Here is a 266,888-nt window from a genome sequence, read left to right on the forward strand (position 1 = left end):
TCGTGTCGCTATTTACACATAATCTAACTAATTTAACATCATTTTGTCATTTCATTTTCCCCTTCGTCGTGATATGTTTAAGGGAAATTTGCACAAAATTGACTTATTTATTTGCCACCCAGACCCAGCCTCCCTCCCTCGAGGAAGATGACGCGAAGGGAACCCATTTATAATGTATTGACTTCAAATTCTTTTCAACATTCACACGTTTTTTTTCTCTTCTACGCACATTTTACTTTTTAAACCATAGCAAAAATGGATTTGGATAACACCATCGAAATTCTTATAATAAAAAAATACTTGAAAGTCCCCAAGTAAAGAATACAAAACCTAGAAAGCGTTTAACATGAAAAGACCGAATAATACGAGCAGTTATACACACTGTTCAACCACTTAACAACTTTCCTGAATTTCATCTCTTTTAAGAAAATCATACTAAAAAAATCTCAGCAGCAGTCAGTTCAGTGTCGGTTAAATAAATAAATAATAAAAGGAAGTGAAGACGGAAAAACTGTGCAATTCTTTAAAAGAATTGCAAAGTGTGCATTTTTTTGTATGCATGTAAGTATACTTATGTATGTACATATGTAAAGTAAAATGGGTCTGAATTTGAGTCGAGATGAGATACTGCTGACCCAAATAGGAAATCTTTTAGTTAGTTTGTTAACGTGCTTTAAAATATGTAAAGGCTTTGCTTTGCTAACTATTTGCATTGCATTGCATTGGTGGCATTGGTGCCCATTTAGTTATTTATTTATTTGTTATAGGGTGCAATTGAAGGGTAGGGTTCGAAGCATGTGTTTTTTTGGATAATTTTGTGCTTGAATTTTTTTGGTGGAATTAAGACAATTCGTAGGAAGAAGATTGCGTTGGGGATTTGGTGCAAGAAAATAGATAATCAAAATTTGTAGATTTACATGGCTTAGTTTTTGCATAATTCTTCGCAATGTCATAATTTCATATGATTTGCATGAATTTTCAATCCCCTGCTTAGGATTAGTCTTGTCGACTTATTGGTTGTGAAGCTACATATGACCGGGTTTTGGCAATGCTTTTTTTGTTCCCCATTCTAATTCGATTTGGCAGGAGTTGGAAAATTTTGGCATGATATACGTTTACGCAATTGCACTTAATCTGCTCATTTTAATCTTTATTGCAAAAAACAGGGTGTAAAAATGGCGAATTTCTAACATTTTATTTATGAACCCTGTAAAATCTCTCTTGATTCTTTGTCATGTCACTCACTCATTCAATGCCACTAATTGAACACTTGTACACAACGTTTTCTGTATTTCGAAAAGGGTGATGTGTGCGTAAATAGTGAGGATTTCGTTCGTGTTGCGGGTACGTATGTACTAATTGACAGCTTATTTTACAAATTGGAATTACCCTTCAAATCGACAACATCCTAATTTTGAAATTGTAGATTTTTTTTTTCTCACAGTGGAGATTTTTCTAACTCGAGTTGCTGCAAATGTATGTACATTGTACATTGTTCTTTCTATCTTTCTTTCTTCTTTCATGGCTAATTGTTCATATTCAGGCGAAGGGATTGTTAAATAAATAGACGGCCATTTTTGAATCAAGAGTGAGAATTGTTAGAGTAAATAAATGATGTTTAACTTTGAGAGAAATGGAATGCGATGAGGAGCTTGACTAACGATGATGACAGGACCATGCAATTAGCCGGATTTTTGCAAGATGCGCCTATTATTATTTGTACGTATTTATTTGTTTCAGAGGGCGATGCCGCCAATCGAACGCCGAAAAATTGGCGCCGCCGAAAAATTGGTCGGTGTCGATCTTTAATTTGTTGTAAATATTGTCCTTGAACTTGCATCACGTGCTATCTCAATTAACTTTGTTTGCGTCTTTGTTCTTCAATAAATAGCAAGGATCGGATGAAATAAGATAGCACATAATGCATTCTAAACAACTCGAAAAAATTGAATATTTTTTTTACTCATGCTTATTACGGAAATTTATGCAAGTAATAATTTTCATAGATTTCAAATTTTCCTTAAAAGTTTTACAATTTTATTTCATACTTTTTTCTATAATTACTTTATTTTATTAGAGCTCACAAGGTTTCGTCGGAGATTTGTATAAAAGTAATTTCTGTAATGATTTCTTAAAAATTAGACACATTTTTGTCATATTGCTCTTTATTTCATGTCTGACGTGTTTATGTATGTAGATACTTCACCCTTTGGTAGCTTGCGCCATAGCTAAACTTCTTGACATAACATGGGCGCAAGTTGGGAAGGAGTCAAGTATGTACTTCTGCCTGGGTTTGTTTTTGGTATACGTGACAATATACGTAAATGTCTTGAAGTTTATAAATGTGTAAAAAAAAAAGTATTAAAAATCCTAGTTTTTTGCCTCTTAGAAAAAATATGAAACTTGGAGAAGTTTGCTTTCTTGATAATAAATTACTAAAAGTTGGCATTACAATAATAACTATGCTGCATTTGGATTGTTCTACATACGTAATTATTTAATTAAGTATACTTATGTAAATTGGGTTTTTAGAGCATCATAAAATAAATATGTATGTTAACCAGTTATTTTTGAGCAACGGATCTATATACGAAAATATAAGATAGATTTATGCTAAAAAATATATATAGTGTATATAAAAATCGAGACAATCTTGATACAATTTTGCAGAAAATTTGCAAACTTGCTCGTTATTAAAGTTTCTTTTCTACGTAAAACATAGAGCATTACATATCTTAACGAAAGTGACAACAATTAGAATTTCGTACGTATTTAAGGTAATATTTTACTATTTAAGATGAGGTGGTCTGCGTAATATTATTAGTTTATTCTAATTATGCACACGCTAAAACAAAATTTGCAATGTTTTTTGCCATACTTATTATTACACACGCGGTCATAACTTTTAGGACGAAGTGAAATGGACACGACTACTTTAAAACAAGTAGAAATTATACAAAATATATAAAAATTTATGTAAATTTACGTAACTCTAAAATAATTACTTATCCACTAATCAGTACAAGATTTTCGAAATGCTGCAGTTCCTCGCCGAAACCAACTTTCACAGATTATGCACATATTTTAAACATTAAATTCAGATTAGTTTGAGGATTTTACCCTAAATTCCACAAAATAATGATTTAAAATTTCATAAAATTTCCTAAAATCCTTTCCTCCCCCTGCTCGGCCTCTTTTTAATGACAATAACTGCAGAAATTATACACGCTACGAGTAACAAGCCTATCAGCAGGGTAATCATGGCTGCAAAACCGAACGTCGACATGCAAACTAATTCTCCACTTGCGCCAATGCCGCTTTCCACCAAGGGCACGCCACCACTGCTGCTGCTGCCTCCCTCCTCGTTGCTACTGCTCCTCTCAGAATCCTGCGCCGAGTCTCCGCCGAAATCCAGATCGTCCGGACTGACCACCGTGATGACCCTGTTGAGTCCGACGTCCTCCTTAAAATCGGCCTTGAATGTGGTCTGATATTCGAAAATTTCTGGCTCTTCCGTCTCGTTGGCGGCGCGTCTTCTACGTCTGCGGGCAGCGTCGTCGTCATCATCGCGATCTCCGGGGGCGGGTAGGCCAGATTTTCCTACGGGTCCTCCAGCTCCGGATTGGCTGCATTGTTCGGGACATTGGTGGCGACAGATTTGAATGGTGCATTGGAAGTGGACTTCCATACTATCGGGGAATTTGAAGGCTTGGAAGTGTGCGTAGCTTAGGACGGTGGCGGATGCCCCGAAATTTTTGATCTTGGTGAAGGGTGACATTAATTTGGGTCGGGTGATGCAGCCCCATTGGTCGACGAGTTGGATGGGGGCACGTTGACCGTCGTGAGCGAGACAGTTTCGAACCATCATGTCGAACTTGTTGTCGTCGTCTTTAATGGCGAGGACCATGGTCATGGTTTGGCCGATTTTGACAAGGCCGGACACTTCGGAGGCCCAGGGTCCTTTTCCAACCTGAGGGAAGAAGGTAAGAAAATGGGTTAATTTTTTACGAAGTGGGGTAAAAAGTATCTGCAAATTTGTGAGAAGGTTGATTTTTGGGGTATTTTTTTAAGAACCCGTTTTGAAGTTTTAAATATGGAAATTTCGAATTTAAGTTGGATTTTTTAAAGAAAAATCTGGAGTTTTTACTTGAATTTGCATCCAGCATCCGACATTATCTCCGGCGAAGTCAGCCCTGACGACGTCCAACATATCAACTGGAAAGGGTCGGAAGGTGACGGATTTTTCGTACTGGTCATGCCACGTGCCTGTAGAATAAAATAAGAATGGTCAGATTTTCAGAAATTTTCAGAAATTGTGCGGTATTAAAAAATTACATCTTAGTTTTCGAGCTTGATCCCAAACTTCTTGCACTTGAGAGTCGTATTGAATAACTATCGTGTTCTCAAAGTAGGATCCCGACCCGGATTGAACGCCATAACCGTAAAGACCGTTCTCCGTATTGCCTCCAGTTCCACATGAGTCAATACTACAAAGAAATTAATAACTTGGATGAGACTGATTGTTATTAAAAATGGCCAATTTTAGGGCAAATACCTGATATCGAAATTGGCAGAGGTATGGCCTAAACCGGCAGGAAGGTGGATGCAGGCAACGTTGTGGTAGTGACCCTGATAAAACATTAGATATTTTTTAGTAGATTTAAACATAAATACACTTTTTTATTTTGAGGAAAAACAAAATTCGCAAAATCATGTCCCATTTTTCAGGGAAAAATATTCACATTTTTGCGATAGAAGGATTGCAGTTAAATGTTTGAAAATATTTAGCTCAGCTCTTTCTGTAGAAATATTGGCAAAAGTTATCTCTAAACCCAAAATACTTGCAAACTTTGTCAAAGATTTACATATTGGCAAAAAATCATCAATTTTTTTTCACCCACCTTAGAAAAGATTACCCCAAAAAATGGTTTATCAAAAGCGACAAAAACCCGCATCACATTCTTTTCACACTTGACTTCGAGTGAGACGATTTTTGGGGTATCGCCATCCGGTCCTGCTGGCCAAGAGGGGTCACCTCCTCCACCTCCGTTGGAGGGAGGACCAACACCATATTGCACGGGCAACCCGAGGTCACCACCTTCCGCGTGAAGGTCGTTGGTTGAGAGGGCGGCCTCTTTTCCGGAAGTGAACAAACCTCCACCCGCGATCCGTTGTGGGACTGGATTGTTCAAAACTTTAGGTTGAGATTGTCCAGGACCGAAAAATCCTCCATTTGGGCGACCATCTTTCATTCCTGGAATAAAGTTTTGGGAGTTTTAATTTCCAGCAGAAAATGTCAAATTGTAAAATTATTATAAAATTGAAATAATTTTACATAAAATATTTTAAATATAAAAATAAAATTTTAATGAATAGAAATTTTAGGAAAATACGCACGTAAAAGTTTATACGGCTGTTTTTTGCAAAATTAATTATTTTGGACACCAAACTCTTACGCTAAACGCTTCTAAACGCTTAAAAAATTAGTAAAAATGTCCAAAAACCTTTAGGAAACTTTTCCCAAAATATTCTACCTGGCGGTTTTCTATCGAAAAGTTCCCTTATAATGTTTTTCGTAATTTCTGCCGACGACATGCCCGGAGCGCGGTGTTGTGGTTGCAATTGTTGGTTTTGTTGTTGCACATATCTTGCTTGTTGTTGCTGCTGTTGTTGTGCTTGTGGGTGTGGCAGCGGGGGCACCAATCCGCTTGGATGATGCTGTCGGAAATGTTCGGCAGAACTTTGTTGTCGAGTTCCAGAGGAGATACTGATTTCCGTCGCTTTCTGAATCACTGCATCTCCCGACGGTGTGGAGACGATGATTGGCTGCGGAGTTACGTGGCGTGGCTGTTGGGGGTGAAATTGTGGGTGTGGTGGTTGTTGTTGTTGGAAGGTGTTTTGCTGCTGGAGGAATTGTGGCTGGGGTCCGGATCCGCTTTGTTGTTGCTGTTGAGGGTGGAAGACGATTTGACCTTGTTTGCCTGAAGGGAAGAGAAATAGAGGTCATTTGTTAAGAGACGGTTTAAAATTTAGGAAAATTTTGTAACAATTTGGGGAAAATTTTGAAATTTTAGGATAGGATTGTTTTTCTAGAGAGAAGAGAAAAAAGAGTGGATTTGAAATTGAGGGGAATTTTAAAACTTTTTAAGCATGTTTTTAAGAAATTTTGAACTTGATATGTGTGGGTGTGGTTGGAGACCTTGTTGGAATTGGTGGTGTGGTGGTGGTGCTCGCATTTGTGGGTGAGGAATAGCAAAATTGTTTTGGCCGGGCTGATTTTGATTTTGCTGCGGCATGGGAAGGATTATCGTTCCGGGAACGGTTCTGATCGGATAGGGGACGGGAATCTGTGGCAAAAAATTCAATTATTACCGAAAATTTATTATCGTTCAAAATTTTATGTTATACTAATTTATTAATTACTTGTCCATTATGTCCACTTTCGACGGCGACTTGATCTCTGACATCGGAAGTTTCGACCGCCATTTGGTCAGGAGCGACTTGGCTTTCCATGGCGAGCTGGTCTTCGCCATCTTCAATTGTGAAACCCTGACGCTTTTCAAATGTCGAATCCCCAACGGCACGACCTTCATCCCCACGCTCGCTTAATGAAGACTCCACTTTCTCTGCGACTTTCGTTCCATCAGCTTTCACCGTCTGCAAAAAGAAAGAAAGGCAATTTAGTAATCATGAATTTATGCGTAATAATTTGCAATAATTTTTGCATATATTGAATTTCGTTAAAATTAAATAGAGTCAGAGACTTTTGAGCATTGTCCCAATTTTATTTTATATTTTCATGTTGATTTATTGTATCTCAAAAAAAAATCTGACGATTTTTCCCTATAACTTACGTAAATTTAAGAAAAATCCAAATTATCTAATTTTGGAAAACTTCATTTAATCGTAATTTTTTTTATATTTCAAGAACTTTAGATGAATAATATAATTTCATAGTATGCCAATCCCTTCCTCCATTCCTTGCCCTTCTGCCGGCATTATTTGATCTCTTACAGTGATAAATTCGTACAAATCACGATCCTCATCCTCATATTGATTCAGCATCTATTTTCAGCCTCTCGATCTTGGTCATACATATTCTTCTTCATTACAACGACGAATCCTCCTCCCCATCATGGTTCTCACATCAACAAACAATCGATAATAAATACCACCCGGATGAAATGAAAAATCAATTCAATCCTACAAAATTGATCTCTGTGTCAGATTGCAGATTGCAAATTGAGATATTTAATCAAGTCTTGCAATGAAATATTTAAATCCAATCCAACCCGAATAATAATACTTTAGAATAATTGTTACCTCAATAAATATGAAATTTTGAAACGAAAATGTATGTTATCCATCTTGTTTAGCTAACGATGTACCATTATCGAAATTTTTATGAGCGATGATGCCACGTGAAATTCGCATCTGTTAAAAAAAGCGTCCCATTGTTTTATTCAAATCCAATCAGCCAGTTATTTAATGAGTAACCGGTTGTTGTGCATGTGTCATTTTTGTCATTGGAAAATTAAAGATGTCACCATTTAATTTTTAAATTTAGTTCCGTGCTGAGTCACTCTGTGATGTATCGATTTTCTAATTGCTAAAATCAATCAATAATTAATATAGTGATGATTAATTACGTACGTACGTGCGTATTTATTTTTTAAATGATGTCAATTCCACTTAAGGGAAATGCGACATAGTTAATTTAATTATTGAGAGGATTTAGTAGGCAAGTTAATTATTTTAGTGATAATTAAATAGTGCTAAAAGCTGTGAAGAGGAATTTGTCACCAATTTGACGACAAATTTATGACTCTGAATATGTTGCAAAAATTGAACTTTTGAAAAATATTTATTTTGAAAAAATGCGTAGATTCGACGTCAGATGTTATAAAAATCAATTATTATTTTGGTTTAAAAACTATAAAAAGGTGAGAGTATTTCGACTTTGAAGGTTTTGGTATAAATTTTTTTGTCCAAACTTTATGTAGATTTTAACCCTAGACATATTTTTATGGTAAAAAATTTAAATTGTAGGATTTTTGTAATGTTATAAATAATTTGTGTCGTGTAGTTGGATCGATAATTCATTCTTAACCTCTTATCTTCTAAGTGAATAATTCACTTAGCAACGGATTATCTTTAACAATTATTGTTAAAGATAATCCTTTGCTGACTAATTATGCATTAGCTTAAAATATATTTGTCACTAAGATACTTTAGGATGCTTTAAATTGGAGACGAATACTAAAATTAGAGGCATGCCCTTGCCTTCTGGGTTAATTATAATGAAACAAACCCGAAAACCGGAATTTTTAACCGATCGAATTTTATGGGTTTATTTAGAATTTGACCATAATTACCATAATTTGTAGTTAAAAACCTTAAAATCATCATGCATTCTCAAAAATATAGATACTAAAAACTTCATGAAAAACATGAAAACGCTCTAAAATATCACAAATCATTTCTTATGGAATTTTTCGAAACAAGTTATTTTGCCTTTTAGACAACCACACCTTACAGTCATCACAAAAATATTTTGTTGCTTTTCTTTGCTTATTCTGCGTGCATAGCTTGCAATTTGACCTTTTATTCTTCCCATTGACATCTGGAAGAGTTTGAGGATAATGTGGAGTCGATTTGGCTTTTTGAGCGTTGGAGCACTTTGGGCGACGTCCTTTTGTACTTCGTTCAAGTTGATTCTCGTCCAGCATATTGTTCACCAAACTGAGAAGATATGCCTTGTAACCATTCTTCGTTAGTTGAGAATTGAAGTGGCCAGCAATTACAAAGGAGTTGTAGATGCAAATATCCAGAAGATGAAATGCATATTTTCGATACCATTTCTTGGTCTTCCTCAGGGTCTGATATGGTCGAATGATTTTTTGAATTTTTGAATTTTCTAGTCCTCCGGACAGTGTCTAATACGAATACACGCTTCCTAACTAAAACTTTTGCCAAAGTAGGGGACTGAAAATAATTGTCAAGGACAAGGCGATGATTTTTTCCAAAGTATCCTTTTTGTAGGAAAGTCAGAGCGATGGCACCTCCAAAGCCATATTTTGCAATCCAAGACCGATCATGAATTGTAGTGGTCTTCCCTTGATATGGAATAATGTCCAACACATAGCGATGTTGTGAATCCATGAGAAAAAATGATTCGATGCCAAACCTCCCTCTTTTCTTTGAATTGTACTGCCGGATGCTCAATCTCCCTTTGTATGGCATCAACTCTTCATCCAGTGTTAAAAATTCTCCAGGATTCACAAAATTTTTAAAATTGGCCAAAATTCTTGACAAAATTGATCCAAGCTTGTGAAACCTGTCTGTCTGATTCAATTCAGGGTCTTCCAGATTCACAAAATGAAGGGCACGCAAAATTTGTAAAAACCTATTCATTTTCAAGATTAACACTTGAGCACAACTGTAGCAGTATTTTAAGTATGCACCTATCTCTACTCATGGAGTCGCCAAACGAATACGTTGCAATCAACGAGTTAGTGCTCCAATAATCCTGAAGCGTTGGTTTTCGAACGACTCCCATTAGAATATTAAGTGCGAAAAAAACCCAGAACTCCGGAACTGATAAATTTGTCCACTTGGGAATATTTGTCTGCCTGGCATAGAGGTTGGTTTGATAAATTATTTCTTGAATTATTTCTTCTGTTAAAAATCTGCGAAGTATAAAATATGGCGATGATGCATCGTTGACCTCCGGGTCTCGCACAATAACGCTCTCTTGAAAATCTTCCGCCTCTGGGAAGAAATATTCGTGATCGCCATCCCATTCAATTCCATCCTAAAAATTAAAAAATTAGCAAAATCGGTGGAACGCATACGTACGTTAAGTACAACGTACTGTTTCAATCAGGGGCTCCTCATCCTCTTCATCCACCGCTTCGAACTCCAAAATGGCTTCGTCGTCGATATTTTCCTCGCCCATCTCATATTGTGTCTCCAAATAAGTTTCTTCGACCCATGAAGGAGTATGCAATTGAGGATGTTCATCCACAATCTCGTCAGATTGTGTGAAGATAATTTGGGACATTTTCAAGCAATAGCACCAAAAATATGCGAAATTAAATTGCGAAATTCTCGAATTTGGAAAAAAATATGACTTCGCATTTATGTGTATTTCGAGGTCAACGGAAAATTCAATTATTACACAAATGTGTGTATTTAGTCGTCAACGGAAAATTCAATTATTACACAAATATGTGTATTTCGTCGTCAACGGAAAATAAAATACTACACAAATGTGTGTATTTCGTCGTCAGCGGAAAATTAAATACTACACAAATGTGTTTACTTCGCCGTGAACGGTAAATATAATACTACACACATGTGTGTACTTCGTCGTCAAGAGGTTAATTTTCTGTAAAGTTCATAACTTTACAAAAGACTGCAGATGAATGCATACTTATCATACTTATCTAAAATGGGAAATAGATTATCTAAAATATTATTTGTTAGTTAAATTTCTCCATAATTTCTACACGGAGTACAAGTATGACAATATTCAGAAATGATGCTAAAAAATTGAAATGGTAGGATTTTTTAAATACTCTATAAATAATTTGCAAGCCGTGTCGTGTAGTTAGATTGATAGCTATTTTTTGTATTTTTTGTAAAGTTCGTAATTTTATAAAAGATTAGAAATGATACTAATTGCGCAAATTCCTATCTTTACTATTATTAGGTTGGGCAAATTTCTTCAAAATTTCTATTCGGAGTAAAAGCATTACAAAATTTGATGAAAATTGAAATTTTACGACAAAATTAGGAAATTGTGTGATTTTTTTTAATGCTACAAATAATTTTGTAATCGTGTCGTATAGCTGGATGGTTTTTCTATTTGTAATTTTTTTCATAAAGTGCGTAATTTTGTAAAACATTTGCCAAGCTTAATATTTCATGCAAAATAATCAATTTATACATATTATTTATACATACTAATTTGCATTACAGCACATGCAGCTTTAAAAATGCAGCGTCTTTTTTGAATATCCCATTCTAAATAAAAAATGTTACTTAAAAATATATTTAAATAACATCCGCCGCAGCAGTTCTTAATCTCGCTCTGTTTATAAAAATGTATGAAAGATTTATTATTATTTAGCTTGCGAAATACATAATGCACCCAAGAGAAAATTGCATGCATGCATTCATGTACCTGACAAATGGGAAAAGCGGACAAGGAATTATAATAATTCAAACCACGGGAGCATGCGAAAGACACGACCCCAATGCACTTTGACATTAGGCGGAATACACCCATTTCTTAATGAATCCCAAATCTAAAACCAATTCAGAACAGTAGAGAAGTAGGATTGGGTAGGTTTCCGAAATTCGAAATTAGCTAAAATTTCTAGAATTTTTATAAAATTTTACTCAGGGCTTATGTGGTCGTCATGTCTGTCTGTCTGTCTGTTCGTCTGAAAAACTTAATGGAATACAGAATTGGAGAGAGCATAAATTTCTAAATCAGGCACAAATTTTAAGGATTTTGCGGATTCAATTTGATTTGTATGACTAATTTTTTATAAATTATGTGAATCATAAGTTTTGGAGCCATCATGTCTGTCCGTCCCCCTGATTTCCTAACTAACCAACCAACTAACTAACCTGCATCATAATTTACATAAGTACACATTAGCGTAGCCCTGACCGTGGTCTGGTCGGAGATTAAGGTCGCCTTTCCATTCTCATCATCCCCGTCTTAATTTTACTCTTGCATGCATATCCCGTCGAAATAAGTAGTATTATTCTGTATTATTACACTTTTCAATCCCTCCGTCTCGTTGGTTATAGATCGTCGCTCGTCGTAATTTAATTTAATTTATGTGACTTTGCCTTGCATGTAAATGAAACCCCAAGTTTAATTTATTTTCATTTATTTGTCCTCCATGTCATCGAAGAAGAAGATTTCAAGAAATTTACGAACCGTGAACGACGACTTACTTTCGTTTGCTTGCTTAAATTAAATATATTTTGCACGAGAGACGTGAACTTCAATTCCGACTAATGCACAACAATAAGAAGTTCGTTTGTTAAGAAGAGGATGACGACAAACAATGCAAATTCTCTCTCCTCAATGAAATAAACAATAGAATCGAGAGTAAAAATAGAATTGTTTAAAAATCTGCAAGAGTTACTTGGAGTTAATTTTTAAGTATAATTCAAAATTTTGATTGATTTAATTTACATTTTTTGAAAAGTTGTCATTTAGGGCGAAGACTCAGCGACCTTTTCAATTTATGGATTTATTAATTATTTATATAAATTAAACATTTTCGGATTTTTAGTTCCACAAGTTTTCCACAAATTTAAAGGAAAACTTCAAATTACTTTTTTTAAGAAATGAAAATATTGAATGGCAGCAAAAATCTAGGGGAATTATAGTGTTTTAGATAGTTAAAATTATCCTAAGGACTGGGCAGATTTAGTTAAGTAGAACATTTCTACTTGTACTTTGATCATTTATTATTTGCGGATTATTGCTCATTATTCGCAATTTGCGAATCGCAAATGTTACCAATATTCGTACACTGACATTACAATAATATTACTATTTTTAGTCATTCCTTAAATAATTTGAGGGTTGATTTGATTTGCGATCCTTTCATTTCACAAATCTATTATGTGAAGGTGAATAATCGAAATGCAAATTGGACGGAAAAAGTGGTGGACTGGTGTTAATGGGTATGTATGATAATTCATCAATTCATAAGTAAGTACAGATAATAAATTATACATAAGAACCGAATCCCAGCCACCAAACTAGCGCACGAGGGGTTTGCAAGCAGGATGCGATAGGTTTCATGGGTCACAAAAACTCATGAACTTGTTGCCATTTTCCCTATCCTACCTACAAATCTAATTACGTGCAATAGCGTACTTAATCTTGCAAATTTTCGACTTTTGGCAAATTGACTTGACAAAAGTCTAAAATTCGAGTATGATTTTCATGAAATTTTATTTTCGCAAAATTTTATTTTCGCAAAATTTTATCTGTAACAATTTTGCCCAAGTTTGATACAATTCCCATTAATTTTATGAGTTCAAGTTCACTAGTTGCATGTGCGAAAATAAATTATCAATATTTAAGATCTAATCGGCCCTAAAATTTTAAATATTTAGTACATCTTCTCATGTGATATTGCAATTTTGCCAATTTATTTTAGCAATGTATGCGACATAGTCATTACATTATGACACAGTTTGGTCATTATGAGCCGTGTGTGTTTGTGATGTTTGGTTTAATTTGTCAAGTCAGGAGGAGAATGAGATGGATGGATGCGAATGAATGCGAAAAGTATAAAAGAGTGCAAATTGTGAATGGCGAACGACCGACTGCTTTGCTTTCCATCTCATCAAAATAAAATCTAACAACACGAGAAGAAATGTCATTATTTGAAATTAATTTAGTTTACGATGCGTTATTATTAAAGTGAGCGGACGCGGATTGTGTGTGACGGGCGAATTTTGTAGTCCACACACATAAAATTAATACTTGAGGTGAAAGGTTTTGATGAGATTGCTCCAATTCGGGTCAAGAAAATGAAGAAGAAGATTGCTACGATTTGAGAGAGACAGAGGGAAAGCATAACTTGGACTTTAATTGGATTAAAATTTGTAATTAGTTTAATTGGGACGGTTGATTAGGTGAATGAGATTGGGGTGGACGTGGATGTGGGCGTGACCAGTGTGTGGATCAGGTTTTGGTAAATAGTTCAAAATGGGTGATAAGTGGCTTATCAGAGATTTGTAAAACGAGGATAAGTTTTACAGGGTGATTTGTCAGGTTTATAAATTTAAAAAAAGAGCAGGTAAAAAGTAATAGTTCATGTGTATTTAAGGTAAGATAAGTCGCTTATGTAGAGCAAAGGGTTATAAACGGGGTAAAATTTGGAGAATTGTCAAGTTTACACAGATTTTGTAGACAGAAAAGCTACAATTCCTACATTTTTTGCAAAATCGTACTCCCGTTAAACCTGAATTTGCACAATTTACACAGTTTTTCGGGTAAAATATACTTTGGCGTAAAACTCTATGCAAATCTGTAATTTAACAACCTTTAATGCAGTGAAAGTCAGATTTTGTATATTTTGGATTTTTTAAAAATTCTCCAAATTTTCCAACCTTCATTCCCGTGTAAATCTTGAACTTATTTACGAAGTATTTAAAACTAGTATGTCAACCATACATACATAAGTTGGAATTCATGTCAGTGAAAAAGAAGGTTACGAGGTAGCCGTCGTATGTATGCACATGCCGCATTTAATCTGTCTTCTCTGTGTGTATGTCGAAATTAAGAGTTAATAATTGTCACCTGGCCAGCAAATAAGCTGACGACGCCGTTTATCACGTCTCTCATTTTCCACCACCACTTATTAATAAGGATTCCTTTGTTTGTACTATTTAAATATTTGCATAAACACCGTGTCATGCAAACCATTGCGAGCTCAATACTATTTAAATAATAGAGATCCCGTTAACACTGGCAAAATGGGAGGTAGCTAAATCTGATCCAATCCCGGGACACAATATGCAGATTTAGCATTACGTTACTAAACCGAATTTAAATAGGTATATAATGATTAGCAATTATTAAATTGTAGAAACGGGTTGAATTTTATTATGCAGGGTAGATTTGCATAGTGGTGACAAGATTCCTTCGGAATTTCATGAAAATTTCCCAAAATCTTGGAAAGTTTTCAACTATTGTAAAATTTCAAAAAGTCATTTTTGACACGTGAATAACTTTATTAATTTCCTTCATTAAATTAATGCAGAGTTATTTTTAATCTGATAATTCATATTTTTGTCTTACTGTCTAAATAAACTATGTATGACTTTTAAATCATGCAAAATTTTGAATTAAAATATTCAAAATATTTGCAACTTGTCGAAAGAAAATGCATAAAATTTCGTCTTAATCATCATCCTATCGATGTCATGCTGCTAAAAAAAAGCCAAAATATTTACACGTGTGTGTGCGTGCCAGCCTTCTTAATGTACGCCTTCTGTAAATATTTAGCTTTTTATCTGGTAAGGTGACCATTCACTCATTTATTAGCCCTGTCTCGAAAATTAGCAGGGTTATGATGATTATTTTGCCAATTTGAATACGCCGTTTTTTGTCAGGAGGGGATGACGGGATGTTAAGAAAGTGACATGTAAATAACATTTTGCGTAGACGTTTAGAAACTGGGGTATCTGCAACAGGTGCAACAATGAGCTCCTCACTCACTCAATTGTTAGTAAGTAATAAGTAACACAATTAAATAAGTTATTGTATTGTATTGTCACTACTCGACTGCACACACATCGCTCAGTCTACTCTGAAACAGTCTTTATGATGCCATTTTATTTCTGCAAATTCATTCAGGACGCTTTTCTAATAGGCGCATACTTAATTTAAAACCTGCGTAAAGCGTGTAAATATGTGTATGCATCGATTTGAGATGGTTAAATAGCAGCGTGGTATATACATTTTGAATGCCAATTCTGTCGGTGAGTGCATTTTTTCGAGAAAAAACTTTAATGTAACAAGATTCCAGTCGTCCTGCTGCGTGAGGAGAGGAAAAAAAGGATTGAAAATATCCATACAGTCAGAAATAAGGACAGAAAAATGTAGTAAAATGTCCCGTGATGATTTAAAAAAGAGCAAAAAATGCAATACAAATTTAGAAAATGGACAAAAGTGACAAAATATGCAACACAAATTCCAAATTGTGTACAAAAAAGCGGTCCAATTTTTTGACCAAATAGTTATCTGTAAACGTGTCAAATTGAATTTTAGGAAATTTTAGCATCTTTCGATGTGATCAACTTTTAGACAATTTTGATCTCTCAAAATATCCCTTTAGCTTACATACATTATGTATTTTTTAATTCCCCATAAAATTTTACAATTTGATCCATCTGTCTCTATCCAAAGACGAATATAGCAATTGCATTATTATTGTGAAAGGAATGTTGTCAGTGTGTCGGTCCGTCTTAGCAGTCGGTCAGGTCGCTACATAATTTTCCACCACAATGGAACTTCCATGTAAGGAGTGCAGTTGTTGTGGGGTTAAAAATAAAAGTAAGCCAGCCAAGAAGACGCACAGTTTGTATGGTAATCAGAAGAATTCTTGCCAAGGAATCCGGCTCCCTTTGTGCCCAAGAAGAAGAAGATTATCATGCAAGTCGTGGTCGTAATGAGTGTTGATTTGAGAACATGATGATGACCAGACAGTAGCCCTTGCAGGCATCATTTTCTCAAGTCCACCCCGCTCTAAAATTAGTATGCAGTGTATGTAAGTAGGAAATATTTCTGATCCCTGGGCAGCCAGGGGTGGATGCTGATGTGAATAAAGGACCCTGCATAAAGCGTGGCATCGATGGGGTTTAAGGGTCAAAATCCACCGAAAATCGGGCTCTGAATGAGCAAATCATCTCAAATGAATTGTGAGATGTGAAATATTTAAAAATTTCTGATTTGACGTTCTAATCTGGAAATTTTGGAATAAAAAAATAAACTCAACATTTTGAAAATGTTGCAGTGAAATGAAAATGAAACCAAGTTAGTGATCCGATTTTTTGCGTAAATTCATGCCTGAATTATTAGCGGATGGATTGTACACCCTTTAAAAGAGTGTGTTTGATAAAAAGAATAACAAGTAAAAATTAGCCGCATGAATTTCAAACGGAGAGAGAAAGTTATTGAATTGGACTTTAATGGAGCAATTATTCCTTATGGAGGAAGAAGAAAACCAATCTACATCATAAGTTATGGATTTAGGAGGAGATAATTAATGACAAAATGCAGGTGTGGTTGGTTTTGTACACGAGAAATTAAAATGTGTACAGGAGAGACGTTAATTAATTATGCTGCTGGTGGTTTGGTTTTGGTAGGTAGTTAAATAAAAGGTAGGTGCGCATCTAATCAATAAATGAATAAGAAATGCATAATATCCGCTATTCATGCCCGTTAGGAAAAAAACGGTGCAGACTTATTTAGCCCGAGTCAGGTTGTGCGAATAATTGAGATGGATATAAATTTTTGTATTTTTTTTGCTCATTTTCGAACTTCCGATTTTTGCATATTCTACATGTATGCATAATTGCAAGTCGATTGGATAAGTTTTGGGGGCTTAATCGATAGACAGACAGACGGACAGCCACCCATATGACGCGTGCATAAGCCCATAACTTTTTTAATTTTACGAAACATTTTGCTCATCTTAGAACTTATTTAATTTCTAATTTTGCATATTCTATGCACGTGTGTGCAAAATTTCAATTCGATTAGATAAGTTTTGCCGACAGACATACGGACAGAGAACCATGACGCGTTCATAAGGCTTTATTCGGGCAAAAAACTAGACTAAAATATTAATTCTTAATTCAAAACTGGTTCAATGGTAGGATTTCATTCATTGATTTCTTTCCCAGTTGGTGGTAAATATTTTAGGACCTTGTGATCTATGTAAAAGTCAAAATAAACTCTTTCTTTCTTTCCGAGAGAAAAAAGGTGTAATATTTTCTAGAAGAAAATGAAACTTGTTCTAAAGAAAAATATTATGTTTTTTACTCACCGCGTCAGGATTTGTGTAAGCTTTTGTACAAATGAAATCATGGAATGAAAATGGAAACTGCTGTAAAATAATGATGATGACGGGTGAAAAATTGACCATATTGCACCCTTTTTTCGTAGGAAAGTTACATTGTGAGAATGAAACTGAAAACTGGACCACAAATTTTTACTGCGACTGCGACAGACAGAAGGGTAGTTTTTTTAGAAGGGATGCCAAAGAAAGTTAAGGTGGGCTAGTTTTTGGGAAAGAAAGAGATGACGATATCCTTAGAGGAGGATAGAAATTTGTGAGCAGGTGAAAAGGGTAGTCATTTTTTTGCCGGTAATTAGTTATTATTAGGTACAACCAAAGTTTACCTTTTTGGGATAAAAAGTAAAAAAAAATCCTGGGCCGGATGGATATTAAATTTATACCTTTTATAGTTAGTTAGTTACGTAATAATTTCAATTTCCGGTGTGGTGAAGATAAAAATCAAAGACGAAGAAAGAGATGAAAATCGTATGTATTTTTAAATTTCGATCGACTTCAGACTAATTGAGAACAGAACGACGATCTATATTTGTTATCGTCGTTATTAAATCTGCACCAATTTCCATTCCGGTTTTTTACTTTGACAAAATTATATTCGGAAAGTTTCTTGACCTTGACTGGTTACAAATTTTAGCCAAATATGCCATAGTTTTAAGTTATGGCGTAAGTAGTTTCTTCTCAATAATATTTAAAACCGTGAACCATGAATCGTCCACCGAATATGTAAAAAATTCGTCGCATTCTTCGTCTAGCCGAAGGTATTTAAAATCCTCTTATTTAATCCCAGGCATATTTATAGCTTGAATCTTGTCTTATCCCCCGTCATGATTTTTTCCTTCTTCTTTGTCACCACAATAGCGACATAATTACTGGGCCTCATTTACATAGAATGATTCTAAATTAAATCCCCAAATCCTCACGTATACAGAAATATACTTAACCAAATCTTTGGTAAAAGCAGCTTCAGAAATTTAAATTTGTCCGTAGAAAAGGGTCAAATTAATTACGTAAGAAATTTTTACAGGTCGGGCAACTACTATCAATTTAGAATTAGTTACTCCTCTTTCCCATGATTTCTGACCACGTGCAACATTTTAACGGCTCCTTTTTGCCCCCAAATATAAATATTATTTATGAATGGTGTCACGTATTTACACATATTTCATGTCGTCGTAACGCCATAAATAAAAGAGAATAAGTCAAAATTAGATTCTTCCCGTGAAACGAAACCCTTTTTAATTGTCTCCATTTTCATTAAGAAGAAGTCGTCGCCGCCGTTCAAACTAACGGAACGAGCCATTCAATTCAATCGTCGTTGGTGAATTTCCAGGTAGTAATGACACCAACTAAATTATGAAAGGATGACACAATTTATGTCGAAAAATTCCATAAGAATCACGTGATTGTGACCCATTTTAAGTAAATAAGAACTTGGAACGGAAATAAATTCTGCGTCCTTGTTCGTGACAATGGGAAATTGAGAGGGAAGTAGTAGTAAATTTGTGGTTGGTTTAGGGGAGGGGACGCCTTGAAGGGTCGTCGCCCAAGGATTAGGATTATACATAAAAGGTTAATATTTGTGTGTCAGGCAGGTGCATTTGAATATAATTATCGTTGTCACCCCATTTGTCACAAGATTGAAAAGAACGAAAGTGTTGTAAGTAACTGGACTTGAGATTAAGGGCGAATTTTAAGGGCGAGACTTTTGTATTTGTCTGGACTGGACTGGAGATGGAATTTGGGCCGAGTTTATTACCGTAATAATGGAATTCACACCGTGTCTGTATGTAAATTTATTACATGGAAAATTCTAAAAATATTCTTAAGGGTGACACGAATTTTCCAATTATTTTTAAACGCCACACTTTTAAAATTGAGGTGAGTAGCGAAGTGAATAACACAAATTTTTCTTGACTTGTTACTCGTTGATTAAGTTGACTATGAAATGCAAAAAATAGGGAATTATTGGCACTGATTTTTGGCGATGATGCCATATTTGTAATAATTTTAATTCAACCCGATGCACTCCCTGCAGCAGCAAAAACTTGTTTACTGTTACGTACATTATCTCGTTTTGTTCTTGTCCTACTGCACACAAATTCTGGTTTCAATTCACCAACCAAACCACCCTTTGATCAGTGTAATACTGACCGGGTGCACCTGTTCTTTTAGTAAATTTATGTCATACAATTATGTATGTGGATACGAATTTCTTGGCGTTATGAGGGGAAAAATGTAGGATTTTAATACGTATGTATGAAAAGAAATATCATTCATGACACCAAATTTATCGGAGGGTTGGTGGATATGGGTAAATTGAATTAATTATGTATGAAGAATAAAAGGCGATGAATAAAATTATCATTTGTGCAAAAAAAAAATTGCAAAATCACGCTGATAACGTGAGTAACCTTCTCTTCGGGATTATTCAATTAAATACGGATTTGTAAAGAAATCAGAACGTAGGGGAAAAAGATGGTTGTTTTTTTCGTGTAAATTTCGGGTGTGATGACTTTTTGATGATGATCACGTTATGTACATACAAAAAATCTTTCTCGGGGTAGAATTTTTTGTGTTGAAAATCTTATTAGAAAATTCTTTTGTTTGTGTAATAATTCAAATCAAACGAGCCTGAAATATGCCATTTATCGTAATTTATTCTCCTTTAAAACTGAAACTGCACCCCCAGAAATACTCACATTTTTGTCTCTGTAATGTAATGAAATGAAATGTTATCTGCTAAGAAAAAAAGCGGTCTGACCAGCCCAAGATATGAGACCACCAACCATTCCCTTGCATGGGCGTCTGATCGACACATCTCATCTCATTCAAGTTCGAATTTATCTCTCCTACATGTTTTTCTTCCTTTGCCAAGAATGAAATAACACTGGTTATCAGCAGATTGGGGGAGGTCGTGCAGATGAGATGTGGATAGATTTCGACACGTTTTACTTCAAGGAGTGACGACGGCGTGCTTTCTGCTGGGCGAACCACCCGGTTTATTTCATTTCATAGATAGATAAAAGAAGAAGCAGAAGAAGAAGAAGGGATGATGAATTAACGATTGACCTAGATTTTTATAGATACCCAAGAAGTCTAATCCCTCCATATTCTGAGCCGAGGAACAGATAGCTACCTGCCTACACCTCACTTGGCAAGATATAGCGTCAGATATTGGAGGAAAAAGACACCTTGGTCAAGTTTTTTAAAAGATAAAGCTCGTCTTCTTCGAGACCGTGCGGAAGGAATGTGATCCGTTTTTGAGGGTCAAGAAATACCAAAAGGTCGAAATTTTGGGAGGAAATTTTCAAAAAAATTGATCACATCCTTCCTGTACCGATAATTCTCTTAAATCCGACCATACTTTGTTAATTATTTACGAAAGTAATTGAAATTGCGTGACAAATTTCCAAATTTTATGACATGTGACACCCACGTGTTTGGTTTAAGGATCTCCTAAATTTTTGACCAACAAGTAAGTATCTGTCCCACTTTTCTTGTTTACAAATCTGGGCAGGATTTTACGCAGAAAAAGCAAAAGTGATGGATTTATTGACTTTTATTGAAGAAAGAAAGAAACATCGTTACAGTTATCACGCTACATTATTTGTAACCCATATATTTTTCTAAGCCCTAAGATTTACAATGAAAAGTCTGCGTGGTTCTAGGTGGGTGAAAAAAAAGATCCAAAAATTAAATAAAGTCGTTCGTCCCCCAACTAACTAACGACACAGTCACGACGACATGAAATGCAACTACATTTCATTTAATATTATTAAATACGAGAAAAAAACTAGGGAGAAAAAAAGTGCAACAAAATTTTACAAAAATTGCATCCCAGATCTTGAAATGAAAACTAATCCATTCATTTTCCTTGTACAAAACCTGCCTGCAATTAATCTTTAGTTGTAAATATGTTTTCTTTCTTTTTTCTTGCAACTCATCCTTGTCCCCGGTATTAATTAGCATCTTGTGTATTTGCAAATTCGTTTTTTTTGCAAGGTACATATTTGCATATTATTATTTAGAAGGATTTAAATAGTTAATCAAACCGAGACATCTGGGTCCATCTTCATCCCACTTAAAATTTATTTGTTATTGGCTCGATCTCATTTTCGAAGTGACGCGATGAATGACAATTGAGATGAATCGTAGGAAAAGGAAATTCAATAATTTGCAAATCTTTGTACTTATTTTTTTTTGCAAATGTAAATAAACTGTTAACTCATCTTCATTTCGCTATGTTAAAGAGGAGGAGAAGAAAGTGTTAAGAATCAATTTTATCAGGGTATAGTACATGTTATGAATAATTTCAATTTCGATTATTATAACCGAAAGGATTTCTGACCAATTTGTAATTTGGCATGGTTTTCACTCGCAAAGAAAAGAATTTATGGAAGCCAATACCGCATTTTTTGCACGTTATTTATTATTAAGAAGGGAGCAATTTGTGGGTAAAAAAGTGACGGATGGGCATTTTTTTAAGGTGGTGATGACGATACATAATGGTATCGCGTTGTGAGTGACCATTTTTTCAGGCTTGATTTCATCCATCCCCAGAATTACACGGTGTTTCCATTTTTACGTAAATTTAAGCAACTTCCTTTGGTCAAATTGGTTTGAATAAATTCATAATTTTTGTACGCATGCAAAATGACAAAACCAAAAAGAGTTTCGTAAGAATGCGAATATGGTGGAGTAAAGTGACCGCTATAGAAATCTGTAAATAAGTACTGGCCTCCGTCGTGGGCAGGAAAATAAGAGTCGTGCAAATTTGGGTAAGCAATTTTGCGAATAAATGCAAATTTACGGCTAACCACGTGACGCGACAGCATGTTTCTTTGTGGCAATTTAGTCCTGGCTTTTATTAGCAATGGAGTGTGACTTCTTAAGATTTTGAATCACAAATTCAGTCCCATTTTTGTCCATACAAGTATTTTTTACACAAGAATTTTAGATTTAATCCTATAAGCTTGTTTTTCCTGCGTTATTTATACTTGCGCCATAGTTAAACAAGCCACAACACTGGCGCAAGTTACTAACGAGTCAAATATTTATTTATGAAGTCATACACTAAGGATTTTCGATGAGAGGGATGAACCTCTCTGTACGTCGAATATTTGTAATGGATGACTTCTTTTTTATCTTCCCCTGGAGCTAAAAGAGTCTCATTCTGTTCTCTATTTTACTTCCAAGCATGACTTGAATAAAAGTATGACGACGATGGATGAAGATGATGACCCAGTGTCTGTCTGCATCTGCATGTATCTCTGTACTCGTGTAAAAGGATGCGATGCAGTGCATGGCTCACCTTAATTTGTTGCATTGTTACTTTTATGAAGGCCTGAAGGTAGAAATAGACATGCATTTACAGGGCCTGGCCGGCTTAATAACTTTTTGGTGGTAATATAATAAGCAGGGAGACAGAAGGTACATAGGAAGGAAGGGTCCAGGAAATGCGTCCCTTATGTAAGGAAAGCTGCATACTTATCTACGACTACCACCACGACTGGCTGGCTTGACTATGGGGTCTGGTAATAGGACAGGAAATTAGTACGTGTACAAATGCCGTGGTGGAGATGAGGCTGAAAATGGAGGATGAACTGAACGGTAAAAGTGGAAATCTATTCTGGGAAAGGATTACATAATAAAATGCTATTATGCGTAAGTAATGTTGTCTCTGGAGAAGGGTCAAGTTATTTTAGTTTAAAGTGATGGTACAAAAATATTTAAGTTTTTGATATGTGTCCAAGTTTTTATGACCACTTCAAATTTCAGAAATATCCTAAAAATTTATTTCTACGTTGAAAAATACTTATAAAATATACCAATCATATTTTTGTATGCAATTTTTAAATTTATGAATTTTTTTGTATGGATGTGACTCCGTTTTAAAGATTTTTCCTATTTCAATTTCCGACAGATCTTGAATTGCCTTATTGTTCGTAGCTTCATATGTCACAATAAAAGAATATCAAGTATGCAGTTTTACTACTAAATTTACAACTAAATACTAAATTTTTGGTGGTGTTTAGATTAGTCTGAATAAATTTTTTACCTGTGTGAAAGTCGCCGTGATTACGAGGACGCAGCATAGCAAGAGATTCCTTAAGTGAAACATGTTGTATGACTTGTCCAACCTGGAAAGATAAATAAAAAAGAAATTTAATTTTATCACAGACATCATCATCAATACGAAAATAATAAATCACATTGTAAATAGGAAATGAAATCATCCCTTTTATAGGAATAAATAATTCTTCCCTTTATTCAACCCTTTTTTTGGTGCGAAATTACAATTTGCAAAATTATTTGAACAAATATGCCATTATATTTTTCCACGTAGAAAAGAAATCTGACAAATGTGTATTTATTACTTTCTGAGAGAGAGAAAGTAATACATACATATTTGCAAAACCATAATGAATAATGAAGGAGGGGAAGGTATATGACCTCTGACCTGACATGTGCACGCACACGTCTATCAAAAACGTTACTAGTTAATTTCTTCTTCCCAACAATACGTATATTGGCAAATTGGGACAACAAGTGATTAGTTTGTGTGGTTATATTCCATTGTTTGCCATTTTTTGCAATTATAAATTATACTTTAGTAGAATTTTGTAGTCAGAAGGAGGAGGAAAAAAGTGAATCTTTTGCTAAATTGTGCTCATCAAAAAAACTCACATTTTGACAATGTATGTTAAACGACATTTTAGACGAGTAGTTAATTTCAGTGTCAATGTCGCCAATAAAAATAAAACATGAAAAGTGAATATCTCCTAAATTGTGCTCATCAAAAAAGTCACAATGTATGTATGTTAAATGACATTTTAGAATAGTAGTTAATTTCAGTGTCAATGTCATGTCGTCAATAAAAAAGAACGAGTAAAAACAAGACACACCGACATTTTAATCTCGGTTATAAAAGTAATTGCGATTTCAATCTCGCTCTCTGGGAATTATGAAAGTTGTTGAAATGTTTAAAAATTGCGAGACATTGCTGTTTAGGATGCCAAATGGAATAGGATTAATGGGTGCCGTGCCGGGTCGAGGGAAGGTCACGACTCGCATATTTAAATATTTTTTCTTTGCCATGAATTATTCATCTGGGACAATCCCCAATTTGCGACCGGGTCGAATTATTTACAAAGTTTTTAATGTGATGCGTATGCAATTTGTAGCATTTATCTAAATGCGGATCTACACATACGTTGTACGTACGCTTTCTTTTAATCGTTTTCTTAGTCATATGTGAAACGAAACTCTGTGGGGAATTTTTTAAAGGTGGATTAATAAATAAATTAAATCACGACGTATTTAAATTGTTAATCATCGTCATCGTCTTCCCGTAACAGGCGAGTCATCAAGATGGTAAAGATTATTGGTCAAGTTGGTTACACATACCGTCAAATTTTCTATTGTTTCCTGTAATAATTTTCATGTAGGAAAAAAGCACAAGTAAATAAAATGTGGTTGAGGAATTTGCAAACTTTTTTTAAATCATAGATTAAAATCTATTTATCTTGTGAGCTACTGTGAAATTACGCAAAATGTGCAAATTTTTACGGCAAGGATTCTTTTTTTTAAAAAACGTGCCGATTACAGGAGACGATGTCATAACGAAGAAGAACTTTAATTAGTCCACTGCTAATTATTTGTTGAAATCTAAACTATGTAAATTTACGTGGATAATCTCCTCTTGTAAAGAAAAGAAGAGAATAAGATTCGTGTTTACAAAATTGGGACATAAAATTCTGTCGTAATTTTTGTCCAATTTGAATTTCACGCTTTTTTCTAGGTACAACAATTTAGTGAGGATTGATTTTTGGGAGACAGACAAGTGTGTAATTAAGAATTGTTTGTGTGAGCAGGCTTTGTGTGCAAATTAATTGTGTGCGAATTGACTTTTACTCTGAGACGGGGACAATTGAGCAGTGTGATGGATGGAATTATCCCCTTTTTTTCCTTTCCTTGCACACTTTCCATTTCCATTTTAGCCGAAAGAAGAAGAAGAAGAATTAAAAGTGACAACCTTTTATCACCTTCTCGAAATGAGAGCTGTCCTGCTCGCACTGCACGACGTCTCTAACAAATTGAGACGATATGGTCACCATTGTTGTCACCTGATCTGATAATCTCGTCACCCTGATGTACTTGGTAGGTACATACACAGGCAGGTAGTGGTGAGGAGACTGTGCAGATGGGATGGGATTTTGGCAGTGATACGAAGAAGGAATGGATTTTTATGCAAATTCAAATAAATTTAAGTAGCACATTTTACCCGGATTTTTAATGCAATTCACAATTTTTTACGAAATTTTTATGAGAATCTATTAAATCGGGAATTTTGGCTGGATTTTTACTTGCATATCCAAAATGGCGAATTTTCGATGGATTTTGCATATTTGTAGACCTCCTAAATGACGAATTTTAACTGAATTTTTTACATGTATGCAAATCTCTTCAATCGCGAATTTTTACCTGGATCTATTCAAAGTGTGGTACGCATAAATAATCTAAAATGACCATGCTTGTCCAATTCCGGTTAAAAATGAATCAAAAATTCATGATTTAACAGATTTCAATTTACACTTGTTTGCAGTTCAAAATCATTTCAAGAGTCGAGACCCTTGTAAAATTCGCGAACTATTTATGAACGACATCTTTTTCGCACAACCCTCACTCCCTCCGTGTAGTCGGTGTAGTTGACACTTTTGTATTTAGCTGTTGATTTAAAAATGACGACGATCAATTTACTGCTCATCCTTCTTCCTCACGTGGCGTACCATATATTTGGCTCGAGATGAAATCTCCCTTCTTGCCGAAATCTTCCCGTCATGCGTGCCCCGCAATAAACGTCTTCATTACTAAATTGGATGTGTAAATTGTCTCGTGTGTGAAATTGATACGTATTTTTTAAATCGTCAATTGATTAAAGCGTGTCGATGGGGTGATCATGATGGGAAAATGGACCATTTAAGCGAGCAAACAAAGAAAGGTACACACATATTTGCAAAAGAAACTCAAAATGAGATGAAGTCATCATCACAAGCACGATTTTAAATAATTGGACGTCATGCGCTTTACTTTCTTTATGCAGACCAGATTTGAATATGTGCTATTTGCATAAACTTATTATTGTATTAATAAAAGTGCCAATGCATGTAATCATGATTCCTGATTTGGTTCGGTTTTCCAATTTCACACCTTGATTAGGGACCGTGCAGGAGGAATGTGACCAGTTTTTTGAGGAGGAGGAGGTCAGTTTGGTGTCATTCCTTGGTGACAAAATAATTGGCCACATAATTTCTGCACGGATGAAAAAATTGATGTTTCTAAAATGTCATCAGACTCTCGTTACCTTTTTTGAAACATATTGCAAAAAAAAGATTGATTGGAAAATGAGTCAGGTGTCAAAATTTTGTCAATAATTTGTAAAAATTGTCTCAAATTTTCCAAAAAATTTTCACTTTCTCTGTCTGCGATTAGTGCCTCTCAAAATAATGCAGGTGGACTTTACCACGCTACAAAATTACAGCAAAATGTTACCAAAATCTCGTCATTATTTTTCGATAAATCCCAAAAAAATAAGAAGATTGATCAGAAAATGACCCAAGTGTTAAAATTTTATAAATACTTGTGTAAAATTTGGCCCTAACAGAATCTCATCTCATCTCATCCACTTTCTCTGCTTACGATTAATACGTCTCAAAATAATAATGCACGTGGACTTTTTTCCCTCAAATTATAGCAATCTATCCCAAACCCTGTCTCATTTTAAGTCTTACACATAATTGTCGAAATTCTATCCAATTGTGACTCCTGCTTAAAGAGTAAAAGTGATTTCGCACAGAATTACTTAGGCATTTCATTTATTTTCAACACGATGAAATCGAGACTTTACTTTACTTTGCGTTTCGTTATCATCATCGCCACGAGGTGTGCATCTCAAGTATTTATTTGTCTACATACCTCAACAAACCATTTATTTATCTATCTATCCGCCTCCTATTAACCATACACACATTTAGAGGCAAAGTTCGTTAAAGTAAACATTTTAAGAGAGAGATTGCAAATAAGAGAGGAGAGGAATTAAATGAAATAAAATTCAACAGACCGGGAAATCTGGGTGAATTTCTGAAGAACAAACTAACCATTTTAGCTTCTTTTTTTCTCAAGAGAGAATTTTAAGTAAGCAGCGGACTGTTTTGTTGTTGTGCTTATTGTTACGAAGTCAATAGTTGGGAAAAAGTGAAGATTTTGGTAAAACGCTTACATACAAAAGGTGATGATGATGACAATTCGCATCATGAGCCCACCTGAGCATGGCATGCCGAGTGAGATGCGTACATAGACAACTCTCTCAGTATTAAATAAGATGGTAGTGCACATGCCAAAATAAAAATAGTTTTTTTTCAATGTCAGTCAGTCATCGTTTCTTATAAATATTTGTGAGTAACGGCTTGACCAAAAAATAGTGCAGGAATTTGGCGAAGGAGAACGGAATGAAAAGTGCAAGTGCATTTTATGATTTGATTTGATTTGATTTATGAGATTTTTTTATGATGCAGGTATTTTTTGTTTTTTACAAGAAAATGTGTGATAAGAATGAAAATGATTTTATTACGGAATGATAAAAGTGTTGATTAGGAGAGTTAATTGGTCTTGTTTTTGTTTTGTGGAGGGGTGGACTTGAAATTTGGACGGATTTGTGTAAATTTAAAGTTGGATTTCTTAAATGAAAATTTCGCAAATTGCGAATTTTGGTAGGACAGTTGGAACCATGATTTTCGAATTTCCAATCGAAAATTCATGATTAATGATTTTTTAGTCTTGTTGGGAATGAGTGAACTTGAAATTTACAGAAATTGTTCCTTTAATAACTTGCCCTTTCAATGTGCAATTCTTGTAAATCGCGAGTTTTTGGGAATGTTTTCACCGAAAATTAACAATTTATGAGACGCACGTCAAAATTAATCCTTTTCTTACGAGACAAAATTATAGGGTTGTCATTGTTAAAAGGATTGGATGTAGATTGAATTTGTAAAAAAAGAACTCGTTGAATTTAAAATGTCACGTGTTAAATGGGAAATGGGTAGTTTTTCCTGTACATTTTCTTTTATCGCCGTCGTAAAACAAAATAGTTCCCACGTTCTTGAAAAAGAGGAAGAAAATGAAATGTGAACAAAGTATGAAGACGACGCCTTAGAAAAAACTGAGCCTGCACAACACGTCTCGTTCCCCCGCCCCCCACAGACAACCAACAATGTCATCATGTCTCCTAATGAAATTGCACCCCGTGTAAATATACATAAATTGGAGGAAAATGCATAATTATTAAATAGAAAACAGGCTTGATTTCCTTTATGAATTAAGAGACGGGAATTTTTTTGCTTGGCGGAGTATGTGTCTACGTGCCTCGCATTGTTTGTCGTTTTTGAAACGAAATTGGAGGTATCAAATTGGACACATTTTATGAAAAATATTGATTCGTTGCATGAAATATTTCCGGTTGAGAGAGAAGGACATTTTTGTAGAGAAAATTAGGGACAAATCAGAACAAGGGCGACAACTTAAAATTTCCTGCTAGCTTAAAATCGTTGTAAATGATAAGTTTTGAAAAAAATACTTTATAAAACTTACTGGTTTTTAAGGGAAATGATTTTCTGAGAATTTTCAAAAAGTTAAATTTTTTCGAAATAATTTTTGTCTGATTTTAGCGTCAAAATTTAATATTTTCAACATTTCACCCTCAATATAATTATTTTAGGTTATGCTTCAAAAGATCTATAATTTGAATTAATTACTTTAACATACCTTTTGCAAATATGAGATCCTTCCGAAATCCGAAAAATGCGTCCACCCACTCAAAAACTTGACCCAGATCACAAAACTGTCTCTCGTTCTTTATCCAGTAAAATATAACCACAAAGATTCACACAAAATTTTCCTCCAAATTTCCCAACGTTTCCAAACGAATTATTTTCCTTCTCGTTCTCACATCCGGCACTTTGCCTTATGCGTAACTTCGAATCTTGGTCAGAGAGAGGTGCGCAAATCTTGGTCAAATGTGTAATGGTGCCGCTCGTTGTTTGGTTCGTAAATATTTTACGAATTTTGAATCCGACTTGGAAAAAGTGAGAAATCAGGTTTTTTATTTAGTGAGTCCTACAAACATGTGTATCACCACTGATGAGGATGAGTGACCCAGTGAATTGTTGTTGTAAATGTGTGTCTGTGGTGCGAGGAAGAAGTGACCCAACAAGTATTTGTCCTCGCTGATCTCACTAACCAAACTATTTTCTGTACACACTAATTCATTCAGAAGATAACGGTTTTATCGTATAAATTAATATGCTCACTATATTCACTAAATTCCGGTTTTTTGCAAATTACTTAAATTCTTGGGGTGATGATGTAGTCTTTTAATTTGCGAGAGGTGATAACGATAATACTAAATAATGCGATTACGTCAAGCATGCATTTAGAAAAAAAGTGGAGCAGGTAATTCAAGAATCTCAAAAAGTAAATTTCTCAAAAAGTGAATTTTAGAAAAGGAAGTTGAGACAGTATTTTTGCGTAGAATTTTACGGTGAGGAAGTTGCGACAAAAAAGAATCTCAGGCTGTCGTCGTTCTTCTCATCTCGACTTTTGACGAGGGACTGTGTGCGTATGACTTGAAGGCAGCGTTGGAATGAAAGTTTTATTAGTTGACGAAGGAGGAATTGAATAGGAAGAGAGGGTTGCATGCAAGTAAGTAACAGCTTGCATATATGCACCAGAGGACTGTGTAAAAGTGCAGTAGAAATGTGTATGTAATGTGGCTACCTGACGCAGGTAAAACTGTGGCAAGTCGTGTATGTATTTTATTAGTACGGCAAACAGAAGTACCTGCTGCAGGAATATCCGTGAGACGAGACCAGGATGCGATGCAATGTAACTCGCGTTAATTGTATCTCGCTACCCCTTCATTCCCCTGGAAAATGGACAAGTTTTAGATTTTAGGGGTGTTGTGTAAGGGACTTAAGTCATCTGTTATACGGGATCGTTAAGGGGTTTATAAATAGAGGTTTGGAAGAATTGACCCAGTTTTTCCCCGTTTTTTGGGAGCTACATAAATGTATGAGATGTTTTGTAAACTGGAGGAAATTTTGGTAATTTATAACAAAATATGGGGAACTTATATTTCGAAATGCGTGTACTAGTTTTTAGTCAATTAATGTTGATAAATTATACAAAATGGCGTAATTACTGGGAACAAATTCTAACTAACTAGTAACTAATTATCGAACTAATTATCACGTTGATTTATGGCGTGGTTAGTTTTTCTTTAAATTGTCAATGCAAAAACGAAATTATTATTATTTTCAATTTGTTCGGTTGAACGCCGTTTTGTAAAATTTAGCAAAATTTATATGTGTAACTTTGATTAAATCAGGTAAAGCGGAGATCCAATTATTTGACGGAATTAAGAAATTCACTTGAAAAAACGAACTTTTTCTCTTTTTTTTACTTTTTTTACGTAGAAATAGACGTTTACGTTTTTCTTCTTCTTCTTTGAACGTTGAGAGATGAACTGGTCAAAAAATGTGACAAGTTTTTGATCCCTTATGAAAAGGTGGTCAATTTTTTTCTTCTCACTTATTTTTTTAAAGACATCCGTTCATTTACTATTTCCATTTTCAATTTGTTATTAATATTTATTTTTGCCCGTCGTCATAAAAGTGAAGAGTGTACATTTCAGACAGCTGCATGTGGTCGTAAACCCACATTTTTTAAGTCAGTAAGTCAGTCAGTCAGTACATATTTGTTACGCATGTCGAAAAAAGGTCCTTTAAGAATTCGAAACTATGTATTTGTCCCCTGTAGTTTAGCATTTTTGAAATGAAAATGAATTTGGGTGACGTCTTAAGCTGCTGCAGATTTAGTATTTGCATCTGTGAAATTGGGTATTTCACACCTTGTTGTGGTCAGTTTGCCTGCTCGTGGGCGTGAAAATGGATTCATTTCGCACGAGATTGATATAAGGAATTTGCATGATTTTTTTGATACGTCCAGTCAAAGTTTGATCCTGCGTTTAGTGAGATAAGTAATTTCGATGCAAAATAAGATTTTGATTAATTTTATGCAAAGTTTTGGAAAATTTGGGAAAAAAGAATGCGGTCAAAGTCAATATTTTTCAGGGTTTATATGATTTTGTTTGGCAGTATTTTGCAGAATTTTATTGACACGGTGTAATTTTTGATGCAGCGAGAAATACTTGTACGACTTTGAATTACTATTATTAAGCTGAAGAAATTTGGGTAAAAGTTGCGTAATATTTTGTTAGTTATGATGCTGTTTTTTATATTGGAAATGACCGGATATGCGAGAAGGACGATGATATAAATGCCGTGTTGAGATTGATTTTTTGCATTTGTTAAGTAATAGAACCACTTTATGTTGATGCTCTGTTCGTCCGTCCGTCTGTCTGCATATGTTCTAAAGCTCTCAGATATGATAGAGCCATTTGGTTTTCGCCATTTGAAGATATTTGAAATGAAATTCAACAATTTTGAATTTCCAGGTCATAGAAAGGTCAAAATGATCACATTATAGCACGTGGTGTGTTATAACTAGCGATATGGAATTAAATGCTACTAATAAAAGAAACAATATTTTGGTTTTAGCCACGTTTTTAGATTTTTTACAAGGGTTTCCTTTGATAAGAAATTCTTTACGATGAAGAGAGATCACCTAAAATCAAATATTTTTTATTCACTACTAATTTAATTATTTAAACTGGCGTTAAACTCGACTGTTTAAAAAAAATTGAAAGGATTAAAATTATGAGTTTGATTGATCTAAACAAAAATATGTTATAGATCTTGACTTGAATATCATGTCGTCGAAATTCGAAGAATCTGAAAATTTTACACTGGTTTCCGTATTCAAAATTTAAAGACCCAGTTTCTGTACCTTTATAACATTTAAATCGAATTATCATTATCTGAACTTATTTGATATGGCATTAATCTCTAACATTTTTAGTTTTTTAAATCAAAATACGAAAATCTTAACTCGATCAGGATAAAATTAATGGGCACAAAAATTAGTGAAACAATTTCGTCAAAAATTCATGCACATTCTGCCTTCGGAGCAGCTACCATGCGATAGTAGCCACAGGGATGTCGTCTCTTCGCAAGGACACCTTCCGACCCTGAGTTTAATTTTCAAAAAATAAATAATTTGAAAATTTAGGAAATTTTGTAATTTTTTTACCCAGACGATCCTCAGTCTCTTCCTCCTCGTCGTCTTCGTGACAATGAACCCACTCGTTCTTCCAGCAGGATTCATCATCCCGCAAGTATGTCGAACGATCGGGAGTAGCGTTGCTTGATGAGCCGACGACAATTTGTTTACCGTCTGGATTCAATTTTGTTAGATTTTCGGTCGACGGACTTGGTTTACTTGCTGCTGCGCAGAGGGTCGCCATTTCTTTAGCGGAGATGTCCCACTCGCCGGGATGGTATTCCGGATTTTGGGCCAATGTACAGCCTGGATTTTGGGAAAATAATTTGCATTTAGTGGGCAATTATGTTTAGAAATTGATGATAAATTGTTACCGAATTCTGTTACCGCAATATTTATTTATATGATATTGAAACTAATGATTTATTGAATACCTGGAAATGGTCCAAGTGACGCCACCACGATCCACCCTAGCAAGACAACTTGAGACGGGAATATTGACATCTCAATATTTCCTGAATTTCTCTTCAGTCAAACCAGCACTTTTTTTAATGTACTGAATTGTGGACTTTTCAACATAAGAATGCAAATATGTAGACCTTTTTTGTGTGTAAATAATATATTGGCAACAATTGTGCAATATTTTACTCAACATGTCGCAATTTGTTTAATCAAAACAATGACGATGACAATGAATTTCCTTAATTGGTTGTTCGCTGTTAAAATAAATTTGGTTATAATGACTTTTCTCGTTAGGAATTAAAAAAAAATATAAATTGTAGAATTTTGTAAAAGAGTTTGGAATGAAACTATGATTTTTCTGAAATGGTTACCAAAAACATTAGATATGAAGAAAATGATGAAATTTGGATCTTAAGTCATTGTTGAAATGTTCAAATAAAAAGGTTTTACTAATCGGAGTTGAAGTCAAACCTGGAAAAATTTAATATTTATACTTCATCACAGAAAATGCTTAAAAATAAACAATAATTTCCGTCAAATTTTCAAAACTATTGAAAATAAAAATTCTAAAATTTAGCAAAGTAAAATTCTCAGAGTAATCGTAATTTGTAAAGAAATTATTGAAACGGACCTTCATTTTTAGTGCATACATTTTTATGCATTATCTAAAAATTTGTCATTGAATAACGTAAAATTAAGAAGTTTTTAATCGGAGTTGAACTCGCCGTACAATTTATAGTTCATCCCAGAATGAATATAAAGTAAACTTTGACCCAATTATTTCAGAAACATGTGTACCAACTTCATGCTCAATTATGGAAATTATGCATTTTCACAAAAATTAGCAACAAGCTTCCAATAAATTTCTTGATAATTACAATTATGATAATTATTTATTAATGCATATAATTTGGAGATTTGCAAATTTTAGTGAAATAAGTAGGTAGATCATCTTGAAAGGATTTTTTTGCGTCATTGTCGAGAGATTGGTCGATATTTTTTTACTAGCAGTTTTCTTCTGGAATTTCTTCCATGTTGTACCACCCACAAGGTTTGGATTTCTTCAGGTCGGATGCAGCTGTGGGGTCAAAGATCAAAGTAATTCAATTCTCATTCCAAATTTCGCAATCATCTCGATTTTGCGAAATTGACAAAAAAATCTCTATGATAAATTACTGCAAGGATTCCAGCGATTCCTCCAGCATTTGTGGTCCTCTGGTCGAAGATATGAATCCGTCGAGAATGACGCGTCTGGTGGATTTAGAACGATGTTTGGCTGTTCTCCACCCCGTCTGTACTCCTCCATCAGGGAACAAAGGTAGCCCGTGTCACGTGCAGAAATGTCGTAATATCCGTCGTACTCCGCCTCCCCCGCATCATTCTCCGCCACATATTCGTCTTGGGAGATGGCAAAATCTGCAAATTTCGCAAATTCAAGTTTGCATGCTTAAATTTCTGAGAAATATGTACCGACCAAACTGCCCGACAAGTAGGACGAGTACGATGGCGACGGTGTGCCCACGACGTAAATATGAGTTCATCATAGTTTTAAGATGTTGCTCTCGATCAGCTCGATAAATAAATGGGATCGATTGGGCCAGTTAGTTTTTGGTCCGTTAAATAAGCTAAATTTGGATGGGATGCACCTAAACTCGATAAAATTCAAACTGCGTCGTTCCAAACAATAAAAGGTTGCCACCTTGACCTTCTCTCGGACGGAGTTGTGCACAAATAATTGATAAAAATTGTTGTAAGGTTTTATTGAAATTAATTACGAATTGTGACAAAACTCAGGGGCAAAGCAAAGGGCAAATACCTACTTTCTGATTTTTTATGTGAATAAGTATTATAAATAACTCGAATTTATGGCACGTAGATTCAGAACCTAAGGAAAGAGCCTACCGAAAACTCTAGGTGGTCATGTTTTCGAATTCCATCAAATTTTGTGAATCAAATTGTCAAAAATTTTCAGATTTTTCTAATTACTTTTATACCACGAGGTTGTAGATTGTGAAATAAATTGGGAAACCGGTATTATGGTTTTTATTTATACAAAATTTTATGCAATCTAGAAAATTAGCAAATTTTCTGATACTGTGAATGCAAAATAAAACTCTAAGAATATTTGTAAATTGTGCAAATATTCGAATGAAGGTTTTATAAAAAAATAAAATTCATTTATGGCGTCCCATAAAGCAGAGATGAAAATCATAAAATCTAATTATACAATTTCTAGCAAAATTTTGTTCATACACATATTTTTACATATTTTATTACGAAACAGATATGACATTTATAAATTCACAAAATTCAGAAATTCTTGATTTACTCGTCGCCAAACAAGTCGAAGACCGTGAGACCGAAATTTTTATGATCTTCCACGTTGAGAAGGGCAGAAGATACGTCTCGTTTGTACTTCTGCTTCCTGACCGACTTGCCACCTTTTCTGACTTTCTTGCCACTCTTCATCATCCCCCTGCCCTTCGTCCTGTTCATCTTCACCCCGAAAGCTCTCCCACCTTGACCAGGTTTTACTGAAATTTTCAAAAAAATTCATACATAAATATACAATGAGTTTATTTTTTTGCAAAAAATTTGCACTCACTCTTCTTATACTTTTCCGGCATGACTTTTATCGGATCGGGGAACATTCCAGTCTCCATGTACGAGGTGAGTTGGTCGCAAAGCAGGAAAACCAAGCGGTCCCGGACGAGGACCTCTTTTTCTCCGGTGGTGAATTCTGTGCAAAAAAATTCGCACATTTAGTACGAATTGAAATGTGGGTGTAATTTAATTAGTAATTTATTAATTACCCAAATTGGACATGAGAATAGTTACAGTTCCCAAAATTGGGAGGAGGAGGGATAATTGCCCCATGATTGATTCAAATCTGTTCCAAGAGCGGTGTCCTGTTTACTAAATCTGGAAGTTGCCAAGCGTTAAGAAGGTTGACGTGAGGGTGCCCTTCTGTGCTTAAGAATGAATTGTGGTGTGCTCTTTTATGGCCAATTTTGGAATCCAGTCGAGCCCATGTGAAGGATGGCGAGTACAAGTACGCGTGGAAAATTAATTGACAATGGAACAATGGTCGTTTTCAAAATAAAGGGTGGAAAATGCGACGTCAGAAATTAACCTTATCGCCGGTTTTATGTTGCATTAGGGATGAGGCATTTGTTCAAAATTAAGCACCAGTTAGGGACAAGAGTTGGCCATGGGTAAGAATTTTTTTTATTTTGAGGTGAACCCCACTGCCTAAAACCGCGTTAGGCAACCCTAATCTTGAGCCTAATCGGGTTTGCTTTTTAAATTAATTTCCAATATGTTCGAATTTTGATTTCCAAATTACAAAATTTGGAAATCAATGTCATTATGGTACCAAAATTTTCATTTCTGAATTATGAATCAATTGCGTTTTTTGAAGTCAAAATTGGAGAGTAAAATTGTTTAACTGCAACGTCAGAAATTGTTTAAACAACGAGTTATAACAATTATATATATAATTTAGATGTCATGAACCTCAGGGTTTTGGTAAAAAGTTGGATTTTATGAAAATCGAAATTTTTTTCAAAAAATTGTACGCACCAAAACCTAATTAACCTTCAAAAAAGAACTTGCCAAAAATGTACACTTTTCTTTCATATTTTTTATTGCACAAAAAACATCCATGTTTCCAACTTGATAAATAATAATCTAATCTCTTGTCTACCAAGACGCCCGTGTACATCAATATTTAATTAATTAACCTACTGATTAATTAAAAATCTATTTCGACATCTTTTCCCATCCACAACAAACTACTGACTCATCGCTTTTCTTCTTTTCTTTCTTACACGAAAAACCTTGCTAGTTACATAAATATTTAAAAACTAGTATCCAAATCGGGTCGAATAATTAAATCCTTAGGCTAAGTTACATATCATTATTACAAATCTATACCGTTATCATCACCTCATCTTAAATACTACATACTTACCCAGAAAATTGAGACAGTTTTTCATGCGATACTTATAAATTAAACAACATCACAATATTTAACGAGAGATTTCCCCTCCTGCCTCGCATAAATTTAAATTTGCACAACAATTTTTTTAAAGATATTTACTTATCATAATTATATATCTAGTGGACATCGAATTAACAAGAAAACAAAAAATATATATATCAAAAAATCAACAAGTAGAAATAAATATCACAAAAAATGTAGCAAAAACAATTAAATTACGACAACATTAATAATAAATAATCATCGAGCGGTAAATATGTATAGTTAGTTTTACATCTATTTTTTGAGGGAAAAAAGTATAAAATTCTGAGATAACGAGTAAAGGTTTTGGTCGGGTTAAATTTTTAGATAGATTTTTTCCTCCTTCTTCTTATCGGATAAAGCAGCTCTCAATGTTTAGCATTTTCTTGACCTTGTCGTCATACTGGATGAGGGTGAGTAGGTCGGAGGACGAGTTGAGGTTGAACTTTTCTCCGAGCAAGTGGCAGCAGTGGGCTTCTTCGAGAAAGTCGTTAGAATTTAGTTCCACGGTCTCGGCGGATGGGTGGGATTTTAAAAACTTGTCCCGCCCCATGCCCAAGTAGGACAGGACGTCGTTCAGGAGGACGAAGTAGGGCGTCTTCTCCTGTAAATTAAGGGTTAAAAAGTCATTAGCTTAAGGTTATCTTTTAGGGTAATCAGGTGCATGAAAAATTCGGGTTTTTGGACCTCTGAATTTTTAAAACGCTTAAAAAGTAACTGTTTCCATTATTTTGTAAGGCTAGAAAGTCATTATTTTGCTAATTTAGTGGTTTTCTGGGATTTAGCTGACCTTTAATTTGTACAATGGTGGCAATGGCTGCTCCGTCGCTTCGAATTCGAAACCATCCGAGTCGTCGATATCTGTTGGGGCGATGGCGGGAGGAGCGTCGGCTGTGGCGTCGTAACCGAGTTCGTGCTGGTCTTCGGACCAGGGGCCGGATCCGCGAAATTCCCAGGGTCGCTCGGTCGCACCAATGACGTCGTTGATATGCTGGTCGAGAAGGAGGCGGACGGGGGCGTGGTGCTCGGCCAGCTCGAGGGGAGATTGACCCGCGTATGTGGTTAGAGTCGGGTCAGCCCCGTACGAGATGAGCAGTCTGACTAGTTCCACGTGACCGTTTTCACAGGCTAGAAAATTAATTTTAAACATCAAATCGGCCATTTTAATTTATTTGTAAATTTTTGAAATATTTTAAAATTGAAATCCTCCTGAAAATGAAGTCGTAAGGCAATGTGGTATTTTTTTACCTTCGTGGAGTGGCCTGGAACAAAAAAAATGAATAAATTAGATACGGAATTCGCAAGATTTTAAATATAGCAATATACTGAAAAAATTGGAAATACTAACCGAATTCCTCCAGGGGCGGAGGGCGCGGGATCTGCGCCGTACCTTAAAAGTACCCTGGCGACTTCGAGATTCCCTTTGATACAGGTTTCATGTAGTCTGGAAAAAGATTTAATAATAATTAAACAACTTCCTCTCTTTTTAGTTTTATAAATAATTAACTTACGGCGTAAATCCAGCGTTATCTTTGCAGTTGGCGTGGCACAGGTCGTTCTCGAGACAGTACGCCGCCACGTCGGGGTAACCCAGTCGTGCGGCGCGATGAAGGGCCTGCCAGAAAAATTTTAAAGTTGGATTAGCTCAAAATTTCCTAGGATTAAGATTTTGCCGTAAATTATTTACCGTCTCTCCATGACCCTTGTTCAACACCCAACCACGAATCTCGCTCCCAACATCTTCAACCGTTACGTTCTTCTCGATCGGAATCTAGTAAACAACGGTAAAAAAATCAGATTTTTCGCCACAGCCATCACAAAATCATACTCACATCATCATCCATCCACACCAGTGATTTATAACTTACTACATACATAATTTGTACCCACAAATCACCACCAAAGCAAGAAATATGCTAATTATTTTGCGCATGCGAAACGCCCACTATTTTTAAACCCCCACTACTATTTTAACATGCATATTAAGCAAAGTAAAGCAATGAATTTGCACCACCAACCACGACCAGACCACCCACCACTCAAACCAGACGACAAGTTGATCTCAAAATCAGATAACTTACTCGACGTCGCGTAGTACACACGGATTGACAAATGACAATTCCATTTCCGGTGGAGGGAGGACGAGTAAAATTGCGGAGAGGAGGAGATGAGAAGCGGGCATAAAAAAGTATCAAATTTTGTAAATATTTTTAGCACATTCAGGACACATTCTCAAAAAATAAGCACGACTTTAGCATTCATCCACCCCCTCGATAAGCTACTATTATCTTTTACCTTAACTTTCTTCGGCGTCGCGGCCATCGGTGAGCCGTCCGCGTTGGTCACAACCTTCTTCTTTTTGCGAATGTAGTCAAACCCGCTTTTAAATTTGTTTCGCCGAATTCCCTTTTTCGCCACTTTTTCCACGACCTTCTCCACCGGCGTGGTCACAGCGGTCTCCTCCTCATCATTCGGAAGGATGGTCATCTGTGGGGAGAGAACGGGGAGTTCATCCAACGAGGAGGAATTCTTCCCTTTCGACTTCTTGGCCGGAAGTGAAGTCGCCTTCGACAAGACAGGTTTCTTCTTTTCTTTGGTACTGCTATTCTTCTTATTTTGCGCCGCGCTGCTATTCTTCTGCGCCAACTTGGCGTTTGCCGTCACCGTGGCGGCCTTCATTTGCTCGACGGCACGCTCTATCGTTGGTTCGTCCAAGGGTGGAGATTCCGATTCTGGCGATGGCGCAGAAGAGACCGTCTGAGGAGGAGGAAGCTTCCCCTTCCGCCCTAACTTTTTCGTCGGCGTGGAATCCTTCGAGGAGGGGGGACGTCCCTTCCCCTTCTTTACGGGAGTAACAGGAGTAATTTGCACCGTCACACTACTTGCCTCCTTACTCGGCGTTGTTGCATTCTTCTTTCCTGGGACTTTGTTCTCTTTGGCAGCAGTTTTTCCCGTCGTGTCGACCGCGACGATGGGCGCGAGAACGGGTGGTAGTGGTGGAGGTGGGAGCGGAGTCTTGACCCCGGTCAGGGACCCTGCCGGAGAGGAGGACATCGTCAACGAGGCAGGTTTCGAGACTTGAATAAGTTTCTGTGGCATTCTCAACTTCCTCTTGAAGTCGATGAGTTCTTCCTCCCATCCTGGCCGTTTGAAGTCGGAACCGTCGCCGAAGACGATTTTACGCTTCTTTTTAGTAAGGTCGCCACGCATGATCCATTCCTCGCCGGAGGAGCCGCCTTCACCTTCCACACCGCCTGCGGAGGGACGACGACAAGAAATTAGGACAAACATTTAAAGAGAGAGAGAGAGAGGAAAATTGAGAGTATTTTCTGATGTGATCGATGGATCTGCACACAATGAAATCATGAGGATGCATGAGACTGACACGAAAATGTTCATCTGCTGCCTATCGTACCGACCGACCACAATATTTGCTTTTGCCATCCCCACAAAACTGCAGAGACAGAGATAAATATGTTGAGATGAGAATATGCAGCAGCAGATAGCATCAGCACAATAATAATGTGAATCACCTCGCCTGCCCCCTAAACTAACTAAGTAATGCCATACATAACAGATACCATAACTAAATTAGTTACATATTTAACGTGACACGTAGTTAGTTAGCCCGTCTAAATAAATAGCTATGAACGGATAGGATTACGTCGAATTATTTTATTTTTTCCTGCCTGGAGAGCAGTTACACGCGATTACGAATTTTACGCGATAACCACACCACGATGCTGATTGTAAAACTACACGTTATATTTATGCCGTGTAGTCGTAACATAACATAAGTTGTGAATATGTAACATAACGTGCATGACGACCCCAAAGTGCAGATATGTATAGATACATATCTGGCTTTAACTTGTACCCAAACGAGTCATAAAGTGAGATTGGAGACGAGATTTACTTGTGATAATTGGGTCTCAAAGTCAACAATTATGCTTCCTTTTCCAGTTAACGAACGATTAGTTTAAAATCCTTCCTTCCTTCTACTTCGGACGGAACTAATGCTTAATGAGTTTGTTTAAGTGGGATGGACAATATGTCGCATTTACTTAGCTGAATTTTTATGTAATGAAGAGAGGTCAGGGAATTTTTCTGGAGTCCCACAAAAAAAGGGAAACCTGTCCAGTCAGCATTTTTATCTTACTTACTGCGACGAGGTTAGTTTATGTATGCACTTGAGAGAGATGAATAATTAACAAGGATTACGACGTTGTGAAGTGGATAAAGTAAAATGGAATGAATTACTGCGTGCATAATGTAGCGAGTACGAACTAGACTGAGATAACGCCACCTCGACCCCGCAAAGTGGATTTAGATGTGGAAAAATGTGTCCAATTGTACTCCAACCAGACGTTTTTTTTGTAGAATAAAATTAGCCCAGAATATATACTAGGTATCTACCTTCTCCCGGTTTACCACCACGACCTCCTCCTCCTCCGACGAAGTAACCGTCAATCTCTAAAATCCCGTCCAATTCGATAATTATGATAAGGATGCAACCAACCACGGGATATGTATGAATATTTACTTGATAACTAGCGAGAAACCCAGTAGTGCGATAGTAAATATGCAAATCGACCAGTTGAGCGACAGCGACTTGCTTTCACCTCGCCGAGCAACAAATATGCAAGGAGGGAGGAGGAGAAATAAATACAAAAACTGGGCCATATTTCATCGCTACTAATACATCGTAAAGTCGGAGAGGTGAAAGCGGGCGGTATGTTGAAGGAGAAAGAGATACATAAATCAATAAGTGGAGAGTTTTAGGTTATGCGTGATGGGCAAAATTGGTGGTCTTATCGTGGAGCTACTATTTCTGGTGGACGTAAATATTTATATATACGAAAAATTACTCCATCCTGAAAAGGGGATGGACATGTTAGATGTCACTTTGATAAGGGGGATGGGCTTTAAATAGCTCAATCAGGGGTCATAGTTCAGTCCCCCCACAAACATGTGCTTATCGTCCATTCTGTCACTTATCTTTGATAACCTTCACATATTTGTGTACACCTAAAAATAATAGGATGACTTCGATATCGCATAAGGGTCAAGGTTGACCCCACTTTTTACGTATGCTCCCTAAAAACACGTGCCTATCCACGAGACAAAATTTGCTATACTGTCAACAACCATCCCATACTTTCCACCCCTCGAAAATCCACTCCAATTAAAGAAATAAACTTTTTATTCGTCCATGCATACGTATAATTGCTCAAAACTCTTACACAATTGGCAACAATGAATTTTCAACCGGATCCGTTTCGCACTTTTGCTCCGAGTCTGCATACTTTTCGGGCAGCTCGAACGCAACCACATTTTTGGATGCATTTTATTTTACATTGTAAAAAAATGTCTTATTATTTTCTTTTAATTTATATTTCTTTAAATTTTTGGCTGAATTTTAAACCACATTTTCAGATGCATTTTACACAGTAATAAAATATTTTTTAAGTAACTTGTTATTTGGCTTATCTTAAAATTTTTGTAATAAATTTTGGCACCACGTAATTAATTTGACACTGTAAATTCTCTCGTACTTAAAAATACTGCTTCTCCTCCTAGCGAAATTTGATATTTGAATAAATAGCTACATTTTTATGATGGATTGTTCTCCACACACAAAAACTTTCCAGGAGTCGATATAAGTATTTTTCATTCATACACATTCTGCAGGTTTCTCTCATTGCATAAATACAAAAAAAATATCGGCATGAATGCCAATGCTACAATTTCACTGTGCTCTACGTAACGTAACTACTTAACTAATCACAATGAAGAGTAAATATTTATTTAATGCTGATACATGCATATCATACTTTCCATGCAATGCACCCACCACCAACCCGGTCTCGTCGTGCTAAAAATATACGTATATCAAGTCGGCAACTACTTATTTTACCAACAAGTTAATAAGTTAGTTATCTCTGCTATGTTTTTTATCCACATTTTCAAAATTATGTACCCAATCCAACTTCATGTAATCACGTTCACACAATTTACCTATTCATCTGGCCTAAAATACTTATTATTCATTGAGCAGTTAAATTTTTAGTAAGCAATGCCAAACTTATTGTTCAACTTTGAACACTAAACTAATAAACTCGTAACTTATAATTGACTGACTAGGATGGATAATTCTCATGCCTCGAGAGAATCATATTTCACACACGGAACTCGAACTCGAACTGATGCTGCAAGCAGACTGAGAAGCATTATTTATTATGAGCACTATTTTAGTTCTTGGGGGGAAGCAGCAGCATTTTGACATTATTATTGTTGTTGCCATTAACTGGGAGTAGTGAGTGAGTGAGAGAGGAAAAAAAGAGAGTTTTATCAGCATCACGGTATCCAATGGGTTAATATTTGGTCGATATTTCCCTCATCCATCCGTAACTTGGATGGATGGATAACCAGGGCAACAAAGCCGCACAAGTGGACACAACCACGACCACGACTGCTCAAATGAAAATGAAAATAATAACGCTAGCTAAAACCCTGGAGGATTTGGGGCTTCCTTGATGCTGTTTAGTTCACACGGGTGGGAACTAACTCATGGTGGAATACACTGTAAATACTTTGTGAAATCCAACAGCAAACAGGGATTATTAAATTGCGAAAGTTCTAATGTACAGGTAAATAGGATTCAATTTTGGTAAAACTCCATGTCAAACAATTGCCACATTTTAGATGGGCTCTGGTCAAAGCTTGAGAGGGGGGAGCACTTTAGGGAAAATTCAATCTGTCACGTGTCAAATTATTGGTAGAGATACATTTTTGGGATTAGTTTTAGGGGGAATTCAATTTTATCTGAAGTATTATATTGTGAAATAGACATTTTGAGTTAAAATAATTGCGGTGTTGTAATCACACAATTTTATAAAATTTTGTGAAATTTTGGATTTTCTGGAAGCCCTGATAAATTATGAAGACAAGTGGCAATTAAATTAGCTTTTAGGGAACAGGTTTTCACTATAGATAGGAAATTTCATACGTATTTTGACATTTCCTACCTGAAATTTGAGTAGAGATAAAATTGTGGTTGTATGACGCCACAATTTTATCAGGTGTAAAATTTTATGAAATTCGAGATTTTCCCTAGAAGCCCTGATAAATAGTGGAGATGAATGGACAATTAAATTAGCTTTCTGGCAATGAGATTTTAACTACAAAACATTATTACATATTTGGCAACTTTTGAAGTCGGGAACCAATTTTATGAAATTTTGGATTTCCTGGAAGCCCCAATAGATTATAGAGACAAATGTTAACTTAATTTTTTGGGGTTAAGTAAATTAGCTTGTCTGGATAGAATGTCACTAAAATTGAAAATTTCATACCTATTATTTCGCAACTTTTCTACCTTTGAAGTTTAGCTGATAAAACAAAATCAGCTAAAATTTCAAGTCTCTTTCCTCTCTATTAATTAAGGTAAATATGATTTCGTGAACAGTAATAAAATTACGTGAGGATTTGACGAACCAACGGAAATGGACCGAGATCAAAGTAACGAAACCCTTTCAGATTTAATTGTCACGCACAAGGCAAAACTAAATCGAGTAAATAAAGTGCGAAAAGCTTTCTGGAAATTTATCTCCCCTTTTCCCCTAAAAAGTGGATGTCCGACAGGATAGGAGATCCCATAGCAAATATGTGTATGATCCGATTCAATTAAGTCCATGTCACACTTCACAATTTGCACAACCACTCACAATGTCTCGCATGGATCAGTTTTATTATTTACTTAATTTAACCTTTCAACGAGAAGGGGAGAAGAGATGGAAGAGATGGCAAAAACGATGGAATTGTGGAAATTTTAGGATTATTTTACGCCTAGGATTATCTTATTACGCTTCGAGATGACGCCTATAAACGTGAAATATGAATTTTGATCACGATATCTGCAAATTGTAAAAATGTACAGATTTTCACGAGGAATAATGCTGACGTTAAAATCACTCAAATTTTAATGATTTATCGTGGTGATCGGAGATGCGTCTGCATAATTTTTGGCTTGCTAGAATGCAAAAAATTGGCTACATAGATACGTATATCCATAAGTCTTTTCTTCTAAAATAATTTCATTTCACCGTTTTTTGCCTCAAAGAGTTTAATCTGATCGATTGCAAAAAAGAATATGAATTTCGAAAAAATACTAATTCGGCTGTGAACACATCCAAATTGTGTACCTTTCCATTAACAAAAACGTACATTCTAAATTCCTAAAGATGCTAAGACCTAACCTGACCTTATCGATTCATACACCCAACCATACCCCACAATTTCCTGAAATTTTATATATTTTTGATAATGTTGTATAGGATACGTACAAAGTAACTCACTTTCTCCCGAGATGTCCTTCAGCTTGCCGTGTCCTGGAACAGGGGCGCAATTCCGTTTCGGTAAACTCCTCTTCCTTCCCCCTTTCCCACCCAGTTTCATATTTCGGACCCCCCTCGGCTCAAAATTCTCATCGTCATCGTCATCATCATCGTCACCTCCACTGCCGCCACCTTTCTTCGTCTTCTTGCCGTGGTGACGACCACCATTATTCCGATTGTTGTTCCTGCCTCGTTTATTATTGTTGGACGTGATGGAGGACGATTTCTTGTTCTTCTTCGTTTTCTTGCCACTTTTTCTGGTGGAGGTCACATTATCGTCACTCGAAGAGCCGAGTGACCGTCCGCGACGAGTCATTCTTTTTGATGACGGCTTATTTCTCAGTCTTGTCTTCTTGTTCTTGGTGTCGGAATCGTCATCAGAGTCGTCAGAGTCGTCGTCATCATCGGAAGAATTATTCTCAGAATCGGAAGAATTAGAATTACTGGAGAAACCGTAGCTTTCCACGGAACCGGAATCGTCACTCGTGGCGGAATCGTCGTCGTCATCGCCAAGATCGAGATCGTCATTTTTATCGCGGAAACCAGTGCCACGATTTTTACGGACAGAACGACGTTTCGCGGCACCTTTACCACGTCCGCGTCCGCGAGATTCGTCGTCGTCATCCTCGGAAGAAGAATTGTGTCCTTTCTTTCCTCGTCCACCTTTTTTCGAACCGGAAGTGACTTTCTTCTTGTTTTTGGTTGGAGTAGAGTTAGCAAGACTTCGTTTCTTCTTATTCTTGGAGGAAAGTTTCTCATCATCATCGTCACTGTGACCATCGTCATCGTCAGAATCATCAGAATCTATGATTCTTCTCCTCTTACTAGATTCAGGTTTATCCGCTCCAGCGATACTGCTCGTTTCGGAGGATTCTTGCTCTTGTTCTTCACGTTTCCGTTTCCTCGCCGCGGACAAGATTCCTTTCTTGAGTTCCGACATGGAGGAAGATTCGGCATCTTCTTCATCACTATCTTCGTCATCATCGTCTTCTTCCTCTTCTTCAGACTTGTCCTCCTTGTCCGACACGTGGAAATCAGAGTCTTCCTCGCTCGAATTTTTCCGGATGCGAGCCCCCCTCCCGCCAATGGGTGTGGAAGAGATCTTTTTCACAATGGGGGAAGAAGAAGCCGCCACGCCGGCGGCGGCGGAAGAGGCAGGATCCGCGGAGGACGTAGCGATAGCGGCGGCGGCGGTGGAGGAAGAAGAATCCCCCGGTTTCGCATTACTAGTACTATTTTTCGCCTTGATTTGCTGCCAAATACCGCCCCTCCGAGACGTAATACTGTTTGGATTGGATTGCAAATCGTCGAGAAAAGAGTCACACGCAGACCAGAATTCATCCCCGGCATCAAAGGGTTTCTTATTACTTGCAGCCATGACCTTGTCGTCCTCAGTCTTCTTCTCTAGCTGGTCGAGGAGTGGGGTGGGTGGGAAAAGCTTGGGTGGCGCAGTCTTCTTGATGCTCGCCCTTCTCCCACCGCCACTTCCTTCCGAGAGCTTCTTGGGAGAACGGGCCCCCTTTTTCGTGGGAGAATTAGACCCACTTCCGGGCAGTGGAGGGATTGGAATCTTGATCGCGTTACCACCACTGCCGCCAAAGTCGTCGTCGTCATTAAAGTCGAAAACTGAGGTGGGTCCTCTCCCTCCTCCTCCGCCGCCACTCCGACCAGAATTGTTCTCTTGCTCAATCTGGCTGAGCAAGTTGGGGAATAATTGCTTCTTCTCGGCCTTGGTGCGAATTCTTTGCAGTGCGGCGGCCGGGTCTTCAATATTCGAATTGGTCAAATTATTAACGGGCAGCATGGTACCTACGCCCGCCGCCATCATAGCCAATCCTGCAGCAGCGTCGTATTTAGCTCCTCGAGACGAGGTGGCAGGCGTCGTGAGAGACGAGGAGGACGACGAAGCTGTCGAAGAGGAGAATGGGGACGAATTTTGCGTTCCTGTACTACCACCACCACCACTACCCGCAGTGGTCGCCATGTTTGGGGGAGGATGACCCTGATAGGCGTGCAGTTGTGTGTACTGGGTGGGTTGGAGGTTCTGGAGATTGCTCAAGTTGGGCAGTGATGTGTTGAACTTGCGCCCGTGGAAATTCCACGTTTGGTGCGGACTAAACTGGAACTTTTCCTTTTCTTGTTTCTCATGCATCCGACTCTCGACAGAATTCCGGAGCATGTTGAGTACACTTTTTCGCGACCCTTTCGGCTGACGACCTCCGCTCCCGTTGCTCGATGTTGTGGGGGCTGTTGAGCCCGGTGGTTTCATAGAGGTGGAAGTAGACGTAGGATTGGGAGGAGCAGAAGGTCGTGCCGCTTGTGGTAGCGGTGGTGGCGGTACGCTAGGTTCTTTCGGATAGGGAGCAGCATACGTAGGCGTCGTTAATGGGGGTGGTGGACCGGTCGGCGTCGTGGGACGAAGACCAGGGTGTGGTTGGAAAGAAGACGTAGACGTGGGAGGAGGAGGAACGTACGGGGATGCACCGCTACTTGGTGGTGGTTGCTGCTGCTGCTGCTGCGCATTTCTTTGCGCTGCAGGGAGATAGGTCGGGTAGGAGATGTGTTGCGAGTAGTGGGTGTAACTGGGTGGCACGGCGGAAGAGTAGGTTGGATATGTCATGTGTTGTTGTGGAGGTGGCTGTCTCTGTTGTTGTTGTTGTTGCTGCTGCTGTTGAGGGTGTGGCTGTTGTTGAGCCTGCTGTGGGATTCCGTAGTAATGTTGTTGCTGTTGCTGCTGTTGCTGATGGAGATGTTGTTGAATTTGGTGTTGGTGATGTTGATAGTAAATGGGTGCGTGTTGTTGTTGCTGCTGCGGGGGGTACGAGGGGGGATGACTTGGTTTGGCGGTGGGAGGAGGAGCCTGTTGTGCTGGGGCGTAACTCGCCGTGGGCGGTGGGGCCGTTGATGAAGTAGGAGCAGCAGCAGCACCGCTTCCTCCCGGTTTACTACTTGGTATCGTTGGCTGCATTTGTTGCTGATAATTGAGATAGTACTGCTGGCCAGGTGGTGGTTGTTGTGATGGTTGTGGTGGCTGGACTTGCTGTTGCTGCTGCTGAGGAAAATGTGGGTGGTACTGAGGATACCCTGCAGAAGAGGAAGTTTGGTGATGATACGTTGCGCTAGGTTGATGATACGCCGTAGCAGCGGTGACTTGATGATGCGGGTTATACGGCGGAATGACACTCCCAGGTCGAGACGGTGGCGTCGTTGTAGGCGCACCAGCCCCCGCACCAGCAGCAGTCGGGTAAAGAGGGTGATGATAAGTTTGTTGTGGTGGCGTCGCCACTGGAGGTGTCGTCAGTCTCGGGGATACTTGTGGATACAAGAGGTGATGCCCTGACGTCGTGGCAGGAGGAGGAGGGACCACACCCCCACTTGCCGTCCTCGGAGGGGGCGTCTGATTAGGAAACACTCTCTGATGCAGAGGCGGTGGTAGGGTTAACGTCGACGAGGACGGTGACTGTTGGCGACTCTGTTGTGGCGACGGGTATCTAGGAACTGCTTCCTTTTCTCTACTCCTCCCTCGACTTTTGCCACTAATTTGGTGATGGTGGTGGACATTATTATCTAAATTGTTGACACTTGGTGGTGTCGTGGTTGAATTTGCCAACGCGGTGGCACCTTCTTTTCCTAAGCCGAGACCCATTATTGGTGATGGTCCAGCAGATCCGTTACTAACGCCCATAAACAGTATGCTCCCAGCCTCTGTCGTGGAGGAATCTGCCGACACGCGGACAGTTTTGACGGATAAGTCGAGCGGTGATTCTCTCCGTATCGTCGTCCCACCCACGACCATGGAAGGAGCAGGCTGCTTCACGTCGGGCGAAGGTTTCGAATTAGTCGCTTGACCACTGCTCACTACACCGTTGTTCTTGACACTATTGTTCAATTTGTTGCTGGTGGTGCTGCCCTGTGGACTTTGTCGTGGCGATTTGACGACGAGCAAACCGGGTGAGGAATTAGGCAGGGGCGTCGTCGTCGTCGTGCTGCTGGTAATACTGCTAGACGAGTGGAACCTTTCTAACATGAGGAGCGGGGTGGTATTGCCGGAAGGAGGAGGAACTTGTCCTCGTGTCGGGAGTGATGTGGACGAGGTGGCCGCAGTGCTGATTGTGGACGAGTAACTACTTTGGTGATGCTGATGGTGATGAATTGAGGACGATCCGCCGCCACCGTACATTTGACTCATCAACGTTGCGCCGAGACCTTCCGCAAATTTGGAGCGGATCACGGCCTCGCCGTCCTGGAAAACAATTAAGAGAACTTTAGTGATTTTGTCGACAATATTTTATAAATTGTTATCGCGACACGACATCCCCCTTTCGCCACCACAAACCGACCTGCTGCTGCTGATCAATCGACTCCAAATCCAGATGTAATAATTCAAAGAAATTCATCATTTTACCTCAAAAACGTAACAATTCCCTCAATTATGTAACTAAAGCCTAAACCTAATAATAACCTAATAATTTTTACACAATATATCTCTAAAAATAAAAATTCGTCATCTTGACTTAAAAAACTTAATAATTCTCTCAATTTACTAACTATTAGAACTTAATATTGCCCATATTTTTATCCTAAAAATAACTAAAACTCGACCTCCTCCGTCCCATGGTAAAAAGCGATTGAGACAGAATGAGACTGTAGAAGACCCAGATTTTTAAGAGACCAACCTGTACCCACCATATCATCACCACCAGAAATAAAGGTAAAGGTCGCCCAGTCGTAAGGGTACATAAGTCCACCACCACCACACCAAGTATCTTTTTACTGCCTGCCTGCCTTCCTTCACTTGTTTCTTGTTCACTTCTCCAGCAGATCTCCACAAAATCTATCTACCTAAACTACTACATAAATGCAGTGTCCGTATAGGCAGGTTCTGAATGCATCGTATGCTTCCTCTTTACAGGGTACTCACTATCCTACATATTACGAGGAAAAAAGGACCTGACTCTTCTAATTCCATTTCCAACGCGGACTGCTCCTTTCTTTTTTAAAGATTCGATATCTCCTGCGGTTACAAATCCCTGCGTCCCTACGTAACACCAAACTGCCCAGCACAATGTATCCAAATCTCTCTTTCTTATTCTTCTTCTTTTGGGGGGGAATTAGTCCAACAAAAGGAGGCCTTCTTGTTCGCGAAATATTATTATTACACTGGCAAAAAAAACGTAACATTTTTTTTCACACGGGGAATTAGTTAGCTACACGGAATCGTACAAAAACCCTCCTAATACATACATAAATTCGCGAATACGATAACATTCCTAAACACCAGCAAAAAAATTCATAACAATTTTTCCCCACATTTTTTATCTAGCAGGATACATACATACATAGTAATAATGATCACCCAGTATTATTATATAACTCGATCCGACGTGAAGAGAGATAAAAAAGGAACGGGCCAGCAGTAGACTTTTCTTTCTTGAGCTAAATCCAATCACCAACCAACCAGCCAAACCACGCTTTATACTTTACGGCACGACCAAAAAAAATCACCCTTCACAAAATAAGAGCAATCGCTCCAACACTATTCTATCTATCCTCTTCTCTTCTCTTCTCCTCCGTAGTCCAGTCGGGTCCTATTTACGGTAGAGATTCATCTCCCCACATTATTTTATTCCCTCCAGTCACAAAATTTCTAAAACACCCGTCTTTTTCTCTCTCAAATAAGCAGCTGCCTGTACTAACAAAATTGAAAAATAGGACTGGAAACGCATCACGTTATTATTTGCATAATCCCATCCATGCTTATCATCATGGTCCCGATAAGGATAGAGAGAGAGACGACCGATACGCATAAAAATTTCTCACCTGAAACAGAAAAAAAGACAATACTGGTTAGTTGGACACCACTTGAGATTGGTGAAAGATTGAGATAAATGAAATGAAATTCACCTGAGGGAGTGCTAAGGGGAGACGACCAGCCGCCCCACCGAGGGCGTGGTGCATGGGGAGGTGTAAAAGACTAGAGGATGATGACCCACCACTATTATTGGTCAATGGGGATGACGACGACCTTGACCCTTGACCCCCAATGTATTGCAAATAAGGGTGTGGCGGCGCTTCCTTATTGTTATTATTATTATTATTAATGGTATTGTTAGCGAGTGGCGGTTGTATATTATTAACGGCGCTGACGTTCTTGCTGAAGGCGGAGGGGGAGTAGCGGTTGTGATTATTATGAGTCTGGTTCTGCAAATGGGGCTGGGTTAGTGGGGGCGACGATGGGTGTGGTGGAACTTGTGATGCCGGTTGCGACTGAGCGGGGAGAGGAAGACCTTGAAAAAAGGGGCGTGTCCCTTCCAGTATATTTTTGTAATCCATTTTTCACCAGGGCTGCAAAATATGGAAAAAAATTAGTTTTACATTATGCAAATAAGATTATAAATACAATTTTGCGAATAATTTGGCCACTCTGCGAAAATAAGATTTCGCAGAGTCATTAGCATATTAATTTAAATTGACAGTTACAGAAATATTTCTGTATTCCATGAATTTCTCCAGAGACGCAGTTATGTTATTTATAGACTGTAATTGCGGACCCTGCGTAAAGGATTTGCCAAATTTTTGATATTTTTAACATTGGGAACCCTACTCAAATCCTTTCCGCACGACCCCCTCCTTGATATCATTACATTACTTATCATCTCATTTTTCTCATCATAATTCTCTCCCCGTCTCCAATTCCATAATATTTAGTGTCCAATTCGCATTCCTGCCACCAACCACTTGCCGTTGCCCCACATATTATTCATATTTGTCATCATCACGACAAATGTGTGTCATTTACTGAATACTTGATCATCTTACATGCTACCTTTTACCCGAAAACAGTCAAAAAATCCCCGTATTTTTTCATTTCCTCACTTCACCCAAAAAAATTAAGCCTTAACAAGCTTATAATTCTTTTCTATACCTGAGAGAAGAGCACACCTCACTCACTCACCCAACCAACTCTGCACAATTTTATGTACATACATGCAATCCAAAGCAAAGGTAAGTAAAAACCTGCCTGCAATCCAATCTACCTACCTGAGCTGCCGAGCCACGCTACAAATATATACGCCGTAGTCTGTGTAACTCAACAATTCAAGGTGAATGAACCAAACCTTGCTGCTTTAGCTTTAACCAAAATGTATCCCACCACATCGCAGCAAGGAACAACTCTCCTCTCCTCCTAAAGCATATAGCCGGTGGTGGTTTGGTTTGGTCGTATGATGATGATGATAATAATGTAGTTGCACGCAGGTATTAGAAAAAATTGTCTTAAAAAAATCACAAATGATTATGTATGGCGAAAAGTCCAGTAAAAAAAGGACGAGATAAAATGTATGTTAGCATCACGACGATCTTCATCATGATCTCGCTGTGAATGAAATTCTGATCTGATGACCGACCAGTATAAAACCGAGCTATGTATTACGTAATGCAGGCAGATTGGCCCCGGGTGCAAAAATAATGGCAAAAATCATCCTCACAAAGAGGGAAATCAATAATTGCGACGTGGTCTCCTCAGTGACACTGACCGTGGCGTGGCGTGGCTTTGTGGTTTGGTTTGGTTGGTAACTAACATAATATTTTGTGGGCTGACTTCTTTTCTTTTCCCAGAACACAAATTGGATTTTGCCAGCCAGGCCAGCGGAGAAAATGGGAGAGAGAGAGGGAATTAAAGTAATGCGATGTAAAGTAAAGGAAAAGGGGTCCCAGAGAGAAATAATAATATCCGAGGAGAGGAGGACGACTACTATGTACTACTTACTACCCGGGTAGGCAGATGAACCGGGTAGCAGAGAAAGCACCAACCGTTAGCACAAGCCATCTCTCTCTCCAGTTTTTGAAAGTCTGAACTTGCAGTCTGGATTGGAATGGAGGAATCAATAAATAACTAAACTGCTCCTCTACGCCACATACATCCACGCCTGCAACGTTCTTACTTAAAATAGCCACTGCCTACACATTCTCGTCACATTTTTGAAAAAAAATTGGTAGAAAATTGGTGCACAGGAAGAAAAAGAGGTATTTACGAAACAAAGTTGTGCTGCAAGTTTTATGCGAGGATGGACATGTGTGTGCCTTTGTAAGTGCCACCTCGGGACCCTAACCGAAAAATCCAACCTGGACTGGACCCCTTCGTTTCTTTGCTTCCTTCCCTTTTACGCAATTTACGGCACGATCACATATGTCACACATTTATGCACGTAGACATGTCATCCGGGGAACACCCGGCCTAAAATAATCCTCTCTCTCACTCACATAAATACTCACTTGGTTATGTAATAATTCTAGCCAAATAAATGCGCAGGGAGCGACAGATCAAGGATAAACCCTTCCCGATTTATTTACTCGACAATGTTACGAAAAGTATCTCAAAATTCTAGATTATTTTATTTATATTCCATTCATTCACTCACTCACTTTCGCTTCTAATGAATGAATATAATCGATAAGAGATCGATAATTACTCGAATAGATAATTTAATTAATCAATCAATTCTCTCTCTTGTAGCATAAAATAATTGAATAAAAAACTACTCCAGGAGTAGATAGATACATAAGCAATTCTCCAGGTTCAGGAAGGAATTGGGGCAAAAAGTGCTGTTTACTGGAGGAGAGCTGGTGAAAAGTTAACTTAGTTTGTGGCTTGGGTTACATTTTGCACCTCAAAATTCTGTCACATTGATCTACACCAAATGTATGTATGTGACTATTTACAGGTTGTGGTTTTGGTTTGGCTTCATCATAACAAGTAAATTATGGGCAGAAGCCGTGTAGATGTGTGCTGTATGCATAGCGGTAGTTGGTTATTATTTGGTAGTTACTTAATAGCCTTGGCTTACTTTACTTTCATCTCTCTCTCTCTCTCAACTAAAATCATGAATCTCATACCAACCACAACTACTATGTGCTCACCTCAGCTCCCTATTAAAACAAATACGAACCAAATATCGTCATTAACAATACGGATGACAAGTGGATATTTTATGCTGGAAAATCTCCTACTTTTCCATCACGTAAATGTGATTCCTTTGAACAACCATCTCGGAGGAGGAGACAAACAAACACTCGAAATCTGGACAGAAATCCAATTCCCACTCGAATCCAACAACGCCATAATATGTACAGTTAGAAACAAATAGGAAATAAGAAAATCATGTCGAAATCAGGATTCTCTTAGATCCTCTTGAATTCTTCTATTATGAGGAGACGCGTCGTTTCTTGGTGACGAGGACAGATCTGGATCTGGAAATCCAGGTGGGTTGCGGTTGCCACGAGATGATGAATACATAGCATTGAGATCAATTTCTCTTTCTCGTCCTCCTATTCATTTCTCATCCCAATAGCGACGTAATTTCTACCCGAGAACATCATGTAATGACTTCGATAAGAAGCTCACAACCCACTCGAAGAAAAGTCAAGCCGACCAAATGATTAGCTTCTGCTGTACCAAAATCAAAACCCACTCGTCCAAATAATTAAGCCAACCCGAGCTAGCTAAGCCACTCATTCAAACGGAAACTCGAGGAGGAAAAGTGCTTAAAAAAGACGGAGAAAAAAAGTAAAAAGTAAAAGCTGGATAATTGGGAAGAAGCAGAACAAGAAAAACAAAACCAAGGACGACGGACGACAAATCAAAAGTGGGAGGCGTGCAGAAAGGATGCCCACGGAGAAACCTATACATTTACGTCACCAAAAAATAGCAGCCATGTTTGAATCCTAAAAAAGGTATCAGATTCGCATTTTTCGCATGTTTGCCGAATTTTGCCGAGTTTTTAGCAATACTGGGAATTTATGGGCAGGCCTTCTTTTTTTGTGACAATAAATCCCCGGAACATAACATTTTCCAAAATTCCCCGCATTTACTTTCCTCGTTGTAAAGACGACTCTAATTACGACTCATCAAGACAGAGAAAGTAGAGGAAGAGAAAGAAAGTAGAAACGAAATCAGATCGCATCCGTCGCATGGCGTCACTTGCATCCCCACGAGACTCGCCTTTGACAAGGAGGTGAAGCAACATGAAACCTTTATATTTTGAGATCACCACCACAGCAAACCACCACCTGCGTGTCCTTCCTTCCTGCCTAATGGACTCGATTGAAATCCTTGTCAAAATAAAATCAAAAACTTTCTCCTTTCTTTCTTTCGTCTCCTTCTTCAGATTTCCAGACGCAGACCACTTTTTGTCAAAGAATTGCATTAGTAATGTCATCCGATATTATTTCATCGCTCCTTTTACCATCGTCTGATGACGCACGTAATTCTTTATTTATCGTAGAAAAATCGTATCATAAATGTTATGCTAGCGGATGCATGTAACGCAAAAACAAAATCGTAGCGAGCGACTGCATCATTAAAAAATTGGCTGACAACAACAAGTGTGAGAGACAGGAGGAAAATCTCAACGAAAATTACGTAAAGAAAGGTACGGGGGTCTGACATAAAGGATACCATTGATTACAAGGCTTATCATTCTCATGGGTGAAAATTCCGCAAAAATCCATCCCCATCCTTCCTGTGCAGGGTAACCTAAACCAGACAAACTTTCACTTTGATCTGTGCCACTACTTTCTCTCACCTTTCACTCATTCGCCTACACAGTTCTCCCTGTCATAACAAAACTGTTTGGGAAAACTGGCAACTTTTCCTCTCCTCTCTCGCTCCCTCCGACTGGATCTAGAATTTCTGCAGTGAATTCCGAATTACGTGAGCCTGCTACCAGCCAAAACAACAGAAAGAGACGCAGGGAAAGTCCAACTTTCTCTCCATTTCGCAAACCATTTCAACTTTAGGAGAGAGAGAACAAGGAGACGAGACTATTATTATTTCTAAAGCGTAGCGTTGATCGTTGTTGAGGGCTGTTCAAACATTGAGCAAGTTATTTGGGGTCACCTCAGCAGTACGGAAAAGCATCCTCGTTCATTTTCGTCCCACGCGTGTGGACGATCCGAGAACCAGGTCGGTACAGAAAAGCAGATTGGAGACGGATGGGTAAAAGTGAAACGGAGGCAGGATTTCATTTCATAAGTTGCCGAGCAGAGCCCAACTTTTCCTCAGAGCTGGGGCAGCCCCCGAACGAGAAGGAGGGACGACAGAAAGTTGCTGCGTCCGTTTTCGACGAAAACGACGAGGAAGAAGCAGCAGGGAAGAAATGAAAACTCTTTTTCCATGATATTTTCCTAACTTGACTGACATGGGGCGCTCCCCCCTCGCTCCTTTTGCTCTCTCTTCCGTACTGCTCGCCTAACTCCCGGGCATCATTTCCTCAATATTTCCACCAACCACCACTACTGCCCGGCTCTCCGTCTTTCTCATCTCTCTTGTGAGGAGGGGGACCAAACCAAGTAGTAAAAAGCAGGGTCACTGGGAGCATGCACTAATTCCACTCTTGTAGGAAATGACCACAATTTACGCCACAGATAAGTGTCGACATGCACAAGGGCGACCAATTCAACGAAACGACGCACTTTCTTCCTAATCAATTTGTTTCTTTTTCTTACTTTCTTTCAACCACACGCGGAGAAAATTGTTTTTCTTTTTTAACGAGACGACACGATTCAATCTCTGGAAGGAAGGAACGTGTCAACTCTCAGGGAAACTTATTGTTTACCGATGGATTTGAAAGTTTTTATTTTTTATTTGGAAGAATCCGAAATCTCTCGGAAAGGGAGAGAGAGAGAATCGACAGACACGCAACACTTTGTTTCTTCGTTCCCTATGCGTCTTTCTAGGATAAGTATCTGGTCGACATTAGCGCCCCCATAAAATACGTATTACACAGAGAAAGCAGAGGAGAGAATGACACGGGAAAAAGGAAAGAAATAATTTGTCTCTCTCGGGTTTCGAGTTGCTTTCTTAACGCGTGGGCGGATATGAAATAGTTGTGCAAATATTTAAAGGCTCAGTCAGACTGTGTAATTAAAGGAGAGGAGATTGATTAGTAAATAAATACAATTTTGGGGAGAAAAATATCAGCAAATATTTCGAAATCTTGGCAGAATGGGAGGATTATTTTGAAATATTGGAAATAGAAATTTCGAAATGTCAGAAGTGGAAATTTTGAAATGTCAGACAGAAATTTTGAAATTTTAGACAGAAATTTTGAAACGAGGGGGGCATTACCCTTGCAATGTTATTAAGACCCTCCCCCTTCCCAATCTTGCAATGTTATACCAAATTCCCCCTCACTTCCGTCGTCGCCTCTGGATCTCTTTACACAACTTTCTCTCTCTCTCTCTCTCTCTCTCCTGTGAAAACTTTCTTTCTTTCCCGTCTCGTCTGGAATTCGTCTCTCTTTGGGTTTATAAAAAACCGGGTTCAAAAGAATTATAAGGATTTCCTTCTTCACAAAACTCTTAATTCCTTCCTCATATTTGCATTCCGGTAAGATAGGAAATTGCGTAAAGGAAATAAATCTGCGAGGGATTTTAGTCTACAGAACAGAAATGCGACGTGTATCATTTTTCCCTTTACATAATTTCTTTATCCACATTTTTGTTGTTGTTGTGCTCTTTGATCATAAGATTAGTGTGCATCCAACTAAATCCTTATTGATTGAGGTGCATAAATAAGTACCTGCACTTTTACCTAATTTGCCCCATAGTTAAATTATATGTGTAAGATTGGCGTAAATTAGTAGTAACGAAAACGCAGCTCATGTTATTATTATTTGTGAAGGAAAAAAGAAGTCGAAAATAATCAACAAGAGCATAAAATTGCTGTTTTACTGCATATTATATTTGTTGTACATATTAAGCCAACAACTAGTCACCAGACAGACGACGACATAAAAGAAGCAGTCAGAAATCAATGACACCGACGAGTGAGACGTGTTATTAGAGAGCAAATCGAAGACAACAACAGTGCCATTATCTCGATAAAGTACAACTTTAATTGCTATATTACGTTACAGAGACAGGAATCGTCGTTACCATTTTATTATTATTTATAGCGGAAATTAAAGTATATATGCAAATTTATTGCACATTTTCGCAAAGTAAAATGAATTAGCAAGTTTTGTATTGTGTAAATAGTTCATAATTTAACAGGACATGACTTAAATATGTAGTTATTTGTCAAATAAATTTATAATCGGGCTAAAATCTACTCAATTCTACATTTGCGAATATATCGTCGTCCTGTGCAAATACTAATTTTGCACAGTCGAGTGAGTGATGTGACTCTCACTCTATCGGGGGTTATATTACTTACTCATTTGCATATTTGTACTCTTGCTTGCAAAAACACAATCATAATCCTCGCTAATCATAAACCTAACAGTAGACTAAACAGAGAGCTGTTTGAGTGCTGGATTGTTTATATTAAATAATTGTGTGCTTGCTCAATGTCATGATTTGCTAGTTATTAAGGTTTTGCATGTTGACTTAATTTTGCACAAATCATTTTCGACGCTAATTCAATTAATTGAATTAAATTGGCGACACTAATTCAATAAATAGGGGAATGAATGGCACACAATGTTTGAATGAGGTATTATATTACTGACCTAATTTATGTATGGTATGTGTGAGAAATTTAGTATTATATATTTTCGCCTGGAATGGCCCCGGATTTGGGATAATTGTAGGAAACTTAACTATTTAACGAGGTCGTTTTAGATCAATTAGTAATTTGCATATTATTTACATAGCTTAGGTTATTTATGTCTTGTCTAATTTGCATATTACTTAAGACAACCAGAAAATAATATGTATTGAGAGGGTTTGGAACTTCAAGGGGCAATCATCTGTGAGAATTGAAAAAATATCAAAAGTTGCACATATTTGATAACGGTGGCGCCGTATAACTTCATTTTTGCAGTATAGTTATTCGCAATGTCATAATTTCCCCAGGTTTTTAACCAGATTAACTTATCTACATGTCATAATATCGCCAGGAATGACCTTATTTTTAGTGACATCATTGATGGACCAGCCCTTCCGACGAGTATTTGTTTACGAGTTTGAAATAAGCTACGAGTGACAATAACTGATTCACATTTGCACGTATTGTTCTATTATGTCCCGAGTTGAGCTAGTTCTATGTTCTGTTGTGGATGAATATGGAACAATGCGTCGTGTTGTCCCAGAGGGAAAGCCTGACACAAACAGAATATAACAGAACTAAAATTATACGAGTATACTAGTAGTGTGACCGTCCTCATTTCATGGCATCGTTGTTTTATTACCGGAGAGAAATCCAAAATTAGTAAAACTTTCGGAAATGAAATGTAATCAGAATTATGAAATTTGTAATCAAAGTTAAATATTTTGTTTGTAATTAAATTATCTTGACGTCAAATGACGAGTTATTTATAATGAATGAGACGTAATTCATAATATTATTGATTTATGACTTGAAGAAGATGATTAACAAAACCAAGGCCAGTCATCTCTCGTCTTCAATTCAGTATAACTTTTGTGCAGGATTTCGTCAACATATTAAAGTTAACTAACTTTTGTCAGTAAAAGTGGTACGTATTATTAACCAGCCAAGTATTCACTTTCAGTCAGTTTCACACCAGGTTTAAATATAGGAAAGTACAAACTTTTAGTCGGTTTGGTTTTGATTCAGAAATATGAAAATGAGAACCAAACCACAAATATGAAAGTTTTTAATAACTTTGTAAAACTTTCTGGACCGGACAAAACACAATTTTCCTTTCAAAAGTAAAGTTGAAGTTTTTTTTTCAAATTGAAACTTATCGAAGAAGAAATGATGGTTTAAACAATGATTTAAATATTTACCCACCTTGTCCTTGATTGATGTGAATAATATCAATTGATGATGATAACTCTGACTCCTCGTTTATTTTTACGTTTGAAGGAAGGGAATCAAAAAAATAATAATGAAATGAAAACTGAAAAGGAAAAATGAACACTTTTTCGGTGGCCTTCATTCGTGTTTTTGTTTATCCCCAGAGTTTCTTATGACCACCACATTCTGACATGACAATTTTAGAACACAATAAGTTGTAATTAATTATGTACTTTTTAAGGGTCAAATCGTGTCAATTTATTAAAACTTTGCCACATCGTTCCCCTCATTAACTGTTAATTTCTTGGCGTCGACACGTCTTTTAGAGGAGGGGGTCGATGTCACGCCAGGTGTGGCGGTGGCGGCGGCGGTCTCGGAGTCGGATGACGCGCACATATTATTACAAGTTTAATGAGGAATTTTTGTATTGTTATTGGTCAGCAGACAGACGGCGCTTAACTTGTGACGACGCCACGTAACCACATTATTATGTCAGCCCTTTCTTATCTTTCTATTTTTTCTTGGGGTAAATTTACACATCTTTTTCCGAGTATTATTTACGACGGATTTCCACGGAGGATCGCTCACGAGTCACCTCACCACCACTATTTAGTCAGTCACAGTCACTGATCATCACACACTAATAATTACTAAATTAAAAAATAAGAAACTTGTTATTCCCTCTCGTCGTCCTCTTTGATAACTGTTCAAATATCGGGCGTATCTATACGACAATGATGATAAGCCCATACAGACAGTCACACCTTTGAATCCTGTAATTTAATGATCTCTCCTATTATTACCCAGCCTCCGCTTCATCAGCCTGTCCAAGAAAAGAAATAAAAGAACAATTAAAAACATGAGGAAAAAGAGGATGTTCTTGACCTCCACCATCCCTCCTCCTCTTTTCTTTCTAAAGTCATCAAAAGCGTTAGTTTGTTAGTTTGTCGACGACGGCGATGGCGACGACGACGGAAAACTATCTCGTCCTCATTTGTTAAACTAAATGTACGGATTTTATTTATTTACAATTTCACCAACTCACCTTTTAAATTATTTCTCGTGCTATCGCAGTTTCTCCTGATTTTGTGGGGGTTCTGGTAAAAATAGAGTTTTTTGGAGATTTATATTTTTCCAATTTTTTTTGGGAATCATCGTCGACTGGTTGGAGAGATAGATGTTAGTGTGGTGGAGGCGAGGAGCCAACTGAAGGCAACCCAGAGACTGGGGGACTAATAAGAGAAGTTGGCTTTTAGCATCGCTTTTTAGTCCGTGGTAGTATATCTCTGTGTAATGTAAATGCCAGCTATATCATCATCGCCACGAAATGCAGTAGAGAGAGAGGAAAGTATAATATTCACGAGAATTCAGCTCTCTGAAAACGCAAAAAGCTATTGCTGCGAGCGAATGAGCGCTTTTTACTTTAGAAAACTACAGGATTTCTTGTAAGTGTGACATGAATTGAAATCTGGTTGAGGAGGTGGAAGAAGAAGAAGAGGAAGAGGCGAATTTTAAATTTAAGAGGGTAAATAAAAGTAGAAAGGATTTTGGAGAAAGATGGGAAAATTTGGAGTATTTTACTTCCGGGGACTTCCGGTTTAGTTGCGTACGATGATGATTAAACCGGGTATGAAAGGGGAAGGATAAATAATTCATAAATTAGCAATGTTTTCAAAATTTTTTAGTATGGGTGGTTTCTTTTGCTTGTATAAATTGAATTTTGGGCGAAATAATGTGGGGGTGGCACATGAAGGGAACCGTGTCGACGTCTTGGCGTCATGGCGTCATGTTTTTATGAGACGAAGCAAATGGGGCGGACGGAGACGGGTTGTCAGCAAGCGGAATCTTGAATTCGAGTTGAGTCACCCCAAAACATACACCAAATTGCAATTCATCCTCTTTCTCACTTCTCACTTACACAACACGGCGAGTTTTTTTTTATTGTTGCAAAAATATAATAAGTTTGCCAAAAATTTCAAAAACTAAGTAGTAAAAGTTAAGTTAATCAGCTCCTTATCTTAATTACGACGAGGGTGGGATAAGGGGAAAATATTGAAAAGTGTCGAAGGATCGGAAAATATAAACGTTTCAACAGTTTTTAAAAGTTTTAAATTTCAAGAAACAGGATGACATCCGTTCTTACGTCGGCAGGTGAGTATAAAATGATTTTATTAATTTGTTTGCCTGGCATTATAGCATAATTAATTAGTCAGGTCAGGCAATATAGCATAATATTTTAGAGGAGGAGGATTTTTTTGGTTATGTAAAATTGAACCAAGTTAATTCCTCTGTAAAAAAATAACGATTATGGTTAACTAGGTTCTAGTTACTAATTTAATTGTTATTGATAAATCATATTAGTACAAGTTTTGGTTTTATACATCTTTGATTTTAACGGGGATAACTTTCCAAGTTGAATATGCGATTTGCCCAAAAGTTGGAACGTTGCACAAACATTTCATCTTTTGAGCCTCATTTCTTATGTAATAAGAGTAAACTACATATTTATTTACACTTGTAACTAGTTGTAACGCTACTAAAATTACTTGTCGTCACAATTTGTCGCCATTTATTCCACCGGCTGGGTTTTATGATTTTATCTACTTGAGAAAGCTGGGTAATTTCTACAACTTAATTGTAATTCGATAACCTTGCGAAGTGGGTGTGTCGCTAGATGGTCGCTTTATCATCATCATAAATTTGTCGCCATTTGATTCGATTTTCGCCATCGCATTTTGTCGAAAATACCGTTTCATCTTCTCCGTCTCACTAAATCTCGTTCCACCCCGGCGGCGGATTTGACATGCTCTGCGCTCAACTTTTTCTTCGTCACACGAGCTCTGACTTTGCAAGTTTTTCTTGTGCAAAAAAAACTGAAAATTCGCCGGTTTCTTTTCGTAATCTCGTCACGACTTGGTCACCTCGTCGACATCGTCAGCCTCCTGATTTATTGTGATCTGTTTCGTCAACGACCGTGGTGGTATTTGGTTTATCCAGCGAATCCTAAAGTTTGACCTTTGTCTCGTGGATTTCGTCATCATCTTTTCCTGGTCACACCCCTTCTCGTCTCGATTCGTCATGGGTGGCGTATCGTCCCGCGAGGAAGAAATGATTGACCGGATGTGGGGTCGTCCAACGCGATCGCGTTCTCCATCCCCCGGTCCGAGTGGAGACTCTTCATCATCTTTAACCAAAAAATCTCCCTCCTCCAATCAAGAAGATGACAGCATCGTTCATGAGACTGACGCCGAATTAGGCGACGAAGAGGAAGGCGTTGAACTCGAACCGTTCAACCCGGATGACTACGACGCCAAAAAGTACGGGCCCATCTTACCCAACGGCGAGATCAATTGGGAGTGTCCGTGCCTTGGGGGAGCAGCCCATGGACCGTGCGCTACAGAATTTCGTGCCGCTTTTTCATGCTTTCACTATAGGTATGAAAACTAATTATTTATTAATTTAGTAGCAAAAGTAGTAATTAACTTGAATAAATTTACAGTAAAGATGAGCCGAAAGGATCAGAATGCTTCCCCTCTTTTAAAGATATGCACATTTGCTTCTCCAAATATCCTGAGCTGTATAAATCTCCCGATGATGATGGCGACGGAGACGAACTTGGCGAGGATGACGAAGACGACATCGATGCAGAAGAAGGTGCCGAGGATGGGATTCAATTTGATGAAGAGGAACTCAAAGTATTCGGCGAAGAGGAGGAAAGAAAACATAGCAAAGACAAGAATCAGAAGGAAGAAGAAAAATCACCAGCGCCGCCACCACCACAGAAGAAAACGTCGTCACCATCTCCGTCGCCAGAACACAAACCACTGATACCTCCTGCGCCAGGAAGGCCTGCCATGATTTGAATTCATCGGCTTGAAAAAATTTATTTGCTTGAAAAGTTGTCAATTTTATTGTTTAATTTTGTGAAAGAAATATTTAAGAGAGATGAATGAATACTTAATTAGTTCATAAGTAGAGAGAAAGTAAACGGGCCAATAAGTCAGGTCATAGGTCAACCAGTAGAGTCAGGTTAATTAATGATATGAGCTCCTCATGGTACTAATTTATCAAAACTTTGTTGTTGTTGAATTTGATTGATAAAGAAAGATGGTAAAAAAATAATGAGAAGCGTGTGAAATCTACGTTGTTATTCATTTATTGGGAAATTTTGCACCACCATCACTCTGATGATAAAATGCATAATGTGCATTTTGTGGACCGTACCGTAACTAATCATTATTGCCTACTTAATTCTTCCACAGCCGGCATCATCGCCCTGCTCGACGAGCAACAACACGAGCTCAAGTCCTACGCCTTGAAGAAATTGGACCAGGTCGTCAACGAATTCTGGCCCGAGATTGCCGATTACATTACGAAAATGTAAAGACTCAAAAATAATTCAAATTATTTAATTTGCTGTGCAAAAATTTATAATTGATATAATTTCTTCTATTTAGCGAGATTTTGCAAGAAGCAGAGTCTCCCCTGCCTCAACGCGACCGTCAACTCGCGTCCCTCATCCTGTCTAAGGTCTACTATCACCTCGGCTCTTTTGGAGAAGCGCTCGAGTTTGCCCTTGCAGCCGGCCCGCTTTTCGACCTATCTCAACGGAACGAGTACATTGAAACCATCCTAGCAAAATGTCTTGACCGCTATATTCACCTCCGCCTCGACAAAACGACCGAAAACAGTATCGACCCTCGTCTCGGGACCATAGTTGACCGCATGTTCGAACAGTGTTTCAAGGACAAGCAGTACAAACAAGCTCTCGGCGTGGCCCTCGAAACCAGACGGATGGACATGTTCGGCTCTGCCATCATGAATTCGGGCAACGAGACGGAAATGTTGGCATACGCGTTTCGCGTTGCAATGACCCTGATTGGCGAGAGGGGTTGGAGGGACGAGATTTTAAAGAGTTTGATCGGGATTTATGCAGGATTACCGAGTCCGGACTATGTCTCGATGTGAGGATAATTATTGTTAAGATGCGTAGTTAATTTTATTAGTAATTAACTAATTAATTAATTGCCCAACTTTCTCAGGTGTCAGTGTTTAATCTACCTCGACAATCCAGAAGAAGCGGCCCTCGTGATTGAGAAACTATCCTCTCGCGGTGCCGAGAGTCAACTGATGGCTTACCAGATTGGTTTCGACTTGTATGAAAGCGCCACCCAGAATTTTCTCGCGCGTGTGCTCGCTATTTTGAAACGGAATCAGGCCGCTTTCCTCCCTCAACCTGTTGCAGCCGTCGTGGCGACACCGGCGGCTCCAACTGAAGCTGAAGGGGCTGACCAACCCATGCCACCAGCAGCAACGGACGACATTTCTACTGCGGAGACACAGGTCATCGCCCCGGAAGGGGAGGCTACTACAACTGCTACTCCAACGCCACCAGCAGTCGTCGCAGCTACGGCTGCGCCTCCAAAAGTCGCGGTATCCGACGAAATGAAGAAACATTGGGAGCAGATGATCAAAATTTTGGGGGGCGAGGTCACCATCGCGTTGCAGTTGCAATTCCTCGTCCGTTCAAACAAGTCGGACCTCATGATTCTCAAGCAGACGAAGGATTCCGTCCGTGTCTCGATCTGTCACACGGCCACCGTCATTGCCAACTCCTTCATGCACTCGGGCACCACGTCCGACCAATTTCTCCGCGAGAATCTCGACTGGTTGGCGAGGGCGACGAATTGGGCGAAATTTACTGCGACCGGAAGTCTGGGTGTGATTCATCGAGGACACGAGACCGAGGCGAGGAGTTTAATGCAATCGTACCTCCCGAGGGATGGGGGCGCTGCGACGTCCGGATATTCGGAGGGAGGAGCGCTGTATGCATTGGGAATTATTCATGCGAATCATGGTGGAGGCATTATTGATTATTTGTTGACACAGTTGAAGGTATGTCGCTAATTTTTTTATGCAAATTGTATTCAAAAATGATACAAAATCTGGTTTGTAGGACGCTCCGAACGAGATGATCCGTCACGGAGGGTGTCTCGGTCTTGGATTGGCAGCGATGGGGCTGGGAACAGTGCGTCAAGATGTGTACGAGATTCTGAAGAACAATTTGTATCAGGATGACGCTGTGACGGGTGAAGCGGCCGGGATCGCTATGGGGTTGACGATGCTGGGGTCGATGAACGAGACGGCAGTGACGGATATGATTGCCTACGCGAGAGAGACGCAGCATGAGAAGATTCTGAGAGGACTTGCGCTGGGTATTTCGTTCCTCTGCTTTGGGAAGTTGGAGGGAGCCGATGCTCTCATCACGACCCTTCTTTCAGACAAGGTGGGAACATTTTTACACTAACATCTTTCTAAATTTGCGCAGAAAATTAGCTGGAAACTAATATTGATTTATTTTCTCCGTAGGATTCCCTACTCCGACGTGCTGGTGTTTTCTGCGTGGCGATGGCCTATTGCGGGACTGCCGCCAACTCTGCGATCCAGACGTTGTTGAAGGTAGCCGTTTCCGATGTCAATGACGACGTGCGACGCGCCGCCGTAATTGGGCTGGGATTCCTCCTCTTCCGAACGCCGGAGCAGTGTCCTTCCGTCGTCTCGCTGTTGACCGAGTCGTACAATCCGCACGTCCGATATGGGGCCGCGATGGCGATCGGAATCGCGTGTGCGGGGACGGGCAGCAAGGTAATTATTTTACAAATTTAATTTCTCAATAACATTTTGAAGATTAGTATGAAATTTGTTTGTAGAGCTTTTAGAATTTTTCTATTACTCAAAATTTTATAACTTGTCTAAATGTGAATGATTTGTACTTACTCTAAATTAATTGTATTTATTTTGTTCAGGATGCCATCTCCCTGATCGAGCCTCTAACACAGGACTCTGTGAATTACGTGAGACAAGGCGCCCTGCTAGCATCGGCCATGGTCCTCATCCAACAAACTGAAGTGACCTGCCCCAAAGTGAAGGAGTTCCGCGCTCTCTACACCAAAGTGCTGAATGACAAGCATGACGACGTAATGGCGAAATTTGGCGCAATTCTGGCTCAAGGAATCATCGATGGTGGCGGTAGGAACGTGACGGTCTCACTGAGTTCAAGGACGGGACACGTGTGGCTCCAGGGGGCCGTAGGCATGCTTCTCTTCACGCACTACTGGTACTGGTTCCCCATGTCCCTCTCACTCGGACTAGCCTTCGCGCCCACGTGCATCGTCGCGGTCAATAAGTCGCTCGAGGTAAAAGAAAAGTTGGGACTTTTAAAAAACGAAATTTTCTACAAATAATCCTTTCGTTGTTTATCAAATGAAACAAATTGCATGTCTAAAATATTCAAGAAATTTTCAACTTGAAACTAGAAGCTTGCCTTGAGTTTTGAAAAAATAGCTACAATTAACTCATGTTTTGCACAACTTTCTCCCCAAATCAACCCAATCTCGCTGAAAAGAATGTCACAATTCACAGGGAAATTTCTACCAAAATTTACATATATTTTGTAACACAAATTTTGAAAAAACGGCGATTAAAATTAATTATTTATTTTCTACGCAGATGCCCGTCTTGGAGTACAAGTCGAACATTAAGCCATCCACCTTCGCGTACCCACCACCACTCGAGGTGGCCAAGAAGGAAGAAAAGGAGCGCGTCGCTACCGCAATCCTCTCCGTGACGGCAAAGGCGAAACGACGCGAGGCGGAGAAAGATTCTACCCCGGCAACAAAGCTGTCCACCTCGGCGAAAGAGGAACCCATGGAAGTGGACGTCGCCCCGGTCGAAACAGCCAAAGAAAAAAAGAAGGAGGACAAGAAGGAAGGCGAGGACGTCGTCAAGACCGAATCTGCTGAAAAAATCGTGATCGAAGTAAAAAAGGAGGAACCAACATTTGAATTGTTAAAGAATCCGGCCAGAGTAATGAAGCAGCAGGTGCGTTGGGTTATCTATCATCGCTAAAAATTTGAAAATTCATCATATTTAACATTTTGCAGTTGCGTTTCATGGAAATGACTGGGAAGCGATTCAAAGCTATTAAGGATATCACCTCTGGAGGAATCATTCTCGTGAAGGATAGCAACCCAACCGACCCGGTGGAATTGGTGCAACCTGTGGCAGGTTTGTAGAAGAGCTTATCTTCAGGGTATTCTAATCCCAATCCCTGGTTTTGCTGGATTGTAAATTACTTGAACGCGATGCTTTTACTCGGGTTTTTATTTGTCTGCGTTTTCATGAAATAAGTCAAGCAAACCAATTTGCCAAAACTTATTCAATCAGAATTAAGTTCTCTGAGAAAATCTGAGAAATATTTTAAATTTGTAGATTTTATGACGAGTAAAGTTAGCGTTTATCATTTCATCTCACAAACATTGCGTAAAACACAGTAAAACCCGGGATTTTTGCCTTACCCTGTTTATCTTACTATTGGTTAACATCACGTAGTGTTGGCACTTTAATAATTAATTATGACACTAATCCGTTCTTCGTTTTCTGCAGCATGTGGTCCGAAAAAGGAGGAGGAAGAGGACGAACCTTCGCCCCCGGAACCCTTCGAGTATAACGATATCGAAGACTGAAGCTATCCTCTTCAAACCATGAAATTTAATGTAAAAAATGAAAAATTATTGTGTAATTATTCGCCCAATTTTCTATCTACAAGATGATGATTACTTGGAGGAATATTTATGTTTACAATTAGTAATTAATAACAATAATAATAATAAGCCACAATTTCACTCCCACGATCATCATGTCTTTAATAAGTAAGTAATTTTATTATTATCATTAAAAATCAAATTAATTCAATAATTTGATAATAAAAATTAAGTATTTATAAAAATAAACCCCACATAAATAAATGGAACAATAATACATAATATTTAAGAACAAATACAGGACACAACGAGTACAGAAATTCACATTTCACTTATTTAAAAGTACAACAATAATGAGAATCGCTGATTTTTTTGATTATCGTGACCACGTGGTTTTGACACTGCAACAACATCACTTACATTTTTTTACTAGAATGGAAATCAACGGGTTTACAAATTGGCTTGTCATATCATATCATATCATATTTATCATGGGTAATACTTGCCTTATCCCTTAAAAATTACACCGTCACCTCTTATCCATTAATTAATTAACTAATTACTCTGTTTTGGAGAGATAAATAATTAAGTTAGTTTCACAGGTTAGTACAAAAGATATAAAATACAAATAGTTGTATCCCCATCACGAAAAATCACGTGTCAAGAATTAAGTATTTTTAAGGGCTCCTTCTGAATTTCCAGTTTTTTAGTTTTTCCACTAATTACTGAGCTAATTAATTAATTATCTTATCTTAACATGATCTTTTTCCCTTTGGTGTGCACATTGCTCAGATCAGTGAAGAGAGATTGGTTTCATTTCATATTTGTTAAAGTGTTAAGTTAAGGATGAATTTAGTTAAGTGTTGATGACTCTTCCAGTTTGGATTTATTGGTTAATTAATTAATACACGTGTCCGTTTTGGAGAAATTAATTATTCACGTGTCCATATCTTCCTCGCTTCTTTGGCTGCTAAAGTAAGAGACTAAACCGCCAAACTCGCTCTCGGAAGAGGGGACGACGACGGCATCGTCTTTCGAGGAGGGGGCGGCGTGGTGGTGAATAATTGGGGGCGAAGAACCACCGGGGCGTGTCGATGGCGCGTTGGTGGTGGGGGTAGGACGTGGTGGAGGAGGGGAGGGATGGTCATCTTTGAACGTATCACTTCCCGCCGGTCTGCAAAAATGGGGGTCAAAAATTATAAATTTTGATTGTTTGAGAGTAAGAAATTTTAGGATGCATTGTTTAAAACACTTGTTTGAAGAAATTCTTGTGAAGAAAATTTGTCAAAAATAAACAACCTCAAATTGGAAACATTTGAGTGAGTGAGAATTTTGTTTACCTGAAGGGATCAAACGGTGTGGGGCCAAAGAAGCCCTGCTGCCCTTGCGGAGGTAACATCCCGTACCCGTATGGCGACGGGTGACCGCCGAAGAAACGTTCCGGTGAGTTTTGAAAGCCAGCCAGCAGTCCGGGTGGAAGAGAGCCGGGTGGCGATGGGCGATACATTCCACCCCCACCGCCGCTGGTGGGAGGAGGTCCACCCCCACCTTCGCGACGTTGGTGTTGTTGTTGAAAGTGTTGAAACGCTTGTTGCAGCGCGTTAGGGTTGTTGGATGGGTTCGGAATTCGGAGAGGTGGACCGGATGGGGGATAACTCGGCCCTCTGGAAAATGGGGTAAAAAATTACACATTTTAGGTCTAATATCAATTTAAAAACTTGCAAAGGCCTCTTAGAAAATTAAGATACTTCAAAAAATTAATCTATACAATATAATCAATATCAAAATTTTCGCTATTTTTTCAATTTGACGTTAAATCGTGACAAACTTTTAATTTAATTTGATCAATTTAAAGAGCAATTTTTTTTAAATTTTTATCAAAATTATCTTAATAAAATTATATCTCTGAATACTTATCGAAACCCCACCTGGCCTGTGAGGGATGTTGTTGCATGAAAGGTGAGTTATTCAATGGGGGTGGTTTCCCTATCGATCCCGGTGGACCATAGCCGGGCGGTGGCGGACCCGGATTTCTCCCCCACATCGGATGAAATGACCTACACAAAAACCAATTCAAAATAAAAATCGTGTCAAAAATTCAAATTTTCTGAGCCTCACCTCATCATATCTCTCGGATTGGGTGGTCCTCCCGGAAATAGTCCAGGATTCGGTACCCTTGTAATATCCAGTGGCATCCCCATTCCTCCACCGCCTGCCTGACTACTCCCCACCGGCACTGGTCCCGAGGCGTGTTGGATCGTCACATTGATCGCGGATGGTGCAGATGTTGGAGACGAAGACGATCCGCGATGATGTGACGACGATTTCTTCCCAGTAATGACCTGATCTTCGATGAGGATCATTTTCTTATCTTTGTGATCCTCGCTGCTGGATTTCTTCTTACTTTTACTGCTCCCACGGCCCAATGCTTTGATGAGAAGGGGTGGCAATGGTGGAGCGGGGACGGGTTTCGACATGGCTAACTCCATTTCAAGAGTGGATGGTGCAGGTGGTGGAGGGGTGGAGGTAACAGGGGTCGACATCATGCTTGCGATGGGCAGTGAAAGTACCGGGATTGGTGGGAGGGGAGGGATGAGGAGTGGCTGCGGAGCTACTACCGGTTTTGGGGGGTCGATTGGATGACTTTCTTGCTCGGTTTTTACCCCGCCGTTCTTTCCCTTGCTGGCCATGATGTCTTTATTCTCCTCCAGGATCAAAGGTGGTGGTGCTGGTTGTTGTAGTTGTGGTGGTGGTGGGAGGAGAATTTTGGGCTTGATATCATCCGCATTTTCTGCAATGGTCACATTTTCTCCGAGAGGAGGAGGGGTCGACTCTTCTACGCTAGCAGCAGCGCTGGATTGAGCTCGTTGTTCCTTTTGGCGTGCTGCATACATGGCCGCTTCACGCTGATTGGCTGCCTTGATTTTTTCTGCGAGACGACGTGAAGCTTCCGCTTCGTCTTCGTCCTCTCCGCTGGACAATCGTCTGAAAGGGGAAAAAATTAGATTTTGCATGGTGGTGGCAAAAAAATTATGTAATTATTTATATTCAGTTACCTTCTCTTTGGATGAACGATACCTTCATCGTCCGACTCTCCAGAGTCGAGGATGTCTTTAAAGTTGATTTTTCGCCCCCGCGTGCGCCGCTCGACTTTCTCCTCAGCTGCGGAACGTTTCGCTTTACTGCCTTGCGACTAGAAAGAAAGAAAACAAAATTAAATTAATTGGTCATGAAATCGGGAAGTCTGACAACATTATAAATTAGGGAATTAAATAGTCAATTTTTGTCAAAACTGATTCAAAATTAGTCATTAAATTCGAGATTTTGACAAAATTTTGATGGAAATGCTTACACTGCTCCAAGCTCGATCGACCTCTTCGTCATCGACGCGCTTTTTCTTCTTTTTAGCGCCACCGGACGCGCCACCCGATTTTTTCCTCCCCTTACTACCAGAACCCTGCTTCTTCGAGGATGAGGAACTAGCACCCAGAAGGAATCTCGGCGTCGAGCCAGCCTTGGAGCGAGGCGGAGCCTTCTTACGCCTCGATTTTCCATACGTTTCGTCATCCGACTCGGACGGTGTCTCTTCCTCTTCCTCCTCTTCGGACTCGGCTGAATTCCACTTGTCGCCTGCATCCTCGTCGTCATCGTCATCTTCGTCACTCTCGTCATCTGCAAAAAATCATAATCATAGTAAATATATATCGAAATAGGTCATTAAAAATTAAACGATTTTGAAAACCGGTTGTTAATTTTGATACATGTTCGTAAAAACTGGAAAAATTGTCCCACAAAATTTAGGGCAAAGTTACATATTCCAAAATAATTAATTCATAAGTATAAAAAACAAATAGTAGCTCTGAAATAATTTTAAAAAAATAGAAAACAGGTTTTCCGAACAGGGTTTTTACGAAAATTTTGAACAGCTGGTTTTCCGTAAAATAGGTTTTACATGTGACTTAATCGAGAGAAAAGATTAACAACTCACAAGAAATCCGTGCCTTCCTCTTCGACCTGGTTGACCTTCTAACAGCGCCGACCTCCAAGTACTCATCTTTCCTGCCGTATTTCCCTCCTTTCCTCTTATTCTTAGCTTCGGCCGCGATGGAGTCGTCCGAATCATCCTCTCTGTCTCCAGACCAGTCCGATTCCTCCTCTCCTTCCACAACGTCGTCCCCTTCTTCATCCTCCTCGTCGACATCAGACCCACGGAAATCCTCGTCCGACGCGTCCTCATCAGAATAAGCATCCAAATCACGGAAACTCCTCTTCTTCCGCTTATTTCCGGCCGCCTTTTTCAATTCTTTTCGTCTCTTTTTCTCCTTCTCGGTCAAACCAGGAGCGTCGTCATCGTCATCTTCGTCCTCCTCCGTATCGTCGTGAGTAACTCGCGATGGCGGTGGTGCGGAGGACGACGATGCAGCAGGAGGTTCTTCTCCTACAACTTCCGGTTTTGCAAGTCCCGCCGTTTTTGCCGCCTTTTCTTCCTCCGCTTCCTTCAAGTGTTGTTCGTACGCTTCGTTTTTTCCTCCACCACCGCCACGGGAAATGTCTTCTTCCTCCTCTTCTTCGACTTCTTCTTCCTCTTCGTCACCCAATTCTTTGCCACCGTTAACTTTGCCTTCGTCAGCGCCGCCAAGTTCGGCGTATTCGTCCTCGTCGCTTGCCCGACAGGCGGAATTGATCATGTCGTCGTATTCCTTGTAGTCGAATTTTTTCGCGCTTCGTCGTGCTCTTAAGCGATAAATTGGACCGTTTGAGTCTTCGTCAGAGTCGAAGTTGTGGTGAGATTTTTCTTCGTCTGAAGAGTTGTCGTCCGAGGCGATGAAATTGTCGGAGATTTCTTCGTCAGACAGGATTATGCGGCGACGACCGCCACCAGAGCGAGATTTACGGTGGTCACGGTCCCGATTTTTGGAGTGGCGTCGTCCCGGAGAAGGTGATTTGGATTTGGGCCGACCGGAAGTGAGATCGGAGGAGGGAGGGAGCACGTTTTCAAGTGAGATGCCAACAAAGGAGAGACGTTTCTTTTTTAGAATATCGTTTTCTCGACGTTTTAATAGTTTGTCGTACTCGATGAGATTCTCGTTGAGTTTGGAGACGAGTGAGCTCTAAAAAGAGGAAAAAATATGGCGTTAATTACTTTGAAAATTTGAAGAAATCAAAATCACCATTTGTATTTTAAAAATCTTCATTTTAAAAAGAAGTAAGTTCCAAAATGCAATGGGAACTTACAATACGAATGGAATGACTTTTTTTACTTACAAAAACTAGACGAGGTGAAAATACGATAATACATGTAATTTCATTTTTAAAGGGATAATTTTGAGGGGAGATAAACACTTGGTGATAAACACTTAATAATTGACTAAAAATTGATGATCGTTTTTAAAAAGTTGGAAGAAATGTTAAAAATAAAATAAATTTCAAATCTCCACAAATGACAAATGCGTATCAAAATGAGGAAAAACTGTTCAAAAGTGGCTCACGTGTTGACACGGTGGACAAAACCACTCCCCTTCCGGAATAACCCACAACTGTGGTTTAAGACATGACGCATGCCAACCATGGTCACACTTGTCACAGAGCAAAATCCACTCGGGATGGTCGCCCTTGCCGCATTTTTTGCATCCCGTCTCCTCCTCTGCGGCAACTTCACCTACAAGAAAATATGGAAAATTAGCATAATTCTCGCCAAAATTTAACTATCTTTTACCTCTCTTGGCTGTCCTGGCGTGTCGATAGGGTCGCGCTTCGTCGTCCTCGCCAAGATCGCTCTCAGGACTAAACTCATGGTCACTACCATCGTCAAAGTGCAGATGGTCGGGATCATGGGGTTCTTCCACGTCATAGTGATACTCTTCCTCCTCCTCGACAGCTTCGTCATCATCCGAACTATCTGTCGCCCAGGGACGCCCTGGTTTTCCATTTTTGACCTTGACGCCCTGACCTCTTCTACCCCGTTTCCCCTTCTTCTTCCCCTTTTTACCTTTCCCTGGATGGATGGCGAAATCGTCAATGTCATCAGAGTGATCTCCTCCCGACGACGAGGAAGACTCGTCCCCCTCAGCGGGAAGGTATGTCGCCCCACCAGTGTCATCGACAGCCGAATTTTCAGCCGACTTTTTCTGCTGTTTTCGTAAAAGCGCGGCCGCTTTGAGCTGAGCGAGTTGTTCTTCTTCAATTTTGCGGCGTTCTTCTTCCTCTTTGAGGCGGATTTGTGCAATTCGTCGCGAAGCGCGGACAGGGCGCTCGTTGGATTCGTTGGTGCCACCATTGACTTCCAGAGCGTCGAGGGGAACGCCGAGTTGTTCGAGTTCACGATGTTTCCGGCCACGTGGAGTGGGTTGTTTTTTGGGTGGAGTCGAGGAAGAATTTTCCTCCGTTTCGGGTGCTTTTTTTGGTGTCACGGATTTCCGAACAGGGCGACCCCTACCGCGTTTCTTGACTGGGGAGACGGCGGGGTTGTTGGTGTCATCGTCGTCTTGTGGGGCCGTCGAGGTTTCGGCGACGTTTTCTTTCTGATTGTTTTCGTCAGGATCCGGAACGTTCCCGCCGAGGCAAGGAGCGCCTGAGCCGAGACCGGTCACTAGAAGGGCGGGTTCTTCAACGGCTTCGCCAACGATGGGATTTTCTGGTGGTGGGGGTGGTGAAACTTTGGGAAGTTTAGCGGGTTGAAGGTCTTGCGCGATGGTGGAGGAGGGAGAGGAGTCGTCAGCTGCCTTTCTCTTGTTATTCGATTGAGGACTTTTTGGAGGAGGGTCAACAGAGTGGTCTTCGTCATCATCAGAATCGGAGGATGCTCCATACGAGACGAGAGAGCCGAATGGATTAGGTTTGACCGGCGGAGGAGTAGATTTATTAGTGATATGATCAATTTCTTGAGAAGGTGGTGGCTGTTGAGGAACAACAACGAGAGGTTTGGCTTCTTCTTTTGGAGGAGGAGGAACATTTTCTTCCGATTGTGGGGTGGACTCTGCTACGGGTTGTGGGGTGGATTCTACTTCCGGTTGTGGGGTGGACTCTGCTATCGTTTGTGGGGTGGGCTCTGCTACCGGTTGTGGGGTGGACTCTGCTACCGGTTGTGGGGTGGACTCTGCTACCGGTTGTGGGGTGGACTCTACTACCGGTTGTGGGGTGGGCTCTACTACCAATTGTGGAGTGGACTCTACTTTCGGTTGTGACGTAGATTCCACTTCGGGAACACGAAGATGATCAATTTTTGACAGGTTTGTTTCCTCGGTTTTATCTTGGCTAGGTTTTTCATCTTCGCGAAGGACGACTTGGGAAGGAAGAGTTGATTCTGGGGGTTTATTTTCTAACTCTACGGTAGGAAGAACTTGTTCCTGTTCTTGAACTGGTAATGTTGGTGGTTCCTCTACTTTTACGTCCTTCTCGACGGGAGGAGGTTCAGATAATGACGCCGTTTCCGGTTTTATTTCTTCCAGGTTTTCTTCTGCAACTGATGGTAATACTGATTTTTCCTCAGTAACGGGGACTTCTTCAGGTATAGGGACGATGGAGGTGATGGTCACTCCTTCTCCCTCTTTGACTACTTCTGGTGTAATTGCTGCCTTCGTTTCGCCACAGATCCATGTCTCCTGTTTGACGCAGACTGGTTCCTCCACCTCTTTCGGCATCGTGATTTCCTCCACCTTCTCGACAACGGGGGGAACAGTTTCAACATTTTGTGGCACCGAATCTACTGTGCATTCTTCCGATGGAGGTGGTGGTAGTGGTGCAGAGTTGGGAATTGGTGGCGTTGTGACGGGGTCTTCTTTCTCAATGGCAAGATTCTTCTCCTCCTCAGCCAATGGGAGAGATAATTTCTCTCCGAAGTTATTGTCGTTACTGTTTCCCGTTTCATTTTCCTCGTCTTCTGTACATTTCACGTTTTCCTCTTCTCTCTTGTCCTCACTTATTATCTGTTCGGTGGACAGAACAGTGGTCGTCTCCATCTTTTCGTCGACATCTTGTTCGTCTTTAACGACGGGGGATTCAATTTTAGTGGCGACGATGTTACTTTTAACGGCGACGATGTCACTTTCATTTGTAATGGCGACGATGTCACTTTTAATGGCGACGATGTCACTTTCATTTTTAATGAGGACTTTGTCTGTTTCACTTTTAACGGCGACAACGACACTTTCTTTGAGTTGTTCTTTCTCCACCTCATTAATTACTTTGTTACTTATTTCTTGCCCTTCTTCTTGTCCCGCAGATTCAGATGTAATACTAATATTTACTTCACTCTTAGTGGCAATCACTTGTTCTCCCACTTCTACCACGTGACCATTTTCAGTTTTGGTTTCCACTAACTTTTTATTATTACTGTCGCGACTTGTTTCTTCTTCTTCCTCGTCGTCGTCATCTTCGTCATCATCGTCATCTTCTTCCTCCTCAAATTTGCCAGTGTCTAACAAAATTTCTTTGACGACTTCCTTCATTTCAAGAGAATTGGAGTCCTCGTCTTCATCCAGGCCGACGTCGCCACCACCTTCTCCGCTGCCTGCCGGTGGCCGCTTTTTTGCTACGTCGCCCAATTCTAATTTCGCGATCAGCTCGCAGAGACCTTTCCTCGTGCAGGCGACAACTTCCCAAGTTTCGTCGTCAACATCTTCCCGATACACGCGGAGGTTGGCGTCATTGTCGACTTGATACCAGTACAGTTGACCTTGGCAGTCTTGGCCTGAGTGGGAAATATCAAAAAGTTAGAGAAATTTCATAAACGTAGATAAGCCTTTAACATGTTTCATTACTTTATGAGTTTACTAAGATTTTTTGAATATTAATCCATAATTGGGATTATTTCAAAATTAAAATTAAAATTCTGTAGCTCACCCGGTTTAAAAATTATTGAAGATCAAAGTTTAATTGAGATGGTATAAAATAAAATTGGGAAACTTTTAATTTTGAAATACTGCCAATATTTTTTTAACCAAAAAATCTGGACAATTGGACATGTATTTCGCAAGATTTTTGGACCGATTGCACAATTAATTATAGTCGTGGTTATCAATTGATAATGATTTCTTACCGAGTGGAACAAGCCGCAAATCGCCTGCCTCCAACTTATTCACTTCCGCTTTGAACTTGACATTGAAGTCGAACTGGGCTTCGAGGAGGTGCTTGAGCAGGCGGAGTTTTGTTTGCAATTTGGCATTTTTGTAACCAAAACGTTCAATTTCCCAGCCGTCTTGGGCGGAGTAAAAGTGGCAGAATTTCGCCACTGAGCGCTCCCACTTGTAAACAAATAAATTGATAAGTAAATTTTGCTTTAATTGAGAGAATAACAATTTCTAACCTTGTCGGCCGCGACGGATTTGAACACGCGGCGGAGAAGGACGATGTGTAGTTTTAGAAGTGTCTCGTGAACTGTGAAATAAAAATTTGTGAGTTTTGTTGAATTAATTATAAATGACTGGCAGGTAAAATCTCACAAAATGACACTCACCTAACGTCGTGCTTTCCAACATGGCCTGTAAATCGTCATACGGAACGACGTCGAGGCGTAAAAGAGGCCCAAATTTGTCCATGAAGGAACAAATCGTGGCAAAATGGGGGTCATCTAAGCACTCGGAGGACGACTCAGGCTCGTCATCGTCCCCTTCATCGCCATTATTTTCTTCATCATCACCATTTTGATGAGATGTGTCTCCTCCCACTTTGTCCAGCGGAGGAGGTCCCACCGGGGAAAGTATGGGAGCCTTGTCATCATCATTTTCTTCTACTTTTGTCAAACTTGCCGTCATCACTTCTGGGGGTTCGACACTTATCTCCATTTTATCTTCATCATCCGCCGTCGTCGCGGGGAGAGAGGAGGAAACCGACGACGACGTCTCCATCATTTATTGTCGTCGTGACTAATATTAATCTGCAAAAGTGGCAAGTACAAAGTTGAGAAAACTGTGAAGAGAGGGAAAAACAGTACGTTTATTTATTTCAATCCTTACCTTGACCTTATCTCGCCAATTTTTGCAACCACCCGGTGTGCACCATGTACCCTAACTTTTCTTGAATTGCTTAAACTTCATTTTTTGCAAACTTTTCTATGTTGTTATGATGTGATATGGTCGGTAGTTTGGATTTGTGTGTGTAGTTGGTTGGTGGCTGGAGCCGAGCGAAAAGCCCAGCAAAAATTACTCACTGCTAGGATACCGACCGAGAGACAGAGGGGCATCCAGACAGGATGTCAGATAAGCCAGGACGGAGATGATAAGGTAAGTCGGAGGAGGGGGTGTGGTCACGTAAAAAATTGAGTCACAGATAACACCGACGCGATTAATTGTGGTCAGTTAGCTTTATAGTTTGTTCGCATCCTGGCGGTAGTTTTATTTCAGGGGAGGAAACAGGGCAAAGTGAGAATGTGAGACTGTCAAATGCAAATTGAGATTACGAAGAGAAATGATAAGCTACTTACTTATCTTAATTTATTGATAAGCTAGTATTTTTATAAAAGGGATTTAATAAACTTTAAATAATGATTAATTACTGAATTGAAATAGTTAAATTAAGACGATTAATAAATAAAATCTCAAATTCCTCGGGAAAATAGAAATTGAGAATAAAAATGCGAGATTTTGGGTCTCAATTTGCCTCCAAATCGTGTCATTTTATTATCGTGTAAATTTTATAGGGTTACAATTTCTTGCTAAATTTATAAACGCGTCGTATCCGGTTGAAAATTAACAACATTTGATTATTCTGTAATTTCATCAATATTTAAATTGTGCAGTGAGGATATAATAGGAAAAGTGAAAGGATAAGGGCTCACTTTTAGTACTTTTAAGGGTGCAGATTAGGCCTTTTGTCGGACGGTTTTGACAAAAAATGCCTCTCTAAGTACTAAAAGTGAGCCCGTCCTTTCACTTTTCCTATAATTTGATCAAGTCAACCTGGAAATCTGTTTACACTTCTAGATAAAATTATCGTAAAAATTCATAATTGGCTTTAAGCTAAACGTTTGTATTTAATTAAATTGAAGTACTTTGTGAATTGAATTTACACATTTTGAAGTGGCGATTTGTTATAATAAAATTGCAAATTTATCGCAAATTTTAAATAAAAAGTGAGATTTTTGTCTCAATTTTCCTCCCTAATCTCATCTCTCATCATGTTTTTAGATGATTGCACATTATCAAATATCCTGGATTTTTATTTTTATTGGTATTTCATTAACTGCACATTTTTACGCACATTTTTACTAATAGTCCGATAACCCTCGTTATATCCATATGCTTATCATCACTTACTTTACTTATGTAAGCACACTCACCTTATCAACTTGAAATGATTACTACATAAATAAACTACTTTCGTCGAAACTAAAGTAAAATCAGTGATGAAATCCGTGTTAAAATATAGACATGTTGACATCATGATGATAACCACTCTTTAAAACAATGCAATTTTCCAAGGAATTTAACACGGCTAATTCTGTGCTTATCATCATCATCCTTCATTCCATTCCATGGGTTTAAAGTGGTAAGCACGAGATTCTCGTCACAAATTTACGTACCCATCTCGACCTGACCCACCTAAAAAACAGGGGAATTTTAGAAAACTCGAAAATTCGAAGGTAAAAATTTATAAAAATTCACGAATTAGCAAAATCGAAGAATTCATAAATTCATAAAAATCAGGAAATAATGGGTCGGCCCGTAATCGCGATTGTGGGGTCGTTTGGCTACGTGGGATCCTTTCTGACGCCGGCTTTCCTTGACGCCCTGATTTCCGGGAGGGTCAGAGAGGTCAGGATCCTGGCGTCGAGTAAGGCGGTGGTAGAAGGCGAGAAAGGCGTGGCCTTAAAAGATGTGGGTGCAACCGTGGTGGTGGTGAACTTTGCGAGGAAGGAAACCCTCGTGGCTGCCTTGAAAGGGGTGGATGTCGTCATTTGTGCGATGGGGACAGGACCTGGGAGCGTGGAAGCGAGGAGGCTGCTGCTTGAAGCGATGGTATCATAATTTACTTTTTAGTAGGAGGGATTTTTGGCTGGGAATTTTGGGAATTTTACGATGAATTTAAATTTTTAAGGTCATGACCGGCGTCGATGTCTACTTTCCGTCAGAATGGGGGACGAATCATTACGATACGAAAAGGTGAGTGAGGGCAAGACGCTAAATGCGTGTGCAATCGTCGGGTGCATTACTCAAATCTGTAATTTTGAGAAATTTCTGTTTTTGTTGGTATGTATGCACATAAATGTAGATGGGAATTGGATGAGTTTCATGAATTTACGCGATTTTCTGCTAAATAAATCTGTAATATGTTTGGCAGGATGGGAGGTCTTGACCACACCGTATTTGCTGAGAAGAAGGAGCACTGGGTTGAGGTTGGATTGAAGACGGGCTTAAAACGTGTTCGTTTTCACTGCGGGATGATTATGGAATCCACTTTTGGCACTTGGGCGGGCCTGGATTGCAAAAAAGGGGTGTGGCGAGTACCCGGAAATGGCGAGACACCAATCGCCTTCACAGCTGCAAAGTAATTAAATCACTGAGACAAATAAGACCAAAGGCATCGTGACCTAGAGAATCTAACATTTTACCCTCTGACTCCAAATTGACATTTATTTAATATTAAATTCGCACATTTTACAAGATTTTGTGTTGCAGGGACATTGGTCGTTTTGCTTTGGAGGCGGCTCTGCTGGCTTTCTCGGAGCCGAACAAGATTCCTGAGGCGTTGGAAGTTGTGGGGGACACGGCGTCGCTGAAGGACTGCGCCACCCTGATGGACGCCGTTTCCGGCAAGAAGACGAAGTTACACTTGCTCTCATTTCAGGACGCACTCACCAAGCAATCACAGTCAAAAGATTTCCTCGCAATATTCCCATTACTCTTTCAAGGTAGGCTTTTTTAACCCCAAGGTTTTTATGATTATAAACTGTGGAAAATTTTGAAAATTTTGCTATAACACGTGAATTTTATAAACGTGTAAATTTTGTGTAATATGCAAAGTTTGCAACCATTAATTTTATACTAAAATTTGTTAAACTACTATAGTTTGATACAAAAGTCTCGCCAAGTCAAACTTTTAATTTTCATCGAAGATTTTTTTGTCAAATAATTTTGTAAACTTTTCAAATTTTAAAAACTTGGTTTTTTTACGACATTTAGATATTTATCCAAACGTGATGTTCCATCTGGTTACATTTTAACAACGACAATTAACATGTAAATTCGTAATTGGCGTTAAACTTTGCAAACTTTTGCATTTCAACTTTCAACAAATTTAAAGAAATTTTTAGGAATTAAAAATAAATAAAAACTTTAAAATAGCATTTTTTGATTTACTTATAGCTGGGGCGCTGAACTTGAAAAGGGAGGAAGCCAATGGGAACGCAATCCTTAATCCGAACGAGGAAATTTGGCAGCTCGTCAAATTGACCGATTTCGCCCAACAAACCGGTGGCATTCCGTAAATGCAAAATTTACAAGAGTTATTAATTTGCCAAAAAATCAATTTCAGTTCCGCAATTTTACTCACCAAAATTCTCCAAAAATAAGTGAAACTAAATCTTGTATTATCCAAGATAAATTATAAGATTACAAGGTTATTCATTAATAAAAAAAATATAATAATTGTATAAATTCAGCACCAATTATGAAATTAATTAGAAATTATCAACATCTAATAAATACCAGATATGGTCTATCCACTTGACCAACTTGTAACATTGTGCAAAATTTCATGCAAAAAACTCAAAAACTCAAATTTTTTTCAGGTACTCATATAACTTCAATCTTTTATTCACAAACTGAAAAAGAAAATCATAACAAAATTTTGAAATTAAAAAAAAACAATTTTATCTTTATTCCAACAAAGCTTTACACACTTTCTTTGTTCCGAAACACGTGACCCTTCAAACCCCTCCCCCTCCTACCTCGGCCCACTTCCGCTTTCATTTCCGCACATTTCCACCCACACAACCAAACATTCTTATTTATTATTATAGGAATACATCGAGTAAAAAAGTGAGGTCGGTCTGGCCGCTGGGATTTTAAATTGGAAATTTTTCTGCAGCATTTTGCTCACCGGGGGTGGCGGGGGTGGTTGGTAGGGTCAGATGGTAGGCAGATGGTCGAAAGACGATCTCAACATACCCCCACCATTTCCATTGTTATTATACTTATTATTCGCCATAGTTGTCGCCGTGGCGGTGGACATTTCCGGCGGCGTGGCTCCTCCCCCTCCTCCGCCCGTCGGCAGGGAGGGAAAGAGACTCGAACTGGTCGCCGTGGAGCGCCTGATGCGCTCAAAGTCTTCCATGTCGGAGGTCGGGAGGCGGAAAGAGAAGCCGGCGAAATATGCGTGGCGTAAGAGTTGGTCGCAAGTTTGTCGTTTGGCGGGATCCTTGTCGAGACAGCGGGTGAGGAAGTCGAGCTGGTCCTTAAACGTGGCGGCGCTGGAGGACGTCGGGGAGGAGGATTTGGGGAGCAGTTTGGCCTCCAAGGGTTCCCGAGTGTCCGGCATGGGGAGCGTGACGCCGGCGAAGAACTCGTTCGTGCGGAATATCTGCATGTGGCGGTGGATCAAGTCGCCAACGGTGCGGCGGATGACTGAAATTAGATGGAGAGAGATTAAAGGGGGAATAAATTGAGGGGGAAGTTAGTGGTGCTTACGATAGAGCTGGTCCACGTCGGATTTTCCAGGCCAGAGGGCCTCGCCTTTTATCAGCTCGGCGAATACGCACCCTGTAAGAAAGAGATCATTAAAGAGATGTCAACGTGTCAATTTCACATGACTCAAACTGTCACATTCATGACGATTCATGCAAATTCGAATACAATCTCATTCGCAAAAATCCTATTGTACTTTCATCCTGGAATTTTTTGCGATAAATTGCAAGATAGGTAATCTAATCTCAAATAGACCGAAATTTCATAACAAAGGTCACGTCAAGTGAGACCAAGTCCACCTCGTATCAAATTGCCTCAAACTACAGCATTCCTGCCGAATCATGTAAAATATTGTGCAATAAAATGTATGCACAAGCTTTGCATAATTCGACTGAATTCGCCACACCCAAAAAGAGAAGCCGTCCGCCACGTGTTTCATGCCTATTTTGTCTCCTCACTGACTCGTGCAAATACAAAATCCATTATTTTTTCGTGTACGAAACACTTCTTTCTAGTGAATCCATTAACAATTCATGAGTCTTGACGTGACGGAACGGAAATCCTGATAAAATCAACCGCTTCACAAAACCCACTCGAAAATCCGATGTCAGTCAGTCACTCGGCTTTCACTACACACGATTATATCGATTAATGGGATGGAGGGAAAAATTCCGATACTTACATATGTACGTACCCATCAACCATTTTGGCATAATAATCAATTTGCAAAAAACTTATTTGCACAATGAAAAATGAGAGAGTCACTCAAAGACAAAAAAGTTTACTGAATTGGCTAAAAGACGGGGGCGAAAAATGTTGCGTGACTTTATCTGAGGGATGATCGTGAGGACATGTCACGTGAAAAAAGAGATAACAAAATGACAGGGACAAATATAGCTGCAAATTTTGTAAACAAAAATAAGTATTCTTTTCGGAACCTCTTCCAATTAAAATAATTGTTTTTTTTAAATTTCATAACCTTTTTCGGGAAATTTGATATGAAAAATTCGTATGAAAATTTCCATGAAATTTTTGAATATGGAAAAGATGACAAACAAGTCTTAATTTTTGGAGGAGTAAAAAGTCATTAAGAAAATATTTGAAGTACAATTAAACAAATACTTAAGTAGGTGTCGGTCTTGACTGGGTTTAAATAGTTCATTAAATCTTGCATGCGTATTATTGCTGGGAAAAAAGTCGTCTGCTTTCACCTCTGCTAAAAATAATTGTATCCAAATGTGGCTATTTTTTAACTACGAATTTCACAAATTTTTAAAGGAGGTTTTTATACGAAAAATTCATAAAAATTTCAATAAAATGGGTGCAATACTTTATGCAAAAGATGACAAACAAGTCAAACCTTGTAATTCTTGTTGAGTAAAAAGTCAATAAGTAAAAATTTCTGTTTCGAATTAAATAATACAAGTCAATAGGTCCGTTTGTCGCGTCAAAAAAATAAAAACTTGTTTATTATGTCATTATGAAACTAATTTTATGTATGTGTTTTTCCAATTTTTTGCACTCATACTATGCAAAGAATTCATTAAATCCTCTTGGACGTACATTGTTCCTGGGAAGAAAGTCGTGTTTTCTTTTTTAATTTCACAAATTTTTACAGTGAATCCTGACATGACAAATTGTCAATTTTGAAAATTTGAATGGAATATATGCAATATTTTTATGGAAAAAATAATAAACAAGTCAAACATGTAATTTTTGGAGGTGTAAAAAGTCAATACGAAATTATTTTAAGTTTACAACTGGATAAATTCATTTTAATAGGTTTGGGTATTGTCAAATGGAAAAATGTGTAAAAAAAACTGAAAAGTAGTTTATCAAGTTATTACTTGAAACTGATTGTTATACATTTTTTATACATTTTTTGTACACTTTGTAATAACTTGACAAGCCACTTTTCATTTTTTTGCACACTTTGCAAATCCACAATAACCAAAACTATTAATCTATCTATCTACTAGTACTTGTTATCTTGAACATTTTCTCATTGGCTTTTTACTCCACCAAAAATTAAAATGTTTAAAGTGTTTGTCATTTTTTCCATAAAAATAGATATTGTACAAATTTCGTGGAAATCTCACACGAATTTTTCATATCATAAAAATTATAAAATGAAATTAAAAAAAACTTATCCAACTAATTTTTCCACGTGGGTATTTTTAACTTCTAGTTTCACAAATTTTAAAAAGAATTTTGACACAAAAATTTGATATGAAAATTTGCATGCAATGTCTGCAATATTTTTATATAAAACACAGAAACGGCTTATTCGCTGCCAATTGACAATTATGGTAAATTAGTTTTCGCATGTATTCCGTACAAAAAAAGAAGATAAATCATACACGTGCATTGTCTTTTATTGACAAAAAGTCTCTTTGTTTTCATCTCTGCTAAAAATAATTGTGTGCAAATTGGGTCTCCATCCATCCATCCACACATCCAACTTTCCCCACTTTCTCCACCACCACGACAACCATAATTTATCCAGAATTTGCTCTCCGTCAGCATTAAGAAGTAAGGTGACTCGTCCTTTTATCGACAAAATCATCACCATCCAACCCGCACTGACTTTCTCTCAATGCAAAATTGGGAAAAAGCTGCGGATCGATTATTTTTCGTTGACAAATTGACGACAAGAAGACAACGAAATTATCATCTGTCGACGATTTCACGACATGATAAAAGCTAAATGTCATGAGAGGAATAAATCGATGTGCGAAATAAATTGGCATGTTTTTTGCACTGCAAATAATAGGGTGGCAAAATTGCCAGGGAGCGATACACTCCTACGTATACTTACCACGATGAGGACGTTTTGCCAAATTGTGATCATAATGTCAAGAAAATTTAAATATGTATGAGAAACTTTGCCAGAAAATTGCCAGAAAAAAATTGGAATTTCATATCCACTTCTGTCCACGTATTATTTAATGAGATTGTAGACATATCTAATTACAGTAAATATCGATACGAAATAAATTGGCAAGTTTTTGCACTGCAAATACTAATCTAGTGAGCTATAAATATATGAAAATTAAAAATTTATGAGAAATTTATGCCAGAAAATTACATTTCATACCCAAATCTACCCCCATATTATTTAACGTGTATGCAGAATTTAATGGAGTGAATAAATCGATATTCTAGGAAATTTGTCAACTTTACTACTCATCGTCGGGTCGTGATCGCATGTTAATTTCACTTTGGCGTGGTGTATAGTGACGTTGATGGTGGTTTTGTCACGCGAATGGTGGCAAGGATTTCAAGTTTTTTTACCCACTTTTTGTTGGTGTCAAAGGTCACATTTTTCATGCTAGGTTGCCATTTTTCATGTGGATTATATGCATAAATATGGACTCACCGACAGCCCAGACGTCGACCGGAGTGCCGTACGAGGTGTCGCCAACGAGCAGTTCTGGGGCGCGGTACCACCGCGTGGCGACATAATCGGTATAATTCTCCCCAGGACTCATGAGACGGGCGAAACCAAAATCGCTGGAAAAAAAACATGGATAAAAATTAGTAACGCCATTTTTATTACCAACCGGTAACAATTTTACTACCGGACTTACCACAATTTGACAACGCCATCCTTCGTGAGAAGAATATTTTCCGGTTTGACGTCTCTGTGTATCGTATTTTTATGATGGACGTACGCCAAGGCTTGTAACGTTTGCCAAATAATTTTCTTAATGCCAGGTTCAGGAACGCCACGTGGGTATTTTTCCAGCTCGTTGAGCACGGTGTGGTCGCAGTATTCGAAAACGAGGTGCAGCCTCTTTTTCCGGCGAAAAACTTCGATCAGATTTATGAGGTTGGGGTGCTTCAGATTTTTTAGCATGCGGATTTCACGCATCGCAATTTTCCTGATGAGGGGATCCTCCTCGGATTCGACGAACTTCTTGATGGCGACTAAACTTCCGGTTTCGCGATTGCGACACTTGAACACCACCCCGTACGAGCCCTCCCCTATTGAATAAGACTTATTCATTAAATACGGCTAAAACGAGGCTCATTTACATGTTAAATTAATTAATCTTGAATAAATTAGTATTGGTTAACGTAAATTAATGATAAGTTAATGATTATTACCTATTTTTGCGAGGCGCTCGTACCGCTCCATCGTTTTGGAGGAGCCTCGGCTGAAAAGTGAAAATATGTAAAGTTTGATTCTTTAAAAGGTTGAAAAATTGGGGAAAGTTTTTGCAATTTTTTTCGTGAATTTGTTAATTTTAGGAAAAAATGGCGAACTTTCACATAAAATAATTTCTAATTCTTTTTAGTGATCTTTGTTTTGAAGATGAAATACTAAAATTTCTAAAAATCTAGAGTGGAAAATGTGTATAGATTTTTTCATTTCTTAGGAAAACTTTCACCTAAAAAGTCAAAAGTAACGGATTCCGCTAATTGTTCTTTTCAGTAGAATATCTCTGGAAAAGTTAAAATTTGAAAATTGGAAGCGTCAGAAATTTTCTCAGAAAAGTTATTTTTGAGAAATTCAATTTATTTAGAGAACTTTCACTTCCTAATAAAAAAAATACTTTTTAACGATACAATTTGCACTGGAGGATGATTATAGAAGAGGTGAAACTTGTGTATTGGCCGTGCGAATAAATATTTTACAAAATTATGTCATGTGTCAAGTACCTTCCCACGTTACCGTTACTATTTAGGAACGTAATATTGAAGCCGTTAAATTGATCCTCCGTTAATAAAATTTTCCGAATTGCGAATATATTTTAAAATGTAGGTAGGTTTTGAGGGATGTATAGAGTAAAAAGTAAAAAAAAAAAAAGAATCCTATACGATATCAATTCTACCACGTTACAGATGAAAGTTGAAGTAATTTTTTTCAAAATCTTTCTAACTATTGTCTCTATTTTATTCCCTCAATAATTCCACCCTCACATTTTTCAGCCAATTTCTAAATATTATATATGCACCTTAGCTAACTATTTTCTTAATTGCCAAAAAAATTGCTTTCTCTTTGCCACAAATTATCTCCCACTCGTCGCAGGTTAAAGTAGAATAGTGAAATTTCTACCTAGACAAATTTCCTTCCCGACTTTCTCCTTGAGTCGAAATTAGTCTCAAGGTGGACAAAAAGAAAGTAGTCCACCAAACCAACCACAACCTGCAGAACCGACTAATTCAGTAATAATATAATACGCTACGTTGCTTAATTCCTTCCCCTGCCACCAGAATAAGAAGACACCAGCCGAACCATCCAAAGGTCTGGCAATATTGCCAATGTTACCCGGTTTTCCCCCACCCGAAAGCTTTCTTAACCCGACTTTCACCACGTAAACTAACGCCAGCGGAACAACGCCTGACAAAGAAGGCGAAGAATCGAGTCAAGTTTGCGTGTTACCTTAGTTTACTTTTTGGATATAAAATAATAACGCTAGGACTGCTGGACTGGAATATTGGAATATCGGATCGATAAGCTGCCTGCTTCGTTGTTTGGTTGGTTCTTGGACTAACTGTACATTCCCAGCTAAAACTATTCAATCAATTTTTGCACAGTTTGAATTTATTATTCTGCAACTTGCGGTTCGTTTCGGGAATAAATGAAGGTCGCAAGTTTTGAATGGACTCCTGCATGTAGAACTACACGATAAATATCTGTCACGAAAAGCACGTCACAAAATATGAGCTATGTACAAAATGTGTACCTTTTGCCTAAAAATATGGTAAAAGGCGAGTAAAATTTCCTAAGCTAATAAAGCCCCCGATTATTTACTGAAGGGAATTGTATATGATGCCTTCCTTCCTTTTTTAATGGTATCTTTCTGCGGGGGAGGGTATAAAAATAACCAAAAAATGATGACGGTATGAATTTTCGGGAACTGAAAATCCCAGAGAAAGCGATTTTTTATATGTGTAGATTTTTATTCGAAGGGACGCTGTTCGCGTGTTTATTTTTTTGCGGGGGCAGCGGGGCTGGTCTCTTGTTTGGTGAGGCGTGCCCGCTATTATTATGTTTTGAGGGTGATCGTGGCGGTGGTTTTCCCCCCTTGACGAGGGCCCTCCAAGGTCTGTAGAATCTGTTAAATTGGATGTGAACCCTCCTCCGCCACCAATTCGCAGGGACGACTTCGCTTCGATAAGTGACTGCCAAGAGTTGGAGGTTATTTTCGTCTTGAACTACGACCCTAATCATGACCTCACTCGACCTACTGATGGGAAAGGAATTTTGTAGGGGCGATTTTAAAGAGATTTTTTTAGGATTTCTACTGGAATGAAATGTAATTGATTTTTTATATGGTGAAAGTCAAAAGAATTATTGTAATTGTATGATGGGGGTTTCGACTAGGTCAGGAATTTTGATATGAGAAAAACTTGAGATTTTTTAAAATTTTTTGGGAATTTTCGACTTTTCTAAGACTTTACAGCTTCGAGTTCAGAATAAAATTGAACATAAATGGCGAAAGTTAACTATTAGTGACTTTGTGCTTATCTAAAGCTAGTTGATTTTTTTGGGTGAAGGTTATATATATTTTAGACTAGGTTGGGAATTTTTGCACAAATTTGATACTCAACAGAGCCAAGGTTGAAACGGAATTGAATTTAAATTTTCAAAGTCAAACTTATTTTATCTCTAGTTGATTTATGGCTATATTTTATTACAGTTTTTGGAGGTTAATATTCAACTCGACTTATTTAGTTTATTTTACCTCAGAAAATAAAAGCAAATAAGGGGAAAGCAAGGGAAGGAATTTAATACAGTCATTTATTTATTTATGGACCCAGAAAATATGGGTAAATTGGATTTGTCGCGTTGCGAAATATGTGAGCAAATAAAGTTCCATATAATCCGATGGGAGGGATCTATTTAATCAGCAAATCCGCAATAAATTCAGCCATTTAAAGGCACCTTGCACAAAAGATGGGGTAAATTTTGACCCTAAATTTCCCTAACAAAAGGAATCCCACACTTTCTGCACGGACCTTTCCTTTCTCCTCATGGAGGAAAAGTATGGATTATTATTTTGCACAGTTTTCGAATTTAAAACGACATTTTGCGAAATAATAAAATATTTAAAGAGATACACATTTACAAACTTTCACCGAGACAAACTCGGGGAGAAAGTCGCATAATTTGGAAAAGGCGTGCATTCATAATAAGAATTATTATGCACATTATTTATTTAGCCTTGGGTTTGACACGGTTTATGTAAATTTCGGGATAAAATATTTAATTATTTGCGGTTTAGATTTAATGAGACGACATAACTTAAAATTGCAACGGCTCATTATGTAGATAACATTTGCGTGGAGTTTAATGCTCTTTGTCCACCAATAATTATTATCGCAAGTAATTAACCCTAATTTCTGGGGGTGAAGGATAGATATACATAATTAATTCTAGGTCAAATTAGGTGACCTCAGACGGTCAAAAAAATCCCGGATTTTTACGTGCAAAATGCAGATTTTTGCAAAATGTATATTTTTATCAAATGCATGATTTGCATAATTTTTATATGCAAATGAACCTACGTACCTTTGCAACGAGAAGAGCGTCTCCTCCTTAAAAATTCTCACGGATTGGTGTAATTCTAACCGGAGGATTTTAAAACTGATCCCACCCACGGTGGACATGGCGAAAAAAAAGTGTCAAACTTTTCATGAGGGCGATACTTTAAGAAATTCGGAAACTATATAAATTTCTGAATTTTTTTAACGTATCGTCCCACTTGACACTTGAGTTAGACTAACCTCATGCCGTACTTGAAATGAAATAAAGATAGAAATTCCTAGTAAAATATTGCCCACCTGACAATTTTGTTAGTCAGGAAAACTATGATCGATTGCTTTCACTCACGGGTACGTTTTACGTGGTCTGTCGCCTGAGTTATTAATCAGGTACAAAGTTTTACCTGCTGTATAGATTCGAGAACGATGGGACAATGAAATGAAAGGTATGTATGCCGCAGCAAATTATGTATGCATACGACTACGGCCAAAAATATTATTGTTTTCCCGACATAATTGCCCACGCGAGCGAGGATAGGTACATACATACATTCGCAAAATTTTGCCCATAATCACGACCAATTATGGGTTTTGTCGGATTCATGAATAATAACTGGTGGTCGGGGGAATGGGGAAATTTGGGGGGGATATTGAATTACGAATGGTAAGAAGAAGCATGATGAAGGAGTGGGTGCAGAGAAATTACATGCTTAATTGGATTTATTGACAACTTTCGCGAACTTCATTATGCAAATTATGCCGAGAGTGTAGACAGGAAATACGAGAGATGAAGATTAATTAGGGTCTCGGTCATATTGTAAATTTTTGGCAATTTTAGGGGAAAATAATTTTGTACAGTTTTCTCAATAACCTGGGGACGATTCTTTTTCTTGTATGATTTGAACGACGACATACAGTATGTAACTAAATTGTAGATGCAACGACATATTTTTTATTTCGATATGATCCAACAATTTCTAAAATTCCGAACTTCGGGAACAAATGTCAAAAGTATCAACGGACAATTTCCGCGTCGTCGATTTTTAATGTCACACACAGGTCAAAGGTCAGCATTTTTTTAAAGATTCAAAATGAGAGGCCAAAAATAAAACTCTGTGGATAATTTTTTTCGACTTTCCAATATTTTTATTGGATGCGGCAAAGCCTCACGAAAAAAATGAGCTATCGTATGACCGTGTACGATTTTTTTGACGCCCACAGGAATTTTTCGCCCAGGACAGTTTGGAGGTCTAAAATCGTGACCGTGGCGAAATTCAAACAATTGAAATATACAAAGGCATGTATTCGATGTCATATATGGTTTTGTATATTTCAATTGTTTGAATTTCGCCACGGTCACGATTTTAGACCTCCAAACTGTCCTGGGCGAAAAATTCCTGTGGGCGTCAAAAAAATCGTACACGGTCATACGATAGCTCATTTTTTTCGTGAGGCTTTGCCGCATCCAATAAAAATATTGGAAAGTCGAAAAAAATTATCCACAGAGTTTTATTTTTGGCCTCTCATTTTGAATCTTTAAAAAAATGCTGACCTTTGACCTGTGTGTGACATTAAAAATCGACGACGCGGAAATTGTCCGTTGATACCTTTGACATTTGTTCCCGAAGTTCGGAATTTTAGAAATTGTGGGATCATATCGAAATAAAAAATATGTCGTTGCATCTACAATTTAGTTACATACTGTATGTATGTAAGATTAACTATATTCGAATTTAAATACTTTTTAGGTTCATGGTCGGGTTATTACAATTAAATTTTGAATTGTAAGTTTTAAGTTTAAACAAATTTTAAATTTTAAAAATAAAAATAAAATTGACATGATTTTTAGTGGTCTGATAAAGTCTCACCTTTTCCCAGACTTATCTAGGAACAAGCCGATAAGGAAGTTGACAGGGGTCGAAATTGTGACTGACTGCACCTTTACTACTTTCACTGGAAGAAGGCTCACCAAATATTGGCTTGTTTTGCACTCAATTGTAAAGATGGAAAATTGTACATAGTATTTTTCATTAAGTTTTGGTAAAAAATGGTTACACGTTATTTTGGTGATTTTTTTTTATTTTTCACAATTTGTTCAATTTGAAAAGCCGAAAATTAGAGAACATTCTTTTGGTGTGAAAACTTTAATTTTGATCCTTTCATGAAAAATGGAACAATTTTGTATCTCCTTTTTATCAATTTGGTTGTAATTTTGGTATAAAATTGGAGAAAGTCGGTGTACTTCGATGTTGTCACCAGGTTTAATCAAATTTGAGACGGGTTTCTTCTCATGAGTGTAGATATTTAGCGACTGGTTGATTCAGTGTAAATGGAAATTATTCGCACGACGGGGAGAGAAATTGCATGCATGCCCATTCCATACTCATGTAAATGTACATGGAAAATGGTGTACCTGCACGATTGACGGTGCATCTATGTATATTAAGCTATGTATATGTACATACATATGTACATAATGGCGTCAATGTTACGACGGGGTGGTCATTATGGGAATAATAATGCATATAATAGTACCCACTTACTAACTGGCACTATGTACACTCGTATAATAAAATAAAGTGTATGATTACAACGCATGTAACCAGAGAGTGAAATTTTTTATGCTAAAATGATTATGTATTAGAGTTGAAAGTCTGTTAAAATTGACATTCATTCGACTTTCGAGAGGTCACAAATGTCGAAATTTGTGACCTTTCTCCTCGTTCACGTGGGGGTATCGCTGGTCAAAATAAACTATCCAGTTGAACACCTCTTTAAAAAAGTATAGCTTTTAGTCGTGGTTTTATTTTAATCTAAGAAAATCATGACCTTTGACCTGGAACTGTGACCTACATCACACTTTTTCTTATTATACCTGTCCCTAAATTAGCTAGGTTTCAAGTCTGTTTGTCCGACAGACGGACTGACATAACAGATCTTATAAAAGGGTTTTAAACCACTCTGACAGTGGTTTTACTGTGAGGACAGTGCTGCTGCTGCTAAATGCCACATGGACAAGGTTTTCCTGCATGTGAAAGGATTATTAGTGGAGAAAGTTAGTTTTTCTCCGTAATTCCCCATTGTATGCATACATAGCATATAGTTAGTTACATTTACAGCGGGGAAAAAGTTCACGTTAAGTTGGATAAAAATTACCTGTCCGATAAACTTTGTAAAATTTAGGGAATAAGGCGTTGAAAAGTTTGTCAATTTGGTAAGAAATGAATTTATTATTCAGGGAAATTTTTATGTATGTAAGCATATTTTTGGGAAATGTTATACGAGATGTTATAAGTAAGTAAATGTAGTTACTTAATTTAAGTTCAGGCACAAGAATTATTTTGCGAATCTCACAAATTGAGTGGACAGTGAAGTGGAAAAATAAAATACTTAATAAATAAGCTTGAAAGCTTTTTATTTTGCAAATTTTGCTAAATATGTATAAGACGGCATTACATGTATTTTGTTAGTTAAATTGGGAAACAGGAAGACAGGTACTTAAGTTTGTGGTTGTATTTTTGGCATGGATGACTTTCTCCACATTTTGGTGGTGAGTGAATGTAATTTGTGGTGTTGTGTTTTCCCGAGACTTTCTCCTGGCAACGTGCTCCCATCCATTTTATGGGAGATGGAAAGATTGTACGCTGTGACAGGATTTATTGTAGCTTTTGTTAGAGTAGGATTATTAGTATTTTACTGCCAACCATGGCCCAATTATATGTCAAGGAATGGAGTGGCTGATTTTTTGCATGTATATTTTGCATACATTTTTGCATACGTATTTATTTATGCATATAATTCCTCCTCCATGTTCACTCTAAAAACTTAAGTGTTCCCGTGTCGGGAGCGATTTATTTTACAAAATATGGTAAATTTCCGAAAGTATGTGAAATCTTCAGAAATTTATTCCAGAAACTTGAGTTTCCGACGCAATTTTTGTCCCCTAGGTCGATAAGGAATGAATCGTTACCAAGCCGGTAGTGATCATGATTTTTTTAGTGTCGGGTTTTTTACTGTCGATACATATTTTATTGCCGTTTGTTGTTTGTGTAGTAAAATTCGGAAAGAGAAGTAAATCGAGGTTTTCGTTAATAGCCGGAAAAGAAAGTGTAGCTTTCACTTTTTGTGCCAAATTTTTCCCTGTAAAATTGCACGTTACGATTTTACTTTCTCTTTTATCGCGAAACTGACTTCCTCTCAGTGAAAGCTGCTATTATTTCCTGGATAGATTTCGTATAATAAAATGCCCTGATTTACATCGTGCAACGACCTCGTCACTCATTGACTCGATAAGTTCCAAGAATGGAAAAGTATCCAAGATAAGAAAATGTGCGAAGTTTTGTAGAATGATAAGAATCTGAACGCAGCAAATATTGAGGGAAACGAATAAAAATAAAAATTGCAAGAGAATTGTAAGAGTTCGACAACAAACACGGTTTTTTCAGAACTTGCGTTAATATTAATTGACATAGATTTCGTTTGTGTATTGTACTCAATTTTGAATTATGAATGTAATTAAAAATATGATAAATTTTCTGATTTTGTGACAATGCATAATTCTCGGGAAATTATAATTTTTATACAAAATTCTAAAATTGCAGAATAATCAATTACATACGATCTCATAGCATACATAATTAATTGTAAGAGTTGGATAGGCAATTTAAAAAAACAGAATTTTGAGTTTTATCCACTCCTTACGTTTCCAAAAAACATAAGTAATAAATATGCCAAAAATTCTGTGAAACTGAAGCCCAGAAACTTTACAAATTTTACCATGTAAAAAAATCCATCTCCTTTTAGCAATCACTTCATTCATATTTTTATTACGAACAAATACGGAATTTTGAGCATTGTTGACACATGTGAGTAATAAATATGCCATAATTGAAACCACGAAACTGAATCCTACCATCACAAATCAGAAACTTTAGAAATTTGACCACACAAAAAAATCCATCCGAGGATGACACATCACCCAAAAATGTTCCCCTTGCTAACTTGCATCCAAGGTTTCTAGTCGCATTTACAAATACACACATAACTCTTCATCTTTTAACGACTCTTCAGCCCAAAATGTATGACGTCAGTGGGTCTTGTAAAAATGACACACGGTTTGACTTGTGCATAAGCCATGCAAAACTTGGCAGATAAAAATATTGGCAAAAGTTCAGATTTCCGAAGAGCTACATAGTCGGTCTGCAAATAATAAATGCATGAATTCCGCTTCGAAAATCGACACTGTTTTGCATGGAAAGAAAAGATGACGCAAAGTGGAATGGATTTAAGAACAACAACAAAACCACAACAACTTATACACCGTTTAAGAACACAATAGACTCTGTTTTTATTACGGTTTCGGCTCAATTTCTCAATTTCACAGGACCAATTAGCGACAATATTTAAGAAGATGAATGAAATACATGTGTACAGTCACGTTACGTATAATTTCAAAAAATTGCACGTTTTTACATATCCCTAGCAAGTTTTCTCCGGAAGGGAATTTTTGACATTGACGTGACTTTGACCTTAATTTACTTATTTATTTACATCGTGACCCAGATATGTAGATACGCGAGGCACGAATTATGTAAGTTCTTGGCTGGATTTGTATTTTATGGGTGGAAGGAACACGTAAGGTATTTATTTATGTAAGAGCAGTTAAATGTAGCAATTAAATAATACATAATTATTTTAGTAAGCGATTCTGTACAGATTGGATGACCTTGACCTACTGAACGTTAATGAGAAAAGGGGACCCTTGGATGTGAGTGTCCCCAAATTTGATATGGAGTCGGTATGCTCCCGACTTCTGGGGCTTGTATTGGACGTGGATCTTTAAAATTGGGGGTTAAATAATTATTAAATTGAACTTTAATTAATTCATTTGCGCTATGTTGTAGTTTAACTATGGCGCAAGTAGCCATGCTTAAATTACAACGTGGCGCAAGTTAGGAGCGAAAAATGCAGCCAAAATATTTACCGTTCCGTCTAAATTTTCTTTAAATCCGACATCCGCTCGGCCCGGTCTGTTTTGATTAAAATTAAAATCGTGGGGTAAATTTTTATTATGGGTAAATTTAGAGTTAAACTTACCCTTCCATGTACGCATTCAACCCTCCCGTGACCCCTGACCCACGTGTATCCATGAGGAACTGGTTCGTGATGAAACTTTTCCCAGAAGTGATGGCAGGTCCGGAAACCTAAAAAATTGGTCATAAAAGTACACCCAGAATTTAATTGAATCGCAAAATTGACCCTACTTTAACTCCAGTGAAGACGGCGGAAGCATGTTCGGCATGTTGGGACGTGTCACCCACGACATTTAAGGCAAACGGCGATCCGGGGATGTCACGACCAAAAAATTTGATATGAATTCGATACGGTCCTGGGAAAATTGGTGTATACGTCGCCGCAACTACGCCACCTTGTAAATGCTGGAATTGAAAGTCGGGACGGGATGGACCTATAAAAGTGTGCAAAAAATAATTAGCATAATTTTTGCAATATTTATCAAGGTAAAAATACCTTCCACGCCAAAAGTGATTCCCGACATGTCTTGACCGTTCGGATTGATATGAAAAGTGGCTGGAAGACCCGCCTGCGCCACGTTGAGACCATCGCCCCAGGCTTGGACGTAATTTGCGGACGCCATTGTGGCGAATTTTATGCTATTCGCAAAAAAAGCGACACCACTAAATTGAAAAAGAAGAAGGTAAAATGAGAAAAAAACTGGTCAGAATTTTGTGTGGAGGAGATGCTGTTGCAGAAGCTAAAAAACAACTGTTTGAGATATGGATGAGATTTTTGCATCTATTTTTAAGAGGACCTTGTTTTAGATGTGATGTGATCGTGGTGGGGGCCGGGCAGGAGGCATGTCATTTATTTTGGAGGGGTCAACCTTAATTTTGAGGTCAAAAATGGTCAATTTTTTAGACAAAAATTAGCCCCATCCTTTACGCATGTCCCCTTAAATTGACTCGACGGGGGGGATGCTGCTATACGTTCCGAACCGTGTGTGTTATCTTCTTGGCTGCTGGCTTTGCTGGGGGCAGAAATATTGTGGATTGGATGATGCGGGTGTGCGCATATTTTTGTATTATTGCGTAATACGTGCTCGTGATTATGGATGGAGATCAACATGAGGAGCGTAAACTTGAGTGGGTGTACGAGAGAGAGGGAGCTTCCGAACGTGACTTGTAAGCAGTAAGCATAGATAAGTATGTAAGTGAAGGAGGGGAAACTTGCCAAAAATGCAGACTAAATCTTTTACTCATTTCCGTATTTTTTTGGGATAAAGATTTCCATTATTTTGTGATTATGTATCAAACGAACCTGATGAAATGGAACATGATAACATCTTACTTACTGAATCATATCAAAAATATGAAAAAATTTCCGAAAATTTTTGGAATTATTTTTTAAGTAAAAAGACATATCCGACTTGTTCTGTATTTAATTTAAAAAATTGAACATTCTAAAAATTGAGAGACACTCTCAAATTACGAAATTACCATAAAATCTCACATTCTAAAACTTGAGACAGAATCGTAAACTGGAAAAGTGAGACGAAAAAATGCACGAGATTTTGTCTCATTTTACACACCGGCTGATTTCACAACTCCAACTTCAAATTCAACACCACCCGGAATACAGAAAAAAATGTGATTAAATTTCAATTAAAAAAGTTAACAATTTAAATATTTCTCAAAAATGAGGGTGCCATTCTTCCTGACTTCACTGTTCCTCCTCCCCTTCGTCATGAGGGGTGGTGGGGTGTCAGGAAATCAAGAAATCTTAGGCTGCGGAGGTTTCGTGAGGTCGCAGCATAAACTGGATTTCGACCAGATCGAGATTAAATTGTGAGTGAGGGCGTGGTTTTCTAATTTGCGTTATCTTCACATTTATGATAACCTTGCTAATTAATTTGCCCAATTAATTTCAGATTCAGTAAAGGAGGTTCGCTCAAGGTGAAAACGGAATGCGCCCCGACGACAGGATATTATTTTATTCCGTTAGAAGCGAAAGGCGATTATGTGCTCAAAGTGGGTTGAAATTTATTACTTATCAATCAATTTGTTAACCTTCTTAATGATGAACTATGACCTCAGATTTATCCCCCTGATGGATGGACTTTTTCTCCGTCAGAAGTTGCCATTCCATTCGACGCCGCTACAGACGACTGCTCGCTCGGGAAAGATATCAACTTTGACTTTCAAGGGTTCGCCGTATCTGGTTTTGTGATTTCTTCAGGTTTTAAGGAGGGCCCTTCCGGCGTTGAGGTTACGTTGGTGTCGGACGATAAGACGGTGGCCTTATCGAGTGTGACGGGAGTGAAGGGTGCATTTCAGTTTGATTCCATCCCACCAGGAAAGTATTCGCTGAAGGGGGCGCATCCCAGTCTTAAATTTGTCAAAGCGGCGCACTCGTTCACCATTTCGAATAAGAATGTCGTACTGGACAAAGAGGTGGGTCGAATAATTTGCAAAAATTATTAATTTTTGTTCAAGAATTTGGTTATTTTATACGGAAATAATCAGAAATTTAACTCAAGACTTAAAATTACTTTTTCAACTAGCTCGTCGTTTCCGGTTACGAACTCAGCGGTGTGGTCGCCAGCGATGGGAACCCGGTGGAAAAAGTGACCCTTGTTCTTGTCACGTCTGACCCGGCCGTGCTCCCTCCCACAGTTTGCACTGGCAGTGGGACAGAAGGGATTTCTCTCCCGGGCAGTGTCAAAGGTCGCATCCTGTGTGTCGAGACGTCCAACGCTAAGGGCTCCTTCACCTTTGGGGGATTAAGTCCTGGGAAATATCTCGTTGTTCCGGTGTACAAGTAAGGCTGGGAAAATACTGTTTGTATTAAAAGATACCCGGGTATTTTAATGCCAGATTTGTTTTTTTAGAGGGGCGAATATCGTCTACAACGTGTCCCCTGATCGTCAAGAGGTCACCCTTGATCACGCTTCCGCCAAATTGTCAAAGACATTTGAAGTTGAAGGGTTTACAGTTCAAGGGAGGGTTAAGGGTCACTCGGGCGCCAAGATTTTTGTCAACGGGGTCGAAAAAGCTGTATCCGGACATGATGGCACCTTTTCCATTGCGAATGTGAAACCGGGCAGTTATGAGTTTGAAGTTGTTGCTGGTAAGTGAGATTCAAAAGTGTGAAAAATTTTGTAGGAAAGCAATGTTTGCAAATATTTAGCAATATTTTTATTGAGCAAGCTTCAATATTATTGTGCCATTTTACTATATTCACTGCGTTCTTAAAATTCTTGAAATTTTGAACTCTAGATAAATTCCTGTTTGACAAGAAGCAAATTTCCATTCAACCCACATCCCCGGTAATTCCGGATTTTGTCCCGTCGAAATTCCAAACGTGTGGGACCATCGCGCTCAAATCAGCGACGACAGAAGTGACCTTGTCTTTTACCAAAGTGACCTCTTCTCCCTCAACGCCTGCCGTCACCATCAAGGAAAAAGTTGTTGACGCCGCGTTGGCCTGCGTCTATCTGCCGGAGGGAAGTTGGATCGTGAGCGTGACCTCAGCTGGTCCTCAGACGAAGTATTTCCTCCCAGAAAAGGTCACGTTGGCGGTTCCATCGGGAGCGCGGTTCTCTTTCGCTGAGTTCAGTGGGAGCATTTCCGGTTCGGTTGAGTGCAAGTTGTCCTCATGTGATGGGGTCGTGGTCAGGCTCGAGAATAAGGATGAAGGGAGCGGAGTTGTGGTGCAGGAACAAATTGTGACGAAAGGAGAGGGGAAATTCTCTTTTGGAGGGTTGCAGTCGGGGATTTATAGGGTCAAGGTGAGTAGGAATTTTTGAAAAATTGGTGAAAAATTTATGAAAACGGATTAGAAAAGTACATTTACGAAAACTTTTTATCCTATTTTTTCCAGGTTGACTCTGACCGCTACTGCTGGAAATCTCCCAGCCTGGATGACATCACTCTGAAAAATGTAAACATTGCTTCCCTTGCCTTCCACCAAACTGGAATTCCCCTCGAGATTGACTCAACCCACTCCACCAAGGTCAAAATCACCGGAAAAACGGCTGCTGCAACTCAAACTCTTAATCTTGAGGGAGGCAGTCGACCTACAAAAGTTTGTCTGACGGACGCCGCCTCGCCCCCAGATTCATATCGAGTCACGCCCGAAGGATGTCACACCTTCGAACGAGACGTCTACTCGTTTACACCTGGCGTAAAGTTGCAACTCGTCGCCAAAAAGCATGCCCACTCTTGGAAAATCACGGCACCCAAGAAAATTCTAGATTTGAAAGTCACCCGAAATTCAGAACTATCTGTGACCTTTGAGGAAGGGAAGAGCACTAATAATGATGTCAAGATTGTAGAGGAGGTCACTTCAGGTCAAGTCGTTTACACGGTCACAACCCAGGAGGAGCCTGGTCTTTCGGTGAAATGGGAAGTTTTCTCGTTCGGATTCATCTTCGAACCTGCCACGTTTCCTATTAGTACGCAGAGCGATTGTAAAGTGAATTTGGCTCAGGTTGTGGCGAAACAGAGTCACGTGATCAAGGGGAAGTTTACGCCACCGTTAGGTAATTTTTTTATAAATTTTGTTATTGCAAAATTTGTCCCTTTACCTTATTTGTTTCCCTAATTTGTAGAGGGAGTCGAAATCCGCATTGATCTCGTCGGCGACCCTGACGCAACCACTTTCGTGACCTCCTCCTCCTCTGGAGACTACATCGCTGGCCCCTTCGTTCACTCTTCCGGGTTCAAAGTGACCCCCACTCTGGCCGGCTATACGTTCAAACCCACCCCCTCCGACCCCCATTCCTTCCTCGTTTATCAGCTTGCCAAAATTGTTGTCATCGTGGAAAACGAGGCCGGCGTCGCGGTTCCCAACGTCCTCCTCTCGCTCTCCGGACCATCTTCCTACCGTCAAAATAAGATGACCGATGAGGCCGGGAAAATGACCTTTGGTGACCTCAATCCTGGTGGGTACTATTTGAAAGCGCTCCTCAAAGAGTTCCAATTCCTCCCGAGCGCGCTCAACATTGATCTCAAGGAGCAGGAAGGCAAGGAGATTAAGTTGTCAGCGGTACGCGAATCGTTTTCGTTGCACGGTCAACTAACTTCGTTAAGCGGTGAGTTGATGCCGCATCTCCTGGTGACGGCGAAAGGCATGGGTAATTGTAGCGAATATGGGGAAGAGGGTGTGTCCGATGAAGGCGGAAATTTTCGAATTTGGGCACTCAAATCCTATGTAAGTAACAAATTTTTTAAATGAAATTTTTGATTGTAAAAAATTAAAATGCGATTCTTTTGGTGTAGTGCACATATCAAGTAAGTGTGGCAAGGAAGGATGAATTCGCGTCAAAGGTGGAACGCACGATTCCGGAAAGTATGGAAATCAAGGTGAAAAAGAATAACTTATTTGAAGATATTTTAGAACTTGGGATATTAGAATTTTATAAATTTCGAAACCTTCCAGATTGGGGCATTCGACGTGCACAACACGACGTTCATCATCCTCACCCCCGTCCGTCGAATGGACGTGTCTCTCCGCGTTCATACCAACAATGAAAAGTCGCTCGACACGCTTAAAGCGTCCGTGTACTCGGTGTCCTCTCCAGACATGCCCATTCACACGACCCCCTTCGCCGGAACGTCCTACATCATCCTGCCCCCCATTCCGAAGGACGGGTCGGACTACGTCGTCACATTCGAGTCCACATTGAACAAGTTCCAATACACGTACACCCTTCCGCAAGACATCGCCTTCCCCGCGGACACGGCCTACGCCCACTTCGCGCTCAACTTTGACATCCATCCCGCTTCGGGAGATCAAGAAATTGGGAAAAATTCGTACATTGCGCTCGCCCTGATTATCTTCGTAGTTGGATTGATCGCCAATTTAGAGAGGATTGTGACCTGGGGAAGAGAAATGGCGGAATCCTATGGTATCCTGGGTGGGAGGAGGCTCAAAACGAAGACGAAATAAGGAGAGGAATTAATTAAAATGAAGGAGTTCGTGATGTTGTAATTTTTAAAATTGGGAAATGTAGAAATAGAAAAATTGTGAAGGGAAATCAGGCTAAAAATGTATCTTTATTTTGTACCAGTTTGCAAATAATTTTACACAAATTTATATACCGAGTGAATTTTCTAACTGCAAAATTATTTAGTAATTCACTGGAAAGTTTACAACTAAATTTAATAGACAAGTTTACAAAGATTACGAATGAAAACCAAGTTACTCTAGTCGATTGTAAACATTTCTGTATTTTGTACCAGGTCGCAAATAATTTTTGCATAAACATCCGAATTGAATTTTCTACTAATTTTGCATTCACTCGAAAGTTTGTGACGCAATAAAAATAAATTTACGAATAAAAGTTAGGTTACTTACAAGTCGCTTATAAAGTTACAACTAGAATAGAGAAATGTATGTATATAAGTCATAAATGTGGTGGTATGTAAAATTTATATAAAATGTGAACCTGCGCTGCTGATTATCAAATATAATAAACACAGATCGAGTAAAAAAAGGATGGATTTTCTGAATAAAAATTTCCAAATAATTTTAAACAGTTGTCTTGTACAATGAAAATCCTTATCATACATCCAGCCACAAATTTGCCCAGCTATGCACGACCAAAAATAGTACAATAAGAATTAATTTAATTACATTTCATTCAACCCGATCAGATAGGTTTAAAGATATTTATCGCGAAGACGGACATCACAGAGCTCCGGCTAGGGCTAAAAATTTGACTACAGCGATAATCTATATAACCACAAATTTCTAGTCAAGTTTACAGGATACCATCCGGGTCCATTCTGAAAAATAGCATAAAATTAAATTCTCCCAATTATTGACATTTAATCTATTTAATTTAAAAAATGACAGCAAAACTTACTCCCGAATCAAGTCCCAGATTTGTTTTTTAGCGTTTTCAAACTTGTAACGTCTCGCCAAATCGTACAAGTCTTTGGCGTTCTCTTTCGTGCAAACTTGTGCCAAATTCTCTTCACAGAATCGTTTTAGCAAAGGCAGTTCGTACCTGTCCGATGCCTTCACAACGTCTGATGGAAATTTCTTCCAAGCCTCTTGACTTTTCCCAGAAATTGGTAGATTCCCAGTGTAAATGTACTCCAAAACGGATAGCATTACACGATAGTCGATGTCATCAATTTCCACAACGTTGGACCCACTTTGTTTCATACTGGCTTCAAACATTGCTTTGAAAACGGGACTTCGAGCTATCGTAGAAAGAAACCAAATTCTTCAAAAAAATTATGCAGTAGATTTTTCAAACTTAAAATCACTTACTAATCAGAAAACATTTCTGGACGAGAATATACTTTCCGGAAATTCGCAAAACTGCGCTACCAGAATCTGCAAGTTCTGAGGCCGATGGGGAACTACTTCTTACTTTGACATTTTGTTCGAATAAAGTTTGCATAAATTTTCGAAAATCTTGGGTGCACTCGTGATTTAACGCTTCGTAAGAAGACAGTTGGCGAGAAGTGGTTGTTACTTGTAAATACTGGAACGTTATCTTGAGTGAGATAGTGATTGAGCTCGTTTTTCTAACCACGCTGGACTCAGGGGGCGCATTTCCGTTGGAGTGAGAATCATACAAAGTGTCGATCGACAGGAAGTTTTCCCATCCCATAAAACTGTTTACGTCGTGGGTCATATTTTTTATCAAAGGATCTAAAAATTGACAATTGTTGGATTTACATAAAAAAAAACTATAATCCACGTCGTACCTTTGTCCTTAATTATGGCGAAAGGATCGCCTTGTTTAACAGTCTTGGTAGTTAGTTTCGTATCTTTTAGCAATTCCATTTTGACCAGGACACCTCCGTCGAACCATTTTTTGCTGCCAACCTTTTCTTTACCATTTTCCTCTTGTTTTTCTAACAAGAGACTAAAATATTCCGGCCTCTGAACAGGGTGACTAGGCGTTTGGACACTGAAACAAAGTCGCCACGCTGTCCAGCCAATTCCATTTTCGGGTTCGATTTCAAATTCGAAGTTTGTGTAGCTTTTCTCAGCCATTGATCTAAACTCGGAAGAATCTTTAGCCAAATTGATCATGGTGGCGATATTTTCTATTTTCCAAGTGATATGCTCTTCCTTGGCAATTGGGACCTATGTGCACAATTTTTAGACATTTGTAGTGATTTAAGTTATGTTCAAGGTTTACTTACGGTCGAAGTGACCTCAGCCCCTCGATTGCTGGGCCCACTGCTTATATTAGCAGAGGTTTCTGACGTCTTGCTTTCAGATGATCCCATAATTTAGGAAATGGGGAGGAAATTTACGATTGATGTAGTAAAATAATCAAGTTATTTGTAATTACAAGGATGATTAAATTGCGTTGAATACAGAATAACAAGTGCATGCAGAGCTGTATGTAAACGTTTTGGTTTATTGACTACATAACTGATAAAGTGAGAGTTGGTATATACATTACATATGCATGTTTGCTCTCGATAATTAAATTAAGATAAGGGTATTGCACCAAATGTCGAGAATTTTAATTTGGATTATTGTGTGCGATAAGCAAAATAATTGTTGTGAGTCATAGAGGACTAATTAACACGCACATTTGTAAAAGTATTTAATAGGAATTAGACAGCCTGGTTTGAATCCGTGTCCTATAAATTACATGATGTACACTTGTAACTTACAAGTTGTAAGTGATCAACCAAGAAAGCTTAATTTACTTAAATACTACGGATAATTTTCTATATTTAAATGTTGCTTAATAATAATAGTACATTTTTATTTATTTGTACAAAAATATAAAATAACATCAATTTGTAATAAGATAAAAACATGATAAAAACTGAGCAAAGTTAAAAGTAGATGAAATATTCGTGTATACATATATGTAACGACTTGTGATTATTAACTCTTGTTGATTCTTCTTCTACTTCTTGAAGACCCCAAACTTTAGAAGGACGACCCATATTTAGACGAGGGTGGTTGTGCATGTGCTGACGAACCGTCCCCTGACTGAGGAAGTTGTGTAGCTTCATATTCTTCTTGCTCCTGATTCTTGGAGCTGAAGTACATTTCCGGTTTGCCTGAGGAAAAAGACAAAGAGGAATAATTTTTAAGATTTAACCTCAATCTTGACTAAATAATGAACTCACTCGGCTTAGGATTAGTTTGTGGGGCAGGGTTAATCTTGACTTCCGGCTCCATAACCTTTGGCCCCAAACCACGTCCTCAAAGTAACAAAATTTACCTCTTCTTCCTGTGATCCCAATCCTCACTGGATTTTGTCTAATCTGCGTGATGGCAGGAACGTTTGGACACTATTCCAAACAAGCATTGAGAATGGTGAGTTACAGAGGTCAAGTAAGAAAAATTTTTGTTTCTCACCATCAGGAAAATTGCCACCGTCCTGCTGGCAAACAATTTGGTCACTCAGACCCTGGATTGGTACCCTCCATTTTTCCAGGGCTTTAGCCACAAAAATACGTTTTTTTTTAAAATCTCGAAAAGAATGTATTTTCGCAGTGATACAAAAGTTAATCTCTGAAAATGAGTATTTTGGACTGTTGTATTTTCCACGTAGATTCTCCGTCTTTAGCAGCTTTTGATAGTGGAGATGCCCGGAAGTGTGAGAACGCCGTCGATGAAGACACCCTTGTCCGTCCCGTCGGATAAGGAGAGGAAAAAGAGCTTCTCGGCGGAAACGGGGTGCCAAGCGCCATACGTGCAGGACGGGTTGGACTCATTCCGCGGTCCGTAGTAGTGACATCGTGCTGACTCTCGTACCGACGGGATGTACTCGTACACGTTCACCCGCTCGCATACTTGCAGGCTCAGCATGATCCCTGGAAAAGGTTATGAAGGTCAATTAAAAACGGAGGAAAATGTGAGCTATCACATGACTGAATTTTCGTAGGAATAATAAGATTTTTTGTTCTATTAAGTTGGTAATTTTGTGATTTCTGTTGCATTTGGGGTCAAATTGAGGTCATAACCTCCTTACCTATAAATCCGGAGGTGGGAGGATTCCCATAAATTTTTACGAACGAATATTCCTGTAAAATTTCCCAAAATTTCCAAATGAGTCTACAGTCGAGCAAGTAGAATCGATTTCTCTCTTCTTTCGTCAGGTTGAAGTACTTCTCAAAGAGAGGAAAATCTGGTTTCTTGACCCACTGAAAATCAGTTTATGTTAATTATTAATTTGACCCCAGTTGACTTTTGACCCATGTTTCACTCACGTCATCCAAAGAAGCCGAATACATGCAGGGATCCCAGACTAAAAATTTAGGAGTAGCTTCCCACACAGCGTCGACATCCATGGCGGCCAATTCTGCGCGGGTAGTGCGGTCATCGGAGGCTGTGCCTGATTTTGAAGTCGTATTGATAGGATGACCTTTGACCTTGTTTGTGGGGCTGTTTCTCTGCCTTCGGGGAAAGTGGAATTGTGGTTTTGTGACGACCTGGCTGTTCACGATGCGGAGAGAGGTCAAACTCCCCACGTCGGATTCGTACCCCGCCGTGGGTGCGTTGTTGAAGCGCATGATAAAGTCGTGAGAATCTGGGGGAAAGAATTAAGTATCTCAATTAATTCAATTAAGGATTTTAAAATAATTTTGGCAAATATAGGTATTTAAATTAAATTGTACATTGTGCAAAAAATCTGGGTTTGATTGCTTTGTGGGTGGAAAATTAAAAATTTTGTTAGGCCAAAATTTATTTTACTTCCTCAATTTTCGCAGTTTTTTGTAAAAAGAGGTTGTTGTACACAAAAAATATCTCTGCAAATATTTTTGCTAATAAATTTGACAAGAAATCAATGGTTTTCAAATTTTTCCAGTATTTTTTTTTGTAATAAATTAAGTTATCTTACCAATATCGATACCGTGTCTGGCACCATCGAACGCGGCCGAGTTAGGTATGACGGCACAAGTTTTATACAGCGGTTGTGGCTCTACCGATGCCGAGAATGTGTCGCCTTCACGATTTCCAAAGAGCGGCTCCGTCGGAAAAACCTTGTCCGCAAAGGCCCCCACCGAATTCTGCGCAATCAACTTAATCCCCGCTTTCTTCAAGCGACAAAGAACCGCTTTTGCAGTGACGCGTTGCGATTTGGGTTTCAATTTGGAAAAATCAACGCCATACTCGTTCAAGTGACCTGAATACATACAATTATCACCCTGGTCAAATTTATTCTAAAATACCCGGGTATTACGCACTCACCCTTAACTTTCGCTCCGTTTAAAATACTCCTTCTCAATTTTGAAATCGCCCTCATTTTGATAAGTTCCACCTTCCTTTCGAGATCCGGATCCCGCCCGACATCCTGATTCACTCTGAGTAAGCTTACCGGGAGTCCGGTCTGGTCATTGTCGGGGTCATTAGGGTCACTTCCACTTCGTGGCCTGTTCAGATTGTCGTAACTCTGGTCGCCCTCTCCGATGAGCGGGGGTCGTGGGAGGATGTATTTCGTCCGGCTGTACACTTGGGGGTTGCGGGTGATGGGGCTCATTTGAAAATAGTCCTTCGCTCCCGACCCGACCCCAGCGATGGAGACGTAGACCATGTAGCCCAAAATAAAACCAGCCGTGGCGAGGAGGAGGCAGATGAAAATGGGGAGGAGTCGCATCTTGCTGCCACTCCCACCAGAGTGGAACGAGGAAAAAGTGGGTGTCGAGGTGAGGGAGTCTTCACCCATGAAAAATTGGCAGACGGGAAGTAAGAAAATTACTTAGCAAGGAAATCAAGGCGTGACTGAGATTCAGGAAATTTTGATGAAAATTGGCGACGTATTGGAAAGATTGAGCTTTTAGGGGGGGAGTGAAAGTGGTGATTTTAATGTGTGGAAAGTAGGAGTGAAAGTCGTAAATGGCTTTAAACTTAATTGAAATTTAAGTTAAATTGGGTAAAAATTATCTAGTTATTTTTTAATGAGCGATCTGAATGATTTAATTTGATGAATTAAGTAGGAAGATGAGAATGGAAATGGAAACTTGGGAAAATTGGCTGAGTAGATTTTGAAATTATTTTTTAAGTTAAAATTTTGACTAGAAATTTATAGAGTGAAAGTCAGATTTTTTTTATTGAGCGGATCCCGATCTTAATAATGTAATTGGCTGGATAAGTAAGAAGATGAGCAAAGAATGGATATTGTAAAATTGGCGATAGATTTTAGATTTTGAAAAGATTTGGTCAAGAGAAAATTTTGAGTGAAATTTGAAAAGTGAAAGTTTTTGCATGAGTGAAAGATACGCAGTGCGATCGCGAATGGGAAGAAGGAGTGAAAGTGGACTCGTTTAAATAGGATGTGAAAAGTAGGTTGAAAGTCAGTTGTTGCTCTGGACCCGTTGGAAAGGAGCGGGTCGGAGAAAGTTGGGCGGAGGGAGGAGAGAAAGCGCTCCAATGGGTGATCACCTCGAGGAGAAAGTCCGTTCACCTTTCCCCAAAAAACAAGGCTGCACCCCATGAAATTAATTATTTCGCATCATATTTTCCATTTTGCAACAAATTCGCTTTCTGTCTAATCAATTAGGGAATTTTTCGCACTGATAAATAAAATTTTCGCAAAAATGCAATCATCATTTCGATACAGTTTTCCTCATATTTTCCATCAAAACAAACTCAATCTTTGTCAAAATTACTGATTTTGCAGGTGAAATGGGTGAAAATTTTGGCATATTTTCAATCGTCTCATCCCCAGTGCGTGTGCACTGGCTTGCAATTCATTCGTGATTTTGCCTCTCTCTTTGTCAAGCCGAAAATCACGACATGCTACTGCAGACTTTGTTACATAAGTCAGGATGAAATGCAAACCCGTGTAGCTTGTGACTGTAGACTGACGAGATGATGAGTATGATTTTACCTGTCTTTCTACCTACCTAAAAGAGAGAGATGCGAATTATTACATTGTCGTCGCAGTCGTCGTCGTCGTCGTCGTCGTAATTCCAAGTTTATTAAGAGTTTAACCTTGTTTCATGACATAATTGTTCTCACGCTGCTGCACAACTGCTGAATTTTCTCATTGTTCTGTCCTATTTTATTTGTATCTGTGTGCATACCTTCCGGCATAAGTAGTACACATAGTCAGCCTTCATTATGAAATTGAATGGGACGCAGTTACGCGTTCTTCTATCTGGGCACAAAAGTTAGTTATGTTTATAGTGACGCTATAAATTACTTCATCCCGAATAAAATTCTTGATCCGTGTCTCCTCCCAAAAATAAATTGAAATTATGACAAGAATTAAAAAAAATAAAATATGAAGCCAAATATTTTGGAAAAAGTGACAATTTTTTTGTACATCTGGGGAAATTTTTGGAGCAAAACGTATTTCTACAAAAAAGTGAAAGATGCAACGAAATTGGTTTCAATTTGTCCTCAAGAAATGAAACTATAATCAAATCACATTATCAATTTCTCACGGTAACATTAGCTTTGAGATTGTCTACAATTTAGATCATGATTCAGTAGCCATTGGCTAGTTATTTATACTTAAAGTTAATTATGGTTAGTTATTCAACTTGTGGCAGGGTATGGAGGAATGGATAGATCTCGTAGACGATATGACGACACCTCCTCGACTTTAATGCCATAATTAACTACATCACAATGTGCATGCTCCTACTTACATATTAATGAATGATAAATAATAAAAAGTGAATGTTTTTTTTGCAATGTATGAATATTCGCACATACAACGATGAACGTCGTGTGGGTGCATTATTATATGACGCTGAATTGTATGACACTGGTGGTGGCGTATGCGTGCATAAAGCATGTCATCAATTCCAGGGGGCATGAAATGCTATAATCTCCTTCATCATACTTCTGGCACAGATTTTTGAGGTAAAAAATTTCCCATTCTTTCTGCAGGGTCCCTTTTGCCCATGTCGTTTTCGTGGTGGGAATACATTATCCAGCCTCCTCTTAAATTGTTACGTTAATGAAAAGTCGGCAAAAAAATCTGCCATGCAAATAAATAGCACCTTCATCTCATCTCTCTGGTGGTACATATATCTCCCATATTCATTAATGGCATTAATAATTTCGTGTCGTTTTGCTATCTCTTCTTCTCCTCCACCTTAAGTCAATGATGAGTTTAACCAATTTTTTAGCAGGCAGCAGGTAGACACCACAGGTAGGTAGGCAGAGGAGAGGAAAGGTGGATATGTGAAATGTGCTGGATATTTAATGCCGTCGGTGGGTGACAAATACTTCATAATCGAATCTGGGGGACGCAAATCCGCGTCAAGTCCAGTCCTGTCTGAGTCGTGGTGGTGGAAAGTGCACGAAAATTGAGGTGATTTCCAGGTGTCAAAATCAATTAGACAGAGATTAAATTTCATACAAGCAAACGCAAAGTGTGACTACCTTTTTAGTAACGGCAATTTTTGTTTTGTTTCACGGTGACGAAGACGTCATGCGGTTTTATTAAATTGCTTGTTTGCCAAGATAATTTAGAAATTAAAGAAAACTTTCCAGTGTTTTGTTGCTTTAAATGGTTTGTCGCGTGATCATTTATGTATGACCATTGTGGTAGCGGTGTCCGTGGTGGTGGACGTGTGGGGATGCAGTGAGTGGAGTGTGCGTCATCATCATGACAGCGATCTTATCGGGGTCACAGGTCAGCCACGCTTTTATATTTTTTTTTACTCATTTTCACCTGTTCATATGTAACTCTAAAGTAAATAGTAATCGTTTGAGCTCTTATTTCCGGGCCGGGGAGACGTGATGGGGTGAATTTTTACGGTAGTAGAGTGACCACTTGCCTACCCGGTAGCCCTTCTGCATGGTCCTCGGATCGGAAGAGATCCACATGTTGGATGGAGTAGGGATAAGAAGAATCGTGCCAGATTTCAAATCGGGGGGCTTATCTTGTTTTTCTGCTGGTGATTTTCACTCACTCGCTCGCTCACCTCAAGTGTTGAGTAAATAGAGAGGGTTAGATTTGAGAGTGATAGGTACGTACATAGCAGGGAGTCGAGCGGGTGGGGGGTGTGCATGGAGGAAATTTGATTAGTGGGAGGGGTAGTTGGACGGATAGCGTGGATTGGATGGACGCCACACAAGTAGTTTAGCGGAATTATTGGGGGCAGGAATTACGTCCACGTGTACGTGTGCGTATTTTTGTACCTTTTGCCGAGTGCGTGGAAAGTGCGTCATTGGAGAAAAGAATGAATTTTATCTTACCAAACCATTCGTCTTTATGGATAGAAATATGTAGTTGGTGGAAATCTTGGCATTTTTGGAAAATGAGGGAAAATTTGGACCAGAAAGAGAAGAATATTTGGGCGAGAAAAGCATAGGTTTCATGAGGGGACACCGTGTTAGTTAAGGATGAAATTTTGTGTCGGTTTGACTAAATGAGGCAAAATTTTGAAATCAAGGGGCTATAAATTTGTGGAAAAGTATGTATTTTTTCATGGTAAGAGGACGCTATGTTTTAAGGATGCCATTTGTGGAAAAGTATGTATTTTTTCATGGTAAGAGGACGCTATGTTTTAAGGATGCCACAGATTTTTTAATGCAGGTTAAGCTTGATTAGATATCCAGTGGTAAAAAAATGAAGTTTTAACCTCTATGCACGACTAGTGGATTTCATGAACACATGGTGAACTGATTTTTGAGACTAAGGTGAGAGAGGATGACAAGATTCATGAATATTCATGAATTTCAGCCACATTTTCATAATAATGTTAATTTCGTCACGTCAAAACAAAAATAGCAGGAATCTCATGGTCTCTCTCTCTCGGCAGTGGTGGTGCATGTGGTTAGATTGTTATTACTGAAATAGTAATAATGCAGCCATAATAATAATAATAATCAGCATGGCGTTGGAAAATTGTGTTGTTTGCCAAATTTATGCGTCACAGTTACAAGTTCATAATCCATAAAAATACGGAGTATTAACGCATACAAATATTCGCAATTTTGCAATTTTACTTACTATCTACGTTTGGCCACAAAAAAACATCCGGAACCTTGCTAAACATTGGTTTAGTACAGAGCAGACTTATTTAATTACCGTGCATGAAGGGTCAAGGGGTCAGGCTGCATGTACCATATTAAATTGACATCAAATGACAGGAAATCAAACTTGTTATCCGCACGCAAGATTAAAAATCACAAATCGTCAGTCTTACTTACTATCTCTTAAGAATTATTTGGTCAGCATAATCGTCACGGATCACGAGAGATCCACAATCTGCCCAGTAGCCTCCTTGTGCAAACACAATTAGTCTCAAACGTCGTGTCATTGCATATCAAACCAAACGACGTCATTGCATATCAAACCAAACATTAAATCAGCACTACACCACCACTTTATTTCATTTCTTACAAAACTGTTCACCATTTTCATTTATCTATTATAAAAAACATTCCCATCTTAAAAAAATACTAGCAAAAAAACTCCGCTTCATCTTTACCATATTCCAGAAAGATTTCATAAATGGAAGATGATGAATGTCCAAAAATTGTGGAGAGGTTGTTGAAGAGCTGGCTCATTTTGAACGAGTGAGCCGTGCAGAAAGGGACGCCAATTATTTTTGCGGGTCCGATAAGGATTAACGTAAGACGATTGGCGTCCATTCTGCAAGCCCCCTCAGAGAAATATAAACAGTAAATCGCACCGTCATCTTGTAAATCTTGTTTGATTAACCTTGGACGCTCGTGTTCATTTAATGGGTTATTAATGGAAGACAAGAAGGAATGGAAATGGTGACCGCAATGACGACTGGTATCGTCACTCCGTGGACGGAGAAAGGTCATGTCGTACGGATTATGTAATAAGTAGTGACCACGACCACGAGGTGTGGCAACCACGTGGACGGGGAATTTATCCCCCCACGACAAGTATGCTCGTCCACGTGTTCCTGGGATATATTTCCGTTACAAATCACGTCCTTCCGACAGCGCAATTTTCCCACTTTTTTCTTAAACTGTCCTGAAATTATTTATGAAAATATTTCATAAATTGTCAACATTTTCAAATTTTCGAGAAGCCCACCCTTAGTATTTCCATGCGGAAAATAGTGCCCCACCACGACAACCTCCGAATCTGAGGGGTTTCTAGCCACGCCGATCCCTAATTTGACCGAATCCGACCACACGACCTGTCTGAACTTCCCGGCTTCGCCGAACGGAAATTTTTTCACGGTGCATAGTTCGAAATACCATCTACGTCAGGGATCATCGAAAGGGGCTATTTTTAGGGTTATTTTTATCAATTATGTTGCTGGCTAACGTTTTCACGGCGCCTTCCGTCTCGTTTTTTGCATCGAACCAGGCCCGTCGCTCTTTTAGTCGCTTGTAAACGTTCTCCCCGATCGTGGTCGGTATGGGTTTGCCGCTGATGAAATATTCGGCTCTCTGTTGGGCCGCGTCGTTCAGCTGGAGGGGATAAATTAGGTCAAAGGTCATTTCCGGTCAGTATGATAATGTCACCTCATCATTCAGCGTCATTGTTGGGGTCCCATTGTGCCATTTTCGGAAAATATTGTTCCATTTGAGCGCTTCGAGGCGAGCATCTCTCATTTCTTGAGGGGTAAAAGGTTTGCTTTGATTGAGGACGTCGTGTGGGAGGAGGAGGAGGGTAAAGGTCAGGATGAAGATTAAATTGGGATGCGGCATGGTGGAAAAAATTTTGAGAGAAAAAAGATGTGATTTTTTGGCGAGATAACTGAATTTGAAACACCTTTTGAAAGTTTAAAAATGTATGGGTGAAATGTAAAAAAATCTCTAATGGTGATTTATACATATGTCAAGGTACATATTTTATGCAAAACAAAGTGTATTTCATAGTTTATCAATGTTGATGTTAATAAAAATTCCTTTTTTATGCAAAATGGTGTGCCAAAATTTTTCAAAAGTGAACAAACAATACAGATTTTGATTTTATTATTTTTTTAAATCAAAATTATACACACGTTTATAACAAGGTGCAAAATTAGAAGAATTTGAAAAGTGTTTAAAAAAATTTAATAGTGGAAATATATGCATATTGTTGAATTTTAAAGTCAACTAAAAAATTTTAAGCTAATTGTACTAAAGAATAAATAGATAGATTCGAATAAATGTGATGGGAAATGGGAATTTCGCATGTCATTTTTGAGCAGTTTTTGTGATTTTTTTCATAAATAAGATATTTTTGCAAATTTAAATTTCGGAAAAATCATACCAGTATACATACATGTATATACCTATATTCCAGTTTAAAAATTCGGCATATTTACAAAAGCTGAGATACATGATAATACTGTATTATAAAATATAGCTTGTCCTGGGAAATAATATGAGTCACATTTGGAGGAAAAATATTTGTCCATATTTTCATAATTCCATATTTTCACTCTCAAATTTAAAGCCTAAATAAGTTACAATTTTTCCTTTTTTCTCAAGACCACATTTTTAAATCGAGTAAGTAAATTCAAACTGCAAAATCTTGCAAGTGGTCGGCTACTTAAAAAATTATTGTTGCAAAAATTTCGTGATGATTTATACATTTTTTTTACACCTACATAACTTTGCATATATGTATGCATACATACAAAAATTGGCAAACTCTGTTCCTCTAGTTAATCATACGTTACAATAATATGCAAATTTATGACACCCAGGCAGCAGGCGAAGACGAAAAATTGGTACGATTTCCCCCATCCCCACGGGGCGCAACTCTTTTTCCCAGCTTTTTCCTCCACCTCGTCCTCCATCTCGTCTGCTGACCCTTTTTTGTTCTCCAAACAGTTGTCGCTCTCCCCGGAAATGACCTTGGGGTGCAACCCATTGCAAATCGCGGTCTTCTTGCACACCAATTTCTTCACTCCGATGTCATACTCGCCTTAAAAACGACTAAATATGTACACATATTTGTATTTTTTTATCACTGAAAGGTCACATGAGGTCATCTCACCGACATAGTTTCCAAACGGTTCATATCTTCCGACCACGAAGATGGCCGAATTGTCCTTATCGGTCGCTACACCGATTCCTAATTTAACCGAGTCGGCCCAAACGACCTGAGTGAAATGGTTGAGCTGTCCGGTCGGCCAAGTTTTTGTGTCGCAGATTTCAAAATACCAGCTAAAAATTGAAGGAAAAATGCTGATCTTTAATTATTTTATTAATGATAAGTGGTTATCTTGGGCTTACGCTTTGGTGGCACCCTCAGTTTGGGCGGTGGCGTCGAAGCGCTTGTTTCCCGAGTGGCTAGCCGTATAGAGATTTTCGCCGCTCGAGTTATGCTTCATTTTTCCCAAGGGGACTAAATTGTTGGCCGCGGTTTGGGCCGCTTCGTTCAGCTGATCAATTAGGTCAAAGGTCATCTCTTCCGTATTGATAAGGTAGATAATCCGTTATTTACCTTATCATCGAGCGTCATGGAAGTCGTGTTGTGCCATTTTCGGAGAATGTTGTGCCATTTGAGTGCAGCTTCACGGGCGGCTTTCATTTCTTGTGGGGTGTAAGGGACGCCTGGAGCGAGGTTGAGGACGCTGTGGGGGAGGAGAAGGAGGGTAAAGGTCACGATGGGGTAAAAAACCAAGGACACAATGGAGTGTGGCATGGTGGATAAAATTTTGAGAGATTTTAATTTTTTGAAAGAAATTTATTGTCAATTTGAGGATACTTGGACGAATTGTGTAAACATCTCTAATGGTGATTTGTGGAGCTGCATAGTTTATGCAAAAATTGGCACATGTTTTTGCAGTTGGGTGGCATTTTGGGGATGATAAACTGATGTTAGAAAGGTTTCGTTAGTTTAATGGGAAATATATAAAAAATACAGATTAACTCATTTTTGACCGAGTGGAAATTATGAGGTTTTTTTTACTTAAAAAAACTTTTCCGGAGCTTTGTGAATTTTAATTTGAGAGATCACCAAGGAAGATTTTTATTGATGTCCCAATAAAATCGCGAATTGGTATCGCGAAAAACTCGCGAATAATAATTATTAATTTGTATACAGGGTGGTTAAAATGTCACGCCACAATGGAAAATTTTTCAATGGGAAAAGTCCCAAAATCTCCATTAGTTACAAGATTTGGGATTGAGATTTTTATAAATATAGCTTCAATCCTGGGAACCCTCCCACCAGGAAAAAAATTCAACGAAATCTATTATATTTAAAACTTTTTCATTTTTAATGACATTGTTAACAAATTTGCATGTCTTTTTATAAATTATTATCAAAACTGATGACAAAATTCTTAAAATGTTGCATTTTAGAGACAAAATTTCGGTAACTAATGGAAATTTGTGGATTTTTCCCATCGAAAAATTTTCCATTGTAGCGTGACATTTTAACCACCCTGTACATATATTTCTTTTTCATGTTCCAAAGTCAAGGTTGAGTCATATTTGCACCACAATTTGCACAATATTTGCAAAAACGAGACGAGGTTAGGGTCCTAATTTTAATCCGGCCAACGGTATCTCAATCTCGGCAGCTTTGGGTCTTTGTTGACTTTGCAAGCAGAAAATCATCTCTTATCAATAATTCACGTGAGGTAATTGGGGTTGGTTATCAATGGCGCTGATAAGCTTACAACTTACGAGTGTATGAGTAATCACGTCTTGATAAGCATTTATGGGGCATAATTCTCGTCATCCGCAGCTTTTACGTCACTATTTATCTTCCTGACATTATAACCCCTTTATAAATAATTAACATGATTCCGCCCATTGATAATCATAACAATGTGAATGATGATAAGACCTTATCCTATGCCAACTCATACCATGCTGAACCACAAAATATTTGCATATTTACTTGCATATTTATTAGTCACAGATTTATTTTGAGCGAGAAAAATAGTGATTTAAACCTATTTTCTACTTTTGTTTGACAGGTCGTCATTTAAACCGGGGAAGGATGCGTCGATAAGCAACGTGTGACTTGTCGATAAGAAGAATTCGGTACACTTGCCCTCAAAAATTCGTGACTTTTTATAAATTTTTCTCCTAAATATCTGGTCGGATTTTCTTCTTGAAAGATATGGTGGTAAGGGATTCGATAACTTTACACTTGACCTTTGACTATGATAGCCTTTGACCTCTTACAGTGGCCCTGGATCCGCTCTCTTTGTCCGTGTTGTCCCTTTTCGAAAGGAAAAGATGATTTGGGGAGGTCTCGTTTGAGGAGGATTTACATCGGTTCCGTGCCCGTGTTGGGGGACGATGACGCCCCGGAAGACATGGGCGGTCGGGGTTCCGTCGGGTCGTCGGAAGCTCCACCAAGTCATAATAGTCAAAGACGTAAATCTCGACTGGACAGGATTTCCTCGCAGTCATTTTCCGATATGGATTACAATCCTGGATTGACGACGAAAGTGGAAAATCCGGTCATCCCGGTCAGAAGGCAGTCAATTATGGCAGGGGATTTAAGAATACCGCCGAAAAATGTGTTCCCGAATAATGAAGTGACATCGTCTAGGGTAAAAATTTGACAATTGTTGGTCATTGTTTAAAATCTGGCTAAAAATGTGCACATTTTTTCCTTATTCCAGTACACGCTCTTATCCTTCTTCCCGAAAAATATATATGAGCAGTTTCGTCGTATTGTGAACTTTTATTTTTTGGTCGTTGCCATTATTCAGGTGGGTTTTTAGATGGTAAAATGTATAAATAGTGAATGAGTAATTTGACCTTTGACCGTACAGAGTGTCACGAGCAGTCCTGTGTCTCCAGTGACGTCGATCGCCCCACTCGCATTTGTCGTAATCGTGACAATGATCAAGCAAGGATATGAAGACTGGTTGCGACACAAGGCGGACAATCTCTTTAACAACAGGCCAGTCAAGGTCATCAGGGACGGTGTCATTGAGGTGAGTGAGGTCAAAACTTGACCCCAGATTGATTTTATTCGTGTTTTGTTGATGGGTACCGTAACCTGGATGGCGTCACACGTGCATCTCTTTTGTCCAATCTAATTTATAAAATTAAATTTGCAAATAATTTGCATAATAAAATTTGCACAATAATGATTCCAGCTAATCCACTCCCGCGACGTGAAAGTAGGTGACATCGTAAAATTAGAAGGTGAAGAACAAGTCCCCACGGACATCGTTCTCCTCGGCTCTTCCGACGAGTTCCAACGCTGCCTCCTCAACACGGCTAATCTCGATGGAGAAACCTCCCTCAGGGTAACCTCCCATCTAACCCCATCTGACCTCTCACTTGACCTTTCACACTAGTCACTTTCTTCCAGATGCGCTACGTGCCCGCCGGTCTGCCCCATTTCCGCGACGAATCCGACTTCCTCACCCTCGATCTCATCGTCGAATGTGAAGAAGCCTGTGAAGATTTGTACCGTTTTAATGGCAATATTCTCATCCCACCGGAACTTCCTAGGCAAAACTCTTCTCTGGGGACGATCTTCGAAACGGTGACCTCTGACCCCGCCGTCGACCCGCAATCCGTCGTACCTCCCACTGAAGCACCGCCACTCTCCTTTTGTCACGCGCTCCAATTTTCCCACCCCCCACAACAACATGACACCACGACCCACAAGGCAACTCCTCCTCAGGCCGTCCCAGAGGTCAAATTCACCCCCTCAACGACGGGAAAACAGAGGCGCATCGGGATCGCAGAGTTCAACATGATCTTTCTCGGAATGGAGAATGTCATCTTGAGAGGGACCAAGGTCAAGAATACGGATTTTATTTATGGCGTAGTCGTCTACACCGGGCCGGACACGAGACTGGCGAGGAATTCGAAACAAACTGCGCCCAAGTTTTCTACGGTGGAGAAGTAATTTGAATAATTATGGAATTTTTTTACGGGGGGATTAATTTTAATTTATTATTATTTGGACAGAACGGTGAACAAATATTTGTACGCTTTTATACTGATTTTGCTGGTTCTGGTCATAACGGCGACGTTGCTGTCTCTCTTAGTCAATTGGGTCGGGGTGAATGGAGGTAAAGTTGACCTTTGACCTGATGTATAATGATAACTTTAATTTATTAGCGATTTGACCTTAGAAAATCCTTGGTACCTTGAAAAAACGGAGGAACAAACTACATGGGGCTACTATTTTCAAACTTTCTCCTCCTTCTTGATCCTGTTTAATTATATAATTCCGATCTCGCTCTATGTCACGATGGGTGAGATAAGATAACCTACAAGGTCACATAGGTCAAAGGTCGATTAATTTCTATTTCCTCTGCAGAGATGCAAAAGTTTATCGGGTCCAAATTTTTCGTCTGGGATGAAGAAATGAGCACCGAAGCTGGCGAACCTCCACTTTGCAATACTTCCGACCTCAACGAGGGTAAGAAATTGGCACTGATTTGCACACTTTATTACTCTTAATTCTGGTGGAAATCTACATAAATGTTTGAAAAAATTCTAAACATTTGTAAAAATTTTGTTTGAAATTGTTCAAAAAAAGTTACATTTTTTAATTTGCTAATTTTTCACGCCAATATGAAAATTTTTATAGTCTGGGTTAATAAATTCTTATACAGATCCAGTTCCTTTGCTACGGGAATAAGTTTCCCATTGCTTTAAGATTTGCACTCTATAATTTGCAAAATTTATGAAAAATTAAAATAAAAATCGTCAGTAAAATTTGCACATTTTATGTAATTTTTTTTTACTTTAGAACTGGGTCAAATCGAGTACCTCTTTTCCGACAAGACTGGCACGCTGACGGAAAATGTGATGAAAACTCGAATGTTTTCCGTTGATGGGCGAATCTACGAGGTGGACGACGCCCCCGGACCGACCGGAAGTGGTGGGCGCGTCGCGGGATTATTCGTGCGCGACGAGGAGGACCAGAGCAAGCGGAGTTTCGTCTCGATAACCCCGGAGGAAGACGCCTTGCTGGATTTTTGTCGCGTGTTGGCTCTCTGTCATTCCATTCAAATTATGCCAAAAAGACGGCCCAGTGTCGAAAGTGGAAATCCGACCGGATTTGACTTGTTCTTGAAGAGGAGGAAAAAGAAGATTTCGAGCAAGGTGAAAAATGCGAATTCGTTGTTTGCCATTGGAGCAAAAAAGGGAGGGGACGATGTCCCCGCGGCGTTGCAATTATTGGGAGGAAATTGGGAGTTTCAGGGAAGTTCGCCGGATGAGAAGGCGCTCGTGGAGACGTGTGTGCAGTGAGTGGAAATTTGCAATATTGGTGGGGAAACTTTGAAATTTATAAGAGGCAATTTAAATTAAAATGTGGTTTTGTTGGAAAATTATACAAACTTTGTAACTGACAAAAACTTATGGTTATTTAATAACATACAAACTGAGGAGTTACAATTACTCTTGAGTTACTCTAACTTACACTTTCTTCCACTTACTTTTAGACTCAACGTTTGTTACGACGGTGAAAAAGAGGAGTTCATGTCGGTCAACGTTTGCGGACAAGAGGAACGCTACAAACGCCACATGATGTTCGAGTTCGACGCGGACCGGAAATGTATGAGCGTCATTGTCGAAAATGAAGCAGGCGACATTTGGATCATGACGAAAGGCGCAGAGACTTCCAGTAAAAAAAATTGCATATTTTTTTGCATACTCATGCAGAAACCAGCGTGAATTTTTGGTTTAACTTTTCAGTAATCCCACGCTGCGACACGGGCCCTATCCAACTAGTCAATAAGCATGTGCTCACCTTCGCCATGGTACATATATAAGCGAATATATAAGCGACATATATAAGCGACTGCCTTTTTAAATTATTGACTTTGACCTTTGACATCTTTAGATGGGATACCGTACCCTGGTCATTGCGCGCCGTCGCCTCACTAGAGCCGAACTTGACGTATATCTTGGTCGCCTCCGCGCCGCGCGCCGCCTCGTTGAAAATCGGGACGAAGTAATGAAGCATATTTACCGCGATGTGGAGTCCCACCTTGAAATTTTGGGCGCTACTGGAGTCGAAGACCAGCTGCAGGAGGGCGTCGTTGAAACGTTGCATTCACTCGGCGCGGCTGGAATCAGAGTTTGGGTAAATTTTTGGTTGGAATTTTGGTTTCTGAGTGGAATCTTGGATTTTGATCTCTGACTTTTTGTTTAAAATTTTGATTTTGATTCAAAATTTGTCCCCATGAATAATTAGGTGCTGACTGGTGACAAGGTGGAGACCGCGACCGCCGTGGCTTACTCATGCGGTTTGATGACCTCTTTTTCCAAACAGCTCGTCGTCACAAAGTTCACGGAAAACGAGGCAGGCACGTTGACCGAGCGGTTGCGCCAATTCGACGCTGAAATGGCCCCCGACGACAACACGGTGCTCATCATGGACGGAGAAACGATGGAGATTGCGCTCAGATATTGTCCCGAAGACCTCTGTTCCGTGGCGATGAAGAGTTTTCGTGTCGTGTGTTGCAGGATGACGCCGCTGCAGAAGTCACAGGTCGTCAAAATGGTGAAGGATACGCCGAGCAAGCCCGTCACTGCGGCCGTTGGCGATGGAGCGAATGATGTCGCGATGATTCAGGTACGTAAAATTCAATAATTTGATTACTAAAAGACTTGTTTTTGTGGAGTAACGTATTTTATTTTCGATTTAGGAGGCGCATATTGGGATTGGTGAGTGGGAGAGAGTTTTCTGAAAAATTTTGGATTTTTAGTTTTGATTTTTTTTGGGTGGAATTTTGATTTTGATTTTTAAGTGCAATTTTGATCTTTCCAGTGTCATGTTTTGATTTTTGAGGTAAAATCAAAATGTCGCTCTTACGAAAATCCTTAATTTTTTGCAGGAATAATTGGGAAGGAGGGACGGCAAGCCGCCCGTTGCGCGGATTTCGCCCTAGCGCGCTTCGGTTTTCTGCAGAAAGCGATCCTAGTTCACGGTCACTGGTACTACGTCCGCTTGGCGAATCTGGCGAACTACTTTTTCTACAAAAACATCATCTTCGTCATCCCGCAAGTCTTGTACTGCTTCTCGTCCGGCTTCTCCACGCAGGTCAGCCCCCAAAAACATCTCTGGCTAACAAATAATTTGTGAAAAGCTTGCCAGAAAGTTATGTTCAATTTATTTTTAAAATCCTAATTTACTTTTTCACAGCCCCTCTTCGACTCGATCTTCCTGATGATGTATAACATATTTTATACGGCGTTTCCCATCCTGATTTACGGTCTGATGGAGCAACCCCACTCGTCGAGGACGCTGCAGGAGCACGCATATCTGTACAAAGACATCACGTCGAATCGACTCATGACGCCCACGGTGTTTCTCAAGTGGCTCATTTTCGCCATCTGGCACGCTTTCGTCTGCTACTACACCGCTCTCTACGCCTGGCCCGCATTCCACCCGCTCCACGATATTTCCACGTTCGGAACACTCGTTTTCTCCGGCATCGTGGCGGTAGCAAATATGAAGGTACGTTCAAAAACCAGAGAAAAATTAGAGTTTTTTAATATGATGACATGATAACAAATTCCAACAGGAAATACAATAAATTTTCCATTTGCCGAAGCGCACACCAAAATTCATCCCTTGAGTTACCCAAGACAAGTTTCAAGGAAAGCTTGTGGCAATTTAATAATTGTTAAATTTGTGAAAAAAATGGTATTTCTTAACGCCGGTCGTAAAAAAATAGGAATTACTTTTTACAAACAGAGTAATAGATTAAGTATAGACAGGGGAGATTTGAGTTTTGAAATTTGAGTTTTTTTAGAAATATGTTTTTTGGAAAATGTGTTAGTTTCTGGAAAATCATTCTCCAAGAATTAGAATTTTTAGACAAATAAATAAATACAATAAATATTAACATTTTCAAAATTATAAGCATATAGTTTTTGTTAGACAGATTTTCACCTCAATTTTGTGGAAATATTTTTCTCCAAAGTATGAAAATTATTTCTGTTCAATTTATTTCAAGATTTCTCCCCCAATTTTTTAATAGAATTTGCTAGGAAAAATAAAAGCCATGTCCCCTCAATTTGTTTGAAATAGTTCCATTATTTTTTTCAGCTTGCAGTCGAAACCGTGCATATTTCGTGGATTTACATCTTCTCACATGTCGTCTCCTATCTGGCGTACTTCACTTTCTCCGCCGTCTACTCGGAAGTCGATCTGTAAGTAAATTCTCACCCCCTGCCGTGACCTTTGTCGACCTCAAAGCAACATTCTTTTTCTTCCAGAACATTTGTCTGGATAGATCCGAAACAATTCCGTTCCGTGTTCTTTACTCTGATGGCAGTCCCCGTTTTCTGGGTGGTCATGGTTCTCGTCACGTCGACCGCCATTATTCCCGACATTATTTGGAAAGGGGTCGAAGGCAGTTGGACTTCGGTGACGAAATTCTTCCGCTCTTTTCCCAAGGTGAGTACAACGCGATTTTTGACTTTTTTTGCTGAATTTGCATAACTTTCTCTGCTTCCTTTTTCCTATTTCTACAATGTCTGTCTGCTTTTTTCTACAAATTTTAAACAGTTCGGACGCCCCACGGCAAGTTCAAGGACGCTCCAGAAGTCGACATCGCAACAAAATAAAGCAAAGTGACATGACCTCGACGTAGGAGCCATCAATTGAAAAAGCTGAAATTCTTACTAATTTAAAAACTGCACTAATTTTCGCCTAAAAATCTGAAAATCTTTTTGTCTGTCAAAAACTATTGAGTAAACAAAAAAATTGTGGATAAAAATTATATTGAATTTTGTAACAGAGAATAAAATGGGGCCGTGGTAAAGGTCAAGGTGACGATGAAGGTAAAGGAGGATGGCCAAGTTTACGCCAATTCGCACCGTTTTCGGCCTCTACGAGAAAACAGAATGGAACTGAAAATGGAATGTCAAACGACACGCTTAATTCGTACCTTTAAACTTGTGATAGAAGGAAGAAAGGGTTGCAAAATTGGGACAGAAATTCGCGAATGATATACTTTTTTGCACAAAAATATTTTGACTTGACTCGTTACTAATTTGCGCCATAGTTATGGAGTAAATTGTCAGCGAAGAGGTTGTCTCACAATCTGTGATTATGTTTTGTCGTATGACACATATTTAGTAAAATATTCGTCATATTGCAAAAAGCAGACTGGATTATTCATTGCCAAATCAGGAAAAAAAGCATGCTATATTATGTAACAATTTCAGGAATAACTTTATTTCGCAAAATTCAGAATAAATTAAATTAATAAGTTAATCTTTAATTTAATATAATTAAGAAAATATGCTAAATATTAAATTTTATATTTTTTTAATCAATAAAAAATGTTCCACTGAAAAAGAAAAGAGAATTTTGACATGAAAATGCATGCATAAATGCATGGCATGATTTTTACCCCAGTTTCAGGTACTCCTTTGCTTTATAGACTCCAAGGACCTCATCAACATTATCGAAAACCATGTCCTTGATTTTCAGGGTTTATCATCTCCATCCCACGTGGAAACATACCACGTGCATACTTTGCTGAGGGAACGCAATGTAATTCTACATGATCCGATTCAAATACGGAAAGATAGTCGAAAATTAAACAAACGGAAGGAAATTGGTGAATGAGTAATTTGTGTATTATTTTACGAAATTCTGCCAAAAATTTGGTAAAAAAACGGTTCAAAAAATTGTTAAAAGTTATCTTTGAAACCTGTCAGGTTTCACCGACACTTTGTTTTTGCATCATTTTTCATGGTGAGTTATATGCATCTTTTAGATATGAAAATAAGGGATATATTATAAACACTGCTTAACTCGCTAAAAGACAAAACTAATTTATACGATAACATAAGAGTGGGAGTAAAGAATGCGTTTTGCAAAATTTATGATGGATAGGACATGGGACACATTTTTCATGTGAAGTGTGCATTTTGAGTAAAGTTTGGGCGTGACGGAATTTTGATGGGATGCCATCAACTGCAAAACCACCTTCCGGTAATTTGCATATAAAGGAAACTCTTTCTCTGCAATGTACATACTTACATGCATTGCAAAATCTAGATCAAGATTCTGGTCGCAATTTCGCAGTATTTTCTTATTCTATAAAAATAATTGCGTAAAATAATGCACTGTCCTTTTCATGAAATTGCTCAATCACGCATTTCCTCCCATCTTTTTTATTTTCAATTGTCTTCCGCATTTCAATCGAATCATGGAGAAATACTTACATACAACATATGCAAAAATTATTGCGTATTTAGAGGTGGTCACTATTTACATATTTACGCAATTTATATCTTGGCTTAATTATTTACTTAACTATTTAAGGAGCAAGAATTGTATAGAGTTTTACAGTGCAGTTTTTATAAGCAGTGAAGTCAAAGATAAAACCATCTGCAACTTAAAATAAGTTCAAATCAAAATGATACAAACGTCAAGTTTAATTTGCATCCTTGTGGTAAGTTTGTAAATTTTGAGAATTTTACAAATTTCGAAAACTTTGTAATAGTGCTAAAAAATTGTGCAAAAATTTGTGTACAATAAATTTAAACTTGTAATGCACTTTACTCGCTATGAAATTATCCCTTGCAGATCGTCCAAATTTGTGTGCATACCAGTGCTGCAAAGCTGGACAATACAATTCATGCAAAATCATTATCCACCAAGGATGAAAAACAGCAAGCCCGATTTCTCGGCCTTGGATTCGGCTCTGATATCAGTTTAGGAGTCGGAATTTCGAAATATGGTGACCTTGGAGTCGGCAATCCGTACCATCATCATCATGAACACGGTCACTACTACCCGGGTCACGGTTTTGGTCACTCTGGGGCCGGGTATTATGGAGGTCATTATGACTATCCGAACCAATTTTTCTCCGGGTATTTTCCTCCTCACCACCACCACCACTTTGGAGGAAGAGGTTACCACCACTATCAACAACAACATTACCATCACGGTAATGCTGGAATTTCGCCATTTTTCGCTGGTGGATTAGGATCCCTGGCCAGTTTCGGGTTAGGTCTGGGCGGAGGTGGTTACTCGTTTCATAAATAATTTAAAAAATTGTTATCAATTAATTAATGATTACCAATTAATTAAATAAAAATACAATTTAATCAACAAATTTTGGTCTTCAATTTCTCGAGAAATGCATAAAAGTTATTTTACATACAAATTTTGCAAAACTGTCAGCCTTCCTGTGCTGGGAATAGAGCCAAGTGGGAGCTGGAAATAACTGCCACTAAAGCTATCGTCATAATATTTCTTAACTCATTTATTTTAAATTGGACATTGCGAAAATATTGATATTTCAAATAAAATCGTGCTTACATTAATTCCCGGAAAAAAATAATGCTGTAAAATGCATGGATGTATGTATGATATAGGTCTATGTATACATGTATAAATGATAGTTGTGTGTATTTAATTTTTGCAAAGTGTGCAGAAAAATTTTTACGATTATTAATGGTTCAAAGAAACTCTTACGAGCCAAATGCATATAAACATGAGCTTAAAACGTTCCTAATTAACACTTAAACCAAGCACAACGCGTTCTGAAAGCATACAAATGGCATAAAAAGTTTGGCAATGTTATAAAAAAGTTGCAAAGCGAAGTAAAAAGTGGCAAAAATTCTTTCCCGTGCCGGGAATCGAACCCGGGCCGTCCCGGTGAAAGCGGGAAATCCTAACCACTAGACCACACGGGAGAGCTAGTGATGGAAGCTCCTCCAAAATCTGGCTTTACTCTGTCTCCCATTCTCCCAAATGTATGAATTTGTTAGCAAACTCCATGCAAAATTTTTGGCATGGCGAAGGATGAGTCAGTCAATGAGCTGCTTTTATTGGACTTTTAACGCAAAAAGATCAATATCTGAGTAAGCATTTAACATGCTGTGACCCAGAAAGACGAGGAGAAATCATTCAAAATAATTCTTCACGTGATTTTTGACTTTTTTGCTGAATTGATTTTTGATTATTTTATAAATGTAAAGAATTTGTAAATTCATGCAAAAATACTGTAAACCTTTGGCAAAATGTTAATGTACTCACTGGTTACCGTAAATCTAATTACACACCAATTAATAAATTAGTAGATCCTGATAATACTGTAATTTATGATACCCCTAATACTATCAATGATGCACTTGCGTCACATTTTGTTGTAACCTCAGATAATTTAATTCCTGAACATACTGTATTAGAAGAGATTACACGTTATGAGAATATTTACAATAACTCTGAATCACCTGACAAATTTGAATTAGTCACTGTTGAGGAAGTGAATAAGGCTATTTCAGACACAAAGAAAGATAGTAAATCAGACTTTTTTGTACCTTTATCAATTCTCAAGCGCTGCTGCAATGTAGTTTCCTTTCAAATAGCTATTCTATTTAATATAATATTCACTAATTGTAAACTGCCCCACGATTTTAAAACAACATATGTAACTCCTATATATAAAGGGAAAGGTCCGCGTTTGAGCCCATACAGCTATAGACCAATAAGCTGTTTAATCACATATTGTAAACTATTCGAGAGAATACTTTTCCATAGAATACAAATTAGATTAGAATCGAAACTTTGTAATCAACAACACGGTTTTAGGACAAATCGGTCATGTCATACAGCCGTAACTGAATTCTCAAATTTCATTTATAAATCGTTAGATAATCCGAATACTAAATGTGTAGCTATTTATTTCGATGCGAAATCTGCATTCAATAGTATTGACAGATCTCTATTAATTAAAAAGCTAATGTTTAAGTACAAGTTACACCCCATATATATTAAAACAATACATAATTATGTTAGCGATACATTATTTAGATTTAAAAATAGTGATAAATACTATATTAATTCTACAGGTATAATTCAAGGTGGTACGATCGGACCTGTTGTTTACGGAGCTTATCAGGACGATATCGCTGAAATAATTACATTGCCGTTCTTATTATATGCCGATGATCTCGTTGTGTATATTGCAGGAACAGATTTGGACTTATTATTACAAACACTGAAAGACCAAGTAATTCGTATTCAACAATGGTACACTGACAATAACATGACATTAAATTACGAAAAAACTAAATACCAAATTTTTCATAAAAGTAGAGACCCCATCCCGGACAAGTATGTAAACTCGCCATTGGTGCTAGATAGTGGTCATATTATCGAGCAAGTTTCTTGTTTTAAATATCTTGGGGTGGAACTTGACTCGACACTGAGTTTTAAACAACACTTTGAGTCAGTAAGTAAGCGTATTTCCGGTAATCTAGGTTACTTATATGGGTTGAAGCGATATTTAAGTGAAAATGTAATGACGGTTATGATGAATAGTCACATACATTCTATTGCAGATTATTGTATTGACATATGGGCGACATTAACTACTCCACAACTTGACACTATACAACGAAAAGTTGACAATTACCTAATAAATTTTTATTTGCCCATTATTGCGAAAAAAGCTCGTATCCGCAAATCTCGACACTACAAAGACCTCAGACATAAGTTAAGTATAGTAGATTTACGATCAAAGTGTAATATGTTAACAATAACGGAGAGAAGAGACCTTTTTCTACTTAAGTATGCGTTTAAGAACCTGGCACATCTTAAATCTGTATCCTCAATTAGACGTACATTTCCTCTGTTAGCTGTTCCCAGTACTAAAACGACTTTCTCCCAGAAAAGCATAAATTATCGAGCTATTAAGCTATGGAACTCGCTGCCGCGTGACTGGGAAGATAACATAACTTATCCTAAATTTGTTGAGTTGAGTCGCGAATGGATAATTTCTAGACGCAAGGAAGAATATATTTACTATTAATTTTAGTTGATAATTAGATACATGCTTATATATAGAGAATTAGCTTATAGTGTCACGGATTGTAAACCAGTTTGTATTTAACTGATATTTAATGACACATGAATAAAGGATATCAAATCAAATCAAAATGGTATTTTTTTGCTGGATTGAGTTTTAATGTGTCTTTATGAAATTGGATTTGTTTTATTGCGATTTGTGTGTGGGTGAAATGATTTTTATTTTATTTTTTAGCAAATGCGACTTTTCAGCGCCTTTTTAGCCCGAGTCAGGGCTTATGGAACCGTCATGTCCGTCCGTCCGTCCGTCCGTCTGTCCGGCACGATAGAGCCAAAACGGCTGAACCGATTGACTTGAAATTTTTACCATATGTATATTGGACAAAGTTAGGAAACGAGTTCGAAGATGGGCCAAATCGGTCAAGTGGTTGACCGGTGGGGGTCATCGGAGTGGGTGGGGTATTATGCACCAAAATTTCAAAATTGTCGTAGAAAGCTGAAATTTGGTACAGAGGTTGCTAATGCCTCCTAATAGATAAAAATGAAATCAAGTTGGAAAAATTTTCATCTGGAGGGACCCTGGAGGGTGACCCATACCGATTTTTCAAAATTGTCATATCGAGCTGAGATTTGATACACAAGTTGCGTGTGGGTCTTAATGGAAGAATATGAAATGACATTTGTAAAATTTTTATCTGGAGCGACCCTATGGGGTGACCCATACCGATTTTTAGAAAGTGGTTGAAAAAGATGAAATCCAGCACGGTGATACTTAATGGCTCCTTATGAAATAATATGAAGTTAAAAGTTTGCAAAATGCAACCAGAGTGACCCTGGGGGTGACCCATACTGATTTTTCGAAATCTTCATATCGAGCTGAAATTTGGTATGGAGGCTGGACTATATGCAACTTAGTATGTATTTCAATTCAGACAAGAAGCGGACTCGGACTTATCGAGTCAAGGACTCTGTCCCTGACTCGGGCTATATGGAGTCTGCACTGTAGGTTTTTTATTTTTTGCAATGATAAATTTTTTTATGAAATGAGATTGTTTGTTGAATTAGGTTTTGATTAAATGAGATGAGATTTTTGAATGGAACGTTTTTCGAGTTTTGTTTGTGAGAGATTTCTATGTTGAATTGTTTTTGATCGAGCGAGATTAATTTATTGGAATGTTTCTACACTTTTAAGAAGCCAGATAATTTTCTGAAAAGATTTATTATTTTTAACCTTAGAGTATTTAATAATAATATCTAGAGTGGAAAAGCCCATGGTAAATTTTGGAAATAACAAACTTTTTTGTTCCGATACAGACCAAAATAAGGGTGCAATAATTTTTGCATAACATATAATGTCGCATAGTTTAAAAAAAATCATTTTCTCCCCATTTTGAGCGAAAAATGGTGACCGGAAAAGGGCGAAAAATAGAATTTCATCAAAAATCCTAATTTTTGCATGATTTTTTATGAAACTATGTGACATTGTTGTTATACACAAAATTATTGCACCCTTATTTTTCTGAGGTGAGGAAAGTAACCAAGGGCTACCCTCACGACAGAAAAGCGCATGGTTACGGCGAAGCCAAGGTATGCTTTCAAGACAGGGTCCTAAAACTTCCGCCACGGCCACAGCTCGAACGGTTGAATTTAGTGAAAAATTGTTGAAACAAAAAAATCAGACAATTACGAAATCTAGTGTCTTTTCATCTTTCTCGTGACGAAAGTCTAATATTACAAGAATTTTAGGATCTTCGCAACTTTAAAATGAACCGGAAATTCAATTTTACCATACAATACAATGATCATGCCGGCTATTAATTTTATTGTGCGGGCACTGATTACGCACCATTTAGGATACGTTCGAGCAAAATCGGTTGAAAAATGAGAAACTTTTGATGGAGGTATCTGCAGCCGTTTAAGCTGCTTAATCGCATATGATAATTGCACCTTACCTATCTTATTGCTGTTGGTAACCAACAAAAAAATTCCAACCCAAAAACCAGAAAATAAAACTACATTTAAAAAACAGCATTCTTCGGTGAGGGTGCGACTAAAAACTTTTAAACAAGAGCATTGAACAAATTTTAAAGTTTAATATTACCAACTTTTGCCTCACCGTGGGTCCAAAATGATTTTGAATTTAAATAAATGGCCACGGTGAGGCAAAAGTTGGTAAATATTAAACTTTAAAATTTGTTCAATGCTCTTGTTTAAAAGTTTTTAGTCGCACCCTCACCGAAGAATGCTGTTTTTTAAATGTAGTTTTATTGTCTGTATCGGAACAGAAAAAGTTGTTGATTTTGGGGACTTTTCTACTCTAGTTATTATTACTAAATACTCTAAGTTTTTAACGATTACATATTTAATACGATAAGTCCATAATACTGAACCAACAAGAAATTGGCACTAATAATGCGGCCAGCACAAATTTTAATTCATTCCTCCCTGACAAGCCTTTCCCCTCAGAGGACGACGGTTCAGGCTGAAATGTACTCGGCGTCGTACTCGGCGTCGTACGAGTGGTCACAGCGGGGTCAAATTGACATACAAAATTTAAAATTCCAGTGCATGGGACCCCACACCAACGCCACGTCAAGTTTCTCCTTCCTTCCAAACAGTGTTCTACATTAGGTGCCCTACAATTTGGCCCATTTTCGAAATTACTCCACGACATGGGAACATTATTCGTTTCCCATTTCCAAATTCCGTCCGTTACACGGGCACCAAGCCAAAGCGTGCCTGTGAAATAGAGAATTATGAAAAAAATTATACAAAACGTAAGTAGCGAATGTATAGTGCTTATAGTAAATATTATCATGAAATAACTTCATGGCGTGACTTTTTGATCTGCAAGGTAACAATTCCGGCTTCCTTTATAGATAGGTTAGGTAAGACGATAAATTGCGAAAATCCATACAAACAAATTATGTAAAATGTGAAAACATGTTTACGCGAAAACATGTGCATGCGTTCTAGATTTTGAAAAATTTAGTAAATCTCGAATTCGGTTGAAAAATTGAGATTGTCAATAACTTCAAAATTAAATAAATACAAATTGTTCCGTCAACCTTAACCTAACACCCTTCTTCTGCTTAATACAAAATTATCTTAACATGCGACCACTTTTCTCACCCGTAAAGTCTTGAGTGATTAAGAATTCCCTTAATTTATTGTCCAATTCTGGATTCATCGGTGTTACAAGACCACCACCAAGTCTATTACATTCCTCGAACGCTGCTAGCCAATTGTTCTAGAAGAAATTTGTTACTAATTTTATTCATATTGATTAATTTAGCATCATTTAACGTGCATACGGTAGAATTCATAAGCACGTATGGGGCAAAAGGTGGCGGAGTTGTTGTCAGAGTTGTGGTGGTCAAAGTGGTTTGGATTGTTGTGGGGGTCGTGCTTATCGGCACAGGGGTCGTTGAGGTACTTATCGTTGTCGCCGAGGTTGAAGTACTTATCGACACAGGGGTCGTGCTTGAAGTACTTATCGGGACCACAGTCGTGGTGGAGGTGCTTATCGGTCTCGCCGTCGTGGTAACCACTGTCGTCGTGGGGGTGGTGATGGTGACCTCACATTCAAATTGACACACGAATGGCAACTCTGTGTCACACTGCCTCCCACACCAGTCCCAGCCTGGCTCCGTTTCCGACGGCGTCCTTCCCTCCAGACAAACCTCGGCCGAGGTGGAATCGCAATTTGCCTCGTTCCTAAAATTACTCCAAGACATAGGAACATTGTTTGTTTCCCAGATCCATCTGCCTCCAGTGACACGAGCACCAAGCCATATTCTTCCTGAGAGTAAAGAGTTATTGACCTTTGACCTCAGTTTGTTCACATTAATTCGTGTTTAGTACCGGTAAAATTTTGCACGACTAAAAATTCTCTCAAATTGTCGTCCAGTTCAGGATTCATCGGTGCGACGAGACGACCTTCAAGTTGGTTGCATACGTTGAATGCATTCAGCCACCTTACCTGTTTGTAGAGTTTTGTCATTATGGATAAGATCAAGTTGCTTATCAATATTCAGTTTTACTCGCAAGTTTTAGAAACATACCGGAGAATTAATGAGCACGTACTCGAAACAGGTATTTGTAATTTCATTATTAACCGAGTTACTCTTCCCTGTAAGGAAATTAGTTGTCTAATAAAATTTTGTAGCTTTGCAAAAATTCAATATTTGACCTGTGACCTATCCTAAACCTCAAGGTCAAGGGGAGGTCACAGATTAAGACTCAACATGTTATGTGCAATGTTTAAAAATCCATGTTATGATTTTTACCCAGTAAGAAGGACCCGATTAGAAATGCAAATTTCAAAATTTGACCCATTTTTGTAAACAGGTTTTTACTACTATAAATATCAACAAATTCCGGAGGTAGATGCTCCAGTGTTATTTTGACCTTATTTTTTTACCAATTTATCAGCCAGTTCTTGTGTCAGAGACTGCGTGGGACGAACGCAGGAGGAGAGAGGGTTATGTATTTGTAATGACCTTAGATCACATAAATATTACTCATTTTTACAGATTAAGTGGGATTTAGGAGTGGATTACATTTCCGCGCAATCTTATCGCACGTACGATAATAAACCTTTAATTTCCGAACCTTTAACGGCATAGCGTTTAATTACATGGATGGATATGAGCCGATAATAAATCTACGCTGGGTATCATTTATTTATGTAGGCAAATTCCGGTAAGTGTGTCACCCCCATGAATTCATGGAATTGGAATTTATTACGTTACATATGGATAAAGGTGAGGGTGTGACTTATCCTGGCGATAAGTTTTATAATAATCAGAAATTAATGCGTACTATTGTGATTATTTGCCATGATTTGTTCCCGAATCAGCCCCAGGTTTACTTTCGTGTAAATTTCCATGAAAAGAGAATTTTTTGCCAAGTTTGTACGTCGATTTGTAAATATTTCAAATATATTTTTTGCCAAGTTTGTACGTCGATTTGTAAATATTTCAAATATAACGAAATAAATGAAGTTAATAGGTTTGATATTTACTCGCAAAAAACATAAGTATGAAAACAATAACGAAGCTAATAAAACTTTTTGAAATTTTTGCAGCATTGTTTGATGAAGTCTAACGAGGGAACGTTTTTGGGTGTCATGAGTTGATTCATATTAGTTTCAAATGGTTGTAAATTTACGCAAATAGATCTATGCATGTCAATTTATATTAATTGACATTGAACATCATCATTTACAAAAAAGATATGCCATTTCATTTTCCAATGAGAAAAATGATAATAATTTAATCAGAAATTTAATAAATCGAAATATCTGCACAATTTCTGAAAATTTCTTGCGGACCGCATCCAAATCCTTGGGTCCCATCGTCACAATCGCCCCACAAGTTTCCTAATAATGGAATTTATAATTATTAAATATTTCCACGATTCAAATTTTCACAAAATTTTTCAGAAACATATTCACCCGTTTCATAGTGCCACCGGAGAACGCAAGCGTCACAGCGAAATCCTTCTGGTAATCGGTACGTCATGTCATAAATGCCAATGCCTTTATCCACAATAAACTTTTGACCGGAACCGTTGCTCTGTTCGAGGGTCAGACTAAAACATTCGTTAGTTTCGATCGAGCCACGATTGGCGAGTTGGCAAATGCTGAATTCGAAATATCCCATGTGATAAGCTTCGAGGTAGATTTGGATCGGAATTTCCTGGAAATTTATAAAAATTTCAGATTAAAATTCATTGAAAAATTCTGATAAGAAAATATGGTAATTATTTTGCTTACCTGTCCCGCAGTATAATTTGCGGTGATAATACCTTGCCCGAAATACCCGGTATTTTCATGATGTCGAGGCGCCCGCTCGGCCCAGTCGTCCCCGCAAGGCCCGCAATTTCCGCCGTTATTGTAATATTGTTTCTGAAAGTGGGCAAAATTTCAGGAAAATTTTAAAATTCAAAGTTTTTGACAGAAATAAATGAAACTCGTTTTCTGAAATTTTGGTAATCTTACAATAAATCCGCCGCAATATAGTTCTCGATCGTTCCAATTTTCTCTTGGGTTGTAGCTCGCAAATTTGGGATTTCTCCAAATGGATGCCCGGTTGAGGGGGATTAGCATATTTCCATGAGGTTCCACACCCCCAATGGCGATGACGACGAGGAGGGCGAGAACTGCAAAATTACTGTTTGACGTCATTATTAAAGCGATGAGGATGATCCTTTAATCACAATTAAACCACTTTGCTTGCAGTGTATTTATGTAGGTGAAAATTATCAAGGTTACAATTATTATTTGTAAATCCACTTTAGTTTTCGAGTTTATCATGTAATAAAAATTATGCCGAACAGTTAATTTAAGCGTAAATAAAAATTATATTTATGTAAGTCAGTCACTCAGTTAAGCTGATTTTCAGATAAAAACTCCTAATTCCACACAAGTGGATAATCCGTTAATTGTGTGTGAGTTATGTACATACACAAGCCGTTAATCCATGCAGATACATGTGTAGATTATTCACCTACATATTTACATAGGTACGTAATTTGCATAATTATATTAATGTACGTGTTGCTAAATTTTGATGCGCAGGTAAGTATTTATTTGTTGATTTGAAAGTTTTTGAGCCTAAAAGCCGACCTCCGGCTGGGCAAGCTGGATAATCCAAGTTATGAAAATTACAATTACCAGTGGATTAGTAAAGGTTGCGTTATATAAGTTCAATTATAAATTCGGGTAAATTTATTTTCAAGGATTTTTAAAAGCCCAACTTGAGAGTAAATCCGATGATTTAGTTCGTTATAAGATCTATGCGGGGGATTTGTGGGATTTATTTATTATAAATCCATAACTTGACTTGTAAGCGAGATGCGGCAGGGCTTATGGAGTCGTTGTGACTGTGTGTCTGACATTAGCGAAAAGTTATGTATTGTGAAAAAAGTCCAAATATGTATTTAATATTTACAAAAAAATGTCAAAATACAAAAATATGAATTTTTCGTCAAATTTATGTTTTTACTTCAATGCACGAAATATTTTCTACTTAAACTTTAACATCTACATAAAATTTGAAAAAGTAGACAAACATATTTTGCGAACAATAATTAGGAAATTGGTATTTATGAAAACGTAAAAAAATATATTTTGAAATTTTTTAGTGATCCGAAAATAAATAAATATTTAGAAATGAAAACAAATAATCATTGTATTTATCTGATTACATTTGTGTTCTTACATATTCTTCAAAAATAAAATATGGCGTTGTATAATTTCATAATCATTTCACAACTCCATTTATCTAGATTCCAATCTATTAAAAACAAATATTTCTTAAAACCATCAAAATGTTGATAAACGTGTATATTTCTTTTAAATAGTCGAAATATATAGACTTATTTTCAAATAATAAATGGATCATTATTTATATAGCTTTATATACATAAATAGCTGAAATATTTTTATGTAAGCCACTAATATTCAGAAAAATTTCTTAACATATAATGAAAAGTATTATGAAATGAGTTGTGGATTAAATTTCACGTCGGGCATCAAATCAAAATGATATGTAATTAATTATTTATTTTACAGTATTAATCTGTAGAATAGTATGCATACATAATTACATAAGTAATTCGACTTACAAACACTCGGGCTGTGCGAAGCCATACCCAGCACATTTCTAGAGTGGATTTTCATTAGTTTATTTATCTCCACTTAATCCCTGACTTTACTCCTGAAATAATTTGATTGACCCACTAATCCTAAGACCGACTGACGTGCGTATTAGGGGAAAAAGGGGTATAAAAGTTCGGAAATGGGCAGAACATTTTCATTCACTCGTCTCCAACTGAAAAGCCTTCAAGAAAATACAAAAAATAAAAAAACATTATCAAATTTCGAAATGAATTCCATCCTTGCTATCGTTCTCTCCATTGGGGCGCTGAGCTTCGCACACGCTGCCGCCGCTCAAAAAGATATTCCCGGTAATTATTTGATAACTAATAAGTAATAATTTTTTTATTGATGAGAAGTTAACATTTTTCATGAAAATATTTAATCATCATATCATAGGATTCAAATATCTCGGTACGTCTGAGGTGCAGCAATCTGGGATTGGAATTAACGGAGTTGGAATAATGGCGTCTTATTACCTTTCACGAGATTCCGTATGTTTTCTTTACATTTTTGTGGTTAAGTTTCTTAAAAATGGGAAACCGGGACATTTGGCAAAATATTTTCGGAAATTTTGCCATTTTTCGGTACCGTTTTTACAACGAATTTTTTGCATAGATTAGCAATTACAATACTGCAAAATGGCACAAAACGTGTATTAATACCTAATTTTTGACGCCCTACTTAATTGACATTCCTAAAAACTTATAGGCCAACTGGGTCACCGCCTTCTCAAACTGTAACGACATTGGAGGACGTTTGGCATACCCGATGAATCCTGTCGCCAACGACGAGCTGCGACGTTTCCTTGTCGTGGAAGATTTAAGAGGTTGGTTTATCTTCTGTTGTGACATTTGCTGATTTTATTTTAAATTTGCATATTGAATTTTCACAGCCAACGCGTGGATTGGGGCAAGGTCAACGGGGACAAATTGGATTTGGGAGTCTAACTTCAACACAGCGATGTCTTGGTCGAGTTGGGCGTCTGGTTGCGGTACCGGGTACAACGCTTGCGGATATTTCATCTCCAATGGAGGAACCTGGTGCCACGCGGGTTGCTCAAGCACCATGTCGTACATTTGCCAATTTTAATTGTACAAACATTAATTCATTACTTGTCATGCAGAGAAAGTTAAATAAAAACCTGTTAAGAAACATGGGTATTTTTTATTAATCGATAATTTTCAAGAGTGATTGCAGAAATTGGAAAAAGCTTAAAACTATTGTTTACTGATTTTTTATCTGTGTTGACAAATTTCAAGAATGTTTGAAGTAAATAAAATATTATTTTCCTATATAAACGATCCAACAGAGTAACATATTTTTAAGCATTTTGAATATTTACTGCAGACAAAACTGGAATTCTTTCAAAAATGCTACAACTTTCTCTTTCCCCGAAAATTTGTCCAAAAAGTGCTAAAAATTGCTTGTTTTTGGCGTTATTTTGCTTTGTAACTTTTTTCAAAGTCAATTTGGAGATAATAATCTAAATGTGTGTACTGTTTGTTTTAAGAAACTTTTCCGATTCTTTTTTTGCTACGGAACTACGAAATGCCTATTTCACTTCATTAAAAGTTCAAAGCTTGAAATATTTAATAATTGACGTAGAGGTTTGTCTAGAAACTTCTATCCATTTTGTTTCTTTTTACTACAAATTTGTCCAATAGTTGTAGTCTTAAGATGAACTTATGATAATTTCTTATCAACTTCTGTAGAAATCACTAAAAACTTTTAGATCCAAAATATTACAAAAATAAGCGTACAAATATTTATCTGGCCAATGTTCTCTGGAAATTTTCCCAGCTAGTGAAACAAGTTTTCCGTGGGCAAAATTATGGAAATTGATCGAAAAAGACACTCACGCCAATATTTAACTAAGGCGCAAGTTACCAAGGGCAAACGTAACTTTTGAATCAGAAATAAATAGTTTTTAAAAAATTCCGAAAAACGTGTCTAAAATTTTCGCAAACCCACATCAAGATAATTCAGGGAAAGATAGTAAAATGGTTTTCGACTTCTCAACGTTGACACTCTTGGTTCTTATTTTGAGTTTGTCACACCTGGCGACGAACGTTAAAGCTACCGCCCCAATTCTGGACGGTCCTTGTAAGGATGTCATCTTAGGTCCCGGAATTATCAGGCTGCATCCCAGGTCAAAGTATGTCTTCCGATATGGACAAGATATCGACCCCATGAATACGTCGCCGACCACGACGCCATTGCCGGCGTCAACTCCTCTCCCGCCGACAATGACGCCGCCATTCCCGGCGTCAACTCCTCTCCCGCCGACCACGACGCCATTGCCGGCGGTAATTCTTTTCCTGACGACCACGCTGCCTCCGAATACAACACCCGTTCCGTCAATGCCAATAATTATGTCGTCCTCCGCGTTTACGCTGCCGACAACGTTCGCTCCACCCACCACGCTTATGCTGTCCACCTCGCCAACTACCACACCGACCACCACGCTGACGACGATGACCCTCCCGCCATACCCGCTTACTGATCCGATCACCTTCTCCAGCATCACAAAGCTGAGTGCGTACTGTCACAAAGAGTTGAACAGTAATTCGGACACGCCAGAACTGGAAATGATTGGAATCAGACATCTTGCAGACTGGAAGTAAATACAAATGTGAAGCCAAAGGTAATTCAATAATTTCGCACATTTTTTTTGCACAGATCTCTGCAAAAAATACTGATGGAAGATCTGGTCAGATTTTTTCCCAACCATCCGCCAAAGAAGGATGACATCATTTTTGGGACTTCGATCCGTTACAGGAGCCACTATAAACCCCGTCCCACCTTCACGAATGAGGGGATCGCCACCAAGCCGGCGTTTCTAGTTTGGGATGGCGTCAACTTTCCAGTGGAACCTAAGACGAAGGATACTTCGGTAGTGCTAAAAAATGCAGTTTTTAAAATTTCTGGAATTTTTTGCGACAAATTTTCCAGTTTTTTTATTTAAAAAAGTTTCCATTTTGAATTCCCACAGTTGTTCAATTCATCATTTCGTGTTTTTCAAAATTTTACTTACATATGTATTTCCCAATTTTTTACACTCGCTAAAATCAATTATTTTTATGACAGTTATTTTCTTAATTGTTAACATAATTAAAAATTTCCAGGAAATGTCGGTGCATCTCGTCGCACGTGAAGGAGGGAACCATTTGGTCCTGACTGCGCATGGGGTCAACGCCAACGAGTCCAATACAACGCAAGTGTATCGCGCCATCTGCCAATTTCCGTCAGATTCGGAATGTTTCCGAAACAGTGAGGAAGGTCGGTTCGAAAATTTTAGTGGGAAATCATTTTCTTTATTTTCTGAGTTTCAAATTTTCTTAAAAAATACGAAAAATGTCTAAAATACACAATCTGTAGAAGTTAATGCAGCCAAGGACGCTGAGACTAAAACGGTCAGATTAATGTGGACGAGTCGCGCCATATTCGAGATAACGGATCGACCTGTGAGCGCCCTGTACAATTTTGGGGATAAGAACTTATCAATTTTTTTAACTACAGGTCCTGCATCACGTCGCCCCTCACGTCTGCTCAGGAAAACGTCCGGACGGCTTGAACTTTCACATGTGGGATGGCGAAAAGATTGTCCACGGCGATGACCCACCATCTTACGTGTATTGGGGGTCACACGTTGAACTCAACGTTTTGGGCGAAACAATACACAAATTCTTTACCGACCACGGTTAGCATTGGTTATTAAATATTTTCCAAAATATTCAACAAAGTTCCCAGTTTATAAGTTTTTAAAAAATACTTCTTTCAAAAATTGGACCACATAATTTTAAAATTGCAAAATTCTCAAACCAAGTGGCTAAATTGAAAACTCAAAATTCCTATAAAATTGTGCCGTTTGCGAACATTTTGAAAAAATTATAATGCTCTCTTCAAAAATTACTAATAATTTCAGGTTATCACGAGAAATCGCACATTTTCATGTCCCCCAATTCAAAAGATAAGATGAAGCGCCGGCAACTCGACGGTCAACACTTCAGCGAGAGGGACGATATCAGAGTGGAGAAAAATTCGGGCGCTTTTGTTCTCTGCGTTTATAGGTTTAAGAGTCATTGTCAAGATTGAAAAGTTAACGTTATTTTTTAATGAAAGAGTTGAGTAACATGAAAATAAAGCGTACACTAAATTACTTAATTGTACTTAGGAGGGGAGGTTGTGTACTATCAACTCCCGGATCTCGATGCCCTTTGGATATGTTGTAGTGTCCCATGAATGTACCAGAACCCTGAAGTGGTTTGATTCCATGGCCACATTTGCGCCCGCCACACCCACTCAAATGTGCCCAAAAATCGCTTTCACTCCAGATTTCACTCACTCAAATCCACCTCAAAAATCCAATTTTACTCTGATTTTCAAATTTCTTTCACCGTTACACTCCCAGATAGTTGTTCTCTTATTTCCAACATCAAACTCAGCTTTTTTGATAATTATTTCGCAGGCATAATTTGTTTTGTTGATTACTACAACAATGCTCATTTAGAATTTTAAATTTTATAAATACTAAGAAATTCAAAAAGTTGAGTTTGATATTGGAAATAAGAGAACAACTATCTGGGAGTATAATGGTGAAAGAAATTTGAAAATCGGAGTAAAATTGGATTTTTGAGGTGGATTTGAGTGAGTGAAAGCTGGAGTGAAAGCGGTTTTTGGGCACCTTTGAGTGAGTGTGGCGGGCGCAAATGTGGCCATGGAATCAAACCACTTCAGGGTTGTTGTACATTCATGGGACACTACAACATATCCAAAGGGCATCGGGATCCGGGAGTTTATAGTACACAACCTCCCCTCCTTAGCTTCTCGGTCAAAAATTTTATAAAAATTTTCATTTCCAAACAGAAATTACATTTTTTACTTACTCATTTTAAAATCGTCATTTTGAACAAAAATTTAACTTACTCATGCATTTGCATATTTCAACTCCAAATATGTTTATTACATAACTTATAGCGAGTTAGTGGATAATAGATATTTTTAAACATATTTTTAAGTATTTTTAATATTTACTAATTAAATCAATTTTTTACTAATATAATTAGGTTGCATTTCGCGAATAATACAGTTGACAGTTATTTCTTACAACTAAAATAGTAGTTTTCGATGAACATTGGGTGTAAGTCACAGCAAATATCGTGGAACGAAATTACTTTTCTTTTTGTATTGTAATAAAATTAACACAAATCAGTTTAAAATCATAATAACTTACACAATTCACAATTCACAATAGATATTTACCTTAGTTTATCGATACAATTAATTTGATAAGTGGTATGGTATCAATGTCACCCACACACCTAATGTTAAGCAGAAGTGGAAGATTGGACAGGTGCAATAGGAATGAAAGTGAAAGTGTAAGTCAAGGAAATATTTTCCAGCGAAATGAAAATAAAAAAGGCAACATGCAATTTTATTGTGTGGCGATACCGATTAGTTGATTTCGATAATAAAACAGAACGACAAAAATGGAATCCTTTCAAAAATGCTACGACTTTCTCTTTTCCAGGATCCAAACAATGCTAAAAAATCCCTGCTTTTGTGCATATTTTGCTTTGTAACTTTTTCAAACTCAATTTACAGATAATATTCCAAATGTTGTCAATTGTCATACAATTCTTCTAAAGTGTCTTCCAAACTACTTTTGTTAAGGTTTGCAAAAATACTTTTGCCTCTGGAAAATTAAAATTCCATAATTCCGGGAACTTTCGTCCCCATCAAAATTCTTGACACATACTTTCTCCTCCAAAATTCTAACGACTGCCGATCGACCAATGTATTCAAATTAGGGCTGCTGCGGGTAGCGAAAATACTACCCGTTACCCGACCCGCTACCCGCAGCACAACTACCCGTACCCGCACGGGTACCCGTTACCCGCTACCCGTTATGGGAATTGAGTTAAAACCTAACCAGCCTTAAGAGTAAATTCGATTGAATTAATTATTGGCTCATTTGGGTTGATATGAGATAATGCACGCAAGTAACGCATGCCATACTTTGATATGGGAATGTCACTAGTTGCTTCTGAACTCAAACATTTTGGCTTACAATGGAACGTTTTTCAAACTACATCGGGATTTCTTAGCGAATTATATCAAAACATTAAGCCAAAAATTAGGAATTATCAATTATCTTTCCCTTGAATATCCCGTTTAAAGAAAACTATTGGGGGCAGAGTCCACCATGGTTTCCGTCCAGATGAGGAAAAAGATGCAGAACCTTTACTTAAAAATTGAACTTTGCCGCCAATATTTTTCTTCAAAGTGGACATTCAACGGAAAGTATCACGCGATTCCTAATTTTTGGCTTGGCTTTTAAATATACTCGCTGGACAATCTTGGTGTAGCTTGACAAAAGGTTCAATCTACATAAATACAGTTTGATTTTTTAAAATTTTGGTATAAATGAAGTTTTAATTACAAAATTGTCTACAAATAACATTATTGCTTTCAATCGGATTCAGGTTTTTCACCTTTAAAGTATAAATTAAAATCTCATCAGTCTTTGCCTTACACACAAATATAAGTCAAATTATTACTCATATTTTAGAGCAGGCACATTATGTTTGAGAAACAATAATTTCTCCGCATTTTCTGGACGTGAAAAGTATTTGAGACTGCCGTAGGCTTCCGAAAAGACACGCTCGCTATAAACCCTAGCTGCTGTAAAATGTCAAATTTTGAAATGGATAAATAATAAATTGACGCTTTTGTTGGGAAATGGGCAAACTTGTTGCTAACTTTCTTTGGGAACTGATTTATGTCGAAAATTAAATAAAAACAGAACTACCCGTTACCCGTACGGGTAGCTCTCGGTACCCGCAGATAACGGGTACCCGCAAGAATTGTGCGGGTATGCGGGTAACGGGTACCCGACCCGTTACCCGCGGCAACCCTAATTCAAATTATCAAAAGTTCAACTTAAAATATTTCAAAACTGACGTAGAAATTTGTCTACAAAATTCTATCAACTTTATCGTTTACTAGAAATTTGTCCATGAACAAGATGAACGATAATTTCTTATCAACTTCTGTAGAAATCACTAAAAACTTTTAGATCCAAAATATTACAAAAATAATCGTACAAATATTTATCTGACCAATGTTCTCTGAAAATTTTCCCAGCCAGCGAAAAGAAGTTTTCCGTGGACAAAATTATGGAAATTGATTGAAAAAGATACTTACGCCAATATTAAACAAGGGCGCAAGTTACCAAGGGCAGTACAAATGTAACTTCAATGTTTATGTTAATAAAATCATGTAACTTTCGAATCTTTCTTAAAAGAAATAAATTTTAAAATATTCAGAAAAACTGCATCTAAAATTTTCGCAAATCCACGTCAAGATTATTCAGAGAAAGATAAGACCTCACCTTATCCGTCAGTAAAATGGTTTCCAACTTCTCAACTTTGACACTCTTACCACTTTTGGTTCTTATTTTTTGCTCCTCCCATCTGGCGACGAACGCTCAAGTCCCCATTCGGGACGGTCCTTGTAAGGATGTCATCTTAGGTCCCGGAATTGTCAGGCTGCATCCCAGGTCAAAGTATGTCTTCCGATATGGAGAGGATATCCCCCCCACGACCACGCCGACCACGACGACCCCGCCGACCACGACGCCATTACCGACGACAACTCCTCTTCCGACGACCACGCTCCCTTCGACTACAACACCCGTTCCGACAACGACAACGCCACTTATGTCGTCCTCCACGTTTTCGCTGCCGACAACGTTACATCCAAACGTCACGCTTATGTCACTCACAACACCGACGACACCAACCACCACACCAACGACGACAACGCCAACCACCACGCCGACCACCACGATGACGACGACCACCCTCCCGCCACACCCGCTCCCTGCTCCGATCACCTTTTCGTCCATCGCCAATCTGAGTGCGTACTGTCACACCGAGTTGAACAGTAATTCGGGCACGCCGGACCTGGAAATGATTGGAATTCGACATCTTGCAGACTGGAAGTAAATAAACGTCTGAAGCCAAAAGTAGTGTAATACTAAATTTTAGCACGTTTTTTTGCACAGATCCCTGGAAAAAATATTGATGGAAGATCTGGTCAGATTTTTTCCAAGCCATCGGCCAAAAAAGGATGAGATCATTTTCGGGACTTCGATCCGTTACAGGAGCTACTATCAGCCCTATGCCACCTTCACGAATGAGGGGCTCGCCTCCACGCCGGCGTTCCTGGTTTGGGACGGTGTCACCTTTCCAGTGGAACCGAAGAAGGATAATAATACGGTAGTGCTAAAAAAGTGCATAGTTTTTCAAAATTTCTGGAAATTTTTGACATGAATTTTCCAATTTTCTCTCCAATTTTTGTCAAAAATAGTTTCAAATCCCACAGTCATTTTGTTTTTCAAAATTCTGGGTAAAAATTTGGAAGATTCCTGATATGATTGTTCCTCAATTTTTTTAAAACTCGCTTAAACTCATCCCTAATTATTTTTATGTCAGTTAGTTCCTTAATTGTTCGCATAATTAAACATTTCCAGGAAAGATCGGTGCATCTCGTTGCACGTGAAGCGGGGAAACATTTTGTCCTGACTGCGCATGGGGTCAACGCCAACGTGTCCGATGCAAAACAAGTGTATCGCGCCATCTGCCAATTTCCGTCAGATTCGGACTGCTACCGAAACAGCGAAGAAGGTACTTATTAGGTTCGAAGGGAAATAATTTTCAAAAATTGGAAATTTCCTTCAAAAATACCAACAATTTTTTAATTCACCCTTTCTAGAAGTTAATGCAGCCGAGGACGTTACGATTAAAACAGTCAGATTAATGTGGACGAGTCGTGCCATATTTGAGATAACCGATCGACCAGTGAGCATCCTATACAATCTTGGGGATAAGAACTTATCGCATTTTTTAATACAGGTCCTGCACCATGTCGCCCTTCACGTCTGCTTACAACCACGACCGGATGGATTGCCATTTAGCATGTGGGATGGACATACGCTTGACAAAAGTAATAACCCACCGGAAGAAGTGAATTGGGGGTCAGGCGTTGAACTCAACGCTTTGGGCGAAGCAATACACAAATTCTTTACCGACCACGGTTAGCATTGTTTAATAAATATTTTCCAAAATATTCAAAGTTCCCAGTTTTCTGAAATACTTTTTAAAAAATATGCCGACATAATTTTAAAATTGCAAAATTCTCTAACCAAGTGGCCGAAATTGAGTGATTTTTGTCTTCAAAATTCCGACCTTGTTGTTTGCTCACTTTAAAAAATTCTGCCGTTTTCGAGCATCTCGCAAAAATTTGAAAAATTATAATACTCTCGCTAAAAATTACTAATAATTTCAGGTTATCACGAGAAATCACACTTTTTCATGTCCCCCAAATCAGGGGATGAGATGAAGCGTCGCCAACTCGACGGTCATCACTTCAGCGCGAGGGACGATATCAAAGTGGAGAAAAATTCGGAAGCTTTTGTTCTCTGCGTTCATCCGTTTGAGAAGCATTGTGATGAAACGTGAAAAGTGAAATTGTGCCGAGCACAATTTTACGTAGGTTACGTTCATTTTTTAATGTAATTGTTGAGTAGCATGAAAATAAAGCATGAACTAAAATCTAAAATTACCTAATTGTAGATACTTTTCTTGTCGGTCAAAAAATTTATAAGTTAAAAATTTCCATTTTTAAGAAAAAAATTACATTTTTGCTTACTCAAAAAATGTGTGCCTTCAAAATCGTAATTTTCAACAAAGATAGAACTTATTTGGCTAATTTCAACTCCAAATATGTTTATTGAACAATTTATAGAAAGTTAATAGATACAAGATAGGTATGGATGCTCCAAAAAAGAGATTTCCAAGGGTTTGGTGATAAAATTAAACCTTTAAATAAGTCAAATTGACCTAATTACATTTTCCAAAATTTTGCACATTTTGTAAATCTCTTTAAAATCTTGAAAATCGAATGATACTGAATAAAGGTTAAAATTTGGGAATAGAGTATTCAGACTTTTAATTCAGAGTTTTATATTCAATTAAAATAAAATCATGGAACAAAATTCAATTTCTAATTAATTATTATTTTACTTACTTAAATTGTAGACTGAAGAGAATTGCAGTAAGTTTTAAGAGTTACATTTTGTCAAAATCTAAAAATCAATTTCAATTTCAAAATCATTTTAAGGCCGAATAGCATGCTGGCTGATGCGGGGTTTTTTGTTTGAATTGTTGTGTCTCAACTTTCCCTTCCTCCATGTATTCAAATGGCGATTTTGAAAAATGTTCACCGCCTTTCGTTTTTAACAATATGAAGATATTAATGCACCTAAAAATCGGTAATTTTTAGGCTTACATAGTTAGGAGATAAAAATTTTGATTTTTTTCTTCAACAAGAAGATAAATATAAAATAGATGAAAAATAATCAATAAAATTTAAATATTTCCTCATTGAAGAAAAAAATCAAAATTTTTATCTCCTAACTATGTAAGCCTAAAAATTACCGATTTTTAGGTGCATTAATATCTTCATATTGTTAAAAACGAAAGGCGGTGAACATTTTTCAAAATCGCCATTTGAATACATGGAGGAAGGGAAAGTTGAGACACAACAATTCAAACAAAAAACCACGTGATACAATGCCACGTTAAAGTGACGTTGAGACATACGCATGTTATTTTTATCATGATTGACATATTTTAAGAAATCTTAATCCAAATTTTAAAAAATGTTGATACAAAAATAGACTCGTTCAAAGATATCGATTTATATGCATTAAAGTCAAACAACCCAGCAGGAGTATTCATCTGTGCGTTTACATTATAGGAAAATTATTTTTGAAATTAATAAAAATTGACGTCTAGGTTTGTCAATTTCCTACGCAAGTTAAAAACACTTAATTATAAATAATAATCTTTGGGCCATCATCGAAACAACTTTACGCATGTTTAAAATTGATTTTACATACATTTATTAAAATATTTATGTATATATTTACTCATAAATTTACGTTTATTTAAAATTAGGATGCACCTTTGTTTGAATTTTGGTCAAACAAAAATAAAATATCCCAAAATTTTAGAAGAAATTATTTTCAAAATTTTGTAACATTTCTTCGTAAATAAATACCACTTTATATTCACGAAGTAAAACGAAACATATTACAGTTTATGTATTTTCTAGTGTTGGAAATATTATTCACAATTTTCTGCCTTGTCATGGCATGTAATCATCAGATATATAAATTGCCAGAGTCAATTGTGAAGCCGAAAAGCGATTAGTGGAGAGACAAAGAGAAGTAGCAACGCAAATCCCCAAAATTCAACAAAATGTTCATTCTTCAAAAAATTTGAAAATGTTTTTTTTTAATTCAAGAACGTAAATCTAAGCGCATATCATCTTCACAAAAAATTACACCGTTTTGAAAACCCAAGGTTTGGCTGAAAATAATTTTGAAAATTCCCCCACTTGACCACGTGGATTTGAATTTTTTTTTCAACCCGAATTTTTCCCGTATTTTTTCAATTTTCAAAATTTTAAAAATACGGGTCTTCTAATTTGTGAAATAATTTGTCCTACTAGAACCCGTCCTTGGACCGGCCTAACGTCTAGTAATCAATAAGTCGGCATCATCCTGATCTTTACACACTGCTCAAATTCGTGACACTTGAAGGTCTTTTCTTATTGTTTAAAAAAACACGGACAGCCGGCAACACCTTTGTTTCAAAGGAGCAGAACGTGTCTCTCCTTATGACTTGTGCTCTCCTTTCCGTCAATATTACGGATTTAAGGCCACTGTTTGTCACCTATGTATCGGTCTGATTGTTGACTTGACCTACGCGGTGGCGTCGGTCTTCTCGAGAAGATTATTGTTATTTGAGGTGCGAAATTATGCCGAGCTGACCGGAACCTTTTGTCCTCGAAAAGTATGAATTATCCGTCGTCATCATACAAAATACAAATCAATTTCCGTTTAACGAAACGAATTGTTCTTCTCGTAATGGCCTTTGTCTGTCGAACGAGCAGAGTGATATTTAATCCTGTAGCATCACTTATTATAATCAAAGAGTTGTTGTGCACCCAGGGCTTAACGAGGTGTAAAATTATTACCTTTGTGTGATGCTTATGGTTAGTTAGTAAATAAGTCGATTTAAGGTGACTGACAACAAAAGGCGAGCTAACAAGCCTGCTCCCACAACCCTTTTTCTTTCATTGGAGTTGAAAAGTATTTTGACATTTGGGCCGAAAACTGGACTGGACTTGAGTTTAGATTCAATTAGTGTTTTCCATCTCGAAAAGTCAGTCATTCTGCTGGAGTTGTGGTTGGTTTGTAATGTTGATTAACCGAGAAGGGAAAGGGTTTTCTTGGTGAATTTCATATTTTCCGTCCCCCAATTTTAGAAATATTTATAATGAAGTGTATTTATTTTTGTAAAGGTTGGATATTTCTGGTGGAAAGGTGGTTCACGTTAATGAGCGAATGGATGACGGAGGAAAATTATGGATGGATGATTCGTGGGGAAGGAAATGTGGTAAAGATGAAGGTTAAGGTTTGTTTTGGGAGTATATTTTTTGATATTTTTGTAAGATTTTGATCAAATTCGAAATTTGGCATGTTTTTTTTGTAAAATTGAGATCGGGTAGCATGGTTTGAAGTTGAAATAAATGGAAAGAAGTTTAAAGTTTGTTTTGGAGCAGTTTTTAGAGATTGGTTAATATTTTTGTGGGTTTCTGTGAAAGCAAAACTTTTGGCGTGTAATGAACGCCGTTAAGTTTATGTTGGAATATGTATAAAATTATAAATGGAGAAGAGGTTCATTAAGGATGCATGATAATGTGGGATGATTCTAGAATTTGGAAATTATGCTTTCAGAAGAGTAATACATAAGTTTTGAAAATTGTTTATAGTTAAAGAAATATTTTAAATTGTCTTTCAATTTTTTTCCCATTTTTTTGTTTTATTTTATTTTTTTAGTTGCAGATATTTTTTTTTGCAAAATGTGCAATCGTAAACTAAATGTAATTAATTTAAACGAAACACTAAAACAAACCACACTTTCCATACAGAAAGTTCGTGTAAACATTTTTATATTTTATTTAGTTATCAAAATATTTCTGAAATTAATTAATTTCTATTTATAAAAAAACTATATTTATTACGCCTTAAGCTAAACTTGAAAACCCTACCAAAATGTGATTTTTTCATGCGGAAATTTTACACATAAATATTTTCCCCTAAAATAAATTTAATTTAAATCAATAAGAATTTTTTCCGTAAAAAGCCCAAATCTACATATTTACTCAAATGCTGACAATTGCCCAAAACCAACCAAAATCTAAACTCTCGTGACAAAAGAAGGCAAACATCTCCCCTTCAAATGACACTCTCACAATGCACTCATATCATTATAATTTACGACTAATATGCAAATAATACTACGAAATGAATTGAAAAGTAAATTGAATTTTTTACGTCTCGGTCGTAAAATAAATAAGATTAAGGTTTTTAAACGGACGTGACCACTACTACCGGACTTTACATTGTAGATTCATATACGTAAACCGTCCCCTCATTCCGCATGCAATCTGTGTCCTTGTCTTTGTATAATTGAATAAATGAATTGAATCCCGACTTCCAGAATTTATTGTGACGGAGGACATGACATGTTTTGTTTTGTTGGAGAACCTTGTTGTGACCTGTTAACTGAGGAGGAGGGCATAAATTTGACTTGTTTTACGGATCCACGGCTTGCGCTGACATGCTTAAAGTTGGTCGATAATAATAATAATATTTAATATTTTGATCTGAAGTTGAAAGTAATTTAATTTAATTTTGTGGTTGAGTTGAGTCTCCTGCTGGGGTCGGCGTGGGGAGATCACTGCCACCGTTTTTTAATATACATAAGTTGCTTAATATTCAGAGAAGACGGAAAATTTGTGAGATGATGGAGTGTTTGGGTTCACACGTAACGTAACCAGAAACGTAAATGTAGTAAATTTTTCAATCCTAAGTTTTTACGTAACGCTAAAGTTATGTATTAAAAGCTGCATTTATCTCAAAACCTATGAAATTGATGTCATTTTATAAATTTGCATGAAAGACGTTGAATATGGGTAGAGTGAGATTAAAAATCTATTGAGCATACTAGAGCACCTTAATTGGTAAAAAATGGTGAAAAATAGGCATTGTTAATTAAAACGTTTGATTAATTTATCTATTTAAACATTTTTTAATCGGAATACAATATAGGTGATCATGCGCGAATTTGCACTTTTTATTGTAAAACTTTTTTTTTAAACTAAATTGGCGTATAGATTTTACATGTTGTCAAAAAAATAATTTCCTCGATAAAACATTTTAATTTGCACAGAATTAACAATATGAAATAAAAGTCTGAGATGATTTACGTATACGTAAAATATAAAATAACTTTTAATAAAACCGTTTCAAAATTGACTATTCGAAAAAGTTGTGAAATTTTTGAAAATTATAGATTTAAATATTGTAAGGATAAATAGAAGCTGTGCAAAATGTCTCGTCTTCTTATGCATAAAAAACATTAGATTATTATTATTGATCACAAGCTTCTTTTTAGAGAAAATTTATTTAGTAATGTGTATAGAGAATTGCCGGTCAGTTTTTTATTTAATTTTTATTTACCGGACATCATAACCACTTAATTGTGTATAATCTCGTGAGATTGTTTATTAAGGAGAGGAGACTGCGTGAGTAGTGAAGAGAGCCTTGATTTTGTGTGAATGGATGAAACAGTCACAAATGCAAATCTTAAGACTGGCTGGAGTAGATTTTTTAAGAATGAATAAGTCTTCCTTTGTTCTCAAGGCCTGCCTTTCGACGAGGAGGAGGAAGGAACCAAAGTCAAGTTTTTATGAAATAGTAATGAAAATAACCAACAACCTGTTTGTGTCCTGTGCTGTTGGGTCATCATCATCATCTCCACCGACCGTCCCTGCTAATAAAGGAACCAGGTACGACTTCCCGTTCGAAAAACAAACGGCTGTATGCAAGCAAGTGGTAAATAGTAATTTGGGTCGTTCGTAAAGTGTGTGACTAGAAAATCGTCGATTTTTCAACAAGGAAATGCCAAAGGAAAGACAAAATTGGACAAAATTGTGTTGTTTGTCTTTGACCAAAGGATACGTGACATCGATTTGGACCAGCAGGGTCATAAAGGGGACAGTTGGGAAAATTGGCAGAAATTGGTGAAAATTTCATTTATGTATCCCGAGAGATAAGACCTGTTTTATTGTCATTTTTCGGGTGAAATTGCTAAAATTTGGTCAAAAATTGGGTAAAATTTCATTTCCGTGTTCTCTGAAGAGAGACTTGTGACCTGGTCGAGGTGGTACTTTTACCGGTGACCTTATTTCTGGACGACCCTTCTCCTTATTACTAGGATAAGGTGAAGGAGGGAGGCAAAAAGAGGTAGACAAAAGCGTACAAGGAAACTGCTTCCGTTCCCACGCACAAAAGGCGGAGATGAGCAAGGTGCTGGAGAAGAGATACAATATAAAAGTTGTAAATAAATGGATGCGCCACCAATTCATTCATTCATTCATTTACTAACTGAATTTTTCACTCCATTGTGTGCATGATTGGAGGTAAGGTGGAGGACTTGAATTTATAATTGGGAGAAACAATGAATGAATTATGTGAATCAGAGCGAATGACATAGAAGAACTGAAAATCTGTCTGGTCCAAAATTTGGAGTTCAACTAGTTTCTTAAGAACTGAAAAAATTGGTACTTTTTAAGTGTAATTTTTTGAAAGTTTTCTTCGGATTAGGGTTTTTAAAAATCTTGCAATTTAATAATAACCCAATAGCGAAAAAGATAAAAGTTTGGTAACAAAAAAATGACACAAAATCTCGATTAGATTCGTGAAGTTATTCTCGAATTTTTACTGTTATTGTCACCAATTCTAATTTAACCTGTTTACTTTTTAAAATAAGTCATTTTAAAATTTATCATATTATTGACTTTGAAATGTTGCAAAAACTTAATTGCGAATTCGTCAATTTATGAAATCAGAAATTTGAAACATTATTAATTATACATTAAATCATAAATTTTGCACAGTATCGGTTTTTTCGTACGATTTTCTTGTTGATTTTGCCTATCATCTCATTTACCTCACTTCACGTGTTGATTGGAATGGTTGTGAAAAGCAGTTGCTTCTCTCCACCAAGGTGCATCATGAGACTATTAAATTAAGAAGAAGGGATCTTGTTTTCTTCGACTTTGTTCGTTCGTGCGCCTGCCAGCCGGTGTACTTTTTGGATGGATGGATGGATGTTATATCCGATTTCCGGTTTACATCACACACAACACAACACGACTACTCGAAGCACATGCAAACTAAAATCTTGAGGGACGTGCCGTGTCTTCTTGTCGATGAAATGAAGCGTGGTCGGAGGAGCCCTTGAAGTAAGTACGAGTCAGTAATGTGACCACCACCGGTGGTAGGACATAAATAATCCTTATGTGCGTTTTAGCATGAGAGAAGGGACCCTGCATAAAGGGTCCAATAAAACAAAATTGGGCAGAAATTGGCCCCACAATTTCTGCAGGGGGCCAAATACGATACGATTTTCTTGGCGATGCGCTTATCTAACACGACTTGTAATCGGTGTGTATACCCATTTTATCTTATCATATGAGGGGACCCTGTAGATAAGGTAAGCGTGACGATGGATAAGGTCGAATTTACCAAGAATTGGTCAAAAGAAATGGGTAGAAATTTACCACACCATTTCCGCAGGGCCTGCACGATACTACGATTCCTTAACACGATATGATACGACTTGCAGTGGAGTGAATGCAGGTGAGTCGCTTACTTATTTTAAGTCTGGATGGTAATCCAATTAAGTTTTTACCTTAAGTTTCTTTCTTCTTTGCTACATACACTGCCATCAACTTCCTCACTTTTTTATCCAGTATAAAGTACTTCAGTTTTCTGCGTCGTTACTTCTCAACAATGCAGCAGAGATCCCACCAAAAGTTAAAATTTTTAAGGAAATGATGAGAGAATAAGAAAAAGTTGCCATTACTGCCAGATATTGCGACGTATGCAAGTATCATGTGCGTGCAGATTTCTTGGGACAGGAAGCAGCAAAATAAGTAATATTGGGCTATAGGTTTTTAGTATGTGTAATTTAGCCAACTTCCTGTCACCTTGCTTTCCTTGAGCGTAATGAGTACCGCGTCTTAAAGTAAAAATTATGTAGATAGATGAGTAATTGTGCAAGATCTGGGTCACCCGTCCGCCTCCCAATTCAGTCAGATAAGCTGACGATGATGATAAGTATGACCCGATGAGTGACCAGGCGGAAGTTATGGGTACGTATGTAAAGTCATGCCAAATTAAGCAAGTAAGTGACGCGCTGAGTCATGATATCTTCGCTCAGGTGGGATTTTCAGAACAATGGATGAGCAGTAATTTATTGTGTATTATTCTTAGGTGTTGATTTCTATTTAGGCTGGTCGGTCACATGACACGGCTTGGCTCTCTCCCATTGATCACGTATTGTTTCTTTTTATCCAGGGTTGCACACACTAATTGGTAAAAAGCCAGCGAATGGTAGCCGTCGATCCAAGTCATTCTTTTTAAATGGGGAGAGATTTAAGAGAGAAGCGATCGACCACCTGGCCAGCAGTCAATTTCACTTTCTTTATTTTATTTTTGGGGTGAAATTGAAAAAAATTGTGGCAGGAGGAGATCCGTTACTTTTTGGAAATGAACGGGATTTTTGTGGAGAATGATCTGCTGGTCAAAGGGATACTCACTGGCATTGTTCTTATGATTAGTCAATAGGCAGGCGTATGTAAGCTTGTCAGGGTCACGGTTTTCTGGAAATGTGGGGAAATTGATGTGTATGCATCCATCCAAAAGTTGAAAAATATCGGGAATTTGATGTGTGTCGATTCAAAAACTGAAAAATTTCAGGAAATTGATGTGCATCCATTGACTTGAAGAAATTGATTCTCATTTCTTCTCATTAATTGTCGAGAAATTAATACATTTCCTAAAATTTCATGAATATTGGAAGGATTTTATCTTATATTTCTTTACTACGAACTAATTACTAACGGGGGGAGGGGGAGGAGAAAGAAGGGGGTAAGATGAGACTCCTGCCTGATTTACCCTACTAATTGGCCTGCATGGACGGAACTGTCGTTCGTTTCTTGAGCAGGTGTGGCTCTCTTCTCTCCAAAAAAAGAAACTTTATATTTAACAACCCGAGCATCCAGTTCAGATATTGGAGTGGAAAGTAAAGTGGGGGGAGGAGGAGGAGGAGGCCTGAATGAGCTACACGTCAGTCACACACATCGATTCACACAGTAAAAATGATAATAATAAGTAGCAAAAGGAAGGAAGTGAGTGAGTGAGTCGGTTTGTGGGCCAGATTGCATGAGAGCCTTTTTACCTACCTAGAGGAAGGATGAAGATGATCTGTGTTACCATTGTCTGCCCTACCGCTATTAACCCGTACTTGCATTATTTGTTACGTGCGGAGGATGCATTGTTGAACGGAAAACTGTAACAATGAGATGATCCAGTGCAGTAGTCTCTCTCTCTGGCTCCAGAAAAAGGGTGACTTTTGCCACGCAGGAGTCAGTCTCACTCGAAACACTGCTCACTAAAGACTGCACTTTTCCTACTTAATTTTTATCCTAATCTATTCATTCACACGCTATTCACTCACACAGTTTAATTGTTAGCCTACTTTCACCAAGAAGAAGATAGATAAATAAACTTAAAATTCGTCCAAGTTTGCTAAATACGCTTAATTAATTAAGTCAGATTCAACAAGATCTCGATTTTTTTTCCGGGTGCCGAGTGGATTTCTTGGATGGAAGTACGTTATCATCCAAGATAAGTGTGTGGCTGGTGATTTTACCTAAAAAAAAGTTAGCATGATGTCCACTCTTCTCGGGATGCTGAATGCACCCCACTCGCCCCCACCACAATCTGCACAAGACCACTCCTCCCCTCCGCCGCACTATATCGAACTGAAATATTCCCCAGAACAAGACCCCACAAGTTGGGAACAGGCGCACAGTAACCTTTTGACCCATCGACTCCTCCTCCTTCGAGGGGATGAAGGAGGTCATGGCGACGGGTCGGATGGATTTCATACCCCGTCACCCCTCTCGTCCCCCTTTTCGCCCGGGTCGACCAACTCGACCACGTCGTCCACCCAGCACCCCGCGGACTACTTGCTCGCCACCTTTCCAGCGAATAATAACAATAACAGCTACGTTATCCACGGGCAGGTCGTGATGTCACATGACCTGACGACGGATGACCATCATCATCATCATCACGATGACTTTCTCCATGAAGAGGAGGGTTGTGGGGATGAGGAGAATATTGGGAATATTGAGAATTTGGGGCAAGTTGAGAAATCCAAGAGGAAAGTGGGCACGAAAGGGGGTAATATTGCGAAGCGGGGTGGGAGGAAGGGGGGAAAGAAGACGAAAGTGAAGGCAGAGGGGGTGGAGAAGCCGCAGAAAAAGCAGAGGGGAATGAGACAGGTAAATTTTCGTAAAAATTTCGCACTTTTCCCAAATGAACTTGGTCAAGATTTCTCACTTTCCAAATTTGCATACAAATTTGCATGACAATCTATCCGAACAAATTTGATCACGCTATCCAATAATTTGTCCTCTTGTATCAAGAAAATGCGTAATTGACCTTAATTTGACCCCTGTTTCCCTTCTCTCTCTCCAGGTCAATCCTGTCGTCATGAAGAAGCGTCGTTTGGCCGCTAATGCTCGAGAACGTCGCCGCATGCACAGTTTGAACCTGGCGTTTGACAAGCTGCGCACCCATCTCCCTTCAATCGGCAAGGACCAACAGCTCTCAAAGTTCGAAACGTTGCAAATGGCGCAAGAATATATTGAGCAGTTGTACAACTTTCTCCAGTAAAAGGGGACTTTTTTTGGGGGGGAAAGTCTTGTACAAATCACTTTACATAGTAAACCATACTAGATTTTTTTATGTATTTTACGTTTTTTTACTTACTTTTTACGATTTTGGGTACGATTTTCTATTCCTCGATAGAGAAGAAAGCAGAGAAAACGCTTAAAATTTCTTGTAAATATCAGTACAAAGGAATACATAATTTTGATTAATTGCTCAAGGAAATAAATAATCAGGGGAGAAGGTGAGACTTCGAAATGATGAAAATTATACGCTTCACTTTCTCAGAGATAGGTTTTAAGGCAGAGTTTTGTAGGAGTAGATGTGCTTATTTTTCCCTAACTTGCGCCAATGGTGTGGCTTTTAACTATGGCGCAAGTGACGAATAAACGCACCTTTTGGGTATCTTATGAAACGAATCCTAAACAGCTTACCTGAGAAGATATTGCATTTTAATAAGAGTAGAATGAAGGGTAACTTGAGATTTATCAGAGATCTTCAGTACTGAACTGGAATAATGAGTAAGACGACCTCGATGTTGTGATCTCTGTGATGATTAAGTTAGAATTAGTTCGTAAGATAACGTATGTTCAGAAATGATAAGTTAATAACTGATAACCGTAGAAAAATATATCTAAATTAATTAGAGATTAGTTACTTTCACTTCAAAATTATGTATCTAATTAGTGCTTACGAAGACGAATCATTGAAATATTTTATATTGCCAAAATATTTAGTTGTGTTCTTATCAATGATAAGTTATCATACATAATTATATATACATGGACCTTATCTACATACATATCTTTGTGCTCCCAGTTACTCAACTTTGTTATAACAGAATACCTGATCCTGAAACATATTCGATATATAATAAGATTTGATATAGCGAAAATGCATCCACTCCGAGATGAACCAAGTGTCAAAGAAATATATGAAACCGAGTGTCTTCCAGAGCTGCCGAGCTGTTTTATAAAATAAAAAATATTAGAATATTACAGCAAAACTATTAAATTTAGGGTAAGAAAGAGTAATTATTATATTTAGAATGAAGGGTAACTTGAGACTTATCAGAGTTTCAAAGATGACCAATCCGAAAAACCTGATTGTCTCAAATTTACAATAAATATCAAAATATCCTCAAAACTCATGTATTCCTCGTAATTATTGAAAAATAGATAAATAAAAAATTTCAAAAAAATACAAACAAAATTCTGCCAACAGCACAATACCCATTATTTTTTACCGTTATTTACCGACTTGGTATTACCACAAAGCGACCCGCATTACAAAATCATACATATTTCCACCCCGCATATTTTTCCACAATATGAATAATGTGACTCTTTTATGGGTCGGGAGCCAATAAAAAGTGGGAAATAGGAACAATTAATTAAGCAATAAATTATCCATCGAATACAATTTTTTTCTTTTCATATTGGATTTATTTTATTCATCGCGAAGCAAAATCATCCTGGGGGAAAGTTTGGTTAAAAAATGAGACGAAAATTAATCCTGAAGCTGAGACGACACTTCTTTTTCCCATTAAATTCAGCAGCCCAGCTCAAGCTCACCCCTCGTTAAACTTCTCCTTTAATTGGAGCCGAAGTAGCGTGGTGGTTGTATAAATATGTGTGAATCTAATTATTGGACTGGACCAGTAGTGGATGGAAAAGTGGTCTTCTTGACGCAACGCATCCATCAATTCGAATCCAACAGCATGCACGGGAATTGGTCACGTATTATGACTTTATCCCTTCTTATACATACATGCAAATCTGGATTAAGAGGAAAAAATGGAGAAAAATCTCGGCTTTTATTGCACATTACACAATTGATGCAGAGAACGTATCACGATTAGTGCACACGTCCAAGAACAATGTGCATCGAGTAAAGGGGTAAAAATCTGAGGGACTGGGGCTCAGAGGTGGGCAAAATAGTTGGTCAAAATATAATGCTGATCAAAAAAAGATGAGAATCTGCATGAAAAATACAACTGTCATATGAAAATGCATGTTTTTGGAAAAAAAATAACTTTTTATCGCTGTCAGAATACTTTATTTTAAAAACACTCGTAAAAACACTGCATTTTGACAGCGATAAAAAGTTACTTTTTTCACAAAGCATCATTTTCGTATGACTGACACATTCTCCATTTAAATTCTCGTGTTTTTGTAGTTGTAATACCCCCGGAAATCTAAGCCCTTGGAAGAACAGAGCTAAAAATACTGGATTTTGGCAAAGCATTGTTCCAGTTCGGATGAGATTGCAAAAATATCGCGAATTCGAAGAAGTCAAGCTCCTGAACCCCCCGAAATTGTGACACTGCAGCGCCCATTTCTTTCAATTTTAGAGGCTCACTGTTGCAAATTAGTTGATTATACATGTCAGTAGTTTGCCCACCTCTGCTGATGTGCTGGGGCTGGATACATAAGTGGTGGTGGTGAAGAAAGTGTGGTGAACTTGTTGTTGTCTCCCAATAATCCGGCTCATTATTATCTTTATTGTGTCTGTGAGGAGACGAGCATGATGCGAATACTGATTGATGCGAGGGATGCAATCCAACATCTGCAACTGCTTGGACATCATTAGTTTTATAGGAATCAGAACCAGTGGCAGGAGAAGAGAGAGAGAGGAAGATTTTTAATTTTTTTTTCGATCATTTTGGGCATACTCATGAAAATTAAGATGCTAAATGTTGCAAATTTTCTAGCTAATGATAATTTGCAGAGTTTTGTAGCGTTAGAGTTTGAAAGCGTTGCAAATTTAGCATGTCGCCATGCTGCCATAAAATTTGCAAGGTTTTAGCTCTTTTTAGACCATTCGATTCTTGTGGAGAGAAAATTCTTTACAAAGTTATAAAGGTTCTCATTTGGTTACATAAAGGTTACATAAAATTGGCAAAGTTTTGCACCCTTTATGGAAAATTTGTAAATTAGCAATGGTCTGATTTTTGTGGAGAAAATTAATTGAGCAGAAATTTCCTCGTAATTTTGGTCAAAATTCCTATAAATAAATCCGATAAGCGTTGCAAATTTTTAAAATAGTCTCATAAAATTCTCCAAGTTTTACATAATTTCAGAAAAATATTTTTTAATTTTTTCCAAATCCAAATATCCATTTAACTTTTGCCATGAGCCTCCCCAAGCTTGTTGTTATTGATTAATAAATAAACTAATGGTATGCGCCATTGCATCTGCGGGGTCTTGAGATGCAGACAGGCCGGGAGGAGGGTGAGAGATTGTTATCAGTAAACACATATAAAAGGTGAATTTGTGGATTTGCCCGTAATTTTTTCCTCCCAATAAAACCAGATCAGTTTTGCACGTGCAGAAACAAGGGTAGCTATGAAACCGGTGCGGGGAGTTTGCTCAACTTACTGCTCACTGTGCTGGATTTTTATCAACTTTTTTTTATTTTAGAAACTGCAACCCCCTTCTTAACTCTCGATAATAATGTTACAACTCATTTACTTAGTGGTTGTCTTGAGATAAGGAAAAGCAGAAGGGTGTTGCTGGCTGGCTGGCTGGCTTGGCAGAATTTTTGATGATGACGACGAAACAGGCTTTGTCCCCGTGGGGTGGCTCATTCCCTCCTCATTTTTATCCTCTTAAAGATTAGATTTCGCGAGCCAATTTAAATTTAAAGAGTGTCCCTCAACATGCGGCTGCTGCTGCAGAGTTAATTGTGTCGAGTAGTCGAGTGGACCAGATTGCATAAATTTATTTTATTGTCACCTCAAAGATTTCGGGTTTGATGTGATGTCGATAGGGCAAATTTATTTTTAGACTATTTTGAAAATTATGAAAATTTTGCGGGTTTATTTGCGTTGATTCTCGTCATTTTTTCCGATTTCTCAAGCCAAGTTAAATTTAAAGAGTCCCCATCAACATGTGGCTGCTGATAATTGATATGATTGTAAAGTGGATTTATTGGTTACGATGATTGTATCTATTTTATTACAACTTCAAGAATTTTAAAGGATTCCATTTTTGTATTTCGGCGTTAAAGTATATCAAATTTTGGCACGAATTATCTCTTCATTGTTTTAATTGTGTTAACAAATTGTGGAATTTTTGGTGATTTGTTTGTCCAGATTTTTACCCAAAAGGAAAAAATAGCTTTTAAAATAATTCTTTTGAGGTCCAAGGTGCCTAAAAAAACACATAAAAAACGGATCAGTCTCTTCAAAACATAATTTGACGGCATATATATTTTTCTTTTAACAGATAAGTAATGCTTGTAAAGAAAAGAGACAAATTTTGGGCAAACTTTTACTTTGATAATTGTACTTCAACCTATGTACTTCTCATTCCTTGAAGAATGTCACTTGACTATTGTATGATTTTTATATAATTTTTCATGACAAATTAAATGCTTTCTTAATTTCTTAACTTTTTAACTGAAGTGAAAACAGGAAAAAGTTTAGAGTCAATTTAGATTATTTAAATATGTCCCACGACTTAAACAACCGATTTTACTCATCTTCCCACTTATCATTTTCGTTATCATAATTCCTCATTTTCCTATTTTTCCGCCGAACAGCCAAGTTTTACTAGCTTTCAAAACCAGACAAACCTACACGCCGACTACATAAGGCTTTACCCTCGCTAAAAAAATTATTGCATGCCGTGTAAGTGCATGCGTATAACATTACCAGCTAATTTTACCATGTATGCATAAATACGCTCAGTCAGATGATGGTTCATCCTCCTCCTCCCTATTATTTCATGTCCGCGAGGAATTAATAGACCGGACTGGATGTTTACCTCGGATGATTTTTCTTCTTCTGATTGTTACTCCGATACTGGAAGGCGATGCCCACTTATTTCTCTCGTCCGAAGATAATTGCAAATTTCGCCGAGTCAATCAAGAAAAGAATGAATTGAAATTGAAGCTGCTAAACAAAACCAAACCAAACTTTTTCTCACCCCGCAGGCAGACAGACAGACATTTATTATTGCTTTTAATTTCACCATCTTCTTGTTTCAAGTGAGTGCAAAAATGCAGAAATTGGTGCAATTATGTATGTAGTTTCGGTGGTAGTGGTAGCTGCTCATTAATTTTTTTATTGTCTGCTAGCACACTTGTGCCAAACACAAGCCAAAACATATCCAGTCAGTGAGTTGATTGTATATTTTGATATTGTGGTGGGTCTGGTGAACCGGTCAATTTTTGTGGATTGGACATTCGCACTTTGCGAAATAATTTGATGTTGTTGAATTTGCGGTTTATTTTATATGTTCAAGTTAGGTTTGTTATAGGATAAAGCAATCCTGTACTTGCCATCTGTCTCTCGCGGAGAGGAATGAATTATTGCCATTTGCGAAAATAATGTTGTCGGAGGAATAATAAAATTGACGAGGGAATTGTTGTATAGGCAAATTCAGGTTAATTTGTATTCTGTGATCCATCTAAAATCCATCCATTACGAGGTTTTTTTAGTCCTTATAGACGTGGTGGATGGATTAGTTGTTCTTTTTTGTGTGTAGGGAATTATTTACATGTGGTCAGGTGGAGGGATGAAGAGAGAGATTGGCGAAATGGACCAATCCCTGGTGGTGTTGAGTAATAAAGAATAAAACGACTAAATAAAAAGACAGTTGAGATGAGACAAAGGAGAGAAAGGTGAGAGATATTGAGGGGGAAAATGAGACAAAGAAGGAAGCATTGTCCCAAACTTGCAATTTGCAGTGATGATTTAGCCTGAGTCAGGGCCAGACTCCGATGCTAAATTTTTACCAGATAACCCACCTACTATTACCAATTAACCGTCAAAAATGTGCATATATTCTAGCATGCAAAATTTCAGTTTTTTTCGACCAATTTAAAAAATAAGCATGGACCTGTTGGATCGTCTCATAAATTTGATCTCATTATTTAGTCTGATGTGTCCTTGCACTTTGGTGCAGAATTTCAGCTTTTTCAACCAATTTCAAGACACAGTGAGGGTCATATAGCTTCATCCCCTAGCATAAAAAATATTAAAATTTACCTCAGTAATTGTTAATCGGACGTACCCCTGCAGTATTTTAATATCATGAACAACAAAAAATATAGAGTCAATATATACCTACCAACATACTCAAAGAACCTACAAAACACTTATTAAAAATAGTGAAATTTACAGTAAAAATATTCACGGGTACTAAATTCATCAAATTTTTGATCATTTGCCTTAAAAGATTTTAATTCCAGAAACACATTTGCTTAAATCTGTTCTATCTGCATGGAAAATTATGTATCTCTTTATTGCATAGCGTGCCTCTCCGCAATTATTTACTGCCTGATAAACGATGATAAGTCAGATATTGGACATTTACTGTCACGTGCACGGATTTGATTTGAGCGATATTTATTGAATTTTGAACGCAATAAAAAAAGTATTGTTATGAGTTTGAGATGAATTGGATTGAAAGAACTGATTCGTTTGTCTGTTTACCTCCGTATCGTTTGAATTTCGGCATTTTTTTTGGGGTGAAATCGTGACTTGTCGAACTGCTGGCACGAACTGAACGAAATCACGCTTTCCTACTTTACAAAATAAATGACGGGAAGAAAGAAAGAGAGGAAAATAATGTGTGGGTTTTGGCACGGGCAATATGTAAACTAAAGCAGCAGACACCTTTTCGAAAAAGGTTAATTGTTTCACGTGCAACGAGTTGTTGTTGGCTTGATAGTGAGATTTGATTGTTTGTTTTTTTGTGAAACAGTGCTACCTGTAAAGTTGTGATTTATTAAGGGCAAATTCTATTGACGGAAAATGTTGATAAAGCGAGGAATTAATTGAGAGTTTTATGACAAACATATAAAATTATAGGTATGAAAAAGAGAGAAATTGCGAATTGGGGAAAGTGAGAAATTGCAAGGAAGAATATTTCAGTAAAAGCACAGTAATATATTTAACACGAGAAACTGAAATTTGTTTTGAAATTTGAAATAAGGTAACTCATTTTGGATAATATAAATTTTGTGATAAGATTAATTCTAAATTTCGAAGGAGCAAAGTGAGAAATTGCGAAATTAAGAAGATAAGAAATTGCACGGGAAAACGGATATGCGACAATGCAAACGAAGAAATCGACTTATTTCAAAATATCTACTTACAAAATTTCTAATAAAAATCACTTTTGTTAAAAATTTTATAACACTTTTAAAAAAATGTGACAAAGAAATGTATCCCAAATTTTTAGAAAAGTTTGCGATGAGGAGAGGATAAAAATACGAAATTTGGAAAGTAAGAAATTGCGAAATAGGAAAAATGCATGAGAAATTACAAAGCAAAATATTTCAGATCGCATAAATGCACTGCAAACTAACAATTCAACGAAGAAATTAAAGTTTCTTTCTACATAAATACATACTTACTAAAACTTCGTAATGAATGAGAACAAAGTTACGATCGGGGAAAGTGAGAAACTCGAAGTGGATTTTATCCAACTCAACAATTAAAATTTGTTGAAGAGTGGAAACCTGTGGATTTGTTCTTCTCCCCACAAGTGAGAAGATTATTGGCCGAGCAGATTAATCCAAAATAAATTATGTGCAAGCAAGGCCCAATTACGGAAAAACTTTCATCTAAATCATCCCCCCACTTGGACATGCATCATATTTAATGTAATTCAATGGTGCATACTTGACGAAAAGTGACAGGACCACCGAGCAGCAGCAGCATAAAAAAATAATGCAATCTTCCCCCCTCATCTAAATCTCACCAGAAGTCGACTTTATCCCAATTATACGATTATACATTTCAGTAATTATTTCAATCTATAATTTTGCACATCAAGTTTATCTACGTGAATAATTCGTCAATTGTCAAAATTATGATAAGCTAGGCACGTATCTGACCGAAAGGTGTCCTCATAAATCATGAACTCGTATGTATGTGTAACAGAATAATTTCAATTTCACGGAAAAACACCGCATTTTTGGAACAATTATTCACATAGTCGTTCATTTCACTTGAATAAATAATTCGTATTTGCTGGATGAATGACGATGAATTTTAATATGTAAATAATTCGAGAGAGATATTCATCTCAAAAACGGTCACGGTTTGACTGATTGTTTTCTTACTATTTTGTTGGTTTAGCTTATTTATCGGTACACACAACATACGACAAGCCAACAATTAATCATGACTGCAAGCCTATTTTTTACCTTGTTGTGACGATGACGTGCCTGGTGTGGTGTGGCGTGGCGTTGCTTTCTTGTAAAAAAAAGTTGACCCCGGTGAAGTGTCCCCGCGTTGAGCGTCCTGCTTGCGACGAAAAAATTGAAAGAATTCAGAAATCAAATAGCATTTGATTCAACATTTTGCATCAGTTGAAATGATTTAGAATTGTCGTCTGTCATCCGTATAGAGTAAAAATCTGGTTTCTTCCAATTGGCTTCTGCTCCTGGTAAATTAAATGTTTAATCCGAGTCCGAGATGTGATTTAGTGGTTGAGATAATGGATCAAGAATTGGTAACAACGTGCTCCAGCCACTTTTTTAACTCGTACGTACGAAATAAAAGAAATAAGTGTACGTACAATCACAGCGAACGAGATCCAGATCATCAAGTCTGCTTTTACGTGTATAATTCCGGAGGACGAGTTAGTTAGTCGGTTGGTTTGGTTGGTGCTTAATTGCTCAGATTTTGAATCTCTGTTGTCTATGCAAATCTGCTCATCCTTTTTAAAAATTGTTGTATTTCATGGCTGAGGAAATCTCTGCCAGATTTAATCTCTACTAACCGAACGATCGGAAATTAATCAAGGGCAGGTTTTCTCTAATGGAAATCGTTTTGTTTTTCGGAAGAAGATTATAAAATGAGAGAAGAGGGAGCGAAGCGATTTGTCAATAAATTGTGGTTTTGTTGAGATTTTTATACCACTTTGTTTTGCATTTCGAGATCAGATTAGATGATTGAGATTAAAATCTGGAATAAGTGAGGATGCAGTTTATTTATTACATTATTGCAGGATTTGTAACAATGGAACTTTAACAAGGAGAGGAATGAATTGAATATTATTTTTTATGGGAATTTCACCACTAGACATTAGACTTGTATGAGAGTAGTTTTATGAGAGGTGAGGAATGCGTGTTGTTGCTGTTTGTGACTAATGAGGAGGAGGAGGAATAAATGGTAAATAAATAAATAAATGAAAAGATAAGGAACGATTATCTTCGGAGATTCACCTTCTGCATGAGAATAAAACACTTTATAGTCAACATTTTGGAGCAGGTTGGTAAAAAATTCGACGAGTTTCTTTCTTAAGACCCTCAAAATTTGTGAGAAAAATTTGCATAAAAACTCGCCAAATTTTTCGAACTTCGCCATGTGTATGAATTTACAATCATGATAAAATTCAACGAGTTTCTTAAAACCCTCAAAATTTGTGACAATTTGCATAAAAGAAGTCGCTAAATTTTTCGAACTTCACCCAAATGCTGAACCAAGAGTGACTGAATAATGACTTTTTTGGGGGGCTAAAAAATTGTGCAGTCGTCAATTTTCTGCACCTTAATTTCAAGGAATTTGCTTTAAAATTCTGAAACAAATGTTGTTTTTAAAGGGTTACTGAAAACATTAGTCTACGTTCTCCCTTGAATTTATGGTTTCTTCCCTTGCTCATCATCATTTCACGTTAAGCTGCCCATGAGATGATACTTACACATTAATGGGTGAGGTGAAACTGGATTCAGATCGAGATCGAGAGAGCATGATGATAATTACTGGGCTCGAGAGAGAGCAAGAGAGATGCTGATGAGATGAAGGTGAAGATAGTGAAAGGATTTGGTAGGTGAGGTTTCTGAGTGAACTTGTCTGGTCACATTATCACTTAAGACAATGGACTCATGCATTTCTCTAATGGAACGAGTGGCCAAGAAGTGTGTCGAACTGCGGACGCTTGCTTTTTATATGATCACGACATTAATTGGGCCAGCTTCTGGGCATCCATCCTCCCGAAAAACCACTCTGGTCAACATGAAATTGGGTTGGGTTACGGAATTAATGTAATGGGTGTGGTTTTTGGGTAGAAAGTGCCTCTACATTTGCGCCAACGTTGTAGTTTAACTATGGCGCAAGTTGCCAAGAATTCTCCTCTCGGAAAATGACTGTTCTGCGCACAACATATTTAAATTGGTCTGAAATTAATGATTAATCCGGTGGGTGTGGTTTTTTGGGATGATCGTAATTTAAGGTTGTCCGGCAACATTGATTGGTCACACACAAAATGAGAGTAAATTGAGGAGAAAGTTTCCGAAATTTTGCAACGCAGATGAGAAACTGGGGAATTTTTACATATTTTAATTAGTCGTCTCCTAAAAAAAACGGGTAATGCCCCCCAAAAGACCAAACAATGACGATCAAAGGTCACCAACCCCTCAGCGTCGCCGGAATCCTCACCGTGCCGCGAAGGGGAAAGCTGTTCGACGAATTGCTATCATCTCTGGGATAAAGCGACGCCGAGTAACGCCACCACGTCGGTAAGCGTTGTGTCCTTATCGATTATACTCTTATCTTTCATGTCGCTTATCTTTCATGTCCCTAATCCTTCATGTCGCATATTTATGTTACAGGTGGAGGGGGAAAACTGTCCCGGTGAGGAAGATAACCTGGAATCTCCGGGTTATCAAGACCACGATCCACTCGCTCCGATGTAGTCGCGACACGCGAAAGGGGCGCGGTCTAAAAGCGGACCAACTCGGGCGCTTTCTACTAGGAAAGGACAAGGCGACCAAAAGGAGGATCGCGGCTGCCAAAAAGAGGAAGCAGATTAGGCAAAGGTTCCACTACGTTTGACCGACCCCCCTCAAAGATTATGACTTTTTTTCGAAATACACGTGCAATTATTTATTGATCATTTCACATGATGATTTTCAAGAGATAAAAATGTGTCCAAATATTGAATAAAACGTGTCTAAAAAGCATTCTGTTTACATTCCGTGTCAGCCCTATTTTGCACGAGATTTTATTTAATTACTAATTTCTAATTACTGGTTGTATATTAGAGAGAAAAAGCGATAGTGATCTTGTCGATACTCGGAATTTACATGCACAATCGGGCTGCGTTTTATTGTAGCTCAAGCCACAAAATATGCATGTATAAGCTGCGATCTCTGGTAATAAACAGGTTAATTTTTTGTATAACTCCGAGCTAATCATTTTACATCGAGTGCCTGCTTACAGTAACAAACTGGGCATCGTTTTACTCTACTCTCGTGAGGATCAAATTATTTGCAGGGATTAAAAAAATTCCAATAATGTTGCAGGGAAAAGAAGATCAAATATTTAATTTCAGTCAGTGACAACAACCGCTTTTGACTCGGCTGGCACGACCACGACGTAATTTGCAGGTGAGTAAGCTGCATCGTGTCAAGTGTCGTTAGACCATTGTTGTTAAGCACAGGGGCAGGTGACGCACGGACGTCTTTGTCGCATTTTTTGAGATAAACTCGTTTTTTAAATTTTATTTTATACCAACTTTACTTTAAGTAAGTGAAGTCGTCATTTCATCATCCACGATACGAAATCCACTCGCCGTGGATCTGAATTAATCGCAATAATCAGATATACTTAATGCTCCTGCATAATTCTGCGGCTACCGGTTTATTTGGAAATAATCTGCAACTTGTTTTCCTCTCTGGCTTGACTTATCTCAAAGATGATGATGATGCGAAGCACGATAAAAAAGCAACCTCATTAATTTGCAGAGATCATCGGAACAGACGTGAATCAATTTATTCCAAACGACAAGTTGAACTCTAGGAAATTTGTGGTGCATTAATTTTTTTTAAAGAAAAATATATCTACCAAATCCCAACATTAAAAGTATTAAATTACAAAAATACTGGTTAAACGGGAGCAATAATTTTTATAAAAATTGTTTCTTCTCAAAGGGTGCAATTTGTGTAGGAAATTTTGCAAAAATTAGTAAATGAATCCGAATTAGGGGAGTTGATTATATAAAATTATTTGTGCAAATTATTTGTGCAAATTTTTTGACACTGGGGAGATTTTGCAGGTTAGATTTTTGTAAATAATTTTTTTCTCTCCGGTGGTGAAGATGATGTTGCGGCGATGAATGCGTTAAATATTTTTATTTTGATGTGCACGCAATACACACGCGATGCCTGTTTCGTTGGGGGACGGGAATTACCTGTTGCAGTGTCTGTCTGGCGCTTGTTTTGTAAATAATGACAGGTTGTCCGATGTATCTGTACTACATAGTTGCCGGTTTACATGATTTTTTAAAATGTGTATTGTATTGTGGATCCATTCTGCAGGGGCCGCGGAAGCTGTGGGGACATTAACATTGTGGGATAGGAGAGGGAGGGGTTTACATAACATGGGGGGATGATGGGGACATCGAATAATTGTGGGGACATTGTCCCTCTGTTCCGCGGCCACTGATTCACCGGACTGGACTGGATTGGAGAAATGCATGATTTTGTTGAGATGATGACGAGTGAAAGAAGATCATCGCGTGCCTCGGTGTGATCTGATCTCGGGTGGAATTCTCTCATTTGGATAATTTGCAAATCACAATTACTTTACGATTATTGAGTTAATAATTTATCTAGTTGGTTGCATGTGTATTGCATGCACGGGTTAAATAATGATCAGAAATTGAATCGGGAATGTTAAAGTGATGAGGTAATTGGAGGGTGCAGGTGGGTAGTAATGTGCCATTTTTTGGGGGAATTTTTTGGCACAGATTGAACATCGGGATTGGTTTTGTATGAATGGATGGATGCAAGGTTAGGGTGTAATTATTTTTGGATTTTTTTCAGGGGGTAGAATTTTTGGTACAAATTATGGATTTAAATCGGCAGTTTTATTCATTAAATAGCTTCAGACTTTTAATTAGGATTGATTCGTAGGGAAAACTGAGATTATTGAGATTTAGTACATTTTGACATACTTACTCATTGGTTCAAAATTTTAACGGAATTCTGGTCAAACTGAGATTATCGGGATTTTATACATTTTGACATTTACAAAATTTTAACGGAATTCTGGTCAATTTTTACAATTTGATTCTAAGATTCTTCGCCAAAGTGGACCCGGTCTCTGACAACTCGTCGAAGTTGACCTTCTCCAAAGATAAATTTTCCAAGCGTGGGGCCACTTTCTGCATAAAGGTACGTGTGGAACGAGGGTTACGAAGACGCTATAGGAAAATAATTTCGAAAATGAGGAAATATTTTTCACGAATTATAAAAAAAACATAAAATACTAACCCCCTGAAACCCACTCAGTTTGAATGACTGCAGCCTCGACCCGCCCATTATGACCGCGGACATCAAAGCTTTGTCCTGAGTTTTGATAGACTTCCGATTCCGGATGTAAATGTCGTATTCGGTGTCAGCCAAAACCAGGTCGAGCGTCACATTTTGAATTCCTGCCAAAATAGAATTGTTCGTCAGTCAAAGCTCAAATATTAAAAATTCTGAATGATCTCACGATTCATGAATCCAGTCCGGCTGAAAGCTTTGAGAATCTCAAGGCTTCGAAGGCCTGACAAGGACACGGAAATATCCCTCAAATCCTTCCATTCTTGCGCAATGAGGAACACGTCTTCCAATTTGAACATGATCGACATCATTCTGACATCCAAAAGAAAGAAAATTTAAAACGGAAATCCAAAATTTTAACAAAAATCCGAAATTTTAATCCGATTTTTTATCATTGTAAAAATATATTGCTTTAAAAATGTTGAAAAGTTAATATCTTCAGATAATGTATTTTTTTCGTATTTGTCAAAACCCTTGAAAGAGCTTAAAATTCTACATTTTTACATATTTTGAAGTTTGTTATCCACCCCTGATAAGTAAGTACTCACATGAAATAAATGTCCTCCTGTGGAATCACCGATATCGTAAAGTTTTTCACGTTTGGGTAAACTTTGGTGAAATTTGGGAGTGGTTTCCACACGGGTGCTTGAAGAGGGTCGCCTTCAAACTCGAGAATTCGGAGGTTGAAGATGTGAAGGTTTTCCACATTTTCATTAACCAGGCAGTCCGTGGGGTTGAAGAGGGCGTCGCTTGCATCGATGTGCTAAAAAATTAATTATTTATTTAACTCTGATGAGGAACGACGACGGTCAAACATTGTGGAATTTAGATGTGCTTATGTACTTGTCTACATTTTTTTCATACATATATTCGAAAAATTGTGTGCATATTTCCGCTATACACAAACTTTGTCAAGGTTTTTAGGCGAAAAAAGGTTACCACAAAATTGAATTAGAGCAAGTTTTAAGCATTGAATTAGAAAAATGATTTGGCAAAAATATACCCTATAGTTTTACGTTGTTTTTCGTAAAATGTTTCGGAAATATTAGTTGACAATTGACTCACATGAGACAGGTCTTGCAATCCTTCCTCAATACTGTCTCTGAGTATTGGATCTGCCGTATGGTAATGAACAAGAACCGTTCTTGTGGAAGGAAACCGATTCATGAAGCGGTGTATGGCAGCGTTCTCCCCAAAAGTTTGAAGTGGTAGACGTAAGTAAACCTGCACTGTGGTGACCTTTAAGAAAATGGAGACTTTTGTAAATTAATTTGAGGGCTCGTTTCCGATTGAAATTTTATATTTTCCTATACTTGTCGAAACATTGTGGTGTAAGTGATTTTCTGAGATTGAGGGACGTTGGATATTCCTCGCACGAAAAGTTTTACCGTTCTTAAACTGAACAAAGCACAATTGGAGATCAAAATCCCGTCAATTTTTTTTTAGCAAAAATTGGATTATTTTTGAGTAAAATTCGCATACTTTTTCATTTCCACATTTGGGATGAGATCCCAGTCCTGGAGAGCAAGGGACTCAATCTGGTTCATGCCTCCCAACTCGTTGATCGCATCTTGGAAGTTTTCCCAGTCTGCTAAAACTTCTGCATTGGTTCGCGTTTCCACATTTGGCGCAAGGAAGGTCAGATCTCTTAGATTTGGGGAGGAAGCAATGACCACTGCGAGATGTCGGGGATGACACATATGCATCATCAACGTGGTCAGCTTGAGACGTTGCAAATTGACCGAAAAATCGTTAGCAGGCAGATTCGGGGTCCACCGCATCGTTTCCCGAAAAGCGTCAGGCTACACACAAATAGAACAGGATGAGAAAACATGCACAACTTATCTTTCCGTAAAATTTGCACCTCCTGTTGTGCCCCTCCGTCTCCCCCTTTGGCGACAGGACCACACCGGACCACACCCCCTTTGGCGACAGGGGGTGTGGTCGGGGCAAAATGAGATTTTTAGTGCAATTTAATCTATAGGTGAAATAGAGTAAAATTATGTGTTCCGGAGTTGTGCCACACCCCCTCGGCGCCAGGGGGTGTGGTTGGGGCAAAATGAGATTTTTAGTGCAATTTATTCTATGGGTAAAATTAAGTGAAATTGAGTGAAATTAAATGAAATTAAGTGAAATTGAGTGTTTCCCCGATTTTGCCGCACCCCTTCGGCGCCAGCGGGTGTGGTTGGGGCAAAATGAGATTTTTAGTGCAATTTAATCTATAGGTGAAATAGAGTAAAATTATGTGTTCCGGAGTTGTGCCACACCCCCTCGGCGCCAGGGGATGTGGTTGGGGCAAAATGAGATTTTTAGTGCAATTTAATCTATGGGTAAAATTAGGTGAAATTGAGTGAAATTAAATGAAATTAAGTGAAATTAAGTTAAATTAAGTGCTTCCCCGATTGTGCCACACCCCCTCGGCCCCAGGGGGTGTGGTTGGGGCAAAATGAGATTTTTAGTGCAATTTATTCTATGGGTAAAATTAAGTGAAATTGAGTGAAATTAAATGAAATTAAGTGAAATTGAGTGTTTCCCCGATTTTGCCGCACCCCTTCGGCGCCAGCGGGTGTGGTTGGGGCAAAATGAGATTTTTAGTGCAATTTAATCTATAGGTGAAATAGAGTAAAATTATGTGTTCCGGAGTTGTGCCACACCCCCTAGGCGCCAGGGGTGTGGTTGGGGCAAAATGAGATTTTTATAAAAAATTAATCTATAGATGAAATAGAGTGAAATTAAGTGTTCCCGAGTTGTTCCACACCCCCTCGTCGCCAGGGGGTGTGGTCGGGGCAAAATGAGATTTTTACAAAAAATTAATCTATAGGTGAAATAGAGTGAAATTAAGTGTTCCCGAGTTGTGGTGGGACCGTTTGGGGTGAAGTACGTCTGAAGCTACTTCCGTATGCGCGTTTGCGACGGTTTATTTTTCTGAATTTTTGAATTTTATGAGATTTTTTTCATGTTTTTATTTGTTTCAAATTTTGTGAGAACGTATTGTTTCGAAGGGAACATATTTGAAGACATCAAAGCTTAAAATTTTGCCTAAATGTATCTTTTGTATAAATGAGACCTCAGACGAGATGAGAAACATATAATAAAATTAGATAATAAAAATATATTTTTTTAACTTAACAAAGTTATCCTAAAATTATTGACCAATTAATTAGAAAATTAGATGAATATTTATGTACATCGACTTGAGACGAGCTAATCATTTGCATGAACTTGTTGGGGAAAGTGAGACTTGTGTTGCAGAGAAATGTGCATGATTTGTTGAGATATGACGAGTTAAAGAAGATCATACGATTACAGACAGAGTTAATAATCTAGTTGGTTGCATGTGTATTGCATGTACGGGCTAAATAATGATCATAAATTGAATCGGGGTAATTGGACGGATGTGCCATTTTTTTGGGGATTTTTTTTTGCACAGATTGAACATCGGGATTATTTTTGTATGAATGGATGAATGCAATTTCAAGGTGTAATTATTTTCGGAATTTTTTTAACGATGGAATTTTGGGTAAAAATTATGGATTTAAATCGGGAATTTTATTAATTAAATAGCTTCAGACTTTTAATTAGGACGGATTTGTAGGGAAAACTGAGATTATTTGAGATTCTGAAAATTCTGATGTGCATTTAAATTTTAACCAAATTCTGCTCAATTATTACAATTTGATTTTAAGATTCTTCGCCAAAGTGGACCCGGTCTCCGACAACTCGTCAAAGTTGAGCTTCTCCAAAGTTATGTTTTCCAAAAAGCGAGCCACACTCCCCAAAAAGAGATGCTGTAAAATTTACAAAATGGGGTAAATTTTTTTTTTTACAAAAAACTCAAAATACTAACCCCCTTAAATCTACTCAATTTGAATGACTGCAGCTTCGACGCGGCCAGAATGACCGCTTCCATTATAGCCTTGTCCACATTATTTGTATACTCAACGTTGCGACTGTTGTCATCTGAGGCCAAGTGGAGGGTCAAATTTTGGATTTCTGAAAAAAAATTCATCACAATCCAAATCATAAATAAAATTCTTATTTGTCTAACGATTCATGAATCGAGTTTGTCTGAGAGCCTGGATAATTTCAACAGTTTCAAAGGTTGACTGCGACACCGAAATATCTTTCAAATTCCTCCACCCTTTCATAATTCGGAAAAGGTCGTCTAATTTGAACATGATGGACCTCATCCTGGCATAGTAAAAAAGACAAAATTAGGACGGAACTGGGAAAAAATTAAATAAAAATCTGCAAGTATCAGGAGTGGGTAAAAAAAACTTTGTGAAAATACCGTATTTTGAGCATATTTTGAGCGTATTTTGAGCATATTTCAAGCTTTAACGGCTTGAAGTTCCGGGGCTAAAACAACCACAAGAATACGAAAATCTGCAGCAGTTATATAAAAATATGTACATATTTTGTGAAAAAATCAATTTTTTTCGCTGTCAAAATGCATTTTTTCACGATTTTAAGTACACATGTGTATTTTGATTGCGATAAAAAGTTGATTTCTTTAAAAAATACGTATTTTTTGTATTTTTTATAAGTGCACTCTCCAGGTACATGCATAGATTCTCGTCTTTTTGTGGCCTAGAAATTCAAGTCTTCAAAAAAACGAAGCTCAAAATACTGTATTATTTTCACAATTTCAACACCCCCGTGGGTATGTGTACTCAGTGAGCAAAATCTTTTTCCTGGGGAGCCACCGATATCGTAAACTTATTCAAGTTTGGATAAACTTTTGGAAAGTTTGGGAGAGGTTTCCACACGGGGATGTACGGAGGGTGGCTATCAAATTCGAAAATCGGCAAGTTGAAGACGTAAAGGTTTCTGACATTTTCATTAACCAGACAGCCAGGAGGGTTGAGGAGGGCAGCATTTGCTTCGATGTGCTAAAAATTTAATAATTATGCAAATCGTTAAGTAGTTAAGTCGATTTTTTAAATTGATGAAGATCGAAGATCAAACTTTGAAGAAATTTCGATGTGCATTGTCTAATTTTTTTTAATCCAAAAAATTTCCATATTATTCCTGATCATTTATATGCATAAACTTTGTTAACAAAATTGGATTAAAAAATTAAGCATTGCATTAAAAAAACGATTTGACACAAATATAGCTTATATTTTTTAGGTTTTCTTTCATAAACATTTCATAAATATTATATCGACCTTTTGGGTAAACAAATGTATATTTTTTGACGATTAACTCACACTAAATATGTCCTCAAATCCTGCATTCCAACCGGATCTGATTACTGGACCGGCCGTATTGTAGTCAACAAGGACCGTGATTGTGGAAGGAAATCGATTCATGAAGCGGTGTATGGCAGCGTTCTCCTCCAAAATTTGGAGTGGTAGACGTAAGTAAACCTGCACTGTCGTGACCTTTGAGAAAATCAAGACTAGATTTAATTTGAGAACTAGTTTCCGATTGAAATGGTATATTTTTATACCTGGTGAAACATTGTGGTGTAGGCGATCTTCTGAGACTTAGGGACTTTTGAGATCCCTCTCACGAAAAGCTTGACCGTTCTTAAACTAAAAAAAACACAATAGGAGATCAAAATTACGTCAATTTTGGATTATTTTCGAGTTAAATTAGCCGATTTGTAATTGCATACTTTTTCATTTCCACATTGGGGATGAGATCCCAATCCTGGAGAGCAAAGGATTCAACCTGGTTCATGCCCCCCAACTCGTTCATCGCATCTTGGAAGTTTTCCCAGTCCAACAAAACTTCCTCGTTGGTTCGTGTTTCCACATTGGGCGCGAGGAAGGTCAGATCCTGTAAACTTGGCGAGGAAGCAATGACCACAGCGAGATGTCGGGGATGACACATGTGCATCACCAACGTGGTCAGCTTGAGAGGTTGCAAATTGACCGAAAAATCGTTCGCAGGTAGAATCGGTGTCCACCGCATCGTTTCCCGAAAAGCACTAGGCTTCACAAAAAAAATAACATGATAAGAAAACATGCACAACTTATCTTTAAGCAAAATTCGCACCTCCTGTTCTGCCCCTCCATCTCTGATTTTCGCCTTGTACGGCAAAAATGCGAATTCTAGTAAATTTTTACAATTCTGCAAAATTGTCTGGACTTCGTTCATCATCAAAGAGTCATCCCCTTTCCCCAAAGATCTGTTGAACTCGACGGCCTTCACGTGGTTGCCATACTTCTCTAGAAACACTGGGAACATCGGAGTGGTCTGGATATCGATCTGAGTTCGCATGCAGGTCGTCGAAATGACCATGGCGCCATAGTTTGGAAGCAGATAGCGTGGCGAGGCCGTCTCGGAGAGGAGTTTGTCGAGCGGGTCGAGCTTATTATTTACGTCTTCCTCATTCTCGAACGTGATGTAGGCTCGTTTATTCGCTCCGTTTCGTCGGGACAGGATTATCCCACCCGCAGCGGCCCAGGTGTGACAGACCTGCCGAAATGCCCGCACTTCGAGGTCACTGAGGTGGGACAAAATGCAGAATGCGACAGGGTATAATAAGCACGCAATTGGGTCGAAGAGGTCGCCACCAGCAGCAGCCATTTTCATGGGGGGGAAATTTAGCCGAATTGGTTTGTTGTTGAGATGAGAGTAGAGTTATTTTTCTGAGTTTTCGAATTTTATGAGACTTTTTGAGTTCATTTTGAATTTTGTGAGAATATATGTTTCGAAGGGAACATATTTGATGACATCAAAGCTTAATATTTTACCTGTTGCACAAATGAGACGAACATCATGAGATTTCAAAATAAAAATATGTAACAAAATTATCCAAAAAATTGAAGTGATGCAATTCTTGAAATTAATTAGAAATTTAGATGAATATATATGTACATGACTTGGGACGAGTGAAGTATGCATGCATAGACTTGTTGGGAAAAGTGAGATTTTTATTGCTAACAGCCTGTAAAATGCATATGTAAAATATATGCTTTTTCGGGGAAATTGAGACACTTTAAAATGCAGTAAGGGACCGAAGTAGATAAAGAATTAAAAAATGTAATTAAAACGAGGCACATGCACTGAATTTGGATGAAGCCAGATTATCATGAAACGGTAGCATCTCGTGTATAAAACGGTTAATGGAAATCCATAAAATAATGGGTCGTTAGTGGAATAAAGTAATTAAAGGACCAAGAACGAACAAGAACCTCTCTCGGAACTAAATGGACCACCCAGCAGGAGCACAAATAAGGGGACACAATCCTCCATGTACATATTTACAACCAAACCACCAATTTGGCAATTATTTACTTGTGTGGACGGATTATTGGTCGTGGCGTGGACAAAGGGAGCCGACTAATTGTAATTGAATTAGATCACCAGTTAGCAATATGTGCAGAGCAGCAGCATCCACATTATGCAATCCCAATCATCTCTGACGACGAAATTATTGAGTATTGGTTTTATTACTCGTCGTCGTCGGAATGGTAAGACGTGTGTGTGTGTGTGGTCGAGAAAGTAATAAGAAAGTGGTCTCGTGGTTAAAGAAGTAATTGTTTTTCTGCAAGGAAATAAATCGATCTTGGTTTGTGTGTGAGGCAAAATGAGACAATTTCTCGTCTCAAGAGTCTTAATTAAAGTTTTTTTTATCCAGTCGTGCGCAGACTGCTCTACATATTTAAATAAATAAATAATGAAAATGATTGTTGCAGTGAGACGAAGATGAGAATGACATCGTGTTTTTAATGCCTAAATAATTGAGATGCTGACTGATCAGATTTATTGATTGATTTGATTCCGCACTGTTTCTGTAAATCGTCACGATTAAGAAAAGTTTGCATTATTTGCACACTTTTATAATGATCATTTGGATACTTTTTAATTGGGCTGGTTTACTTTGATGAGGAGGATGCTGCGATATTAATCTTGACGCACGTTCATTTATTTATTTTTGGCATGGGCCCGATTTCCCGTAAAAATTTTGCGTTAATGAAATCTGATCATGATAATAAATAGGTAAGTAAAAGTGAGTGTCAATGTCAGCATGTCAATGTAATCATGGATCAGGCGGTGGAAGAATGATCCACTTTTTTTGCCGATGTCATCTCATCAGGCGTGGCGTGGTTGTGGGGCAGGTAGAAAAAAAGGCATAAAATCGGACCTCAATTTAACTCGGAGTATCCATTTCGTACTGATCAGCGGAAGAGTGCATATTTAATTTTAGATTTAATAAGTTATTTTTAACGGCGGGGTGAAGTGAGATAATATGAAGAGGAAGGGTGTGGTTGGTGGTGGGGGGAGGTTTGTGCTCTTACTCGTCCTTGGTCTCTGCGGTTTTTGCTGGGTTGAGGGGAGTTTGGATCGAAGCGATGCAGTCATCGGAGCGTCGCATCGTAAGTGGAAGTTGAAGGAGTTTGATACAATTGGAGAAAAATTGAAGGATAGAACATTTATAGAAAATTGAGGGGGGGGGGATTAAAATTTGATAGAAAATTTGAGAAATTTCCGAAAGTAGAGAAATTCTTGATATTAAGATTTAAGCTGATAAGAAGAGATACTACACTTGATCTTAGCCAAAAGGCCGAGCAGAGATAGAATTTCTTGATATAAATGTGATATAAATCGTGTAAAATTTCAGAATTTCAATTTTTCCACAATTTTTGTACTAGCGTTTCAAGTAATTGCACATTTCTGCCAGTAAAATTTGGCAAATCAGTCCTTTGCAAATTTTTGTCCGTGTCTCTCTCTATCTGTAATTTACGAAATTTGCACTAAAAATTGCTTTGTAATATTTTTCCAGCGTACGAAAGCTGGTCACGACCCCCGCAGGGTGGGTGGGGTGGAGGTACGCAGGGATCGTACTACCACTACCACGTGCCACTCGTCGGTCAGCAGCAAGGGTGGGGTTGGGCAGCAGAAGGAGGGAAAGGAGGTCACGACATCCTCCTCTGGGTTTTAGTCGGTCTGTTAGCCTTGGCCGCGCTGGGCTCCCTTCTTCTCCCCCTGCTCTTAATCCCCCTCGGATTATCCCTCCTCGCCCTTTTAATGGGAGGCATGATGATGATGGCGGGCGGTGGGATGATGATGATGTGAGTCGGGTCAAAGGTCAAGAAGATACATAGGTCAAAGGTTAATAATGTGATTTTTTAAAGGATGATGATGATGATGATGCCACAACCTCAAGCCGCCAGAACCGAATTGGTTGGACGGGCCTTGGAAACCGTGAGCAAAATGGTGGCTGGTGACACGGAGGGGGCAGTGTCAAATCTTTTGAGGTCAGTGAGTTAGGGAGGTCAAAATTTAGGGTGCCTAGTTTTGCACTAAAATCGTGCTTAATTTTTACTGATTTTTTTGCAGCACGCTCGAACTAGAAAGTTACTGTCCGGAGAGGGCCGTCTGCAATATGGGCCATTCTCTGGCAGGGCTGCCACTTCCGGGTGGACTTGGTGCCGCTGAATGGATGGGGGAAGGAGTTCAAACAGTGGGAAATTGGGGTAAAAAGGGGTGGTCCCTGATGGCACCTTATTTCCTCCCCGCCACGAAGAACGTCCGCTTGGGAAGGATGGTGAAACGGATGGAGAAAGCCTTTTGGGCCGGACTACTGACCGGAAATTGTGCCCGCTTGGAGAAGCGGTGCAAACGATTAAGAGAGAAAAACCACCATCTAAACCACCCCCACGACTACTGGAATTTCCAGAATGGGACTATTCTGACCACAACGACGGCTCCAACAACGCCCCAACTTTTGGGTGAAAATGACCCCCAACCCCACGTCGTCATTGTTGACGAGAATAATCAAAACGACCTCAGCCATCACCACTTTGTCAAACCGACTTTCTCCACACCAACCATACTCGTGTAGTTAATTAACAATTAGTTAATCGTGATTAATACCAACTAAATTATAATTTTCCCCACAAATTTTTCCTGACGCAGACTTACTTATTAACCGACACGTGACATGACTGACACCTCCTTGAAATTTTCAAGATGTTTTTTTTTAGATTTTATATATTTCGAGTTGCAGAAAATCCTTGTGTATCTTTTTTTTTTACTTGGGCACATACACACCTTACTTTTGCCTTTCGAGTTACCTGTTTAAACTGATTTTCGCTCTTGAACAAGCAAGTGTCAAGAGTTGACGGGAAGTAGATTGGATTTTTGTTTGACGTTGTCCTTCATCTCGGATGAAATTGCTCTCCACCCTTTTCTGACCGGATTTCTTAGACAAATGCTCCAGTTAGAAAATCAAATGTGCTTTGTTACACGATTTTCTGCTATATTTACTAATTAATTGGAGTGAGTGTGTGCACCTGAGGAGTGCAATTTCTGTATTTGTACATAGCTGCAGGTATGTAGGGCTTGCTTTCAACCAGTGATTTGACACCTCTCCAGACACTGACAACAAACAGAAAATTGGAAAATTTGTACAAATAAATTGTTTTGACCAAAAATGAGCAGAAATTTAGATGGAAAACTAATACTTAATTTGTTTCCCTCCATTTCAAAATTTGACCACATTCATAACATATTTTGATTAATAAAGATGTATAAATTGAAAAAAAGAAGATGAAGTGGACTTTTAACCAGTGATTTGACACTGATTACAAACAGAAAATTGTGTAAGATGAAATTGTTTTCGACCAAAAATGAGCACAAGTTTAGATGAAAATTTAATGAAAAAATAATAATTTGTAAAAATTTGACCACAGTTTACAACAAATTTTAATTAATAAAGATATGTAAATTGAAAAAAAATGAGAAGTGGATGAATTGGAGATGATCGAGTTTTATGGTGCAATGATGCTAATCCAGTTCATCCAGGAGCGGAAAGTTGCTGGATATTGTTTTATTATTATTACTCCATTATTACACGAAGGATGAGTTTTTGGCTGCACAACGATATATTTCTGAACGGTATCCATTTCTTGATATTCTCGTATTTTTCCTTATCCTTAGTGGTTAGTTGGGTGCATAATAAAGCGATAAAAGTGATGAATGAAGCGATCGTGCTAAAAGATAATTTTACTCCTCGATCCATCCCTTCTCTTACTTAATCTCGCGAGAACAACTCAATAAATCGGCACAAACATTATCTCCCGAGGAATCGTGGACTTTGAATTCTGCATCTGCGGTTAGTAGAATAAGTAGAAAAGGCGATGATGAGCATCTCAATCAATCCGACGACGACGTTTTACCAGCAGCACTCTAAGAAAAATGGGGGAGAATAAAATAACCGAGTTTTGTTGGTGCCAGTACTGCATTTATGAATCCTTCATTCATTTGCGCCATAACATTGGGACAAGTTACGCCAAGAAATTTGGGAACAAAAAAATACTTTGGTAACTTGCGCCATAGTTAAATTATAACATTGGCGTAAATAGCTGACGAGGTATAAAGGCACCTCTAATTGTTCTGGGACAATAGTTGTCCACGTTATTGAGAAATTGAAAAATTTCGGGCGAATTTTGTTCGAACCCGAACCACAAATTTTCAATTTTTGACCAATTTTGAGCAACCAATCCTGACTAATTTTGGCCCCCCATAATTTAGAGTGTACCAGAAACCCTTCATATTTTCGAATCAGCCAATAATCTCAAGAGATGTGATGACTTTGTTAATTCTGAGACGGTCCGAGTTGAAAGAGTCGAGTGAAAGTGGTGGCGTTAACTTAATGTGGACCACAATTATTGAGAAGTGTAATGGACGTAGTAATAAAACGGAATAGTTTTTAGAAGAAGAAGAGCCAGCAATTAAGTTTCTTTCTGTTGGAGGGATATCGTGTCCCGGGATAATCCTCGAGCAAGAAGGAGTTGAAATTATTGTGATGAGCAATCCTCATCCAGTTATTATCTGCAAGGAGTGATCTTCTATTACGAGAATGATGATGATGCGATTCCCTAGTATTAATGGGACGCCATTATTATCAAGATATGTATCCGCGATGCAAATTGTGTTGCATAAATTATCACAGTTTTTGCTCGTTTTGCCCACTTCTCGCAATAATGAGTGGATTGATGGCGATGGAATTTATGACGGTTAGTGGTGTGGTTTCTTGGTGTTAATTGGAAGAAGACCAGAAATATTGCTTATTGGGTTTCGTTCTTGGCAGTGACAGTATTTCACCAGGTGAAGTGAAATACAGCTAAGGAAAAATCCTAACTGCTAATTAAGATGGAATTTTAAAAGATAATAATTTTGGGCAAAATGCCGACTGTCGGAACTGGATATAAAAAAATATGTGTTTATGCAGTTTCCTGGCGTGGCGTGGTGTTAATTTGTGTAAGATTTTGGGATTATAAGGTTGTATTTTTAATGAGTAATATATTTAGTGGGGAAGCGAATACGTTTTCGGGAACTTATTCTGATTTTTGAAGGGGTAAATTGTGATAAATAATTATAATGGGAACTGCTAATTAAGTAAGAAAGAATTATAAATTTGAGACAAAGATAATAATTTTGGGCAAAATGCCGACTGTAGATAAAAAATATGCGGTTTTCTATTAATTTGTGTGGCTTTGTGATATCATCGATAAGGTTGGTTTTTAATGAATAATTAAAATTGGGGAAGAGGAACAAGCTGAATTTTGGGAAACTTATTTAGCAATGAATACTCCACAGTGAAGTACTTTTCGACGGGGAAATTGAGACATCCCCTCCTTCATGTACCACTGGTCATAAATTACCCTACGAGCTAAACCAGGTAGCAAAGGTGAATTACAAACGAAATTCTGCTCCTCTTTTGTGTATCTTGTCTCCTGTGTCAATTATTTGTCAACAAGATTGAGATTTATGGCTTTCACTCTGCAATTAGTTGGGCAACAAATTGAGCTGAGCTGGACTGAAGATCATATCTCACGGCAAGTCGTCGTATAAGGAAACAAAGCCTGATGATGCAATCTGACGGTGTATGTCTTGTCCTTTTGGTCCACAATCTTGTAATATGTGGACAATTGTGTATTTGTATTTCCAATAATGCGGATGTAGCAGAAGAATTGTCTCCCTAATAATAATGATTAATTGACATCCGAAATCTGGAAATCTTTCGGCTAATTGGCACCTTTGTTGACGGAGTATGTTTGCTGCACCTTGATTTTTTTCAGGTTTTTCTTTACCTACCAAGCTTATTGTGATATTAGTGATGTTATTTTCTTTATTTATTTATTGGGAGGATGGATGATAGATGTGTTTTTCTGATTATTGACGAAGAGGTGACAATTAAATCGGCATTATTCTGTGAGGAGAGAAAAATAAAATACAACTTTTCTTACAAGTTTTGGGAGTAGAAAAATGTAGAATTTTTTTTACAGATTTATTTTATTTATCCTTGTAAATAAGATTTGGATTGGATTTGTGCACAGCATGATCTGCCAGAAATTAACACCTGGCCTCCTGACCTGCCCTCACTTTTAATCACTTTCTCTCTCTCCAGAAGAAGAAGGACGCCAGGGTTTTACTTATATTAAATTAAATTGTAAAGATTACGACTCAATTTCCATTATGAAGATTTCTATTATTGGGAAGAGGAGTGGTTTCGTTTTGTGGATGGAACTGCTTTTTTCTTTTACTATTGTCAGAAACTCTTCTTGGCTGGAAATAGCAGTGGCAATAAATGGAAAAGGAAATTTCCATTAGACATTTTTTTGAAAGATTTAATCAAGTCATAATTGGGAACGTGACCTGCCTTCCTCAATAATTTTAATGGATAATATTTATTATCATGGACCCCGCGCCGAGCTGAAACGAAAGTAAGTAAATTTTTACGGTTTCTTGTAAATATTGAAGTTCCATAAAATAAATAGTGAATAGAATTATGAAAAAAAAGTCTAATTCATAATGGTTTTCACTTCTTCTTCACTTTCCCTGAAAATGGATAAATCAACTAAATTATTATATCCTAAACCACACCCAGTGCTGATTTGTTTTACATTGTGTTCCCTTAATTGCTCCATTTTGGAATTATTTTTATGTAAAAGAATTTAACATCTCAATTTTGTAGGAGAGTTATGTTACTGTTATTGCACTTGGGTGGGTGGGTGGTACATGGGCTTGTGCATTTGGTGTCAGAATGGGAGTGGCCGTGCAAACGGTGTCCACTAAATTTTATGAAGGAAGCCTGTTTTCTTTTATGGTCGTGTTCTCCTCATTTGTGAAATCGACGAACGAACCGCCCAGATCGCATTCGAAATTTTTTTGGAAAAATTTTCAGCTACCTATTTTTTAACAGGTGTCATAAATCGGAGAGTCGTTTGCTTTAGTTTACATACATACAGAAAATTTCAGAGTTTCTTACAAGGCGGAAGAAGTTTTAATGACCTTTAATAATTAAGGTACACACATACATATTCACGGTCCGTCAGTGTTTCGTTTGGTGGAATCACGTGTTGTTCAGTGAGTTTGAATCGTTTTAATTGTCATGTTCTTCTTCCTCGAGATGTAATAATTGTTCGAGAGAAGAGATGAGCGATTTTAAAAGTGAGATTTGATCATGAGTTTGATTTGATCATGACGAGATGAAACTGACGCAGACAAAGTTAGGCAACTTTTTGTAATAAATTATTAAATATCGCATGGATGATTTAGGATTTCGTCTTTTTTATTAGACTCGATCATTGCTGGTTGGCTGGCTAATGGGCCGTTTTAATTAACCCTTCCCTTTCCCTTAATGATAGGTCAGGGTGGGTAATGCTGCCCTTAATTCGACCACTTTACATGAACATCAAGAAAGAAGCTACTGAATTAAATAGATTAGGTTTTCTGAAAATTGATTATTTCCCAGCCTCCCCTTCCGACAGATTAATTCCAACCATGTAACATTTATGTGTAATTTTGTAGTAAAAATTAACCGTATCGAGAATATTTTAGTATTAAAAAGGTGGATCCATAATTACTCGTGTGTCGTGTCCTTGAATCTGACACTGACCTTAGACAAAAGAAAGTCAGGAATGATTAACGACTCGGATTAAGAAGGAGGCAATTACAGTTATAAATAATTCAAAAACCGGCCTGATGACCGTGACCAGGACGAAATTATGTGTAACGGTTTCTCTTCGTCTCATTATGCATCCGTAAAAATGCGGAGATTGAATGGGAACGCATTTATTTATTTTTTGAGTCATCAGCCAAGTCCGTTAATGGAGAAGGGACGATTTTTTGGTATGTCACCTGTGGAGCAGGGGCATAAAAAAGTAACTCATTTAGTGACCGGCTCCTCGGCCTGCTGGTAAATAATTATTGGAAAATAAAGCACGAAAAAATAATAATTTTTATAGGAAAATCACCCTTTTCTTTTCAACAATACATGATTTTATGTATTAATGGGATGTCTTCTTTGATCATAAAAAATCAAGGGATGCCAGCAACCTAAGTTAAGTGAAGCTCTGAAAATCCTACAGGACAAGAGAAGGACGACGAAGTAAAAATCCAATAAAAGTGATGATTCCGATCTTGCCTAAAACAAGGACGTCCTTGCCTCCAGCTTGTGTTCGGAAGATGACTTAACCCTTTTTCCTGCCTACCAACCCTTCCATCAAGGCATCCGATGGATGGAAAGTATGCGGATGGAAAGCGAAAGGGTTGATCTTTTTGTTCTTAATTTATAATCACTTCTTACGTATTTTTTAGTGAGTCAAGTCCCGAATTCATAAAAGAAGAAGAGGAAGAAGAATTGAATGAATATTCGAAAAGAGAGAGAGTTGTCCTCGTTTTTTTGTGTCCATGATAAAATAGAGGAAAATAGTTGCCTTGTTGTTGTTTTGGGTGTAATTAGACCGGACTGGATATTTTTTTAAGAGAGGAGGTGAATATTATTATGTATTATTATACATATATGAATGTGAGGCTCGTAAATCATGGTGACGCCATGCCGAGCCAATTATTTCTTGATTTTTGTGTAAAGATTAAAACTTATAGGGAGAAGGTTACTAGTTGCTACTGGAAGAGGCAATTTTGGTGAGCAAGTCTCACCTTGCCTCCTCCTCCCTTAAGGTAAGTAAGTTAAGGGATCACGTCTCATTTTTTATTGAGAGGAAACGTTTTAATGTAATGCTGGTCAGGAAGAAGAAGAAGGCTGCTTTTTTTCTAAGATTTTGTATTTTTATGCCTTAATTTCATTTTATGATGGGGCGATGGATGTGAGTGAGTGAATCCGTTGGTTGGGTAAGTAAATTTAAGTGAGTGAGATGCTGCCCTGATTAATATGCAGCTCGGGTGCTCATCAGTTTTAAATCCGGGGTGGTGGATGTATGTATAAAAGTGCATAGAAAATGCATCAGGGATGATCAAAAATTGTTAGATTTGGAGTGACCCAGTTTCGTGGAGTTGGAGAAATTTTTTATGGAAAGAGTTCGATTTTATTTAGGGGCGATTTTGTGAAATGAAAATGTAGCGAAATTTTGTGAGAGTTATACGACAAAAATAATTAAAAAAAATATATTGATTGATTTTACTGGGTAGATGACGAAGCAGTTCTGTAAAATTTCGAGTATTGTAATTGATAGGTGATTGAGCGAAATTAAAATATGGCGAAATTTTGTTTCTAAAAAATTTTGTGAGAGTAATACGACAAAAATATATATTTTTTAATATATTGATCGATTTTACTAGGTAGGTGAAGAAGCAGTTGTGTAAAATTTCGAGTATTATATTTTACATGTGATTTTGCGAAATGAAAATGAAAATATTTATGGTGAAATTGTGTCAAGTTTTCAAGTATTATTTTTTTTACGTGTGGTTTTGTGAAATCAAAATCAAAATGTGGCCAAATTTTATATTTAGAAAATTTTAGACAAATATGACAATTTTTTCAAAATATACTGATTAACTTTATTTCGTAGATATGTAGTATGAACTGAATCATGAACACAAAATTATTAAACTCTCTTTTTATAAATTGTACATACATATTGGTATTTTCGTAATTAATTAATTAGAGACCAAGATGAACTATGTAAATTAGAGCCTAAATTAAATCTATGAAGCGTTTGTGGCTGATTATTATAAAATTACATACACCGCTCCAGGTTGAACATTTGGATTGGTGTCACGTGTTAATTAATTTCAGAGGTAAAAAAATGGTAATATCACGGTTTGAGACCTTCACTCTTGGTCGAGGAACTTAATTAATTAATTAATTAAATATTCACTTTCTTCAGGAATTATTAATTTGGTACAATTATGTACAATTTTTAGGTGGGAGTGGTTAATTTCGTTAATGCAGCAGGTTGTACAACTCGTTAATATATTCCTGCGCCATTTGTAGCGTTTCGTACTTTGAGAGCTGTTGATCCTTCCCGATTGACGGAAGATGGGTTCGCAACTTGTCAAAGGCCACGTTCAGATTTTGCATGCGGCGACGTTCCCGAGCATTCGCGGCTAAACGACGCTTCTTAACGACGACAGGATTGAGCTAAAGATAAAAAATATAGAGGTCAAAATGAGGTCATTGTATATTATAATTTCATAATTACGATAATGCTGAAGGGTTTATTTATATAATACCTGAGATGAATTGCGGACGCGTCTCTGCCTCTTTTTTTGTTTGGCTGCTGCTCCTCCTTTCTCCTCATCGGCCGAAGAAGTGGTGGAGGACGATGGCGAAAAAGTCAGCCTGGATCCACCACCGTCACTTCCCAAGTCGTCGTCACTACTCGTCGTCATCATGGTCTCCTCTTCCTCGTCTTGTTCCACCTTCACGACATGGTTGGCGATGGAGGTCACCACGGCGGAGAGGAGGAGGTGGTGGTGGTCGTGGTCGTGGATATTTGTCGAGGGTGGAGAACACGGGATGTAGCTGGGCGTTGTAGAGAACAGGGTCGCGAAGGGGGCCAGCGTTGTGGGTGTGCTGGGAAGCAGGCTAAGGGTCGACATGGCACAAAATTCAGTAGTCTCACTTTGGACGAAATTTAGTGTCTCAACAACAAGTCGAGATTTTGACTCGGACGGAACAATGACAATGCACTTGTTTTAAAAGACGGTAAATAAAAATCGGTATATGTTGCCGGGTCGAGATGCGGCTAGCGACTGACCAACAATGAGAAAAAAGGGATACACATAAAAGAAGGAACAAGTTTCACAATCGCTTCAATAACTTGAACATCGTTCCCTTCTTCATCTTCTGGAGGGTACTTAAATCGAGGAAGGGGTATCACGAAGGGTACCATAATCCATCCATCCATCCCTTAGCTTCTTCTTCTTTTGGGTCATAAAAATGCACAGAAGGTTCAATCCAGCCGAGCCACGAGTCGTTTTTGGGGCAATAATTATGAATACATAGAAGAAGAAGGCAACCTTTCCAATACAAGAGGCAGAAGTAGTAGCAGGGCAAGAACAAGACCTGGTTGCGCATTCATGTCCATATTCCAGCGTAATTATTATGAGAGATGAAGAAGAAGAAGAGGAATATTCCTCTCGAAAAAAAAGAGTCGACTTTTGATGATATGAGACTGAAGGGAGAAGTGTGGCCAATTTAAGGCAGACATTTTCTCTCATTCTTTTTTTGAAAAATAGTTAATAACCCAAAAATTGAGACCAATATTCCAATTGTTTACGTAATGAGTCCACCAGTCCCTCCGAATCGATGAGTAATGATGATGACGCTTTCCGATGCCATCAATGTCACCCATCCGTCCATCCATCCCGTCCAAGAAATGGAAAGTGTAGTACGAGCCAGGCCAGCCAGTTTATCGACATTATTAAATAAAATCGAATTCAAGGAGACGAGACGAGAATCGAATCCATTTTTCATGTCGATTTTTTGTCAGATTTTCCACTCTGGTCGATCTTCCTCTCCTTCTTATCCAATTCTAGACTAGATTATGGAATAAATAAAAAAGTTTTTAGTTCTTAATTGGTAGTTTGGCTGGATTGGTGGATGGTGGTTTTTGTGGTTTTTGTGCCTGCGCTTCTGATTTCATTACTACATTTTTATTGTTCTTCTGCACTGCAGCAAGCAGCAATCTCCAGCCTCATTATTCTGAGAGATCCATTTCATTTCTTGACTTTGTTTATAAAAAGTCAGAATTTTTAATGATTTGATTTGGGGCATAATTCAGCCCTGCATTTACATTTATGTAGTCAGCTCGAATTTTACTTTATGAGGTAGCCGTGGCTGAGGAAGGAGCGTTGTGGATGACCGCAGCAGGAGAGAGAGCGAGGATCTGTAAAATAGTTGGTGGTCCATAATCCAATTCAGTCAGATAGACCGGAATTGGAATTAATTATTTATGACCTGCTGCAGCATGCGAGTAACCCTTTTTTCTATTAAAAATCATTGGGATTCATTGATAAATTGGAGCAGCAGAAGGATGGGTGGCATATCAGAGGTGGTGATAGATCCACTGCTGCTTGGGAATGTGGGGGTCCGTCGGAATAGATAATCGATCCGATATGCGATATTGATACTGATCTCTATGAATAATATTTAAGAAATGAGAGAGAATTTAGTGGTGGTGGTGGGAATGTTTTTCAAAATTAGGAAATTTTGGCTCAATTTTTCAAAAGGTGGGAACATTGTTCGAATTTTATGCAATGAATTAGCCCACGATTGCTTGACTTTAAGTATCTAGGTAACGTTAGTCTCCCTAGGGTAACTAGGCACTAAAAGTCAAGCAATCGTGGAATTAGCCGTCGTGGGGATATTTACAAATTATAAATTTTGCCTCGATTTTCGAACAGGTGGAAATTTTATGCAACTACGAAGAAATCGTCGTCATCATCATCATCATGATCGTTTCGCGAGATGATTTACGACAGCGGCATGTCCACCACGGGACATTTTATGGCGTTCCTCTACTCCTGCCGGACTGGAGTCGAAAGTTGAGTGAGATGTCAACTTTTTAATGCGATTGTTTCTTTACGACTGTGACATTTGCTGGCCAAGTGGCCACACTAATAAGTACGCAGTACATAGTTTATTATCTTCTGCCCAGCAATGTCACCACCACCACTGCTGAAAAAGATCACAGAACCAGTTTATCTCTTCACTCACATGCCTGATCCAAGCAAAGATGGCTAACTAACTTTTGAACGAGCACGAGATAAGATGTACTCCTCGGATCTTTTAGTTAATGAAGAACCTTAAATTATTTTTGACATGGAAAAAGAAATTCTTCACGAAAAAAGGGTCCCGATAATCTCTCGCGATTCAATTAACTGCTGGGTGGGAGGAGGGCTTGCATTCTTTCGATGATGAATCGTGTCCTCTGTGCGCAGTTAGTTAGTTAAAAAGTAATAAAGCAATTAGCAGCTCAGGTGGACGTGGACGTGGAGTGGGGAAATTCAGAAATACTCCTGAGACTCAATCACGACGACCCGGTGGGCGTGCCGAAAAGCTCCCGAGGAGGAGGACGCTTCTTTTTTTGTGCGGAATTGTACGATTATTGCGGTTGGTTAGGAGTGTGATTTATGATGTCTTTTGTCGTGGTGGGGTTTCTTTGAGATCTTTGCTAAGTAATAAGGGGGAGTTGGCTCGTGCTGATTTGGATGGATGGGCAGAGAGAGAGACCGCAACCACAAGGCGACCCTGGTGTGTGACCTCATCATCCCTGGACAGCGGGGAGGGAGAAGAAGGGGTCCAATTTGCGGTACATAAGGATCTCATCTCCTTAAGGTATCGGATTTCTTCTCAAAAATATTTATGTAACCAACTGGCTGGGCGTAGAAGATGTACAAATTGGAGTCTGGGAATAATGAATGGACGTGGTCCTGGTTTTGGCTGAGCGATCGAATTAATTTTCTCGGAATCGGAACCCGATTGATTTGTGGGTATGAACAACGGAGGACAAATTAGTAAAAGAAAACTGATACGACCAAGGGATTTGATTAGGATTAGATTGTGGTCATTAATTGCGTCCAATTGTAAATAAAACTAACTAACTCGAAGAAGAAAAGGGGAGCCAATTCTTTGTTTAGATAAGATATGTCCAGTCCAGTAGTGAGCATATAATAATTGTGGTGACGAAGGAAGGAAGACCAGAGTCGGATTGGAAAACGCATGAAAATTCGAGACTCTCATAAATAAATCCGGATACGAAGCCCAACCAGAAACAAAACAATACGAAATAAAAGAAGAAAGAGACGAGAAACGGATTTGGATGGATGGACGAAGTGTAATTCTATGTAATCCGGTGGCTTTTTCTACTACCTGGCCAGAAGCAAAAGTCATGTCCATCCCGAAATAAAAATAGGGATAAAAATGAGACGAATAAAAATAGAGATGCTGGACTGGACGAAATGAATAAAAAACAAGTGGAAAGTGGGTCAGGCGAGATGTGAATACTAATCGGATGGATGGATGACTTTAATCACTCAGAGATGGATGGATGGATGGAAGAAGATTTTGAATTTTGACCTACAAGTTAACTTACCTGGTGTAATCAGTCCAGTCCAGTTTCCTCCTCGTTTCCTCCTAATGACCAAGTTTCATGGGATGGAATAAGTAATCTTGGACTGGACGGTGGTGTGTGTGATGGATGGGTAAGGAAACGAGGAACAAGATCTATTACCGGGGTCGTCAGGTGGCATTTGCAATTGTTTTAAGGAGAGGAACAATGAAGTGCGGTGGAAAAGAGAGAGGAGAGTTCGAGGAGGAGGTGGTATGGTGGTCATCGTGTGACGGATGTTATTATTTTGTACGTAGGGTTGATTTTTAGGATGAAAGGATTTGAAATAATAATGGAAAAAGTTGTGGTCAACTTCTTCTTTGAACTTTTGAGATTGGTTGGACGGATGGGTTTCGTTTTTTCTATTTTTGTGAGTGTACAGATATTCTGATTCTTTGTATTCTTGAACTGAAGAAAAGTGTGCCTTGGAAAGATTAATTCTTTTCTGGAGTGGATTTTTATTTAGAAGAAGCTTTGGTTTTTACGTGAGGATTTGTTTTTAGCTACCTACCTACTTACCTATTTTTCTGTAATGGTAATAATGATACGGTAATTAGGCAGTGATTCTGGTGGTGAGGATGATTAGACGAGTCGGTAGTCCGGTCCAATCCAGTCCAGAGAAGCGTTTAATGAGATTCAGTAACATTTTTGATTGCGATATACATAAACATTTTCACGCTTCTGTTACATTACAGACATAAAACATTGAAATGCCAACTAGACGTGTGTATCGGTGCTAATGAGTTAAGTTTTGGTCCGGATTTTTATTAGAATTCGAGACGTAGAAAAAATAACCTAAAGTGCAGATTTCGTTAAGCCCGAGTCAGGTTTAAGCTTGTGTCCGGCGATTCAACTACTGTTGCCAAAATATTGTGCAAAAAATCCACGACCTCGGCTTATCTAACATGGTTATGTGTACATGTTACAGACAGACGCACACAGATATACACAGGTTTCATAAGGCCTCACTCGAGCTATGTATATCTAAATTGATAATTCCTCTCCCTCGTTGCACTTCTGCCGTCTCAACATTTTGATTTTTAACCCGACCACATACCTAATTCTGAGTAACGATTGAGCATTTTTGTAAAAAGAAATTGAAATTGAAAGCGTGTTGTTGAATTGAAAATGGAAAAATGGAGATCACCTTTTTTATTATTATTTTCTTTACACATTTTCCAGCCCAGTTCGTTCAAAGAAATAATCAATTTCTTCGCATTGTTCCTGTTCCTCTCGCCTCTTTGGAAAAGTCAAGGGCGTCGCATTGTTGAGCAAGATCAGTGCTTCTGCTTCTTCTGCCTGTCCATTCTTCTTTAGTAAAGAAGAAGAAAGTGTGGCGTCATGATGTTTTTGATGGTTGGAGAATGAGGAAGGGTGTCCGCGGTGGTGTGGTGGTGGGTTTAAGAAATTTGGTGTAAAAATAGTCTAATTTTTACAAAGAGGATTGAATTGAAAGTGAATTTGTGACTGGGAATCAATTTGGTGAAAAGGTGTAAATAAATGAAAGGTAATCAAGCAGTCGAGGGGAGGAAATTATGTTAAGGAAGGATTATCATCTAATCCAAGGGGATGAATGGATCAGGGTCTTCGTCTAAAACATCAACATGACGAGGAGATTTTCGAGGAAAAAGTGATTAAATCAAGAAGGGACAAATGTGGAGGAGATGGATTAATCGGGGATAATCTTGAATGAAATGCGTCCATGGAACATGATGGATGGGGGATGGATGGATGGATGTGTGAGCTATAGATTTCTGAATGTCCAGCAAGGAGAATGATTCAATTCAACCCCTACTGTTTCATTGATTAAGTGATGACACGATATGTAGAAGAAGAGCGACAGGAAAAGACGCGTCAGTCAAAGTAATCCTCCTCCAGGAGAGAAGAGAAGGTGTCATTTCATGATTATGATGACATGGTTCGTATCGTCTCATGGATTAATTTGGTCCAATTTTATACGTACAAATTTAAGTATGTGAAGTCGGCGATGGACTTAGTGATACATTAGCTTGAATTTTATACTATTTTTGATTTGACTGCCCGACCTGCCCCACATTTTTTGAGATACATAAATAAATGCATACCTACTTATTCTTTTCTCAGCGATGATCTTGCTTGTTATCGCTTTTGTATTATTTTTATGAAGAGATGCGATTAGAAATGTCGTGTCTTGTGGTGGTTGGTGGTTGCCCCAATTCCGTCCTTATCAAGCTTTCATCGCCCCATATTATATTTATCTATCGGGAGGAGGAGGAGATGATGATAGATTTGATTAAAGAGAGAATTGGTGGCTATATTTATGTATGGACATACTTCTTCTTGCCTCGTGGCACAAGCTTAAAAATCTACGAGATGCATTTCCTCCTTAGTTTGGAGATTTCGATTTAATGGAATTAATGGCTCGTCTCTAACGGGAGTTTGAAGTCGTCCCTCTCACCTGTGTAATCATGACGTGTAGGGAAATTAGGCTAATTTGTAGCTTCTGTTCTTCTTCGGCAGTTGACCCACTTCTGGATAAACGGCCCCTCAACACCATTTAATTTGAATATTTATCCAAATTTATGACCAGACTCGAAAACTTTGAAAATTAGTAAAATTCTATACATTTTTTTAATGTCAGTGATAATTTTAATGTCGATGATGAGAAAATAAATAAGAAACAAAAAAAATGAAAAACTATAATTAATTTGGCATCTGTAGAATTTTATGCGATTTTTTCTCCCCATTTTCTACTTCGTCCATCCTTTATTCACCTCCTTGCTACCACTTCCGGTCTTGAACTGGTGCGAATTCGCGGCCGAGGTTGGCGAGGGCAGAACCGTCCCCAGTTCCCACAATTGACCCGGTTCGTACAAGTCGCAAGGCGCCATTTCCACAAATCTCGGCGCTGTGAGGGCACTTCCCGGTTGCAAACAGTGGTTCGAACCGGACAGCTGAATCCAGTATTGGCCGTGTTGAATGGGCACGAAATCCCACTGAATGAGGGGGTCATCTTGGGACGCGGAACATGGCGACGCGGACGCCGTGTGACCATCTATTCGGGCACCTTGAATGCAGACGCGTTCTCGCGATACGACATGGATTCGACGTGCCGTTGGCGTGTCGTCGAGGAAGTAGGTCGACCTGTGGAAAGTTTTTAGATGGTGAAAATTTTTGAAATTTGAGTGGACGTGGCCAGTGACCGTGGAAGCTGTGGGGACATTAACATTGTAGGATTGGGGAGGGAGGGGTTTATATAACATGGGGAGATGATGGGGACATCATCATCGAATAACCGTGGGGACATTGTCCCACTATCCCCTCAAGTTTCCGCGGCCACTGGACGCGGTCAAGTATTTAGTACCTTCGCACGGGGTCCAGCGTAAGCCTAATGATTGGCGTCCCTTCCTCCCTACGAACCCAGATGTAGGATTCCAGCGCCACATTTTTGATGACCTTCTCCACCGGTTGGATCTTTATAGCGGGGGAGGCCGGATGTTGGACTGGGTCCTGTGGGATTTCGTCTTTAGTGATGCCTACCAAATTTTCTACGAGTGGGGCGGAAATGAGAGGATAAGGCGATGGTGACTCGTCCGATAAAGTGACCACGTCCCCATCACTGCTGACAGATCCAAGCCCACCAGAAGAGTAGGTTTCTTCCCCTCCTCCGTTATCGTAACTGATCGGGGACGAGCTGCTGCCACTACCCGCCTCGAAAATGGGAGGTTCCCATTCCTCCCGGGTTGTAGTGTGACCTGTCCCGTCCTTCTCGATGGTGGTGGTTTTCGTGTAGGTCACAGTACTGTCGGGAGGACCACCGCCACCACTACCGACACGAGCCCCTAATCCTGTACAAATTAAAGATAAAATTCTCACTTTGCCTCACACATACACAATTTTTTTTGAAAACTTACCGAGATGCGGGTCCTCTTCGCCGAACGAGTCGTAGGAATGGGCGTGTGGTCCGATGTGGTCGAAGGTGTCGTGATGATGATCGTCGTCATGGTGGTGGTGGACGGGATGTGTGGTGACATAGTGGTGGTGGTGGGGGTGGGGGTGGTCGTGATGGTGGTGGTGTGGCAGCGTATTTTTCCTGGGATGTCGCAACACGGGGTACTTCAGCTCCACGTAGGCGGCCGGGAAAAGGAGGTCCTTCGAAGTGTAGCCATCCCCGTACAATTTTACTAAAGAAGAGCACAGTGAAAGGTCACGAGGTCATGTCGGGGTCATACGAGACACTTACTAAGTTTCCCATGCGACGAGAGGAACCTGGGTCGAGGGTGGTGGTGGTGATGGTGGTGGAGGTCATGAAAACCTGGATTCGCCACGGAAATTTCGACCAGGACGAGAACTCCGAGTACCACGAGTGACATGGAAATCATCAGTCTTATTTTCTGTAAAAGTCTCATTTTTTCCGTAGAAAAAAAAGTTTCTTAAAATAACTTCAAAAATGAGGACGCACTATTTTTAACACGACCACATTTAGATGAGTTTATCTACGAGTACACACTGCTGCACCACTTGCACTGCGGACCGCACTTGACCCAAGTTGCGAGGTAACTGGGGGAATTGAAAGTGAAATTAAGCCATAAAAAAGACGAGAGGGGGTGGAAGAAGAAGATGAGGGGTCGCTGGTCGTGGGGACAGAGATGAGATAACCTTGGCTGATAAGGAGACGATGTTAACTTCCCGTTGCATTGTTTTTATGCTAAAAAATAAGGATGCACGAGGATCAGTTTTCTGAATTAATGATGATGACAGGGCCACAATTGTGCGCTTTGGCTACGCATCTTCTCGATGAAGATCACTTTCAGTCAAGATGACTCTTGACTTTCAGTTTAGGCTCTGATTATGATTAGAAAAAATAACCGGTTTTTTTCGCATGAATGCGAATCAGTTGTGAACAGTATGTTTCGTGTCATGTTAGAATTAGAGATTTTTTGTAGGTAGTTAAATTTGTTTTTCTTTCTGACTGATTACTTGGTTTGAAGGGATGATAAAAAATAAGAGTTTTTTTTCTTCTGGGGGACAATTTGTGCCAAAAACGGAAGGAAGTTGTTAAATAGTTATTATTACGATTTGTCAGTAATTAAGCATTATTGTTATCGAGAGTGACAAGTAAGCCGCCGCATTGGTACATGGATTGTTGCCTTGAGAATTGTGGGATACCTTTGACAGACGGATGTGAGGGTGTCGACGGTTGAGGAGACCAATTAAGTCTCAAGTTGTACTTACAGTTTGAGACTTAACTTACAGCTCGTACATATATTTGTAACTTTGAGATGGGGATTTCCTTCATATTTACAGAATGATATATGGGATATTAGACTTCCTTACTTGAAAGGTGTGATGATGCTGATAAATTTGGAAAACACCACTTTTTGGAAGAGTTAAAAGGTTGAAAATTATCTATCCTGATTGGCAAAAAGTTCAAAATTCGTCGCCAAATTGTACGCATACATACTTTCTCTCAGATGATGAGAAAAACAGCATGACTAAAATGTAGCTACGTTTAATTCTAATTGAGTACAAAATGACCATGTAAACAGTTTAATTGACCCATTGTATGTGACCATATAGTTACATAATTATTGCATATACATAATTCTCGTAAACTTTGATAAGTAAACAACTTATTTAGGTGCGTAAATTAGCCTGCATTCTCATCACGTGGTGATCTCCACGTAATTAATTATTATTTATGTGCTTTCTTTTAGTGGGATGAGATGAAAATGAAAGCGAAAAAATTCTCAATTTTACAGCCGCACCTTTCTTTACATGATTTAAGAATGAACGTTAACCATTTTAGTTTTGGTGATCTGCTTGAAATTGAAATGTATTATTTTGATGGATTTGTTATTGTGAATAATTTTCATAACTTAAATTATTTATTTATTATGTTTGGTCATCTCATCGTTTCCGGATTGGGGCAAAACAAAAAATTGGGTAAAATTGACACTAATTTATTAAACATATGTAGAAATATGATAATTAAGTAGATATTTTGTGGAAGTGCATTTCGTGTCAAGAGACGAGACAGAATTTAATTAAAATTCGAATCACGACGAAATAAATGACGACATAGGACAGAAAGTGACAATATTTATTTTGGGACGGCTTCACTTTGTTTGATTTGATTTGAAGCCAAAAATATAAAGATTTTTATGGGAAGCATTCATTACCAATTTTAATTTTAGGTTAATTTTTATACGAATACTTATTTAGATTTTGATGCGATAAAAAGTACATATTTTTCATTTTAGCACACTATTTTATTTTATTATTGGGCACGAAAAATGCATGAAAAAAGTAAACTTTCAGTTTCAATATTATTTTTATATATTCTTGTTGTTGTTTTTTTTAATTTGGTGAGAGGAGGAGGTTTTACAGTGATTATGAAAATTAACGAGAAGATACACGACGAATTTGCATGATTTTAGTTAAAACGTGTAGAAAAATCCTGTTTTTTCGCTATAAAAGTTGAATCACACTGCAACATGAAACCACAAAATTAGAGTTTTAAGTACATACATACGTATTAAAACATGCTTGTGGTTTGGTAAGTGATTACATGATGCGATATACCGGTTAAAGATATTCATTCCCCTGACACAAGTGGCACAGAGAGGATGAAAGATTGATGGGAAAATAGACAATTTTACAAAATATGTACATACATACGTAGAATTTAACACTTTTCGACACCGACGATCTTATGCGAATGGCCTTTAAACTTGAATTTGCAGACATTTTGGTAAAAGAATGGATGAAAATGAAAGGGAAATTTGCAACCTTCGACATATTTGCACATTGTCCGTCCATCAGTGATTAAGTTGGTCTCTCAGCCTTTCATTAAATTTGACTGTGTAGCATTGTTCTTCTTTTTGAAGAAGATGATACCTTGTCGTCTGTACTTATTTGGTGAAGATGAGCACAAATAATTTACGACTTTTATGAAATTATGGGCATTTTTATGGAATTATTTACGAGAAGGGAAACGCTGCTGTTTGTTGAGACTGGTTTCAGATTTTGTATGGGCCGACTTAATTTGAAACGACGGTAATAGTGTCGTTTACATTGGACACGTGTGTGTGTGTAGGACAAGAGTAATTAACTACTGTAATTATTACTGTCATTATTATTAATGGTTGTTGAGCTTCAGTCCAATATGCATAAAAGAAAGCAAAGGAGGGCGACGAATTAGGAATTAGGGGAAAGAAATTCATTCATAATGGAAATTTTGAAATTAATAAAATTCTTGGAAATTTGTGTCAATTTTTTTAGAAAACATCGAAACATCATAATTTTTACGTGGAGAAAAAAAAATGATGAATCTGATAGGTTTTGATCGTAGTAGAATTTTGTAGAATTTTTGTGATTGGCGTGGAAATTGGGAGAAATTGGACGTGCTTTACTGGAGATGTGGGATCCATTGGCATCCGAAATTGTGCGGCATTTTGGGGGTTATCATTACCAGATAAGAGTAGGAGGGGCTTATCAACATTGAAGTCATGTTATCCCACCACCATTCCGCCGTCCTTGCCCTCATTCCACGTGACTTCTCGTGATTACAGGCACCTCCGGCCGGAAAAGGCCACGTTATTAGTGGGGTAAAACACACAACAATTTATACACACCAAATCCAATCCACCCAAATGAACGTGATCTGAACCGAAATAAGTATCATAATCTCATCATCTGTACCGGTGTTGGAAGGCCTTTTTGATGTGTAATTAGCCGAATGGAATTACTCCTCACTTGTGACGGAACATGGAACAAATCACACTTATTAATAATAATCCTGCAAAAAAAGAACTCGGTTAAAACTCGGGCTGTTGGTTTTTGTAAGGATGGATTTGAAAAAAGGGTTGATTTTTTGATGATAATGAAAGATTTTTGTGACGCTTGATTTTTGGTGGACCATTTTTATTTTTTGTTTGCTTTTCCTATTATAGAAAAGGGTTTTTTGATGGTGGGAAGTGTGGTTGGATGGGGAATAAGGTTGCCTTTGGGTTTGGATGGATGGGTGATGTACTGATAACTAATTGCTTATCTTGGTTGGATGCATGGATGGAAAGGTGAGGAGGAAGACGAAATCAAGTGATGCGACCCACACTTTGAGTCGTGTTTACTTAATAATTTTGTGCCCCTTTAATTACAACGGAGTTTTAGAGGATGAAGGGACAAAGGGTTTTCATAAGGGAGGATAAGACCACATTTCTTGTACTTAATCACCACATTTTTCCCCATAGCATTATTTTTTTCTAGACAGATTTTAGTTCAGATCCATATTTTTCTTGGAAGGCGCATGTTTTAGATCAGAGTGAGATTTTGGGATAGGCAAAAATTAAGATTTTTATGAAGGAAGAAATTTGGCAGATGGATGTTTGTGAAATTTTGGTGCCAAAATTGGAAATTTTTGTCCAGGGAATATTTACTTTACTTTTCAGATTCAGTCATTCTGGGCCACAATTTGTGAGAGAAAAGGTGAACATTTTTTCTGCAAAAAAAGCAAGAATTTTTTTGGTACGGGGTTACGAATCAGATAGAAATTTGGCAGGTGCATGTGTGAATTTTTATGCGAAAAGTACATATTTTTGTTCTAGAAATATTTTTACTTTTCACATCAGATCCATATTTCTCTTGGAATAAGGTGAGAATTTTATCCGCAAAAAGAACAAGAATTGTTTTGGTACGAAACGAATCAGATAGAAATTTGGCAGGTGCATGTGTGAATTTTTATGCGAAAATTACATATTTTTGTTCTAGAAATATTATACTTTTCACATCATATCCATATTTCTCTTCGACTAAGGTGAGAATTTTATCCCCAAAAAGAACAAGAGTTGTTTTGGTACGAAACGAATTAGACAGAAATTTGGCAGGTGCATGTGTGAATTTTTATGCGAAAATCATCTACTTTGCCGATTCTTCGGCTTCATTTCGTAGATATTTTACAAGGAAAGTTGAACAGCGAGTGGGCTAGTGACGAGATGAGGTTGAGGTAGGTTTGCTGCTTCGAAAGGGTTGACTGACATGAGACAGGAAGACATAGCAATTTAGATGCCACATTAAAATCCCATCATTTCATGAAGCCAAGGTGGTTGCGAGGAGTAATGTCTTCTTCTTTTTTCCGACCCCGTCCGTAATAATATAATAATACGGAACGTAGAGAGAAGGGCAGCAGTAATAAATAATAATGATGACGACGACCAAGACTACGACGAAGGGACCCTTTCTTCCAATGAGATGAAGATCCCTCAGTCAATAATAAGTAATAATTCTCAGCCCTTTTCGTTCCGGGGAAGGAAATTGAAGGGACGGAGAGTAAGGGTACAGAGGAGGAAAGACTGAGGGGAACAGGTGACACGATAATTGGTCCCCCCCCCCCAATGGACGGTGGTGCACTTAATGACGAAAAGTTCCTTTCAACAAGAAGAGCTTAGAATGGAGGTCGCCCAACGTATGCTTTCCGATTTTGACCAAACTAATGTCAGTCGATCATAAATTTAGTAAATGTGAAATTTGCAAATGACACGATCTACATAGAAATTTGCATCCGAAGAGGAGAAAACGCGCCTTAAAGTTGATAAATTTTACGCTTTCTAAATTTACTGCGCGTTTTATTCTCTTCGGATGCAAATATCTCTCCAAACATGCCCATTGGGAGATTGTGTCATTTGCAAATTTCATATTTCCTAAATTTATTATCGATTGGCACTAATTTCGTCAAAATCGGAGTTCATACGCTTGGAGACCTCCATTGTTAGTTTAATTTTTTTCCTGGGGACAAGTTTGCACAGGAATTGTTTCAAATGTATAATGAATCACTTGTTTTTGTGACAATAAATATCTGAAAAATGTGACCAGTGGTATCCTGGTCTCCTCGATTCTCGATAGGAGAGCAAAGTATGTGCGTGCCTTAAAAAGAAACCGGACGACCCAGGTGGTTTGTTCCTTGTGATCTCTTCTGGGTGACATTATTGCCAAGGAGGAGCAATTAAAGAGAGAAATAACGACGATTCCGATAGCGATAAGGACGAGAGATGCAAAGTCGCCCTGGTTGACACGACTTTGTATTACAGTTCCCTAACTAGAGGCGTGCGAGGGTATGGATTTACCCTGGCGGGTCCATACCCTACCCATACCCGGCCGGGTATGGGTAGGGTGGGCACCCAAATTGCTCGGGTAGGGTAGGGTAGGGTATTTGTAATCTTACGAAACCTAGGGTAGGGTAGGGTTTTTCCATACCCTAGCTAGGGTTTTCAATGAAAATTTTTCTCCTTGCCCCGATCGTCTACTCGACAAGTTTACAACCGAATAAAACTAATATCTTTCAACTGCTCATTTGGATGTTGCCCATGTCCATACACTTGACACTTACATACATTCCGACTTGGATTATCCTGTAATTAGTTGAATAAAATATGAAACTTATTATATAGCATAAGTTTACTTTTGTCGGTCCTGTGTTATTCTTGAAGTGAGAATGACTGGTTCAATTCGGTGTGCATTTCGTTAATTAAATATATGGTCGTCGCCGACGTAGGAACTTGTGAGTTATGTTGAAGCTAATATCAAATTTTGTTTAATAATTTGTATTATAGCTTACAGAATGTCGACTGTGTTCCGTCAGTCAAAACTCGTTGTTCTATAATTCTATTGGACATTCTATTCTATATACATACAAAAAATTCTAGGGTAGGGTAGGGTAGGGTAGGGTACTTCAAGAGATCCGGACCCTAGATCTCTTGAAAATATACCCTACCCTACCCTCCGGGTAGGGTAGGGTAAATATTTCTTAGGGTCGGGTAGGGTAGGGTATTTATACCCATGGAAAATCTAGGGTAGGGTTTTCAAAAATCAGACCCTCGCACACCTCTATCCCTAACTAACGAGGACATGACAAGGAGACGAGAACCCACGCACAGTAGTGGTCACAAGGAAGAAGAGACAGATTTACAGATTAGTGGCATCATGGGTGGTGATTATGTAGAAGGGAAACAATTAAATGGTGGCAGAGATAGGGTGGAAAAGGGACACAGAATACGACGACAGTGGCAGCCGCGGCATGTTACACTTTTACGACAGCCATCAATACACAATCAATCGGTGATTAGAAATGGGAGACGGTTCGTTAGTGGATGCCGACCTTCCACTTTTTGGGTGACCAGAAAAACTGTCACCGCAATTAATCCCGACTCAACTTGACGCGAGGTGATCCGTAAAACGGAATAAATATTTAGTAAAATGCGACTGATTTGGATATTTGTTTGTTTGCTGATGGGCTTATTTATTTATTTGTTTTGGGTGGGGTCGTTGTAACACTTTTATATTTACTTGTTGGGATTAATTGTAACAGTTAATTTTAGTAGTAATTATTTAGTTAGTTATGAATTAAGTAGGCATATGGATTATAGAATTAGATTCCAGCGTTTCAACAGAGAAACTCACAACCTTCGTTTTCCAGGATTATTATTATGTTATTACCGTTTAGGAGACTTAGAATTTTTATGATCCTACTCTAATCGTTGCATTTTTAGTTAAATTAAATGGAAAATTGAACAGTTAATTGTAAGGTTAATATTTTATCACAATTAAGTAATTATACCAGGAGGAAAATCGACGTGTCGATAATGCACACATTTTTCTGCGGTAGGGACGTGCAGAATTAATATGTATTTCGACAGAATTAATTTTGCACATTTTAAAAGTGTATGCAAATGAGAATTTTGCGCGTCTCTTTGCAGAAAAAAATCACCAATTTTTGCCACGTCGATTTTTCTTTTAGGACTGATGAACACTAGAAAATACGCTAGGAAGGTATGTAACAGCGAGAAAATCATCTCTCTATTCTGAATAATAATCTCTATATACCCACTTTCCAGTAGTGGTTATATGTATTTACATAATAAGGTAAATGAGGTACACATGATACGATACACTCATCATTTTCAAGTCCAGTAAGGGTTTCGTCAGACGATTCTATTACTTTTGGAATTTCGATTATTTAAGTAGTGGTGTATAACCCGTATGAAAATCTGTGTATCTGCCGAAAATTCGCCAATTTTTCTGCAGAATTTTGCATAAATTTGTCTGTACAAATTTTTATTTCACGTAAAATGTGCATCATTTTTGTCCTGCAGACACAATTTTCCAGCAGAAACTACCAACTTCAGATCACAGATACGTTCTGCAGAAAAATGTGCCAATTTTTGGCAGGTGGATTTCACAGAAATTTTTACTTGTATATACATATATACATGCAAAAACTTTGAGTAAGTTAATTGGCGATGGGAAAATTTGCAATTTTTGGGGACGAAGTTATCTACTTATTCTAAATATTGGCAGTGGTTTGTACATAGCGTGACATCGTCCAACTATGAAATTCTATCTACGTAAATAGGACACGGTCGGTTTTTGCGATTGTAAATTTCTGTTCTAAAAGGGTATACGTTTTCTCAGAAAAGAAAAATTTTCTGAGCTCTATTTTGGAGTAGAATTATGAAGTAGCACTATTAATCAATCAGTACCTCAACTTGAGCAGGGTTCGTAGTGCAGGCAAATAATTAATTAATTAACAGGGGAGGCATTTACTAATTATTTGCGATCAGAATTTCCAGTCCGCATTTACTTGAATGAATCCTTCGAGAATGAGCACTGTTTGGGCCAGTCGGCTGGGAAGATTTTCTCTCTGTCGCCCTCAACTAAAAATAAAAAAATTCAGATAAGCACTTCTTCACGATAACCTCAATCTTATCAACTCACCATCAAACACATAATTGAGATTCAGCTTATACGAGAGCTCTTTGAGTTCCACTCTGACCCGATTCAACTCCTGGGCACGTGTTCGTCTCAGCGACGCTGACGTGGTGATCGACGCCGTGTCGCCACTATTAGAATTTGGATTCGTCGCCACCGAGTTGACCGACTCGGCGGTGCTGGTTTGCCGCTGGAGTGGGCCGCCCGACGTGATGGAGGATGGCGTCGTAGCCGCGATTTCCTTCTTGGCCAGGGTCGGACTTCGATACGAGGAGACGGTCGTGGCCTGGTCTTGATTCAGTTTGGCCAGGACTTGCGCCGTGATTTCGGCCTTATTCGGCTTTGGGGGAGGTAGGACTGGAAAGCATGATAAGAACATGATGATAACCTACTTATCGATAAGGTAAATGCGTCTTTCTTACCCGCAGAGAGGATCGTCTTCTGCTGCAACTTGTACGACTTGACGTGTTCAATCTCTTTGGCGATAGTGAGCAACTCCTTGTGTCGTTTGGCGCCTAACGCCGTGCGAGGGAGGTCTTGAAGAGAGGAGGTTTTGGCTGGAAATTGAAATTCATACAATTATGCAAATTATATATGCTAATTAGACGAGAGACGCATTACCTCTGATGTCATCCGAGTGGACGAGATGCAAGGCGAGGCCTTCCAAATCGGTGCGGAGTGCTTGGAGGCGTCGTTGCGCCTTGAGATGAGAGATCCGCTGGGAGAGATGTTCTAAAAATGGGAGGGGGTTTAAATTATTTTACGGGAATTGGGGGGGAGGCATTAATTGACTGACCTGTCGTGATGATGTGACCAGAATCCACCGGTGAAGGGGAGCTCGACTTACTCCGTGGAATTGGATAGTTGAAATGGAGATCTTTCAAGAGCGGGCTGCGCGACGAGAGAGGTCCCGGATCTGGAAAGTTGGGGGAAAATTTAGTGATGGGGGTTATTTCTGGGGGGGGGATTTTGTGGTTTCATACCTTTATCCAAGTCTTGACTCTGACTGAGAGCGTGTAAATGTTCAATCTCCTCTTTTAGTTGGCGGAGCTGCTTTTCTCGCCTGATTTTGACTACGGACTGGGGAATGTCTTGGAGCGAGATGGAGTTGCCTTAAATTGAGAAAAATGTATTAGTAATTAGCAGTCAAGAAGCAATTTTTTAGGAAATGCGTAAAATTTCAAAAAAATATTTCCACCCAGCGACACACTACGCTGGAAATTAAGTGAAAACTTACTTTGAAAAATCAGCGTAGAAATTGAAATTTTTAGAAAATATCTGTCTCAAAATTTCACTAATTCCACAATGCTACTCACGTTTAAGGGGTGGCGAATCCTCATCTGCATACCCGAGATATTCTAAATCCGAATCTGATGCCCGTGACGTAAGCGAAGTCTGTTTCTCGGCTAAAATTCGTAAAGAAGAGAGCGCGTCTGGCCCAAGTTAGCGTGAAAATTTAGTTATTTTTTAACCTCGTCGTCGTCACCCTTATGGACTCATTCTCACCTGTGAGCTGCGTTTCCAAATGATCACACTCCTTCTGGAGGAAGGAGAGCCGTTCTTGTCGCCGTGCTTCGAGCACTTCCGGTGTGGGAAGTTCTTTCGGCGGTCCACTTTCAACATCAGAGCGGCCGCGGTCGCGTTTGCTCTTCCGCTTGAACGAGGGCAGCGCGGGGCAGAAGGCGCGGATCTTCTGCATCGTGTGGTACACGAGGGCGAGGAGCAGGTAGACCAGACCGACCAGCAGGCCTAATAACTGTGACAGAGAGAAAGTAGGTGTGAAAAAAAATATGCAAATTTTTTGGGGTATGTATATTTGCGTTAATTTTTAGAGTGTTTAGGGAAAGCAGGAGGTGAAATGGAAAGGAGGAAATTGAGGTGTGTGTGCTCGTTCGGAATCGATTATCCGTCCAGGTGGGTGACACGCTATTAAGAAAGAATACTTGACATTTCGAGTGTGACTGGATGGATGGATGGATTTCCGTCGAATGCATTTTTCATAAAAATTTCACCATTTCGCCATTTCGCAAATGTTCTTTTAGTTGAAAAATGTGCAATTTGACGTGATGAAAGCCTTAATGACCCATTTATCCCAACTTTTGCAGAAATTGTATACCAGTTTTTTACGCGGATGGACATATGTAATTTATAAACGGGGAGAATTTCATGAAAAATTTGGAGAATTGTGTACGTGACATTGTGAGCTTCCCTTATTTTTGGCTTTTATGCAGTGAATAGGAAAGGATTGCGTGCGACAAAGTAATCCAAATCAATCAGTTAAAGGTGGTCCTTATTAGTTTTGGTGGGTGACATTCGTGGCTTTTCAAGGTATCATCCCATTTATTTTAGGACGTAGTTACTACGTCGTTTTCCACCGATAAAATCGATTCACTGCGGTTATTGGATTGGATTAGAATTGGTTTGGGATAAAGAAGGAAGCGAATCGTTCCTATCGTTTCTTGACTGATGGTGATATACTTCTCGTTCGTTCGTAGTGGGAAATGCTGGACAGGAGCCAAATTCCGGGGTGGAGGAGAGAGATGCAGAAAAATGAGGGCATCTCATTACCAATAAGTCGTCCAAAGTGTAGGAGGAGGAGGGAGAGAAAGTTGTGAAAGGTAAAGGGAGCTTTGGCCAGAGAAAACTGGAAATATCTGGATAAAACTGGAGTCTGTATCTGCTTTCACTCTACTTCCAGCCACGTAGTCGTGCATGCATTCTCGTCGTCTCGTACACATATTTCTCTACTCTGCAATCCGCATTATTTTCCGCGGAGAGAAAGTCACGCCGTCTGAGAGAAGAGAAAGTAGCGAGCGAACGAGAATTTACTACAGAATCGGATCCTTTTCTCTTCTGCTTTCACTCGTTTTTGTTGTCGAGACGAGTGAGAGAAAAGCTGGTCGTGCTTTTCGACTAATTAAGTTAGTGAATAAGAGTAGAGAATGCTGTAGTTAGTGAGTCGATGATAAAGTGAAAAAAATGACGACGTCAATTCTAACAAAATCGTGGTCAGAATTTGCAGTGGAAAAATTTCTGAAAATTTTCAAAATTCGTGCATATGATGATAGATGCCATACTTTTGTACAATATTATCCCAGGGTGGCAAAAAGAGGGTGGGAAATTCGGAAATTAGGAAACAAATTTTTTTAGACTGACCAGAAATTTTCAAATTTCGAATTTTCTCCCCTATCTCTAACACATTTCTACTACTACTGTACTCACGAGGATGAAGTGGACGATGTGGATCGAGGCGAACGGCGGAGGTCCGACGGCATGCGGGAAGAACTCGTGATTAACCCGTCGCGATATCCGGTTCAGGTCCAAATCCCAGAAAACAGTTTGTTGATTATTATCGTGATGCTGGTGGTGCTGATGGTGCGGGTGGGACGAGGTCGTCAGATTGGTGGCGATCGCCTGCCTGAACACGGACACGATTTTGTGGGGTAATTCCTCCCAGGAGAAGGTCGAATGCGGGGGGTGGATGGGTGTGGCCACGTCATTGTTATCGTACTGGTGGTCGTAGTCGTGATGGTGGTGGTGGTAGTGGGGGTGGTGCGTCGTCAAGGTCGGGTTGCTCGGGTAGTAGTACGACATTATACATGAGTAAGTATGTATTTATGAGCACTAAACAACTAGTTCGACACGACCACGACGCCTCCGAGTCTTATCGCCACAAATGACGACATGGATGGAGCGTAATATTTTTATAGAAAAATGTTGAAATCGATTATTATTTCTACTAGTTAGAAAATGGTGAAGATTTTCACCATCTGAGCTTAAAAATAATTGTGAGCAAGGAAGGGAGGAAGATTAGTGGTGGGTGTAACGAATCAGGAGGTGGGAGAATGTACGTAGGTGCTGAAAAAGCGGGTGGCACGGGGTGTGTGCGTGTAAGGTTGTGATTTTAGAGAGAGAGAGAAAGTGGGCCAAGCACTCACGGAGGAAGAATGGGGTCACCCAATCCTGAATCCCAACTGGCAAAGAAGAAGTGAAGAGAAAGTACACACTGGGAGAGAGAGAGAAAGCAGACTGGTTCGTGGTGGTGGTGGTGGTGGTGGTCCAGCCAGCAGTTGGTGGTGGTGGTCTGGTGGAGAAAGTGAGACGACTTTCTGGACGAATCGATCCAATCTGGTCCGAAGGCATGGATGGAATGAGAGAGAAAGTCTGGATGATCACGAAGAGAGGCACACACTCACGCAAGCTCGGCGTGCAGGCAGCCGTTAAGTGAGAGAGATGGATGAGACGACATAATCGTTGTCATCATCAACACAAATTTTCTTGGCAAGGGATCAAACATGGCAGGTTTTAGAGGGCACTGAATGAAAAAAGTTGAATGCTGCGTTGTTGGCATGCAAGGAAACATTGAGGAGAATGTGAGACAACGGAGTTGTGAGAAAAGTGAGATTTTGGGAAAAGTGAGACAACTAAAGTGAGATTATTATGGGCAAGATGAGATTTTGAGACGAGGAATTTGAGACTGGATTGAATTTACGTGCTTAACTCGTGGTGGTGGTATGGTATGGTGGCGGTTGTGAGATTATCTCTTACATACTTTACCTGGTAGCTTATCTTATCTGCTCGATATCGTCTCATCAAAAAAGTGACAATTTTCCCATTGTTCGTCTCATTTCGTCGTGACACTACTTGATCAATCATCTCGATAAATTGGAGGCGGATGTGGGTGGTGGTATCGCCATAGAGCGAGCCTGGCTCGAAATTTGAAACGATTCCAACACCACAGAAGAGAAACAAGACAGCAGGTGAGTCAAATCAAAGGAAGAAGAATTTAGTTAGCGACAGGCGGCCGCAGTTCGTCACCTTCCACCCTCAGCAACCACACCCCCAGCACTCGCATTCCACACCCACACGCCCAGCCTCTCATTCGGCCAGTACCAGAAGGAGGAAACGGAGACGTGTGTGGGGGGGTTGGGCAACTGGTAGTTTAGAGAAAAGTAAGGTTATAGTTTGACAGTTTGGATTTAGTGGGTGTGGTCAACAATTAATTAAGTATGATTTAATTAATTTGTTAATTGATTTTACTCGCAGATTTGATCTGATTTGCTGCACGGATTCTCTCCCTCAGAGGACGAAAGTGACGACGAGACGGCGAAGTACAGTTCGAGTCAGTGGAATATGTTTTTTGATGGCATTCCTAATTTTTTTGGGATTATTATTTACTTTATTTTTATTTTGTTGTAGCAGGGTTCGCGTGTCGCGTGAAATGCTCCCCCTCCACAACAACAATGGCGATCTGGAGACGGGGAAACTGTTCAATTCCAAGTTTCGAATCCGCGTCTTTGAAAAGTTTGGGGCTTGGTTGCGCCTCATCTGGGCGGATAAAAATTCGCGAAATCTCCTCCTCTTCCTCTGCCTCAATCTCTCTTTCGCGTTCGTCGAACTCTTTTACGGCGTCGTGACCAACTCCCTCGGCCTCATTTCGGACTCGTTCCACATGTTTTTCGACTGCACTGGTCTACTCGCCGGCCTCATCGCCTCCGTGAGTAGATAACCACCTATTCAAGTAGACTCTTAATTAAGGACAGCTTAATTATTTGAATTAATTTACAGGTGATAACCAAGTGGCGAGCGAATGACAAGTTTAGCTTCGGCTATGTCCGAGCCGAAGTGCTGGCTGGGTTCGTGAACGGGCTCTTCCTCCTCTTCATCGCTTTCTTCATCTTTTCCGAAGCTGTTGAGAGGATTCTCGAGCCGCCCGAGGTGAAGCACGAGAGACTCTTTGTCGTCAGCGTGTTGGGATTTCTGGTCAATTTGATCGGCATCTTTGCCTTCCAGCATGGGCATGGACATTCACATGGTGTGTAGCTAATTAATTCTTAATTAGTCGCAGTGGAATCTTCTAATCATCATGATATTAGGTGGGGGTCACGGTCACTCGCATGGAGGCGGCCATTCCCACGATAACAATCACGGTCACTCTCACGGCGCTCCAGGGCCAGAAGTGGACTCGAGGAACAGTCAAATTATGCAAGGCGTGTACCTTCACATCCTGGCTGACACGCTGGGCTCGGTTGGCGTCATTGTGAGCGCTATCCTCATGTGGGCGTTCGGCTGGATGATTGCAGATCCGATTTGCTCCATGTTCATCGCCATCCTCATCTCGCTCTCCGTGCTAAGTTTGATCAAGGGTGCGTAATAAGTAGCATAACATTTTTTAAATGAGGTGGAATTAATTAAACAAGTTGCTTGTTCTCCAGACTCTGTCCTGATCTTGATGCAACGTCAACCACGTGAGTTGGACTCGCAGCTGCCGTCTTGTTACCAGCGGTTGATGCAGCTCGAGGGTGTTTACTCTGTCCAAGAGCCGCACTTTTGGACCTTATGCTCCGACTTTTTCGTGGGGAGTGTGAAATTGGAGGTGGCGAGGAATGCGGACCCACGCTACCTGACGCAACAAGCTCAACTCATCTTCCAAGGGGTGGGCGTCCGGCAAATCTACGTCCACCTTGACTACTCCCTTACATGATGACGGAGAACTTTTATAGGGCTTTTTTGTAATCCATATATTCATTCTAACGAGAACAGCAGAGGAAGCGAAACGTTCCAAAAATTTAGGGTATTATTATGAAAATAAATGAGATGAGAGGTGAATAATACTTGAAATAGTCAATCCAATCAACTATTTTGCTATTACCATGTTTTGTTTTTATTTGTTTATCGTTTGTTAATTAATGCTAAGTACTTGTCGTCATTCCCTGTAAATACAGCCCCCCACTCAACCATGGTCTAGTATTTGTGGTGTAAATGATGCATGGGATTTATATGTGGATAGTTAAAATGTAAGGGACTCTGTAACTAAGAATTTAATCAATGTGCAAAATTAAGGTTGAAAATCAAACCGAAGGTACATACATAGCTTTAATTTAGATTTGTAATGAATACCGGATCGATAATAATCGGTCCGTGATAAACTACTACACTCCGAGCTGTGCTGTGTTTCAATAATTAATTAATTATTGATCCCTGATCGCCCTTCTTCGTTCTTCTTCTAGTATTTATTTAAACTTGTGAAAAGGTTATTACATGTTATCGATTGAATTAAGTAAGCAATTAAACTTAGGTTACTTGACAGAGTGAGAGTGAGGAGCGAACGAGCGAGAGAAATTTTGGAATAAACAGATTTTTAATTTTCTTTGAAGAATTTGATTTTAAACATTGGAGAAACACTGGTAATTCATATAGTAATAAAAAATGGAGGTCGTGTGTAGCTTATCACAAAAAAAAACATCGACATTGACATCAATACTAGTCGTCATCCTCGTCGTCGCTGATGACGAGGGGGCGTCGTCTCTTGAATTTACCGAGTTTGTTGAGCACCCGTTCTCGAGAGGCGGAGGCGGGGGTGGCACAGTCTGGAATGGATGGGTCCGAATTTTTCCGTTTGCTGGAATTTTGTCGTGGTTGTGGAGAATTGTTGGTTTTTTGTTTGTTTTTCGGTGTGGGACCGATTGGTGGCAACTTTGTGGTTTTAGGAGGAGTAGAGTCCCTTGATTCGTTCTCTAAGTTCTCGTCATTGTCGTCGCCGAATATATTGTCGCTTTTTGTTCCACCACCAAGGTTGTTGTTTTTCAAAAAGAAGGAAAACTCGTCATCGAACGGGCAAGGGGATGATGATCGAGACGATGAAGTAGAGTTGTGACGAGCTCGTTTCTTTGGTGGGGAAGAAGGTGGTGGTGGTTCTTCTTGGTCGGGAGTTTTTTCTTCTGTTTGGTTAAGAATTTGTGGTGGGGGTGCTAAAACTGCTTGTGGGGGATGAGACCGAATAGAGGAAGACTTGCATATCAGAGGAGCAGGAACAGCAGCGGTAGCCTTTGCAAAGGTGGAGGGACGTTGTTGCGACAATGAGAATCCATTAGGCTTTCGTTCCGCGTTTTTCATCCTGAGTTGGGCTAGAACAGCACTTTCTTTCTCCCAGAGGTGGGGCAGGTCCAAAATGGACAGAATCAAACGAGCCTGAACAAAATAGATAACCATTTAATTAATAATTAATTAATCACTCAATTCACCAATCAATAATTGTTGTGTTATCACACACCTGCTCTTCATACTCTTGCATAGCGTCAACAGGGAATGCAGTGTGCAGTCCGGATGTGGGTCCCACCATCGTGGAGGATTGCATAGACGCCTCAGTGAGTGCGATAGCTGTAATCGCGTCATGAATGGTAACCGTGGTTCGACACATGAGCTTCGCGTGACCTTCTGACAAACGGCGGAGGCTTTCAAGAAGACGAACGCTCGTGCGGGACTTGTCACGATCAACAAGACCACGTTGGTACATGTAGTAGCAGTGGAGAACCTCGGCCGCATCCTCTCCCAGGATGGGAGAAAGTTCCTAAAGTAGTACGACACAAAAAGTCAGACTATAATAAATTCACTCCGATCTTCCTTCATACCTTGACCATGACCAAGTACGTCTGCAATCTGTCCATGTCCCACGAATCACTGGCGGATTGCAGCGCAGTGTTCAATTTTTCCTGCCCGAACAGAACAAAATCCGTGATGAACCTATAAATAAATAGTCCCGTAAGTGTCTTGACAAATTCTTGGTTAGATAAGTCGTCATCTTACTCGTCCCAGTCGTCATTCTCCGCGTCTGTAAGGACCATGACGATATCAAAGCGGGACAAGAGCGGGGACGCGATTCCAATATTGAGATGGAGGGGATGTTCCGGGTCGTATTTGCCTTTCGGGTTGGTCGCCGCCAGAACAGTGACGCGCGTCTTGAGCTTGTTCACAATCCCGGCCTGCAATGTTCAACTCATTTTATTATATTTTTTTTCGGGAAAACGAAATTCAAAATTACGCCAAAATTTCACCTTTGCGATGCTGATGGACTGTTGTTCCATCGCTTCGTGGATGGAGGTGCGGTCGTGCTCCTTGATGCACGAAAATTCGTCGATACAACAAACCCCACCGTCCGACAAGACTAATGCCCCCGCCTCCAAGTGCCACTCCCCCTTGTCCTGCAAAACCATGCAATTAAATACATTGCCTTACATGGATTCATACCTAACCAGACTAATTTACATAAAGGTAGCAAAATGACGCCATCATCACAATTATTACAATCGTGACATGCAGCACAACGAAGAATCCATGTTGTACAGAAAACTGACACGACCGACACGCACCACGAACAAACGATTAGGGTTATTTAGTTATCAATCATCATCCTCCTCTCGCAGGAGGGAAGAGAGCACCATTAAATTGACAAGGTGATGGTGGTGATGATGATGATGATGCCGATGGGGTGGTGAGATAGCCAGAGAGAGAGACATAAAATATTATATTATTATGAAATCAATGTTGCCTGAAACAAGTTGATTGCGAGGAGAAGATAATAAAAAGAGGTGAGGAATTAATGGGCTGACTGGATTTTATAGTGGTGGTGAGGATTGACACACAGATCACAAAGGAAAAAGAGCTACAGCCACAGCTAGCGAAATAGCTTGAGGCGAGTTGTCGTACTGTATTCGTGTCCTGGAGAGGAAGAGGAAATTTAGAAAATTGTGCAATCTTAAAAATGGACGAGAATGACCAAGTGACGCGTCGCCGGGCGGAGGAGATCGTATCGGAAGCGATGGAGCTGGCAATAGCGAGAATGGTGATGGAGGCAGAAGCGGGGAGAAATAGGGACGAAATTGGACAAGCGTTGGAAGCCATTCGGGTCCGAGAAGGTGGCAGAAATATACAGAATTTTACAGAATTATGTTCTGATTTTGAGATTGTTTTCTTCAGCCTCGTCTTCTTCTGGGGGAAGGAAATCCGCACTTAAATCAAGCATGAACAAAAAGAGTCAACAGCAGCAGCACGTGAATTTGAGAGATACTGAGAGTACGTGCAAAGGCAATACAATTTTAATAGGGTGAGAATTAATTGACTCTATTTTGCAGGGAGAGAAGAATCCCCAGACTTGGAGGATACGCGACTCTAAACTATAAAATTGTCGTACTTACTTTGGACGCAGACACGGTCAATCCAGCAGAAGAGGTTCCTAGAGAGAAATATGTTTAATTACTTCTGATAATTATATTCCTCATCCGCACTAATTATACTTTAAGATAATCATTAATTAATAAACTCGACTATGCCAATAATTCTGAATGTGATGGTCTCTTACCCACTCCGGTGGTGAGGACGGAACGTGGGCTAATCTTGGCGGCGTACTTGAGCAGTTGTGACTTGCCCGTGCCAGGGTCACCCACCATCAACATGTGACACTGGCCACGAATCCGACTCCCACTCACGGTCTTTGACACTCCCCCAGCCAGCACCATGCACAAGGCCAACTTTACAATGTACATGCCATAAATCTGGAACAGACAGAAAAGGAGAATTATATTTTGCTCAAGTAATTATTTAGTTTGTGGTGTTATGACGCACTTGGGGACAGAATGACGAAATGATTATGTTCCTCCCTTCGAACGGGCTGTCCTTATAATAGTCCCAAAAACTGGTGAAGAAGGCGCGCATATCATCAGACAAAACGAGGGAGGCGCGCTGATCATTGTTCACCTGAGGAGGAAATAGTGGTAAATTATGGTGAAAAGTGTACACATGTCAAAGGCCAAGTAATGCACATACCTGGACGTGATTGGCTTTAAAGACGAGCTGAGGTTTTGCTCGGAGCCCATCCTTGACCGATTTCCAGCGAAGGTAAAGGTGGCCCCTGTATTTATATATGAGATAAAATAAAATTTATAATTATCCAAATACTATTTAGTAAATACTAGATAAGACTAACGTTATGGTCACGTCGTCCCCTGGTTTGGTCGCATTGACTAGATCGTCTTCCAATACGACATCAATAACTTTGGGTACCGCACCGCACTCCGTTTTGTGAATTTGTTCCTGCAGTATGATCTCTTGGTAGTCACGGTATTTTTTGTGGACGGGCTCAGCCTGGTCGACGGTGCCCTCTTTGACCGGGGTGACCTTCGCGTTGGGACAGAGATTGGGGCACAAAGCGGTCTTTGGGTACGCATAATTTCTGGAAGGAGGAGCCTCAACGCGTGTAAGTTGTTTGCACCGTGAGCACTCGAACCACTGAGCGTATTCGAGGATTTTGTTGGTCCCTGCGCGGATGACGGATCCGTAGAGGCAGAGAAAGTCCCCAGATTCCTTGGCCGATGGGAAGACTGAGCGTGTCAGGGTTTTGCAGATGGGGAGCGAGTGGATCCGCACGTGTAGGTTGAGCTTGGGCGATGGGATGCAAGTCTCAGGGGGAGGGTCACGCGATTTAAAAGTTTCGGTGAGAACTCGTCGTGCCGCGGCGTCAAAAATGTCTAAAAGTTTGAGAGGAGTCTGGAGAAGGGCTTGCCCAACGAAGGGAGCATCTCCGAACAGGGTCAAGTAACTATAATCAACAATTTAAATATAATTAGTAAACTTGAAATTAAAATGAGAGTTGGGTGGATTCCCACTTACTCAACCTTGATGGCGTAGTGGGCCTTGTTGAAGGTGTTGTCGTCCAAGACAGCGACGAATTGTGGGATACAATTCCGCGTGAGGAAAGTGCGACATCGTTCTGTAAATTACATAAAATATTAATTTATTTACGGGACCAATTATGTATCAGTGCCAAGTCACGAGTTTGGTCACCTTTCATTTCACGCCAATACTGGCCGGGATGCGTCTTCTTCAAATCATTATTTTCACTACAAGAAGAGTTTTGGGACGATGACATGATGATGTTGGTTTTGGCCGAAATTTCTGATATATTTATTCCCTGTCGTCACTATTTTGATTGTCCTCCTCAGATTTTAACGTATCCAATCTCTTTTGAATATTGATGATCATACGACGCAAGTAGAAATCCTCGTAGTCCGGTGGTAGTTGTTTTAATTGAGCCGTCGCCTTTTCAAACGTTTTAAACGCCTGTTTAAAGAAATAATTATAATTTATAAAGCGTGAATTGATTAGTTAATCAATTATAATGAGCAGTTGCTAAATGTTTACGAGCTGCGCGGGGATGAGGTCCCTGTTTCCGTACGTATCCTTCTTATCGTAGAACTGCTCCCCGTCCAAATTTTTCCAAAAGAGGTTGACCGAGATGGAAAAATCGATCGCTGTTATCGAGTGGAACCAGAGCGCTGGAATGAAAAGGACGTCACCCGGTTGAAGAATAACCTCGTACTTGGTCACCTAAAAGATAAATATACCAATTACCAATGAATTAATTAACTAACAACACAATAATTAGTTAATTTGCAATTGACCTCTCTAAGTTTCGGATACTTTTCTAACAAATCGTCCGCCTCCCAATCCACAACGGAGGTCTTGTCCCCCACCAAGTACAACTTGTCTGCGTCCCTCGGTGGGAAAAGGACGACCCTCTTTGACCCTCTGACTTGGATAAGAACGTTATCCAAGGTGTCGTAATGCGTCCAAAGTTCTAGAGAGGGAGACGAAATGCGAAACACGGAGGAGAAAAATGTCTCCGGGGAAAAAAGTGGGGGAATATCGAGCTCTGCCGCTAACGAGGGGAAATGGGTGGCTAGGTCGGAACGAGAATGTGACGTATCCCCGAGCGAACGCAGGTACCAGAACGTATTCGACGAGCTACAGCAGTTGGCGACAAGTTGGGCGAACGAGATGCGCTCGTAGGTAAAGTTTTTGGAGATAAAGTTAAGCCGTGGGGAGGACGAGGAATGGACAGAGACGAGTTTTGATGATAAGGACGATGCGATGAGATGGTCCGGTGTCCAAGTCGTGAGACAAGGACCGAGTGGGAGGGATGGGAGAAGGGCAGGTGATCGACGACCGGATAAGAGCGAAGGTGAGAGTGGGGTCGTCGCCGTAATATTAATTGTTTCGACGGGCAGAGATGCGTTCATTGGATAAGTTGATGGCGATAAGATAAGCCCACTTTCGTTTTTACGTTTTCTGGATCAAAACAATCTCACACTTTTTGTTTGCTTGATTGTTGTGCAAAATGTGCACCCGGCATGGATTTTTTGGTGCGAGTTCATTCGCTGGAAATGGGGCAATGTTGTAATGCGAATATTGAGATATGCAAATTTTTGCTAACAATAAGTAAGATTCGCACATACATTTCCGTATTAATTGTTTTGACATGTTTTAACCATAATCCCACGCAAATCACAATTAATTAACACCGGTTCTGGTGCATAAGTGTCAAATAAATAGTATTGCACGCATATTTATTACGTCCTTTTTCTTGGTTTGGTTAGCAAATTCGTGTGAATTGCTGAGAATTTTAATCCAAATGAATTTTTTATTCCTTCCTGAAACTAAGACTTGTTTAATTAGTGCATGCGTACCATCAAATTCATGATGTAATTCTGACCAATGTGATGAATGAAGTTAATTAAGTCTTGTAGTTCGGCCACCTCGTGTTGCAAACATAAGCTTTGTGCGATTATGAGTGCAAAAATTGCAAACTGCATTTGCAGAGATTAAGATATTAAATTATAAGGTAGATCATACTCATTTAATGTGTGATGGTGGAGAAAGTAGTGTGTGTGGTTTTGTTTTATGCAGACCGTATTTGATATTATTTACACTTACTTAATTTTGTTTACCTGTTGGTTTCTTATTTTATTTATTATTGGTGAGATTATGGTTAGTTAGTTAGTGTTAGAAGTAAATTGTGGTAAAAATATCGATATACAGGGTGGTTTAAATGTCAGGTTACAATGGAAAATTTATCAATGGGAAAAATTCGTAAATCTCCATTAGTTACCGAAATTTTGCCTCTGAAATTCAATATTTTAAGAATTTTGTCACCAGTGTTCCACAAGTTTTGATAAAAATTAATAAAAATCTCAATCGCAAATCCGTAACTAATGGAAATTTACGAATTTTTCCCATTGAAAAATTTTCCATTGTAACCTGACATTTAAACCACCCTGTATAATGTGCGAGATTGGTTGCGCTGTTACGTGATGCAGTTGCACCTTTTTTGCAGGAAGGAAGGAATTGCAGTCGCCATATGTAGATTGTGGTACGTGATAAATGAGTGGTTAATGAATGCCAAATCGTACTGTAGGTAAGGTAAGTCATTTAATGGCTGTAATTATACTGAAGAAGAGGATGTATGTATTTTGCAATAAATCCACATTTAGCAAGAATTAAACAAACAGCACAGGTCATGAATAATATGCATGGGAAGCATCTAATTTTGTGTAAGTCTCAATTTCCCCGTCGCAAATAACTCACTATTCATTCATCGTTGTCGTCTCAATCTCCCCATTTCTTAACTTCTGAATATTTACATGCATCCATTCCACGCCTCGTGATTTGTCGCAGGCAAAATCTCGCAATGAGAATGAGTGTTGCAGAAAATGATCGATAACAGGGTTTTGCAATGAAGTGCTCCAATTTTATTGGAACAAATCACACTTAATTATCTTTTGGGAGGGTGTGACTCTCAAACTTGATTGATTGGCTATTTCTATATAAAGCAAGCAGGTATGATGTAATAAGTCGAATTGCATTGCAGTCTCGTTGAAAAATGTTGATCTTGAGTCACCAACCACCAATTGAACAGTGTCGATACGTCAGAATTTGAAATGCAGACAAGATCATCATTATTGTGATGTTGGAATTTTTGCATTGTCCGATGGATGGCAATTTAGTATGCGAATGTACCCCCGTCAAAAAATTGCAAATTTCGAAAATTGAGGAATAAACATTTCAGCAATTTTATGATTCTTATCCACACAAAATTATTTACTGGATGATCTCAATTTTTGCAAAATATTTCTCCCCGATATTGAAGAAAATGAGAGCTCGGCTACGACTACGACAACGACGTGAGTTCTCCCATTTTTTGCAAAACTGCATAAAATAATACTAATTTCCCATATACTTATTTGTGGTAGCGCTACACTTTATATTATTATATAAGAATAATTCACACCAAGAAATGGTACGTGGTTTGGTTAGTCGACTGATATGAGCAACAAACGAGATAAATATTTCAGATAGTCTACACACCTCACTCACCTGCCAATTATTACGAGCAACGCGTCACCCCTTCGTTTCATTGTTGTTAGTATTTTTGGTGCAACAATGTGCTTGCCACCAGACCAAACTAACCAAAAATCACCCCATTTAATTTTTCTTATAACACAATCTCCGCTGCTACATTTCAACAGAAAATTAGAGAATACAAAAAAATATAAGTATCCTTCCCTTGAATAAAATATGGTTCTCATGAAGCGTGCGTAATGATATAATTCATGTCAGCAAATAAAATGTGAAGGATTTGATGAAATGGAGAAGGGGTCGAAAAAAAAGAAACGCCCAACCAAGGATTACACAGTATTGGTCTCTATTAATCGTAGGTAAATTAAATGGTGCGTCGATCGTCTACTCTATTTTTTAGCCCTTTTTGCAAGCCTTCAGTCCTTTACGAACCTTTGTAACGTTGCATCCTTGCTCCAAATTCCGTCAAGTGGGAAGAACAGCACATTTAATTTGTCAATTGGAATTCGAAATCGTCATGATTGGATTTAAGGTATAGCTTCCCTATCAACAGAAATAAGATTGTCCATTTTTCTGTGGAAGAGAAGTGTAAAAATTTCTTCATAAAAATCAATCCTACATTCTTCATGAAAGTTTATGCATGCAGAAAAATTGTGCGTCTCGTCTACAGAAAAACGTGTTAATTTTCAGACTTGCAAATAATTTGTGACGATTTACTTATCATGGTTTTTGTGACTGTGCAGGTATATCTCGTCCTTGTCGTCGGTGTGGCTGGTGCGCTTGGTCAGTACAGACTTGCACATCATCCCGGAGGTCACTATCAGCCACAGTATGCTGCACATGGACCAGTCCTCGCGAAAGGTGGGGAGATTTTTTATACCCGTTTTTTTAAGGGAAACTGACCTATATTTTGTTTGTACAGGATTGGACTACGACCCACACGCCAAGTATAACTTTGGCTACGCTGTGAACGATCCGTACCATGGGGATTTTCACAGCCACCATGAAGAGAAGGACGGCGGTGTCGTGAAGGGACAGTACTCCCTCGTGGAGAAGGACGGGGTAAGATAAAAGTATTTATGGAGATATAAAGTTGAGGTCAAAGGTCACCTTTATTATTATATTACTAGTCTGGCGTAAGGACCGTGACCTACACGGCTGATCCGGTTCACGGATTTAACGCGATCGTAGACAAGGGACCTCTTCCCGTCAGAGGTTAGTTGCTCGTATAAAGATAGCAGTCAACTATGTAACTAAACCACGTGGGAAATATTATTATCCAGATTTGCAAAAGTTGGCTCCCGTCAAGCACGTACAGCCTGCGTATCATCATCAACCAGAATATCACGCCCAGCCTGTGTATCACGCTCCACAACCAGCTTATCATGTCCAGCCTGCCTATCATGCTGCTGCTGCGCCTCAGCAGGTCCACTACGCCCAAGCTACACCAGTCCAAGCGTATCATCAACCCCAACCCGCATATCATCCCAGAGTCGTCGGCGTTGCTCCACAGGCCGTCTATCACCAAGCAGGAGCTGCTGCTGGACAAGTGTACGACTACTAGATCAAAGCAAATCTATACTGTATTTAATTAAAATTATGCCAAATAAAAAACGTTACGATGTAAAACAAATACCAAACACATGTTTACATTTTTAGTCAAAATTTTACAACAAATTGAAGGTTCAAAATAATGTGTTTTTACAATAGTACGTACAACCTACTAATAGTTGAATTGAATATAATAAGACTAGATTATTAATTAGTTGCTGACTTCTTACAAGAAAAATCGACTGGTTGGCTATATAGTAAGGTATTTGTAGTTTGGTAGATGATGTCGACTAATCCAGCTCGATGCGATGTCTGGCATCCAAAGCGTTGCCACAATGGGCACGTGCCTCCTTCAGTTTCATCACAGCGTGCTCAAAGTCTCGCATGTTGATGGCACGCAGAGAGAGGTTTCTCGTCACGCTACCTACGTCAAGAGAGGAAATGGAGGCGTCGTCTCCATCTCCACCCCCACCATCACCGTCCATCACGTCGGAGGAGGAGGAGGCGAACGGGTTGATCATGTCGAACCAGCCACGCGTCAGGGAGGAAGGTAGCCTGGGAGGAGATAATTTCAGTATATGCTTTTTTTGCATGTACAATGATTTTTTGCAACTTATGATCTTACTCGGATTCAGTGGTGGTGAGAGTGAAATTATTGAGAGTGTCTCTAGAGAGTTGTAGGTCAGCGAGACAGGCGACCGCGGCGGATCGGGCGACCTCTTTCAAATCTGAGCCGGAAAATCCGTCAGTCATAAGGGCCAACTTGTCCAGATTGAAGTCTGGTCCGATCACTTCGTGCTTTAGGGTAAGGTCAAGAATGTGTTTACGCTGGTTCTTGTCGGGAGAAGGGATGTGGAACTTGGCTGCCATTCTGATAATAATTAGTAATTAATAATTACATTTAGTAAGAATAACTAATTATGAAAATACCTTCTGAGAATGGCCGTGTCCATGTCTTTCGGTCGATTCGTAGCGCCCATGACGATCACGGTCTTCTTAGGATCAGTGATCAGTCCATCCCAAAGTGACATGAATTGCGCCTTCATCATAGCCGTGACTTCGTGGTCGTGCGTTGCGCGAAGGCGGAGGAGAGAGTCGACCTCATCAATGAAGATGATGCAGGGTTGGAGCTTCTCGGCGAGGGAGAAAACGGCGGCGGTAAGTTTTTGAGACTCGCCGTACCATTTGTCCGTAAGAACGGAAACGTCCAAGTTGATGAACCAGCATTTCGCCTCTTTCGCCATGGCTTTGGCAATCAATGTCTTTCCGCAGCCAGGAGGACCGTAGAGGAGGACACCTTTAGGAGGCTGGACTAGTTTTGAGACACGAATATTCTTCTGCTGGGCAAGGACGGGGTAGATTACTGTCTAAATATTGAAATAGAAATTGTTAGATTTCAGATTTTGAACACAAATAAATAAATCTTTATCACCTTTTTAATCTGCTCAATTTCCTGGTCTAACCCGGCTATATCGGCCCATGAGATGCGGAGGTGGTTCGGGTCCACGAGGTGAGTCGCGATCATGACCTCATGCTCGTTCAGGGAGATCCCCTTTACTCCTAATCGGGCCATAATCTCCTTTGCCTGGAAGAAACAAACAAAGGATTATTTATTTACTTAAATAAAATCTTGCTTAATTTAATTGAGCAACAATTCGACAATTCCTTAACATACCTTGGTTTTTGACTTTTGCTTCTGCTGATAAGTCGGATCTGCGTAGCGTAGCGCCCATCGCATAATGTAAAACGTGATGATTCCGATACTTCCAGCTGAAACAAGTTAAAATGATAGTATTACGCAATTATTATTGCTGTTACATATAACGCGTATAAAGCTAACCCCGGATAATGGCTAGAACGACCTCCTTTTTTGCTGGGAGGGGCATCAACACTTCATCCGAGGGTTCCAAACTACCCAGACCCATCTTTGAGAGGACACCACCCGTCATGCTACCAAATTAATACGCATTTAAAATAATTCAAAATTCTAAATAATCATTAAAAAGAACCACAATTGAAATTACTCCATAAAACAAATTCTCTTCTAACTAACCTTAACGATAATAGCGATGTGATGCAATTCAGAGTGTAAAGTTCACTTAAAATTTAGTTCACCTCCCACTTAGTTAGTCAATTAGTCAGTTAGTTAATTAATAATCCTATTAAATTTACTTTTCTTAAATTCTGGAATGAGAAAGTCATGAGATAAAAGATGAGACAATGGTTTGAATTTCCCAGCGTGTTTTTGGGGTGAGGAGATAGCGACAGGCAGCACGGTGGCGTGTTTGGAGGAGTTGCGAGAGGCGTGCGTTAAGCGATAGCGTGGCAGCGTGTAAAGTGTTCGTCCCAATCTCCAGCCATGGAGTCGGTGGCATTCTTCTTTCTTCTCGTCTGAAAGTTCGACAGTCAAGAAAACGTTCTTCCTTCCTTCAGAATTTTCTCTTGTCGGTTAAATTAAATTAAATTTAAAGTTAATTGTTCTTGTCGGAAATTGCTGGTCATTTGTCGCCAAGTCTTCCTCTTTCAATCACCAATTAAGACGCACCTGCACCGCTACAAGTCAGACGAATTTTAAGCAGTTTACTATTTGTCATTCTCCGGTAAGTTGTTTGTTTGATTGATTGCAAGAATATTTAATTGCTTGAATAATGCAATTAATACGAGTTGATTTTGATTGTTGACTTGAAGTATAATTATGAAATGGTTGGGGGGATAATTTTTAAGTAATTGTGGGAATATGACTAATAATGTGGGAGGATTGATTTTTAATAGTATTTTTATTAAATTATTTGTTTTATTATTAGAGAATAAGAATTAAAAATGGGTCGTGGCAAATCTGACGTGGACTCTGACATGGAGGAGGCGAAGGCTAGCGGAGATGAAGGGGAGACTTCTGAACAAGAGGAGGAGTACATTGTAGAGACGATTCTCGACAAGCGAATTGTCCCCGCGACCGGCAGGACGGAATATCTCTTAAAGTGGAAAGGTTATGGAGAGTGAGTACAGTTATTATTACTTAATACTTTGTATTAAATTGGACGAGTGTGATAATAATAATTAAACCAATTAATTAATGTCCCAGAGAGGATAACACTTGGGAGCCGCAGGAGAACTTGGGCTGTCCTGAACTGATTGAAGCATTCGAGGTTGACTGGAGGGCAAAGGAGGCAGCTAAAAAGTCGTCCAAGAGCGGACCAGGGAGCAAGAAACGTCTTCTCGAGGAGAACAAGGATGATAACAAGCAGCGTGGAGGAGATAAGGGAGCAAAGAAGGCAAAAGTTGGACGGGTAAGTGTATATAACTTGAGGAAAAGATGAGCGAGCGCATAATTTATCTTTATTACCACATTAACTAATTGCGTGTCGTTTCTCTAGGAGGCAGCTCGTGCCGAGTTGACTGGATTTGATCGAGGTCTCGATCCTGAGAAGATCATCGGGGCGACAGACTCTTCTGGAGAGTTGATGTTTCTCATGAAATGGAAGGAAACGGATGAGGCGGATCTCGTTCCAGCGCGACAGGCCAACGTCAAGTGTCCACAGGTCGTGATTGGCTTTTATGAAGAGCGTCTCACTTGGCATACGAGCGGAGGGGACGAATAAATAAATTCCCAAGAACAAAAAAAAAGTCTACCAAACCGAAAGACTGCTGGTTTCCTCCTCCTCCATCGTACTAATTGCGCGCATCTATCTTAATGTCTTATCTTATCTCATTTACAACAATCCAATTAATCCCCAGAAATGTTGAGCAAGTTGCAGAATTTACAATACAGGTGGAAGTGATTGATAGTCGCCATTGTATTAATTAAGTAAATTGTTAGCAATTATAATTATTATTAGCATAAGTTAATCTTCTATTTGGATCCATCAGGTTTCTTATTGTTTTTTTTTATATAAGATTTACTGCATCCTGATGGGTTGTCGTTTTCGTTTTTTTCCGTGTTTTTTGAACACATTTATATCTAGAGTTAACTGATGAATTAATTAATTGCTGGTGATTATAGTCTCTTAATATAATACAACATACACTTGCTTGCTTACCTTTAAGGGGTTTGGCCAAGAAGAAAAAGTTAACTATTTATTTCGTACGAATCAACGAAATTATTATATGTACCTTGAAAAATAATTAGCTCGATGCCATTAGTTTATTTGCTTACTTGTTGGTTGACATTGTCGGATACTTTGTGCTTTTTAAAAAGTTTATTAGCAGCGAATTACAATTAATGTATGAACGAAAATTATTGGACGAGATAATTATGACGATTTTGTTGAAATTTTTTATATCAATTTAATTAATTGGCTAATAGTATGACTACGTTTTTGTACCGTTACAAAACATCCAAAATTATCAGTAAGCTTAATTTTACCGAGTTGAAGATTTTTATAAATTTAAGAAAAAACATGATGCGGGGATAATTGTAAGAATTGTTTTTGTATTGTATTATTATTATTTGGTAAATAAAAATGGGATTTGAGATTTGACATTAGAAATTATTAACCTTAATTTGTCGGGGACACTAAAAATCGTACGATTACGTAGGAGCAATTATGTAATCACGCATGAAAAGTATCAAATCTTAGTCCATCATTATCTATTAACAATGGAAAAATCAAACAATAATAATAATATTCTAATTAATCATAATTTCCTCCATCTTTTAAACCATGAAAGTTGTAGAACCGTGGCCATGAACGCGGTCGGATGGTAATTTACACGTGAATGTCCTCAATTTAACTAAATTTTTCTTGGACTTGGTGATGAGATATTCTAATTTACAAATGTAGGAAGCCAACCCGAGGAATGCATAGAAGTGAGCTCGGGATTGGGGATTGACCACCAACCAATACTTCAATTTGAAGACAGACAACCAATTTACATAATCAAGAGTCCAACTTGCATTGTCACTGTTCAACTAAATCCAACAAGTCCAGTAGTCTAGCCAGAAAAAAATCCTCCTTCTTTTAAATCTTAAAATTCTCAAAAAAAATCTCGAACTAAGTAATTTCGATGGCCAATTTCTACAGGGAGGAAGGAAGAATTTGCGGTAATAAATTTAACCTTGTCACTATAAAATGTCAATTTTTCTAATCGTATTTCTTCTCTTCAGGAGTATTTCCGCTAGTTTTCACCCTTCTTGTCCTCATCATCGCGTCGACACATGGCGAGCCAAGTGCGATCATGGGTAGTGGAGGTCCACCTCTGGATGACGACGACGTTGGGTCCGTCTTGATCAATACGCTACATGCTTCAGTCCAAACTACGACCGCCCCCACACCCGGTGCGACCCAGCATGTCATTCCAGACGTCGAGTGGATGAAATTAAAGGTATTTTTTAATAATTGGATTACACGAGTTTAGTGGAAAAATCGAAGAAAAAGTTTTGCTTTCTTTTGTCAATATTTCGAATGCTATCTGCCATTCATTATCAAGACATTTACAAGAAGATGATAAAGGTATTTTGTTACCTTCGTTAAATAACTAGTCGTCATAATTTTTTTAATTTGCTTATCACAGGCCGCCACGAAGGGTGCTGGGTTGTCGGATGCAAAGGCGGAACGCGTCCTGAGAGCGGTGAGGGCGTTGGACTTGAAGTATCACGAGGTATTAATAAGTGAATTTAATGGGCGGTGTCAAAAAGTTGGCATTATTTCCTTACACGCGACCGAATTATGTTTTAAGGTGGTCGATCTAAAGAAAGTCATGATGAACCCGGCGACCTCTGCGGACTATGCGGAACGCGTCCGTCGCGCGTTGGAAGATGCAGTGGTGGATTCGAACATGAAAAATTCCCAGTATGATACCGTCGCGTCGGAGCATTTGCCCAGAAATGCGATTAATAATGCAGATAACAATAACCATATGGCTTCAATTAGTAATCGGGTTGGCAAGACGTGGGCAGGTTTGGCGCAGTCTGATCTGTACAGTCCGTTTGGGAAGAGGTCGGCGCGGGCAGCGGGAGGATCGCCAACGCCAGATTTGATGGGTGGGCCACATGTGTTTTTTGGTACACCGTTGGTAAGTTGGGGGTGTTATTCGATGTCAGTTGCATGCATTTTTGTATGGTTTTCACAATTTGTGTTAATTTGTACCAATTATTCAGACAGCACCAGCTTTACCCGAGGATTTGGACAATTTATGGGTTCTGGCGAGTCATATTATTCCACGAAAGGAGGCATTCGAACTCGTTCAGCAGGCTTACTTACTCAAACTCACGAGGTCACAAGTGTTCGATCTTCAAACGGAGTTCGCCTCGGGTAAGATGACACTCACCACGGGACTCGAACTGCTGGAGGCACTCAAGGCTAAAGCGGCGTTGGGAGGAGCAGGATCGCCAGTGACGCCACCACCACAACAGCCACAACAACAACCCGATCTGAGTCAGCCCTTGGATGTCGCGACGTTACAGAGGTTGCAAACCGTGGCGGAGCTGAGCGGGTTGGACAGGGCTAATTCGACAAGGTGCGTACACCAAGTCGTACACAGATCTTTATCAGTTCTAGAAAAATCACCCTCGAGATTTCTTGCTTAAAAATCAACCCAAAACTTTGAACTATTTCAAAAATTAAATTAGATGCTTTACACATTTACCAACTTCCGGGTTTGTTTATAGACTCGTCCGTGCCGTACAAAATTCTGGCCTTGCTCAGGAGCAGGTAGACCTTTTGGGAGAAGCGATCCAAACGTCAGCACCGACTGGAAAGGATTTGGACAAGGTTAATAATTAATTCGTAATAATTTTTATTTTTGCTAATTGCAATTAAAATTTTACAGTTGGTCGACCACTTGGAAGAGACTGATTTTAACCAGGCCTACGCTGCGAAGAAGAAGCAGGATGGGAAACGTGGAGTGGATAGTGGCGAAAGTCGGGGCGACGAATTTCTCACCACGCCCGAGCAGGCAAAGGGAGCCGACTGGATTTACGACCAAGGGATCGACAATCAGCATGAACAACGCAACTTGAATAATGACTGGCATGATGGAGGTCATCAAGGTCAACAGAGACAGTATTGACGACATAATTTTCATACCTTTTTGTGCTTCAACCTTAAAAATAATGAATGAATGAGATGATTTTGATCAGTAAAAGTTAATTAATGTTACTTGACATTAAGTACATTTTGTAGCGTCATTTATTTTACATACGTAATTTGCATGGATACTTTTTTCGGAAATGTATAGCCGCGGATATATATTTCGACTTGTGGCCGGGATCTGTCAATCGATGCTGAAGAGGATGACGATTTTTATGAAAACCGCATTTATTCTAGTCCTGGTCGCCGTCGCCCATCTTCCGGTAGCGACTTTCGCCTTGAAGTGTTTCATATGTATTTACGACACGGATCGTGGTCACAACTCGGACACGTTGCCCCCCAGCTCGCCAGCCGCCCAGTGTCTCCGTGACACCCCTTCCATCCAATTACTCAAAGAATGCGGTGACCCACATGAGCCGAGTGGTAAGTTATTTATCAAACGATGATTTTACCCTCGTAAAATTTGTAAATTTTTACTGCCCGTAGGAATTATGCTCTGCGCAAATTCGTCGATCCATGATGAACACTCGAGATCTGTTTCAAGAGAATGTACAGAGCATATTCGTGGCAAAAACGGCTCGTCGTCGTCGACGACGTGTTCCACCGACCCTTCTGATGGTTTTACAACCTGTCTTTGTGAAACGGATGGCTGTAACGTGCCCATTTTCGACGCGACGTATGACGTTCCTGTCGAGAAGGGTGCCGATGTGGATGTGGGGAAGATTAAGCCCCCCGAAGTAGGAGATGAAGGGGATCAAGACGAAATGCACAGTGCGGGCTGGTCACCACTGCGACAGTATCGACCGAGTCAAAATTTATGGAAATATTTCACTATTATCATGTTCTGGGGGATGTTTTGTATCCTAATTTTTTTGTAAAAAGTTTTAGTACGCTTGGATAAAAATGGCTTGATAATGGGTCAATTAATACCAAATTAGTTGAAGTGTCCACTTCCGGTTTTGTTTGTTTACGGTGACTGAGATTTGTAGAAAATGGGAGAAATCAATTCACCCCTTCATTCCAGCCCAAAAACCCGTCCGAGTTCGGTTTTCATTTAAATACTCGGGAAAAAAATATTCACCGGATTTAATTAATTGGAGTAAATTGTTCGAAATTGAGTAGTTAATTATATATATTTCGTGGTAGGTGGGTAGTATATATAGTTAGTTATCCCCTTTACAAAGGAATAGATTGGGCGTGGTGACCTTGTCTGACCTGACCCGAAGTGAATCTGTGTCCGGTTCATTTTTAATAGTAAACTTTATATCAAACTTTTAGGTAAGTAATTCCGGTAATTATTGCTATTAATAATTGTTAGGATGCTTAGTTTGTTTTATGAAAAGGGGCAAAAGTTCGGGTTTATCGCTGTAGTTTCTTTTTGGTGGGCTTTTATTTTGTCAAATTCAATTCAAATCAGAAAAATTAAGTACACATCATGAAGAAATTATGTACAATTATTTTAATTGTATTTAAACATTTTTCTCCTCCCTCTTTATAGATCTCTTCGCCACTAGTTCTTGCCATAATGAGTTGTCGCGTCCTCGGAGTACTGGTGACCAGATCGTCCTGTTGTTCTCACCACCATCAAAAGATTCTTCATCAACATGGTCCCTCCTCCCTGGCGAGATGTTTCGCCACGACTGGGTCATCCTGGAGTAAGAAAAAGGTGGGTGCTTCTTATCTACACGTGGCATATGTAAATATGTACCGCGTTACCAATAAGTCAGAATGTCACGAAAATCATGGCCAGTTGCATAATAATGTGTCGTCATATTCACGTCATCTCATCTCATCATCTTATTCTTTCATCTGGTCGAGCTGCACGAAACAGTGGAATTTTTACAAGTTCACGACATGCCAAATACAAAAATGTTTCTCCAACGGCTAGCGACGAAGTTGTAGTGCCAAAATTATTAATTAGGAACCTCGGAGAATTTTTTGTTTTGTTTTTTTTTTTTTTTGTTTTTCGGATGTTGTGGTCTTATAGAAAAATTTCGTACCCCTGTTCCGTGCAGTTTTTGTCTTTGAATGGATGCTGCTGCTCGACTTCTTCATCTTTTTATGCATTTCACTATTTCACACAAACGCCGAACGGGGATGGATGACGATGATGCTGTTGGTGGACCATCACATGCCTGAATTTGCACACGGCTAAAAAAAGGTTCAACCTACATAGTAACAAAACAAATCCTTTCTGCTGGAAGCAAGTCTGTCCATATTTTTGTTCGATATTATTAGTTTATTTCAATTTGGAGACAAATTCCTTACGGTTGTTGGTCGGTGGTTGCGTGTTGTTTGCTTTTCGGTGTGGTGTGATATCGATCCGAGTGTTAGTGTGAATAAGAGGAGGAAGAATCGATAAATCCGGAAGTCACAAAAAAAGTCGTCACGAGTCACAAAACTCTCTACTTACCTACCTACCTACCTACCTTCGGCCTTTTCCCTAAATAATTTATTTTCCCAATCAATTATTATTCTCTCTTTACCAAGTTATTATTAAATTGGAAACGGAATCAAAATGTGTGAATCGTTGGCCGACTCGCAAATGCAAATTGTAAAGTTTACTTTAAAAAAATAACAGAAAAGACAATGTCTGATTAATTTGTATTAAAATTTGTGCAGGAGGGTGACTACCGGCTGGAGGCGGATACATTTGGCGAACTTAAAGTCCCAGCGGATAAACTGTATGGGGCGCAGACGCTCCGCTCCGTGATGAACTTTCCCATCGGTGGAAATCCAGAGAGGATGCCGGTAAAAATTGATGATAAATAATAAGTGCTACCATGTTATGTTATCTTATCCCGATACATTTAGCTCCCGGTCATCAAGGGGATGGGGATTTTGAAGAAGGCTGCCGCCATAGTGAACAAAGAGTACGGCCTTGACCCCAAAGTGGCGGATGCAATTTGTTCCGCTGCCGACGAGGTGATTAGCGGCGCGCTGTACGAGGAGCACTTTCCCCTCGTCATCTGGCAAACCGGGTCAGGAACGCAGACCAACATGAATACCAATGAGGTCATTTCCAACAGAGCTATCCAACTTATGGGTGGTGTCCTCGGGTCGAAAAACCCTGTCCATCCTAACGACCATGTCAACAAGAGCCAGGTATTACCCTTAGGACTCGAGCTTATCAAGTGGTGACAATAATTACTTAATTATTTTCACAAGAGTTCCAACGACACCTTCCCGACCGCAATGCACATCAGTGTCGCAATGGAAATCAACTCCACGCTCCTCCCCGGGATGGAATTGTTGAGGGATGCGTTACAAAAAAAGTCAAAGGAGTTCGAAAAGATTATCAAGATTGGGAGAACGCATACCCAGGTTGGCATGAATGAATAAGCGTAAGCGCGGAGGCGGCAGTTTTTAAAATTAATTAATTGTTTTGACAGGATGCCACTCCACTCACGTTGGGTCAAGAATTTTCTGGCTACGTGCAACAAATGGTGTTTGGGGTGGAAAGGGTGAAAGCCACGCTGCCTCACATTTACATGTTGGCCGCTGGCGGAACTGCGGTCGGCACGGGACTCAACACTAGGATCGGATTCGATAAGAAGATTGCGGAACAGATCGCTGCCCTGACTGGACTTCCATTTATCACTGCGCCGAATAAGTTTGAAGGGCTGGCCTGTCACGATGCGCTGGTTGAGGTTTCCGGCGCCCTTAATGTGGTCGCTTGCTCGTTAATGAAGGTAATGTGATAACGTCCATATTTTTTATTTGTGGCTTATTTGTAAATTGTGTTTTTTACAATTTTTTCTAGATTGCGAACGACATCCGGTTTTTGGCGTCAGGTCCGCGCTGTGGTTTGGGGGAATTGTCGCTGCCGGAGAATGAGCCAGGATCTTCGATCATGCCAGGAAAGGTGAATCCCACGCAGTGCGAGGCCATAACTATGGTGGCCGGGCAGGTGATGGGGAATCATGTCGCGTGCACCATCGGAGGGAGCAATGGACACTTTGAACTCAATGTATTCAAACCCATGATGGTCGCAAATGTTTTGAGGTATGATTTGCATAATATTTGGCGAGACATGATTAACAAGTGTTTGATTGTTTTTTTGCAGATCCATCCGACTCTTGGGCGACTCTTGTAAAGCATTCACGACAAATTGTGTCGATGGGATTATAGCGAACGAGGATAGGATTGGGAAACTTTTGCACGAGTCGCTCATGTTGGTGACGGCGTTAAATCCACACATTGGCTATGACAAGGTATAATTGGATAACGATTGATTATCGATTTATCGGTTGAGATATCATATTAAGTGATATTTTTGTAGGCTGCCAAGATTGCAAAGACAGCTCATAAGGAGGGCACCACCTTGAAACAATCCGCCCTGAAATTGGGCTACTTGACGGAAGCGGATTTCGACAAGTGGGTCAAACCGGAAGACATGTTGGGGCCCAAGTAAACAAGGACAGCTAAATAAGCAATATATTAGGACAAGAAAAAGATACGTCAATGAAGGGCTACTATTGTCGACTCTGAACCGATGTTAGTCAACAATTAAACTTGAGAATTTTCGGTGACAAAATGTAAATTAAATTGTGTAGGAATTAATGATAAAATTAATTGGTAAAATGTGTCAATAATTAAATCATGGCCCTACATATTAATGTAATTAGACCAGAGCAAGTTGTTATATGTACTTGGTGATAATCAAACAAAATTAGCCTAAACCTTGCTCAGGATTTTAGTTTTAATTATTCCCAAGTCAATAAGGTGTAATTAAATATTATGCAAAATGAGGATAAAAAGGAACGTAATAAAAACCGAGACAAAATTGCATTTTCTATATTGGCATGATTGTTTTCCTGGTTTGGTTTGGTGTTGGTGTTTATGTGGTCGAATTTTTAGGAATGATTTATCACAACTATTTCCTTCCGGTATCACCATATAACTACCACACCGGATGCAGCTGTCCACGCCTTGTTAGCTGAAATTATATATGCGTAATTGTCTGATTAGTCGCTTCTGTCAGTTCTGTCTGACAGATATTTTATAACAATTCGCAAAAATGTTTTTGGAAATAGGTTCCCTCATTTTTGCAACGCTGCTCTTCCTCTGGATCTACCTGAGCCAGAAAAGACCAGCAAATTTTCCTCCAGGTTAATTTAATAATCGTAATTTAATGGAATGCAACTTTTATGATTTATTTAAAACACAGGTCCAATGGGAATCCCGATCTTTGGTTATCTGCCCTTCCTTGGAGCTACGCCACACAAGAAACTGGGTGAAATTGGGACTAAATGGGGTCCCATTTTTAGCCTTTATTATGGATCATATCCGTAAGTGAGTTGGGCATTAGAAGCCGAGTTTCGATTTTTAGCCCGAGTCAGGGCTTATGGAACCGTCATGTCCGTCCGTCCGTCTGTCTGTCTGTCTGTCCGGCACGATAGAGCCAAAACGGCTGAACCGATTGACTTGAAATTTTTACCATATGCATATTGGACAAAGTTAGGAAACGAGTTCGAAGATGGGTGAAATCGGTCCAGTGGTTGACCCGTGGGAGTCATCGGAGTGGGTGGGGTATTATGCACCAAAATTTCAAAATTGTCGTAGAAGGCTGAAATTTGGTACAGAGGTTGCTAATGGTTCCTAATAGATAAAAATTACTTCAAGTTGGAAACATTTTCAATTTGAGGGAGCCCATAGGGTGACCCATACGGATTTTTCAAAATCATCATATCGAGCTGAAATTTGGTAGAGAGGTTGCTAATGGGTCTTAATGTAGGAATGATATGAAATTAGTAAAATTTTTATCTGGAGCGACCCTGTTGGGGTGACCCATACCGATTTTTAGAAATTGCTTTAAAAAACATGAAATCCGGCATGGTGATACTTAATGGCTTCCTACGAAAGAATTTGAAGTGAGCAAAGTGCAACCAGAGTGACCCTGGAGGCTGACCCATACCGTTTTTAAAAGTTGCTATTTCCATCTGAAATTTGGTATGGGGGATAAAAACCACTTCTGGATAGCACACACAGCTTTGGAAGTTCAAGTTGTTTAGGGATTTGATGCCAAATAATAAAAAATCTAACACACATTAAACTATCCAAAACACGGAGTTTGTGTATTATGTCGGTCAATACGGTCCCTGAATCACCGATTCAGGGACTCTGTCCCTGACTCGGGCTATATGGAGTCTGCACTGTAGGTTTTTTTACTATAACAATTGAGTCTACAATGTCCATTTTATGTTTTATTACATTATTCTGTACTGTTTCGATTTTTTTTCCAAAATTAACACCTAAATCTTGTTATATATTCTACATTTTACCTAACTTCGTTTTAAAGCATGTTTTGGAGTAAATCGAAACCCGGATTCAGGAAAACTTATTGGGAAAAATTGAAACTCGGGTTTTCAAAATGCGATTTTGGACACCCTGCAGAGGGAAATTGGGCCGGCTAATAATTCTGTATTTTTTGTATCCTCTAGAATCGTGGTTCTGAATACGCTCCCCATGATAAAGGACGCCCTTCGACGTGACACATTCTCCGGACGGCCGAATCACTTACTTGCTATGAAATTATCTCGAGATGGTGAGTCAGTCAGAAATGTGGACAATATTTTAAAGCGTAACTGAACAATTAAAATGCAGGGATAACATTTAACGACGGTCCTGCCGGCTACGAACAGCGTCGCTTCACCCTGAAAACTTTGAGAGACCTTGGCTTTGGGAAGCAATCGATGGAGAAACTCGTAGAGGAAGAGGTGCATGAGTTGGTCGACTATTTCGGGTACTAAAATAACCTGCATAAATATAAATATTAATCGTCGTACCATTAATTGTGTCCTTGTTGCAGGAAGAACACGAACAAACCGATCGAATTAAAACACATTTTTGGCCTCTTTGTCATCAACGCGCTCTGGTCGATTCTCGTGGGTGATAAATTTTCCGTTAACGATGTCAGGATTCAGGAACTTTACAGGATGTGTATCGAGTGAGTGGAACAGGAAAATATTTTCGAAATGATGGATGAATTACTAATTTAAATTTAAAACTTTTGCAAAGATTTGCAAAAATTTCCTATCTCGATAACTCCCGAATATTTTGACGGATTCTTTACATACTAAAAATTACTTGAGCCATCATATCTTAAAATCTATAAAGCGTGACAAAGAATATAGCGTTTTAACGTCTGATTTTCCTTTTGCAGGGGATTCATCGACCCCGAAGTGGCAGGAAGCTTGTGGTTCTTGCCCTGGTTGGCGAAACTCATGCCGTCCTCATCTGGATATAACTCCGTCGTCGAGGTGGTGGCCGAGTTGAAGGACCTTTTTCGTGGTGTCGTAGAAGAACACAAGGCCACCTTCGTTCCCAACGTTTTCCGCGACTTTGTTGACGTTTATCTTGCCAAGATTAGAGAGACCGAGGACACAGAGTCCAGCTTTTATGGGGAAGTGGGAGGTGAGTGAGGGAGCAATGTTTATCATTTTATGACGATGGGCGATTACTTTTAATCATGATGTCTTATCTTTAATTCCAGAAAATAACCTGCTGCACGTCCTCATAGATCTCTTCACGGCAGGGTCAGACACGCTAAATTCCTCCCTGAACTTTGCCCTCCTTTACCTCTGCTCCCACCCGGAGGCCATGACCCGCATCCAAACCGAAATTGACGCCACTTGCGGCCGTTCTCGTCTCCCCACTACGTCCGACCGAAAAGAAATGCCTTACACGGAAGCCGTCATTTCCGAAGTCCTCCGCCTTTCGTCCATCGTCGTGGGGGCTATTCTTCACTCCACCACGGAGGAAGTGACCCTTGCCGGCTACACTCTTCCCGCAGGATGTATCGTCATGCCAAATTTGTACGCAGTTCATCACGACCCACAAGTATTTCCGGATCCGGACAGTTTTAAACCGGAACGATTCCTCGCCACGTCTTCTGGGACGTCTACGTTTGTAAAGAATGAGAACGTGGTGCCCTTCTCGGTGGGAAAACGCGTCTGTTTGGCCGAAGTCATGGCGCAGACTGAGTTTTTCCTCTTTCTCGCCGGACTGTTGCAAAGGTTCAACTTTAAATTTGCTGACCCAAGTAATCCCCCGGATTTCAGGTAAATAATTCCAGTTTTTAAATTTTATTTCAAATAGAAATAAATTATTTATAAATGTCAGGAATGATGTCAAACCCGGACTCGTCTTGTGTCCGAAACCGTTCTGGGTCATTGTGGAGGAAAGGCTGTGAATATTTTGAGATGAAGAATAAGATAAAATGTGTTTTTTCTCGTGGTTTTTAATGTGGTTTTTAATTCCGTGACGGATCAATTAAATTTATTGAATCGATATCACAATTAATTTTTTGAAATTTTTGAAATGACTGAAATGGTTATTTATATATTTATTTATAAGATGCGAAAACTTCTTTTTGGTTAATAAATAGAGAAGCTCATTTATTTATGGGTTTGTTAATAAGTTAGCTTTTTTTAGTAGTAACTTGATAAGTCTTGTTGCTTGATATTTTGTGCATATTTACATATTTAAGTACGTATTTATGGTTGCGGTAAGACGTGGACGCTCGGAGCTTATCTGCTTCAGTAATAGTCTTCGTATGAGCCGGCCTGGAATGCAATTAAGATTTGGGCATACAAATTTGTTAAATTAAAGGAGAAATTAATATAAATTCCAGAGAGGACACATCAAGAGTATTTTGTGCAATTTTGTAACTTTTTCTCACCCTGACTCCTCTGGTGGAGGACATGACGGCGTACAAATTCTCCCGTGTGCCCATCTTTTTTCCGAGCTGAAATTTTCGTTTAAAATTTTTAATTGAATAAAATTAAAATGAAAAATTTAATAACGTTAAAACTTAAATCGACCTTGTTAGCCGGGCTGGACTCGACCTTATGCAGGGGGACGAAAAGACCGTAGGGATGCTCACAACGGAAGTATCTACAGAAGATAAGGGTCGTAAAACTTAGGGGTGCGTTCGTACCGCCACCCGTATGAAAATCGACAAGTGAAATATTTTTCCCCTCCATCAGGAATCAGGAATTAGGCATGCGCAGAATTCTGCATAATTTTTCAGGATATAAGTTTGCAGGCAATTTATCTGCAGAATTAATTAATTATGCAACTATTTTCTGCCGAAACATGCACTGCACATTTCTTCGTGAGAAAAATGGACAAATTTTCATACGGGCGGTTTAGATGTACAAAATCTACTACTTACTCTCGTCCTCGAATGGTGCCATCATTCTTGCCGATTGGATAAGACAACTCAATCCCTGCCCAGACTCCTAAATAAAATTTCAAAGTTCTTACCATTCATTTTCAATTTTTGAAACATGGACGTAATAAAAAATTGTATATCGTTACCCTCTTCGAATTCTACGGTTCCCAAAAATTTAAGAGTTCCAACTTTCGCATCGCCCACGGAGCTTTTGACGATAACTCTGTCACCCACTTTTAGCTGGGCTTGCTCCCGAGATATCGGCGGGGTTGGACTCCTCCCGCGACCACCAGATTCGTCCGGTGAGAAGGACACGCTTCGCAGTGATCCGGATCCGAAAGGGGAAGATTCCCGAGAATTTGATTTCGAGCGTGGGTGCAAAATGGGTTCGGGAGAGGCGGAATATTCCCTCTGGAATTTGGTGAGTCCTAATTTTTCGCCGTTTAAGGTTTCCGGAATGAGCATTTTTCTAGAGAGGCGGTGGATCCGGGTGAAAATGCCGTGATTCGGGGGACATTGGAAGTACCGGCGGTGGTGGGCAGTCCCGTCGTGGTGACCTGTTTATGGATAACCAAATAAATAGTGATGACCCCAAAATGACCTGAAGTTGACCATTATTTGTTGGTCCTAGGTCACTTTACATAATGCACCTTTGCATAACGGACGCGTTTTCATAACGCGTTTTCGCGTTTTCGTAACATAATTGCCTAATTTTTGTTTCATAAAACTCATTTTACATAACAGTCTTTATTGGATAATTGATAATTATGTAAAACGAGCGTTATGTAAAATGTAATTATGCAACATCAATTATGCAAAGTGACCAAAGGTCTACTTGTTACCCATGGGATGATCTAAAGCAACGCCGGCCCAGTCACCCTTGGCGAATTGAACGCTTCCGAGAAAACATATTTTCCCACGCCAGTCGCCTTCGCCGTTGATGTAGATGACGTCTCCGATCATAAGGTCGGACAGGGAGGAGGACGATGGGTCCATTACGCCGTAGTAGGAGGGGTCTGTGAAACCAAAGGCGTACATTATTAATTAATTAATTTGCATGTGGTGCAAATATGTTGAGAAAATTCATTTTGTCATATTTTAGCGGAAGAAATTTTGGCATATTTGCTAATTTTTCGTGAAATGCTCAATAATTATGGCACTGACTGACCGAGTAAAAAGCTGTTGATCAAATTTTGCATATTTTTATCAACCAGTCAGAACATTTCATCTTTGTAAAAAAATGTGTAAATTCCCAACCGATAATCATTGGAAATTAAGTACTTAACAAAGACATGTATCACAAAGATGTATTTTTTGCAGGAAATTTAATTATTTAGTTTGCACTTGTAGCTGAATAATTTTTGCATAATAATATGTAACGGCATTTCTTACGCAAATTTGTACATAATAAATACGAATTATTAAACAAATAAGTAAAATAATGTCGAAATGGCGTCAAAACTGGTCAAAAATGTTATGCAAAAACACCTGCCCAAAATTCTTACCTATATATTTTCTCAATATTTTTTTAGTAACAATTTTATTACTTCATCCTTCACAAAAATTACGAACGCTAGCAAACACCTGAACGAGCAAAGACTTATTTCATTGCGAATACCTAACCCAAAGAATTCTTCTGCATTCTGTGCAAAAAAAATCATTGCCAAAAAATTGTGCCCAATATTTCATTTCATTGTTTCTAACCACGAATTCATTACTCATTTCTAATTAAGAATGCAAACTCTACCTTGATGATGATGATTGGTTTTATTTTATTGCGAAAATCTGCACATTGTTTGTCCAGAAAAGCAACTTCGTACCGTAATCATGTAGCCATTTGTCTTTGTGTGCTCATTGTGTAAATCCCACGCGGTGTTTCGTTAGTGGTAGTTGTCAAAAAAAGAGAGAGAGATGAGATACGAAATCAAGTTCAAGTTGAAGTACAAGTAAAACCGACGCCCACGCCGCGACACAAAAGTTGGCGTGACAAATGAGGCATGAGGAAATAAATTGGGCGCACCTCTCGCAAAAAAAATTACATGCACAATTTTTAAGACTTTCATCATGCAATATAAATTTCTGGTTGTGATTTATTTTAAAAGTTGAACTTGAATTTCGTAGAAAATGAGGTCACTTTAATTTTTGTTAGATATTTATTTGCAACGCATTTACAGAGCAGAAATATTTTTAGTTTTGGAGAAGGATGAGAAATATTTTCGAATTTTAAAAATTAGTAATTTTGAAGGCTGGAAATATTTTGAATATTTTGTACAGAATTTACCCTTTATTTTGAACTTGAGGTAATATTTAGCGTGCAATTTGTATAATTAGGTGATGAATTTCACTTACCTGGATTTTAATTGATTTGTCTTAATTGACTTTGAATGCAACTAATTAAATTGCTTGTCTCTTCTGATAAAAACAGGTACGAAATTTTTGAAATATTCAAAGAATCTGATTTTTCGAGACGCTGACGAACTTTGTAACTCGCTTTTTGCTTTGTGTCTCAATGCATGTAGAAAAGTTATTCAGATGGACGAGCAGAATTATGTATGTATTGATTGGTAAAACAAAACGTAACGTTATTCTCGTTGTTCTCTTAAGGATTGGCTCAGTTATTTTTAATGCACGTTGTGCCAAATATGTCAACTTTGTGGTGTGAGAAGAAGGATGATTTTTAGAAACGGAGCTTCACCCACGACGACCACGACGACAAGTATTATTGAACTGCATTCTATAGTGAATCATGAAAAAACGCAGCTCTGCTGACTAACAAATAGGCGAATCTTGTGAATCTCTTTAAATGATGTTCAAACTTAATATTCATGCATGTAAGTAAGTACGACATAAAAAATATCTGTCATTGTTAAATATGAACCTGCCTGCATTACGTGCTATCTCGTTCACCTGTTAAATATTCCGTTTATCACAACATGGGCAGAGAAATATGGGAGATAACACATTTCAATCTTGGCCGACCTTACTTACACACTTACACTTTAAGGGACACGTATGTACGTAACACGCCCCCAGCGTCACGTCGTAAAAAAAGTGGTATCCAAAATATTTTTGTGCGTCAGTGTCAATGTCACGTACTCAGAGATAGAGGAAGGATGCATGGTCACTGCTTTAGTGGTCACTAACAGTAAATTGCCGCGGAAGCGTGGGGACAGTCCCCACGGTTATTCGATGTCCCCATCATCTCCCCATGTTATATAAACCCCTCCCTCCCCTATCCTACAATGTTAATGTCCCCACAGCTTCCGCGGCCACTGGTCACTAAATAACCGATGGTTGAGATATGTACGTATCTACTTATGAAAGGAGGACGCATAAGTTCAAGTTATTGGGATTACTCATGACGAGCAAGATTCCATATTTGTAAAAGAGGAGAGATCAGAACAATAATTAAATGACTTGTTTGTTGACTGTAATAAATTAATTCGAGAGATTTTAATCTGATCGGCAGTAGCAGCAGCAGCTTTTCTTGAAATAAAATGAGAATGCGGCTCGATTTATTTCCTATTTGTTTGTGTCACTACATTACATTGCATTTTATTTAAAAAGTTGATTTGATCTGCCAACAATTAATTACACACACGAAAAAAAATTATGAATGACAAGTCGAGGGCGTCGAATTATGATGATGACAATGAGATGACAATAGTGCTGAATTGACGAGATGATTGATTACGTGAGTGAGAAGAATTATGAATCCATGCTAATTTGGCATTAAGTAATTATTTATTATGCAAAGTAGTAATGGGGTAATTTTAGCGTAATTATTACACACTTCTCAATAAATAAATAAACGAATGGGAAATATGAGACGATTTTTAGGAAAGATTCTTTTTGAGGCAAAGTGAGACAAATAATTTAGCATTGTTTATGATAACTCTTACCCAATTGAGTCTGGACCGGCATTGTTATTTTTGGTTTTCTTATCGGTTTTATAAATCCGGGACAAAAATTAAATTTAGTTCACGAACGATTGTTTTAAAAAAGATTGGCTAAAATTGTGACAAAAATTGAGTCAATTTCACGCCAACAGTTGATTTTTTAAGCACTTAATTATAATTCAAGTTTATTTTTAGATCCTTTCTGGACAATTATGTACTTATTTTTAATTAATACACGGTTAATTAAATTTATGCATGTAAAACAATGGTTTTAATGAACACTTAAATTACTTAATCCGTATGCAAAACACGAAGTTGTGCTTGGTCGGGGAACGTGAATTGAAGTGGACTTGGTCCGACTAGGGACAAAGCAATAAAAGAATAAAGCTGGAAATCAGACGATCGGTGGGTGTCCAGCAGAAGAACGGCTCAAAAATATACAAACAATTGCATGTCTTGTCAGTCAGTTAGTCAGTGTTGCATAATGACTTAAAAAAACTGGAGAAATATCGTGGCATGACTATTTGCAACATCTTATCTCCACTCCAGTCATAATAAAAAGTCGTAAAAAACACCATAAGGCATGAAATAGAATAAATATTGGCAGAAAATCTAATCCGCCCCCGAGTAGTGGTCCCCTTTATGCGAAATATTGCGAATTTTTTCCCATTGAGAAAACGCGTCCATGCAAATAATGGGGGACGACAGTAATAAAAAATTTCCAGAACGTATGAAAAATTCGACGCTGCACATACATTCCCAATCAAATGAAATCAGTACACGGATTTGAGTTTGGCATCACATTTGCATAATAATAGTGGCGTGTGTACGATGAGCTATAATTATAATTATGAGTAGTGTCATACATACGTAAATTTGCAATTTATTTTGGACGGTGGTGGTCCCCCGTGTAATTTAATTACGTGCTAATAAGTACGGTTTAAAGAGGAGAGTAAATATTTTTGCAAGTATGTATTTTTGCATGCAGGTGGTGTATTGCTGGTGGCTTATTGTTATCCCTGGAGGAGGAGGATAAAAAGTAAGTAAAACAATTCACAAAGTCGTAAAGAAGTGAATAATTATTGACCTTCATGTCCATGTTTGGCAGGCGGAGTGGACATCAACAAGTAACCACCAGAGAATAAGTAAGTATGCACTTGAGATATTATTGGATTGCCTGGTATATACACGTGATGGGTGATAATGATAAATACTTCATTTCATTTCATGATGTAACGACAAATCGATGGATGGATGGATATGTATTTTACTTTAATTTTATGACGAATTATAAAATTAAGGATTAATTGTGTCCCCGTCTTGACGGAGGTGGACACGGTTCAGCTAATCGTGAAGAGGATGCTGTACTGTAAAATGTGGACGCTTTTGACACCTTCGCCGTAAAAAAGGACCTTTTAGCCATTTGTACATAATCCAGTGGGCAGGACATGCAGGATTAATTTCGTGACTTTTGCTCAGGGTTTGATTTCTGCTGTTTTTAATTTGCTGCCTGCCTGCACCCATTTTATTCTGCTTTTTAAGGGAATTATTAATCACACCCTGATCGGTAGGACGGACAGATTTTGTGCAGGTGTTGCTGGTAAAATATGTGTATTTTCATGGTAAATATCTAAGGAGGGAGTGTAATTTCAGAGATGGTATTATTATTATTATTGCGTAATGAATAATTGCTGACACGGTTATTACTGCCTGCATTATGGATTTATTATTGTAAAACACTCATTGAGATTTATGTATCTGCGTCTTTTGTGTGGGCAATTAGCAGCCTTGTTCGAACCTCTTCTTCTTCGAGAGGATGAAGGAGATTAATTAGTTTTTCGTGAATATCTGTACATATGTAAAAGTGGTGGTGGGAGAACGAGTCATGATTTTTGTCAGAAAATGTAAGATTTCTTAGGATTAGTGAGGGGGAAAAATCTGTAAAAAAATGGTTGCGGATCACGTTGCCGATTATGAGAGAGGTATACGAGATGTGTGTGTGTAGTATGCAATTATGGAGGGATTGTGGGTGGGTCAAGAGTTGGATGTGTGTCCGAAAAATTAAGCACTTAATTGTTGTGATGGGCATAATTGTAGTTTATCAATTCGTTTGCATACATATTTAAATGTGGCAGTATTTTTACAGAAATATTTAGTATGTACATACCCAATGATTGTTTTTCTAAAAAGAACAAAGCCACTAGTTGACATGATTTAATATTATTTTGTATTTTCTAACAAACTTAATTTAATGGTGCAACTTAACGTAATCAGTTAAAAGTTAACTGATTTCCAGTTTGCTTTGCATATTTCGGTACAAAATTTGCATGCATGCAAATGAATTCAGTTCGTCATTCCGTGCCTGGTTTGGTTTTACCAATATTTTACAGATATTTTTGTTTTCAAATGAACTTTCCTTCTTCGCCTGTTGTGTGTAAACGTTAAATGGAAATGTGGAGATGATTTGAGTAATAATTTCTTATTTAAATAATTGTATGTAGCATCGTCGAGAGAAAGGGAAATGGCGATGGAAATACCAACTTAGAAAAATAAATTATGACGCATTATGACAATATTTTAAGACATTAAAATCAGGTCGAAAGTTTCTCTTATTCATTACTTTGCGATGTCATTTTCATAACCATCTACTGACATCAGCAGCTTTAATTACGGTTAACAGAGTGAGGAGATTTTACGCACAAATCTTTGCTCACGGTTTTCCAATTCGAAAATTCTCCACATTTATTCGTACATAGAAGAGATCAGAATGGGGTCACGATTATTTTTGGGGGGAGTGATTTGTGTCCTGCTTGTGGGAGTGGATGGCATTTTACGTGGAGGAAGTAGTGGCGTTGCGGTGTCGCCGTTATCAGAAAATCCGGCAGTAAAACCGTCACAACCAGGACAAGGAGACCCCCTGGAAATCCGGCAGGGTACCGGACAGCAGAATATTATTGATAATACTCCCTCACGACAACTTATCCCTCCCTTAATACAATTTGGAGGTGGAGGTGGAGCTTCCACTCCTGTGACAGGAAATAACCCTGAATTTCAGCCCCAAATTCCCCCACAGCCTCAACCACGTCCCCAACCTGTCTCAATTCCAAACCGACCATTGATCTCGATCGGAGGAGAAATGGTCGAACTTCTCCCACCGGTCGAAATCCCGCCAGAATTTCCCATCGATGGCGATAACCTTGGAGGAGGAATGTCATCATTTGGCCAGGATTCGTCATCCTTCTCTGTTAATCAGTTTCAGTCTGGAGGAGGAGGAGGAGCGTCATCAGGGTCAAATATTGTCGTGGATGGGGGGCAACAACAAGTAAATAGTTTCAACTTTGACCCCGAAGTGACCCGACGACCACCACCAACAAAAACAACTCATGACCCAGGTCTGGACTGTTTGGGAAGTTGCAATTGTCCAGGGGATTTTAATTTCGTTTGCGGGTCGAATCGCTTTCTCTACCAGAATGAGTGCGCTCTCGTTTGTGATAAGAAATGCCATCCAGGTAAGTAATTTTTGGAAATTTGTACATAATTTTTGGAAATCTGTATAGCACACATCTAGATAATTTTGACCCACATCTTTTTACAGATCTGGTAAAAGTGAGCATGACGCATTGTTCGAGAAGAAAGTAAATGAGCAGACAGATCAAATCAAATCAAGGTCGACTTATATATTGATTTAATTACTTGTATATATAATTTAGCACACCAAATATCTGTAATAAATTTTTCTTTTCCGAAAATATTCAAAATTTTACTTTTACCATGAACATTGATCATAATTATGCCGCCGAGAAGCCCCCATCGACAAAAACGCTTTGTCCATGAATCATGGGCGCAGAATCGGATAGAAGGAAAAGGATAGTGTCGACAACTTCGCTCACCGCGCCCACTCGACCCAGCGGCGTTCTTCCGACCAATTTCCCCTTCAACACGGCCCCATCACCCGCGCGCATCCATTCCTCCGCCAACGCGGTCATCACTATGTTCGGATTTACGGAATTGACCCGAATTTTATGCCGTCCCAGCTCGAAAGCCATCGATTTGGTCAGCATGTCGACACCCGCCTGTGAAATATTTACATGAAAAAAATTATTATATTTTTTTTGGAAATAGATAATACATCAACCCAAAAATTTGGACCATTTCAAAAATTGAAATGGAGGTCCCCCACCATATATGCTCTTCAATTTTGACCAAATTAGTGCCAATAAAATTTAATTTGAACCAGGCACGATTTCCCAAATGCGCTGGTTTGGCGAAATATTTGCGTCCCAAATGTGGCAAATTTTACAGTTTGCAAATAATTTACTGCTCGTTTTCTCCTCTTCGGATGCAAATATCTCGGCCAAACCTGCACATTGTGAGATTGTGCCTTTCGCAAATCTTATACTAAGTAAATGGACACTAATTTGAAATTTTTCCAATGTCGGTCCCGTTCAAAGTTATTGTCGAAGGTCAGAGTTTCCGGAAAAATCCGGATTTTTATACCATCTAAATCAAACTTTCACCTTCAATAATTTTTGAAAGGACACAGCCACCGAGTTATTTTGTTAATAATCCAATTTTTTTGACGGGTTGATTTTTAATCTGGACGGACATATTTTTTGAAAACCGGAAACACCTGCTATTTATTTACGACTTGACCAAAATACTAATATTTTACTGCACTAATAATTAAGAAGACACACCTTTGAAAGGTTGTACGGGCAGGATGCCCTCGTCGGAAATCGGGACGCGAGTGACGACACGTTCACAATGTTGCACCCCCTTCCAGCCGCGATCGCTTGACCCACCACGACCTGCGACACGTTCACGATCGCTTTCACATTAAGTCCAATGACGGGGTCGAGAATGGCTGGGGTCGTTTTCATAAACGTGGCAGCTCCACCAATTCCTGCATTGTTGACGAGGCCGTGGAGCGGTTCTGTGGTAATAAAATCAGAATGCAGCGTTATATAGCCCGAGTTAAGGCGTTCTTATTAATAGTCGAGGTGGATTATACACCACCACCACGACAATTTTTCCGCATTTCCTTCTTCTTCAAACTGGATTCCTAATTTTGCAGGAGTCGACTGGATAAGGTTTACCAGCGTAATCGATAAACAGACAGACACACAGACAACCATTTCGGGTACATAAGCCGGGCTAAAAATTATTATGACGATGCCATTAAATTATTGTCCTATACTCACCGTTCAGCACCTCGTTGAGGGCCAGTCTCGTCCCCTCCCAGTCGAGAAGGTCGACACAAACCGGCACCACGCCGGGACACTTGGCCACTAACTTGTCCAAACTCTGGTCACATTTATCCAACGCGACCACATGGGCGCCCCCACTCCACAATTTTTCACACAGGGCTAAACCAATTCCTTTGACGAGAAAATTTTTATTGTTGACATTGAAATTAAATTAATTGCATAACACACTCTTAGAAATCCAGTATTAAACTTATACCAAGCGGTATTATAATAATATATGGCTCTACCAAAGTGGTATGGATAAGTGGTATTAGCCCCCTATTAAGGTTTTATCATATTACCTTAGGAAAATTTTTATGGACCAGTATGATTTTAATACGAAAGGTAGCAACTTTAATACCGATAAATCAATACCTGCTGGACTATACCAGATTTCTAAGAGTGTAGTGAATGTTTATGTATTACCATTTCCAGCCCCCGTGACAAGGACATGTTTCCCTTTGAATGAAATTTCTAACGCCATGAGAAGGATAATTTATATTCAAACGGTCGAAATTGTCTGATGTAAATGAAATTGTCTAAATGAATCTCAGCAGGTCCATCACGACAACTAGGTTTTACCCAATTATTTATGCTTATCACCCATGATAACACCTTATCAATCAATCAATACAAAATCACGACTACATGCATGGCCAATCTGAATTCCCATTTTTTATTACCCAATAATAATAATAATACAATACAAAAACAATTCTTACAATTATCCCCACATTATTATGCTTTTTCTTAAATCTATACAAATCTTTAGTTCGGAATTATTAAGCTTACTGATAATTTTGGATGTTTTAAATTGTAACGGTACAAAAACGCTATTAGCCAGTTAATTAAAATTTTATTAATTTAATTATTAAATTGATATAAATAATTTCATCAAAGTCGGCATAATTATCTCATCCAATAATTTTCATTGTACATTAATTGTAATTCGCTAATAAAAAGCATTAAGCATTCTACAATGTCAAGCAACAAGTAAGCAAATAAACTAATGGCATCGAGCTAATTATTTTTCAAGGTACATCTAATAATTTCGTTAATTCCTACGAAATAAATAGTTAACTTTTTCTTCTTGGCCAAACCCCTTAAAGGTAATAAAGCAAGCAAGAGCATGTTCTCTAAACAATAATTTATTCTCCTACATGAAAACACACGATTAACCAAAACTGTATGCACGATACTAAAACTTTGCACTGGGTCGCACGCTTTCTGGGCGGCATTTATAATTCCACCCCCTTACGTGTTGAGGGACCCTTGCTCCGGAATTGTGCCCGTTCTAGTCTTTTACGGAACACGCATAATCCTCCCCCTCGTTCCAAAATATGGCCGCCCAACAGTGTCTTGCCGTCTCTGTCCCATTCTTCTCGTCCTCGCCCACGAAGCACACCACCGGCAGGTCGCTGCTTCGTAAAAGACACCGCACTTCTTTTGCAGCGGCGATTGTGTATCCCTGAATCGGAAAATCGTCCTCACTCCGGTTCTTTAAGGGATTTCACGATTACATATCGCTTATAGAAGACTGGAGTTCTGAACGAAATTGTCGTCCCTGGTAGCGCCTCGGCTGCTGAAATGAAATTGGCGCGGGCGTTGACCTCCTCGGCGTATGTGTGGTGTTCGTTCAGATCGAGTGCTTCGGCGATGTTTCTGTACACCATTAACCACTTCGGGTTGACACCAGATCAATAATTCACAATTAGTCTGATTCCCACAATTACTGCAAATTCATCAACTATTTCGCAATTATACTTTTGATTTCAAATAAACAATCAAAGCCAAATCGTATTAATTACTTCAGCTAGCAATTAAACATTCTAGCAATCAAACAACTTACCGGAGAATAACAATTAGTAAACTGCTTAAACTTCGTCTCTTGCGTCCTAAATTGGTGATTGGAAGAGGAAGACTTGGCGACAAATGACCAGCGACGAACTAGTCCTCCTGTTCGTGCTGGGGAAGGCCTTCTTCTTCGTCAATAGATGAAATAGACGACAAAGACTGACGGCTGGACCCACCGGCTGGCTCGTTGCTTTCTGCGCTGAACTCTTCACTTTTTACGTACAGTTCGTTGGTGAAACTGTCAAGTCTAGATTTGGCTTCGTCAAATTGTTCTGGAGATATAGTTCGCGAAATTTTTAAAATACGGTCACCGTATTCAATATTTAGTTGAAGCAGGCCACGTCTCTTTGTACTGGAGAAACCACAGATAAAACTATCATCTATTGGAAATCGGTGGATTGGACTAACACCACCAGCATTAATAGAAACGTTAACGTGAAGTTCAAAATTGCGCCCTTTGGGAACGATTTCAAGCATTATAGAGTGACAACTTAATGGAACTTCGTAAGAGGTATCGGTCCCGTCGATCAAACTTGTCCAGCCGGAAGATCCCTCTCCCATCCTACTGCTTGACCAACGTGTAAACTGCAACTGTCGTAGTTCTGAAATTTTATCTTTTAATGCTTCCATCCTGAAAATAAGAAAATTTGACTGATCTGTGATTCACTATTTGAGTGTCTCTCCCGGGTTGAGGGAATTGGGAGAATATTGGGATTTAGAGTTTGCATAATATGACATCATATCTTGTAGCCCGGCATCAAAATATTCCGTCTCCAGTCTCAGTCAGTGCAAGGTCAACAAGGTCAACTCAGCAAGTGAACTATTTCAAGGTTATCGATACCAACGTAATATGTTGAGGAGCGTCTCGTCGCCAGTCAGGTAAATTAACTCGAAAAGATTAAATAATCTGAATATCCTCCTTCATCTTTCAAGAGTCTTTAATGTCACTCGAAATGTGATGAAATAATCAGAATTAATTAAAGGCGTTAATATTTAATTCCCCACTAGGACATTTATCAGTGGAGGGGCCTTATCGACATCATCCCCTGTTTCAGTAAGTACCCGAAAGAAGCACACCCTTCCCGACCTTCCCTACGACTATGGCGCTCTCGAACCCACCATTTCAGCCGACATAATGAAACTCCACCACGGCAAGCATCACGCGACCTATGTGACCAATCTGAACGTGGCGGAGGAGAAGTTAGCCGAGGCCAAGGCGAAGGGCGACATTTCTGCCGTGATCGCTCTCGCACCCTCACTCCGATTCAATGGAGGAGGTCACATCAATCATTCTATCTTTTGGGCGAATTTGAGCCCAAAGGGGGGTGGGGAACCGAGTGGTGAGTAAGACAAGTTTAGATTAATACATCAGTGTATAATTGCTAGTTTGTATATTTGTTAGGCGAGCTGGCTGACTTGATTAAACGAGATTTTGGATCATTCGCCACCTTCAAGGAGCGTCTCAGCGGAGCGACGGTGGGTGTCCAGGGGTCAGGCTGGGGCTGGTTGGGCTACAATAAGGTCGCGAAACGATTGGAAATTGCGACCTGTCCGAATCAGGACCCCCTCGAGGCTACGACGGGATTAGTGCCACTCTTTGGGATTGATGTTTGGGAACATGCCTACTACTTGCAGTAAATATAACAAACCCTTAATTCGTATCAGCATATTATAATGCAAATTAAGTACTATTGCACATCCATCCACAGGTACAAAAATGTGCGACCCGACTACGTCAAAAATATATTCAACGTGGCCAACTGGACTGATGTCGCGACGCGATTGTACAATGCCAAGAAATAAAGACGAACAGACAGAGCAAAGTCCGATATTGCAAAACGTAGTAAAATTAAGTACGAATGTAATGTAATGAATAATTTAAAAGAAAGTCAATAAAACAATGATAAATTCTGCTAGAATGTAATAGTAACGTCATTTTTAATCTCTATCAGTTTTGCATATCATGAGATATTATATTTTTATTATATTTTTGACAACTATTTTTGTGGTTGTGGTTGACTAGAAGACGTAGTGGTGGTCAGGACGGTTTCGGGATCTTTTTCCTTGCCCCCCATGTACTCGTACTGGATGAATCGAGCCCCCTGGGTTAGCTGGGCGCTATTTATCAAATATACTCATACTTATCATACTATATTTATTACTTTTCAATTCATACGTTGTCACAATTAAATTTATGCAACAAACCATTCATTTGTTATATGACAGGCGAGGAGGAGCAGATTTCTGGGTTGGACCTTCCACGCGAAACGCATAAATATTAACGAGTACAGGCAGAGCGCTGAAAAGTAATTAATTATTAGTTTTCAAAATTTTGACACAATTAACTAAACACGAGACAAAATTGCGATATTAATTAAACCTGTGGTCATCTTTCCGCTGATGAATTTGGGATGTTTCTGGGTGTCTGCGATGGCTGCCAAAGGAATTCCCCAATTTGCAACAGGACCCCAGAAATGGGTGCTGTTGAATAAAGTAGGTGTATCAGTCAGTATTATTTAGAGTATGCAGTTTGCACTAAAATAAGCAGGAATTTGATAACAAAGATCGAAACATTGAGTTAAAAAGCTACCATTTAACTTGCACAGTTAAATTTTCTGGTAAATCAATTTCTCAACTAACGAAGTGCATAATCAATAATAGATTACTACTTGATAACCAACCTCATTAAGTAGTCCCTAAACTCCTTAGACTTAAGGGAATCCACACCTCTCTTTAGCAAAGCGGCCATGATTTTTCACACTATATTTTATACTCTATAACACCCCAAAGAACAAGTTAAATCAAGAATTTGCAATTCGAAGGGTGTGAGAATTAGCAGGGTCGAAATTATGCAATACCACCACCACCACAAATAAATAAGTGTTGAAAAATTGGACACGCAGAGAAAGGCTGGAGTAGCACCAACCAAACCATGTGGTTTTGTGTGCAAGGAAGATTTTGCACGACCTTGGCCATCATCTCATATTCAGTCGGCATTAGCATGCAAAATTGTTATGCAACATTAATGTGTACGTACAGTACAACGATAAACTATGAATTTGATATTGCAAAAAAATTGCCCCCCGAAAACATCAACACTTTTAAATATCTCTGTACCATTTATTTCTTCTTTATTATTAAAGATTAGATGGCATGATCATCATCACATCTCATCCTCAGTCTCCTCACCATCTTAAAGTTTACGAAGATAAGTGATAAGACGACGACGACGATTTATTGATAACGCAGACGATAATCTTTTATAGTCGAGATGTATAAATGTTTGACGACGTGACGGAGTGGGTGGCGTGACCTGGCGTCGGACAAGAGAGAGATTTTAATTCTTCTTCTTATTCGTGACGATAAAAATAAAAAGAGTTAACTCCTGATGGTCCATTAAAGTTTCTACTTCTTCATGACGTTGACGAATGATGGTAATGATGACAATTAAATACTTGTTAAGGTTGACAATTAATTATTTATAGTGACGGCGTGGCGATATCCATTTGATTCTTAAAATAGCACCGTCATCAAGACCGATCCTTGTATACGACGCAGTCCAATTCTTTCTCGACAGCGTCGCGATACTCGTCGAATCCGCCGTCCATCCGTTTGACCTTTCCTCCACCGCATACCCACAGCTCCTTGCATACGTTTCGAATCAAGTGCTCATCGTGAGAAACGAGGATCACGCCCCCCTAGGAAAATACGAGAGTTGTTTACAGTCAAGAGCAAAACTTTACGACATATGGAAGAGACTTTTGGGACATGTTATTCAAATGGGGAATTAAAGGCCGTAAAGTTTTGCACCGCGTACCTTTCCGAATAATTTTTTTAACGCTGTGATATAATTTTTATTGAATAAAGCGTGCAAAAGTAGGGGGTGACGTGGTAAATTATTTTTGTCGCCGAATTTTTTTCAAGGAACTACAAGGAATTGAAAGAATTAATTTTGGAAGAGACTTTTGGGACAACACATTGTGCTTATGGCTGTCCCAAAAGTCTCTTCCAAAATTAATTCTTTCAATTCCTTGTAGTTCCTTGAAAAAAATTCGGCGACAAAAATAATTTACCACGTCACCCCCTACTTTTGCACTCTTTATTCAATAAAAATTATATCACAGCGTTAAAAAAATTATTCGGAAAGGTACGCGGTGCAAAACTTTACGGCCTTTAATTCCCCATTTGAATAACATGTCCCAAAAGTCTCTTCCATATGTCGTAAAGTTTTGCTCTTGACTGTATGAGTCGAGTTACGAAATATGTAGGACAACATAATAAAAAATATGTAATAAGTTAATTAATATTGCCTGATAACTATTAATCGCCGCGGATAACGCCTCAATCGTTTCAACATCTAAATGGTTGCTCGGTTCGCTAATTGAATAATTATCAATTAATTTTATAGTTTAAATTAAAAAATAAATTACGATTAAACTTTTAGAAAATTCATTTAACTAGGAGTTAAATGAATAACTTAAAGTTAAACTTACTCCAAAATTAGAAAGTTGGGTCCCGGATGACACATCACTAATAAAACAAACACCAATAATGATAAGCGAAGCGAAGAAGATATATATATATATTTATATATACATGTGTATATATGATAAAGTGCACGTACCAGTGAAAGCGACCCGAGACTTTTGTCCCCCTGAGAGAGATGCGATCGACTGCAGTGCGAGGTCGCCAGAAACACCGAAACGGCCCAGTTGTCGACTAAACAAAAGAATAATGTAAAAAATTTGTATACAACTTCGATTTTAACTACTTCTTAACCTACCGATACTCCTCAACCGTTGCGCCGGGGAATTTTTGTTGCAAGAGGCCCACTGGCGTCAAGTCGAGGCTGAGTTGATCAATGTGATGCTGGCTGAAATATCCAAACCGGATTCCACGATGAGTCATCACCAGTCCTCCCGTGGGCGGAAAATCGCCTAAAATTAGTTTCAATAGGGTGGACTTTCCAGCACCGTTTTCTCCAACCTGAAATAACATTACAAAAGTAGATATTAATATTTATTGAAATATGGAATTGTATTTTCCTCCCAACTTTTCCCTACCACACAAATTCTGGAGTCCGACCCAGCACTTATGGTAACCCGATTTAGGACGATTTTGTCCTTGGTGTAACCAAATACGACGTCGTCCAGCTGAAGTACGGGCGGATTGAGGGGCTGCACTTCCGGGAAACGGAGAACCACTTCGCCATCCTTATCGACAGGGCGCAGTTCTGGCAGACGCTCCAAAAATTTTATTTTTGACTGCACCAAACTTGCTCGTTTAGCGTTGTATCTGATAATAAACATGTCAACATTGAGGTTAGCAATTAATAAGGCCAACATTTCCCAGGTAGAAGAATTACCTGAATTTGTCGATGAACTCTTGCGTGTGGGCTCGGAGTTGTTGTTGAGCGTCCCACTCGCGCTGTTGGTTCTTGAGCCGTTCTCCCCTCGTTTTGACAAAGTTCTCATAGTTGCCACGATAGTGCTCAATGTTCTGCTGGTAGAGGAAAAGGATGTCGGTGGCGACTTCGTTGAGGAACTGGCGATCGTGGGAGACAACGAGGATGGTGGACTGCCAGGACTGGAGGTAATTCTCCAACCAAATGATAGCTTTTAAGTCTAGGTGGTTGCTCGGTTCTTCCCCGCGGTGACAATAATGATAATATTATGTTATATTATGAATATATAATAGTATATAATAGTATATAATCTAATTACCATCGATCAGCAACCTGAGGTAAAAATAGAAGAATGTAAAAAAAAATTTGTAAAGAGTAACAGAGTAGGGAAAATTTCAAAATTACGTACAAGTCAGGTTTTGCGAATAATGCTCGCGCCAAGGCCAACCGCATGCGCCACCCTCCGCTGAACGTCTTTGTGGGTCGGCTCTGCTCTTCGGGGGCAAATCCAAGTCCGGCCAAGATGACGGAAGCCAGTGCGGGGGCCTTGTCTGCCTCGATGGCTGTTAATTGGGCATACACCTCGTTGAGTTCGGTTGCAGCATCAGCAGAGTTGAGGGCGACGAGACGTTTCTCCTCTTGCAGGAGATGGTGACGTACGGCATCCGCTTCCAGGACGGCTTCTAACGCCGGTGTGTCATCGCCATCGACTTCCTGCTCTACGTGAAGGACAGAGATGCCTGGCGGGATGCGGAGTTGCTTACTAAGTTCAAGGATTATTAGAATTACAAGAATTTTGAAATAGTTTGTTAGCCACACTTACTGCGCGATCATTTTCAAAAGGGTTGTTTTTCCCAATCCATTCCTCCCAACTAAACCTACACGAATTAACAGTTTAGTTAATTTTTAACTAATTTAGTTAATTTCCATATAATTTATTTATACATTTTTTTACATACCATATCGTCGCCCAAACGCGAGAGAAATTGTGGCACCTTGGATAAGCACCTTATCTCCGAATGCGACGTCAAAGTTTTCAATCTTAATGTCAGTAATTTTTCCGGACGCGGCAGAGACTCTGTTATCCTTTTTGGAAATGACCTGTGCCGCAGAGGCTTGACATTCCTGATTTGCCATGAGAGTTGACAAGCTCACGACCGGTTTGCCACCACCTTCAGCACGTTTCTCCTGCTTTTGCAAGATTTTAGCTTCCGCCTTTTGCAACTTTTTAGAGTCCACGAGGCTCTATTACAAGAGTGGCGATTAGTTACGTAATTAATAATTTACATAGTTAATCATCCATTTTAAATACCTGTCCATTGCTTCCTGCATTTCGCATCCAAATAGAGTTGATATCCGTGAGCTTATCGTCCGAGAGGAGGGTCGACATTTGGATTGTCGAGTCAAGTTTACGAATCCCATTCTTATTGCAGCGATTCTGCTCGCCTAGACCGAGCGTGTTATAAATCGTGGTGCAGACGGCTCTAATTAATTAAATATAAATATATACAAATTACAATTAACTGAACTAATTTAAATGGTTACGTAAACAGAATATATTGATCAAATTAATTACTTGACGTCCTCCTCGGTCGTGCCAACATTTGAGATTTCCAACAGCATTTCGCCAATGGCGTCAAACACCTGGGTCTCATCTTCAAAGTCTTCTCGACCAACGGTCAGAATTCCTGGAAATTTCAAAAACATTAATTCAAAGTTAATTTCATTTTTATATTTACAAATTAATTATATGACCAATCAACCACTTGCCTTCCACGTAGGCATAAATGTCCTCATTAATTTGCGGAAAGGTTTCCTTGATGAGCTGCTCGCACACTTCCATCTCGAGTCGAATCTGCCAAGGGCACAATTAAAATTTAATTAATTAGGGCGCAAATACAGTTAAAATAATTGCAATTAAGTTAAACTCTGACCTTCTACTCTGAACCTGTCACCTGCACGAGTGGTCAGGCTGAAAAGAACGAGTTTCCCGGTCGTCCTAGCACAGCTTTTAGTTGTTCAACGGGTGTGATTTTGTAAATGAAATGAAATTATTAGACAACAAAGACAATTTTGTTGAAATATGCAATTTTTAATTGAGCAATTAGTTTGCGTAAAAAGTATAAAATGGGCCAAATTGTAAAGTTTGATACAAGTTTTATTTACTAACTTATATTAAACACGCAGTTTTTAATTGCATAGTTATTCTTTAAATATATCAGTACAGGCAAAAACTGTTTGTACTTTAAATAATTTAATTACTGCTGTACTAAAATATTCAAATGTAGTTCAATTTAGAAATCTAAACGAAACGAGAAAATAGAAGAGAACAAAAAACTATACATACGACATGGTTCACATGCACATTGGACAAGAGAGTTTTCTAAATTTTTAATCATTTTAAACTGACTTAAATAATTAATTATATAATTAATTTTATACATTGCAAAACAGTGTAAAGAGTCTGACGTGAAGGCACTCTGCTCAATTAAACTACGCATTTCTTTATTTGTGCGGTTATTTAGCACCCTGAAATGTCCTTGTTTTTTGATTTTCTCATCCATCGCGTCTCCTCTGGGTCGAATCCCTTCTCATTCGAACCGTACACAGCCCAGGACGGTGATTTCTCGGCGTAGTCCTAATTTCATACGTTTTTTAAAGGGGCCAAAATACTCTGTCAAAATACAATGTTTTGAGTCCAGTTCTTCCCAGGGCAGAACGGTTACAAAAAGATGGGAATCTTCACGGAGAATATAACAGTCATACGAAAATACATGTTTGATTAAGAAATTAACTTTTTATCGCTATCAAAATACATTGTTTTGATAAAATTCGTGATATGTGATTTGACAGATTTCTTACTAAAACATGTATTTTCGTATGACTGCCATGCAGATTCTCATCTTTTTGCAGCTGCAATAGTTCTGAAAATTGAAGCCCTTGGAAGAACGGAGACCAAAATACTGTATTTTGACAAAGTATTTTACCCACCCCCAATTATTAATCAAGTTACACCAATTAACTAAATTTATTTAATTCTCATACCAACGCGTTGAACGTGATAGTTCCATCGCTATCGTAGTATTTTTGTACTAGTTGATGGAACTTGTCGTAATCAATCCATGTGTGCCAAGCCCCGTCGATTTTGAACTAAAAAAATAATAATTTCTCATGAGAATATACATATTTTATAACGTGAGCTATTTGACATGATTTTTATTACCCGTTTGTTCGCGAGGAGGATGCAGTTGGAGTGCTCGTGCTCGCATGCAAGTTCATAGTTGGGGAGGTGATTGGTGCATAGGGATTGGCTGAAAGATACCACCTCCTCGTGCCACGGTACGTTCTCCATCGTTAAGGTGGACGCTTTGGATGTCCCGCAGTACGTGACGCCCTGGAAGAAGAGAGAAAATAAATGCTTTAGTAATTTTCACAATTGAAGATCTGTTCTTAAAAGTTTAACAACACGGTTTTGCCAAAATTAAGATAAAGCGTGTGATATTTAATGTTAAACGTCTCGGTCAATGTGTCGAGACGACATGAATCACCTTAATTTCAATAAAGTCTGGATCTCCGAGTTCCACGAGTTTTGCGTAATTCTGAAGTTCTGCGACGTTCATGTCTTTTACGAGGGTGAGGCGATAAACCGTCCGTTGGCCCTGTCAGAAGATTTATTACGTAAGATAAGCAATAATTCACATATTATATATTTACCTTATCCTTAATTTCTTTCAAACTGTCGAGAAACCTTTCCCAAAAATCTTTAAAAAGGGGGCGATCAATCTTCTTGAGACTTTCCTTCGTCGCCGCATCGACACTGCATAAAGTAGGAATAATTATATAAATGCCAATGGGGAATGTGTGTGGATAAATTAAAATTATTAAACTTAAGTTATTTAAATAAATCATCACCTGACATACAACTGCGTGACGGGTGACATGGCTCTGTAATAATTCAAGGTATAAGTTTACCAATGCATCCAATTGTATGGTATGCAAATTTGACACGTTAATCCAGTACCGAATGGCGTCTGGGAACTGGGCGTTGGTGACGAGAAAGCTCGAAATGTTCTTGGCGTGCAGGAGTTTGACAAACTTGTTGATTTCGGGGTACATGATGGGCTCTCCGACGAGGGAAAGGGCGCAATGGCGGGCATGCAAGCCTTCTTCGATACGTTCGCGACTTACGCCAGGAACTCCTTGAAATTCTAAGAGGTTAAAAAGCGAGGTAATTAATCATAATTATTAATAAGTCATCCCACTAATTATTATTAGTAATGTTAAAAAATTCCTAATCATAATTAATTAATCAATCAATCTATTAACCCTTGATCATCTTGTAATGGTTTTGCAACGCTCCGTCAAGAATCATCTGCGCCTCGTCCATCTTCCATTTCCACTCGGTGCCAACAGGATTTGAATGATGACGCCAGCAAAAGACGCACTTGTTGGCGCAGGCGAGACTCGGCGTAGCCTCCATGCACTGGTGGGACGCGATGCCGTAAAAGGTGTGCTTATAACAGCCACCTCTTCCTCTCAACATTGACTGGAAAGCAATATTACGTAATTTTCGATTAATTTATTAATTACGATTAATTAATTTATTTATTTGATACCTTCGTCCAGCGACACAATTTAACCCCTGAATGTGACCCAATCAGTTTGTAGCCTTGTTTTGTCAGCGCCTTCCTCAGCTCGGGTGTTACCATTTCTTTTAAATTTCCCATCTCGGCGAAATCCTGTTTTTCTCGGGCGATCTTCTTTCTCGCCGTGATCACGAGGGAGCCGATGTCTTCTAAATCGACGAGATCTCCGGAAGATGTCTTATTATTTTGGTTGATTTTGATTTCTGTCTTGCTTCCACAAGTTCCAGGTTGGTCGACGGTGTCGTCAGCAGCCTCGTCTTCGGAGGAAGATTCGACAAGGTCTTCGTCTTGAGGAGGATGAGAATTTCTGCAAGAAATAATAAAATGAAAATTGCCGTATCATGTAACATGTCAAAATACGATGAAACATAGCGGGGTAAAAGTTCGCGAATTTTGACGAGTTTAAAACGCTACTTTTCCTCAAATTTTGAAATTTAAAACACTAATTTTTCTCGAATTTAGTCTCCGTGAAAAACACTAGCTTAGTATAAAAATTGTGTCTATCGGTAACCCAGATCAAAACTTGGTTTAGATACCCACGATAATTTGCTATACGAACTTATCGCTCGAAGAGGTGATGCCGCCGAGAGGATGAAAAGCGGGTGCCTCGTTGGACAAAAGTATCTTGAGAAGACGTCTCTTCCACATGTTGAAGTCGGCCACCAAGCTGCCAAAGTCAGACTCGGTGCTATTCTCATTTCCCAGTTGGAGGGGGAGGAGTCGTTGTGCCCCTAGGTGGGCTAAATTGTAGTCAAGCTGCTTCGCGACCTGCACGAATAAATATAAATTATAATCCGTACCGGGATGAGCAAAAGGTTAACCATACCTTATTGAAATTGTCACAATAGAGAGAATTTCCCAACCCGAATACGGCATAGTTCATCTTCTTCAAGTAGCTTTTCGACACGCGGAAGTCAACCGCGTTTTCCGCGAGGGATTTAAAGAACCATTCGGCTGAATCGGGAGGCGCGCCGTCTTCATAGGTGGGCACAATAAAAATCGCGACGCCCACAGAGTCCAGTGATGAGGAAGCTAGACCTAATTCCGATAAGTGTTCGACCTCTGTGAGGGACAAGTTTTTCACGGGGGATAACAGGTCACCGGGACAGTTAACCGCGTCGTCCATCTTTTCCACGTCTCGGAACAATTGTTCGGCGAAACGCTGAAATAAAGTTAGTTTTTTTTTTGTCAAAAATGTACAAAATAATTTATTGTAAATATAACTCTGTCTGTGGTCAAACCTGCGCTGTCCCGGTTTGCGAGGCGTAGTAAATGTTGACATGTTTCTTGACAGAGTTTCGCCCTCCCCCGGACGAGGTCACGATAAGATTGTCTTCCTCATTTTTGATAAAGTATGACCTCACGGCGATAAAAAGACCGGAAAACGCGATGAAAACGAAGGACTCGAGGATAGCGTAACCGTAGGAGAAAAGTGTCTCGGCGACGTACCAGATACGACCGGCGAGACCGGCAATGATCCCGCGGGGCTTCTCCTTGAGAGGGGGATTAATTGTCGCCATTATTTTGTTATCGTTGAGGCGACGACGAGTAGAGTTTCTTGTCGACGAACTACTGCATCCAGAGATTCTGGAAGAGTGAAAATGCGAGATTGAAGGAATTAATTAGTTAAATAACTAATTAATTGGTATGATGGCAAGTTTAGCAATTAAATATTGAAAAAAAAATTATTTTTGAAAATTCTTACCAAAAAATCAGCTCAAGTAAAGACGAAATTAGAGGGGTATTCGTGTGAAAGAGGAGTCTACTTCGGGGGCTACTCTCTCGAGGCAATAGAATAATTAATTGTTCAGTTAATTAGTAAAATATTAGCAATATTTTAACAACTTTTCAAATGCTTCCAAGTCGTGAATTACCATTTGTGCACGGCATGGATGGTATGTGGTACCGTCCATCATCTACCATCTACCCAAAGTAATCGCCCATCATCTACCTTTCTATCATCTACCATCTACCTTACTAATTGTCCAACAATCTACTTTCCACCATCTACCCAAAAATCTCAAATTTCCCAAAAATCTCAAATTTCCCAAAAATCTCAAATTTCGCAAAAATCTCAAATTTCCCCCAAATCTCAGATTTTCTTAAAAATATCAAATTTCTCAAAAATCTCAAATTTTCTTAAAGATCAAAGATAAAAGATGATGCTAAATAAAATTTGTACAATAAATTCTAAATATGTTAATAATTAAGAATTAGTAAAAGCAGAAAAAGGAATCAGCAAACACAAAACATAAATAAAGATAAATATTTTATTGACATGGTAAACAATAGAAATAATAATGGTGATCACAATCTTTCATGACAAGTAATGTCTTATTATTTTTGTCAGAATTCGCCCGGGCGTTGAAAATTATAAGATAGAGGTCATAGGTCACGAAAAAGGTCACGACCTCGATTGGGTCAAATGGGGTGTCATCTGGAGTCTCGTCATAACAGAGTCGACGTCGGACTGAAGGTGACGGTTCGAGCCCATCTTGGTCAAGTTCTTCACCATCGTCGTCATCGTTGATCATGAACTTATATTTGACGTACAGGGCTACGAATTAATTATGACGTACACTGGATCCAACATCATGTACAAGTTGGCATCGTGCGGCGTCGTAAAATTTTTTGTCACAGAAGTGAGACGATTAAAAGCTAATTCTTCAGATGCGAGTAATAACAACAATTCTGAACCACACCTGTACGAGAGTGACAGTAATGGTGACTCAGGACATTGTACACATACACTCAACGTTGTACGGCATTTATAATTCCACCCCCACCCCCACCTAAATCCACCCCCACCCCCACCAAATCCACCCCCTACCTAATCTGTTCAACAATTACAAATCGTGACCGATAAACATCGAATAAATTTACATCCATGAGTTCCGGAATGGTGTCTTACAAATCGTTTTTACTATACTCCAATGCTTCATGAAAATAGCGTACTTACCACGATTCTTCGTGGAGGGTCTATTCCGCATCGTTATGATCCAAGAAACTATCAAAAATTCCATCGTTCTCCAAATACTTTTGCTCTAATCACACACAAGTATTACATGTAGTTTTTACTCGAAGTTATTGTCAAAGTAAAAATGCGTTACTTAATCACGTGTTGAACGTGTCTTTGCCACTGCTGCTCTGTATAACTGTTCATTACTTCACGAGCTTTCTCCACTACAAATGCCGTTGTTGCTTCTGAGTTTTCACTTTTCACGTTGTGTTTAATGTCCTTCCACACATATTCGATTGGATTCAAGTCACTTAAATGATGAAAAAGATGGAGAATTTGTGCTCTATTATCTTCACCAAATAGTGACTTACCAATTGTATGGAGGCAACCTAATAATTATATTGGATTGACTTTATTCCCATCTACGGACTACACAACATCTACCAGCTGTTACAGAAACCCATTGTGGGCCGCTGGACGTGTTCGGAGAAGCGCGATTCGAAAACGCCCATTAAATAAGAGGGGAGACAGTCAATTGGCATTTAATTTGCCAGGTTATCGCTACTGTGGCCCAAGTTGGTTGGTAGTCATTTATTTATTCACGTTATTCTTTGATCAGTACATTTAATGACTGGCTTACATCAAGTAACGCGTTTTATTACCTAATTTGTAGGTACTAACGTTGAAGTTCGAGATGATGAAGGTGGCCCCATAAATAAACTGGGTGAGCCATTTTATTTTTCTAGTATTTTATTCTGACATGATTATGCTATATTTGGGTGATATCTGACCATCTTTATTGTAGCATATTCCTAGCCAACCGTTTTGTAAAATCGTCATCCATTTTTATTCCAACAGTGGTCCTACATCGTCTTTGGAAAGTGTGCCGTTGTAGGGTACTGGATTACCCCCGTCAAAAACTGATTGACGTGCGAAATGAAGCGTCAAACTCGGGGAAAAGTCGTCCGTGCAAAAGTACAGATAAGATGTGTACTTCGAGCCGTAAATATTTTCGAAATGTTGCTTTGCAGCAAAAACAGCAGAAAATAATGGCAGTCATTCTCCATGATGTTGTTGAACTCGTTCAAGTAAGATTGTGTCAGCTTCGTTAGGTGGCGTTCCAATCAAGTAATCGATATGGCTCCTATAAGCCTCATCTATAATATCGACGCCCAAATATAGCATAATCATGTCAGAATAAAATATGACCTCTATCTTATAATTTTCAACGCTCGGGCGAATTCTGAGGTCTTTTGGTGAAAACCGCATGTCAAAATTCGCATCCGTTCTCAAGAAATCATAATGCGAACGGAGGGGGTTTGACCCTTTAATAAAAGGTCAGGAACGAAAGATGTCGAAAAATTTTGCAGAGAAAGTATTTTTTAATATTTTCTACAACATGCTAAGGTTTCTATTTGGTTTTTCATGTCCACTCTGGATGCCACATGGTGCCGCAAATTTGCTTAACCCCGCGTACTCTCCATTCTCACAAAGAGTTGGTTGCTAATAGTACCGAAAAGCTGAAAAGCTTCATAAATACGACCCAGCTGGCAAGTCCCATAGAATAAGCACGATATGGCTCAAGAAAATGTAATTATTTTAATAAATTTATCGTTTGGCATAAACATAACAAGACATTACTTGTCATGAAAGATTGTGATCACCATTATTATTTCTATTGTTTAGGAAAATTTGAGATTTTTAGGAAAATTTGCAATTTTTGAGAAATTTGAAATTTTTTAGAAATTTGAGATTTTGGGGAAATTTGATATTTTTAAGAAAATCTGAGATTTGGGGGAAATTTGAGATTTTTGCGAAATTTGAGATCTTGGGGAAATTTTAGATTTTTGGGAAATTTGAGATTTTTGGGAAATTTGAGATTTTTGGGAAATTTGAGATTTTTGGGTAGATGGTGGAAAGTAGATGTTGGACAATTAGTAAGGTAGATGGTAGATGATAGAAAGGTAGATGATGGGCGATTACTTTGGGTAGATGGTAGATGGTGGACGGTACCACATATGGATGGTTCCCGGTCGCAAACAAGTCTCACTTCATTCCGTCTCAAAAAATCTCACATTCGTCGCAATATCCTCGTCTCAAATCAGTCTCAACCTGCCTCATCAGAAGTCACAACAATAATGTCGTCTCACCCCCCTGACCTTGGACTGCTCATTTGACCCCCAAATATGACCCCGGATTCGGACCCGGCGACCCAAAAATAATAAGAGTATAGGTAAACAAACAATACTAAAAATTGACATCTTTAGAAAAGTGAGACAACCTAAAGTATAATTTTAGATTAAAATATGTACATTATTATTATTATGCAATTTCAATTATGTAATTTCTGTCGGAATTTCCGTCAACAAGTGACTGTCAGTCAATAACTTAATGATTTGATAGGGATCGGGTGATGGACATTTTTAAGGCCACATAAATGCATACGAGACAATATGTGCATGTTATGTATTTGGACTCTCGACACCACCACTAGTCTCTCACGACTGCTCAGAAGTGTTTATCAAAAAAGAAATAACGATTCGTCAAAATGTCAAATTTGACTAAATCTATTTTGTTACAAAACTGTGTAACAACACTTGACAAACTTATCAGCATTGTTACATTAAATGCACATCAGAATTTCATGATGAAGCCCGGCATGTCATGCAGGTCACGACATTTTTTATTATTAATGAGTGAAACCCTTTTATGGGAATGCCTTGTCCGTCCATATCCACGATAATTTTATAACGGATTTGAATTTCAGGATGCAGTCTGAATCAAAGTGTTTCCAATTTTAGGGAGGGGTTAAATTCGAAGATGGGAAGAAGTATGCGCCACAGCGATGAGGTCAATTGTCAAAAATGTCGAATTTTTAATATCATCCGTTTTATACATAGTTTGAGGAGGGAATTTTAGAAATTTACATCGTTTCCACGCACGATGACCTTGTGACCGTATAAATGAGAAAAAATTTAACCGACGGAGATTTCAGAAATCACCATAATTTCGACGTAGATCGACCAGGTGACCGTGTAAACGAGGTCAAAGGTCATAAAATGTCAAATTTTCCTGGCAAATGATGCACCTCAAATACTCATCCACTCCGGTTCCACCAGTTTATTATGCCTGTTGCTGGAGTTTTGACATCGCATAATACAGCAAAACAAAGAATTAAAATAAACCATGAATTTGATATCATTAATGCATACCTTTTTTTAGCTTCAGTGAACAAGTCAATCGGGCGTAATTCACTCACACAGTAGTGTAAGCGATGTTAATCCCCACAAGATAAGCGCAGATCATTTGACATATCATTCTGAGAATTGATAAGCCATTAAAAATTTTTCGACATAGGATGATGGATTGGATTAAAAAGAGTGTATAACTCGGATAACCTCTACTTATCCTTTTACTCTAAACATTTACTTAGTTGCGGGTTAGGTAGTCACCAAGTAGGGCGCATTTTATTTTGCAGCGAACAATTTTTTTTTGCAAAAATTATGTATCATTCGCAATTTCCCATCTTCCTCCTCCTCGTCGTGGTGGGAGGGGGCCAAGCCCAGACGTCGGTGTGGACGTACACTTGTCTCAATGAGAAACACTGCCAGCGGGTCGCGGTGGCTGATCTTCCCGGGGGCGGCGGCGTTCCCTTGGACGTATGCAAATTAAATTGTAACAAGGCGCATGGGAGTTTGTTCCCGTTGCCGACTGGGCAGGTGGGTTATGCTAATTATATGCAAATTATTAGTATTAATTACATGCAAATTAGTATATGCTAAAATTATATATATGCATTTTCTCCAGGTCACTCTTGGTCCAAATACGACGCCATTTTATCCCGGTTATGTCACTCTATCGGGCTATGACGCTTATCCAATCGCAGTTCGTGAACTTTTTAGAGCTGCGGCGGGGATTTTCACGGGTCATTTGAACAAGGTAACGATTTTCAGACATATCTAATTTACATATTGTTTGTACTTAATTAACTAACTGACCAACTAAAGATGCGGCCCCCCGGGGGTGAAAATCCGATTTATTGGAACCGTGTCGACATCAGAGCGACCGCATCGGACAATTCGACCTCCATGTTAACTCTGGGAACGGATGAGTCATACACGCTGGCCTTGACCGTCAGTGCGGATGGGGTGAGATTTTTTTAACGTAAAAACTATTTATTGCCAGGATTTTTTATAAGTCTTTTGGCTTATCTGAGCATACATAAATTAGCTTATCATCGTAATCAAGTTATGTGCTAATTTACATTCGTAAATACTTTCCCAGAAAACTGTGACGGCAGACATATCAGCGGTCACCTTTTTTGGGGCGAGGCACGGACTCGAAACGTTATCTCAGTTAATCGCTTACGACGAGGATCTCGACGTTTTACAGGTTTTTGTCATGATGATTTTTTCAGATTAGGGAAATATCATTTGCATAATGTGTTTCAAGTGGTTTTAATTAATTAGTCATTTACATATGTATTTATAGATCGTAAACACCGCAAATATTGTGGATAAGCCGGTTTATCTTTATCGAGGACTTGGACTGGACACGTCGAGAAACTTTTTTAGTTTGGACTCCATCAAGAAAGTCATTGACGGCTTATCGTACAACAAAATGAATATTTTCCACTGGTTAATCTCCAATTCCCAGTCGTTCCCTATGGAGGTAGCGGGAAGGCCGCAGGTATGTAAATCATATGATAATTAAGCGCCATCTAGCGGATCAGCAGAACCTTTGATTAGTTCCGCATGATTTAAATTTGTCGCCATCTAGCGGATCTTGTTAGATAACTTTTGTTTCCTAAAATAGTTCACGGCGTACGGGGCATACTCGAAGAACAAGATTTATTCCCTCGCAAATATGCGCGAGATAGTCGCATACGCGAAGCCCCGTGGGGTTAAAATCGTTCCGGAATTTAATGGGCCCTCCCACGCCGGTTTTGGGTGGGAGTGGGGACCTTCCGCCGGAATGGGGAACCTGGTCGTGTGTCTGAATGCAGATCCGTGGTACGACTACTGCCTCGAACCCCCATGCGGACAACTGAACATCGTCAACAATTATGTTTATGAATTGCTAGGTATAAATAATTAATTTCAGATAAGCCAGGTGCTTATCGACTTGAATATTTTTCAGGCGAAATTTACACCTCCATGTTGGGAATTTTCGACAACGATTTATTCCACATGGGCGGCGACGAGGTGCATATGAACTGTTACAATACTACGAAGGAAATCACCGACTGGATGGCGGAAAATGGAACGTCGACCGATATGGATGGATTCGTATCCCTCTTGGGAAGCTTTACATCGAAGGGTAAAAAATAGCTTATCATTTTAGCTTGGACTTATCATCAATCGTAATTTTCCATCAGCTCATGACAAACTGGTCGCGGCATCG

The 266,888-nt window shown here is 38.8% G+C and overlaps 45 protein-coding genes, 2 long non-coding RNA genes and 2 other non-coding genes across 63 annotated transcripts in view; 20 read left to right on the top strand and 29 right to left on the bottom strand.

Moving 5' to 3' along the window:
• Window positions 1-2,014: 2,014 nt before the first annotated feature.
• On the bottom strand, window positions 2,015-31,164 carry LOC110858766. Its single transcript, XM_022107636.2, has 11 exons — window positions 30,525-31,164; window positions 29,451-29,760; window positions 23,689-23,770; window positions 6,424-6,657; window positions 6,200-6,347; window positions 5,535-5,981; window positions 4,902-5,254; window positions 4,556-4,629; window positions 4,336-4,487; window positions 4,148-4,266; window positions 2,015-3,970 (listed from the first exon to the last, which is right to left on the bottom strand). The coding sequence occupies exons 3-11, from the start codon at window positions 23,749-23,751 to the stop codon at window positions 3,164-3,166; spliced, it is 2,397 nt and encodes a 798-aa protein (XP_021963328.1). The 5' UTR covers window positions 23,752-23,770; window positions 29,451-29,760; window positions 30,525-31,164; the 3' UTR covers window positions 2,015-3,163.
• A 939-nt stretch (window positions 31,165-32,103) lies between these two features.
• LOC118438512 lies at window positions 32,104-33,447 on the bottom strand. Its single transcript, XM_035858955.1, has 3 exons — window positions 33,299-33,447; window positions 32,895-33,170; window positions 32,104-32,832 (listed from the first exon to the last, which is right to left on the bottom strand). Exons 1-3 carry the CDS (start codon window positions 33,366-33,368, stop codon window positions 32,750-32,752), a joined length of 429 nt encoding a protein of 142 aa, XP_035714848.1. The 5' UTR covers window positions 33,369-33,447; the 3' UTR covers window positions 32,104-32,749.
• A 2,196-nt stretch (window positions 33,448-35,643) lies between these two features.
• On the bottom strand, window positions 35,644-36,547 carry LOC110858840. The gene is made up of 3 exons (XM_022107726.2): window positions 36,140-36,547; window positions 35,932-36,066; window positions 35,644-35,860 (listed from the first exon to the last, which is right to left on the bottom strand). Exons 1-3 carry the CDS (start codon window positions 36,201-36,203, stop codon window positions 35,652-35,654), a joined length of 408 nt encoding a protein of 135 aa, XP_021963418.1. The 5' UTR covers window positions 36,204-36,547; the 3' UTR covers window positions 35,644-35,651.
• A 402-nt stretch (window positions 36,548-36,949) lies between these two features.
• LOC110858676 lies at window positions 36,950-61,728 on the bottom strand. Of its 5 annotated transcripts, none has more exons than XM_022107514.2 (11): window positions 61,553-61,728; window positions 60,502-61,330; window positions 51,651-52,091; window positions 45,696-49,989; window positions 39,646-40,604; window positions 39,038-39,106; window positions 38,862-38,965; window positions 38,699-38,794; window positions 38,599-38,612; window positions 38,141-38,478; window positions 36,950-37,954 (listed from the first exon to the last, which is right to left on the bottom strand). In XM_022107514.2, exons 3-11 carry the CDS (start codon window positions 52,077-52,079, stop codon window positions 37,700-37,702), a joined length of 6,558 nt encoding a protein of 2,185 aa, XP_021963206.1. In that variant the 5' UTR covers window positions 52,080-52,091; window positions 60,502-61,330; window positions 61,553-61,728; the 3' UTR covers window positions 36,950-37,699. The 5 variants fall into 5 exon arrangements, with proteins under 5 accessions (XP_021963206.1, XP_021963205.1, XP_021963204.1 ...); XM_022107513.2 differs by having other exon boundaries at window positions 39,038-39,121; window positions 45,708-49,989; window positions 61,553-61,727; XM_022107512.2 differs by having other exon boundaries at window positions 39,038-39,121; window positions 61,553-61,727.
• Window positions 61,729-62,384: 656 nt separating this feature from the next.
• LOC110858774 (26S proteasome non-ATPase regulatory subunit 1) lies at window positions 62,385-69,436 on the top strand. Its single transcript, XM_022107646.2, has 10 exons — window positions 62,385-62,658; window positions 64,770-64,887; window positions 64,965-65,471; window positions 65,550-66,402; window positions 66,464-66,793; window positions 66,877-67,152; window positions 67,314-67,703; window positions 68,017-68,388; window positions 68,451-68,574; window positions 68,953-69,436. Exons 1-10 carry the CDS (start codon window positions 62,634-62,636, stop codon window positions 69,030-69,032), a joined length of 3,075 nt encoding a protein of 1,024 aa, XP_021963338.1. The 5' UTR covers window positions 62,385-62,633; the 3' UTR covers window positions 69,033-69,436.
• LOC110858775 (mitochondrial intermembrane space import and assembly protein 40-B) lies at window positions 63,225-64,629 on the top strand. The gene is made up of 2 exons (XM_022107647.2): window positions 63,225-63,941; window positions 64,007-64,629. The coding sequence occupies exons 1-2, from the start codon at window positions 63,586-63,588 to the stop codon at window positions 64,368-64,370; spliced, it is 720 nt and encodes a 239-aa protein (XP_021963339.1). The 5' UTR covers window positions 63,225-63,585; the 3' UTR covers window positions 64,371-64,629.
• Window positions 69,437-69,760: 324 nt separating the features above from the next.
• On the bottom strand, window positions 69,761-79,373 carry LOC110858773 (remodeling and spacing factor 1). Of its 2 annotated transcripts, none has more exons than XM_022107644.2 (13): window positions 79,004-79,373; window positions 78,505-78,924; window positions 78,355-78,425; window positions 78,088-78,292; window positions 74,767-77,739; window positions 74,540-74,709; window positions 73,039-74,161; window positions 72,403-72,722; window positions 72,107-72,243; window positions 71,169-72,035; window positions 70,964-71,107; window positions 70,391-70,714; window positions 69,761-70,224 (listed from the first exon to the last, which is right to left on the bottom strand). In XM_022107644.2, exons 2-13 carry the CDS (start codon window positions 78,896-78,898, stop codon window positions 69,987-69,989), a joined length of 6,966 nt encoding a protein of 2,321 aa, XP_021963336.1. In that variant the 5' UTR covers window positions 78,899-78,924; window positions 79,004-79,373; the 3' UTR covers window positions 69,761-69,986. The 2 variants fall into 2 exon arrangements, with proteins under 2 accessions (XP_021963336.1, XP_021963337.1); XM_022107645.2 differs by having other exon boundaries at window positions 70,979-71,107; window positions 79,004-79,372.
• A 1,115-nt stretch (window positions 79,374-80,488) lies between these two features.
• On the top strand, window positions 80,489-82,715 carry LOC110858768. The gene is made up of 6 exons (XM_022107638.2): window positions 80,489-80,628; window positions 80,693-81,004; window positions 81,084-81,148; window positions 81,327-81,533; window positions 81,665-81,897; window positions 82,352-82,715. The coding sequence occupies exons 2-6, from the start codon at window positions 80,699-80,701 to the stop codon at window positions 82,471-82,473; spliced, it is 933 nt and encodes a 310-aa protein (XP_021963330.1). The 5' UTR covers window positions 80,489-80,628; window positions 80,693-80,698; the 3' UTR covers window positions 82,474-82,715.
• A 58-nt stretch (window positions 82,716-82,773) lies between these two features.
• On the bottom strand, window positions 82,774-93,474 carry LOC110858759 (cyclin-dependent kinase-like 4). Of its 3 annotated transcripts, none has more exons than XM_035858881.1 (6): window positions 93,034-93,474; window positions 87,782-87,831; window positions 87,262-87,658; window positions 87,051-87,184; window positions 83,675-83,746; window positions 82,774-83,611 (listed from the first exon to the last, which is right to left on the bottom strand). In XM_035858881.1, the coding sequence occupies exons 2-6, from the start codon at window positions 87,810-87,812 to the stop codon at window positions 83,115-83,117; spliced, it is 1,131 nt and encodes a 376-aa protein (XP_035714774.1). In that variant the 5' UTR covers window positions 87,813-87,831; window positions 93,034-93,474; the 3' UTR covers window positions 82,774-83,114. The 3 variants fall into 3 exon arrangements, with proteins under 3 accessions (XP_035714774.1, XP_021963315.1, XP_035714775.1); XM_022107623.2 differs by lacking the exon at window positions 93,034-93,474 and adding an exon at window positions 88,734-90,323; XM_035858882.1 differs by lacking the exon at window positions 93,034-93,474 and adding an exon at window positions 88,337-88,717.
• Window positions 93,475-96,482: 3,008 nt separating this feature from the next.
• On the bottom strand, window positions 96,483-97,962 carry LOC110858741 (filamin-A). The gene is made up of 5 exons (XM_022107601.2): window positions 97,694-97,962; window positions 97,429-97,631; window positions 97,262-97,368; window positions 97,149-97,194; window positions 96,483-97,001 (listed from the first exon to the last, which is right to left on the bottom strand). The coding sequence occupies exons 1-5, from the start codon at window positions 97,818-97,820 to the stop codon at window positions 96,897-96,899; spliced, it is 588 nt and encodes a 195-aa protein (XP_021963293.1). The 5' UTR covers window positions 97,821-97,962; the 3' UTR covers window positions 96,483-96,896.
• An 817-nt stretch (window positions 97,963-98,779) lies between these two features.
• On the top strand, window positions 98,780-103,719 carry LOC110858736 (nodal modulator 1). The gene is made up of 10 exons (XM_022107595.2): window positions 98,780-99,027; window positions 99,111-99,210; window positions 99,277-99,633; window positions 99,744-100,000; window positions 100,071-100,309; window positions 100,459-100,970; window positions 101,063-101,723; window positions 101,793-102,394; window positions 102,463-102,546; window positions 102,623-103,719. The coding sequence occupies exons 1-10, from the start codon at window positions 98,879-98,881 to the stop codon at window positions 103,130-103,132; spliced, it is 3,471 nt and encodes a 1,156-aa protein (XP_021963287.1). The 5' UTR covers window positions 98,780-98,878; the 3' UTR covers window positions 103,133-103,719.
• Window positions 103,243-106,016, bottom strand: LOC110858737 (speckle-type POZ protein-like). The gene is made up of 5 exons (XM_022107596.2): window positions 105,352-106,016; window positions 104,908-105,292; window positions 104,465-104,851; window positions 104,052-104,394; window positions 103,243-103,971 (listed from the first exon to the last, which is right to left on the bottom strand). Exons 1-5 carry the CDS (start codon window positions 105,436-105,438, stop codon window positions 103,947-103,949), a joined length of 1,227 nt encoding a protein of 408 aa, XP_021963288.1. The 5' UTR covers window positions 105,439-106,016; the 3' UTR covers window positions 103,243-103,946.
• LOC110858666 (beta-galactoside alpha-2,6-sialyltransferase 2-like) lies at window positions 105,555-109,407 on the bottom strand. Its single transcript, XM_035858846.1, has 7 exons — window positions 108,371-109,407; window positions 108,021-108,305; window positions 107,389-107,708; window positions 107,151-107,322; window positions 106,535-106,992; window positions 106,303-106,467; window positions 105,555-106,233 (listed from the first exon to the last, which is right to left on the bottom strand). Exons 1-5 carry the CDS (start codon window positions 108,843-108,845, stop codon window positions 106,742-106,744), a joined length of 1,503 nt encoding a protein of 500 aa, XP_035714739.1. The 5' UTR covers window positions 108,846-109,407; the 3' UTR covers window positions 105,555-106,233; window positions 106,303-106,467; window positions 106,535-106,741.
• Window positions 109,408-113,011: 3,604 nt separating this feature from the next.
• LOC110858841 lies at window positions 113,012-114,862 on the bottom strand. Its single transcript, XM_035858848.1, has 2 exons — window positions 114,593-114,862; window positions 113,012-114,538 (listed from the first exon to the last, which is right to left on the bottom strand). The coding sequence occupies exons 1-2, from the start codon at window positions 114,776-114,778 to the stop codon at window positions 114,338-114,340; spliced, it is 387 nt and encodes a 128-aa protein (XP_035714741.1). The 5' UTR covers window positions 114,779-114,862; the 3' UTR covers window positions 113,012-114,337.
• Window positions 114,863-115,153: 291 nt separating this feature from the next.
• LOC118438483 lies at window positions 115,154-117,072 on the bottom strand. Its single transcript, XM_035858847.1, has 4 exons — window positions 116,508-117,072; window positions 116,297-116,445; window positions 116,058-116,227; window positions 115,154-115,985 (listed from the first exon to the last, which is right to left on the bottom strand). The coding sequence occupies exons 1-4, from the start codon at window positions 116,706-116,708 to the stop codon at window positions 115,723-115,725; spliced, it is 783 nt and encodes a 260-aa protein (XP_035714740.1). The 5' UTR covers window positions 116,709-117,072; the 3' UTR covers window positions 115,154-115,722.
• Window positions 117,073-117,854: 782 nt separating this feature from the next.
• Window positions 117,855-125,200, top strand: LOC110858842 (probable phospholipid-transporting ATPase IF). Its single transcript, XM_035858845.1, has 20 exons — window positions 117,855-118,145; window positions 118,207-118,578; window positions 118,651-118,740; window positions 118,804-118,968; window positions 119,134-119,286; window positions 119,352-119,893; window positions 119,960-120,063; window positions 120,127-120,249; window positions 120,315-120,416; window positions 120,750-121,248; window positions 121,447-121,628; window positions 121,700-121,764; window positions 121,848-122,090; window positions 122,202-122,582; window positions 122,656-122,674; window positions 122,845-123,050; window positions 123,153-123,467; window positions 124,062-124,165; window positions 124,232-124,412; window positions 124,756-125,200. Exons 1-20 carry the CDS (start codon window positions 118,140-118,142, stop codon window positions 124,909-124,911), a joined length of 4,008 nt encoding a protein of 1,335 aa, XP_035714738.1. The 5' UTR covers window positions 117,855-118,139; the 3' UTR covers window positions 124,912-125,200.
• Window positions 125,201-126,064: 864 nt separating this feature from the next.
• On the top strand, window positions 126,065-127,083 carry LOC110858843 (pupal cuticle protein Edg-91). The gene is made up of 2 exons (XM_022107730.2): window positions 126,065-126,423; window positions 126,558-127,083. The coding sequence occupies exons 1-2, from the start codon at window positions 126,388-126,390 to the stop codon at window positions 127,017-127,019; spliced, it is 498 nt and encodes a 165-aa protein (XP_021963422.1). The 5' UTR covers window positions 126,065-126,387; the 3' UTR covers window positions 127,020-127,083.
• A 517-nt stretch (window positions 127,084-127,600) lies between these two features.
• On the bottom strand, window positions 127,601-127,672 carry Trnae-uuc. The gene has a single exon. It is a non-coding gene; the product is annotated as a tRNA-Glu (tRNA).
• Window positions 127,673-132,018: 4,346 nt separating this feature from the next.
• Window positions 132,019-134,240, bottom strand: LOC110858844 (mucin-2). Its single transcript, XM_022107731.2, has 6 exons — window positions 134,078-134,240; window positions 133,853-133,920; window positions 133,653-133,770; window positions 133,103-133,590; window positions 132,921-133,038; window positions 132,019-132,527 (listed from the first exon to the last, which is right to left on the bottom strand). Exons 1-6 carry the CDS (start codon window positions 134,124-134,126, stop codon window positions 132,151-132,153), a joined length of 1,218 nt encoding a protein of 405 aa, XP_021963423.2. The 5' UTR covers window positions 134,127-134,240; the 3' UTR covers window positions 132,019-132,150.
• Window positions 134,241-135,048: 808 nt separating this feature from the next.
• LOC110858845 lies at window positions 135,049-135,993 on the bottom strand. The gene is made up of 4 exons (XM_022107732.2): window positions 135,793-135,993; window positions 135,568-135,699; window positions 135,247-135,490; window positions 135,049-135,171 (listed from the first exon to the last, which is right to left on the bottom strand). Exons 1-4 carry the CDS (start codon window positions 135,976-135,978, stop codon window positions 135,077-135,079), a joined length of 657 nt encoding a protein of 218 aa, XP_021963424.1. The 5' UTR covers window positions 135,979-135,993; the 3' UTR covers window positions 135,049-135,076.
• Window positions 135,994-137,626: 1,633 nt separating this feature from the next.
• LOC110858800 (lithostathine-1-beta) lies at window positions 137,627-138,623 on the top strand. The gene is made up of 4 exons (XM_022107686.2): window positions 137,627-137,762; window positions 137,851-137,945; window positions 138,163-138,280; window positions 138,347-138,623. The coding sequence occupies exons 1-4, from the start codon at window positions 137,681-137,683 to the stop codon at window positions 138,541-138,543; spliced, it is 492 nt and encodes a 163-aa protein (XP_021963378.1). The 5' UTR covers window positions 137,627-137,680; the 3' UTR covers window positions 138,544-138,623.
• A 17,452-nt stretch (window positions 138,624-156,075) lies between these two features.
• Window positions 156,076-158,611, top strand: LOC110858795. The gene is made up of 2 exons (XM_022107682.2): window positions 156,076-157,011; window positions 157,208-158,611. The coding sequence occupies exons 1-2, from the start codon at window positions 156,391-156,393 to the stop codon at window positions 157,403-157,405; spliced, it is 819 nt and encodes a 272-aa protein (XP_021963374.1). The 5' UTR covers window positions 156,076-156,390; the 3' UTR covers window positions 157,406-158,611.
• A 2,699-nt stretch (window positions 158,612-161,310) lies between these two features.
• LOC118438519 lies at window positions 161,311-162,369 on the bottom strand. Its single transcript, XR_004836879.1, has 2 exons — window positions 162,169-162,369; window positions 161,311-161,553 (listed from the first exon to the last, which is right to left on the bottom strand). It is a non-coding gene; the product is annotated as an uncharacterized LOC118438519 (long non-coding RNA).
• A 5,195-nt stretch (window positions 162,370-167,564) lies between these two features.
• LOC118438522 lies at window positions 167,565-168,237 on the top strand. Its single transcript, XM_035858969.1, has 2 exons — window positions 167,565-167,878; window positions 167,972-168,237. Exons 1-2 carry the CDS (start codon window positions 167,730-167,732, stop codon window positions 168,192-168,194), a joined length of 372 nt encoding a protein of 123 aa, XP_035714862.1. The 5' UTR covers window positions 167,565-167,729; the 3' UTR covers window positions 168,195-168,237.
• A 1,990-nt stretch (window positions 168,238-170,227) lies between these two features.
• Window positions 170,228-172,608, bottom strand: LOC110858802. The gene is made up of 8 exons (XM_022107689.2): window positions 172,554-172,608; window positions 172,172-172,491; window positions 172,003-172,087; window positions 171,755-171,928; window positions 171,238-171,452; window positions 170,859-171,001; window positions 170,636-170,796; window positions 170,228-170,565 (listed from the first exon to the last, which is right to left on the bottom strand). The coding sequence occupies exons 2-8, from the start codon at window positions 172,468-172,470 to the stop codon at window positions 170,422-170,424; spliced, it is 1,221 nt and encodes a 406-aa protein (XP_021963381.2). The 5' UTR covers window positions 172,471-172,491; window positions 172,554-172,608; the 3' UTR covers window positions 170,228-170,421.
• A 6,206-nt stretch (window positions 172,609-178,814) lies between these two features.
• Window positions 178,815-181,330, top strand: LOC118438513. Its single transcript, XM_035858959.1, has 4 exons — window positions 178,815-179,022; window positions 179,430-179,718; window positions 179,782-179,904; window positions 179,987-181,330. The coding sequence occupies exons 1-4, from the start codon at window positions 178,896-178,898 to the stop codon at window positions 180,489-180,491; spliced, it is 1,044 nt and encodes a 347-aa protein (XP_035714852.1). The 5' UTR covers window positions 178,815-178,895; the 3' UTR covers window positions 180,492-181,330.
• LOC118438534 lies at window positions 179,107-179,222 on the bottom strand. Its single transcript, XR_004836886.1, has one exon. It is a non-coding gene; the product is annotated as a U2 spliceosomal RNA (small nuclear RNA).
• Window positions 181,331-187,428: 6,098 nt separating the features above from the next.
• Window positions 187,429-188,663, bottom strand: LOC110858783 (protein atonal). Its single transcript, XM_022107658.2, has 2 exons — window positions 188,129-188,663; window positions 187,429-188,036 (listed from the first exon to the last, which is right to left on the bottom strand). The coding sequence occupies exons 1-2, from the start codon at window positions 188,495-188,497 to the stop codon at window positions 187,839-187,841; spliced, it is 567 nt and encodes a 188-aa protein (XP_021963350.1). The 5' UTR covers window positions 188,498-188,663; the 3' UTR covers window positions 187,429-187,838.
• A 5,937-nt stretch (window positions 188,664-194,600) lies between these two features.
• Window positions 194,601-196,547, bottom strand: LOC110858756. The gene is made up of 4 exons (XM_022107619.2): window positions 196,232-196,547; window positions 195,903-196,172; window positions 195,353-195,836; window positions 194,601-195,132 (listed from the first exon to the last, which is right to left on the bottom strand). Exons 1-4 carry the CDS (start codon window positions 196,395-196,397, stop codon window positions 194,739-194,741), a joined length of 1,314 nt encoding a protein of 437 aa, XP_021963311.1. The 5' UTR covers window positions 196,398-196,547; the 3' UTR covers window positions 194,601-194,738.
• A 6,707-nt stretch (window positions 196,548-203,254) lies between these two features.
• On the bottom strand, window positions 203,255-208,981 carry LOC118438488. 3 transcript variants are annotated; one of them, XM_035858864.1, is made up of 9 exons: window positions 207,973-208,981; window positions 206,257-206,506; window positions 206,067-206,183; window positions 205,734-205,862; window positions 205,547-205,666; window positions 205,372-205,482; window positions 205,173-205,307; window positions 204,757-205,107; window positions 203,255-204,695 (listed from the first exon to the last, which is right to left on the bottom strand). In XM_035858864.1, exons 1-9 carry the CDS (start codon window positions 208,342-208,344, stop codon window positions 204,619-204,621), a joined length of 1,662 nt encoding a protein of 553 aa, XP_035714757.1. In that variant the 5' UTR covers window positions 208,345-208,981; the 3' UTR covers window positions 203,255-204,618. The 3 variants fall into 3 exon arrangements, with proteins under 3 accessions (XP_035714757.1, XP_035714758.1, XP_035714759.1); XM_035858865.1 differs by having other exon boundaries at window positions 206,067-206,156; window positions 207,973-208,979; XM_035858866.1 differs by having other exon boundaries at window positions 208,689-208,972.
• Window positions 208,982-209,460: 479 nt separating this feature from the next.
• On the top strand, window positions 209,461-211,900 carry LOC110858678 (zinc transporter 7). 2 transcript variants are annotated; one of them, XM_022107517.2, is made up of 6 exons: window positions 209,461-209,702; window positions 209,797-209,872; window positions 209,950-210,247; window positions 210,319-210,565; window positions 210,627-210,896; window positions 210,966-211,900. In XM_022107517.2, exons 3-6 carry the CDS (start codon window positions 209,972-209,974, stop codon window positions 211,232-211,234), a joined length of 1,062 nt encoding a protein of 353 aa, XP_021963209.1. In that variant the 5' UTR covers window positions 209,461-209,702; window positions 209,797-209,872; window positions 209,950-209,971; the 3' UTR covers window positions 211,235-211,900. The 2 variants fall into 2 exon arrangements, with proteins under 2 accessions (XP_021963209.1, XP_021963210.1); XM_022107518.2 differs by having other exon boundaries at window positions 209,953-210,247.
• Window positions 211,437-217,733, bottom strand: LOC110858680 (DNA helicase MCM9). The gene is made up of 14 exons (XM_022107519.2): window positions 216,987-217,733; window positions 216,727-216,912; window positions 216,370-216,645; window positions 216,196-216,295; window positions 215,513-216,124; window positions 215,353-215,437; window positions 215,152-215,283; window positions 214,889-215,081; window positions 214,725-214,762; window positions 213,585-213,731; window positions 213,337-213,512; window positions 213,162-213,273; window positions 212,804-213,100; window positions 211,437-212,721 (listed from the first exon to the last, which is right to left on the bottom strand). The coding sequence occupies exons 3-14, from the start codon at window positions 216,452-216,454 to the stop codon at window positions 212,014-212,016; spliced, it is 2,685 nt and encodes an 894-aa protein (XP_021963211.1). The 5' UTR covers window positions 216,455-216,645; window positions 216,727-216,912; window positions 216,987-217,733; the 3' UTR covers window positions 211,437-212,013.
• LOC110858846 (tRNA wybutosine-synthesizing protein 5) lies at window positions 216,490-217,604 on the bottom strand. The gene is made up of 3 exons (XM_022107733.1): window positions 216,987-217,604; window positions 216,727-216,912; window positions 216,490-216,645 (listed from the first exon to the last, which is right to left on the bottom strand). Exons 1-3 carry the CDS (start codon window positions 217,602-217,604, stop codon window positions 216,490-216,492), a joined length of 960 nt encoding a protein of 319 aa, XP_021963425.1.
• Window positions 217,734-220,094: 2,361 nt separating the features above from the next.
• LOC110858674 (cuticle protein 19.8) lies at window positions 220,095-221,360 on the top strand. Its single transcript, XM_022107509.2, has 5 exons — window positions 220,095-220,252; window positions 220,464-220,581; window positions 220,643-220,782; window positions 220,851-220,935; window positions 221,004-221,360. Exons 1-5 carry the CDS (start codon window positions 220,238-220,240, stop codon window positions 221,282-221,284), a joined length of 639 nt encoding a protein of 212 aa, XP_021963201.1. The 5' UTR covers window positions 220,095-220,237; the 3' UTR covers window positions 221,285-221,360.
• Window positions 221,354-223,489, bottom strand: LOC110858673 (ATPase family AAA domain-containing protein 1). The gene is made up of 7 exons (XM_022107508.2): window positions 223,325-223,489; window positions 223,112-223,221; window positions 222,947-223,041; window positions 222,704-222,856; window positions 222,202-222,638; window positions 221,897-222,142; window positions 221,354-221,826 (listed from the first exon to the last, which is right to left on the bottom strand). The coding sequence occupies exons 2-7, from the start codon at window positions 223,218-223,220 to the stop codon at window positions 221,562-221,564; spliced, it is 1,305 nt and encodes a 434-aa protein (XP_021963200.1). The 5' UTR covers window position 223,221; window positions 223,325-223,489; the 3' UTR covers window positions 221,354-221,561.
• A 159-nt stretch (window positions 223,490-223,648) lies between these two features.
• On the top strand, window positions 223,649-225,749 carry LOC110858675 (chromobox protein homolog 1). Its single transcript, XM_022107511.2, has 4 exons — window positions 223,649-223,871; window positions 224,076-224,267; window positions 224,354-224,558; window positions 224,646-225,749. The coding sequence occupies exons 2-4, from the start codon at window positions 224,092-224,094 to the stop codon at window positions 224,868-224,870; spliced, it is 606 nt and encodes a 201-aa protein (XP_021963203.1). The 5' UTR covers window positions 223,649-223,871; window positions 224,076-224,091; the 3' UTR covers window positions 224,871-225,749.
• A 377-nt stretch (window positions 225,750-226,126) lies between these two features.
• LOC110858732 lies at window positions 226,127-228,379 on the top strand. The gene is made up of 7 exons (XM_022107593.2): window positions 226,127-226,312; window positions 226,376-226,593; window positions 226,783-226,869; window positions 226,948-227,283; window positions 227,369-227,727; window positions 227,879-227,981; window positions 228,040-228,379. The coding sequence occupies exons 1-7, from the start codon at window positions 226,276-226,278 to the stop codon at window positions 228,277-228,279; spliced, it is 1,380 nt and encodes a 459-aa protein (XP_021963285.1). The 5' UTR covers window positions 226,127-226,275; the 3' UTR covers window positions 228,280-228,379.
• Window positions 228,380-228,439: 60 nt separating this feature from the next.
• Window positions 228,440-229,177, top strand: LOC118438529. Its single transcript, XM_035858977.1, has 2 exons — window positions 228,440-228,722; window positions 228,786-229,177. The coding sequence occupies exons 1-2, from the start codon at window positions 228,440-228,442 to the stop codon at window positions 229,175-229,177; spliced, it is 675 nt and encodes a 224-aa protein (XP_035714870.1).
• Window positions 229,178-229,330: 153 nt separating this feature from the next.
• LOC110858721 (fumarate hydratase, mitochondrial) lies at window positions 229,331-233,097 on the top strand. 2 transcript variants are annotated; one of them, XM_022107581.2, is made up of 9 exons: window positions 229,331-229,577; window positions 229,798-229,965; window positions 230,922-231,050; window positions 231,114-231,404; window positions 231,468-231,623; window positions 231,692-231,991; window positions 232,063-232,304; window positions 232,366-232,513; window positions 232,582-233,097. In XM_022107581.2, the coding sequence occupies exons 2-9, from the start codon at window positions 229,825-229,827 to the stop codon at window positions 232,711-232,713; spliced, it is 1,539 nt and encodes a 512-aa protein (XP_021963273.1). In that variant the 5' UTR covers window positions 229,331-229,577; window positions 229,798-229,824; the 3' UTR covers window positions 232,714-233,097. The 2 variants fall into 2 exon arrangements, with proteins under 2 accessions (XP_021963273.1, XP_021963274.1); XM_022107582.2 differs by lacking the exons at window positions 229,331-229,577; window positions 229,798-229,965 and adding an exon at window positions 230,702-230,853.
• Window positions 229,809-230,690, bottom strand: LOC110858722. 2 transcript variants are annotated; one of them, XR_004836876.1, is made up of 4 exons: window positions 230,568-230,690; window positions 230,300-230,467; window positions 230,016-230,117; window positions 229,809-229,949 (listed from the first exon to the last, which is right to left on the bottom strand). It is a non-coding gene; the product is annotated as an uncharacterized LOC110858722 (long non-coding RNA). The 2 variants fall into 2 exon arrangements; XR_002548767.2 differs by having other exon boundaries at window positions 230,300-230,450; window positions 230,568-230,685.
• A 150-nt stretch (window positions 233,098-233,247) lies between the features above and the next one.
• Window positions 233,248-236,701, top strand: LOC110858776 (cytochrome P450 18a1). The gene is made up of 8 exons (XM_022107648.2): window positions 233,248-233,410; window positions 233,470-233,590; window positions 234,743-234,846; window positions 234,906-235,044; window positions 235,111-235,248; window positions 235,465-235,715; window positions 235,795-236,362; window positions 236,424-236,701. Exons 1-8 carry the CDS (start codon window positions 233,320-233,322, stop codon window positions 236,491-236,493), a joined length of 1,482 nt encoding a protein of 493 aa, XP_021963340.1. The 5' UTR covers window positions 233,248-233,319; the 3' UTR covers window positions 236,494-236,701.
• Window positions 236,638-241,755, bottom strand: LOC110858777 (CAP-Gly domain-containing linker protein 1). 3 transcript variants are annotated; one of them, XM_022107649.2, is made up of 7 exons: window positions 241,380-241,755; window positions 238,320-238,493; window positions 237,624-238,034; window positions 237,478-237,544; window positions 237,125-237,197; window positions 236,983-237,048; window positions 236,638-236,866 (listed from the first exon to the last, which is right to left on the bottom strand). In XM_022107649.2, the coding sequence occupies exons 1-7, from the start codon at window positions 241,399-241,401 to the stop codon at window positions 236,840-236,842; spliced, it is 840 nt and encodes a 279-aa protein (XP_021963341.1). In that variant the 5' UTR covers window positions 241,402-241,755; the 3' UTR covers window positions 236,638-236,839. The 3 variants fall into 3 exon arrangements, with proteins under 3 accessions (XP_021963341.1, XP_021963342.1, XP_035714851.1); XM_022107650.2 differs by lacking the exon at window positions 241,380-241,755 and adding an exon at window positions 239,827-240,198; XM_035858958.1 differs by lacking the exon at window positions 241,380-241,755 and adding an exon at window positions 238,983-239,066.
• A 763-nt stretch (window positions 241,756-242,518) lies between these two features.
• Window positions 242,519-245,125, top strand: LOC110858857. Its single transcript, XM_022107744.2, has 2 exons — window positions 242,519-244,885; window positions 244,972-245,125. Exons 1-2 carry the CDS (start codon window positions 244,144-244,146, stop codon window positions 245,013-245,015), a joined length of 786 nt encoding a protein of 261 aa, XP_021963436.1. The 5' UTR covers window positions 242,519-244,143; the 3' UTR covers window positions 245,016-245,125.
• LOC110858858 (D-erythrulose reductase) lies at window positions 245,039-247,207 on the bottom strand. The gene is made up of 4 exons (XM_022107745.2): window positions 247,049-247,207; window positions 246,578-246,754; window positions 246,074-246,309; window positions 245,039-245,449 (listed from the first exon to the last, which is right to left on the bottom strand). The coding sequence occupies exons 1-4, from the start codon at window positions 247,104-247,106 to the stop codon at window positions 245,165-245,167; spliced, it is 756 nt and encodes a 251-aa protein (XP_021963437.1). The 5' UTR covers window positions 247,107-247,207; the 3' UTR covers window positions 245,039-245,164.
• A 1,585-nt stretch (window positions 247,208-248,792) lies between these two features.
• On the top strand, window positions 248,793-250,400 carry LOC110858859 (superoxide dismutase [Mn], mitochondrial). Its single transcript, XM_022107746.2, has 4 exons — window positions 248,793-249,355; window positions 249,485-249,816; window positions 249,879-250,110; window positions 250,186-250,400. The coding sequence occupies exons 1-4, from the start codon at window positions 249,327-249,329 to the stop codon at window positions 250,277-250,279; spliced, it is 687 nt and encodes a 228-aa protein (XP_021963438.1). The 5' UTR covers window positions 248,793-249,326; the 3' UTR covers window positions 250,280-250,400.
• LOC110858860 (mitochondrial pyruvate carrier 1) lies at window positions 250,385-251,422 on the bottom strand. Its single transcript, XM_022107748.2, has 4 exons — window positions 251,158-251,422; window positions 250,857-250,957; window positions 250,682-250,775; window positions 250,385-250,594 (listed from the first exon to the last, which is right to left on the bottom strand). Exons 1-4 carry the CDS (start codon window positions 251,223-251,225, stop codon window positions 250,474-250,476), a joined length of 384 nt encoding a protein of 127 aa, XP_021963440.1. The 5' UTR covers window positions 251,226-251,422; the 3' UTR covers window positions 250,385-250,473.
• Window positions 251,423-251,572: 150 nt separating this feature from the next.
• On the bottom strand, window positions 251,573-255,909 carry LOC110858726 (ATP-binding cassette sub-family F member 3). Its single transcript, XM_022107585.2, has 15 exons — window positions 255,815-255,909; window positions 255,651-255,735; window positions 255,457-255,568; window positions 255,193-255,364; window positions 254,840-255,125; window positions 254,704-254,758; window positions 254,290-254,643; window positions 254,200-254,213; window positions 253,842-254,118; window positions 253,540-253,771; window positions 253,260-253,462; window positions 253,101-253,195; window positions 252,970-253,006; window positions 252,787-252,853; window positions 251,573-252,174 (listed from the first exon to the last, which is right to left on the bottom strand). The coding sequence occupies exons 2-15, from the start codon at window positions 255,721-255,723 to the stop codon at window positions 252,007-252,009; spliced, it is 2,145 nt and encodes a 714-aa protein (XP_021963277.1). The 5' UTR covers window positions 255,724-255,735; window positions 255,815-255,909; the 3' UTR covers window positions 251,573-252,006.
• Window positions 255,910-256,020: 111 nt separating this feature from the next.
• LOC110858705 (S-adenosyl-L-methionine-dependent tRNA 4-demethylwyosine synthase TYW1) lies at window positions 256,021-260,428 on the bottom strand. Its single transcript, XM_022107558.2, has 13 exons — window positions 260,232-260,428; window positions 259,768-260,113; window positions 259,353-259,688; window positions 259,086-259,294; window positions 258,497-258,833; window positions 258,207-258,426; window positions 257,902-258,088; window positions 257,793-257,825; window positions 257,595-257,697; window positions 257,429-257,539; window positions 257,104-257,274; window positions 256,926-257,030; window positions 256,021-256,518 (listed from the first exon to the last, which is right to left on the bottom strand). The coding sequence occupies exons 2-13, from the start codon at window positions 260,044-260,046 to the stop codon at window positions 256,402-256,404; spliced, it is 2,208 nt and encodes a 735-aa protein (XP_021963250.1). The 5' UTR covers window positions 260,047-260,113; window positions 260,232-260,428; the 3' UTR covers window positions 256,021-256,401.
• Window positions 260,429-264,283: 3,855 nt separating this feature from the next.
• LOC110858770 (chitooligosaccharidolytic beta-N-acetylglucosaminidase) overlaps window positions 264,284-266,888 on the top strand; it is a 3,954-nt gene continuing 1,349 nt past the window's right edge. Inside the window, exons 1-8 of the mRNA XM_022107639.2 lie at window positions 264,284-265,204; window positions 265,293-265,424; window positions 265,493-265,633; window positions 265,770-265,877; window positions 265,977-266,174; window positions 266,301-266,568; window positions 266,625-266,804; window positions 266,863-266,888. The exon at window positions 266,863-266,888 is cut by the window's right edge and continues 109 nt beyond it. Coding sequence (XP_021963331.1) covers window positions 264,989-265,204; window positions 265,293-265,424; window positions 265,493-265,633; window positions 265,770-265,877; window positions 265,977-266,174; window positions 266,301-266,568; window positions 266,625-266,804; window positions 266,863-266,888 — 1,269 coding nt within the window. The 5' untranslated portion in view covers window positions 264,284-264,988. The remainder of the gene's footprint in view (window positions 265,205-265,292; window positions 265,425-265,492; window positions 265,634-265,769; window positions 265,878-265,976; window positions 266,175-266,300; window positions 266,569-266,624; window positions 266,805-266,862) is intronic.

This window comes from Folsomia candida, unplaced genomic scaffold (assembly GCF_002217175.1).
Source record: "Folsomia candida strain VU population unplaced genomic scaffold, ASM221717v1 Fcan01_Sc022, whole genome shotgun sequence".
NCBI lineage: Eukaryota > Metazoa > Arthropoda > Collembola > Entomobryomorpha > Isotomidae > Folsomia > Folsomia candida.

Bases quoted from the DNA above. Each gene is read 5' to 3' on its own strand.
- LOC110858673 (XM_022107508.2), bottom strand. From the start codon at position 223,220: ATGACGGGTGGTGTCCTCTCAAAGATGGGTCTGGGTAGTTTGGAACCC. The intron at 222,639-222,703 runs GTGATAAAGATT...TTCAATATTTAG, and splicing joins AAATTGAGCAGATTAAAAAG to ACAGTAATCTACCCCGTCCT. The intron at 221,827-221,896 runs GTAAGATCATAA...ATCTCCTCCCAG, and splicing joins CTCACCACCACTGAATCCGA to GCTACCTTCCTCCCTGACGC.
- LOC118438513 (XM_035858959.1), top strand. From the start codon at position 178,896: ATGAAGAGGAAGGGTGTGGTTGGTGGTGGGGGGAGGTTTGTGCTCTTA. The intron at 179,719-179,781 runs GTGAGTCGGGTC...GATTTTTTAAAG, and splicing joins GGCGGTGGGATGATGATGAT to GATGATGATGATGATGATGC. The intron at 179,905-179,986 runs GTCAGTGAGTTA...ATTTTTTTGCAG, and splicing joins GCAGTGTCAAATCTTTTGAG to CACGCTCGAACTAGAAAGTT.
- LOC110858766 (XM_022107636.2), bottom strand. From the start codon at position 23,751: ATGTTTCACTTAAGGAATCTCTTGCTATGCTGCGTCCTCGTAATCACG. The intron at 5,982-6,199 runs GTCTCCAACCAC...TCTTCCCTTCAG, and splicing joins ACACCACCAATTCCAACAAG to GCAAACAAGGTCAAATCGTC. The intron at 4,488-4,555 runs GTATTTGCCCTA...ATTTCTTTGTAG, and splicing joins TCTGCCAATTTCGATATCAG to TATTGACTCATGTGGAACTG.
- LOC110858768 (XM_022107638.2), top strand. From the start codon at position 80,699: ATGGGTCGGCCCGTAATCGCGATTGTGGGGTCGTTTGGCTACGTGGGA. The intron at 81,534-81,664 runs GTAATTAAATCA...TTTGTGTTGCAG, and splicing joins ATCGCCTTCACAGCTGCAAA to GGACATTGGTCGTTTTGCTT. The intron at 81,898-82,351 runs GTAGGCTTTTTT...ATTTACTTATAG, and splicing joins ATTCCCATTACTCTTTCAAG to CTGGGGCGCTGAACTTGAAA.
- LOC110858726 (XM_022107585.2), bottom strand. From the start codon at position 255,723: ATGGAAGTGTGCGAGCAGCTCATCAAGGAAACCTTTCCGCAAATTAAT. The intron at 255,569-255,650 runs GCAAGTGGTTGA...TGAAATTTCCAG, and splicing joins CATTTATGCCTACGTGGAAG to GAATTCTGACCGTTGGTCGA. The intron at 252,175-252,786 runs GCAATATTAATT...GTATTTTCCTAG, and splicing joins CGGCGATTAATAGTTATCAG to GGGGGCGTGATCCTCGTTTC.
- LOC118438488 (XM_035858864.1), bottom strand. From the start codon at position 208,344: ATGTCGTACTACTACCCGAGCAACCCGACCTTGACGACGCACCACCCC. The intron at 206,184-206,256 runs GTGAGAATGAGT...AACTTGGGCCAG, and splicing joins TTTGGAAACGCAGCTCACAG to ACGCGCTCTCTTCTTTACGA. The intron at 205,667-205,733 runs GTATGAAACCAC...CCAACTTTCCAG, and splicing joins GAGTCAAGACTTGGATAAAG to ATCCGGGACCTCTCTCGTCG.
- LOC110858800 (XM_022107686.2), top strand. From the start codon at position 137,681: ATGAATTCCATCCTTGCTATCGTTCTCTCCATTGGGGCGCTGAGCTTC. The intron at 137,763-137,850 runs GTAATTATTTGA...ATCATATCATAG, and splicing joins CGCTCAAAAAGATATTCCCG to GATTCAAATATCTCGGTACG. The intron at 138,281-138,346 runs GTTGGTTTATCT...GAATTTTCACAG, and splicing joins TGTCGTGGAAGATTTAAGAG to CCAACGCGTGGATTGGGGCA.
- LOC110858795 (XM_022107682.2), top strand. From the start codon at position 156,391: ATGATGTCCACTCTTCTCGGGATGCTGAATGCACCCCACTCGCCCCCA. The intron at 157,012-157,207 runs GTAAATTTTCGT...CTCTCTCTCCAG, and splicing joins AGCAGAGGGGAATGAGACAG to GTCAATCCTGTCGTCATGAA.
- LOC110858736 (XM_022107595.2), top strand. From the start codon at position 98,879: ATGAGGGTGCCATTCTTCCTGACTTCACTGTTCCTCCTCCCCTTCGTC. The intron at 99,028-99,110 runs GTGAGTGAGGGC...AATTAATTTCAG, and splicing joins GACCAGATCGAGATTAAATT to ATTCAGTAAAGGAGGTTCGC. The intron at 100,310-100,458 runs GTAAGTGAGATT...TTTGAACTCTAG, and splicing joins TGAGTTTGAAGTTGTTGCTG to ATAAATTCCTGTTTGACAAG.
- LOC110858721 (XM_022107581.2), top strand. From the start codon at position 229,825: ATGAGTTGTCGCGTCCTCGGAGTACTGGTGACCAGATCGTCCTGTTGT. The intron at 231,624-231,691 runs GTTGGCATGAAT...TTGTTTTGACAG, and splicing joins TTGGGAGAACGCATACCCAG to GATGCCACTCCACTCACGTT. The intron at 232,514-232,581 runs GTATAATTGGAT...ATATTTTTGTAG, and splicing joins CACACATTGGCTATGACAAG to GCTGCCAAGATTGCAAAGAC.
- LOC118438522 (XM_035858969.1), top strand. From the start codon at position 167,730: ATGCCCCCCAAAAGACCAAACAATGACGATCAAAGGTCACCAACCCCT. The intron at 167,879-167,971 runs GTAAGCGTTGTG...TTTATGTTACAG, and splicing joins CGAGTAACGCCACCACGTCG to GTGGAGGGGGAAAACTGTCC.
- LOC110858845 (XM_022107732.2), bottom strand. From the start codon at position 135,978: ATGACGTCAAACAGTAATTTTGCAGTTCTCGCCCTCCTCGTCGTCATC. The intron at 135,491-135,567 runs GTAAGCAAAATA...ATAAATTTCCAG, and splicing joins CAAATTATACTGCGGGACAG to GAAATTCCGATCCAAATCTA. The intron at 135,172-135,246 runs GTGAATATGTTT...TTCCATTATTAG, and splicing joins CCGGTGGCACTATGAAACGG to GAAACTTGTGGGGCGATTGT.
- LOC110858777 (XM_022107649.2), bottom strand. From the start codon at position 241,401: ATGCCGGTCCAGACTCAATTGG. The intron at 237,198-237,477 runs GTAAGTAGTAGA...TATCTTCTGTAG, and splicing joins GGCACCATTCGAGGACGAGA to ATACTTCCGTTGTGAGCATC. The intron at 236,867-236,982 runs GTGAGAAAAAGT...ATTGCATTCCAG, and splicing joins CCTCCACCAGAGGAGTCAGG to GCCGGCTCATACGAAGACTA.
- LOC110858732 (XM_022107593.2), top strand. From the start codon at position 226,276: ATGGCCAATTTCTACAGGGAGGAAGGAAGAATTTGCG. The intron at 226,313-226,375 runs GTAATAAATTTA...TCTTCTCTTCAG, and splicing joins GGAGGAAGGAAGAATTTGCG to GAGTATTTCCGCTAGTTTTC. The intron at 227,284-227,368 runs GTAAGTTGGGGG...CCAATTATTCAG, and splicing joins TGTTTTTTGGTACACCGTTG to ACAGCACCAGCTTTACCCGA.
- LOC110858680 (XM_022107519.2), bottom strand. From the start codon at position 216,454: ATGTCATCGTCCCAAAACTCTTCTTGTAGTGAAAATAATGATTTGAAG. The intron at 214,763-214,888 runs GTAAGAGACCAT...ATTTCTCTCTAG, and splicing joins CGTCCTCACCACCGGAGTGG to GAACCTCTTCTGCTGGATTG. The intron at 213,513-213,584 runs GTGAAATTTTGG...TGAACATTGCAG, and splicing joins AGTCCATCAGCATCGCAAAG to GCCGGGATTGTGAACAAGCT.
- LOC110858802 (XM_022107689.2), bottom strand. From the start codon at position 172,470: ATGCGGTGGACCCCGAATCTGCCTGCTAACGATTTTTCGGTCAATTTG. The intron at 171,002-171,237 runs GTGAGTACTTAC...TTTGGATGTCAG, and splicing joins CAGGAGGACATTTATTTCAT to AATGATGTCGATCATGTTCA. The intron at 170,797-170,858 runs GTGAGATCATTC...CTATTTTGGCAG, and splicing joins CCGGACTGGATTCATGAATC to GAATTCAAAATGTGACGCTC.
- LOC110858776 (XM_022107648.2), top strand. From the start codon at position 233,320: ATGTTTTTGGAAATAGGTTCCCTCATTTTTGCAACGCTGCTCTTCCTC. The intron at 233,411-233,469 runs GTTAATTTAATA...TTTAAAACACAG, and splicing joins ACCAGCAAATTTTCCTCCAG to GTCCAATGGGAATCCCGATC. The intron at 235,045-235,110 runs GTACTAAAATAA...TCCTTGTTGCAG, and splicing joins GAGTTGGTCGACTATTTCGG to GAAGAACACGAACAAACCGA.
- LOC110858843 (XM_022107730.2), top strand. From the start codon at position 126,388: ATGATACAAACGTCAAGTTTAATTTGCATCCTTGTG. The intron at 126,424-126,557 runs GTAAGTTTGTAA...TATCCCTTGCAG, and splicing joins GTTTAATTTGCATCCTTGTG to ATCGTCCAAATTTGTGTGCA.
- LOC110858773 (XM_022107644.2), bottom strand. From the start codon at position 78,898: ATGATGGAGACGTCGTCGTCGGTTTCCTCCTCTCTCCCCGCGACGACG. The intron at 72,723-73,038 runs GTGAGTTGTTAA...GATTTTTTGCAG, and splicing joins GAGGAAGGCACGGATTTCTT to ATGACGAGAGTGACGAAGAT. The intron at 72,244-72,402 runs GTAAGCATTTCC...CTTTCTTTCTAG, and splicing joins TCGATCGAGCTTGGAGCAGT to TCGCAAGGCAGTAAAGCGAA.
- LOC110858737 (XM_022107596.2), bottom strand. From the start codon at position 105,438: ATGGGATCATCTGAAAGCAAGACGTCAGAAACCTCTGCTAATATAAGC. The intron at 104,852-104,907 runs GTACGACGTGGA...GTCAATTTTTAG, and splicing joins CGCCATAATTAAGGACAAAG to ATCCTTTGATAAAAAATATG. The intron at 104,395-104,464 runs GTAAGTGATTTT...TTTCTACGATAG, and splicing joins CCAGAAATGTTTTCTGATTA to CTCGAAGTCCCGTTTTCAAA.
- LOC118438512 (XM_035858955.1), bottom strand. From the start codon at position 33,368: ATGTCAATATTCCCGTCTCAAGTTGTCTTGCTAGGGTGGATCGTGGTG. The intron at 33,171-33,298 runs GTATTCAATAAA...CCCAAAATCCAG, and splicing joins GTCACTTGGACCATTTCCAG to GCTGTACATTGGCCCAAAAT. The intron at 32,833-32,894 runs GTAAAAAAATTA...AATTAAACTCAG, and splicing joins AGAGACTGAGGATCGTCTGG to GGTCGGAAGGTGTCCTTGCG.
- LOC110858676 (XM_022107512.2), bottom strand. From the start codon at position 52,079: ATGGATTACAAAAATATACTGGAAGGGACACGCCCCTTTTTTCAAGGT. The intron at 49,990-51,650 runs GTGAATTTCATT...ATTGTTTTCCAG, and splicing joins TCCCCTTAGCACTCCCTCAG to GACGGCGAGGCCGTGATCCG. The intron at 39,122-39,645 runs GTAAAAGATAAT...GTTGTTTACTAG, and splicing joins CGACGCCGAAGAAAGTTAAG to ATTCCGATCGAGAAGAACGT.
- LOC118438529 (XM_035858977.1), top strand. From the start codon at position 228,440: ATGTATAGCCGCGGATATATATTTCGACTTGTGGCCGGGATCTGTCAA. The intron at 228,723-228,785 runs GTAAGTTATTTA...TACTGCCCGTAG, and splicing joins TGACCCACATGAGCCGAGTG to GAATTATGCTCTGCGCAAAT.
- LOC110858756 (XM_022107619.2), bottom strand. From the start codon at position 196,397: ATGAGACTTTTACAGAAAATAAGACTGATGATTTCCATGTCACTCGTG. The intron at 196,173-196,231 runs GTAAGTGTCTCG...GCTCTTCTTTAG, and splicing joins CTCGTCGCATGGGAAACTTA to TAAAATTGTACGGGGATGGC. The intron at 195,133-195,352 runs GTACTAAATACT...AACTTTCCACAG, and splicing joins ACGCTGGACCCCGTGCGAAG to GTCGACCTACTTCCTCGACG.
- LOC110858858 (XM_022107745.2), bottom strand. From the start codon at position 247,106: ATGGCGTTAGAAATTTCATTCAAAGGGAAACATGTCCTTGTCACGGGG. The intron at 246,755-247,048 runs GTAATACATAAA...TTCTCGTCAAAG, and splicing joins TGTCACGGGGGCTGGAAATG to GAATTGGTTTAGCCCTGTGT. The intron at 245,450-246,073 runs GTGTGTCTTCTT...AATATTTCACAG, and splicing joins GCCCGTACAACCTTTCAAAG to GCGGGTGTCGACATGCTGAC.
- LOC110858857 (XM_022107744.2), top strand. From the start codon at position 244,144: ATGGGGTCACGATTATTTTTGGGGGGAGTGATTTGTGTCCTGCTTGTG. The intron at 244,886-244,971 runs GTAAGTAATTTT...ATCTTTTTACAG, and splicing joins TGATAAGAAATGCCATCCAG to ATCTGGTAAAAGTGAGCATG.
- LOC110858675 (XM_022107511.2), top strand. From the start codon at position 224,092: ATGGGTCGTGGCAAATCTGACGTGGACTCTGACATGGAGGAGGCGAAG. The intron at 224,268-224,353 runs GTGAGTACAGTT...TTAATGTCCCAG, and splicing joins AAGTGGAAAGGTTATGGAGA to AGAGGATAACACTTGGGAGC. The intron at 224,559-224,645 runs GTAAGTGTATAT...TCGTTTCTCTAG, and splicing joins AGAAGGCAAAAGTTGGACGG to GAGGCAGCTCGTGCCGAGTT.
- LOC110858678 (XM_022107517.2), top strand. From the start codon at position 209,972: ATGCTCCCCCTCCACAACAACAATGGCGATCTGGAGACGGGGAAACTG. The intron at 210,566-210,626 runs GTGTGTAGCTAA...TCATGATATTAG, and splicing joins TGGGCATGGACATTCACATG to GTGGGGGTCACGGTCACTCG. The intron at 210,897-210,965 runs GTGCGTAATAAG...CTTGTTCTCCAG, and splicing joins CGTGCTAAGTTTGATCAAGG to ACTCTGTCCTGATCTTGATG.
- LOC110858775 (XM_022107647.2), top strand. From the start codon at position 63,586: ATGGGTGGCGTATCGTCCCGCGAGGAAGAAATGATTGACCGGATGTGG. The intron at 63,942-64,006 runs GTATGAAAACTA...ATAAATTTACAG, and splicing joins TTTTCATGCTTTCACTATAG to TAAAGATGAGCCGAAAGGAT.
- LOC110858840 (XM_022107726.2), bottom strand. From the start codon at position 36,203: ATGGGGCAATTATCCCTCCTCCTCCCAATTTTGGGAACTGTAACTATT. The intron at 36,067-36,139 runs GTAATTAATAAA...TTTTTTGCACAG, and splicing joins TATTCTCATGTCCAATTTGG to AATTCACCACCGGAGAAAAA. The intron at 35,861-35,931 runs GTGAGTGCAAAT...TGAAAATTTCAG, and splicing joins GCCGGAAAAGTATAAGAAGA to TAAAACCTGGTCAAGGTGGG.
- LOC110858741 (XM_022107601.2), bottom strand. From the start codon at position 97,820: ATGGCGTCCGCAAATTACGTCCAAGCCTGGGGCGATGGTCTCAACGTG. The intron at 97,632-97,693 runs GTATTTTTACCT...ACACTTTTATAG, and splicing joins AATCACTTTTGGCGTGGAAG to GTCCATCCCGTCCCGACTTT. The intron at 97,002-97,148 runs GTAAATATTTTG...CCAATTTTAAAG, and splicing joins AAGAAAATTTAGACGGAACG to ATCCACGTCCAATACAAGCC.
- LOC110858860 (XM_022107748.2), bottom strand. From the start codon at position 251,225: ATGGCCGCTTTGCTAAAGAGAGGTGTGGATTCCCTTAAGTCTAAGGAG. The intron at 250,958-251,157 runs GTTGGTTATCAA...TTTATTCAACAG, and splicing joins TTTAGGGACTACTTAATGAG to CACCCATTTCTGGGGTCCTG. The intron at 250,595-250,681 runs GTTTGTTGCATA...TTTGATAAATAG, and splicing joins TGTCATATAACAAATGAATG to CGCCCAGCTAACCCAGGGGG.
- LOC110858844 (XM_022107731.2), bottom strand. From the start codon at position 134,126: ATGGGTCAAATTTTGAAATTTGCATTTCTAATCGGGTCCTTCTTACTG. The intron at 133,921-134,077 runs GTAAAAATCATA...ATTTCCTTACAG, and splicing joins AATCGGGTCCTTCTTACTGG to GGAAGAGTAACTCGGTTAAT. The intron at 133,039-133,102 runs GTATGCACGTTA...AATTTCTTCTAG, and splicing joins ACGTGCTTATGAATTCTACC to AACAATTGGCTAGCAGCGTT.
- LOC110858674 (XM_022107509.2), top strand. The intron at 220,582-220,642 runs GTGGGGAGATTT...TTGTTTGTACAG, and splicing joins TGGACCAGTCCTCGCGAAAG to GATTGGACTACGACCCACAC. The intron at 220,783-220,850 runs GTAAGATAAAAG...TTATATTACTAG, and splicing joins CCCTCGTGGAGAAGGACGGG to TCTGGCGTAAGGACCGTGAC.
- LOC110858774 (XM_022107646.2), top strand. From the start codon at position 62,634: ATGACATCCGTTCTTACGTCGGCAG. The intron at 62,659-64,769 runs GTGAGTATAAAA...ATTCTTCCACAG, and splicing joins ATCCGTTCTTACGTCGGCAG to CCGGCATCATCGCCCTGCTC. The intron at 66,403-66,463 runs GTATGTCGCTAA...TCTGGTTTGTAG, and splicing joins ATTTGTTGACACAGTTGAAG to GACGCTCCGAACGAGATGAT.
- LOC110858705 (XM_022107558.2), bottom strand. From the start codon at position 260,046: ATGGCGACAATTAATCCCCCTCTCAAGGAGAAGCCCCGCGGGATCATT. The intron at 258,089-258,206 runs GTTAATAGATTG...TTAACCTCTTAG, and splicing joins CCATTACAAGATGATCAAGG to AATTTCAAGGAGTTCCTGGC. The intron at 257,540-257,594 runs GTAAATATATAA...ATCTTCTGACAG, and splicing joins TGAAAGAAATTAAGGATAAG to GGCCAACGGACGGTTTATCG.
- LOC110858846 (XM_022107733.1), bottom strand. From the start codon at position 217,604: ATGAACGCATCTCTGCCCGTCGAAACAATTAATATTACGGCGACGACC. The intron at 216,913-216,986 runs GTCAATTGCAAA...TTTATCTTTTAG, and splicing joins AGTATCCGAAACTTAGAGAG to GTGACCAAGTACGAGGTTAT. The intron at 216,646-216,726 runs GTAAACATTTAG...TTCTTTAAACAG, and splicing joins ACCTCATCCCCGCGCAGCTC to GCGTTTAAAACGTTTGAAAA.
- LOC110858859 (XM_022107746.2), top strand. From the start codon at position 249,327: ATGTTGAGGAGCGTCTCGTCGCCAGTCAG. The intron at 249,356-249,484 runs GTAAATTAACTC...ATTCCCCACTAG, and splicing joins AGCGTCTCGTCGCCAGTCAG to GACATTTATCAGTGGAGGGG. The intron at 249,817-249,878 runs GTGAGTAAGACA...TATATTTGTTAG, and splicing joins GGGGGGTGGGGAACCGAGTG to GCGAGCTGGCTGACTTGATT.
- LOC110858759 (XM_035858881.1), bottom strand. From the start codon at position 87,812: ATGGAGCGGTACGAGCGCCTCGCAAAAATAG. The intron at 87,659-87,781 runs GTAATAATCATT...CTTATTCAATAG, and splicing joins CGAGCGCCTCGCAAAAATAG to GGGAGGGCTCGTACGGGGTG. The intron at 87,185-87,261 runs GTAAGTCCGGTA...TTTTTTTTCCAG, and splicing joins GATGGCGTTGTCAAATTGTG to CGATTTTGGTTTCGCCCGTC.
- LOC110858666 (XM_035858846.1), bottom strand. From the start codon at position 108,845: ATGGGTGAAGACTCCCTCACCTCGACACCCACTTTTTCCTCGTTCCAC. The intron at 107,323-107,388 runs GTGAGTGAAACA...ACTGATTTTCAG, and splicing joins ATTCGGCTTCTTTGGATGAC to TGGGTCAAGAAACCAGATTT. The intron at 106,993-107,150 runs GTAAGGAGGTTA...AACCTTTTCCAG, and splicing joins TCCCACCTCCGGATTTATAG to GGATCATGCTGAGCCTGCAA.
- LOC110858783 (XM_022107658.2), bottom strand. From the start codon at position 188,497: ATGTCGACCCTTAGCCTGCTTCCCAGCACACCCACAACGCTGGCCCCC. The intron at 188,037-188,128 runs GTATTATATAAA...TTTTATCTTTAG, and splicing joins GCGTCCGCAATTCATCTCAG to CTCAATCCTGTCGTCGTTAA.
- LOC110858841 (XM_035858848.1), bottom strand. From the start codon at position 114,778: ATGCCGCATCCCAATTTAATCTTCATCCTGACCTTTACCCTCCTCCTC. The intron at 114,539-114,592 runs GTGACATTATCA...TATCCCCTCCAG, and splicing joins CAATGACGCTGAATGATGAG to CTGAACGACGCGGCCCAACA.
- LOC118438483 (XM_035858847.1), bottom strand. From the start codon at position 116,708: ATGCCACACTCCATTGTGTCCTTGGTTTTTTACCCCATCGTGACCTTT. The intron at 116,228-116,296 runs GTAAGCCCAAGA...TTCAATTTTTAG, and splicing joins ACTGAGGGTGCCACCAAAGC to CTGGTATTTTGAAATCTGCG. The intron at 115,986-116,057 runs GTGAGATGACCT...GTCGTTTTTAAG, and splicing joins ACCGTTTGGAAACTATGTCG to GCGAGTATGACATCGGAGTG.
- LOC110858842 (XM_035858845.1), top strand. The intron at 120,250-120,314 runs GTGAGATAAGAT...TTTCCTCTGCAG, and splicing joins CTCGCTCTATGTCACGATGG to AGATGCAAAAGTTTATCGGG. The intron at 121,765-121,847 runs GTACATATATAA...TGACATCTTTAG, and splicing joins ATGTGCTCACCTTCGCCATG to ATGGGATACCGTACCCTGGT.